The following is a 221,222-nucleotide window of genomic DNA, read 5'->3' as shown; positions in this document are numbered from 1 at the left end:
TTTGAATCTCACCTCCAGCTCTATTACCCTTAAGCAAGGTACTTACCCTAAAATTGCTTCAGTAAAATTACCCAGCTGTATAAATGGGTAGATAATTGTAAACTGCTTAATACTGCAAGTCACTTTGAAGAAAAGCATCAGCTAAATGAAAAAACTTTGTACTTTTTTTCCTCATATTTGGAATAGCTTCTTTAGTATCCACACATTTTTCTCATAGATGCACCTCCAGTAAATAAGTAGGAAAAACACAGTTGGGTTTTTAATCCATTACATTTTCTGTATCACTACTAAATGTCATTAATGAATTATTTCATTAGTATTTCCAAAACTTAAATAAAAAAAAAAAAAAAAAAAAAAAAAAAAAAAACTTTAGCTATACTAAAGTATATACATAATACACATGTTTTTCCCCCTCTTCAATATACAATAAGTATCATAAAGCCTCCTCTATTAATCATATCTTATTCAAAATCACATTTCCTCTCAGCTAACTACAACAATTTTGTGAATGGTCAACACCACACACTCCGAAGTCTTACCTGCTTTGGTCATCATAATCGGACTCACACACCATCAATCCAACACAGAGTCATAAGACTGAAAAGAAGATGTCAAAAATTAAATTCTCACGCCAGAACAGTAGAGGGTTTCAGAATGAAGTACACGAGATCACAGATTCACTTGTTTTTCCTTCCCTTTTCCCTTCTGAAATGAAGGTCGGGGGGGGGAAACAACATTATAATGAAGGCATGTTCATTAGTCAGCAGAATTCCCTTTACCAACTGGGCCTTTGACAATATGAAGCACCCTTTCATTTGATTGTGTAACACAAAAGCTACTAAAAACACACCCTTTGATCCCATTTTATATTAAAGATCAAAAATAAATTGATTCTAAAGGCATACATGAACTAAAGTTATGCAAGAATACAATTCTGACACTGCAATGGACATAATATATTTTCTTGGTACATGTTACCAGCTGGTAAAGGCAACATGGGAGCATTAGTAAAAGGTCCTTTGATTAAAGGGAAAGTAAATGGGACTGTCAGCATAGAGGAAGTTTGTGTTCCCTGCTTCGCTTTCAGGCAGCCAGTGCCGAGAGCAGGTGCAGAGCAGACTGCCATCAGCAGACTGTCCCTTCCAGCTGGAGCTTCCTCTTGGAGAACTGGATTAGCACCTACACCCCTCGAAGCCAGAATCCTGATGGATTTCCAGTAATGGGCTGGAAGGGAAGACGGCACAGCTCTATGCACAGATACTCTTTTCTAACTTACAAGAAGTGGGAAAATCCATACATGCCACAAAAATCCAGTATGTACGTGAACAGTTATCGCACTGATGTTTCATGTGTTGTGGTGTTTCATCTATTGTTGTGTACAAAAAAGCACTGAAGTCCAAAAAAGAAAAATCTTGTATTCAACGCTGCAGTTAAGCATCCCACTGTATTATGAGATATAGTATATGTACAGTACTAACTTTGCAGTTTATTTTCCATAAAGATGTCTGCTAAGCAGCATCAGCATCTCCACTTTAACTACAAACTACAGACTCCTTCTAGTCTTGGGAACTGTTTACCAGGGATATCCAGCAATGCCTGCCATGGCACAACCAAGCACTTGTTGTTGTACACTGAGCATGCTTCCCATTTTAAGGGGTTTTGGCCCCAAAGAACACACCTGCTCCAACAGCTAATAAACACAATCCATGCTGATTTCACTTCTAGGAATTCCCATTTCCTCCTTAAAAATAACTTGGGGATGAGTTCTTTCAGAAGAAAACATGCATTTCATAACTATTTGCAAGCTATGGAACAAATGTGCTGGAAAATCCCCAGATACATTGTTGAACAAAACTCTGTGAGTTATAGTTTTCTAACATTGACTCATTTTAATGTTCACAGCTGGATATTAAAAAAAATCCTTTTTATGGTCTATTCATGGGTTGGAGATCAATTATTTAACAGAAAACACTGATGGCTGCAGAGACAAAGAGAATTACAAAGTTTCAATCCCACCGGCTACAAGAAGTCATAAATATTACCATACATAACACCAACTGAAATGTACAGCTGCCTTAGCACTGGAGGTCACAATACTCTCTGAACCATTCATCTGTGGTGGCGTGTGCACTCACTTCAGTCACATCCCATTGTTTGTTGAAGGACATGCTACAAGGGGTTGATGAATCGCTCCAGCAAAGACCCCCTGGCCTGAAACAGGATTAAAGCAAACAGACGTAACCAAAAATTTCTCATTACAGGACTATTGTAAAGCAAGTTTCATCATCCAAAACTGTGCACCTGACAATACACTAGACAAAACACAAACAAACAATCATAGGAACAGATGACAAGATACGCTGCACCATTTTTAGAATGTATGAGCTTTCACAATTAAGGTGGAAATATACCAAGTACCGGAAAAATTTTTATGTTTGAGCAAATTAGGTAAGCCTAGATTTGTTTTATAATCTTGCAAGTCATACAATCTGCACAAAATCTGGTTTAGTAAATCCAGAAACACCCTCAAATATTAATCCTAAATGTTAATATTATTTCTTCATTAAGTGAACTCATTTTCAAAAGTAACTTAGAATTTTATCCCTTGATATCTGTGGATTTTTTTTTTTTTTTTTATTTTAAATTTTACCAACTAAGACAAAGAGCTTTGGTCACAGGTGGCAGGTTAAATAGCAATATCCTTAACTGACAAAGACAAAAAGGCATGAAAAAAAGCATGAAATGATACACTTGGATTCTATTAATTCTGTTTTTAAAACTATATCATTTACAAAACACGTTCAACCGTGTCCTGCCTGTTCAGTCACAATTCTTCATTGTGTAAGACCAAGCCTTGAGGTACCCTAGTTGAAAGATGTCCAAATCTACAAACAAAGCCGTAAAAGGAATGAACATGATGTACGACATTCGTTTTCTGATGCGCTACATTCCTGAGTGATTCATCTATGGCTGTCACGTTTGGGAACTGTTGCTGGGATAGCAGACAACTAGGCTCCAACGTAACCACCCTTCTCTTCTCTCTTTGTGCCCTTCCCTCTGTCTGTTTATCTCCCTGTTCACTCTATTGCCCATGACAACGAGCCAGTGGAGGCAGGTTAGTGCGTGTCAACGAGCGTTATCTTGAATGCTACTCTTCTGGCCTCGACATGAACTTTGTCTTCAATGCCGCATCTGTCCTTGAACTCCCTTGGCTCTCTTCAAATCTCATTGTCATAGAATAACAGATGCCCCATAATTTAACTATAGATGGTTAATGAATGTTTCATTCCTTCTGCTCATGTGGAACGGCAATATGGAGCAATTTTTTATAAAGGATGGGAGGGCACTGTTATATGGACCCGAACTTTACCAAATGCCAGGAATGCATGTATGCTTTTGGAAGAATATTACCCTGGTCACGTAGGCCTCTTTGTTTTGATACACTGACATGGCAATGGAGAAGACTGGCTCCTTCATGCCATTTGAACTGCGTAAGCAACATGCTGTGTCGAGTGTGCCGTTTCTCATGCATTAGGTCCAACGTATGCCTGCTGAAGCTAGCTGGAGGACAGCCTCAAAATTCCAGGACAAGATGTTGCTTAGCAACATTACAACTGACTGTTACTTTTCAAGGCACATTGAGCAATTCTGCTACACAGACTTATTACTCTATGTACAAGTGCCTGATTTCACTGCTTCACAAGAAGATAAGGATGGCTAACAGAAATCAAATGATTCAGAGAAATCAATACATTTCACTCGTATACACCTATAAAAATCATTGTCCAATTTGTTTTGCTTTTTGAAAAAATGTCATTTTATAGTTACATATTGATATCAATATATCCTTTATACCCTGTGCCAACCTTTTTTATGTTCTCTTTAAGAACAGTACAAGTTTACATTTTACTCAGAATAAAATGTAGTTGAATTCCATGTGGACACAGAGTAGACTCCTTACTCCAGAGTGATCAGAGGAATCTGCAGTATTCCTGTCAGCACACCCTTGGCTGCGGAGAGAACTAAACAGGAACGCAAGCATCACACAGCATCTGGGTTCACATCACAGCTGCTTCTGTCTGTCTGGCACCTCCTAGCCAAGGTTGGAGCAAGGACATGAAGACCCTCCAGAACTGCTTCATATTTATCAATGGGATTAGTCACTACAGTGGCTGGGCTGCAATTTGTCAAGCATTAGGAATGCTGGGATTGTCAGCAAGTTATGGAAAAGCCACTGCCATCTCTAACTCAGAATACATTCTTCTCTATTTATCCCTTACTAATGTTTGAATTCTCCAGGAACCACAAGGAAGCTTTCAGTGCAGCTAGGGTCTACAAACAAAAAGGGAGAGAACACTAAATATACAGCGATCCCTCAATGCGCCTGTTACCTTTGCTGTCCTACCTTCACACCATGCTCAGAAAACACAAGGTAGTTTTCTGTCTCCTCTGAAAACCCTAGGGTGGAGTTACTGCACTGGAGAAATTACCACTTTTCTTTTTAACTGATCCACAGGATGAGCCAAAAAAAACAAGGTAGAGATCCACTGAGTATTTCATGTTTATTGTGAACAACTTTCAAAAACTGTACACTGCTGCCAAAATGCACATACAGCAGAGTCCAAAAGTCCGAGACCACTAGTGAAAATGCTTCTTGAATTATTTCCTAATTTAACATAAAATTTCTCATTACAAGTCATGATCAGCCTAACAACTTCATTAAAAAGTAGAAGCTTTGAAAAAAGTATAGAAATTTCATGTTATTTGGCATGTCCCCCTTTTGCTTCAAAAACAGCATGCACTCGATCTAGCATGGACTCCACAAGTCTATGCAAACCTGATGATGCTTGTTATCTCAACATGATTTGAGAATGTTCCAAAGAGCATCTTGTATGTTACTTGAATGCTTAGATTCCTTGGTCTTCAAGTGCCCCATAAATGTTCAGTGGGGTTGAGGTCAGCTGACTGCGGAGGCAAGTCCATAACAGTCAGCACTCCTTGCTATTTAAATAGTTCTTGCAAAGCTTGGAGGTATGTTTGGGGTCACTCTCCTGCTACAGTATGAATCCTTCTCCACAAAGATCTAAACCAGAGGGTAGAGCATGTCTCTGAAGAATGGAGTGGTATTTTTCATTTGTCAGGATGTAGCTGATTTGATACAGGTGTTCAACTCCAGAAAAGACAAAACACCTCCAGACGTGAATATTCCCACCACATTCTGCTATTTTGATACACTGTGGTATCAATCTCTCTTTTGTTTGTTTCTTTACATAAGCCCTTCTGTTACTGCCACAAATCCCAAACTTGGATTCATCCACAAATAGGACTTTTTTCTCAGCGATCTGGATCTGGATTCACTATGAAATATTGGTGTCTTAACCCATTCCAAGCATTTGGCCTTGGTTCCCTTCCTGAGAAGTGGTTTAGAGACCATTATTCAATCCTTTGAAACAGCTAGTAGCTAGCCCTCTTTTGACAATACTTTTGTTGATTGAAGTCTGCCACTCTTTATTCAGCACATTGTGTATCTGTGATGAAGTGTCTGCTCTCTCTCAGTGAACAAAACTTCATGTATTGGTCTTCTGAATCAACCAAATGTACTACTTTGGGACCGCACTGTACCTACTCGAAATCCGTCAGCTAAACTTTTCCTCCTTAATTGCTCTACTGTCCCTGCAATCGCTAGTTTAATAAAATGCACCCAATATAGCCAACAGACACTCCCGTGGAATTTTACCACACTTCCCATAATGCCGCTCTCTTAATGCAACACTCTCGCATTCTTAAGACAAGGAGAGATCTGGATGCAGACACCAACTACAGCACTGCACTTCTTCACTTGTTCAACACATAATGTTCAATTTTTTTGGACATGCCTTAGATAAATTTTTATAGAGGCAGTCCTCGGGTTATGAAGATCCAACTTAAATACAACCTGTAGTTACAAACCAACCATAGTAAATCCATCCATGCATGCATTTTCTTGACCACATAGTCCTTTTAGGATCTCAGTGGCAACAGGGAAAGCAGGGAAGCCCAGACATCCCTGTCCCTCGCAGCTTCCTCCAGCTCATCCTGGGGAATCCCCAGCCACACCCAGGCCAACTTGGAGATATAATCTCTCCAGGGGGTCTCGTCCCAGTTCGCCAAGCCTAGCATACCTCCAAAAGCAGGCAGCCAGGGGAATCCTTACCAGATGCCCGAACCACCTGAACTGGTTCCTCTCAATGCAAAGGAGTAGCGGCTCTACTCTGAGTTCCTCCCAGATGGCCAAACTCCTCATCCTGTCACAGAGAGAGAGTCCCACCACCCCGCAGAGAAAACTAATTTGTATCCACAATCTTATTCTTTTGATCGTTACCCAGCGTTCATGACCATAGGTGAGGGTAGTGATATAGACCAACCGGTAAATAGAGAACTTTGCCTTATGGCTCAGCTCCCCCTTCACCACTAGTCCAGTACAGCGACCACATTACTGCTGCCACTGCACCCAGTCTGCAGCCAATCTCATGCTCCCTTCTCCCCTCACTCGTGAGTAAGACCCCAAGATACTTAAACTCCTGCACTTGGGGCAAATTTTCTCCCCTTAGCTAAAGGGGGGCATGCCATCCTTTTTCGTGGGAGAACCATGAACTCAGACTTGGAGGTACTGATCCTCATACCAACCGCTTCACACTCGGCTGCAAATCATTTCAGTATGTGCTGGAGGCATCCATGTGACAGTGCCAAAAGAGCAACAACATCCACAAAAAGCAGAAACATCATCTTCCGGCCCCCACAAAGAACGCCCTGCTGATCTCAGCTGTGCCTTGATATCCTGTCCATGAAAACCACAAACATAAGTGGGGACACGACCCACACTAAACGAGCTTGACTTACCACCGAGTATGCGGACACGGCTCTCGTTCCATGCGTACAGAAACCAAATGGCCTGCAGAAGTGGCCCTGACACCCCATACTCCCGAAGCACCTCAAAAAACACGGTCGTAGGCCTTCTCCAAGTTCACAAAACACATGTAGACCACATTAGCAAACTCCCATGCCTCCTCAATTATCTGCAAGAGGGTGAAAAGCTGGTCCTGCTGTTCTACGGCCATTGTTCCTCTTCAATCTGAGGTTCAACTATCGGCCGGAGCCTCCTTTCCAGCACCCTGGCATAGACTTTCCCAGGGAGGCCGAGAAGTGCGATACCCCGACAATTGGCACACACTCTCCAGTCCCCTTTCCTAAAGATAGGGACCACCACCCCAGTTTGCCAATCCAAAGGCACTGTCCCCAAGGTCCATGCAACACTGCAGAGGCATGTCAGCCATGACAGCCCCACAACATCCAGTACCTTTAAGCAGTTCCGGACAAATCCCATCCACCCCCGGTGCTTTGCCACTGTGGAGCTTTCCAACTACCTCAGTGTCTTCCACCAGAGAAATGGACTCGGAAACCCCAGAAGCCTCCAGCCCTGACTCCTGGAAGGGAGGCATATCTCTCAGGTTTAGGTTCCTCAAATTGCTCTTTCCGCCTCCCAACAATGTCCTTATTTGAGGTCAGAGGTTCTTCACCTTTGCTGAGCATGGCTTCAGCGAAGCTCCTCTGACTCCTGAGCCGGCAGATGGTTCTCCAGAACCTCTTTGAGGCAGACCAAAAGTCATTTTCCATGGCCTCTCCAAACTCCTCCCATGCTCTGGATTTTGCTTCTGCAAACGCAGCCGCTGCTGCCTTTTTTGCCAGCCAGTACCCATCTGCTGAGTCAGGAGCCAACCAGGTCCTAAAGGCTTCCTTCTTCAGCTCGACAACTTCTCTCACCACCGGTATCTTCCAGCAGGCTCTTGGGTTGCCATAATGACTGGCACCAAGAAGCTTTTAGCCACAGCTGTGCCTGGCTGCTTCCACAATGGAGGTTTTGAACAGGGCCCATTCAGACTCCATGTCCCCTACCTCCTCTGGGACATGGAAGAAGTTCTCACAGAGGTGGGAGTTAAAATCATTCCGGACAGGGTTCTCCGACAGTCATTCCCAGCACGCCCTCACTATGTGCATGGGTCTACTAAGTCTGTCAAGTTTTCCCCGCCATCTGATCCAGCTCACCACCAGATGGTGATCGGTTGACAGTTCAGCATCTCTCTTCACCTGAGCATCCAGAACATGTGGCCTCAAGTCAGATGAAACAACTACAAAGTCAATCATTGACCTTTGGCCCAAGGAGCTCTGGTACCAAATACACTTATGAGCATCCTTGTGTTCAAACATAGTGTTTGTTATGGACAAACCATGGCTAGAACAAAAGTCCAATAACATTTCACCATTTAGGTTTAGATCGGGCAAGCTGTTCTTCCCAATTACCTTAATCCAGATTTCCCAGTCATTGCCAATGTGAGCACTGAAGTCCCCCAGCAGGACTATGGAGTCTGTAGGTGGGGCCCTGTCTAAAACTCTACCCAATCTCTCAAAGAAAGTTTAAAGTTGAAAATATTAAGCTCACAAAAGTAATATACATATCGATAAAGATTTAAAATACTAGTTTTGAATATACAGGTTAACAGGTTAAGACCAATATTCATGCAAAATATTACAAAGTTTTGAAGAGATGGAGGAAAAGACCAAAATGTACAACAGACAATAGCTACTAAATATTACAAATTACAATAGTATATCAATCTGATCTGTGAATTAAACCTGAAAAATAACTGGAGCATATCACTGATTAAAAACATTTTAGAGATAGTGTTTATTTGTGGGGTTTACTGTGGAAAAAAAAAAAAAAATAATGACATTTGGGCTCACAGCACCACCTGCAGACCATTTAGATTTTCTCCCTGTGTGAAACAAGTGTACATCCGCGTACTGCACCTGTCGGCTCAAGTTGCTTAAGAAAAAGAGAACCTCCACCAGACACGGGTGTTCAGATGACCACTTGAACACTCAAGAAATTGAACACACAACTCTGTTTATAAAGATTTACATGGAACTATTGCGGACACCATGGGTAAGCCAAAAGCCATGTTTAATCCTGTCACCACAAAAACATTACGGGATATCAAAGTGTAAACTTGCACCAAATTTAAGAAAACATATACCAAACATGCCTGCAAAATATATTGGATAAAGTAATCACTGTGTGTTGCATTGGAGAAAAATTTCTGCAAAATGATGTAAATGTCTTCCACCACTCAGCTATCAGGAAGCACACAAAATCCAGATGAGGCCCTCATAAACTATTAATGCCAGAAAAACCTAGATAAGGGGTATTAAATTAAATGTCTCGTGAACTCATAAATAACTGATAAATTCATAACTCAAATAGGCATCTCAGGGTATAACTATATAACAATTTCATAAAACTTACTGTAACACTTTGTGTGGACAGTCTTGGGGAATACAAAAGCAACACACACACACACACACACACACACACACACACACACACACACACAGTCCGAATCCGTTTGTCCCAAGTGGGGTCACGGCGAACCGAAGCCTAACCCGGCAACACAGGATGAAAGGCTGGAGGGGGAGGGCACACACCCCAGATGGGATCCCAATCCATCACAAGGCACTCCAAGCAGGACTCAAACCCCAGACCCACTGGAAAGTAGGGCCCAGTCAAGCCCGCTATGCCACCACACCCCCTACAAAAGCTATATGTCAATTAAATAAATGAATAATAAGAAATTAAAGTTCTTCTCAGTCTTTCTGTTCTCTCACACAGGCAATTTACATCATTTTCAGATTAAATCTCAATTTATTGCGCCAGACCAAATGCCACGGCCAGGATTGATGCAGCAGACTTTATAAATGACAATCAAGACTGATTAATGAGTAATGGTTTTACAAATCTGGAACGGAATGGAAAACCAAATAATGAGGGATAAATGTCCATGGTCTGCATGTACTATATGTTTCTCCATGAAGCTGGAGTGACCCCTTGTGGGACACTAAGAAGTTCCCACTATTATACTGCATCAGTTTACAAAGCAAATTTTGTTATTGGATAAATTATGGAAAGTAGCCTTTGCTGTGCTGACGTTAAAAGTAAAAACGAAAATAGAGGGAAATTAAAATGTGTGCACCCAGCGCCATACAACATTATATAGCCAGAGATATTTGATTAGATCATGTAGTGAAGAGAGACTGAGCTAAATGCGAAAACATGTCATGTCTAGCTATATTCATCTTTAGAAAAATGTCTGCAGCATGTAAACACTGATAACTCCAGCTGTTGTAGACATCGATCTACAAAAGATCTGAATTCGTATTAAGTCACGCGGCTTTTTCACGAGTCAGTCAGTCAGTGGTCTCAACCTCACTTTGCAGTTCGCCGTTATTAACGGTTAAGCCTCACCTGGGCTGTTACAACTTCAATAATTAATTAGTCGGTTAACTACAAATGAAGTATGTAATGAGATATATCTAAAGAATTCATTAAAAACAAGCAAGATTAGCAAAACATCTCACACCGACCGAATTATTATTTACCTGAGCGACTCAGCAAGGCTGAGTCAGTCAGTGAGAGAAAAACTCCGTGGCTGCAAAATTTCTTGCGGTTGCTGATTTAAAATCTTCCATTTCATTACTAAACTTTCTCAACAAACGCTGCAAAACTCCTTGTATTCACGAACATTATAGTAAAGCAATAATATAAAAGAATTTTTGTTTTTCGCCTGAAGCGACATTAGCAAACACGACACCCCGGCCAGCTACCGAGTGAGTCCGAGTAATTGGTTGATTAACTGATTGATGAACCATTACGCGACCCAAAATAGTGCCAACTCCAATGAACGGTACTGTATCCGTTTCGGGTGCGGACTGATTTATACCCGCGCGTAGGTTGTAGGAATGAGTCCCGGTTCATACTGGAGCTTTGTGGCGCGTTTTTTGCGAATGAAAGGAAAGGCTGTTAATAATACACTCATAAATGTACATTAAAACTAGCTGTCAGTTAATTCATCGTAGCTTCACTCCCCCAAATTGCCAGTCATCATTTACACATCCATGCTGCGTACTGAGTGGCTTTATACAGTTTTAAAAAACGCTGCTCTGAAAAGTTCACAGGAAATTTCGGTGATGTGAAGAGTTATTCACATCACGTTCTGGACAAAATGATACGTGGCAAACCCTACAGCAAAAAAAAAACTGCATTTTTAATGCGAATAACGCAGCAACCAGTAAATTACATAACGACAGACGTGAAATAATTAGTAGCCCTAAGCTGCATAAAAAACTGCTATTATTTTTAAAAAAGTATATGTTTAAGCCATATCTCTGTGTGTGTGTGTGTGTGTGTGTGTGTGTATGTGTGTGTGTGTTAAGACAGTTATGCTTTGAAATTTTACGACTATTTAGTTATCGTCCTTGTTACTGTACCTGTCCAAAATAATGTTAGAAATATGAATTCTGCTAGACTCCCTTTGGTCCAGATGATTCTCTTTGTATATCGTTTTTCTTCACAGGGGGGTAAATCACAAGGAGGGAAATGGAAATACGCCATGCATTATATTAATTTGGCATGAAATGCACTTTAAATGAATGGAAACCTCCGCATGGAGATTCACTCATACAAATGAAAGGTATTGAACATTAAAGGAAGCATTTAGGAATGTAACCCTGGTCAATAACTCACAGGAGCAAAGAAATATTAATGAGCTTGGTCTCCCTGTTGTTTCAAAACACTCAGACCAAAAGTCATGTTTCTGTCCATTTTATTTACATCAGGGTTAGGTACAAACACTTACATCCCTACACATGTGGACAGACTAATTCGTTTAACTTTCTGTACCAAATGTCATAGAACATTGTAGTTCTTTTTAGTGCTCATTAAGTTTTCTTCCTGACCTTGGCTCTTCACCCTGTCTGTCCTGCTCTCTGTTGAAAAGAAACTTGCAAGTACAATTGAGGTTAATATGTAATCTCTTTGCACTGAGCTGTTTAACAGTGACATTTATCCAGAATCTGGCAATTATCATAAAGCTTGGACTCAGAACAGTTTACTCCGTTAAACCGTAAAATTATCTTACAGGGTTACCTAGTATAAACTTATAGATTCAACCAAAATGCATCACAGTCAGACAACCAGAATACATGTTTTTAATTATTCTTTACATAATATACAAAAGACATTCATATACATAATTGCTTTAACTGTTTCACCACTCTCTTGTAGTGCTTTAAGGTTTTCAACAAATGGACATTTTTGCCCTGATATAATTTCTCAGACGTTCAACTTCAACTTCAGAAGCTGTCACCTCATTGTTTATAACATCACTTTCCTAATGCTATAAACATAGTTCTTTAACTACAACATGTAATCTTTTGTCTGGTAAATATAGCAATAATTATCTTGACATAGGTGTGTTGTATAACTCTTGTACACTCATTTTGACCTTTTTCTTGCAATGGTACACAATATTGCCCTACAGGGTAAACACAGCTACAGATAGTGTCTGCTACAGCAAAAGCCTGTGGCGGCATTTCTCATTTCCATTCCTTGGGACAGTTGTGAGTTCAAAACAAACTTTCTCAGTTTCTCAGTAAAAGCAGACTGCCATGCTGGGCTCAAACATGACAGATCATAAAGTCACTTTTTGTTTCATAATCCCTATTTGTGTATCATGATATTTTGTGAATTACAGGTAATTGTTACTGATCCATTGATTTAGCATAGTTTTTTAATTCAGTCTGGAATTCTGTTGCAGAGAGTTTCCCAGTTTGAGAACATTTCACATCATCAGTCCTTTAAAAAACATCCTTAAATTCAGTAGCCCTCCAAACACATTCTTTTGAAGAAGAAAATCGATTGAGGTGAAGCTTGCTTACATGTCTTTCTTTGGGGAAAGTGCAGAACTGTTATGTGTCTTCACCACATATTCCACAAGGCTTTAAATTGACAGAAACTCAGGTTTGTTGTTCTGTGTAGCACAAAGTAGGTGGCTTATATATTCCATCTCAGTCCTGTGAAAAGTCACTAATGGGAAGGATTTTAAAAGCTATGAGCCAGGGTTTCCTTTTATATTATTCCTATGGACGTAGGAATCTTAAAACTTTCGATCGCAAAAATCGAATGAAGGACTTGGGGAACATCTCTCTTGATTCCTGAGCTGTGTAGTTAAAGAAGTTCTGTGGATGGGCCAAAACATCAAACAGGGCTCTCATCAGCTTCTTGTCCTGGAGAGTAAATAGCATATTTCTGACAATAAAGTAGTACAATCATATTCTGCAGTTGCAGTTGCTTCCACAAGATGGAACTAGAAACCCACACACACACACACACACACACACACACACACACACACATTTTCAGAACCGCTTGTCCCATACGGGTCACGGGGAACCGGAGCCTACCCGGCAACACAGGGCGTTAGGCCAGAGGGGGAAGGGGACAAACCCAAACCCATTTTCAAAAAATTGCAGTAGGTCTGAAAGATAAACTAAGAATGTACATTGTTTGGTGTTATGTGAAGCTACTATTAAAAATTATGAATTGTTAATACATTTTGTATATAAAGAGTTAGCTCACCTTTAGTATTTCTTGGTGATTCTCTGATGCATACAATCTGCCATCCCTGACTATGTCTTCAATGAGTTCTTGGTAATCCTCTGAAATAAATGTCTTATTTTTACTTGTACGTTCGTTTTACAGTATATTTACAAAGAGCAAATTTTCCAACAATAATTTGTGTATTACTGTAGTTTAGTACATAATAAAAAGTAGGACAAAACAATTAAATACAAATTAGAAGGGTTATAAATAGCATACTATATCAACATTCTAAAAATATGTTCACCCTAAACTGTTATGCAATTCTGATTTTAAATGTGCTACATGCTAAATGGTGATATCACACTTACCATCATATGTTACATAGGGCACTTGAAATCCCTTCCCACTATTACCCTCATTGGATCGGAACTGAATCCATAGCTTCTTGGAACGTGAGGTGAAAGCGATTGGTCGTTCATATGTCTGACACGTCTCATAAGTTGTTACTGAGTTTACAAAAGCTGTTAAAAGACAAAGTGAACCAGTAACCTTTTCAAGCTTAATCTGACAGCATCTCCAAAAAGTCAGTAACCAATACGGTTATGTCTACCACTGCCACACACAAAACCTTTGCTTGTCCTCCCTACTAAGAAGTTTTAATAATTTTTCCACTGCCAGTCACAAACAGCATAATATTAATGAAACTGTGTAAGAGTCGCAAGAAAGAGGTGTCGCTAAAAACAGACCGCAACATCACTGGACTCTTCATCATACTTTTCACTCACAGCTTTTCCTCATAACCAGATAGTCCCCGCATTCATCCTCAATGGGGAGGTATATCTCAGGGACCACAATGAGGATTCTCCTCTTGGGTGGGGGATTGATGGTCCAGGTACACTCTACATTGGCAGGGTAATTTCCAGGGAAGTTTGGGGACTCGATGTAACCTGTGAACTCTCCCAGCTCTCCACCGCAGTGTCTGTCTGTGAAGTGACACCATAGTGTAAGCTGATTTGCATTGCCTGCTGAGAAACAAAATTAACTTACATAGAGTGAAGGCTGTGAAGGGGCATGGTTAACATAGCAAACACTGTTCTCCACTCTTATACAATGCACATTAGTCTAAGCAATGTAGTTTCAGAGAAAGCTCCATTTCCTATTCTAACTTGTAAAAAAAGTTCATAACCCGAAGGTTTCGCACTGGGCTTTCAGGACGTACTCTTGCACTGTGTGATGTTGGTGGAGCCATCATAATCTGTGGCTGTGTTTCCGGGACAGGCCACACAGTGATTCTGACCAAACTCGCCCTGGTAGGTACCCAGGGGGCACCGAATGCAGCGGTGGGTGCTGGTATTGTAGTAATGCCCAGGTGAGCATTGAACTGCAGAGAAAGCCAAAATGCAGATAAATTATCATTAGCATTATGAGTAGTCTTTAGGTTGTTAACAGTCAAGTTCTGTCCAAACGATGTCTACATTTCTACAGAAAGGGCCATTTCTGTGTATAAGCAATAATGTTGAATCTTTGTCAAAGGAAATCAAGTTCAAGGGTGCAGCAATAGAGTCAAATCTTAAAACTTAACTTATTTGTCACCAAGTACCCCAACAAGAGTTATACCAAAAGCAATAAAAGCATATTGGAATTATACAGAAATGCAGTTAGCAGCTCTTTGTATCATCTCACACCTGAATGAAAAACGGTCATCTGCTTAACAAGGACGCGTCAATCTGACAATGTACAGTGATTTTAGTTCTTGAAAAGTACAAAACTTCTTTCTTCAAAGAAATCCCTGCAGCGAACATTAACACAGCTTTAGTGTGTATATGGAGATGTCTGCTTGGATGTTAGCTGTGTCAGACCATTGATAAAGTACTTTAAAGATGGGATCACAGAAAGTGATGTTCAGTCTCAAAGTGGTCACTCACAATCAGCCTCTAATGAGAGCAATAAAGGAGAAAATTGACTGACAGTTGGCAGTCAAGAGATGCCACTGAAGATTAGGGTACCATGTGGTCCAGGAGACAGCAGAAAGCCCTATGTACCACGATTACTGATGAATGAGTCGAAAAGGGTGACACGATGGCACAGTGAGTAGTGCTGCTGTCTCACAGTGCCTGGGTGGTGTGAGAGGACGTTATTCTATCCCCGCTCAGTCTGTGTGGAGTTTGAATGTTCTCCCTGTGTCTGCATGGGTTTCTGCCAGGTTCTTCGGTTTCCTTCCACAGTCTAAAGACATCATCTTCAAGTGGATTTGTGACTAAGTTACCCATAGTGTGCGAGTGACACCGAGAGTCTGTTTCACTGATGTATGGATGAGTATTCATTGTAAATAGTGTATGTAGCAGTGTAAGTCACCTTGAATGAATAAGGTGTTGGCTGATAACACTACATAATGTTCACTGGAAGTGAAAAGAGAAAAGTGTCTGCTAAATGGAGTAATGCAAAATTTTTGGAAAAACGTTTCCCTCAAAACAGTTGTAACACCTTTCTGTAGAAGGAGTTAGTTTTTTTCACAGTATTCATCCCCACAAAGCTAGTGTATTACGTGGACCCAGAATACTAATGGTAGATCATAGAAAGGCATTTTATCACCGGGGGAAAGTGTCAGTACTAGTCACTACCTGCTGATGCTCCAGAAGCTCCATCATGCATTGCATGACAAACATCCAAGCAGGAAAAGGATAATCTTGTAATGCAATAGTGCGACTGTTCTACTACAGTGATACTGCACCATACTTCTCTCTGCTTAGACAACTAAAAACAGCTTGGAACGTCTCCCCCATGTTCCCGACAGTCTACACCTTGCTCCCTCGGATTAGCATCTGTTTGGGTTCGTAAAAGATCAGATGCAAGGCCAGCATTATAATACCACTAAAGCTGCAGTAATGCAGCGTGCTGGTATTTACACAAGGCAGGAATGGAGTTTACGACATGGCAGATTTTCAAACTTCTGAATTGGTGGCAAAAAATACAGCACTCCAGATGAAAATTTTGTAGAAAAGTAAAATACATACACATACACACATTTTCTGAACCGCTTGTCCCATTCGGGGTTGCAGGGAGCCAGAGCCTAACCCGGCAACACAGGGCGTAAGGCTGGAGGGGGAGGGGACACACCCAGGACAGGATGTCGGTGTGTCGCAAGGCACCCCAAGCAGGACTCGAACCCCAGACCCACTGGAGAGCAGAACCCAGTCCAACCCACTGCACCACCGCACCCCAGGAAAGTAAAATAGTATGTAGTAATTTCCCATTCATAACTTTTTAAATTGTACCATTAATATGATCATTATTTTTGGTATGACCTTGAAAATAGACTCATCGTCAGTTTTCTAAACGTACGAGACTGCAGTCAGACAGTTTTGGTGACTGATATACAATAAATGCCTAAATATACAATCAGTGGCGCAGTGGGTTTGGTCTATGGCTGCTCTCTCGTGGGTCTGGGGTTCAAGTCCTGCTTGGGGTGCCTTGCGACAGACTGGCATCTTGTCCTGGGTGTGTCCCCTCCTCCTCCAGCCTTATGCCCTCTGTTGCTGGGTTAGGCTCTGGATTGCCACAACCCCGCTTAGGACAAGCGGTTTCAGTCAATGTGTGTAAATATACAACCTGTACTAGTTTGAAAATGCCTTTGTTTCCCTTACCTTTGGTCTCACAGTCCTGGAAAGAAATGGCCCCTTCATATTTAGTGACAAGGCTGCCTCCGCAGGTGAAGCAAGATGTGCGGCCCACCTCTGGCTGGTAGGAACCCAACGGGCAGCGAAGGCAGGGGACAAATCCATCCTGAGAGTATTGGCCAGGAGGACACTGACCTTAAGACAGAAGAAATACAGAACAGTGGTCTGAACAAGGTTTCAGAGGCAGTTGAATTTGTCCTCACTGTCTTTGGAAGTAGAACAAATAAAAGTTGTCTAGAGACAGATCTGACAGATTTTCTGACAGTTTATAATGGAACACATACAAAATATTTAATGGTGTGGTACTAGATATCATGGAATGGCTCTTCCCATACCCCCCCCCAAATGACTTTTAACAAACTAACCATGACAGAGATTTTTCTGATAGCCCTCTTTGTTTAGTCTGTCTAGAGGAAGTGGGAGATGTGATGTGTGTTTCAGCCACCAACTAGCTAAGATAGGAGCATTTGTGAAAACAAAACATGGTGGCATATTTTAGGTGTGTGTTCTGCCAGGGGATTCAATCTAAGCCTGCTGCAGCAGTACAGGTGACATCTGTTCAACAGATCCTAATCTAAATGTGTTTAGCTTCCTGTGCGTTTTAAAACGACACAGCAGAATCTGATTAACAGATACATATTTCAGGAATCTTCTAAGCAAATCAAGAGTTCTGGGCTTAACTATCCATCAAATAAAAAAGCTGGCATTTTTTTTTCCCTAAGAAAAATACACATGTATTTATTAAACAAAAAGCTTTAATCCAGGATAACAAAAGTTTACTCCTTGAAGTTTATATCTGCAATACCGATCAAAAGGCCAAAAGGTATGGTTGATCTGTTGACCATAAAGTTGGCTAGCTTTTGTATGCCAAAAAAATAAGTAATTTCTAACCATACTTTCTTCAAAGAGAATTTTACCTCCGCACTCGGAGATGCTTCGGGCCCCAACTATCCGAAGACCGCCTGCCACCCGAGGCCCAGGACAGGCCTCACAGGACACCTGTCCCTCCTCATCTTGGTACTTTCCGGCCGGGCAAAGGACACAGCCCCCCTGCTCACCGTCATAGAACGTTCCAACACTGCAACTCACTGCACAGGCAAGTGAAGGTAAGAAGCTGAAGAATAGGAACGGAGCGGTCTTGGGCCACCCCAAGAGCCATGCATTAAGCTGTTAAAAAGGCATTACAAATTTAACTGAGGCAGCTATGTAAAAAATTCACACAGCAAGCAGGACCCCTCCAAAGCCGCCTTTACCTTCAACATCAAACATCCTGCACCTCAACAATCAAAAACACGTGTCTCTTTGGGTAGAGTGAAAAAGACCTACCGCCGTCAAGCTTCAGCTTCTAAAAATGCCATAACTGTGGTGACTAAGGTTCAGTGTAACCTTTTATGAGCAGTTTTTTGCACATACAATGGTAACTTTTTCATGTTCCCCTTGAGATTTTGATGTGCAGGTTTTAAAGAGATAAACTGGCACTTCAAGAGTAAGATCTGTTCTTTTGTAAGTATTATTCACTTTTGAGGAATATTTTCCATATTATAGTGCTATTCCCCTTTTTATAACCAGCATGTCACTGGACCAGAGTATTTTAGAGACTCCAGTAATCCTACTCAATGAAGTCACTTACAGGAGAAAGCGAGAAGCCATAATGAGAGCAACTTCACACAATCTTAATGGTATACCTATTATACGTGCCTCAGCAAATTGCTTGATCCTAACACGAAAGAAAATGTCATTCTCCCAAGAACAGTTCATTTTTTTTCACCTTTTGTTTATCCTGAATGACCATGAAGAGCCACCATTGCATTGTGCACAACTGCTTTATTTGATGGGGGAGGGGGTGAGGAGAAAGTGAGAGAAAAAACCTTGAAGTCTTTCAAATGCAAAAGGGTGATTCTATAGAGTCCTCGAATTGATGGCCCCAAAGAGGTTTAAAAGACCTTTCAGTGCTATTCAGGTCCCCAGGCTTTGCCCATTTGATGACATAGGCAAACACCATGGTATCACCGTGGTAAGGAGCTGAACTCAATAAAAGGGGTCAGAATTCTGACTCCCATCATTCTCTTCCTCCCAGTCACTCCCTGCTCCCTTCAAACAGAGGCCCAAACAGCTGATGCTAATTGATTCCCATGGTGTCGATGAAGTCAATTCTCCACAGCAGTTCACTGGCCGAGGTCACGCGGAGTGGCCCCTGCACAGAGGGATTTCGGCCCTTAAACTGGCCGCTTGAATAAACAGCACTCCAAAAAGTACCTCTTAGATGAAAACAAACGGGCTAACGAGCCACTACAAACATTTAAACATTTCACAAAGAGAGGACAGAGGAAGGAACAAGAAATACAGTGCTTGTACTGACACAGGGGGCAGTTGCAGGGAGCATTAGGATTTTTTTCTGACCATTCATTTTCGCTCGGCTACTTGTCCAAAGCCTCGGTCAGCACCATTCTTTCACGTTAATTGCGTTAATAAAAATGTGACTATCTAGGGTCACAGCGACAAAAATGAGCTACCCAAATACCATCATTCCGGACACCCTTGATGCTGACATGTCGGCAACATCTTTAAGGCCTTAAGGTTTACGTTGCTTCATCCCAAAGAAGCCACAGAGCTCCATTCCCATCCCAGCGCTGGTAACACGTCTCACTGGGATTTACAGTGGAGTGGGCAAACTGAAAGAGCTAAACTGCTCTTAACGAGCGGATCCAGGGGGAGATGAGGGTAAGGGGGGAAAATATATAGTTCCTGTAGTGACAGTGAGAGGGTAGTTCAGAGTCCTATTGAAGACCTCTGTGAAGTAAGCGCTGTTCCCCAGCTATTCCGCTCTGCCTTTTCATCATTATCTTTAATTGCAGTGTGGGAAGGATGAGATCAGGTTATGACAAGATGGCTCCGGCCATAAGTGCAGAGTAAAATACATTTCCCAACACTCATCCCTCAGAACACTTTTCAGAATGTCTGTTTTAACCTTATCCGGCATAGTTAAAAATAAGCAAGGAAAACGTCCTCACATTAGTTTGTATACATGACCATAAAAGAGAAGTTAAGTGTTCTCATTCCTTTCTCTAGCATGAGGGTAAGTGCGTTTAAGCAATAAAGAGTTACACTACTGTTCCCCAGTGGGAACCTTCCAGCTTGGTGTGAATAGAGCTACCCCCGAGAACCCCTAAAAAAGAGGAACACAAGGAGGCACCAGCTGTGAACAGGTCAAGATGGGTTAGGCACAGATGGAGTTTCGGCATGTAAAATGGTCTCTGGCTTGTTTAAATGGCACAGGCAAAGTCAGGTTTAGGCAGGGAACTCTCTGGGCTAAGGGCAGAGTTTTGAGCATCTGACCCCTGCAGTCCCTAGGGAAACCCCTTTTATTTCTCCACTCACCACTGTTGCTTGTTGACCCAACTAATCCATTGAAAGACTGCAACTAATTCAAGGTCAGTACTAGGAATTCAGATGAAATATCACTGTAATGGAAACACCCAATGTAAATGCTTTTCTGTAGCAGGCACAATTTTATGGTTCCAGAACAAAGTTATATAGAAATGGGGGTAATTTAATTCCTCAATTTCTGGTCATTTCCCACATTTTACTGTCTAATGAACCAGTAAAACAAAATTCAATGAATACAACACAAAAGGCACTTTAAGAAAATATCCTTTTATGAAGTATTGTAGAATACCTCAGACAAATAAGACCTTCTCCACTCACACTCTGGGTTTATATTCAAGGTCTAAGTAACCATAAGAATAAACATAAGAAATCACACATGGCTGAAATCCATGATTGCAGTGGAAACGGCTACTGGGGTTTGACCAGACTTTGACTGCAACTAAACATGAATTAAATGCTAGCATAGGTCCCAGCGGTCAGAAACAAACACTCACCACACTTCCCGTCCACTAGCATTTGACCAGAACCACAGGGCTCTGGCACATCAGCAAGTTGACTTGTCTTCTTGGCCAACTCGTACTGGGAGCCGGCAAAATGCAGGAGGAACTGTGCACGGCTGATTGACCTGCGCAAGGTGCGGACGGTCTTGCGCAGCCGTTTCTCAGACCGGCGGCGTACGCAACCCAGGTCACAGCTCTCTGCCAGGAGACATGTATCCAGATTGCATATCGTGCTTGTTAACCCACTACTGACTGACCACCTGGCAGAGCTGGAGTCAGACACCAAGAGTGAAGAATGAATCATGTAAAGACACATAACTTCATATCAAGACACAGGCTTCTGAAGGGTGTTCCTACAGCTATCTCATCTGCCTAGAACCAAAAACTGAAGCTTGACTAGAACAGCAGATATGTTTTGTTGCTTCATCATGGCCTGACTCTGAATGAAAGAGGAAGAAGGTGAATGGAGCCTAGGCTGCACAGGAGCACTAAACCAACCTGTTACCTCCTCTAGGTTCACATCTAGCTCAAACTCGGCTGTGATGGAGGAGCCTTCCTCCTCTGCCACCTTGCGGCCGTGGTGACTGCGTGCCCAGCGGCCGGAGGAGCTGCACCGCAGGCTCACAAAGCTGAACTGGACGTTCTCAGTGATGGGGGCTTTTCTCCCTGCTCACACCAAGACAGAAACACAAAGAAAGACACGTGTACAATGTGAATAAATTAATAATTTGTACACTGTAACAGATCAAAAAAATTTCAAGACCAAAAAAGGCATCACAAAGAGACTTCAAAAACATCTGTTAGAGGCTTTGAAAACCACCACACCCTAAACGCAGTCTCAAGGAAGCAGGTGAAAAGTACATACGTGACATTTAAAGAGACCATTCTTGTACTACGAAACAGAGGCAACACTTAAATGAAGCAGGTTTACTTTGTTCTCTTGGTATTTTCCACCACTAATTTTGAAAGTAAAAAGGTTTTTCCTTGCTGATAAACCTGCCTTCTTTGTGATAACATCATGGGACACACAGCGAAATTCCTGATTCTTTAGCGAAACAACATAAACCAACAACGTGAGGCCTACTGCGAGATAAACATTTCATAATGTCAGTTTGGCATCGTCATTGCCAATAAATGTGTCCAAAGAGAACCAGATGTGTTATTTTTATTCTTGATTTGTGCTGAGACCTTTCTTTTCTAAAGCTGTTTATTAACGCAGTGTTTACAGAACCAGTCAGATTTCACATTTTGCAGCTTTTTTCTTTCATTATGGTTGTAATAGTGAAACTGCGCATCTTTACACTTCAGCAATTCACACTGCAGACCATTTTTTCTAATAAATCAGATGCAAAAATTTTCTTCATGTATTCACCAGATTGGAACATGCAGACACCTGGAGTGTTTTGGTGTATTCTATACCTGACAAAGCAGCACTCATGCCCTGTTTCAGCTTCTCTTGGCTCCTTTGCAGATTACACTTCCCTGTGCTGGATTTAAACGTAGCGGTAGTTTTGATCCGAGGAACACCACTTGTATCTGACACTGCAGGGAGAACTGAAACATTGTTAACTTCCGATGAAAAAAAATTCTTTGCTTATTGAGGCACAGGTTACGTAAGCGGTTATTGACAAAACATTGCATAGGTGTCTTGGTGGTGTTTACGATACAGAGAGATGGAGACTGATTTCCATCTAGAGAGAAGTGTATTTACCTAAGCAATGAGAGCCACTGTCATTTCTTTGTCCTCCAGCGAAGCAGAGTAATGGAGTTCCACAGCTCACTGTATAGGAATCCTCACCTCCTACAAAGCGCACAGGAACAAGGGTGCATGAAAACAGAGGAAGAAACAGAGATAAGCATGACAAGGAATGGACACAGAAGGCAAAGCATGACAAGTTGAGGCACGAAGTGCATGAGAACCGGACAGCGTCTCGTACCATTGTTGATGTGAACGTGGGACTGGCAGGTCAGGAAGCAGCGGTCACCTCCATCAAGCTTGCTGCAGTTCAGCGTGGGTTTAGCAGGTGTCTTTGCTGTGGCCAAATGGTCTGCTTCTACATAGGATGAAATGACAAAAACCTCAAACACTAAAATAACATTTCATCAATGCACACAAAGGATAAGACCTGTAAGCTAGTCTTACTGATGCAGTCCTTCTTGTTCCAGTGCAACTTGAAGTCAGGACGGCAGTGGCACTCGAAACCGCCCAAGGTGTTCTCACAGCTGTGTTCACAGCCGCCATTGTTCATGCTGCACTCATCAATATCTGCAAAATTAATCAATCTCAGCCAAACTTCTCGTTCACCCTCACAAGTGTTTCAGCAACACATACATATGAATGTGCTAATGCACATTTTATGTATATATATTACACACACAAACACACACTGACTGAAGCCGCTTGTCCCGAGCAGGGTCGCGGCGAACCGAAGCCTAACCCAGCAACACAGGGCTTAAGGCCGGAGGGGGAGGGGACACACCCAGGATGGGACTCCAGTCCGTCACAAGGCACCCTAAGCGGGACTCGAACCCCAGACCCACCAGAGAGCAGGACCCGGCCAAACCCGCTGCGCTGCTGCGCCACCACACCCCCCCATATATATATGTATATACAGACACTCCTCACTTAACGACCTACAGTACCTGTTTAACGACCGTGCGGACTTGTGACCAGCTCTTCAACCAGTCGGTATTGTACGCTGTAGGAGAACTTTGGTCGTGGGAACAGCAGCGCGGCATCTCAGCGTCAAGCATCTCATCTCACATCACCCTTTCTCAGTCTCAGTCTTGTTCCCACAGTCGGTCAGTATTCACTAAACTAGCGTTCGCAATCTCCAAGACTTCAGTATGGATGAAACCGGACAATTTTGGAAGAAAATGCCCGAAAGGTCCTACATACACAAAGAAGCTAAAACAATGCCTGGTTTCAAGGCTTTTAAGGACAGGGTCAAGTCGTTGTTGGGAGGAAATGTCGCTGGGTTCAAGTTAAAGCCTTTCCTCATCTATCGTTCCAAGAACCCACGTGCATTGAAGCAGGTTAGTAAGCACACGCTACCAGTACAGCATGCTTGAAATATCGGTAAGGGGCGGCTCCTCGCTTATCGACCAATTCACTTAAAGACCTAGTCGTAGGAATGGAACTCGGTCGTTAAGTGAGGAGCGTCCGTATATATTTTATTATATTATAAACATATATATATTTCATTTGTATCATGAATTGCCTTATTTCAGATGCAGTTAAAAACATGTAACATTCTTGGACTATCAAAGCCTGCAGTTTCAAAGACAGGGGTCTTACCTCCACAGTGGGCCAGGCCGTACAGGGTGTAGCCTTTATTGCAAACACATTCAAAACTCCCCGGGGAGTTGACACACGTGTGGTCGCAAGTCCTCTCAAAGAAGCATTCATCAATATCTGCCATTCAACACAGGAAACCAATCCCATCATACCACATTACTTCTCCGGTTTAACAAGTCCACAAATCTTACATGTTTCCAGCAGGAGAGATAAAACACGTGTGATAGCGTCCAACACCATTCAGGGGGGGATTTCCATTCCACTGCTGGAAGCTTTATCAGGGGCGGAATCTTGCTGTTTTACACAAACACATTCTAGAAGCTAGTAGTACTACACCTCATGTTAAATATTTTCAAAAGAGGTAAAACAACATGGGATCTAGGAGGGGCGGAATGACTCCACTCTTGTTCATACTATCTCACACAATCAGTTCTGGGTTGATGTCCTTCAAAAAGCCTCTTGCTATGAGGGCGGCACTCATCAGTAAACAACTCAAAGCTCTTCTTGCCCTGTCTCCCTGCCCTCATTCATACTACCCTTCACCATCATTTTGAGGTGGACATTCTGTGTGAGGCTGCTTACCCTGGCAGGAACGCTCATCAGTGAGAAGCTTGAAACCCTTCCTGCAACTGCACTCGAAGCTACCGATGGTGTTCCGGCAGAATTGCTGGCAGCCGCCGTTGTGGGATGCACACTCGTCTATATCTAAGAGGCAGAGGATTTTGGGTAAAGCTACCCCTTTCCAGCAGAACTGCATCAGGGTGTGAAGGAGAAAAGCAACATGCTCATACATACTTTTATGTGATCTGGGAAGGCAATGACTAAAACCCAAAGATTTATTATGTACAATCTAAGATACAGTACATGTTTCACACCCTTCACTTTGCATATATAATTAACTGATGAACAAACCAGTAATATTATTAAACTTCATTAAGTGTAGCCAGCTTCCGTTACAATGGCATACAAAGAAAAGCACAGGTGTTTTCGCCAAGCACAGAAAAATAGCTAAAGAGCTTATCCTCCAAGAAAGAGCGTAGAACAACCATCAGTCACACCTTTGCACGTCTTGCCATCCGGCTGCAGTGTGAATCCTACTGGGCAGCTGCAGTGGACGCCAGTGGATGTGTCCTTACAGGTGCAGTCACAGCCTCCATTGTTCACAGCACAGGTCTCTGAAATGCAGCAGGTTTCAAGATTAGTCTGCAGATAAAAACCATGATAGCCAGTGAGCTGCAAGAAGCTTTTGCCCTGATTTTGCCAAAACGGCTTAGCATCCACTCCGGGCGAGGGGGACGCAATGCAGGGGCATCAACTCTGGTAGAACAAGAAGGTTCATGCTCAGATACTGGATACGGGTAGTGATGCGTCCAGTATGACACATTTTAAAGCAAAATTTAAAACATTTTCTATCACTCTATATAGCCAGCGGAGTCATTCAGATGATATGCAAAATACTGATGACTTCTAGGAAAAAGCTGTACATATTAAATTCAACATAGTAAAACTGCAGATCCAACAGGTTCCCAAAAAGTGAAAAACTAGTATAACAATAACTTATGTTTGATGTCATGGTGAAACCAGCATACTACCATTCAGTCCTGTTCCTGCATTCTCCCCTTCAATGGCCTGCCTTCCAAGCCCATTATGTCTCATTGACATTTTAAACAAAAACATTATGTAAGTTAGAGTCACACACTAGCGGGCCTTTTAGTCTAACATTTGCACAATCCAGGGTTAATAGAGTAATGGAATTTCTGCTTGGAACCTCAAAAGCACACTTCATACAGGAAATTTAAAGTTCAGCCTATAAGGAAGTTAAATGTGGCTTCACTGATAAAGATTAACACAACTTTGAAACTTTATTCCTCAAAACGAGTTTTTAAAAATGCATCTTGAGTGATGCAATAAATCAGCTAAGCTTGCAAAATCAATTACTGAAAACGTACTGAAAACTGCAATGATTACGTATGATGCTTTTTAAGCATGCGGTTGTTTTCAACATGTTTTCTGGTGGCGTCATCGCTCTTGCACTTACACATCCCTACCAAACCGGTCATTTTGTAGCTGCTCCGTTTGCAGTTCATGTCTTTAGTCTGACTTTAAATCCTTTCAAGTTTGAATTTCACTGAAAGGCAAACTCTTCACAAACAGAGTAAAGTGAAAACTATTATTTGCTGTCTACACAAATATATAATTATGCCTCTATTTTCAAAAATTTTAAAAGAAAGTCTTCCTGAAATGTTAGATTTTGAAAGCTGAGCGCCAAAGCCACAAAGAATGTTCATTAACGTGACTGAGTTTATCCGCAGAAAAGCATCTGCCAAAAAAATTCTATTTAATTAAAAATATATAGGGGATGAAGACAATAGAGGGAAATTCTCACACACTGACACAGAGTTCTGAACAAAGGATCAGGAGACATAATAACAAATAAAAGGTTGGCCGTACGTTAAATACATTCAAAACAATAACTATATTGAGTACTAAAGGTAAAAGTAAGCCAACAGGCCATGGAGAAAAGGAAAACAAAAACTACCACCCGAAAGGCAAAGGAGGAAAAAAATCCTCTGGGGGTCCAACTGCCAGTGGCTGCCCACCCCCCCCAGGGCATAAAAGATGAGTCTAATTGCCATGATATTACTCCACAATGCCACGACCTGGATTTGAACCAAAATACTGCAGCCACAACGCAGACTACTAACCACTATACAATCATGGGAAACTACATGGATGCTGTCAAAAACAATTTATTCTTCCTGATTCAAGTTCTTTATCGCTGAAGTGGAAAGTCATCTTGCTATAATATGAACCTTTCAGGGCCACTGGAAAACACCGGTCTTTAGTGAACAGTAATTACAATTATGACGTCATCGTACCAAATGAGCTGAACTGAAAAAAGGGTTTTCAACAGTTGGAGGTTTTCACTATGCTAGAGATAATTTTTCATATATTGTAAGTAAAACAGGGGGGCGCGGTGGTGCAGCGGGTTCGGCCGGGTCCTGCTGTCTGCTAGATCTGGGGTTCGAGTCTTACTTGGGGTGCCTCGCAATGGACTGGCGTCCCGTCCTGGGTGTGTCCCCTCCCCCTCCAGCCTTACGCCCTGAGTTGGCGGGTTAGGCTCCGGTTCCCCGCGACCCCGTATGGGACAAGCGGTTCAGAAAAGGTGTGTGTGTGTAAGTAAAACGGGGGGCGCGGTGGTGCAGCAGGTTCGGCCGGGTCCTGCTATCTGCTAGGTCTGGGGTTCGAGCCCTACTTGGGGTGCCTCGCGATGGACTGGCGTCCCGTCCTGGGTGTCTGTGTCCCCCCTCCTGCTTTTGCGCCCTGTGTTGTTGGGTTTGGCTCTGGTTCACCGCGACTCCGCTCGGGACAAGCGGTTTCAGCCAGCGTGCGTAAGTAAAACTCACATAACATCAGGCAACATTACAGTGTCTTGTGCTTACACAAAACTAACATTAACATTTCAGCATTGTGCCACAAGCTGAAGCAGCCACTCAAGAAGGGCACTGCTTAGAAATAAACTGGACAGAACTTAGCTGAACTAAATGATGTCAACTGCTGTCATAACTTTGGACTTCCATATAACGTGTTGCAGAATTCCTAAAAGAATGAATCTTCCGCATACGACCAACCAAATCGGCCCCACGACTCCTCCTGCGGGACATTTTCACGTATTTAAAGGTCAGCCTCCACAACAGCCAAGTCAAATCCTCAGCATCAAGGACCGTAAATGAAACGCAGAGAGCGATGGTGGGCCAGGCAAGTGCGAGCCTGTTGGTAGCGAAGGAACTTGGGTGTGTCGGCTCAGCGTGATGAGGGGGAAAGGCACGGCGCAGTGGCAGACGTACCCATGAGCAGTCGGCGCTTGACGCGCTTGTCCACTTCAGCGAGCAGGGTGGAGTTGTGTCCCAAGGAGGCCTCAACCGCGGACTCGTCTCGCTCTGCAGCGAAGGGATGACAGAGGCCAGCCATCAGCCTTGTGCCACTGGTCACGGGGTGAAACGGTATGCCGGAGGCTATGAGGGGGCCTCCGAAAGTACATCCCCCCCACCCACCCACTCACCCACGCACACACAAAGAGAGGCTTCTGCTCATGGGCATCCAAGTCAGGCATCAAAAGAAAAACACAAGAAAAATGACAACATGAGTGTCTTTTGAGGAAATTATCGTAGGGCAAGTAAAAGGGACAAAACAAGCACACAAACAGCGGCTATAAGAGTCATTCCTGAAAAAGACAACATCGGCTGGGCGAAACACATCTTTTGCTTCACAGGCAAGAGTCAAAAGGCTGAAAAAAGAGCTCAGGCTCCAGTACCGTGATACCGCTGAAGCGTAAGACCGGATAGCAGGAAATCAGCTCTGTGGGCAAACTCTGTTTATGAGGCAAACAAGTTCACTATCAGCTCCGCGCCATTGTTTGTCTGCGCCCCTCCACTGTAACCATTTGCTTGTTTACACTTGCATCATGCACCTAACATTATGCGTGTGGCAGATAAACAGGCCATCCACTGAAAGCGTTCCTATCAGCACAACTTGTGTGTGATTTGAGATGCAGCCAGAGACACGCCGGGGGCCGACCGCAGACCCCACACAGGCATCTGCAGGCACAAACACGGCCCCCTGGACTCCAGCTACTGCTTCTCACTGTCTTTGTCTGATCCCTATCGTGCTGTGGGGTGTGGGAGCGGAAGGATGGCGGATGAGCAAGCGGCAAGATGGTGGCGAGCCGGCTGCTGTGCCGTGGTTTGTCGGGTGGGCGGCGGAGGGGGTCGCAATGACAGGCTCAGACCAGAGAGCGGATGCATGAATATGCAAACATGGGTGCAAAGCAGGTAAAAGGGCCAAAACATCACCAGGAATCATGATAGTGGGATATCATCTTTCATCTGCACATGGGAATTTGTACACAGAAGGCACTGAAACATTTCAACAATACTCATTTCACAATACGCCTAGGATACACAGATGGTACCCTACTTACTGAGAAGCTCTTCTTACCTACGCAGGACCTGCCGTCAGAATGCAGGGTGTATCTCACATGACACCTGCATACAGGCCCATGGTCTGTATCCTCACATATGTGCTGACAGCCTCCATTTCCATGGTTACAGGTTACTGGGTAAGAACACATAAGCACAATAAGTTTGTGTTATAATTGTCAATGCCGCCCTGGAAAAAACAGCAATCAAGTAACGTACATGTGCAGCCCCTCTGGTTCTTGGCCAGCTCGAACCCAGGCCTGCACTCACAAGCCACACCCCCCTTGGGCGTCTCTTTGCAGATGTGAGCACAGCCGTGGTCTTTATTCATACAGCTGAGTCCCTCTGAAGAGAGAAGAGGAACAGAGGCACAACAGAATGAGATGCCATTCAAGTGTAATGAGTGTAGTGACTTGACAATCAGGAGGAGCCTTTACGCTCCGCTATTGTTGTTTCAGTTTCTATAAAATTTGTGCAATTTAACAAATTTATAGGCAAGACTATTATTTCACAAGCTGACTGGCGCTGTCCCCTATCAAACGCGGAACGGTGGAACCGGGATTTAAACTCGCAGCCTTTAGGAGACGGAATCCAGTTCCTCAGTCTGCACGCAGACTGCCGACACAAAGGAGACTGAAAAAGAAATGACTGGCAATAGTGGCAGTTAGGTCACCCCCACGGCAAATAATGAGTTGGAGTGCTTGCAGCTCGAAATGATTCATGCCCACTTTCAAGTCATTTACCAGGAACAGCTTTGATATTTAACACTGAATACGTGCAGCTGTAATGCATCTATTCAGAGTCTAACAAACGGAGAACAGGAGTGGATAATGTATCCTAAGAATAACTATTAGCACTGCCTCAACTCTAACCGTATGTGAACACTTCAGTCTAATTCCCCATGTGGAAGTGTTTCCAACAAGGAGCGGTACCTTGCATGGAGGAACGTACGACCGGACAGCGTCTCAGTCCGGCAAGGTTTGGGTTGCGCAGTCCACTTTCTAAGTGCTGCGGACCGGTCACATGCGCAGGGACTTAATGGAAATGGCCAACAGAGCGTTATTCAAGCATATCAAAGTGGGGGCAGTAGGAGGGGTGGGGGTGTGTCGGTGGGAAGAGAAGAAAACCACAAAGGACAAAAGCCCGGGCCCATCTGTGGGGAAGACAGAAGGTTTCCCTCTGAGGCATGAGATCCCAGAAGAGTAGAAACAAACACGGGGGAGGAACACCCCCCTAGCCCCCAATCTCAAGTGGCTCTCCGGTAATGTCAACTCCAAATGCTTAAGAGCATTACTTTGCAAGCAGCCTTTCACGGCCGCTCCCCCACTTGCCCGCCAACCCAGGAGGGAGATTGCTTCCTTTGTGCGACCCAAAGTTATTCTAGGGTAAACAGCAAGTTGTCCCGTCCTTTTCAGAACCAGAGAGTCAACAGCTTTTGTCTTTAACCATGCCCAAGTGGTCCAAGTGGGTAAATAGCCCATTGAGATCTTCCATCTTCAAGATGCTCATCACATTAGTTGGACACCATGGAAAATGTACTTAAAGACTTTTATATCAAACTCATTTTGATGGTCACAGTAAAGAGTTGGCTGTCCATGCTCCATGGAGCTAGTGAATGTAAACACACCAAATTCTCTCATCTTTTAACCTTATTCACTCGAGAAGAAAAAAGCATATCAAAACTTGTGACTAAGAAGCCACGGAGAAATAATATGTTGCATTATTCCCATCTACAACATAAGTAACAAAACGCAGAGTGCTGCAGTTATTAACTGGTCCGGCTACCTCTTTTCCCACAGCATGAGTCTTTTAGAGCCCAGTTGCAATAGATAGTACAAGAAAAAGGAAATCCAACTTGAAAGGTATCATCCCCATTCTTCTGTCAGTCACACATGGCATTTACAAATTAGCTCATTAAGTCATCACTGAGACTCTGACATACATCCCAACTGCTCGGAAGGTTCACTGTTTTTTCAGTCAAGAAAATTCTAAACATCCAAAAGCATATATATGTGTTTTTTTTACATAAAAGCTTGCCGTCACTCCTTCTTCCAAAATGTAATTATATTTTTCAAATTGCAATGGCTCCACAAGAAACATAGCTGATATCAATGACTTCTCAATCACAGAAGCTAAATCCACTTTATATATGGTCACAAGATACACACCCAATCAAGTGACTCAGTGACAGCAGTGACACAGAGATGTAGGCTGGTGACACTCACCTACGGAGCGGTGGATGCAGGTGTGCTGGTTGTCACTGAGAAAAAACCCCGCCTTGCAGCGGCACTCGTAGCTGCCCATGGTGTTGACACACACCTGTTGACAGCCACCATTGTTGAACATACACTCATCCACATCTAGAAAGAGAGGGAAGAGAGTATCAGCCCATCAGGAGTGTTGGGTTTGCATTGGGTAGCTAAAATACTGGTACGCAACCAAGCTTAGAGACAGTCTTTTATGTCTAGATGGGAATACAGATAGGAGTCACAGGTCTAGATCCTTCTGCATCACATTAACTGATGCCTCAGTCCACAGATGATCCATAGTTTAAAGTTTCTGTATGAATCATAGCGAAAACAATACCTTTTATGGCCAGCTGAGAATTTTTGCAAGAGTAAAAAACACTGTTTAAGGAAGACTGAGGATTTTTGGAGTAAAGATTAAATGTACCCGTTTCAGTTCAGCTGACACTTTTCTCTAAAGCAACTTACAACATTAAGGTATTCACAGTTATTTACCCAGCTGGGTAATTTTAGTAATAAAAGCAGTGGGACAGCTGGTAGTGTAGTGGTTAAAGGTGCTGTCTTTAGATCCCAAAGGTGCAGGTTTGATCCCAGCTGTAGTACCCTGGAGCAAGGTACTTACCCTCAATTGCTCCAATAAAATTACCCAGCTGTATAAATGGGTAAATAATTGTAACCTTAACACTGTAAGATGTGTTGGAGAAAAGTGTCAGCCAAGTGAATAAATGTAAGTATCTTCTTTCCCACAGCAGTAACTCTGATCACTAGGCTACCAATTGTCCCTGCTTTTCAGTATTTCTAGCTTTTAACACCTTTGAGTGCCTAGAATTTTTCAGTTTTTTCTCAAATTAAAAACTGATTAGACATATTAACAACCAAGTTTGACTTTATTTTGAGGCATATTTCACATTTATTTATTTTAAATGTTTATATGAACAAAAAAATAAAAACTATAAGATCCACAGCATTAAAAATCCAATCCATTGACAAAATCCAAAAAGCCCGTAAATCCCATTCTTAATAAACATTAGAAAATACATTTAGCTTCAGAATGAATTGCTGTTAAACTACCCACAGTTTTTTACTCATTTGTACAGCTGGGTAACTTTTTTATTGGTTTTGTATACAGCTCAGAGTCACAACAGCAAACAGGTAAATACAGCACACTGAGAAACTGCAAATATATCCACATACATAGAGTGAGGGCTCAGGGTGAAAAGGCTATAGTTTAGCAGAGGTATGATCATACAACACTTTCTCAGAACTTCCATGAGGGTGGCCAGATATCCCAGAATTCATTGGGGTTGTCATGCAAATCGAATGTCAGTTATTCCAGGGGGAGATTTAAAAACTTCAGTCATCCACATGTTTACAGAGAGAACTTCAGGTGTTCACCACCACAATGAAACACATTTCTTTGCCAAAAATCTCAGAGTGGATAGTTTATGTACCATAACATCATCAAGAAAGTAGTCTGGGTTATGACTGAAAAAGAGAGTTGTTGGGGAGAACTCAGTTTTTTTGTTAAAGGTTTCTTTACCCCAGTCCACCAAGAGTGTATTTTATCGCATTTTTTAATTTTTTAAAATATTTTTTAATTTTTTGTTTTTTTAAATTTTAATTGTTTTATTTTTTTATTTATTTAGTTTTTTAATAAATAAATATAAAATAAAAAGAAAATTTTTAAAAAGTATCTTATGCATTCCCAGAACAAATGTGTCATAGTGCCTGGAGAGGCTTTGCATTTAAAGCACAGCTGGGTATTTTTCACTGCAGTAATTCAGGGTAAGTACCCTGCCTGCTCCAGCCGACCCCACTACCGCAAAACTGCCTTTCAGGAAAGCAAACGGCGCCCCTGTCGTGCGGGAAAATGGAAAAAGCACGAGCTGGACCCGCGCACCTGGAATATAACCTGGAATATAACGCGACACAGAGCCCGCGCGGCAGACACCTCGAGTTGCTGCGGGGCGGCGCGGTGCGGCGCGGCGCGCGACGCGCGTTCTCACCTAGGCAGTTGTGAGCGTCGTGCGCCAACGTGAAGCCGTCGTGGCACGCGCAGCGGTAGTTGCCGGGGATGTTGGCGCACTCGTGCACGCAGCCGCCGCGGAACTCGCTGTCACACTCGTCAATGTCTGGGAAACGGAACAAAAGTGAGCGCTGGTGCCCTGCTGCTCTCACAGAATGGAACAACGAGCAAAATATTAACGTAGCAATTTAATTATTTATGCAGTGGAAATTACTTGATGCACTAGTCTGATTAGTTAGTGACGATATGCAAAACATTATAATTCTGATTAGAAATCAAAAAGGTGTGGGAGTGTTTGGGACTTAGCTTACACAAGTTTATACATGTCGGCGTAAATTTAATTTGATATCATAATATATTTATTACGTTTTACCTTCGCAGCGCCTCCCGTCCCCCCTGAAGCCCGGCTTACAGATGCACCTGTACGAAGCCGGAGTGTTTTCACAAAGTGCGTCAATGTGACAGACGTCACAGCGCTCCGCACCTTCGGACCGTGCAAAATTAAAATGAAATTAAAACACCAAAGTGTGATCAGCAGCATAGGGCTGTGCTCCTTTTTTACATTTACATTTATTTATTTACAGACGTTTCTCTACGATACGAAAACAGTGCATTAGATGAGCAGAAGGAGAGATTTGGACGCAGACACGTGATTCGGGTACAGTCAATTTGTCTCTTACCACAGTAAAAACCAGTGTACGTTAAGAGAAGCAGTATGGCCCTATGGGTTGACGGATTTATATTACTTTTTAAGTGATATAACTTGATCGAAACTGCTTTGTGAGGCCGGTTTCTGTCACCTGGGAGGCTGAAAATGTATTTAACAACGGGAAACGAATAGGAAGAATCTAACACTTGTGCAGTGTGTGTGTAAGTCTGTGTAAAATCACAGGCGTAACGGGGGGGACGCGACCCCCTCCCCCAAACCTCTTTTTCAACCCTTAATTTTTTCCCCTCCATATGCATATCTGCATGTAAGTGCGCCGCACCTACCTGTGCGCTTTTATTCACTTACTTAACACACCTTTTGCCTTTTTATATTGATTGTAATAATGAATACTGAGTCAAATGAAAATCTAATAGAGATGTCAGGCTGTGTGCGCACATGATTTTCTAAACTCCCTGGAAAAATCACTAAAAAGAGAAGACGCTGCCTGCTGCGGTGGGTTCGGGACTGTGTGTAACAGGAGGTAACTTACCACGGTGCTCTCCGCGCGCTGCGCTCCGGCCACTTTGAAACAAGAGCAAAAACAAACACAGGTTCCTGGCAGCACAAAAAGCTCCCATAGTGAGACGATCCAGTCCTCGAACCTACGAGTTCACACTGGGGAGCTGGCGGAGAGTCCGCCTCATTTTCATGGCCCTGTCAGAGCGCCCACTTAACGAGGGGTGCAGAGGGAACGTGTGTGTGTGTGTGTGTGTGTGTGTGTGTGTGTGTGTGTGTGTGTGTGTGTGTGTGTGTGTGTGTGTGTGTGTGTGTGTGTGTGTGTGTGTGTGTGTGTGTGTGGTACTGCTTAAGGTATTACATTTCGTCCTGGATTCCCGAGCCCACCTTTGTCGGATGTGAGATAAGGACCACTCACATCATCAGCCTCCAGGATGTTATCAAGAGCGACCTCTCTCGCTCTCACACACACACACTCAAAACTTCGTTAGTCGCGGACTGCGGTCCACTTTTATTTCGCCTTGATGGTTCTTATCAGTGGTTTTTTTATTTGCTAAGTTCTGACCTACGATCAGTTGCCCTGGGGAAACCAAAATACTTTTAATATTGTGTTGCTCTTCGAATTTTTCCCTGCTGCACTGTTAGGAGTAAAAAAAAAAAAAGGATACAGATATTGTAACAGTAGCCATAAATTATCCCGCTGTTTTTCACGTCATCACTTCTGCTCCGGGCTTGTATTCAGACTTTGAAAGTTACCAGATCAAAGTTCACTTTCTGAAATCCCCTGTGGTATAAAACTAATTTAAAAGAGCTTGAATATCATTCAAAAGGCTACCCCCCCCCCACACACACACACACACAAACACACACACCTTCCCTTACGCTTCCTGCTTGGAAAAATCTCTAACTGTCTGCTGTGAAACGACGCCGGTGAAGTTTAATTCTTATGAGCGAATTTTCTTAGAGGTATTTTGATTTTACATCGCCCTCCGTGTTTCTCCAGAGCATCGTTCCAGAACCTGTACTAGAGAAGGTTGGTTCCTCCATCATCATGTCACCTCACATACCTGGAATATAAACGCACACACTATGCGACGTGTGTGAGACGCGAAGGTGCCCGCCCAGTGAATTCATAAGCTCTCACTGTAAAAAAGTCAGTCCAAGGATTCCAATAAATTTTTCTCTGTTTTTTACCGTAGGGCAAACAGAGCAGCATCAAAGCGCTCCTTTAGTGACTCTTGTTACATATTGGCTCCATCTTGTGGCCAGAGAAAAAAAAAGAAACTCCCAAGCAATTTTTTTTTTCGTTACACGTTGTCTCCACCTTGTGGCAACTGCAATACTTTGAAAATCAAAAGCGCTTACATTTATATTTATCTAGCAGACGCTTTTCTCAAAAGCTCCTTTTAATGAACTCTGTGTAGTGTTATCAGCCCACAACTTATTCACCAAGGTGACTTACACTGCTAGATACACTACTTACACTGGGTCACTTATCCCTACAGCAGTGGATCACACACACTCTCTGTCACTCACACACTATGGGGAAACCTGAACAGCATGTCTTTGGACTGTGGGAAGAAACCAGAGCACCAGCAGGAAACCTGGACTTGGAGAGAACATGCAAACCCCGCAGAGACTGAGCGGGGATCGAGCCCATGTCCCCTCACACCATCCAGATAGCAGCGCTACTCGCTGTGCCACCGTGCCATCCCAGTTTGAATCAAATCAAATCAAATTCTAATTCTAATTCAAAACAACTTCCCGCACTTGAAGTTGTCGCCATCGTGTGGCAACTGAAAAGTTAGAAAACCAAACGCACTTGACGTTGGCGACACCTTGTGGTAAGCGAGCAAAATAACGTGTCTCCCCAGTTGGAGCTTTTGCGTTACAAGTCGGCGCGTGCAGAGCGCGCGGTACGGATTGCCCTTCAGAAGTTATATAATAATGAAATCTGAAGTCTTCAGTGTTTCCATTCCATTCTTTCACAAAGCTTGAAATATTTCAATTAAACTGTTCAAGCCGAATTTTATATTTATACTTTTTGTCTATATTATTCATTGATTCACGCGTGAAAAAGGAAACTCGTGCAGAAATTTATTTGTGGAGAACTTTTCTTGGCGATAGTTTGCTCTTCTTTTACAACTGCAGGAAGATCGTTCACTGTTTTGCACACTAATGAAAAGCATTGGCGTTTCAACACACAACAGCGTATTTTAAATTTTTTTATTAAAACACAAGGAATACAGTTGAAATGCGGTATATAAAAGATTACAATATAACATCAGAAAGTCCCAAAAGTGCACAAAAATAATTGACTTTTTACAGCATCAGGAAATTACTGGAAATAAATAAACATAAATTATACCAGCCGGCATCAAGTCCAGAATAAAGAGCCGCTGTAGAGTTCAACTTGACACAAAGATCATTTTGGAGTGTCTGGTAATGTACCTTTGCTTTCCACATTAGAACTAACATTTTGTTCCAAATGTTATCCCTCATTTAAGGCCCAACCTTTTTTTTTTTCCATATCCAAAGCAGGTAAAAAGCACCCACCAGAAAATAAATAAAATAAATATGTATTTTTAAACCCCACTGGTCTCAAATTGCTGGCTATACAAACATTAAATGTGTAGTGTGGATTTACACCGCAAAGTATTAAAATAGAAGCTATAATTTTTACAGTAATATTTCTTGGTCAATCACGGCAAGTCAGAAGAAAAAAAAAAAAAAAAAAATAGGAGGTAGTTAACATTTGGTCATAAATTCCAGGTAGTCAATGCTTCACAAATTGAACATTTTCACAAAACTTGTACAATGCCTTTTTTAAAAACCTGGCAATTTATATGAAAAGATAATCACTTTTGAACTGTTAAGTCCTTTCAAGAGGTACAAATATATCAAATTTAAGTTTTAATCAAGCACAACTGAATTTTTTCCCCACTACTTGACCAAAAAAAAAAAAGTTAATTGACAGGGCAGAAGTTTTTAGGTGATAGAAATGGGGGAGGGGGGTGTGAAACATTAGCCTAGAAAAATATAGAAAAATTCTTTATAACTTTACCGGATAAATGGACATTTAGGTCAACTGATTTCATTTGGTCCTTTAATTAGAAATGATTTAACACATTCAAAATGTCTGCATAGTTTCCATTCACAATTGTTTGAACAACTGCACCTGAATAATTGTCAGGAAGTACCCCATTTTAATTTTGCACAAATGACATGCCAATACCACATTGTACAAAATAACAGATGAAAATATTATTCCTCTCATTCTGTACTGCACTTGAGCACTTCAAAGGTGGTAAAGGCTAGGAACAATATGTATCAAAGGTAAATGACCCACAGGAACACTAAAACACTTAGTGTTGGGAAAAAGAATGACTTCCAAATGCCTTTCGACCATGCAATTTAGTCTAAATTTAGGCCTAGTCTCTGTCTGGAAAATCAATCTAAAATGTTTATAATGTAAAGGATAACTCCGCTGCCTTATTTGTAACAGAAGCATATTTGTGATGTCAAAAGACCCTTCACATTGTGTGCATACACAAAGCTAAATATGAACAAATTATAGAAATACAAAATCTTGCACTTACAGTCAGTTTTATCAAGGATATCATTATAGAAATACAAAATCTTGCACTTACAGTCAGTTTTATCAAGGATATCAATGAGGGAAGACATAAGACATTTAATCCAGCCCATGTACACAAACACCCTTACAGATGTACAAAAAAATAAATAACTTTACACAGGGGAAGGGGGAAAAAAAAAAAAAAAAAAAAGATTAAGGAAGAGCTAGATGCTGCCTTATATACACTTGAATATCAGCCTGGGTGGCAAGCCATAAACTCTCCCAATCACTTTTTTCATTAAACTTCTGAAGTCTTACCAGGTGTCAGTACTACACAGGAGTGTATATAAAGCACTGGATAGCATCCTGTGTAGTCTGAGATTCAAAGCTGCCTTGAATTTAATTTGCCTAATAACCTTAGACTTTTTCTAATTCTTTCCTAGATGCCTACATTGAGTGAAAAATAAAATAGACATAAGGTGCCAGAGAACTGCTCCAAATGACACCCAGTCAGATATAAAAAGAACTTATTTGACAGAGCATACTGATCCCTGAATAGCATTTTTAAAAATAAAAATAAAAAATAAAAAAAAAAACAAACCATTTCCTCATCCCAAAACACATAACAAAAGTGCCCTTCAAGGCATAACTATTTACAAATGCATTCACTGGTAAAATAAAAAAGTACAAGGTCATAGGATTTGAATGAAATAGATAAGAACCAACAAATCTGCCTCTGAATACCTCATATAATTACACTTCCTGACACTATATATACACCTTACAAATGCCCAACTCTGAACTGCTTTTTTGTTTATTTTATGTTTTATTAAAAAAGATAAGAAATTCATTAAAAAGACAAAAAGATTCATCATAAAGTTTAAAAAGAAGAACCTATTTACCGCTAACACCTAAATGGCAAACTACCGAAGGAAAGCTGATGGTTAAGTCTACCACTGGAGACAACGCTAAGAGGAACCAAGGAGACCTTGGGGGGTGGGCAAGGCCCACAGCCATCACCAGGTCTCTTTTAGGTCCTCTTCGGCAAGCACGTCGGACTGGGCTGTAGAAAGGTGTGCCTCTTGCGTGGGCGCCAGCGATTCCTGCTTCTTGGAAGCGCAGCAGGGTTTGAAGAGACGCGGGTCGATCATCACCTCGCCGAAACGGCCTTTATAGATGATTCCGCAGCATACCTTTTGTCTTCATGAGAGAAGGAATCCAATAAGTACATCTTCACGAAAACGAGTGCCAGTGACAATACAAGTAACAGTGAAATGTAGCTTTAAATATGTAAATTGTTTTGTTAGCAGAGCAATCTCTACGAAGACTAACCAGAACATGCTACTACTCAGTCATACACATTTCTGAACCGCTTGTCCCATACAGGGTCGTGGCGGACCGGAGCCTACCCGGCAACACAGGGCGTAAGGCCAGAGGGGGAGGGGACACACCCAGGACGGGACGCCAGTCCATCGCACGCAAGGCACCCCAAGCGGGACTCGAACCCCAGACCCACTGGAGAGCAGGACCCGGTCCAACCCACTGCGCCACCGCATCCCCCTACTACTCAGTCATGAATCTTAATTCTTACTGTCAAACAATTATGAGTAGTAAAGCCGAGGAACAATGTGGTTAAAATTCCACAGCACGTAACTGCAGTTTGGTGCCACCAAATATTAGATGTTTTTGAGAACCTGATCCTTAGTTAAAATGGTAGTTTAGATTTTCCCCACTGGTGGAAACAGAGTTAGACTCCGGTGCAATGGATAGCAGAAGCACACAGGTTGCAACACTGCACCATGAGATCGTGGACACGTATTATTAAGAGGCTTATCTTGAAACTGGTGCTTCCAAACACACACCATCATTACTGCAACGTGACATTTAGACAGTGCGAATTGCTGAGTCCTCCGCAATTTAGAGTCGAGGTCTTAACACAATGGCTTCATTTCAGAACGGAGTCCACACCAATACCTTTTCCAGTAAGAGAGATCCAGGAATGAGAAGACGGAGGAGGAAGAGGAGGAGGAACGCTTCTGTTTGGACTCGATGTCCGAGCCATCATCGGACTGGTTGCTGTAACTGGGAGACTGGGAAGGGGATGTACTGGAGGTGGTGCTGTGGGCATCTGAATCTGTGGACCAAGTGGTGGGGTAATAATATTTCACTGACATCCCATAGAGTACACAACTCCCAACTACGTCAAACTATTCAGTAAGCGAGTAACCCGGTATACAAATTCCTACAAAGACATATTCACGTTGACTAACAAAACGAATAAAACAACAGACAAACCTTTTATTCTGTGAAATCTTAACTCACTCTGTCTTTTGAAACTGTGAAGTCTCTTCAGCTTCTTGCTCTTCTGCTTCTCGCTGCTCTTCACCTTCTTTGGTTTGGTGAGCTTGAAGCCCGGCCCCGCTCTGGCGTCCACCACCTAAGGAACAGCGCAGCCGGACATCCCTCAGAGACACGTTTGCAAATGAAGGCCGTGAACCAACACAGATGATGCTTCTTATATACAAGTTATCAGACTAACATTTTAGAAAAATTTAGTTAACTTTGCATTCACAAACATTTGTATTTAAAGAGACACTAACATGGTTCCAGTTCTTTTTAGACCCAGTAGGGAGTTTCTTCCACCTCTTCACCAGCAAGACGCAAGCGTTGCAAATGTCTCCGAAGCGGTCTTCCGATAACCTTAAACACAGCAGAGCACAGGTTGTCACTTTTCAAGTTACTAAATGAATTTGAAGAAACAGATCTGAACAGAGCGGCTGGAGGCGTCGTGGTTGGAGCTGCTGCCTTCGGCTCAAGATGTTGTGGGTTCGATCCCCGTCTCCGGTGCCCATGAGGAAGGCGTTTGCCCTGCAATTGCTTCACTACCTTCACCCAACTACGTGCATGGGAACCTAGTTGTGGCCTTGCGATGGACTGGCGTCCCACCCGGGGTGCCCCCATTCACCCTTGTGCCCACGTCTACGGGATAGGCTCCGGCTCCCCGTCACCTCGCTCGGGACAAGGACTTATTGAAAATGGTTGGAGATTTGAACAGGCGAACTGAAAATAAGGCAAAATGTGAGAAGTGTATCCCTTTTGGGAAGGGCAGGCAAGACGCACTCGCTCGCTACCGACAATGCGTTGGAGGTGGTGGTCCGGAGCCTATCCTGGAAGCGAGGGGAACGTCACGGATGGAAAGCGAGTCCATCAGAGCGCAAAACAGCCAAGAGAAACATCTCACAAGAGTTGGACAGCAGGGCTGAGAGAACGGAGCCCTCAGACTTACCCGAAACAGAGCCTGAAATTCTCCTCATAGCGGCTGCTGTCTGTGAAGCGAGAGCTGGAAGATTTGGTCTTGCAAATGCAGCAGCCTTCATTACTGCGATAGATCTTGGACTTGTGGAATCCGAACATCTCAAAATACGGGCAGGATATGATCCAAGAAAGAGGTCAATCTGTAAAGAGAGCGCAACACAAATCCACGCTGTCATTTCTACTCCGGAGCGGAAAGTGCTGGCGGAGCAAACAAGTGGAATCGGAGGTTCGACCTTTTTCTACCACAGACAGATTCGGTTTACTGACCTATTATTTTCCCCTGAACGAGACGAGTCCAGCAGCGGTGAAACGGGCTAACCCACTTTTCCCGCACAAACATACATACGCGCGCACGCATCGCAGCACCAACAACATTTCCGAGAGCAAAGTGGAAACATGATTTCAACTATCGCTAAAACAATTCTGATTATTAGCGCAAATTATCTGCAGCGTCGCATTTTTAAAATGAGGGTTAATGCGGCTTCACAACTAAGTTTCCATCTCCATACCACGACAAATGAAATGTTCACATTGATTGTTCAGGCAAAAAACTGTCACATAACATACGCAGGTTTTTTTTTTTTAATTATTATTAATTATGCATGAGTTTTTTTTTTTTATTTAAAAAAAAAAAAAAAAAAAAAAAAAAGAAAAGGGCCGCGCGCAAACTCACAGTGCATCATCACCGCGGAGCGCGCGCACCGGCCGCGTGTAACTGTATCCATCAAAACGCCTCCTGACGCCATCATGTAACAATCTCATCGCCTGGCAAATGAACTCCGCGGCAAACGGAAAGAAGGTCCTCCCCGTCAGGTTCTACTCAAAAACGTAACGGCTCGACGTGCTACGAGCACATGGTGGATGAGATGTTTTGAACCGAGTCAGACGACAAAAAAAAAAAAAAAAAAAAAAAAAAAAGCAGGGAGGTTCTGTTTCTTAAGTAACGTTGGTCGTTGCGGGGACAAATTGAAAAAGTTACATCTGATCTCACAAGTAACTGCAACCGCGGGGTAAAAGCACATCCGAGACCACGTTATAAGATAAAACATCTAACGTAACACGACACTCCGGTCCCACTCGATCGATTCGATGGGTACGCAAACTTTCGTCCGCGCAGGGCGCCAAACGGCTCCACCGCTACCGCGGCGGGTTTTTTGTTACTAGCACGCTCCCGTCCACGCGTTCCATTGTTGCGCGATCTACACCGACCCGCTCTCCGCCTGCTACGCAATTCGTTTAACTTTCGGGAAGTGTACACCTTATCGATTTCCAAAGGTTGTAAGTACAAAGAAAAAACCCAAAGACTTACCAAAAAAAACTTTGAATCCTTACTCTTTGCTGAACGCCACACTGCGCATGCCGTACTACGACTGAATACAGCTGGATATTTGAATATAATTAGCATAAAAACATTGATACAACGCGGAGCATTTACAGAAGCACCATATAAGGAGTTCGGCGGACTGGTTTGAACACACATGTAGCCAATCGGAAGGCAAGACGACAGGCATTTAAGACTGCTGCATTTCGGGAAATATAGTGCACACGAAACAACTCGGGGAAAATTCACCGTTATTATCAGCGTTTAGAACTACATTTCCCAGGCGCGATCTGGAAGGCCTAGAGTTAAACGGACATTCTATTGTTAAACGGGGTCTCCGAAATGGCGCGAATGGGTTGTCACAATTTATCCGATAACTATATAGTGTTTTATGCTAAAATGTATCAGTTTACAGGAATTTTTTAATCTTACTTTCTTTACGTATCGTCAGATTGTAGAAATGCGCAAAGAAGTGGATCGATTGCAGTGACTGTTGTGCAGTGTTTACATTGTATGCGGGCACGTTGGCTCCTCCCCTAGAGGATGACTATTTGCCTCCGTGCAGGGTGTTCATTCACAATTCGGGCTGATGCGGTTGTCGCACTACAATATCAGTTACCAAGGCTATTAAATACGTAACAAATGTAACCGAATTACTGAATTTTGCGTACATTGTCTGCCCCTCCATCAGAACTCTACTGCAGAGACCAAGTGCGCACGTGACGTCGTGTTTTCGTTTTCGGTGGCGCGCGCCGGTGGCATTTACGTGCCGCTGCTTGCGAAGACGCTACACTTCAGGAAAACACACTCTGTGAAGGTATTTATTTAAAAAAAAAAAGAAAAAAAAAAAAAAATTGTTTGCATCAAATACAGAAATAAATTAATTTTGCAGTGATCGCGGAAATGTATCGCACACATTTTCTACACAAAGAAAACAATCACTTAGCAAAACGTTTACCGTTTATTAATGAGAACGAGACGAGTAAAATACACGTGTTACTACATCCAATACAGAGCCACAGATGTCATACAGGTCTGGTACCAGAAGATAAAAAAAAAAAAAATACAAATTAAAACCTTCTACAAAATCATCTCCCCTTATTTCATTGTTAATTGTAATCTACTTTCTAGAGCAAATAGATATTTTGTAAAAATATACAATACACTTAGACATACCAAGTATTTCCTGTTATTACATTTTATACACTGTACACAGTTAATCACTTATATTACACTACATAACAGCTCTGTGAAGGAATATATCAAAAACTCCAAAAAACTATCAAAAAGCCCATGGCAGCACTGTGGTACACAAAGCTGTGGTGGCATCCAAGCACTGTTGGGACAAATAAGGAGACTTCCACATTTGCTTCTGAAAAGCATTTTTATCATGACTTTGTAATAATGCTGCTAAATTTACAGAAAAAGCCATAACCAATCTCCTTTTTACCTTTTCACTCCCCTGTGTTTTTTTTTTTTTTTCTCCTTTTTCATTAATTAATGCGAGAATTGCATAGCAGAAACAGCAGCAGTTCATGGTTGGTGGGGCGAGGGGGCATGGTGAACTTCTTGTAGAACTGAAAAAATGATGGCACATCCTTGAATATCTCCTGGAAATACATATGGCAGCAAGATACGTGTAGAGAGAACCGAACAAAACTTAGTCTTTGTCCCTTGACATTACTGTAGATCCAGTTGTCAGACCTTTTTTTTTTTTTAATAAAAACAACAGTCATGAATAAAAAAGGAACATCATGAAAACCAATGGCACATAGGTCTATAGGTGGACTACTGAAGGCAATTCCTCCCCCCCATAACCACCACAGAATAACAGTATATTTTAAAAGCCACTGACACAAGGACCTGGAACAATTGCCCAGGTCTAACTTTGGAGTGATGGAGTACTTGGAGTAGGTTTGCGGAACTCGTACTGCACTCAGCAGAACGGTGAGAACGCAGCATCACTGAAGGCACCTCTCCTCAGCTTCAGCGGGTGTACTTGGAAATTTTAGAAAGAATGCTACATGTAGGGTGAATTGATGTGATTAAGGAAACAACCGTTACAAGGTATCTACGGGAATGCAAAAAGTTACCAGTCTGTGAGATAATAATCTGCCGTAATTATTGCAAGGTCTTTCTACTGCTCTTAAGGGGACAATTGTGCATCAGTGGTTCAAGCTACATCATGTTCCTGTAGGGTTGGAAGCCTCTCTGCAGCTGGTCAAGTATGATATGTAAGATTTGGACATTAGTTTTCTATGAACGATCAAGTCTGTGCATTGCTATTAGAATATACAAAACTAATTTTTAATTTTCATCTTTCAAATACAAAACCTTCACTCCCATCATTAGTACTTATAAAGCATACTTCTACATCATTTGCTTTAAACTCTGCCTTACAACTTTAAAACTTAAATTTTGACAACAGAGCAAGCAACTTGACTGACATATCAAAATAATACTGTTTCTTTCTGAAAATATATTAACTGTTTGTTCCTTGCTTTTCTTTTAAATATACCTATCATCAGCAGTTCACAATGACAATGTCGACAAAACAATTTAGTTGTAATTAATACAGTATAGCACAATCAGGAGTGTTTTCATCAAAATAAAAATGACTTGTAATAGGAAACATTTTAAATATGGAACAACATTTTGTTGAGGATAAAAAATAATGACATTTTAAAATGCTCATTGCACTTACTATATGGCAAACATAAAGGTAGCTTTAAAATAAGCCAGGAATTGTTTCCCAAAAGTCTGTCAACACTTTTAAAAAAAGTTCAGTCTTCCTGTAAAAGTCCTCAATTTGACATGCTACTTCAGGTCATAATGATGCTGAGGAGTGGCTAAATACCGATGCCTTTGACTAAAGATGCCTCCAGAGTGATGTTGAACTCCTGCAACGTCTGCAGCACTCTGATCAGGGAGTTCACTAGTGTGTGGTCTTTAATCAGTGCCGAGTCTTCGTACATCTGGCCCGTGATCGGACAGTCTGCCAGAAGCGCAATCCAGTGGTGCAGCAGGTGGTCCCTGGGGGCAGATTGAACCAGCTGTTACAACATCTGGCACAAATATAACCCTGGCGTAGTAAAGTCAGAATATTGCATGCCTTCCCCATTTGTGTAAAGTAAACACAGGGTGACACATAAGCCTGAAAAATAATGCCTTTTGCCACATCACAAAGTGGTCATCTATTGGCAATTTGACAGAAGAGCAGAAGTACGTGTATAATCCAAGTAAAATTTAAAAGAAAGTTTCAGCTATTAAAGGCATACTTTTCAATATAATTTGAGGTTGAACCTTATGATTCACTCACTGGCAACGTTCCAAATGGGCAAGGAATAAAACGTAGGCTCCATGAGACACCCTCCTTCATAAAACTATACATGAGGGGAAATAACAGGAAGGGTAGATACTCCACTATCTCTGGTGGGAAGGAAAGAACTGTTCTCTGATTACTTTGTAATAAATGCTGGCTTCTGAGTTGGAGATCAAGAGTATTTCTGTGATGAACACTTTGGCAGTGCAACAAGAACCAACAAACTCACAGTAGTAGAATGTCTTTATTTGGACTTTATATATCTATAACCATGTATTAGATTAATACTGTATTCCCCTACAGAATGCTTTGCAAGGCTACGGGGGGGATACTAGCACACAAACCTAAAAATTTAACCAGTTTTCTCTTCTTACAGAGAAGTGGGTGGACTTACCTGGCCCCCAGACACACTAGCATCTGGAACTTTCCATCTTTGCCGATGTTCCTGGGTGTGCTGTTGATGGCTCGCATGAAACGACAGAACGTTCGTGTGTTTGTCTGCCAGTTCTCATCCTGCACCATCTCCCTCTGCTCCAGACTCTCAAAATGGGTCTGTGCCTTTTCTGCAAAGTGACAACAAGCAGCAGAAAAAACTTTTTAGCAATCAAATCCATGGACACCAATAAACACCAGTGTCAATGAGGCTCCAGCGGGGCCATTACCAAGGAAATCCCAGATGAAGACACTCTTGAAGAGACGGGGGGACTTGAAGCCATGCTGGAACACCTGTTCCAGGGCCCACACAAGGCCACCCTCTCCACACAGGAGCAGAGTGAGACTACCCCTCTGGCAGACAAAAGACAAGACTGATCACTGGGAAACTCAGTGACTGATAACTTAAGAGACTGATGAAACAATCCATCAGTCCAATTTTATGAGACAACCAGACAGCTTTTGCAGCCATAAATCACTGCAGCTAGCCATGAACCCCACCTTGTGGTGTCTTTAACTGAAACAACCAAAGAAGAAAATTTGTACACAGCCAGATTTACAAGGGAAAGATCATCCACTGTGGCACCACACCAGTCTCACCTCTTTCTCTGGCTTGTGGAAATGCTTGACTATTCCATTGATGGCTTCTCCCACACCCTCTTGGATCTGACCTGTGTTTAGCTCTGGGGAAAGAGAAACACACAGTGCTTCCTGTGATTCGCAGTTCAAGTACAACCTCAAGTTTGCTGTGTTATCAAGTCCATATTTGGCAGTGAATTTAGCAGCTGTGACATGAGCAGTGGCTCAAAAACGTCAGATTACCCTCAAACACTAATACGTGTCCCTTCACATCCTTTACACTGAAGCTACCCTTACCCCCCCCCCTTTGGTCTAGTCCATGAAAATACTTACTCGGTTTGCTGTTTGGAGAGATGGCAACCAATCGTCGGATCATACCAGGGGACTGCTGCAATGGGGGTGTCCTGCACAGCCGCTCCTCATTTTCTGAGCTGGGCGTCATCAGCTCTCCCACTAAGATCCGCTCCAGGCTCCCATCATCCACACCCTTTCCCAGCCAACGGCCACATGGGAACCTAAAGACAGAGCAGTTCTTCAAATTTGATCTTTTAAGACTGCCACAAAAAGAAAATGTGCTGGTACACAACGATTTCTAGCATTTATGGCTTTCCCAGATAAATCCCATCTGTATCGGAATAAGTTTCCAACAATGCAATTTGTGGTAGAAATGTGTGCTTTATGTAGTAGCCATACTTTTGCAGGTACTCACTTGTAAGTGTGGCCAGTGATCTCATTCCGGACCACGACACACTCCACCAGCCACTTGGCATACAGCCCTGAGTTGTCATGTCCCATCTGCACTGTGGTCAGCTTGCCCAGGTTCTGGCACTGCGAGAGAGCAGAATGAAAGTCAGCGGTTCCAACGTCACAGCAGAGTGAGCCACTGCTTTTCAAGAGCGCTCCAGCACTACCACCGTTTCCACCCTTTGGTCAGCCTGAGCCCATAATTGTCATTCCAAAGGCAATTAATTACATAGTGAATGAGTTCTGGTGATGACAGTGTGTTTATTTACAGGGAGACATGTGGCAACCTCACTAATCTACAGACAGGACAACCCAAATCTCGGTTTGCTGTAGTCATTGCGAGACTTCCACACTACCACTGCAGGCACGCCTACCTCGAAGGTGATCTCCAAGGTGTTCTTGGGAATCTGAAGCACCCCAGTCTCAGACAGCTCCCCAGACACACAGATCCAGGGGTTCGCTGTGAACATGGAGCCACCGAGCTTCTTGCTGGGGATGACCACCACATGGTATGGAATCACTGAGGGGAGGACAGGAAAAACAGGAAGAACAATATACATCTTAGTGCTATTCCAGGGAATGCAAATGTGCATATACTGTCAAAAAAGGTATCCATTTAGTGTGTAAGAACTCTATGTAATGTGAAGATAAACTAAGCAATAAAGCTGGTAGCCACAATAACTAGATTATATTTTGACAGCAGTGACTTCATAGAAAATATCACAAGGGCAACAAGTTAAACTAAATGCAGTATGAATTCAGATTTTTAAGACAACATTACAATATTAAGCACTATAACTTTTACAGCTGCTATCCACCCCTTTCTTAGATAATAGCCACATTGAGTGAATTAACTTTGTGAGGGGGTCAAATTACCATAATTTGTTATGGAAAGGAAAATTACTTAAATGAAAAATTTCTGGGGGGCACAGTGGCGCAGTGGGTTGGACCTTGTCCTGCTCTCTGGTGGGTCTGGGGTTCGAGTCCCGCTTGGGGTGCCTTGCGACGGACTGGCGTCCTGTCCTGGGTGCGTCCCCTCCCCCTCCGGCCTTATGCCCTGTGTTGCCGGGTAGGCTCCGGTTCCCCGCGACCCCGTATGGGACAGGCGGTTCAGAATGTGTGTGTGAAAAATTGATCTTTTTCAAGAAAGCCATTGTTTTGTGAACTGGTTCTCATGTTGAAAAAGTGCTTCACTGGTGAGTGTTCCATTTTCATCTTTTGTGAATTTAAAAACCACATTGCTACTAAAAAGCTCATTTTCTGCAGTATCTGCAGAGAATAGTGTGAATTTATCCAGTTTTTAATTGCTCTGCTTTACCCTTTTTAAAGGGTGCTTGACCTCAAGGGATGCTATTACAGCAGCCATCTGTGGTAAGTGCAGTAAACTAAAGAGTTTGTAAACAACAAGTTTGCAAACTAAACAGTATTGCAAACACACTTAAAAGAAGAAACAAGCAAACACAAAGTCTTATCTGGATTTAAAAATTACACTTTTAATGTAGTTACTTTGATTTTAATCAAGGTGTTCTTATGGCCCTTGGCAATACCTCAAAAGCCGCACACAAACTGTGCCGCACACTTATTTTCTGTAAAAAAAAAACTGGTTGAAAAAAACTCACTGAACTGTTGTGTACCAGTGTGTGAGAACCTCAAAACCATGCAGCAACTGTACCACAATATTCTTCTAAAAACCTGCGACTAACCAGAATAATGCAAAGATGACTGGATTGATGATACTCATTTTTCCACCCTTCCAGGATGGAGAGAGGGCCATTTAACAGACAAAACTGCTGTTCTACTGACCGATAAGTGCAGTGCATGGTGGGGGGAAAGACTATTTTCAAAAAGACAGTGTTATAGTATTTTTTCCTTTACAGAGCACAGTTATACAAGGGCTGACTGTGCCGCAAGATATTAATTCAGTGCTGTCTCACGCTTCAGGATTTGTAAGACATTGTGATAGTACTCATATTATAGACTGAAGGTATTGAGCCAAAGCGATGTCACAATAGCATAAATATAACCACTGGAAATCTTAGTTAAGACATAGTTCCACACGGGCCCTTGCAGAGCATTACCCTGTGCACGTTTAGATGAATTACAGCACAGACAAGTGGACACTCACTGATGGTGGTGAATACGTTGGTGAAGCAGAAGTAATCCACGGCGTTGAAGGACAACAGGTGGTACAGGAACTGCTCCTTCTCATCATCGCAGCGGAGGAAGGCGTAGCGTTTATACAGTTTCCTGCAACAGTCAAGTTCAGTGCCATGGAAACACTCCGCAGGTCTGAGTGCAGCAGCTGACTGTTTACTGATACACATATGACCTATGTTATATTCAGTGTTCTACTACCTACATATCGTTCCTAGACACAGGAGAATAATTTTCTAGTAAATCGTCTACATTATAATATGACCCTGTGTCTAGTCCTGCCAAGGGATTAAGTTCATGTACTGAACCCCATCAATAAATAAGAACTTCAATTTCAACGGTAGAGACAGAAAACAGCGATATTTCAAGAAGAAACAGATGCCTTAGGTCTATTAACTTCCTTTTAACTTGACCTTGAATGACCACTCAGAAAAAAACATAGCCATTACATCAGAGAGATACCGTACAGAGGTGGCACAACTTTTGACTACGATAAACACGGTTTCCTCACTTGGTCAGCTCTTGGTCCGAAAGCAGCTGTTTAAGGTGTCTGGACAGTAGCTTTTTCTCCATGGAGAGGCGCACCCAGGCTCTTGCCTTACCCACATCTGTCTTGATCTCGCCAATGTTCTGGATGTGCCTGTAGGGAAGCAATCGCTAGATTCATCTCGATACCGTACCCCATTTATGTAGCCTTACTACAACATGCCAGGATCAGTGAACTGGGTCTCACTTGGATTCACACCTTGACCAGTGACCACAGTATCATGAAGGCATCATGCTCCCCTCCAGGGATAAACAGGGGAAGGAAACGGATTAGTCCAGTGTTTTGGCCTGCCACCTGTCAGCGATTGCAGCCATTATGCCTCATTACAGCTGTGTGTAAAGGTCCTGCAAACCACTAAGTAGTAGTCTGTTTCCTGAATGGTATGTTATAGCTTTTCCTGCGATATTAGCTTTAAGAGGCAGCCACTACGTAATGTTAATGCGAAACACTCGTCAGTGTCTCTACAAACTGACACACAGCATGGATGTCTGCCACGCTTCCCTTACAAAGGGAAAATTATTTTTTGCTCAGCTAACTGACACTTGAACCCACAGAGGTATTTTTTTTTTCCTCACTTGACTTTCACTTGGGAGTTTTTCGTTCCTTTCCTCCGTGATGTACATCGCTTTGGAGAAAAGCGTCTGCTAAACGAATACATGTAAATTTAAAACTAAGTAGTCTCTTTTGGGAGGGGGGTGTGGTGGTGCAGCAGGTTTGGCCGGGGCCTGCTCTCTGGTGGGTCTGAGGTTCGAGTCCTGCTTGGGGTGCCGTCTGACGGACCGGCATCCTGTCCTGGGTGTGTCCCCTCCCCCTCCAGCCTTGCGCCATGTGTTGCCAGGTTAGGCTCCGGTTCACCACGACCCTCCTTGGGACAAGTGGTTTCAGACAATGTGTCTGTGTAGTCTCTTTCTGTTCTTACAAAAGCACTCTTGCTACCTCAGGACACACACTCTGGCTGTTAAATGCTACAATTTAATACATGCTGTTTTAATTTTGTAACATCTGATGGTACTTTAAAATAAAGATAATGGAAAGACCACTACAGGAAATTTGGTTAAGAGCTATAATACAAGAATGGTGATAAAACCGAGGTTGACTAAATACATCAAGGAAAGTGAAAGCAAACCTAATGCCCATTACTGGATACCTGTACTGAAACAGTCACAATTTTGCATAAGGGCATAAGTTTTAAGAAATTAATAAAGAAAATTATACCACAAAGTGTAAATGCAAAATAAAAACTATGATCACCAAGTATCACAAGGTGGCAGTAAAGAGCTAATTTCATAACATACCATGAAAGGACACAAACCAAGTTCCTTTATTTCTGAATATGAAATATATTCGAAAATAGCATTTAATATTTAAGTTACTTAATCGTAAGTGTTAAGAATAAAAGTTATCTGGACTAGAGGCGATGCACTGCATTTCACAAACCTATTGCTGGGACTGTAACGTCAATCGACATTGTACTTTCCAGCAAGCAAAGGCTGTTTGCTTCAAATAAGCAGGTAATGGCATATGCTACAGCTACTGTATCTCTATTGCTGGCCTTGTAAACGTCTTTCTTCAATGAAAGCCGGTCAGCAGACATGGTAACACACTCCATCTCCAGCACCTGGATGGCAGAAAGGGTTGTTAGGTGACTCACCTCACATCTTGGATGAGGGAAACCTTGAGGGGCGGCAGAGCAGACCCAGCATCCGACCTGCGTCTTTCCGAGTCATGAATGAAGCCTTTGGAAGAAGTAGAGTGGGATGCAGTCTCAGTATGGTGCACCAGGTGAGATGCACGAACAGGCATATTTCATACAAAAGCTGGAATACCCACATGCTGTGAAAGACTGTTCTCTGGTATTCATCAGGCTTCACTGATACCTGAACTGGCCTGTGTGATGGATTCTATACATTACTATACTACAGATTTAAAAAAAAAAAAAAAAAAAAAAAAAAAAAAAAAAACCATGAATGTTTGTGCTATGCTGTCATATACTTGACATGGGTGATGGGCCAAACATATGTGAACAGCAATAAAGATCACCTTGCCTGTTCTTTCTGCAATAGATCCCTTGTCTTTGGGTATCTAAAGCAGTGCACATTTGCCCTTCATTTCCCCCCATGCCATGATGAGACAAGAGTCTTACCCGGTGGGCCCAAACCACCAGGCGTAGTGTCCTCCTTCTCCTTGCTCTCCTGGTAGTGAAGCAGGTGTGACCACAAAGCTGATTTTCCCTGGCAGGTGGACAGCAGGAAGGTGAGTTTTAGTCATTGCCAAGACGGCAGTCAAAGGTGAAACTTCACACCTTGAACAGTGTTGTCCTCAGTCCTCTCAAGGTGCCAGCATAGTCAGATATGCTTGAACATCTGAAAATGCTTTACAGAGCCTGCCGCCAAACTCAACAGCCTAAGCAGTGAAGGAGAAGCTGTTTCCTTGAAGTGCCCATTCGTGACTGCCTCTGCAGGACCCAATTGTGAGAGCTAGAGCAATAAATGTACTCTTCCGTTTCTTTAACTCTATGTAGCTTTTCGATGAGCAGTACTGAGAAGCTTTCATTTATTTATTTTTATTTATTTAGCAGATGCTTTCAGTTTTAGTTCAATCAAACAAAATGAAAGCACCCAGTCCTTCTACCAGACAAAAGTGAGATTGCTGAATTCACACCCTCAGAAAGCTGACCAACTGATTCAGGCATCAGGTAACCGACCGGCAGTTTACCTGCTTGACCTGCAGGCCATGGCTCCAGATGCGCTCCAGCAGGTCACACAGGCTGGCGATGAGAGTGTTTTCCTCCACGCCTGTGATGCTGCCTTCCCCGTGTCCCAGCTCCACAGCCTCCCTCCCCATCTTCTCCACCAGCATGCGCTTGGTCTGGAGCACAAACAAGGTATTAACAGTGAAGAAGAATACAACACCACAGACATGGAGACTGACCTATACTCTACAACCACTGAGCAGCTTAAAAAAAAAAAAAAAAAACTTTTCAATACCCAAAGCAATATTTCTTAGCATTTGGAAGCTTATATCTATAGAAAACAAGATATTTACTAGAGCAATTCAAAGAATCCTACTCAAGAATGCAGCAGATGGACCCCAAACTAACATCAATTCTTCTTAAGCCACAACCTCACCTGCTGCTGTTTCTTCAGCTACTTGAGATACTTTAACTCAGAGGTCCATAGACTGAAATCAATAGAGGGGAAAAAAAAAAGGGGGGTGAGGACCCAAAGAGGAAATACCTTGTTTCTGCACTCCTTCAGCAGGCCTTCCACAAACTTCCAGTTGGTCTGCGCAATGACTGAGGGGGACAGGTTGGACAGCTTGGGCTGCCGAATTGTTGTACCCAGGTTCCTTGCCTCCTGGATATACTTCTGTGGCCAGAAAGGAGGGGGGGATCAAAGAAGGGACAGAACAAGAAAAGGGAATATGGTCAAATCATTGCCAGAAAACAGAGCTCAAGTAAACTTAGACAATGTGGATTTTCCTGCCTAGCTACTCTCTCTACTCATGGAACTTTGTTAATCCTTGCAGAGAAATGTATACCCAGCAGCTTATCACATGAGGAAAAAAATATAACAAGTTATAGAGTTATACTAAACAAAAACAACAAATCAATTTAAAAACATTTACATTTATTCATTTAGCAGACGCTTTTCTCCAAAGCAACGTACAACTCAGAGAAAATACAATTTGTACATTACATTAGGAGAAAGAGACACAGTTGCAGACATATGATTAAGTAAACCTATTTTGTTTCTTTCCACTTTATGGAAAGATGTTCATTGCACGAGTAACTGCATAAAACTCAGGACAGACTAATCCTAATCACCTTCCTACAATTTTTTTCTTTCTTTTTTAAAAAAAAGGTACACAAACATTTAAATACAATACAGGAGTAGCAGCTATGTAAAGGCTTATATATAACTGACATTTACAAATCACTGTTGTACTACACAAAAATCAAGGAAGTACAATGAAATGTGGGTTGGTAGAAAGTGCAATCAGACCTAGTGGGATATTCTGTAATGCCCAAAAAAAACCCAATTCTAGCGAAAATTAGACAGACCTCCTCTAAGCCTCTAGAACTAATGTTCACCTCTAAACTGATTTATATTGGACCAGAAACCACATCTTTCTATGGATGAATAGGTCTGTATGTCCACTGTCTGCCAGACATTGTGATGAAAAACAATACATTTGTGACTCAAACACTTAAAAGACAAGGGAGCATGCAAGATCAGTTTCCACGGTTACCATTAACCGTATCCACAGGATCCATCCATGTCTGGCATTCATACAGAATCATTCTTAAGAGAGAGATTGGAATGCAGATCACACTGTGTTTGATTTCAAGTCCCACAAAGGTGGACGGACACACGACACGCTGCAGGAAACTACCCGACAATCCCCCTCAACACATACCAGGTCCACAGACACAGACTTAAGGCAGGGCCTGACGGACTGTGACTGCCAATAGTAGTCCAGAGCCAGCAGGAGCTGAAGCTCAGGAATGAGACATTCCCAGTGCTGAAGGAGGAGCAGCAGGTGAGAGGCGAGTAAGGGAGAAACATGCAGCAAAGAAGAGAAAGTCATGCAAAAGTAAAAATGCAATTAAAACATAACTCTGAAGCACATGCAAGCACATTAACAGAGAGAAAAGGTACACAAAGAGAAATAACATGTGGTTATGGACTCAAGACAAGATGATAAAAAGGGTTATAGATTGCAGTGATGGTGACAAAGGCCAACCTCTCTCTGGTCGTTGTCCAAGTACAGGTGTTCTGCATGTTGCTTCTGCCTGTCCTTTCGTCTCCATTGTGCTGGAGCACTCCTCTTCGTCCACCTGCAACATACATGCTATGCTGTTTGAAATGCTGACACAATTTGGTCCAAGTATGCCAGTTTAAGGTTTACGTCCCATTAGGAAAAAAACTACTTTAAGAAGTTTTGCTTCTGCGTTTCTAACCAACTGAATTCTGTGGTTTCAAATATTTTAAACATCCATCACTGCTGTTGTCTCTTAATGGCCAGGTTATAACAGATCTGCTGGAAGGCCCATTTCCAGCAAACCCTCTTCCAGTGTTACTTCTTAATTGTAAAAAGCAGAGGTGGCCAGCAGTAACAACTATAACCCTGCTCCAGAGCTGGAGGAATACAGCCAGAACGTGGCACTAGCAGCATTGCCACCATACGGAGAGGTGTGTGTGGAAAGTGACCACAAAGGGTTCTCTCTCAGGGGTTCCTTATGCTGCTCACTTGTTGCTAGTGGGTCCGGCAGAGAGCACATCAGACTGTAACCGGGGGAAGAAGCCCGGCTCGTAGCGGCCCTGTCCAATTTTCATGTCTAGCAGGTGGGGGTGCAGCGCAGTGTGGTCAATCTTGGAGAGCCGCATCTCGATGGCCTTCTCTGAAAAAGCAAAAGAGGGAAAGCCACTGCATGTCATCCTGGCACACCAAATCACTCCTGTCATAAAGCTTTTCTCCATTGCCTCCAGTTCTGTTCTCCATTAAGTTTTTTTTTCCCCCCGAAATAAACTGCTTTTCAAGGGCATCAGCTCTCAGTAAAATGACAGCACTTTGAGCTACATCTCTGAAAATAGTTCCGAAACCAACGCTGGCCATTAAGGGATATAAAACATTTTTGTATAACTGTAGGCAACAGAGTAAAACCAAAAAAAGAGGGTCTGTTTTCACACTGGGAACAATGGCTGCAAAATTTCACATGCTGAACTGGGAAAAAGAAATGAGCAGATTAGACTCCACCACCTCACAGCATTTTTGCTCACCTTCACAACAGAAGCAGAAACCAAGTACTAAAGCAAAGCAAGAATAAACCTCTCTCAACCTTTACCAGGAAAGCACCAGGCTTGTCAGAACCAGCAGCAATGTTTTGTGCATGGGAGAGGAGGGAATCTTTTTCCTTTCACTGACCAAACCTATTTTCCTTTTTTGAGAGGAATGGCATATTCCTCCAGGTCAACAGAATGTGTGCAGAGTGTATACTTACACATGGTTTCTTACTGTGTAGCATTTTCATTGTACAGCAAGTAGACATCTGAAAAGCACGTTTAAAGAAAACCACAACACAGACTGGTTTTGCTGCTGATCTGATACCAGTTTAAATTTTAAGAGTTAATTTACCAGTTGTCTTATTGTTTTGGAGTTTGTTAAATCACCCCTAGCACCTTTGGGGAAAAAAATTACAGGGATCAGATTTGTTCAGAATCTCATTACTGAGATTTAAGTGTAGAGATTGAAATCCGATAGCAGAAAATTAAAAAGTGATTTGTTTAAAGACTACGATGGAAACACATGTACGGAGCAAGGAGAGAGGGTTTTGATTTTTGCTTGGTTTTAGTTCCCATACTGCAGTGGTGCCATGCATCCTGAGAACCACCACCCAAAGACACCAGTCGGACACAAGGAGGACGTGTCATTACTAATGGGAGCGTCGTGACTTTCCGGGTCAATGGAGTGAGGGGGAATGGCTATCAGACTGACATTGTCAAAGCGCTTTTTGAGAGCCGTCTCTGAAAACAAAAACAGTTTATCAACAAGAAGCATTCCATACTGTCATACCCTTGTCTCAGTAAATGTCATGCAAGACTACCAAAAACAGGTCTTATAGGAAACAGGCTAAGACAGGGGACACATTTGACATCTTATTCAGCTTCCTCAGCCTTCAGCACATCGTCTCTATTAATTTGTAGTTTTACAGTACAATGTTATCTTGAAGGAACACCAAAACAAAGACAACAGTTTTCAATGAAGGAAAACGTTAAGGTGTACAGAGACTAAGAGGAGTGCGTCCCCTTGGTTCTCACCGGCCTCGTCGACGGTGGTGCACTTCTGGTACATGGAAGTGCGCAGCGTGGGCGTCCGGACATTCAGCATGCGAACCTTGTCCACCCTGGCATCGAACACCCGGAGCGCATGCTCCTTATCTTCCTCATTGTGGCAAAGGATCTTGCTGTCGATGAAGGAGGCGAATGTCTGTGTCTCCAAAAAACGAGACAAGAAGGGCAGGTAGGGCTCCGGTTGGTCTGAAAGGAAGGAGGCCTAGAGAACACAAAAAGGCAAAGTACACTGAGCTTTCCTTACCCATCACTGAGCCATAATTGACTAAACCAGAGGGCACAGGGTCATTTTTACAAGATCCTGAAAAATTCAAGGCGATGAAACGACTTGAGTACATACTTTGTTTACCATTTGCCTTACTTTATCTAGGAAGAAAAGCAAGACATTCACTTGTGTTGTCCCAGAAATCAACAGGCCATAGAGGATTTTGTTCCAACTTTCATCACGGAATCAGCTTCATTTCGTGTAGCATACAATCGTTTTACTCAAAATATACAGATAAAATCGTAACACGTAAAACACACACATCATCATCTGAAATCGCTTGTCCCATGCAGGGTCACGGGGAGCCAGAGCCTAACCCGGCAGCATTGGGTGTAAGGCTGGAGGGGGAGGGGACACACCCAGGATGGGACACCAGTCTGTCACAAGGCACACCAAGCAGGACTTGAACCCTAGACCCACTGGAAAGCAGGACCTGGTCAAACCCACTGCGCCCCCATAACACGTAAAACTCTGCACGAAAAACCACAGCAGCGTGATGCTTACAACTGCATGTGCTGTATTAATTGTGCCAAAAATACTTAATTGTGTCTAAAGAGGCAGATCTTTGAATAAAAGCCCACAAACCCTGGAGACTGCCAGTTTGAGGCTTGGCAACCACTGAGCCAAGACATTAAGTGAGTACATTCACAGAACAGAATGGTTTGTAGCCAGAACTGAAAGCCTTGAGCCCAGTGCTGCGGTACATTGGGCCGTACACCTCTCACCTTGTCAAAATTCTGCATCTGCTCCCGGTTGCTGAACCACGAATCCTTGTCCTGGCTGGACTGGATGACGAACACCTCGTAGTCGGCAAACATCTGCGTGAAACGGTTGGCAAAGATCTCACGCACACGGATGTTGAGTTGGTGCATACGCAGCTCGTCCTCGTCGCACTGCAACTTCAGGTCCTTGTTGCTACTGGGACTCTCCTTCACATCCAGCTGTGGGGATGTTGAGCGGACCACAATACTGGTTATACATATGTGTGACTGAGCTCAAGGCTGTCAAAAGCAGCCATATCACCACTAGGACCATTACTGCCACAGGTCTGCATACCAACACATCTATATTCATATTCGGAACACTAAACCAGGGTGTTTATTAGAATGTTCACAAGAAGGCAAATTAACATATACAACAGTGTACATTCTCAGAACCACTTGTCCCATACGAGGTCACGGGGAACCGGAGCCTACCCGGTAACAGGGCGTAAGGCCGGAGGGGGAGGGGGACACACCCAGGACGGGACGCCAGTCCGTCGCAAGGCACCCCAAGCGGGACTCAAACCCCAGACCCACTGGAGAGCAGGACCCGGTCCAACCCACTGCGCCACCGCACCCCCTCACAACAGTGTACATAGTAGGTAAATATCCAACATACTGAAATGAATTCAATTAAAAAGGAATAAACTGTCCTCATCAAGCTGCCAGCAGGTCCACCAACAGTACCTCAGGATTCCTCCTCCTCTAACAGACACGGTCCAGAGAACCCCTACCACCATCCTGGGCTGACACACTGCCAACTATGAAAATAAAATCCATAGCTAACCTATTATAATAAATCAAAAATGTGCTGATAACACAAAACTTAAGTACTAAACCACAGCATGCTGGCCTAGTTAAGTTTTTAAAAACATTTACAAATCAAATCTTCCTCTGTTTAAAAAAAAAAAAAAAAAAAAAACACTATTAATCTTCCTCAGAATACTTGGCAAAACTCAAGAAAATAGATCAGCAAAAATGTCTCATTATTGCCATTACTAGTTCTCTTTTCTTTAAGGAAAAAAAAAAAAGAAAATCATCCCTGCCCAGATAAAAATGCTTTTACATTTATGTGATTATAATATAAAAGTGCTTATTTAAAACGAATCCTATAAACACAAGGTGGCATATTTGTGACTGTGTTTAAACCAGGCTGCTTGAGAAAATTATTTTAAATAACAATATGGTGTGCATTTTCCTGCTTCCAGTTATGCAAATACTACAGCCTGTTTTGTGCGCTGAGCTCTTTTTAATTTGACGTGATGCGTCGGGACATTGGAGGCTGCGAGAGATGGAAAGGGGGGAGAGGCTGTCACTTAGTGTTATCTTTTTCACGCGTCCCAGGTTTGACCGGGGGGGGGCAACATGAGCCTCGGAGAGGAAGTGAGCACATCATTTTGACTGATGAAGAAACCAAATGAGTTAAATGACACATTCTTCTCCTAATCTGTGGTCAAGCCATGTCCATTTGAACTGAGCAGCTCTCCAAAAACGGAACGAAACATGGAGGGGGAGACAGCTGGACACACAGGACGTTTCAGACATAAGGTCAGACAGGATCTGCAACTCTGTCTCTGACACCGCATGTTGACACTACTGGGAACGTGAACGTTGCGAGTTCAAATTTCTAGAGGGGCTATGAAGCACTAACCTTTGAGGATGGACCTTAGATGAGTTTGGTTTGTTTAAAACAATAAGCTGAGAGACAGAAAGACATTAATAGAATTTCACAGCCGAGTTTTGAAACTACCATTCTGGTCAGAATGCGGGTCATGACCTCGGTGGCAGAAGCAGCAGTTATACAACAGAGGTGCTAAACATGATGTAAATTAAGACAATAGAATGTAGCCTGTCTAGAGATGGACAAGGTCACCACCACAGATAAGCAGCTTAAATTCACTGGGCAGGACAAGCTTCTGATCAAGGATTTGCCTGTTTGTTACATCTCTGGTATCCCAGCACTTGACCTGTAACTCAACTGCTCACGCTCAAAGTGAGCTGCAATTTGTGTAGCTATGTGTGCCTGAATAGGTCCACATGCCGTGGTTTGGTAGCAGGGTGATTTCGGTTCATTCCCAGCCATGTCGCTCAGGTTAACCGTAGATGCTCCTCACAACCTTCTTAGCGTATAGATATTTGAATAGCCTCCATCCAATAAAAGAGTCTTTATTCTGCACTTAATGTGATTATAAAATTTTAAGATTTAAGATGTCAAGTTCAGAACAAATACAGTATATGATGATTACATAGACAGGAGAGACGGTGGTCTGTCGAGTCCTTTGAGATGGCAAACACTGCACGTAAACACTGGACCCTACATTCTGACAATGAGGTCCTGTGTCTTGAGGTGAATGAATGCATCTCGCCTGACTCCCACTCACCTTCTCAAGGCTGACTCCAGTCCTTTTGACCAGTGCCTGCAGACGGGCAATGGTCTCATTCTCCTTCAGCAAATAGGAGCTCAGCGGCGATCCTGCCAGATTGCCGTTGCGCCGATCTGAGACCACGTCACATGCGCGGAAGCCCTTTAGCTTGGCCATGCCTTCACCCCGTTGAAGGTCACCCTCCGGTGGGATGCCAAATGCCATCAGTGCCTCAGAGATCTCCTGGATGAACTCAAGTTTGTTGGGGAACTGTGGCAGGTCCTCCGGTAGCTCAAGTAAGTGGTTGTCAATGTCCACAAAGCACAGGTTGGCCTAGGGAAAAAAAGTTACTTGCCTCTAATCACATAATGTCATACTGCAGTTAAACCATCCCAGGGAAAACTAGTTTTTTTCCTACCATCTTTCAATCCATAAGGATAAGACACCACCTTGGTAGAAGAATCATGCCAAATTATATATCGCAATAAATATTGCTTTGATTTCCACACAATCCAAGACCAAACACAGCAAATACTTATGACTCACGAGCTTCAGTCCCCTCTCATGCATTTTCACTGTTTACAATGGTAAGACTCCAAATGTCTTAAAACCAACACGTACAAAAAACATACCCAGCCCAGTAAAGACCACACTGGTTAGATCAATTCAGAGGTCTGTTATCCCAGGCACGTTTACACCAGCACAGATAACGTAGGTCGGAGGTAACATAAAATGACTGCGTAACTCAAGTCAAAGTGAAAGGAATTCTAAAAAGAGTTCCTAATTCATCTTAATTTCATTTATATTTAAAAAGGTAACAAATGACAAAGCCATACAGCATTGTACCTTCCCTTTTCCAATATTACAAAAAAAAAAAAAAAAAAAACTTTCCAGGAAACAGAAATCCTTCAGAAGGCTGAAAGAATGCTACAATCAAGCTCAATCTTTTGACAAAAATCTAAACACACACACACAATCTGTTCTGTAAGGCCCCAATATCTTTCCAACTATGTCATACCATTCCTGTACTGACAATATGAGACAGGAAACAAAGATGAGGGTAGGGCAGAGTAAACACTGGGCATAGTGCAATTATCCATAGTCCTGCCACCCCACACACATTGCCCTCATATTTGACTTATCACAGTAACCTCAGCCAGCAAGTAGATGTGTAAAAACTTGTAAATTGTGAACTCAGAACAGCTCTACTTGTAGTGCATCGTGACAAATCAATGCATCTTCTAAAACTCCTTTATGCTAACACAGAAGTTATAACTTGCCAAGGACGTAGGCATCAGCAGAATAAAGTGACAAAAGCAAACATTTCTCAAATTCCAGCAATTTACACAGTACATGAAGAAAAAGGGCTTGGAGTGTGAGAGACAGAGCGCTGGTGCCGAAAACAATGAATTTGTATTGCTTTTATTTCACAGCTCGCAAAAGGTAAGCACAGAGAGTACCATATTCACATCCATCAAGAGAGTGCTAGCTTACATGGAGGGTGTAAAACAATTTACCACGTGCCTCATGCGTAGGGAAAGAGCAGCCTACCTCTTGAGGGAGCTCCAGCTTGGAGCGGTCATCCTGCCCGTTGGAGTGTAGGCCCATCAGGTAGGGAACAGGAGCGTCCAGAAAGTGCAGCAGTGATGCTGGCAGGATGGGTACATACACGTGCTGCCACTGGAAGGGGAACATCAGGGTCGTGATGCTTTCAGCCACAGTCATCAGCCTTTGGTAATCTGCAGGACACAGAGTATGGAAGAACACTCAGTTTGGAATGGAAGAGGTCCTAACACCTAGGAAATTTCACTCATCATTTAGATTGCCAGAACATACTAAAACCCAAAGGTCTAATTCATGAATTCATATAGATTATATTGGTCCCACAAGGCCTACTTTGCATAACTGTCTGGTCATGTTCTTCCATATGTACAAAGTCTCAGGGTTGTTTACAAAAGTAATTAAACAGGGTGACGCTTAGCAGGAAACGACAAAGTGGTCCTCCGACAGTGCGCAAGAGTATCGGAAACGCATGCAAAGCTGAGGTTATTCTTCTGAACTCTATACGTTTCTTGGGAAACGAATCCCTGAATGCTTCTACAACCGCACTCGGGCCGGATCATTTGACTCTGAAGTGCTCTAGAGCCCACAGAGACCTATTTACAGGACAAAGGAGTGATGACTTCCTGCCTATTGGATGAAGACAAATAGCCTCTGTTCTTCACAGGAATACAAACTTAAGACAGTAAGGTTATTATTCCACCAGAATCCAAGCAGAAACATTTAACCAAGTTTACAGCAGCACTTCCATATTAATAAACTATGAGCTATATGTATAGCTGTTGAATTTGTTGCCTTGTTGCCAAGAGAGAACACTTCTTTCTGCTCACTCCCTAAACAGAGCCTCTTCAGCCTGGGTCCCTGTCTGCCCACGTTTCCTCCTGCTTTGAATTTGTCCCCCAGAAACAGGCTGGCGACCCAGGGACAGGAATACTAATCCATCTATCCTCCCACTTCTAGCGGAAAGGACAGCCTTTTCGACACAAAACGCAGCCTCTGCACCAGCCTCCTGGTGCCAGACAGACATCAGGTTTGGCGGAGCACCAGGCCAGGACTCTTGAGGTGTCAGCGCTGTCAGGTAATTAATTACAGGGCTCATTTAATTGTAGCCTAAGAGAATCTCACACTGAACGGAACTTTAGACATCACCCTTTGAAACTGGTGGAATAGCATGCATTTGGTATTATTACTTATTCGTTTAGTTGATACTTCTCTCCAAAGTGACTTATAATGTAAAGTTTGCAAACTAAGCAACTTAGTGATTTACCAATTTATATAGCTGTGTTACTTTATCAATTAAGGATAGGCACCTCAATTAAGGGTAATACGGGGAAGTGACAAGTAGAACTGTCATCTTGCCAACACGCCACCTGCACCCCTCACGTGTCTCTCTTAGCACTGGGTCACACAAGGAGCAATCAGTAACTAGTAATAACTGACCAAATGACAGAGCAGAAAAGTACAGAAGGGAAAAATCAGACATCACCTTCAAGAAATGAAAATATCCTGAAACATCTGTGTCTAGTTTACACCCGTTCCCCTCCCCCCCCAATAAATTTATTGTGCAACCAATTTTTCCGATGCACACCCGGACCAGGCCCCAATATCTTCTAATGTCGCACGTTTAATTCCTCATAACACTTTGCTCGCATTTCTGCAGCAGAGGCTGAGTGCAGATGATGTCACTTCCAACCAATCAAATCCATGATGCAACACTTCCTCCTCCTGCTCAGTGTGTTGCTTGGCAACACTACAGCAGTGCACCTGAAGATGCTCCTTGTACTCTGCAAAACAGCCTCCCCTCCTGTTCATTCGCCTTGTAAGGCTTTGCCATATGCTTCCGGTCTCCTTATGTTTCTTACCTGGAGCGCAGCGAGGACAGAGCCTGCTGCTTTCAAAACAAGAATCAGTTCGTGACAAACGGCCTTCGAAGGGATTAATAATGCAAGAAAGGAAAGATGTGACGTATTGACTGACAAGTTTTTCCACCAAAAACCAATAGCTCCATGGTGAAAGTCTGATTAAATACATTTTATTTTACATCATGAATTTTAAGGAATTATTATTTTGTACAAAGGGGGTGCGGTGGCGCAGTGGGTTGGACCACAGTCCTGCTGTCCGGTGGGTCTGGGGTTCGAGTCCCGCTTGGGGTGCCTTGCGACGGACTGGCGTCCTGTCCTGGGTGTGTCCCCTCCCCCTCCGGCCTTACGCCCTGTGTTGCCGGGTAGGCTCCGGTTCCCCGTGACCCCATATGGGACAAGCGGCTCTGAAGATGTGTGTGTGTGTGTATTTTGTACAATCACGGTAGACTACACTGGGGGGGAAAAATCAATAGTGTTGCCTAGAACAGTAGGTGTAACTGATTAAAGCTTAAAGCTCAAATGTGCACTGGCGAATTGACATTACAGTTATTTGTGACTTTTGCTGTTCTGACTCAAAGCAACATGAATACTGAGACTTTAAGGAACCGTTTTTATAATATAACTAACAGCCTTATTTAAACAAACACGTAGTGGGTTGGTAAGAGTCTGGGGTCAACTAGGGTTGTTAAAAACTGTTCCGCAGAGTCTGATATCCCACCAGTACACACTGAAGAAATGGGCAGTTGCGAGACCACAGAGTTTTGTGTCTTAGCCAGAACGTGAAACCGCAGGCAGCACGGTAGGACCCCTTTTGTCAAGCAGACCAAAACGCAAGACACAGAGAGACGCAAGCAGTCTTTAGTATGATACAGGATGCCACTCAAAAATGTCCCTGAATGTCTAATTCATAAGACACTGAACAACTTTTAATGAATGTCAAGAAGTAAATTCCCCAAACAGATGCCAAGACCACTGCGATCTCCAAGAGCCACCAAAATTGCACTTTAACTACATGTAATTTAAATGTGCAAAGACAGCTGATCATGAATGTCAATCACTAAAATCTAAGAAAATGTCATAATTAACAGTACAGGCCACACCGATGAGGGAAAGGCGTTCTTTTACAGCTAAGGACTTCCTCCTCAAGGCAGAGTGTAGAAAGGGTTTGAGGGTTTGACAGACTCACGCTGGGAGTAGAGCAGAATCTGGATCTCCAGCAGAGCACAGGTGAACAGCTGGAGCACGTTCTCAACCCCGAGCAACTGGAACATGTCGCCAAGCGGGAACTCGAAGAGTGGCAGTTCGCTCGTACTCGGTCGCTGGCACACCACAGGGCTGTACACACCCAAAAACTTGAGGGAGCGCCCAGGTGGGGGCAGCGGTACCTCGTACAACACATTGAAGATGTAACTCTCCAGGGGCAGTGGTGGCGGCTGGGCTGAGGAGACAGCCTGGTGGAGCTGCTCTAGGACCTTCCGGCAGGCCTGCGGGAAGGCCATTGGCGCCATAAGGCAGATGCACTTGGAGACGTAAAGTGTGTCACGGGTGATGTCGTAGGAGTTGAAACGTTGTAGGCGGGAAATAGAGGGTGAGGCTTGAAGGAGCCCATGGGAGTCCTCGATTCCAGTGGGGGTCGCAGAAGGCATATGCAGGATATCATACTGCTCAGCATTGTGCATATGGTACAGCGTCTGCATGGCACTGCAGATCTGCTTGCTTGTCACCTCCTCGTAGAAGGTAAGGGCAAAGCCATAGGTGCGCGAGCCATCCTCCCGCGTGATAATGAAGGAGTGGAACTGGGGCTCACGGCTGTCCGCCTGCGTTCGGAACGACAACCCCTTCGGCATGCAGAGCTAGGTAGAAGGAGAGCAATGTGTCACGTCACTTTAGGACAACAGTAAACTGATGGCATTAAACCATTCTAGTACAGTTAAACATTCTCTGTTACATATTCAGAGAACTAGACAACTCTGTATCCTCCTGAGACCCAGCAAAAAAAAGGTGTTTGGGTATATTTCTAGGAATTCTGGGAAGTTTTCCCAAACTCCACCATGAAACACGTGGTATCGTTTCAAAAGCTCAGAATGTCTTTGTAAGGTGCATTAGTACTCAGCATTGTAACATGCACAGTTTTGAAGATGCACTGAAAAATGTGTGTTCTCTGGAGTGGACAAAATTAAAAGGCTAGATCTCAGTAGGACATCCCCCCCTCCTCCTCAGGTCATGTATTTTAAACTGCACCCAGAGACACGAACCATGCCCACAGCATCCTGGTCAAAAGGACTCCACTCCACATTCTCAGGATAGTGTGCTAGGACCTTGGACTTGAAAGTTCTCCGCAGAGGACTTTGGTCAAAATTCTCACCTGGAGAATTAAAAAAAAAAAAAAAAAAAAGACAAAGGGACAGGGATCAGGGCACTAGGGTGGTGCATGAGACAAGCAAAAGTTAAACACTGATGAAACATCCAAAACAGAGATGAGCTCGAGGCACTAGACACCGCCCACGGGAAACAAGGAAGTGAGAACAGTTGTGAGAGAACAAGTCATACTGCATAAGGCGCTGCCACCTCCATAATGCAAACTGGATTTTGCATAGAAGCCAGAAGAGAAAATGTAAATCATTTCCAAACAATTTAAAGGGGAACACAAAGATCTGTGAAGCCAGATTTGTAAGTCGCACTCAAACGTAGCCTTTTGTGATATGTTGCAGAGAGGAGATGGATGGCTCCATCTCTTCTCTTGTATGGAAAGGTGGCAGCATGTTCAGCAATACAGCAAAAACCCACAACCAAATAAAAGAAAAAAAAAAAAAAAAAAAAACAACCATTCACATCAATCAAGACAAAATGCAAGTGACTCAAACAGTAGTAAAACTCAAGCAGAGGCAATGTGCACACGAAGACGGTGGTTCGTAGTGAATGAGCAGGCAAGTAGACATTGACCAAGCAAAAACCAGTGAGACCAGTGTGAGCAGCACTGGATGCTTAAGGCCTAGACAGTGTTGAGTGCTTCAGATTGGCTCATTTATACAGTAGCTGCTGACGTGAGATTAGGAAGAGCAAAAGGGCGGACAGAATTTCTCCCCGAATTCCCTCCACCTGCGGAGAAGAGCTCATCTCAAAGACATTCACAAAAAAAAAAAAAAAAAAAAAAAAAAAAGAAGGTGCTGTGAATGAAGGGCCATCAGGTTAAAGGTTACAGGGCACAAGCAGAGCAAAGAAGATAAAGGAACCATTGGGTGCGGGGCGAGGGTGTTGGAGGGAGGGTTACCTTCATTTGCACTCGCCGACATTCGCCTGGCCCCATCGTTGTGTTTAGTAGCCTGAATATACTGGCATAAAGCTACACAATAGATAAAACAACAGTTAATCACATGACTGGGGAGAGCAAATAGTTTGTGAGAGCAGAGCTCCAGTCCCAGCATCCCGAGGGACAGGCAGACGGTTTCCGCTTCGCTACTGCTTTTAAACCAGCTGACCTGTAGGAAACAAATCCAAGTGATTTGAGTTTTACTATGAACTGCAACACACACACACACACACACACACACACACACACACACACACACACACACACACACACACACACACACACACACATTTTCAGAACCGCTCATAACATACGGGGTCGCGGGGAACCGGAGCCTACCCGGCAACACAGGGCGTAAGGCCGGAGGGGGAGGGGACACACCCAGGACGGGACGCCAGTCCGTCGCAAGGCACCCCAAGCGGGACTCGAACCCCAGACCCACCAGAGAGCAGGACTGTGGTCCAACCCACTGCACCACCGCACCCCCCACGCAACAAAACACATTATGTACTAATTTCTGGATTCAGATTTCAATGTATCTATACACAGTATCAGTCAAAATACCTTTAGACACAAATACATGCCTCGGGTTTGTGCAGCTGTTTAAAAAATGGGGGATATAAGGCATGCAAGACTTAGAGATAACTTTCAATTTATACAAGTATGTACAGAAACTTACAGCACAAAAGCTATCAATTAAGAGGGGAGAAGATTAAAAAAAAAAATCAGGAAGTGTATATTTGACTGATACTATATATAAAAACAGTATAAGCCACATATTGTCAAAATTAGCTGGTTTAAAAAGAGGATGGCTAAGATGAAGTGATGGCAAGTGCCTGTGAAAATAAGGGGAAAAAATACAACTTTATTTGAATTTCTGTCGGATGTCCAGAGGTTGAGAACTTCTGAGCGGCTGTGTGGTGTACAAAGACTTACCGTTGTCACTTGGACCCTCTGCAACTGAAACTTCCCAGGGCAAAGTCTGGGACAGTGTGCAACAGACCGACACTTTTGAGCTTACAACCTGCTCTGTCTACTCACATTATAAAAATATAATGACAGAGCAAGAAAACGGTACCGCATGGTATTCATCACATAGCACCAGAAGGCTGAATGACAAAACATTTCTTGTAGGAGGGGAAAAAATTGCATGTATCTGGAAAAAAAAAATATCTGAGGTAGCCACTGGCAGGCACTGTCCCTCGAGCTCGCCGTCGCATGACTGACCGGTATCAATGACATTACACTGCTGTGATAAAAATCAGGGCTGTTGCCCTTCTTTGACAATGTGATCAGAATCAATAGAGGAGCCTGCATGTTGGAAGAAAACAGATTAAGGATGGCGCTGCAAGCATGACTGCAGGAGCCCTGCACTCAGTCAATACACCCAGGTGATGGATGACAGCTAGGGGCCTTGTCCAAACACACTCCGGGTTTCATGCCACAAGCTGCCTGAGCTGCCTTTAATCCCAAAAGCATCCTTCCTTCCCGCTCGGAGAACACCGAAACTAAAAACAGGGATACGAACAGAGGCACTCGTTGTTATAATGGTCACAAGTTGCAGCCACAAGAAAACAGCAGAGCTGGAAATAAAATCAGGATTCCACAAAAAGTATGTTGGTTTACACCAGCAGCTTATGTTGATGAAAAGTCCTAGACGGTGTGGAGCGAACCAGAGCCATATGAGGAGAAAAGGACACAGCTGATGGAAGTGGGCCAGGCCAGAGCCAGAGCTAGAGCTCTATCCTTATTCATGCTACGTTCATCTCCGAGTCCTCATGGAGCCTCACGTCCCCTCGCATTTCACCCCTTTGAGCTCTTTCACCCTGTACTTTCCTGTGGAGTTTCCATCACATCTCACACACAAGCCACACTGTCTCACAGCCCAAGGCTGAGGGAGAGAACACGAGTGGGAGGGAGAGGAGGATGGGGGTTCACGAAGACGTTGCTGATTCACGATGACACCGAGGCCGCCGCATTCCCTCGTGAATCCACCCACCAGACAGCCTGCCCGCCCTCTGGAAATCCGTGTCTGAATGTTCATGGATATCAGCCGTGGCCCACGGTGACGATAACACCACCCCGAGTCACGACACGCGCAGGAGGCAGAGCCGCTCTGACGGCCTCACCTAAGACGCACCCGTGACGCATCCCCGGTTGCCTGCTCGACAGCCACACGCAGCAAAGGCGTTCCCGTGATTTTCAACACGCTGCGCTCCAATGGCTCCATCACCAAGACAACACACAACACTGTCACTTTCACTCTAGGAAAAAGGCTGCAATGAGCTAGTGCGTCTCAGCAAGGAACATGCCAACAATTCAGGCAGCCGGAGCCTTGACACCAGCAAACTACAATGGCACAATGGGTAACATTACATAATTTTTAAGTAGGTTTACCTGCAAAAATGTTATCATTTTCATTTAAAATAAAGGCCTGTAGAGAAATTAGACCTGTCACTGCCAAAGGCTCTGAGCCAATAAGATGACTTTGGACCCCTTGTATTTCCCTTTAAAGGCTGGAAACGTGATGTTGGAAAGTGTGTGAACATCGTGATGCCGCCGTGCGAGAGCAAAAGGCGAAAGGGGACGAGGACAGGATGATAAAGAACTTGTCAGCGAAAATAACGCGGTTTAGTCAAGGTGAAAACATGATGACGACTCGCTTGGCTCAGAATCGGCACTTATGCAGATGACTAACGCTGAAAAACCAAAGTGTAAACCGCAGGTGCCAATACAAAGCCCTGGGAGATTCTGTGATTTTCCAAAAGCCGCAGACTTGTTACTTGCAGCTCTTGTGAAAATGTTGAGAATTACAGAAATGTTGTCTCGGCCCAACATCAAAACTTAGGTAAATGGCATCCTCAGAAAATTCCATGCCTTACCAACATCTTCCTACAACAGAGGAAGATGGTAAGATTGATTAAAAATGAGGAAATTACTTTTTACTTCAAACTTGCTGATTCACGCATTTCCAAGGGTGGACTGCATCTACCCAAAGTGAGATCATCAACCCTGTGCTGAACATTTGGGATCTGTCTAGACGGCACCTGGACATCCTTGACTGCAAAAACCGCAAGTACAACCCCAAGTTGTCCAACTAGATAGTGTGACAAGATCAGAGAGACAGCAATCTAGGCCTTTATGCCTGATATAACATCTCTGTGTCAAATGGTTGATCGCTACTCACACCATCATGGCCAGGTTTTGAGCATCTCTTTTACTCGTGTTATTCTACACTATGGGACCTTTCCAAGAAAGGGTTAACCAGAGCTGCTCTGAAAGCTCAAATTACAAAAAAGGACACACATTCTTCTACCATACTATTTTTTCCCATGATATTACACTTTGACAACCCTGAATTTTACAGGATTCATAGACATTTTCACCATTCATGTGATTAAGAGCCATTTATCATCATTTACTACCTTTATTCATTCAGCACTTTTCTCCCACACCTTATTCACTTACACTGCCATATACATCTTACAATGGCTCACGCATCCACACGCCAGTGAAATCACTCATCAGCAGTGATGAACAGCGAAGAACAAACTGAGCAATATGGCTGTTCGCCCCACACCCAAAGTCAAATTCGTATGCGTCCTCAAGTCAATGACATCTCAGAGAAAGAGCTGCATTTACAGTGAGCTGCACAGTGAAAGAGGCTCATTCGCTGATGGCAGAGACGTAATCTGACACATTAGAGTTGCTTTAGGATTAATATCAAGGCAGAAAGAGTCTTTGCTGCTTTGACCTTTATCACACACCCTGGGGGCCAGAGACAAAAACTATGGAATTAATATCCAAAAACAAACAAGGAAAAAAACACTAGTATTTAGTCACATATAAAGTCATAATATGAGAAAGTACATTTCAAAGTGCTTGCATTTGTTTATATATACAACCTGTTTTATCTGTGATGGTGTAAAAAATGCATTCAGTGTAGACTGTATATTGTAAGTTTTCCCAGAGGGATAAATCATACAAACTTAACGTTGTAAGTGGCTTTGGACAAAAGCAGGACCTAATCATACTAAAAAGAACAAATTAATAAACACACACACTATCTGAAGCCGTTTGTCCTGAGCAGGGTCACAACAAGCGGAGCCAAACCCGGCAGCACAGAGCACAAGGCTGGAGGGGGAGGGGACACACCCCGGATGGGACGCCAGTCCATTGCAAAACACGCACCCCAGACCCACCGGAGAGCAGGACCTGGCCAAACCCGCTGTGCCACCGTACCCCAATTAATAAATAAAACAATAATAATGTGTTTCAATAACTGAAATGTAGTGTACAGAAAGCCTCAATGTCAGAGAAGCCTGCTGACATCACTCAGCACAGCCTCAGACTCCTTTTTCGAACACAGTCACCTCTCCGAAAATCTGATGATTGATGACTGGTCATGTTACACGTGCGGTGAGCAGCAGCCACGGGTGCGACAGAGCTGTGTGTTCTTGGCACAAAGCAGAGTACTGATGTCGCAATGGACGGCGTGCGGTGGGACCAATCAGAAGAGAGAGCTGACATAAACCCCTCCTACAGCAAACTGCCCCCTGAACATCTTAAAGTGACAAGGACAAATATAAATGTGGGAAAGCCCTGTCTGACCTCCAACCGGAGTGGGTTGCTTACCTGAGAGCATGACAATAGGTCAAGTTTACTATATTCACCCAAATCTAAAAATGCAGAACGTGTAGCAACAGAAAGCTGATGGCAAACATCATCTGTGGACTTATACAGGACTGCATATCCTTCATATCCTTAAAGATTCAGAGAGGCAGACCTCACCTCTCATTGAGAGGGGAAGTGAAACAAGACACCCTGATTTTTACCCTTCAAACAGATCTCACAATAAAGCAGCATATGAGAGGGGCATTCATAACTCTGAACACAGGCAGTCAGTCTCCGAGCCTGGCTTGAATCCTCTGCGCATTTGGATAACCGTACTTCTAAAATTAAATGAGAAAAGAACAAATAAGACAAACCAGTTGCTCACGCCTCCTACAGAACCAACCAGATATCACCTCCTTCAAATAAAAATGTTGTTGTATGATTGTTCTGGCTCGATAGTAGTAATGAATAGTGCAGGGGGAGCGGGGAGTCTAGTAGTTAGAGGTTCGAGCCTCACCTCCAGTTGTAGTACCCTGGAGCAAGGTACTTACCCCTCAATCTCTCCAGTAAAATTACTCAGCTGTATAAATGGGTAAATAGTTGCAAGTATCTTAACATTGTAAGATGCTTTGGAGAAAAGTATTAGCTAAATGAATAAATCACACACACTGTCTACAACCATTTGTCCTGAGTAGGGTAGGGGTGAGCCGGAGCCTAACCCGGCAACACAGGGTGCAGGGCTGGGGGGGGGGGGGGGGACACACCCAGGACGGGACGCTAGTCTGTCACAAGGCACCCCAAGCAGGACTTGAACCCCAGACCCACCACAGAGCGAGCCCCGGCCAAATCCGCTGTGCCACCGCACCCCCCTAAATTAATAAATGGAAATTTATATGTAAGTGGTGGTTTATCAGCATGAATACAAGAACCATGGTACATCCTTCTGATCATTCATTTCACATTGGTAACGGTGGTATTTTAATGGCCCTTGGCTCCGTACTCACTTGGTAAACGTATTTTGGGCCAATGTGGTTCAGGTGGTCAGCAGGGAAAAAAAAAAAAAAAAAAACAAAAAAAGGAGTTCGTTGCCAGTCAACAAGAAGAAGAAAAAAAAAAACAAAACATTCACACCACTCCAAACAAATGTGAAGTCTCGCTTTAGCATCTTTCAAGGTGAAACTGATACCAAAGGCAGTGCACAGCTATGCAACCCATGCCTCTGTTATCGGAGGGGAAAGCATCGGCATTGAGGGATTCCTTTCAGCTGTGCTGCTCAATAGGGAGCAACAGGATGAAAGCCACAGAGCTCCATTTGACCTGTCAAGGAAAAGATATCCTGCTATATTTAAAAGTCTGGTATAATGCAGTGAGTATGTTGACAGCCCCGGGATTGATAAACAACTCATCTACATAAATTACCACAAAAGGCTTCTGAGGGTCAATGCAGAACTTTCTATCCATTTACTCTGAAATGAAAAGGGTTTTCAGCAGCTCCAGTTATAGCTACTTACAGATCAAACCGAACTAACTTTCTCTTATATCTAAAGGTCTCCTCTGCTTCCTCACAGCATTCCCTGGAAATCAGGGGTTGTTCTCAGAGCAGGAGGTGAAACGCCATTTGCGGTTTAGCTTGTCTGACTGACTGATTCCTGCAATTGGACAAGAACTGTATCTGATATCTGTTTGAGTCACACACTGTGAAGACCATATGCTTCTGAAACTGGTAACAGTGGCTGGCTCAGAATATCCCTGCTCTGTGTGGTGGTGACGCATTTACTTAGTTAGAAGATGAGGTAATAAAGCCGTCCTCCACAAGCCACTTTATCGTGGCATACAATCTTCAGCACCAAACCACATTTGAAAAAGCACTCTTCCACACGAGGGGCTTCCCAAACACAAATGCCAGTTAGTCATGGCTCCCCTTCCAGGCCAAAACCCTTGCTAGAAGGAAGGCCATGATGCTCTCAGGGCTGCATCTTCATTCACGAATGAGTTCGTGACCTGCAACCATGCAGTGCCGGGCCTCTTCTGTGCAACTGCTTCTGCAAGAACTTTATCGTGAAGCCCCCTCCTTGCGCAAGGCTGAGGGCAAGGAGTAGAAAGCTAGAGCACTGTACAAGACGACAACTGAGCGACAAACATGCTCAACATATGGGGCAGTTTAAGCAAGATTTCAAAATAAACAAGATGGCCCTTACACAGCACACATTGTGTAAGTGTTGACTATATGAATAGCTGTGGATGGAAAAGTTGAGGGTTCAACGAAACCCAAAGCGATATCCGTTTGAAGCCACCCAGTTGGGATGGCTACCTCCAAAAACAGCCAACACAAAGAAAGGCCCCAACCACACACCAGGTGGAGAGGACAAGCCTTAGAAAAAGGCACCAGCAAGTCCATAGAACACCAGACACCTGCAGTCATGGTGATGTGCTCAAGGACCAACTAGCAGCCAGCTAGGGGAATCATAGCCCAGGTGTGCAGATATGGGCTCAGGGCTTCCCCAGGGACAGTATTAACTGAGCTCCTCATCATATTTACCCTCAGAGAGCTACCACATCCTCCCATGTTCAGATGCGCTCACGCTCAGTACAGTCTGCCAGGAAACAGCAACACAGCAGAGCTGACTTAGAATGAACTTTTTCAAGAAAGTCCTTCAAGTACGGAGGAAATAGAACCATTTCCTCACTCAGAGTGCGGTGTGTTCACTGGTAACATTAAGATGAGGCTTTGAGGTGAAAGGGCTCTAACATGTGACCCGTCGGGCGCTACAGCGGATGCCATTTGCATGACACGCTTCACGGAGCTCATGTCTTACCAGCAGTGACACAGAAGCCACAAGCTGGAATGGAGGAAGAGAGTGTCAGAGTGAAAGATAGAGAGAGAAAACAAGGCAAAGCCCTGATAGTAACACCCCTCTGAAATTAACTAGTCGCAGCTTGTCGTGTCAGCTGAGCAGGCTTTGCTCAGGAACATCATTTCTACACAATGGGTGGGTCACAACAGCGCAATCTCAAAGAAGCAGTACATAAAAGCAGCCCTGCAGCTCTATTCTCATGTCATCTCCAGCTAAGAGGCTCACACTGACTGTCATGAGACCATGCCCGAGTGCTCTTGGCAAGAGACCCAAGGTGATCGGTCAGTCAGTTGCTGATCGCGAGCACTGACGCACATTTTAAGGAACCTTTCTTGAAGTTCCTGCCTCAAAACAGCAAAGCGCAGAGCAAAAGAACAAAATCGCCGTCTGCTGCCGGTCTCTGCAGGAGCATGCTGCAGGCAAGGCTATAAGCGGGATCGCGAGTCCCGGATAACGCGTTCACGTTGTAACCGAGGGCGATGGAGAGAAAATGAGCCAGAGGATTTCCTTAAAGAACGCAGGAGGGCTGTTTTTCCCCACACGGTCAAGTCTCCTCTTTACACTGCATTAGTGCTTCGAGAGCCCAATCCAAAGAACCACCGGAATGGTTTTGCAAATGAAGCATTCAGTAACACTATACATTTCACAGTGATTACATAAATGAGCTGCTCAAGATCCCGTTCTCTTACAATTTAATGACATTGTTTTCAATACGAGGCCCTGCTGATGAAATGACTTTAAGGGTTATTAACCAGAGGTCAATAACAATAATAAAACTGCACTATCATCATTTCCAGCATGCCTACCAGAAAACTCTTAGTTGCAGGGTTATTTTATTACCGTTATTATTTGTTGCTTATAGGATGCTTTCATCATCTTCACCCATTTCACTGCTGGAAATCTCACTTCAAGTTAGGTACCTAGCTCAAGTGACATACAGCATGGTAACTCCCAGAATCGTTCAGGTCACAACAAGTCTGCTGCACATTCCGGCTTGTATCATACACAAAAAAAAATCTGCTGAAAACATCATTTTGCATCGAGTGAAACACTGACACATCTACAGATTTGAAGTGAAGATCTGATTACACCAAACATTTTAGTCCAAAAAGACCATCATAATTGCAACTCGGGAAAATGTTACAACTTTTTACATACATAACTTATTCAAGTGAATTATACATGTATCTACAGTAAATGTTTCTCAAGTGCTTAAGCATTCATTGGTCGTCTCATTTTGTATGGAATAGTACCATTACCATTTTGCCTTGAGTAAAAACATCAAACCTGCCCTCTTGAAGACGATCATTAGCTCGTGCTCCAGGGGAAAGAGTGGTGGAACAATTTATTTTTTAAAATTTCAGAATTTAACACACCTTCGGGAGCCAAGTCACGCAGCTTAAAACACTAAACCAATTCCATGAATTATGAACAGGTTGTGAATTTGACTGAAAAAGGCAGAGAGAGCAGACATATATTGTTGGGAGGAATTGTGGTGCCTGCAAATACTCTATCAGGGTAGAATGAGTTGTAGGGGTCTGTCAGCGGACGTGTGCGTGTGTGTGTGTGTGTGTGAGTGTGAGAGAGAGGATGTATGCGTGGGAACAAAGCACTCTGCTCCTTTGGGTGCCTAAGGGGTCTGGTTTGGCACAGCGGAGCAGTGGGCAACCAATCAGGTCACTCGAATTGGAAGAGCCTCCACACAGATGCTAATTACTCCTTTACCCTGCAAACAGCCACTGCAGAAGACAAAGGGAGAAGGAGGGTCTGTCGCAAACTTACATCACGTGCTGCCCAAAGTACTGCAGTGGCAGTTGCATTCAGAGTTTTTTCTTTTTTCAATACATATACTTGTCTTATTATCCACCTTTATTTTCCAAATAATATTTTACCGTATGATGTTGATAGATATCAGAAACCGTAACTACATACTAGCATATTTATTTACATTTATTCATTTAGCAGACGCTTTTGTCCAAAGCCACATACATCTCAGCAAGAGTACAATTTATGCATTACATTAAGAGAAAGAGACATAGCTGCAGACATGTGACTCAAGTAAACCCAGTTTGTTGCCTACCACTTGCTGCGCTGAGGTTCATCTTTCAGGTAGGTGCATAAAACACAGGATAGACAAATCCTCATACCCTCCTACCAATTTTTTTTTTTTAATACATTGCAAGGGGACTGACAATGATGTGTTTTTACACCACATCACTTACAATTATTTATCCGTTTATAAAGCCAGGTAATGTTTACTGTATCAATTCCAGGTAAGGACTTTGATCTAGGGTACTACAGCAAGAGCTGGCACCATCTTTAACCATTACACTACCATGCTGCCATGCTTATTTTTATTTGCAAGTTACTGAGATTTGTAACAAATCACAAGGGACAGAAACAGTGCAAATCCAATTCCCTTACACATTTTCTTTCTCCACAAGTAAAACTGTAGAATGCACAGAACTCTATGAATTAGCTCATATACAAGTGTTGATGGTTCTGTATAGAGAAACACGAAATTCACTGTACCCAAGATCCAAGCTTCAAGAAAACGAAATTGTTCTTGCTCTACATTAGATGCTTTAGAATGGGGGGGGGGGATTAACTTTTTGGAGGAGACAGCTGCAAAGATCCAATGAGAGACAGTCTGAACCAGGGACTGGCCAATCAGAGAGACTCTACCCACAGAGGGGTAGTGTATGGGGGCCTGGAAACCTCATTACATTCTATCTAAAACACTGGAATGTGGCAACACTGCATGAAAGTTACAGAACTATTGAGCGACAACATGTGCCTGGATCCACGGCACGGCCAGCAGAGCTGCTTCTCCCAGGAAACTTGTGCTCCTCAGCTTTTGACCATGAGCAAAACTAACAACATGCAGGACAGTCACTACTGTTATAACTAAATAACTCCACGTACATAAGGTTCTGATCTGTTCAGTCCCGAGCACTGCACTGGTCCACCCATGAATGGATTGCGCAGGGTGTTTCCCTGCCAGAACAGCTTGAAATTGATATATTTGGCAAGAGATGTCATTTGGAACACAGCCGTTCTGATTTGTTGAAAATGTGCCCCGGAATATACAGCTGCAAGCATGGAAGGATAAACATTCCATTGCTCAATAGGCAGTTGCGCCCTACTCTGCCAGAAAATGTTTTCCAGCACATAAAACCCTTGGGGACATAACAAAGGGATGCCCCAGCAAGATGCCTGAGCAGCAGAGAGCAACTGCTATCACCCTGATCCTCAGTCCTGCAGCTCACAAAGCCATGGGTGTGTGTGTGTGAGACCCACTGTTCTCCACATATTACAGTCTTCCAGGCACATTCCTTCTCTGTCCAAACACAGAGTTCAGTCTGACTCATACCTCACTTTCCAGTTATAACTGCACCAAAAACTGCAAAACTCATGCTTCCTGAAGGCAAAGTCACAATATTTGAGGTTTACGCAAAACGCACGAGCACCATTTCGCTGCCACAGATAACAGCATTAAACATCACACTAAGTGGTTGGGAAAGGCCAGTGTCTGCTATGGATTGGGTGGCTGGTAAAAAGCTGACCTACAGAGACTTCCAGCTTGCTGTACCCTGTCTCCAGTTGCCTGTGTATCTGTTCCATTCACTCCACTTGCCTGGGGCCTCTTTTTCCAGCAGATGAAAGAGGCTCACATGCTTTGCTTCCAGGTCAGATGAGATTGCCAACATCAGTGGCAGCAGCAGAAGGAAACCACCTCCTAAACCAGGAGCACAAGGGTTCTGGAGGCTCAGGAGCCCTAAACCTATACTGAAAGAGTACAGAAACACTCCCCCAGCAGTAGGGTACAGCCTGTCCCCTGCAGGTCTCCCTTTGAGGACACCAAAGCACTGTAAGAACCAAGGATGGAGCAGATATTGTGGTGTTTAGATCCACCAACTTCCATTTGAAGGACCCAGGTTTGAATCCTGACTCCTGCTATAGCACCCTTGATCAATCTACTTACCTTGAATTACTCCAGTAAAAATGACCCAGCTGCATAATTGAGTATATCAATCTAACTACCTTAGTGCACAAACCTAACACTGAGCTGCCTTGGAAAAATATGCCAGGTAAATAATTACAATGATGAAAACCTGCAATGCATCTCTCCAAACCACTGTCTGATCCTCTGCAGCCGAATGGTCCAGCAGAGGATGGGGAGCTACAAATAACTCAAGGGGAAGCCAGTAGCATAGCGGTTATGGCTACTGCCTTTGGACACAAAGATCGCAGGTTTGATTCCCACCTTCGGCTGCAATGCCCTTGAGAAAGGTACTTACCCTAAATTGCTCCAGTAAAATTTCCCAGCTGTATAAATGGGTAAATAATTGCAAGTACCTTAACACTGCAAGTCACTTTGGAAAAAAACATCTACTAAATGAATGGACGAAAACTGTAACTGTTGCCACATTTGCCCACAGGAGACAGCAATAAACATTAAACTTGTCAGGCAGCTGGGCACAGTCTACCTCAGTGAGATACAAGGAGGGCCACAGACCAGCTCCACAGTTGAGACAACTACAATAATTACTGCAGCATCGTCACATCTGCTAAAGGAAGCTCTACAGCCTTTCTGAAAAAGCCCTTGCAGAAGTTTCACAATGAATATATATGTTGATTTCATCAAGAAGAAAAACTACATTAGCCGGTCTGATGCTGGGAAGGCCTTGTCTGAAGCTTACTTCTCCGTAACAGATAAAGAAAAATAAATAAATTTTAGCCGCAGAGACAGGAAGTGCCCCGCAGAACACGGGCCCCCCGGAGCAGACTTGGATAATTACAGCAACGGCCCCCTCTTTCCCTTGGAAGAGGTCTGTCAAAACACGTCCAGCTTCTCCCTTCATAGCACTGCCAAAGCAGACAGGGAAAAAGGAGTTCTGCAAAAAATATGGTCATCGTGAACATAGTACACACCACTGCACAGTGGTCCTTCAGAGCACCAATGAAAGTCTTTAAAAAATACAGAGGACATAAAAGGCACCTGAAGGCTTGCCAGTATTCTTGCTCCGAGTCCAGAAATGACAGGAAACGGAGGAACAAGTCTCTACGGCACTCTCACAATATCTGAGCTATGCGTGCAATGGCAGAGTGGGCAGGAGGATCATTGGCCATCACCCCGAGTGGTCCGATAGGGCCTGGATACCAACTTCCATTCTCTCCGTCACCCTGGGGGATCGCAGTACGACGACAGGCAGGAGATGGAGAGAAAGCACAGCGCAGGGCCCCGGGATCGTTCAGCCATGAGATCATCTCTGCTTTAATGCTAAAGACAACATCCCCCCCCAGGTTTCCCTCCTCCAGAGCCAACAGTGAAAAGAAAAAAATACTTGCCACAGAAACAAGCCACTTTCTTTCCTATACACTTCCTGCACTACATCTGACCGTCTAGATGCAGCATGTAAGCTTTCCTTGTACCCATGGAGGAATAGGAACCCATCAAGTGATGTGAAAGTCAATATCAGTATTTTGCTCTGCGAATTATTTTAAAAAGAAGTTTTGCTGCAAGAAGACAATCTTCTGTATTGGTGAGCAATGTTTCTGCACATCTGACAATGATAAATTAATTCCAGATGCTGCAGACAGTGTTTAACAGTGTTAAAGTAATCATTTGCTTTATTCGTTGGCCGGTGCAGCTCATGTATCAGAGGAGGTGTCTCAGAGCATGGAGCACAACTTTAAGAACATCTTTTGGGGCCAGCAGATCAGTTTGATGCCTCTGCGCTTCAGGCTGACACACACACACACACACACACACACACACACACACACACACACGTCAAAAGCCCAGAGATGACACGACAACCCTGTCTGCAGTGCTGCAGTTGCAGGCAGGCACTGCTTCCATTTCCCAGGTAATAAACAGAGAAGGTCCCCTGTGGAAGGTGAGAAAGGCAAAGCCTTTTGGCAACGACAGAGGCACATGGCTTATCGCTGATCTCATTCAGCTTCCACTGTTTCAACTCACTCGTTTCTGGCAGATAAGAAAACAGCATTTTACCCTCTCAATGAACACTCCAAAATCTCCTATGTCAATCTGTGTTTGACTAGTAACAGACCTTTTGTTGAAGCCCTGACTGACTTAGCAGCTCCTGTAGACTAACTGTCAGATGTTACTACTACTTTGCAAAATATGGAAGGGGACAGAAGCAGATTTTGCAAATGCTGCAAAACTGTAGGGCAGCAAGCAAAGCAAAAGCAGCATAACTCAACATTTGTAATGTTTAAAATATGCTTGTAGATTCTGTTCCTGTATGCTTCCACTCATACATGGGTGCTGTGTTCTCACCAATGCCATCTGGGTGACATTTCAGAGTGTGCAGGGATGCTATTTGACTTGTACTGTGGTCTGACCTCTGTCTTTGCCCACTCTGGAGAAACTCATTTTCCCCCAGACTGCATCCCTTTTAGCCTTAGACCAATCTAATCTACTTACTGTCAATCCCTTTGCCCCAATCCCTACCCGTCGAGGACTGAAGGGATGCTCCACCCTGCCATGCTTGCTAGAGTCACAAAGATGTCTAGGGCCTCCAACAGAGACCAGAAGTGGCCTTGTGTGACACTTCCTCCCCTGCTTGCACCTCCACAAGAACAATGCATTATTCTCTGTTGTCAGGTTAGCAATAACATTATGAAGGAAATGGGGGGGGGGGGGTAAAAATCACACGACAACTTGCCCAGGCTGTAGATCTTAGCAGTCCTTCCCTAACATACTGAACTGTGCAGCTGCCCCTTTCCTTGGCTAGTCTGTCCAGCCAAGGATTGAGTAATTCAAGCAAAAAAAGAAATCCCTTTTACTCGACAGACACCCTCATTACTCCTAAAAGATGAGTCCATCTGTTGGCCGGATAAACTAGATCCACATTTTGAAATGCGGCACGGGCAGCCGGCCCGTCCCCGGAAGACGGAAACACTTGCGAGGACCCGCTCTTCTCGACTTCACTCTAAGGTCAGCGTAGCAGCTCACCAAGGTCACTTGTTGAAGCCGTGATGGAAAACACATAGTCACAGCGACAGAGTGGGGTCCGCAGGGTTCGAGGGCCATTCCGCTGAAGTGGAGATCAGCCACAGAAACTCACCCCACTACGTGGTCACTCTTTGTACACATTTGTGAAGCATTTTAGGGTAAAACTAAGAACGGTACGGTAGAAGTAGGCAGCTTTTGCAGCATAAACACAGTCATCTAGATCTTAATGACATCATCATGTACTGTAAGGTTAATAACTGAAGCTTTCTTCCCTCAGAATGGGCTTTACTCTTCATTTACACCGATTTCTGTTCATTGCATCATTAAGGTTCACTGTGATTAGTTATGGTCACGGTGGTGTGACTGCGAAGGAACAGTGCGTGTGGCGCGAAGAGTCTAAGTGTGAATTTGCCGTTGACGCGACTGTGCCAGTGCGGCAGCGCGCGCGTTCCTGAAGGGACTCGAACGGGCGCGCTGTAATGATGACGTATTATGGTGGAGATTAAGGGGTTGCTCCGCCCCCTCGTTGCTGGCTCCCGGGCGCGCAAGCTGATATACGTGGCCGTGTACACCCTTTTGTGCCTCGCACGTTTTGGAGATTGCTTTAATGTTGGTTATTTTATTGTAAGGACAGCTGTGTGAAATATGTTATCCATAGTTTCCCACAAGATATTAAAAAGAAGAGCGTCCTTTTGTCCGTGTCCATCTGGATTTATATACTTTTACGCCTTTCTGGAATCCACGTGAGGATCTGGGCTAACTCATTAGCTTAGCCGGATCGTTACAAATGGCGCCCGAACTGTGAATGAATACCCTTAGAAGGAAAGGTTTGGACACTGGACAGTGAGTATATTTGGAGTATCTCTTTGGTGGATAACGAAGGAAGCAGGCGAACTATTTTTGGAATTCGACTTTTTATTTCCTTGCCTCGCGCACGTTGGCTAGCGGATTTACGATATTTCATTCACTCGTGCACGGTGTGGCAACCTAAAACTCCAGTTGGACAGACCGTGGGACATTTTTCCTCGTCTTTTTCCCATTTCCTGCGGAGTTCTACGCGCCGTGAAAGAGAGGAGAGGGAAATTTTAAAAGGAAAAAAAAAAAGGGGGTTAAAGGTTAATTGTATGTGAGTGTGTAATATATGTTAATAGTTAATAGCTAAATAATGAAAACTGACCAGTGCTGAGTTTAAGAGTAATTCATCATGTAAGGTTATTTGATGATATTATTTTCTTATGTATTGTAATACACTGAGTGTCTTCCTATTGCACATGTGCTGTTTTAACCTGCTTTAGGATAATTTTTTTTTCCAGTTATTCATGGTCACGTTTCTGTTTTGATTCTCTCAGTGCATTTACAATGGCTAGACGTATTGTTGCATTTGTGGATGACGATGGTGAAGGTGATGGTGTTCCACTTGGGCTGTTGGGTGATGATTCGGTCACAATTCAGCATCTTGCTGCTCAGGTAAAAAAGTTACAGCAACAAGTAGAGATGCTGACATCTGCATTTAGTATGTCTGTTGACTTGCAACACAGCTTGCTACAGCAGTTGGAGATCCAGACCTCTTCACACTCACAGGGACCAGACACACATGCCCATCCTATGTTTACCTCCACCCCTGCTACACGCACACTCACAAAGCGCAATAGTCGAGATGCCGAGGATTCTCAACATTCGCATGGACAGGATGCTGGTGCCCATCCTGGGCACACTTCTCTCACTGCGGCACACACTCTCTCTGAATGCACAGCCCGGTCATGTCCACACCCCCCGCTGGTTAGTTCTGCTCACCTTTCTGGCCTTGTGCCACCCAAGTTTGATGGGGGTGATTCTATTGACCCAGAGGATTGGCTTCAGTCTGTTTCGTTGTACAAAACAGCGGTTGGCTTACCTGATACTCGGTTTTTTCTAGAGTTGACGAGGCTGTTTGAGAGGGAGCCTCGGAAGTGGTACTCTGCCATGCAGCCCCACCTACTGTCGTGGGAACATTTCTCAGATCTCTTTCGTCAAGCATTCTTACCAACAGACAATGAAGAGAAGATCTGGAGAGGGATTTTAGACAGTGTTCAGGCTTCTGAGGAATCACTTCCCACCTTTGTCGCTCACCTGGTGACTGAGTTCAAACGACTGAGGCAACCACCATCTGAGCAAGAACAGATCGAGGTGATTTGCCGGCATGTCTCAGACCAGTATAGACTGGCCCTCCATGCGGCCGCACCCACAACTTTAACTGAGCTGCTCCTGACTGCCCATGAGCTACACGCTGCCTTGGGGCCTATCTCCCCTAACAGGACTGCCACTTCTGCTCAGCTGACCCAGCGACCAAACTTGCACTGCTACAAATGTTTTACCCCCGGGGTCACCACGCGTAACTGTGGGACCTGTAGGAAAACTAGGCAGAGTGGAAACACAGAACCTGGTGGGGGGGCAGCTGCGAGTCCTCAGGCAGATCAAGAGAACCCAAACGCTCCACAAGACACTAGGGGTGACCCGGGTGCTCGACCGCGTAGGTTTCAGCGGCCCCGGGGTGGAAACCAGAACCTGGAACCGGGGCCCAGCGTACAGAGCACAGGGGGTTCTCACTCCGTTAATTTGGTGCAGGACAGCCCACGGAAGTCTAAGAACTCCCCTTTGTCGTCAGTGGTAATGGTTAACCAAGTTTTTCTGAAGGCGACATTGGATACGGGTGCGTCCATTTCAGCAGTCCATCCATCCACTCTCCTTAGATGTGGAATAAATGAGGATATTGTTCTCCCTTGGACTTTCTCCCCACTTGAGTTGGCTGACTCAAAACAGTGCACTCCTTCGGGTGTTGTGTGGCTGCCCGTGAGCTTGTTGGGTCACTTGTTCACACATCGCTTTGCTGTGATTCCAGACCTGTCTTGTCCCATTCTTTTGGGTACTGATTTCATGATCCAGGCAGATGTTCATATTCATCCGGCCACAGGTAATGTTAGGTTGGGAGACAATGCAAACTACGCACCAGACCTAGGCCTGTTGGAGGGGGAGTTTGGGGACTTGGAAGGTCATGTAGCTTGCCTGACTTTTAAGGATACCAAAGTTGATTTTATCCCAGTGTTGGATCAGGCAGCTTTACTTCCGGCAGACAAGGAACGGCTGGCAAGCCTGTTGCGAGACTTTGAATATCTTTTCAGTGGAAAGCTGGGGAAGACCTCATTGGTTGCACATATAATCGACACAGGAACTGCGAAACCGGTGTGCCTTCCTCCCTATCGTGCCTCACCCGCTAAAAGAAAGATTATCGAAGAGCAGATTTCTAAAATGTTGGAGGATGATATTATTGAGCCTGCTTCAGGGCCCTGGGCGTCCCCAATCGTGATAGTGGAAAAGCCTGGCACAGAGCCGAGATTTTGTGTGGATTTTAGGAAAGTGAACAAATGTACAGTGAGGGACTCCTATCCGCTGCCGAGAGTAGATGACTCTTTGGATTTTTTGGCACGCGGTAAATTCATTTCAACTCTAGACCTTGCACGAGGTTATTGGCAGGTCTCGTTGGCTGCAGATTCGAGACCAAAGTCAGCTTTTATCTCTCACAAAGGGCTCTATCAATTTAAAGTAATGCCTTTTGGATTGTCAAATGCGCCTGCGACATTTCAAAGGCTAATGAACACTGTCTTGGCAGGGCTCACACACACCTGTTGTATGGTGTACCTAGATGATATAGTTGTTGCTTCACCAACCTTTGACCAACACCTGACAGACCTTGCTAGTGTATTGGGGCGTTTGGCGGAGGCTGGCCTTTCGTTGAAGCTGGCTAAATGTCATTTTTGTACGCCAAAACTTCGTTACTTGGGTTACCTGGTAACCCCAGGAGGCATTGGTCCTGATGAGAGTAAGGTTGCTGCAATCAAGCAGTTTCCCACGCCGAGGACGGTTAAAAACATGCGACAGTTTCTTGGTCTGACAAGTTACTATCGTAGGTTCATTTCAGGGTATGCTCGTATCGCTGAGCCCATGTTCGCTCTTTTGCGGGAGGATGCCCATTTCACGTGGTCTCCTGAGTGCCAGCAGTCTTTTGATCACCTGAAGCTGCGGCTGACTAGGGCACCAGTACTTGTTTTACCTAATTTTGGGAAGCCTTTTACAGTTCATACGGATGCTTGCGATGTTGGCCTCGGGGCCGCATTGACCCAGACTGGGGAAGATGGCTTGGAAAGGGCTGTCGCATTTGCAAGCCGCACACTTCACAAGTCAGAGCGCCTATATTCCACTTCTGAGAAAGAGTGCCTTGGGGTGATTTGGGCTCTCGAACACTTTCGTCCATATGTTGAGGGCTCCTATGTAACAGTTGTTACGGATCACAACAGCTTGAGGTGGCTGATGTCAAGGCCCTCCCCCTCAGGGCGATTAGCTAGATGGTGCCTACGACTACAAGACTTTGACTTTGAAGTGGTCCACAGACCAGGCTCTGCAAATTTGGTTCCAGATGCCCTTTCGCGGAACCCTGCCTGTGATCCTACCGAGCCCGTAGACCTGTTGCCATCATACGCCACTATTGGCTCTTTGAACCTCAGACGTCAACCACTGTTAATATTGGAGGACAAGCAACAGCTTAAGTCGCTCCAGCAGGGCGACCAGGTAATCGCATCGCTGTTCACGGAACTGGAGAGCGGATCCTGTGTGGACTCAACGGATTTTTGCATTCAGGACGGTTTGGTTTACTTCATGGACAAGAGGGCTTCCTGCCGGCTTCATCCTCTTAAGGCCCTGCGTTTCTATGTGCCGGGACTCCTCCGTGGTACTTTACTGAGATATTTTCATGACCACCCGATGGGGGGCCACCTAGGCATTACCAAAACCCTTGGGCGCTTACAGAGACGAGTTTATTGGCCAGGTATGAGGGGTGATGTCAAGAGGTATGTCCAGTCCTGCGTGACCTGCCAGTTGTCCAAGCCAGCCAATCAGAAGCCTGGGGGCTATCTGAAACCAGTAGTCGCTACATATCCATGGGAGTTTGCTGGTGTTGATTTCATGGGTCCCCTCCCCAGATCCGGCCGTGGGAATGAATATATTTTAGTTTTCATTGACTATTTCACCAAGTGGGTGGAGATCTGTCCAGTTCGAGAGGCTACAGCGGCGACTGCGGCCCGCAAGTTTGTCTCTGAGGTGTTTGCGAGACATGGCGCTCCTGCGCACCTGGTCTCTGACAGAGGTGTTCAGTTTGTGAGTGACTTCTTTGAGGAGGTTGTTGCTGCCATGGGCTCAGACCACAGGCTGACTACAGCCTACCACCCCCAGTCGAACCAGACGGAACGAGTGAACCGTACTATTAAGACTGCAATCCGTGCTTATGTGGGGCGAAAACACAGAGACTGGGACCTCCACTTGCCGCTGATATCCTTTGCGTTGAGAACAGCTCCACACCAGAGTACGGGAGATACCCCAGCTTTTCTTTTGTATGGCAGAGACCTCAATACACCCCTTGATTTGTGGTTGTCACCAAGCCCGCAATACATGGCTGATTCTGTAGCGGACTACAAGGTGGAGCTCACTTCCGCCCTGAGAGAGGCGTATGATCATGTGAGGGAGTCCCTAGCGGAGAGCCAGTCCACACAGAAAAAACATTATGATAAGAATCGGCGTGCCGTCTCGTTCCAGGTCGGTGACTTGGTTAAACTGAAAGCCCATCCTCGGTCGGATGCCTCGGCGGGTTTCTCGGCCAAGCTTGCCCCAGTCTATAAAGGCCCATACAGGATTACCAAAGTTTTGTCTGAGCTGAATTACAAGTTGTCCAGGGTGGCGGATGCAGCTGATGGTGGTGTTCACCATGTTTCTAATTTACTTCCATTTTTTACTTGGGATGACAAGGAGGACCTGGAGTGTTTGCCCCAGCAGTTGGCTGAGACCAATTTGCAGGAGCAAGAGGCCTGTGTCCCTGATGAGCAGGACGTATTTGGCTTTGATACCCTGTTTACGGAGCCGGACGTCCATGACCAGTTGGCGGCTGCTCCGACTGTGGGGACACAGCCTCCCTCAGTTGATAGTCCTGTGGTCACGCCCCCTGTAAACTTTTCCTCACCCCGCGCTGACGCTCACCTCCAGCACCCACAACTTGTGCGCATGCACACACATCCGTATTTTCTTCGCAGTGGATGTGCTGGTGATTCCTGCCTCACATACGCACAGCCCTTTCATGCGGAAACACGCTCATTCTCGCAACACCCTACTCATCCCACACAACCTGCCCACACGGCACACCCATACTTGCTCCGTCCTAGGCGCACACCAAGGGTTACCAGTGGGTGGGATGTCAACAGATGGACAAACCCTTATTTTGCTTTGCAATTTGGGTTTTGACATGTTTTATGATGTTCTGTTTGTTATTTTGGGGTCTTATTGTATTTTGTGTGCGAAAGAAAATGTTTTTCTTTGGCTGGTCTGGAGACTAGCGGGTATTGAAATGTTTGAAGGGGTTATGGCTGCAGTGTGCACCACTTGTTCTTGAGATACTGTTCAGACCTGTGTGTTTTAAGCCTTTATTGTAATATCTTCTGTTTCACTTTCTGCTTTAACAGTGTGAAGTTTGTGGAAAGAAGAGGGGGGAAAAAAAAAAAAAGAATAATTTAAAGGATGCTGTTCTGGCTGTGTAATGTTGGGCTATGGTATTATGCTGGGCAACTGTCTTTACTTTCTTTTATGTGCCACTGTTTGTCTCTGTTATGCAGTGATGTGCTACAGTGAAGGGGTAGATGTTTTATTTCTGTTGTGGTCTGAGGACAGCCCTTGATCTAAGTGGGGGGGATATGTAATGATGACGTATTATGGTGGAGATTAAGGGGTTGCTCCGCCCCCTCGTTGCTGGCTCCCGGGCGCGCAAGCTGATATACGTGGCCGTGTACACCCTTTTGTGCCTCGCACGTTTTGGAGATTGCTTTAATGTTGGTTATTTTATTGTAAGGACAGCTGTGTGAAATATGTTATCCATAGTTTCCCACAAGATATTAAAAAGAAGAGCGTCCTTTTGTCCGTGTCCATCTGGATTTATATACTTTTACGCCTTTCTGGAATCCACGTGAGGATCTGGGCTAACTCATTAGCTTAGCCGGATCGTTACAGCGCGCTCCCTGGACCGTTAGGTCGGGAATAAATCAGCGGGTCCGAAGGGGCTGTACAGCGCGGGCTGTAGGACTGCAGGGCTCCTTCGGGCCCACATACACACATTCACCGGAGAAACAAATCAACTCGCACCGCACCCCCACCAAACCACACACACTCAAGCGCATCGAGGTTCGCACCTGTGTCTGTGACCTGTCTAGCTTCTGTGTGAGGCACTGCGCCGGTTAATCCCAGTAGTTAGTTACACAAAACCCGGTTCCGACCGCCCGAAAAAGCGCAAGTTAATACATATAATAATTCATTTAGACGCGTTTTCTCCAAGCGACGTACATCTCATCTCAGAGACAATAATTTGTGCGTTAGGCTAGGAGAAAGAGCCCGTAGCTGCAGGCATCATCATGATGTGATTCTTAAGTAAACATTACATAGTTCGTTGTTTCTTTCCACTTTCCACTCCGCCGGCGATGTTCATCAGTAACTTCACACAGAGAGAGAGACACACAACTGGATTCACCCGAACACCACTACTAGTAGCAGTGAGTTTCAACCACTCACTGTTCTGAATCGTTCGGATGGAAATTTAACTTAAAGAACGTGTTCATGTGTAAATGTGTGTGTACATCACGGGAGGAAGAGGCAGAGGGACCGTGACAATCAATGCGCCTGTTAGTGCGCCGCAGCGAGACGAGAGAGATGGGTCTCCCTCCGCCGACACTCACCGGACAGCTCGTCTGGCTCCAGCCCCGTTTCCGTGTCCAGTCCGCAGATCACGAAGTAGTCCGCGAATCGGCACGAGCTCGAGCTGAAGCCGGTGGTCATGATGATGGTGGCAGTGGTGAGTGAGAGGCTCCGCTTCTTCACTCGAGGTCATAGCCGGGGGTCCGTGCAGCCATTGCGGGTATACTATTGAACCCTAACAGCACGGCACAAGCGACCGAAGTGCATGCTGGGCCTTCCAGGACAGCAGTTTTCCTCTGCCCCAGACCCGCCTCGAACCACCGCGGTACCGCGTAAATCTCCCTCACCCTGGCGGAGCGGAGATTCTACGCATGCGCGCGTTCCACAGCGAGGGGACTGTGTCAACCCTTTCTCAGTGGCGGAGATTCTGCACATGCGCGCTTGTCCCAAAGCGGATTACTTACTGCGCTTCACTCCGCAGAACGAAGCCCGGACCCACTTAACTGTTTCGTCTGGTTCACGTAATCACTGCTAGGAGGAAGATACAGTAAATGTTTTTTTTATTTTTATTTTTATCACACACGTAACAGGGAGATAGGAGAGAAGGTGTGCCCCAATACTCAACCGAAGGTACAAGACACGTTGTGAGACCACTTTTTTAATCTAAACTGAGACTAAACGAAAAAAAAGAAGACAATTTGTTATTCAAAACTATAAATCAGTGGAATGAAACATCTCTGAAGAATAATACATATGTTTATTACACTTCTGTTTATATACTGAGAACATAGTTTATTGAAAGATGTTTATTGGTAACACGCACCACTTCTAATTCCAACGATAATAAAACAAGTTGTCTCAATAAATTAACTTTTCATAATGTAATCTATTAAGATAATATAAAGCAGGCGTTTTTTTTCTCTACACAATAGATGTTCTTAGCCCCTTTCTCCGGCGCGGACCCTTCAAGACTTGACAAAGGTCAAGGACCTCTTAGAAAAATCTCCATATAGATAAATTCAGAGAAGATATTGTACTCAATTTATTGTACTGAAAATCGCTGCCTTCCACATAAGCGTATTCCATAGGTATTGACAGCACAGTAGCATTTTTTAACCTTTTTTTACCTACTGTTGTTTTCAAAACAAGCAATCCAACGACCTCGAAGGAGTACATGAACCCCAGGTAAAGAAACCCTTCTAGGCTGATCTCTTCATTAACTGCCTTAAAATTCCCTCTATGGAAAATACTGTGAGCCAAATCTAAGTACATTGAAACAATTTCCATTTACATATTTTTTGCGCGCGTTATCTCTTTCATACTGATGTGTCCTTTAAAGTGAAGAGATAAAATATTTCCTTATGTATTTATCAAATCCTACCTCCAAATAACTGGCTGCCGTCACTAATGAATCACTCGGGAAAATACCGCCTCCTAGTGGTGACATGTGAGCACTGCGGTTTTACGCCACACTTTCCTTGCGCGTCATTTCATGAAATATTTATACAAATACTGCCCAATACAATGCTATAAATGTTTTAAAGTGAAATGGAGATTGTATTAATACCTGCTTTCCACAACCTGTAAAAGTCCTCATCAACATCCATATCGCATAAATTGAAATTCAAGTGTCTTTATCTGTTAGTAGAGTATATACTAGTGGAAGTGAACTTTACTGTCATTCTCCCTATATGAGTTACACATACTGACATGTTCTATCCCATAGTTTGGTATGAATACTCTCTTTCACAATAGTTTCCTGCTTTATGTTTTCCCAAGAAGTTTCTGCAGATCCTTTCGAGTGATTGCCATGCAGCTTTTACAACTCCACTTAACTCTTCACCAGACTTGTCATCTTTTATCACTTCTCTTATGTGAGGACCTGCAAAAATACCTTCCTTAATCTGAGGATCAATAATCCTGGGACATTTACTCCTCGGGGACAGTGAACCCAGTTCCTGTTTTATCTATTGCTTTCACAAACTACTTGTCTAGGTCATGGTGACATCCCGAATGGGTACTGCAGCTCTCTCCTGTGTGGCCTTCCTGCTACTGCCATCAAACCTCCATAGCTGTTACAGAATGCTGCTGCATGAATTGTGTTTTACTTGCCAAAGCGTTCCCATGTACAGTATCTCATCTTCTCATTTCTCTGCACTGGCTTCCTGTAGCTGCCTGGATCAAATTTAAGACCCTGCTTATTGTCTACAAATGCATGGATAGAACTGCTCCCAGATATTTGCAAGACTTGATAATCCGCTACACCCCAACCAGACCCCTTCGCTCGTCTACTTCTGCTTGCTTGGTGGTCCCACGCAAGAAAGGTAAGGCACAGAGGTTCTGGCTCCGTTGTGGTGGAATGACATCCCCCTTTCACTCAGAACTGCTGAAACTCTGTCTATATTCGAGAAGGGTCTGAAAACTCACTTCGCCCATCATCTCTTAAGCTCATGTATGGTGTCCATGTTCACGCAGCATAACTTTACGATCATGCCCAGATCAGCCTTTACACAGCCGCTAACCCTGTACTGTATGTAAATGTTTGTGTACCTTAAAAAATAATCTTGTAGGAAGGTGATCAGGAATCGTATATTCAGAGTTTTATGCTGCTGCTTGTGTGATGAACATTGGTGAAAGAAGTGAAAAGAAACTAAGTTTACTTAAGAATCACATGTCTGCAACTACGTCTCTCTTTCTCCTAACGTAATGTACAAATTGTATTTTCTCTGAGATGTATGTCGCTTTGGAATAAAATGTCTGCTAAACGAATAAATATAAATGTACAAACTTTTTCATAATTTCAAGTATGATGTGCATAGAAGGAACTTAAAACTCTTCTGTGCCAGCTGTCATGCCTTCTACCGCTACCTTGAAGTTATTTATTGTAGAAAACAATAATAACTTGATTTTGCTCAATTAGTGTTACAAATAGGCTACTCTAGTTAAAATATAGCACCACAATGTCACTAATTGAAGAGAACAATGATGGGGTCACAAGAAAACTAAGCTTGACTGAAAAAATCTGATTTCATTTTTGAATTCAGCATGAAAAAAATCTGCTCAGAACACCATGACTATCCATGTGTCAGATTTGTTGTTGATCAGTATTATTGATGAACAGTCACTTGAAATTCCACAGCTTACATATATACTTCAGTTTATACTTAAAATATAAGTATCTCACACAGGGCACTTCAAACTGTGACATAATAAGAATAACCAAATTACTTTGGTTCTGTGATGCTTATTTTTAAATTGGGAAAATGAGAAAGGATTGTCTCATTCTATAGGTCAATGTCATGTGGTCTAAAGTTGGTTCAGTGTCACCGTCTGAAACCGCTTGTCCCACGTGGCGTCGCGGAGATCCGGAGCCTAACCTGGCAACACAGGAGGGGGAGGGGACACACCCAGGACGGGACACCAGTCCATCACAAGGCACCCCAAGCGGGACTCAAACCCCAGACCCACCAGAGAGCAGGACCCAGTCAAACCCACTGCGCCACCGCACCCCCCTCTTGGTTCAGTGTTGATTGTCCAAATTTTGCCTTGTTAACAACCAATCTGGTATCAGTTACACTTGTGTTTGCATTCAGCAAATTACAAAAAGAGTAGCTCTGAAAGCCTCTAATATTCTGTAGAAATGCTATCTGAACAATATGGCTATTTAAATATCACAGTAAATAAGAAGTTTGTATTTTGGTTTAATTTTCACCGTTCTCATATTACATTACACACACACACACACACATTTTCAGAACCGCTTGTCCCTTACGCCAGTCCGCCGCAAGGCACCCCAAGCGGGACTTGAACCCCAGACCCACCGGAGAGCAGGACTGCGGTCCAACCCACTGCGCCACCGCACCCCCTTCCATATTACATTATTAACTGTTAAATAACTAAATAACACACACACACATTTTCAGAACCGCTTGTCCCAGACGGGGTCACGGGGAACCGGAGCCTACCCGGTAACACAGGGCGTAAGGCTGGAGGGGGAGGGGACACACCCAGGACAGGACGCCAGTCTGTCGCAAGGCACCCCAAGCAGGACTCGAACCCCAGACCCACCGGAGAGCAGGACTGCGGTCCAACCCACTGCGCCACTGCGCCACCGCACCCCCTTCCATATTACATTATTAACTGTTAAATAACTAAATAACATCCACTTCCAAAAACACCAAAAGAACATCCCCAGTAACTTCATGTAGGACTTTATACCCTTTATAGAGTGCACAGGAAAAGACAACCAAGTTACTGTATATTCAACATTCACAATATAAATAATGTGTAATGGTTTAAAAAATAACATGAACCCTTTCAGAAACTCAGATATCACACCTTAGATATAATATACAAAAAACAGATAGTGAAATGTAGAAACCTCAAACAGCACTGAAAATATACATTTACATTTATTCATTTACCAGATTCTTTTCTCCAAAGCGACATACATCTCATAGAAAATACAATGTGTTCATTACATAAGCAGGAAGAGAAACTTAGATGCAGACGTGTGATTCTTAAGTACAGTTAGTTTATTTCTTTCCACCATATGCACTGATGTTCATCACATGAATAGCTGCATAAAACTTTTATGAGAATATTGACGATTCCTAATCACCTTCCTATTCGTTTTTTTTTTGGAGGTACTGTCTATATAAACATTTACATTGCATTACAGGAGTAGCTGCATAAAGGATTGATCTGGGCATGATCTTAAAGTTATGGTGCATGAACATTTATACCTTACATGAACTTAAGAGATGATGGGCGAAGTGAGTCTGGAAGAGATGAGTTTCAAGACCCTTTTTCAATGTAGACAGAGATTCAGCAGTTCTGAATGAGAGGAGGAGGTTGCTCCACCTCAGTGGAGCTAGAACCAAGATCTTCCATGCTTTACCTAGGCATGGGACCACTAAGCAAGCAGAAGTAGACAGGCAAAGGGGTCTGGTTGGGGTGTAGCAGATGATCGAGTCTTGTAAATAGCTAGGAGCAGTTCTACTGATGCATTTGTAGGCAATAACCAGGGTCTTGAATTTGACCCAGGCAGCTATAGGAAGCCAGTGAAGAGAAACGAGTAGGGGAAATACATGGGAACGCTTCGGAAAGTCAAACACAACTCGTGCAGCAGCATTCTGTATCAGTTGCAGAGGTTTGATGGCAGTAGCAGGAAGGCCGCATAAGAGAGAGTTGCAGTAGTCCAAACGGGATATCACCATGGCCTGGACAAGTAGTTGGGCAGATTCAGTTGTGAGGTAAGGACGGATCCTGTGGATATTATGCAGGACGTATCTGCAGGTTCGGGTTGTGGCTTCGATGTGCTGAGAGAAAGACAGACTTGAGTCAATCGTCACTCCTAGACTCTTAGCCAAGAGGTAGACAAGATGAGTGAGTTGTGCAGTTTGACTGATAGATCATGACAGGAGGACGGGCTAGTTGGGAGGTAAAGAATCTTTGTTTTGGAGAGGTTGAGCTGGAGCTGGTGATCAGACATCCAAGCAGAGATGTCTGACAGGCAGCAATGTGTGCAGAAATGTCTGATGTCTTATTCATCGGAATAAGCAATAATTTTTTAACATCTGTGCATAAAAGACTCCCGTCTAGACATGCAGAACTTTTTCAGATTTTACTATAACTTTGGCAGATATTTCTTTCAAATGTTCTATAGAACACACGATCAGTATTAGTATTAGCTTTATCAGAAAGAACCATTTCCGCTCATGAACTTGTATACATATGATTGTATGAAGGAAGTAAAATGTAATTGTTTCATTTCTTTAAATATGTATTGCAATCAATAATAAAATCATCAATAAATAATAAAAGCTGTCAACTGTAAACCAATTTGTTTTGTTCAAATCTTGTTTCCACACATTCAGAACAAATTGACTGAAGAAAAAATGTAATAAAGGATAAATGCTATCCTGTATTATGAAACAGACTGCAGCAGAGTGGGACAAATTATAAACCTGGAACTGATTGCTTGGCAGGGGTGCGGTGGCGCAGTGGGTTGGACCGGGTCCTGCTCTTCAGTGGGTCTGCGGTTTGAGTCCTACTTGCGGTGCCTTGCGACAGACTGGCGTCCCGTCCTGGGTGTGTCCCCTCCCCCTCCGGCCTTACGCCCTGTGTTACCGTGTAGGCTCCGGTTCCCCGTGACCCCGTATGGGACAAGCGGTTCTGGAAATGTGTGTGTGATTGCTTGGCAGAATTACAAAATGCGAGCTAAATTTGCAAATAAATTCATGTTTTTTGCATTAATATCACAGATGCTATACTGTACACAATTATGTAAGTCCCTAAAGCGCCTACCTCCAGCTGTAGTACCCTTGACTAGAGCATTTACCTTACATTTGCCCAACTGTATAAATGGAAAAATAATTTTAAGTAACTTAACCGTGTAAGTTGCTTTGGAGAAAAGTGTCAGGAAAATGAAAGTATGAACTATTCTGGAAAAATGTGTATGTGCTCAGGCCTTTAAACAATAAAACTGTGTTTGACCATGTGAGGGTTGTAGTCACAAAGTGCAAGCCTCAATGGATTCGACTGTAAAAAAACAAGATTTCTACTATACATTATTTGTAATATTGAAAAGTAAAATTAATAGGATGAACCACATGTGATTTTTACAGCAGTGATAATTTGAACTAGTGCATTAAGTTCAAATGAAAAATTTGTCCCAGAGCAGAAAAAATTTAATGATATTGCTTTCCACACACACACACACACACACACATTTTCAGAACCGCTTGTCCCATACGGGGTCACGGGGAACCGGAGCCTAACCCGGCAACACAGGGCGTAAGGCCGGAGGGGGAGGGGACACACCCAGGACGGGACGCCAGTCTGTCGCAAGGCACCCCAAGCGGGATTCAAACCCCAGACCCACTGGAGAGCAGGACTGTGGTCCAACCCACTGCGCCACCACACCCCTTACTATTGCTTTCCAGCTATTCATATTTGTGTGGTGTGATGGAAATAAACATTCCAAAAATGTAGAAAAAGGAGAGCTATAGTCATGCAGCTGAGTTGATATGGTTTTTTTGCCCATCACACTGTCACATCCACGCCCACAACTCAATCAACAGCACCTGACTCCATTTCAGCACCTACCCTTTAAAAGACACTCTGCATCTCCCATACCTTGCAGAATCTCGTCAGGGACAACTGCCCTTTCCCGTGACACTTCGTTCACAAGCATCGCTAGCTCTTCGTTCACGTCCTCCGGTTTTTAACCCTTCGCTTCGTTTCCCGACCACGTCCATGGATGCTCGTTCCTGTCCTGTTCGCCGTTCGACCGACCCTTCGCTAAGTCCCCTGACCCCACCCATGGATCTTCGCTCTGACCCTGACTACCGATCGATCGACCCTTCGCCTGTCCCCGACACCGAGAACTCGCCTCATTCCTCGTCTCCGGATGAACGACGCTGCACCTGGGTCCAGCCGTCCCAGGCCCCTATGTTTCACGTGACACACACACAACGCTCCAAGCCAATCAGTGGAAATATGATAAAAATCAATGAAGTACACGGCATCCCACCTCTCCCTCTGCTGTCCTGAAGTAACCATCATTTTGTGCTTATAGTACCATCAATGGGCACTTTTTCCACGGGCCTTCTTCTGTTACACAGCATTGGGTATGAACCATATGAAGCATGCATAGCACAAGTTCCAAGGAGAAGCAAGGGAAAGAGAGATGAATTCTACTGCAGCTTCTTCTGGAAGAAAACGGGCAACAAAAAGTGGACAGCTAGCAGCCCCAGCACTAGAAGACAACTCCATGACACCACATCCCCTGCAGTGTTGAGCTTGTACAGGGTCGAACCGACACTGATAGCCATTAAAGAAGGTGCAGCAACTCCTAGAACCAGAGGAACAGAAACAGGAACAGATACAGCCTCAACACCAAAAAGAACACACACATCAAAACACTGTTTCCATGAAAACCACGGTACTACAGTATTACAGGTCTACACAGTATACCGGAAGCAAATGCTGATCACCTGTCATTATAAAAGTGAAACAATAGCAACATACTATTTTTTTACTTAGCTGATGCAACTTCTAAGCAACTTACATCATTAAACTAACGACAGCTATTTACTAATTTATAAAGCTGCACATTTTTTACTACAGCCATTTAAGGTAAGTACAATGGTACTGCTGCAGTAGGTGAGATTTGAACTTGCAACCTCGATATGTGAAGGCAGCACTGTGCTATCCCCCTATCCCCCATGTGTGTCAGCTGTCCTTAAGTGAAATACATCTTAGGTAATAAGTAAGAACACATTTCAATAATGCAAAGCTGTTCTTAAATAGGCTCCTTCCCCAACGTGTAATACAAAGTATAAGATTAGGTTATCTACTGTAGTATACTTAGATTATCTACTATAACTACATTTCATGCAAGATTCTGCCATAAAAAAATAATTATATGGCCACTAAAAGGAAAAAGTTTCACACTGATTTTAAATTCAGAGTACAAGTGGAAAAGAACAATTAGTGCACTTATAGTTGACAGTAATAAAACGAATGTTCTGTAAGAGCCCTGACAGGTAAGACGATATCATGGGCATTAATTTTCTTTCATTCATTCCCTTCTTTCTAGACTTTTTCCTGCTACTTTACTCCTTCTGAGAATGGAGTTTTTTTCCTTTCAACTCAATCCTAACCATGAACATGACACTGACAATGAAGAGGAACTAGTTCCAATTCGTACTGAGGAATGTGCCAAGGAAAAAGACCCCCAAAGGCAACTTAATCACATGGGAGGTGATGATGATAAACCAAGTGAGGAGGAAGGACTTAATCCTCAGGAAGATTATGTAACTTATTACACGTTCTCTGTGCTTGTTGACTTGCAAAAGCAAAGCAATAAAAACAGAAGAAATGGTATACGGTGAAAATATGTGCAAAAGATTAGCTGCGCAGAGGACTGTTAATGAACAGCGTTAACAAGGAAGGATTCAGGGCTCCTTTGTGTGAGTTCTAATGAGGGAACCACTCTTCAAAGGCCTTTGGGGAAGGACCTTTAAACGACTACAAGGAGCTGAGTGAGAGGTTACCCAGCATGCAATATTCTGCTGGCTAAGAATCGTGTACTTTGGTAGTGAGTGAATGGCTCCATTCTGCTCAGATCCTAGTCAGTCTTTTGTGAGCTTACTTATTCATTCAGGACAGGTTAGATCCCCAGCAGCCCAGCCTACCCCACACACTTTGTTTAGGACTTTTCACTCAGCACATTTGTATGACAAGGATGGAGAGCGCTTGCCTACTGAGCCCACTTCTAAGCGCTCTCATTGAGCTATCAGAGACCGCTGTCCAGTCCACCTGGTAGGATTACAGGTAGCAGAAGGAGCCCTACCTGGTACCAAGGCCAACCAACCAACGTCTATAACCACTTGTTCCGAACGGGGTCGCGGAGAGCAGGAGCCTACCTGGCAAAAGAGGGAACAAGGCGAAGGTGGAAGGGACACACCCAGGACGGGACACCAGTCCATCACAAGGCACCCCAAGCAGGGCTCAAATCCCAGACCCACCATACAGCAGGCATTGGCTAAAGTCGCCATGCCACCACGCCTCCCTGGTACCAAGGCCAGAGCACTAAATAAGCAGAAGAGATTATCAGAACACATGCTGGAAGTGGATGGTCAGCCAGAAGGTCCAGTGTTCTGTTAATCAATGTGATGCATAACAAGTCCGAAAATCCAACACTATAAACTGCGAACACTTGAAAATATAGCCATTATTACACATGTCCATTTTTATAAAAAAACTGGTAGTAAGCTTGTGTTACCTGCACAGGTGCACAAGTGGAAAGTACATTAATGGAAAGAGGTAGAAGTTTCTGGACAGGATTCTGAGGAGGATGAGGAGCTAAGACTGGAAAATACTTGATGGTTATGGTAGGACGGTTAACCCAAGATCAATAATGCCAACACACGTTTAACCAGACAGAGTTCTTTGGACTCAGTGGTGATCAAAAATAATCTATCAAAATTCATAAATGCCATATGCTGATATGATGGACTAGAGTTTTATCCAGGCTGTACCCTTCTCCACACCTTATGTTTCCAAGATAGACTGCAGACCCCCACAACCTTGCTCTGGACAAGTGGTCATCGGTAATGGATTTAGTCCATAAACTTTCCACAGGGTAAAACACCAGATGGCGGTCTTGCATTTCCCAAAAGCGCAAGCAAGTCACTTCTTCCTGTCCGGACAGCTGACCATTTTTCTAAAATTGCCCAGGTTCCTTAATACACTTAGTGTATTAAGCTTCATCCGTTTCCACAAATGACTTGGTTCTATTCAATACAACGAGAAACGAACAACTTCAATCCACGTCTCAGTTTCACACAAAGAAGCCATTAGAGACGTCTAAGGAAGAGAGACAGCAGATCACCTGTCTCTGTACCCAGGTAACTAAATAATGAAAACAATTCAAGTAAGATTAAAAAAAAAAAAAAAAACATTATAGATGAGGTTTCTTTGTTTGGACAGCTGGATTTCTGCATTGTTTGACATTTTGTGACATTCATCATTTTGGACTCACAGCTCCTAGCACAAGACGAATGAGCAGTACAGGAGCTCAAGTGAAGCTGCACTGCAGTAGACTGCTTTTCTGCAGGATCAACCCAGCGCCCCAACAATGTACACGTGGCACAGGAAAGGGGTGGATGGGGATAGAACAGGCACTTTATTAATCCCTGGAGGGATGTTCACTCACACAGCAGCTCAACAAATGACAGGTAACGACAAGTTGCGCAGTCCTACCCAAACAAAATAAATAAAAAACAAATAAGTAAAGGGCATCCTGTACTGTAGGCAATAAAAAAATTAGCCACACTAGACAGACAATAAATTGAAACGGCGCAACGACTCTAAGGTCGCAGGGCACTTCCGCACGTCTGTGTAACAGGCCCTTGACCGGCATTATGGAAGCAAACGGTCGTCGGTAAGAAGGACCCCAAATCCGTAGGACAGGAACAAGAAGATTGCGGTGGCTGAAGGAGCTCGTGGCGATCGCTTCATGGAGGGGATGCGAGCCATTGTCCGCAACGGACTCTTAACTTCCTCCACATCCTGGCAGCTGCCCCTGCGTCCGCTGAGTCGGGGGTCAGACCCATGGCAGAAGCCACTTTCTTTACAAGTTTGCTGAGTCTGCAGGTTTCACCAGATGACTTGTTCTTACCAGTAAACAACTGCGTAAAAGTAACATGGCGACTACAGTTTGGTAGAATATGTACGGTTTTGCTAGACACGTTAAAGGACCTGACCCTTCTAAGAAAGTGCAGCCTGCCCTGTCTTTGTTATACAGTGGGTCTGTGTGTTAGACCAGTCCCCTTTGTTGTTTATATAGACCACAAGTAATGTGTGTGTGTGTGTGTGTACTTGCAGGAGTGAAGAACCTCCACATCTGCACCTCTAATGGTACCTGAGCACAAGGACTCAACACGTCCATCTCTGTCCATCTCTCAAAGGTCTGCACACCAGAGACATTTACATTTATCCATTTGGCAGATACTTCTCACCAAATCGACATACAGCTCACTTATCAAAGGTGTATTTCACCAACAGACGGAAAGATACAGACACGCGATTCTTGAAGTACAGTCAGTTAGTCCATTTTATATTCAGGGATTCTCCTCAGAGATGAATAAATCAATGTCTGCTATAAGAATGAAAGCCAGGAAGACCACTCCTTCATTCCGGTGCACCGTTGTCCGAGCCTGTCCTTTGCAGAAATGTAGGGGTAATAACATTTTTCCCTTAGACAAGCTTTAATAATCATCATTTCAACGATTCATTGTAAAGGAATCAAAACCGGTCAACATCCCCCACATCTGCTCAGCTCGCTCTTTTGTTGACGTGAGTTTTCGGTCAGAGGATTACTGCTGTCCCCCCATGGAGCCGAGAGGCCTGTAAACTGGGCAGCACTCTGATGTTCTCAGGAGCACAAAGACCTCCTGCTGTAGCTGCGCCTTGTCCTCTGTCCCAGCCCTCTCCCACCCCCCAGCTACGTATACAGTCCTGTCCCTTTCTCCAGCTGCCCGATGAACTCACTATTGGCTCATACTTGACTCATGACGTGAGTCTGCAGCCCATCTTCAAGGCAGAACACATATTTTGCCATCAAGAATTCTTTAGCATTGCATTACTATACATGCTACTTACTTGTATTTGGGTTTATATGTGTGTAAATAAAGTGGATGAAACCCAGAGAGCAGAGGCATGCAAGCAGACCCCTCACCTGAATCAGACAAGCCTAGAGGGAGTGAGACAGAACAGTGGTTTAAAAAACACACAGAAAGATTTTTTTTCACCATGGTGGGTTTAAACCCACTAAACCCACAATTTGTGACGGACTGGTGTCCTGTCCAAGGTGCGTCCCCACCCTACCCCAGCCTTGCTCCTTGTTGACAGGTTAGGCTCTGGCTCGCCGCGACCCCGCTCGGGACAAGCGGTTTCAGGCAATGTGTGTATGTGATGTGTGGGTTTAAACCCAGTGAAACCTCTTGCACATATTAACATCATTTTTTGATGTCAACCCTGAGTAGTGTGACTATATTCACCAGGGGAACGAACAAGCCACACAGTACTGGGTCACAAGTGTATATCATTATAAAGCAAAGTGACTAATTCATGGCAGAAGTGTATTACAGGTGTATAAGTGTATTAAAACACAATTGTAAAAGTTACATTAAAGACAAATCTAACTGACCCGATGAAGTCTTATTTAATACTCTTACTATAATTTGCTAATTACCTAACATTCAAAAGTTTTTAACTCATACCTTTTCTAATTACAGCACATGACCCATTTTTGCAGAAGTACCTCAGTGAAAGACACTTCAGTACTAAAAGTGAACGGAACCTGAATCAGCAATCTTCAGGGTAGAAGTCTGTATAATTAGCTACTATGCCACCTACTGTTATTGGCAAGCTAAACATTAATATTTATTCATTTAACTGACACTTTTCTCCAAAGCAACTTACAATCTTAAGCTACCTATAACTATTTACCCATTTATGTAGCTGGGTAATTTTACTGGGGAAATTCAGGGTAAGGACCTTGTTCAAAGGGATGACAGCAGTGGGATTCAGTATTGTTTGTCATTTTGTGACATTCATTATTTTAGACACTGCTTCCAGAACAAAAGGGATGAGCAGCACAGGAGCTGCGGATTGTTCTTCTGGGGGATCAACCCAGCACCCCAACAAAGAACATGTGGTATAGGAAAGGAGTGAATCCAAAGGCAGCACTTTCTAACCACTATTCAAAGAGACTGAGAAATTTGGTAGGTACCAGTTTTGGACTGTAGTGGTGCCAGCAAATGACAACTTTGGCCAACTTCAGGAATGAAATGAGGAATGATCCGACTTTCTTTTCATTATGACAGATCATAGAAAAGAGGAAAAAGCACAACGTTCTTCCGAGGAGAGGGAATGGAGCTGTTTTCTCACTCTTCCCAATCTTTATAACGGGCTAAGGACAGGGGGTCTCAGATAAGACACTGAAGCTGGATGTTTGAGCATGCTGTGACCTCCATTGTTACAGTAAGTCATATAGCTGTACATGTAAAATTGTAAACTTTGATTAATACAATTACTGACAACATAATTACAGAAGGCTATAAATTGGAGGGAAAACAAATATAACTATTTAAAAAAAAAACAGTGGGTCTGTTTTCTCATTGTTGGTGGTGTTAAAGATATTGTCTGTAGCTATATTTTTCACTTCACTATGCCATAGTGTGTGGTGACTAAAAATAATGACTTATACTTTCACAACACCCTGGTGATACACTTTCGAAGGTAAGAAGCAAATACTATAGCTCCATACTTGCATGTGGTTACTGTGCTAAGTGAATCCATGACATTTTCATTAATCCTGAAATTTTATTTCAGCTTCGCAGAGATTTCGACGTAAGATGAATCTGGGCGAGTCAGTACTGGAAGTGAACAGCATTTTTGGCTGCAAGAACTAGCTCTACACAACGCGACACTGAGTGCGTCTACTGACACTACTTCTATACATGGACACTTAGTAATACATAATAATCACTATCCTAGGTAATCCAACAGCTGTTAAAATACATAGCGTGCAAAATGTGTCTTGACTTGAGCCCAAAACAAGGCTAAAAAGCAAGACTTAGCCCAACCGAAACGTTTTCAAAATGGCTGCCAATTCGGGAACCATTACAGAGAGCACAAATAAAATCTCATATCCTTAAAAACTTTTTCTGTAACTCATAATTATTATAGTGCATACATGAAAACAAACTGAGTTGTGTTGCTTCCGCGAAAATGTATTATTTTCTAAAATTTACAGCTACATTCTACAGATTAAAATGGCGCCCAAATTCAACCCCGCAATCTGTGTAACCTAAAATCGGGGGCTGGTCGCTCTGCTCGGAAAATGATTGACAGGGCGTTAGACCACAAGCAGTGGGGGATTGTTCGCAATTGTTTCTTGGCAAGCAATCAGAGTCCTCTCGTTTCTGTGGCGGAAGCAGATTTTTTTTTCATTCATTTGCCGGGGCTTCTCTGCCTAGGAACATTTCCTGCCCTGATGCATGGTGGTCGGACGGAGGGATTGTTGGAAAATTCCGGAGGTTAGTATATAAATGTGTGTGTTTTTTTTTTTTTTTTTTTTTTTTTACCCAGTGTGCCTTCTTTCAAACAGCCATTTGTGGAAGGAACTAACGAAGGGGGCTGGTGTACGGTGTAGGGAGGCTGTAGCAGCAGCGAATAAACAGTAGTGAAACAGGATAGAAACGAGCGAAAGTCGAAAGGCTTTATAAATAATTAGTTGCTTTCCACGTTGTAGTTCCGCTCGTGGTGCGCGCGGGAGCGCGCGTCGTGTCCAAGTTTCGCACGGGGCCGGCAGCAGTACTGACACTGACACACGGCTGCTCCACATTCACTGCTGTCTCTGTGCTGTATTTCCACGCTAGTATTTTTCTATCATTACCCTCGTGAAATTAACTCTCTATACACGCCTGCATCAGTCAGACTAGTCAAGAGCCAGCGAATTGAAGCAAAATCAGAGACTGCAATGAATCTCGGTGATAAGTGAAGTAGTTGCGGGGGCTTCCTTCGAAGCCTTCGTCTACTGTAAACAAGCTTATCACACTGAATCAGACACTTCACTTGTTTCCTTCGCTTCAGTTACATAACAATATTTGTGTTTGACACGACAGCACGATATGAACGTGTCCTGTTTCCGTACGAGTAAGAAAAATCCATCTCTTCATTCACGCGGTGTGTGGAACCGAAGCTAGCTACACGCTGCGCTGACTTAGTTTTATAAATATACTATAGCTTCGCGAAACTTAAGGAAGACGAAATATTTTCCTGCAGCACTGCTTAATTCATTTGCGTTTAGGTATGAAAATGAATGCTGTTCCACAGAAGCGGTGTTAGTTATCAAAGTGAACCTGCGCCTCAGTGAAGTACTCGGCTCCGAGTCCATGACGCCGGATGGGCCAACACTGACTGTACACACTACTACTACTATACACATGATGTTGGCGATGTGATTATTAGTCATATCTTATAATACGCGTCGATGGATTTTTTGTGCAGTATGGAATAACTTTAGTGGGAACAATAATAACCTCCTGAGACCCGGCCATTCATTCATTGTTGTCCGCTGTAGGCATCTTTATTTTTCCCTCCCCAGGTTGTCTTCTGGTCAAATTTGTCAACTTCTCCCCATCAAGCTCACGCTTTTCTTCCATGTCTGTCACCATGCTTCATGCTAGGCATCTGAACGCTTAGCATTAATGCGTGTCTCTCTGTGTGGTCGTAGGAGATGAGTGGCAGAGACTGTAGTCTAGAGAGATGTTTCAAGTTTATTGTCATAGGTACCAGTACCGTGCACAAGTATCGTGAAATTCTTCGTGAATGCTTCTCCGCAGACTATGGAGAAAGACGATAGAAATACTGGACGAAACAATGACAATGATAGTGAGTAATGCAATAACGATAACAGCAATAACAATAATACCAGTAGGCAGCCAGAGAACTCAGAACATGAGAATGCTTCAAGTGACTATGTGATCTACCGATGTGCTTGGGTGGAGCAATCCAACTCTAGTTACTAAAGGTGGCGCATTGGTGAGTGTTGTATACTCTTACAGCACTGGGGTAAAAGCTGTTCCTGTACCTAGCAGTGCGGGTTCGAATAGACCTAAGCCGTTTTGCAGATGGCAGGGAAAAGGAAAGTGACTATGATCTTTCATGATGCGCATCGTCTTTCCGAGGCAGCGTGTGGTGTAGGTGTCCTCGACCGATGGTTTCCTGAGCCGTTTCGACCACCCTCCGTAGGGCTTTTTGTCCTGTATGGAGCAGCTGCCACCCCAGGACGTAATACACCCTGTGAGGACGGACTCCACCGCACACCTGTAGAAAGTGGTGAGGACCGTAGTGGACATCCTGGCTTTCTTCAGACGCCTGAAGGATGCCAGATTCGGGAATTCACGTACATGCAAGTGACCGTAGACCATAAACTCCAATCCGGAATATAGAACCTCTGACATGGACTGGGACTACAGGTTTTTCAAGGGTGTAACCCAGCATTAGGTGATCACCTCTTTTGTAATTGTTTTCATAAGCAGTTCTAATGTGCCACCCAATCTTGGAAAGGTGCACCGGAAGTAGAAAGCCGTCTCGGACACACCCCAAGGGTTGACCGTCTCCCAAGCCGTCCATGCTACAGGGCTGAGTTCTTCTACACCTTCTGTAAAACACTCAGTTGGACAGCTTCCTAGGAATCTTATAAATATATCCAATAAATTTCTTTATATTGGTTTCGATAATGAACTGATGTTCAATAATTGATAGTAGGAATAATAGCAGCACATTAATGCATTGGTGTAAAATGCAAGATGACCAGTGTGAATATATATATAGATAGATAGATACAACTTTATTGTGACTGCATAGTACAAGTACACAGCAACGAAATGCAGTTTAGCATCTACCAGAAGTGCAAATAGTAGAATTGTGCAAATGAACAAGTGCAGTTAAAAATAAGAAATTTATGTACAACAAGTAAATAAAATAGGATATGGCAGAGTATGTACAGAAGCTGTTGAGCAGATAGTAGTAAGAATATACATAAATATATATATCTTTAAAGTATGTACAACAGTAGCAAGCATAATGTACCCTGTATGTATAGATAGTATACGTATTATATATCTATATTATACATAGAGGGCGCAGTGGGTTGGCCTGCGCCCTGCTCTCCAGTGGGTCTGGGGTTCAAGTCCCACTTGGGGTGCCTTGCGACGGACTGGCGTCCCGTCCTGGGTGTGTCCCCTCCCCCTCCGGCCTTACGCCCTGTGTTGCCGGGTAGGCTCCGGTTCCCCGTGACCCCGTATGGGACAAGCGGTTCAGACAACGTGTGTGTGTATATTATACATATCTATAAATATATACATTTATCCATATTATATACACATATGTACATACATACATATATAGGTATACACAAAGATAACTAGGACATGCTATAAATTAACAATTATTACAATTAGAATTATTATATAGAGATAACAGCAGAAATACAGGGTGGAGCCAAACTGCATGGTGATTAAAGGCAATGAAAAACAGTTTAAGAAAAAAAATGGCAGTCAAAAACAGTAAAGTATGAGTAAGACAGTAATGATAATACTAACTCCTCAGTGCACTGCTGTGCAGTATGGGCTTGTGCTCCAATATTTTACTGGATAACTGACCACACAAATCATGTTCTTGTTTTATTGTTTCTATGAAGCACTGTTTAGCTGGCATTTTTATGAGCGTTTGGGTATTTGACTCATTTATTCAGTCATGTTTATGTTTTATACTGGACCGATTCCAGCTGACAGCGTTGGTCATGGGTATCAGCATTAGCGGCAAGTGAGGTCCACACCATTGAAATTCAGGGCACTAGTCCATGTCCTCTGCAGCTATGACACTTGCTCATTCTGCTTTTCACTGGATTCTAATCCTTCAGGAAAGAATGGGTATCCTCCAACTTGTAGTATTAATAACCACTCTAGTCAGTAATCAGTGTTTTCGTAGCATAGATTATAACCACTAGCTGCTGTGAGGTCGTCATCACCCACCTCAGTCACGGGCGACACGGTATCGCAGCAAGTAGCGCTGCTGTCTCACAGCGCCTGGGTAGTGCGAGAGGACATGGGTTCGATTCCCGCTTGCATGTTCTCCCCTTGTCTGCATGGGTTTTCTCTGGGGGCTCTGATTTCCTCCCACACGCCAAAGCTGTGCTGTTCAGGTTTCCCCATAGTGTGTGAGTGACACAGAGAGGGTGTGTTCCACTGATGTATGGATGAGTGACCCAGTGTAAGTAGTGTATCTAGCAGTGTAAGTCACCACGGTGAATAAGGTGTGTGGGCTGATAACACTACATAGTGTTCATTGGAAGTCACTTTGGAGAGAAACATCTGGTAACTGAATTAATGTAAATATTTACATGCAAAGTTTTTTTTATTCAGAACATTTTAAAAGACCATGATTTTTCAAATGTCAAAGAAGCAAACCTCTCCTAGCAGTTTCTCAGAATATTTCAGTCTGGTGTGGGGATCAATTAAAATTGCCATGGAAGGTATGTGAACATTTACAGTTACTTTAGTATACCTTCCAAATATATTATAATTTCTGCACACACACTGCCTTTTTGCCCTCTCTGACACCGAGTGAACCTGTGTTGCTCTTGACAGCTGACCATTTACATGCCTCGTGTATGAATGAATGTGTTTCTTCTCCAGGGAAACCATGTTGTTGGCTCAAATTAACCATGACTCTCAGAGTGTGGTGGACTTCCAGAATGAAGGAGGAGAGGGTCAGCATGTCACACTTTGTTTGGCAACAGGTGAGAGCGTAGGCCTTGATGTACTGCAAGATGTATTACCTGACAGCTTGAAAATCACTGTGACATAAGTTACTCACCGATTTCCTTTGCGTCTTTGTCTGCCACATTCCATTCAATAAGTGAGCACGTCTTTTTCCCCTCATAGATGGCGATCCGGTGGACAGTATGGATACAGTTAGTTTGCAGGCTGTGACACTGGCTGATGGGTCCACAGCATACATTCAGCACAACCCCAAAGGTAAGGGCTTTTTGAAATGTGCAGCTTGACTGTTCAGTTCGGTTTATAATGTTGTTATGGGAGATAAAAAAAAAAAAAAAAAAGAATGAAAATTGCCTAGATAGTACAAATGAGCAAAAGAATAAACCTGAAGAGGGCCGAGCAGGCAAGAAGCTGAGTGGAATTGTTTGTTAAAGTTTCTGTTTCAGAAGGGAAGTTAGTGGATGGTCAAGTTATTCAGCTGGAAGATGGATCTGCTGCTTATGTTCAACATGTTTCCATGCCAAAAGCAGGTGTGTCTCATAGTGCTTTTTAAACTACAGGAATATATGGTAGTGTACTGGTTAGCTGGCAGTGTAGTGGTTAAAGGTGTTGCCTTTGGACACAAAGGTTGCAGGTTTGAATCCCACCTCCAGGTGTAGTATCCCTGATCAAGTTACTTAACCAAAGTTACTCCAGTAAGATAACCTTGCTGTATAAATAGGTAAATGTAGGAACCTTAACATTGTAAATTGCTTTGGAGAAAAGCATCAGCTAAATGACTAAATTTAACTAGTGATGTGATATGGTTTGCACATTTATCTGATGTACCGTACCTCATAAATGGAACAAAGTACTAAGATTTTTTTGCGTGGTTGAAATATTGAAAACAAGTCTAATAACTTAACATGGAAGAGTAAATCATTATACTAAAGCTTTGCTTTTTCCCCCTGTTGTTTCTCACCACACTAATGGTGGAAAAGAGGAAACGGGGCCGTGGACCGGCTCACCTTTGTGTGACGTTGTAGGAGGTGACAGTCTGCGACTGGAGGATGGTCAGGCTGTGCAGCTAGAGGATGGGACAACTGCTTACATTCACCACGCTCCCAAAGGCATGTGCCAGGTGTTCTCTGTTGGTTGCTTGCATGAACCAGTGTAAACAGTGCAACTTTCTAGAGGCAGTCCAGCATCTTTGTGGAGTTATAACATCTGTTATCGTTGTTCCAGAGTCGTATGATCAGGGTGCCCTGCAGGCTGTACAGCTGGAAGATGGCACCACTGCGTACATTCAGCATGCTGTGCAGGTACCCCAGTCCAGCACCATCCTAGCCATCCAGGCTGATGGCACTGTGTCAAACCTGCATGCCGAGGGTGCCATCGACTCTGAAACCATCAGCGTTCTGGAACATTACACCGCCAAGGTGGGCTGCTCTTCATGTTCTGCCTGCAATTATCTACAGTGCATATTTCTGCAGACTCTAGCATTAAGTATGATTCATAGTTTTGGGGACAGAGAAACAGTAAAACCATGAATCGTACTTAATGCCAGCCTGCCGAAACCTGAGTTTCGTTTACTTTCAGGAAGTTTCATAAGTTGCATTCTTTTCTCACATAAAAGTGAATGTTTTTTTTCAGACTTTGAAAATATGCATTACACAGTGCTTGTGCTTTTCAGATGGCATCACTGCAGTGGGAAAAAAATCTGTACTGTGCATTTAGAGTGAGTGACTTGTAACCTGAAGGTTGTTGGTTCCAGTCCCACTCCTGCACTGCTATTAACTTTGAGCTATGCACTTGCCATGTGAGCTGTTCCTGCATAAATTTGTAAAATGCTGTTGTTGACAAAATGGTAAATGAAATGGCAAAGTGAGAAGGAACAGAATGCATGGGTTTTACTGAAAGCATGTTGAGACATGGTCTATTTGTATCAATATACCTCCATAGCTGTGTTTAAGAATAGTTCAAGAAATGCTTTGTGAGCATTCCGTGAGACTTGACCCTTTTTCTGTGTTTCTCAGGTGGAGACTACTCCATGTGTCACAGCCTCAGGGTTGCTTGGCGGCAATGGATCGGATGGTGGTGTACAGATGCAGGTAATTTAACTGGTTCACACGGGTAGTACCACCACTTCTTGTCCCACCTATATTTTAGAAAGAAACTTGAGGTCCACCCCGCTTTCAGATCGTTCTCCAGGATCACGGGGCCAGCAACAGTGTGGTCAAGGTCCCGTCCACAGAAGAGAAGTCATTTCGTTGTGAATACAGTGGGTGTGGGAAGCTCTACACCACAGCCCACCATCTGAAAGTAGGGCCTTATCTTTGCTTTACAGATAGACATCTGATTGTTTAATGTCCTTTGAAGTATTCAGCATTTATAGTTTTTCTTGTGTTACATTTAGATATGATCAGTAAATGAGATCTTGTGTTTGCAGGTACATGAAAGATCCCACACAGGAGATCGACCATACTTGTGTGAGCACCCAGGTTGTGGCAAAAAGTTTGCCACAGGTAACTATCTAAGCAAAACTCCCACCCCGATTGTGTCCTTTTTCTTGACTCCTCTGTGTAGTGTTTCCCAAGCGTTTCAGATTGTTGTTTTTTTTTTTCTTTATTTTTTTAAAGGATACGGCTTAAAGAGCCATACAAGGACACACACTGGTGAGAAGCCGTATCGTTGTCAGGAGCTCAACTGTCGTAAGTCATTCAAGACATCAGGAGACCTTCAGAAGCACATCAGAACGCACACAGGTAGACTACAGTGCAGCTGTGTTGATCTTCACATCAACAAGATTTTCAATCAGCCTTTAAGTTTGTTACCTTGTGGGCTATGTCACAAGGCCCTGTGGATAAGCACATGTTCCTTTACTCGTACAGGAGAAAGGCCATTCAAGTGTCCGTTTGAGGGCTGCGAGCGCTCCTTCACCACCTCCAACATACGCAAGGTGCACATTCGTACCCACACAGGCGAGCGGCCCTACTACTGCTCGGAGCCGGGCTGCGGACGGGCCTTTGCCAGTGCCACCAACTACAAGAACCATATGAGGATTCACACAGGTATGTAGCAAACCAGTGCTGCTCTCTCAACAGTAACTTCATAGCTGCTAAGATTCATGTTGATTGCGCTCTTGGACGTCAGCAGTTTCCTGTGCTGCATTTCATTGTATCGCACCACATTTGATCCAATGAATAAGAAGGACAGAGTGAAGATTGTCTGTTTGTCTGTCCCGAGCTGCTAAATGTTGACATGCGCTGCATCCCTAGGGGAGAAGCCATACGTGTGTGCAGTGCCAGGCTGCGAGAAGCGCTTCACTGAGTACTCCAGCCTGTATAAGCACCACGTCGTCCACACACCCTGCAAGCCATACGTCTGCAACCACTGTGGCAAGACGTACAAGCAGATTTCAACACTGGCCATGCACAAGCGCACCGCACACGATGACACGGAGCCCATTGAGGAAGAGCAGGAGGCCTACTTCGAGCCCCCTGCAGGTCAGACCTTTATGATATGTCATGCACTGACGGGAAGTTCTCAACACTCGGGCCTTACTCTGGGGTTTTCAGAGGGAAAAGTTCATCTGCAACTGCTGAAATTTTTTTTGACAACTATGGTGTGTTTTTGGGACAGTAGCGATTGTGACACTTTAAACATGCTAAGTTGAAAGTGCTATTTTATGCGTTTTCTTCGTATTTCCTAAAACAGTTCTAATGTCAAGAAATCCATCTTAAGACTATAGCAATGAAAAGTAGAGCAAATTTTAAATTGTTTTTGAGAATTCTCTACTTATTTTTGAAGTCTTAAGTTGTCGGTTCATGTAAAAGTACAAAACGTATCATTACTTGCAAAGCAGGAGTTACAGTAAAGGTGAATGTCTCTGCATGTATGCTATACAATCTATGAAACAGGGTTTGACCATGATAGTTCTTATTAGAATGTCTTTGTCTGGAGCTGATGTTTTTTGTTTTGCCCCAGAAGCCATCGATGACCCTGGAATGAGCTATGTTTCAGAGAAAGAGGGAGATTCTGGTTCGGAACAGGTGTCTTCTGAAACAGCGGAGGTCATTGAACATCAACACATGGCTCTCATTACACAAGATGGAACTCAACAGGTCAGCTGCTACAGTATAGAATCAGGCAACAACAAAGTTATGTACAAGGTGTTTCTTTAAGCAGCAACAAGTTACTGTAAATTATACTCTCTACAGTTCACTACACTTGTTTTTTTGACGGGTATGATGATTATCTACCATTTAATGTGTGACTTCTAAAGGGATACAACAGTAACCTGTTCACAAATGTAGCTCCTTAACACTTAAGATGACTCCTTCATGACAACATTAGTCAATATTTTCAAGTTTAAATATTTCATAAATGATAACTTTCTCTCTCTTTTAAAAGTATCTAATTTAGTAAAATTAAAGAATCGAGTGCACGTGATGTTCATTTGTAATTTCAGGTCAGTATATCTCAGGCCGATGTGCAGGCAATAGGAAGCACAATCACCATGGTTACACAGGACGGCACAACCATCACTGTACCAACCCATGAGGCAGTGCTCTCTTCGGGGGTAGCAAATGCAGTGAGCATGGTAGCAGCTGATGGCTCAGATGAACATGTACGTTCTCTCCATTATTTAGTCGGTTATCAGTATCTGCTTGAAAGATTGTCAGAAATCTGAATGTGTGATGGAAACAGTTAAATTTCCATTTTTTTTTGTGACGTAATAATAAAGCAATGCACATTGATAGTAAAAAAGGCTTGGTTTAAAGGAATTTTTGGTACTTTACCTTTTTTTTATAGTTTCACAGATCATTAATTGTGTAGTACATTCCTAAAGTTTATTAATATGTGGGTATTTCCACAAACAGTTAGGGAAAGTACCTTTCTAAAACGACCCCTTCATGTTTTTAACCTAGCAGTCAGCAGTCTGACTGGGGGCTTGGAGCGCTAAGGCAGTGTGAAGCATTATGTCTGACAGTTCTTGTCTGTCATGCAGGTAACCATTGTGACCCCAGATTTAGCCACATTCCATACCACTCAAGCGGCGATGGACCAGGAACATGAGCATCACTTGGTGACGACCAACCCTCACCCTGTCACGCTATTGGCCACCTCCAATGGTACCCAGATTGCAGTTCAGGTAGGACAGTATGAGTATGAAGAAATCACAAGATGTATCAGATTACACTGATATAGTCCATGTGAGAAAACATGAGACAGCATAAATTACACAATGTTATTTTACATTAGATATCGTTGTGGAAAAAAATTGTCAATCTGTGTTTCTACTTCAAATGTCATTGGAACTTGTATTTGCGAAAGGCCTAAATATTACTGTGAATAATAGCAACATATCTTTATGAAAGTATGTTTTGTGAATCGTGCTAGAACAACTGCCCTCAAGCTGTATCAAGGGTTGGTAGCTCTCAGGGCTGATTTAACCACAGCTCTCTACTTTCACAGGAAAGGGGTTTAGGAACAGGATGTGTCATAAAGAAGGTTGTAACCCTACGACTGTTGGGGTGCTAATGTCTGTATGTTCAGCCTTCAAGCACCTTCCTGCCTGCCTAAGAGGCCTGCATTCCGATAATTTATTAAAGTATAGGAAGATTTATTACTGGTTATCAAAATGTGCAGAAAGTGCCCAACGGAAAACCTGGTTTAACGTTTCAGTACCTCAGAGTTATTTATTTATTTAACAAATATTTATCTTTTGGGAAGGAGATTTGGGATGAAGATTTTTGTATGGGGGGGGGATAGTTTTATTGTTCTTAAGGTCTTTATTAATTTAGAATGTAATTAAATCATATTAAGTTTTTTAATAATGAAAGACATTTTGCATAATTCAATGTAATATTTAAATGCTTGATGTAATTTTTAATCTTTCGTTTAGCTCAGTGAACAGTCATCACTGGAAGAAGCAATTCGAATAGCCTCAAGAATACAACACGGAGAGACTCCAGGCCTGGAAGAATAACACATCCGCTTACTGGCTTCTACAGTGTTCAGGGAAAAATTTGCTGAAAATTTGTTTCTTGCATGTTCAACAAGGGCTCTTGCAATTTGCTTATAGGTGATTGTCTTGATTTTTGTAAATATTTTAAATATCCATGTGGTACATCATTCCACCTCAGCTGAAACATATTTGTGAAATTTGAAGCACTGATGAGAAGTCCTAATCAATTTGAACTCCAAATTTTATAATTTTTGTCAAATATATACTTATGTCAATATGCTGTTAGTGCTTCTACTCTGTATATTTGACCTTTGATAATGTAGGAATAAGGAAGGAGCTTTGTTGGAAACTATTAAAGCAATACTCTCCTGGCTTTCATTGCTCCACATTACTGCAAATATGTTGGTGTGAGCAGTTTTCAGTGTTCATGCCATCTTATTATAGCAATAGTGAAATACTCACCATTAACAGACTAACCTGAAAGTAAAGAACAAATAATTAGTGGTCATATTTTATATTTAAGAAGATATCTTGCTATGCTCTCGCACAACGAACCAAAGGGTGCAAAACCACACTGCTTCAGTTCACATATCCAGTAGAAATCTTTAAAAACTTCTTCGTAATTTAAGCCAGTGCTGTATTTATTAGTTAATGGTACAAATCAGTTTACATAGTTATGAAGCATTTGTCCAGATTGGTTAGTTTTGAATATCCAGTCTTCCTGCACTTTACCAAGGTTATGTATTCCGGACAAAACGGCTCCGCCAACTGAATTACCGTATCGTTAAGTCGTCACCCGAGGCCCAAAATTTACACTTGCTTATTCTAAAATGTCACCAAATCACCTTAAAATGGACACAATAACTTCAGTAGTGAATATTACTTAATTTACTTGATGAATTGCTTGATAAAGCTGTATCGCCGTTTCCCAGCTACTATGTAGCGGAGAAGCGTTCAAACTTTACACTTAGACAGTAATGGCTGCTTTTGTACCGTATTCATTCAACCATTAATACCAAAAAGGGCTTGAGTGGCTTGGTGGCACAGCAAGTACGGCTGCTGTCTCACACCGCCGGGGTGGTGCTAGAGGACATGGATTCGATTCCTGCTCAGTCTGTGCGGAGTTTGCATGTTCTCCCCATCTCTGCATGGGTTTTCGCTGGATGCTCTGGTTTCCTCCCACTGTCCAAAGACATACTGTTCAGGTTCACCCATAGTGTGTGTGTTCCACTGATGTATGGATGAGTGACCCAGTGTTAGTAGTGTATCTAGCAGTGTAAGTCACCATGGTGAGTAAGGTGTGTGGGCTGATAACACTACACAGACAGAGTTCATTGGAAGTCACTTTGGAGAAAAGTGTCTGCTAAATGAATAACTATAATGTGTCTGCTAAATAAATAACTGTAATGTAAGAGCCCCACAAGAAAGTTGAAAAAAACTGAAGCCTGACGAGAAAGAGCGCAAAAGACCTGCGAAGACTGACTTGTACCAAAAGGAGCTCTTAAGTTACTGCAAACGTGAGCCTCTGAAACTGAGCAAGACAAAGGCGGCATTAAAAGCGCGGAAATATGTTTGTCTTTGAGTGCAGAGGTGAACAGGTCACTCAAGTTATTCAGTGAAACATACAGCTGGACCGGGGCTGTCCCGGCATTCGCGTACATTGACTCCTCAAGTATTCGCAGCATGTAATTCCCGCATTTGTTCCTTTTCATATACTTTGTATATCATGTATGGCATCGTAGTGATTAACGCTGCTGCCACTGGCCCTGAGGATCGCAGGTTGGGATCACAGCTGTAGTGCCCTTGAGCAGGGTACGTACCCTAAAATTGCTACGGTAAGATAAAAATACCCAAGCGTATAAATGCGTAAGTAATTTGTAAGTCGCTTTGGAGAAAATCGTCAGATAAATATATAAATGAAAACTTTGTGTGGCGCAGTAAGTAGCTCGAGCAAGAATTTCCCGCTAAATCTGCGTGGAGGTAGTGTTTTCCTTGCGCGGGCTTCCTCCAGGTGCTCCGGTTTCCTCTCGCAGTCCGAAGTCGATCAGTGCTTCAGGTGACTTGCCATAAGTGTGTGTATGTGATTACTGTTGGGAGCTCAGTGTAGAATCTTGCACTGTAAGACACCCAGACCGAATGCGTCAGTTAACTACTATTGTATGTCGTTTTGGAGAAAAGCATCAGTCAGATAAAGTAGAAGTAAAAGTGTCTTAAATCCTCAATTTACTCCGAGTAGTTTAATTTAGTGAAACTGCATTAATATTACATCTACCGATCACTGATAAATGTTTGAACCACTTCCCAAGCGCATATCTGTGCTCAAAAGAACACAAAACAAGAGCTTGCATTATTTAAATAAAAGCAGCGAAACGAACACTTTCGCTAATCTTGGGGACGAATGAGATCATGGGAGTGGCTGCTTCTTCGCGCCAAAATGACGTAGCCTCTCCACGCGCGAGACATGTGATGTTTGCGTCCGAACAGCGTCCATTTCAAACGCGCAGCGTCTCTTCTGATTGGATAATGACCGAAACCCTCCGTCCAACGGTCGCCAGAAGTGTTCGAAGTGGGCAGAACTGGGAGAACCGAGTGGCTCGAGTTAATTTAGTAAACAAACAGAAGACGCGTAAACTTTTTTCTTTTTTTCTGTATTGTCGAGTTAGTTTTGTCGCAAGATAATTAAAACATTTAAGGCACCGTTAAACTTAATCGTGGACTGAAATCGCGCAGTGACAGTGTGTGTCAAGCCCGAACGTGCTGTAGCCATTTTCGCCTTCTCTCGTGTGTGTTCGGTAGGTGGGCAGGCACTGCAGGCAGCGCTCGGGGTTCTGTTATGAGGCGTGGAGACACTAACTGCTCCTTCCTTGCTTAATTGTTGCTATTAACTCGTTTTAACTTAGATTTAGTGTAGTAAACAAGCGAGTGAAACACAATCGAAGTGTATCGAGGACTAACTAAGTGTATATTCCAGGAGGAGAGGGGCGTTAGCGAAGACTCAGAAGAGAGGGGTCCGGTCCCGAACCGAAGCCAGCCAGGCGGCCCTAGTTTCGCGCTCTGCTCTCCCCGGCGGGACATGAGCGCCACTCCTTCCCGGTGCGCTTCCTCTCCCAGGGTGGGATCCGTCCGCCAGAAGTTGACCTTTTCTGCGAAGGACATGGACGAGGAGGAGGAGGGCGGCTTAGATGGCAGCCCAGAGTCGGGTTTCACGGAGATGGATTCCCCGCCGGGGCGCAGGCAGCTGAACGCCAGCGGGTGCAGTCCGCTCGGGCGCACCGGGGACGAGGACGCCGACTTGTGGGATGGACTCGGCGCGCCGTCCCCGCTCAAATCGCCGCGCGGCATCGGCACGAGAGCGTCTCCGTCCCCGCGGAAGAGTTGCGCTTCCACCACGGAGAGCTCGGGCCGGCTGGGCTCCTGCTCCCCGATGCCCGAGTGCCCCGAAACCCCTCCGCACAAAACGTTCCGAAAGCTGAGGCTCTTCGACACCCCGCACACCCCGAAGGTAGGTAAACCGCGTTATTATTCGAGGTTTTAACAGCGATTTTCGAGCGCACGATGGGGACTCTTGTTGTGGACTCTACTGGCAAATCAGCGCAGGAATTAGGTGCATTCAATTCATTCAGTGTTACTTGTGCGAGCGATTCTTGAATGAATGGCGGTGCTGCTCTCTGTTGCGCAGAGCCTGTTGTCCCGAGCCAGGATGCGCACCGCGTCCTCCAGCCGGAGAGTGGATGATCTCAGCTGGAATGTGGAGTCGGCGGGGAAGGGCGACCCAGACACCAGGAGGAGTCTCACCCCCGTCATTAACATCAACCCTTTCACCCCCGACTCCGCTCTCATCCAGAGTGCGACCCTGCAGAGGAACAGCAGGAAGAGATCGCACTGGAACGAGTGAGTCGACTGTCGAGCTTCGTTCATCACACATTCGCTCATTTATTCGGTTTCTGGTGCCAGTTGTTCGCTGAATTTCCCAACAACGGCACTACACACGCAACCCCTTCAGCCGCAGTGATCGTTAGAGCTTTAAAGAGACAAAGAACTTAATGCAAACTGTCCTTCGAAAGAGATTTAAGGAGGTATGAATACGATTAGTCTTTGGTTCCGTTAAAAAATTGTGGTTTAGAAAGTGCCAGGCTACGAGGCGGGCGGTCCACGTGGTCGAGTGTAGACCACGTGCGCGCCGCGCTCTCAGTGCTGCCCTCTAGCGGTTCTTCCGGCTCAAGCTCGTTACTGAAAGTGGTCGCATTGCTCTACCCGCAGCTCCTGCGGAGAGGACATGGAAGCAAGTGATGACACTGAAGATGAAGTCATTCCTCCATTAAAGGTGCGTATTTACTACTTATTTTTTTATTTCAATGCTTGTATGAGGATAATGTGCCGACTTTATGTTTTGTTGCTTCAGAGGATTACCATGATGGAGAGTCACATGACCTCAAGGTATGTCACGGAATTTTACGAGCTTGAGAAGATTGGATCGGGGGAGTTTGGCTCTGTGTTCAAGTGTGTGAAGAGGCTCGATGGTTGCATCTACGCCATCAAACGGTCCAAGAAGCCCCTGGCCGGCTCTGTGGATGAGTAAGTGAGCATTTATCGTGGCAAGTATTTGAGGAAACTGGGCAGGATCTAAAGAGATGGCAGTCGTTGAATCTCTCGCTGCACTTTTCCGCAGGCAGAATGCACTCAGAGAAGTGTATGCGCATGCGGTGCTGGGACAGCACCCTCACGTGGTCCGATACTATTCGGCGTGGGCGGAAGATGACCACATGTTGATACAGAATGAATACTGCAACGGTGGAACGCTTGCGGACGTCATCCTGGAGAACTACAGAACCATGCGCTTTTTGTCTGAGCTGGAGCTTAAGGAGCTGCTTCTGCAAGTTGCTCGTGGACTCAAGTATATTCACTCCACATTATTGGTTCATATGGATATCAAGCCAAGTGAGTGCTTCTCAAATGTGGTATGATTGGATGTGAATGCCATGTTGACAGTGATAACTAAGACTTTGTTTTGGATTTTCAGGCAACATTTTCATCTCTCGTAAGCCAGTTGCTATTACGGATGAATTTGATGATGATGACGACGATGGACCATCTTCAAGTGTTGTATATAAAATAGGTAAATCGCTGTTCTCGAAATGTCCTTTCAAAATGTACTTGTTTCTGGAATTTCAAAGTATAATGCTGAAACTTTCTTTCCTGTAGGAGACCTTGGCCATGTTACCACAGTCAACAATCCTCAAGTTGAAGAAGGTGACAGCAGGTATCTGGCTAATGAAGTCCTACAAGAGGTAATCTCCCCCCCCCAATTTTTACAATTTTGGTGACATTCAACATACACAAGATAAGAAGTTACATTCCATGCACTTATATCAAGGGCTGTACAAGGCCTAGTTCTACCAACCTCACAATCTTGCACATGAATCCTCAGAGAAAACATCAGAAAACAAAATACCTGTGTCTGCTTACCTACTGCGTAACATTTTGCAGAGTCGGTCGCATCATACGTAGCTCCAGTGGCAAATTTAACGTGGTTTGTCTCTATATTCCACATCTCACCAGCACCGCAGTTTTAATTTCCCAGGCAAGAGAGATGCATTGATGCCCTCAATACCCTTCACTACTTCTTCCCTCAGTTTCACAACATGGAACTATACCAACTATTTATGCCTTTAATGGGTTTTTCCACAGTAGAAAGAAGAACCTCTTCATTAATATAAAAACTCTCCTGCACCACCTTTCCACCAATGGTCTTACTAGGCTGTCTTGTCCATAAATGGGAGGGAGACGCATCCCATCTCACTACCAACAACCCAGTTTGAAGCCCTTATAATACACTCTTAACATTGTAGATCCTGGAAGCCCTGCTTTCTGTCCCGATGTATCAGTTAGCCTATTGGCCTTTAAATATGCCACCAACCTCCTCGCCACAAGACTGAAGCTTTTCCTTTCAACAATAAGACAACTGATATGCCTAAGCAGCTCTACACCTACACCATCCTTCTTTGGAATAAAAAGGTTATAGCTTTTTCATTATTTTTACTTTGTGACTGATGCAACTTTATTAAACGTTGCCATACAGAACTACCGAGACCTTACAAAAGCAGACATTTTCTCCTTGGGATTGACCGTGATCAGTGCATCTGGGGCAGAACCAATGCCTGCCAACGGGGACAAGTGGCATGACATTCGGCAAGGAAAACTGCCCCTGATACCACAAGTGCTCTCTCAAGAGTTCTTGGATTTGCTCAAGGTAAGAGTTCCACTCGGCTGCTGATGCAGTGCCTGCAATATTTCCGATTTTTATCGTCAATGTATGTATGAGCAGTCACCCGTTTCTTACTTTACCCCCTGCAGCTCATGATCCATCCAGAGCCAGAACGGAGGCCGTCGTCAGCAGCCCTGATCAAGCATCATGTGTTGCTCACTGCAGCCAAGATGAGTGCTGAGCAATTGCGTGTGGAGCTCAATGCCGAGAGGTTCAAAAACGCCCTGCTGCAAAAGTATGTCTCTCATAGGACTTAAGTATTTTTGCAGAGCTTGTGGTTTTAGTAATAGACAAACTTGTGGAGCAATGAGAAAACTGATTGCTTTTCTCTTGGTTGGCAGGGAGCTCAAGAAGGCCCAGTTGGCTAAAGCTGCAGCTGAAGAGAGGATGTTGTACACGGACAGAGTTCTCACCCGCTCGACAGTGTTGTCCAGTAACAGAACGTCCAGACTTGTAGGAAAGAAGACGAACCGCTCAGTCAGCCTGACAATTTATTGACTGTCGCAGATCCAGATCTCTGCGTGTGTGTTAGGCGACTGACTCTTCGCCTTGGAAGTTGCTCAAAACCTTTTGTTTTGATTAACAACTGGTAATCTTGAGGTCCTGATAGTACTTAATCTTTTGAGTACTTGTAACATAGTTATTGTTCAAACTCGTTGTAAAATTTCTACAGTATCATAACTTCCTTCACAGTGAAGGGGATGTGTGGAGCCCCGAGCACTTGAAGGTGGTTCTTCTCAATGGCAGTTCTGCTGTTTTTACAGAAGCTCTCTGTGTGAGTGTACAAGGGGTTATATATTTGCACCTTACAGCCTGTGAAATACCGGATGCCAGGTAGAAAGAGGTGAAGTGGGCATCAGGTGAGACTGTCATGGAACTGAGCACTTTGAGGGCAATGGCTGAACTTGCCAGGTACAATCTGCTGCTATAGATGTTTCTTCTAAGCGTGTCTGGGTTTGGTAGGGTTTGTTTTAAATTTAAAAAAAAAAAAAAAACTAATTTGGATTTTTAACATGTTGATTCAAATGGAACTGTAAATACAGTATATCCTCTAAAACAGTTTTCTTGGATTTACAAAGCTGTTTCATTTTTGGTGACCCATGTTGCTTAAGAAGAAACCATCCATTTAAATGCAGCTGAAACATTAAGTTAATCATTTGTTCATGTTTTTTTTTTTTTTTTTTTTCCACTTGAAAAAATGTTCTCTCTCTACTGAAAAGGTTTAAGCTTCAGTATTTGGTGCCAGAAGTACATTCCCTCCTCGTTCAACATGTTCCATTTACATGTGTTCAAACCCCCCAGTCCTGACTGTAGCATTAGTATCACATGTTGCCATGTTCTAAGGTTTCCTCTTGTGAATAACCTTTCTACTGACTTTAGGTCACAATGCTTTATATTGTGTTAGTTTCTGATTCTGTATATTCATGTTGTCCAGTTCATTTTGTTTGCTGTTTAACTGCACAGTTCTTTTAATAAAATTGTCAGATTTGATTTGCTTTTTTCTTTCAAAGGAGAAAATCTAAATGTTTGTTTTCTATTATGTGCTTTTACTAAGTACTGCAGTAAATCCTTCCGTTTACCTTATAAACTGGGATTTTGGTTAAGTAATCTAAATTGATTTTAACAACCCTGTTACTGACTGGGGGGGGAGGTGCAGCGGGTTTGGCTTGCGCCTGCTCTCTGGTGGATCTGGGGTTCGAGTCCCGCTTGGGGTACCCTGCGAGGGACTGGCATCTCGTCCTCGGTGTGCGTTCCCCCCCCTCCAGTCCTGCGACCAGCCGTGACCCCGCTTGGGACAACCAGCCTCAGCCTGTGTGTGTGTAATGTTTTGCTGCACATGTCAATAATAACTTAGGGTATGGTGAATACCATCAAGAGAAACTCACCCGCTGCTGCCATTGCTATGCTTTTCAAGTTATGGAAAGGTACTGTATACAAGTGTCTCACGTCTTTTGCCTGAGGGAGGACACCCATGCAAACTCAGCAGGCAGACTCGGATTCGAACTCAAATCCGAAGCCACAGCAGAGGAGCCCAGTGGCACCAGCGCCACCTGCTGGTGCTACCCAGTAAGAATATCTTGCGACATAAAAAGTCACCTTTGTAACGTCGTCCGCTAAATAAAGTAAAATAACTTGGATGCTGTTTTTAATGAGTCCTGGCTGCATTATCTGTAATTTCCACCGAGAAAACTGGTTTCAGGCATGAGACTTACAGACCAAGTAATGCCAGGCTATAGTCTCCGGCAGTATGCCGGTGTAGTATGAATACGTATACTATGAAATACGTACAGTAGGACGGTTCGGATGAGATCGTCGCCGAAGGAAAAAATAAAGCGAAACCTGTGCAGAAAAAAGGCGCTCTGACAGAAAACGCACTGGTCGCTACACAGCGCTAAGCGGCGCTAGAGGCTCGAGTCCACGAACCACGTGTCGAAGAGCGGCGGTGGCGGCAGCTGCGGCGCTTGTGGGCGTGGCTTCGCAGTCACGTGCTTTTTAATCGCAGCCAGCGGCGCGTGTGGGCGTGGTTTCACAATCACGTGGCGATTATTGTCCGCGCTAAAAATACAGTATTTTCTTGACATTGACACGAACGGAGCGAGCGCTGCAGTGATGGAGACGCAGACGCAGAGCAGGATGGGCCTGAGGGACGAGCTGCTGAAGCCCATATGGCACGCTTTCACCGCGCTGGATGTGGACCGCAGCGGGAAGGTCTCCAAGTCCCAGTTAAAGGTGAGAAAGTCTCCAGTTTTCCTGCTGTCATCTCGGCTTCCTGGTGTTGATTAAATTTAAACTTCCCCCAGAGAGAGGGCAAAAGTTGAAACTCCGCTCGAACGGACGCTCCTCTCCTCCTCTGTTCACATCACACCTCGTATCGCACACATTCAGTTTGAAATATAAGTAAGAAAGTGTGGTACTTTTTTGGACACGTACGATACGTCCAGAAAGCTGTACTTTTTTTTTTTTTTTTTTCTGTTGTGGAAAACTGCTCTGATCATCATGGTTTCGGAGAATAAATTCCATCCTCCATTCGATGATTCGTATTTCGTATTGTGTGCATGTTATTATATATATTCTTAAAGTACATGACACGGAAATTTCCGCGCTTGTTTGCGCGTGATTGCGCACTTCACATGCCGAAGTGACACACACATATCAAAATGCGTCACTGTCTTGCTGGCGATTGGACTTGGCGCGTGCCCTGCTGCCATTGATTCAGTCACGTTGGTATTATTCTGAAATAAGCAATTGTTGTTCTGGGGGCTTCCGCGAGACACGTGAGAACCCCTCAGGTTTGTGCCGTGGGAGGTACCTGGCGACAGGTGCACGACGACTGCGGGAACATCGCGGCTGACAGCGCAGCGGCTTCGCGCTCCACGTGGCCACTTTCAGTAAGGAATTATTGTCACGCGAATGGAAATGAGGGGCACTGATTGAACCTTTGTTGTAAAAGGTGATTCACAACCGAAGCACATTTTAGCGCTCTTGCCTTAATTTTACATTACTTAGCTGATGCTTTTCTCCAAAGCGAGGTGCAATGTTAGGTACTTTTAATGATTTACCCATTTATATTTGGGTAACTAACTTTACTGGAGCAGTTTCCTAAAGTTGTACCTTTTGCTCTAGGGTACTACAGCTGGAGGGGGGGATTCGAACCCCTGACCTTTGGGTCTAAAGGCAGCAGCTCGCACCACTATGTTACCAGCTGTCCCGGTTTTCACGTTACAGTTAACTTTTTGTGATTTGATGCTCTTATGCCGAACCGCTCTGAGTTTTTCCTTCGTACCATCAGTCAGAGAATGAAGAAAACACCATTCAAGATATTTTTTCAACAATTTATAGTGCAGTTTTTATGCTCTTTTGCTCATCTGGGAATAATTTGCTCTAATTTATCTCCACACACACAAAAAATGTCTACAGTCGCTTGTCCCGAGCAGGGTCACGGGGAACTGGAGCCTAACTCGGCAGCGCAGCACAGCACAGGACTGGAGGGGGCGGGGACACACCCTGGACGGGATGCCAGTCTGTCGCAAGGCGACCCAAGCAGGACTCGAACCCCAGACCCACCAGGGAACAGGACCCGCTCAAACCTGCTGCCCAACCACACCCCCAATTCATCTCCATCGAATTTTAAAATGATTTGGACCAAAAACTTGTTCGACCACATGTCGCGGTGTCAAATCAAAGGGACTTTGTTTGGACGCGGAGCTGGTGGAGTCTGTGAGCCGTGACATTGTGGGGCCCCACCGGTCCCTGTCCACCTCTGTCACTGTCATTTGTGCTCTTCCTGCTTGCGTGTGACACGAGCAGGAGCCGTGTGTTTCCGTCCCGCCCGGACTGATGTCATGGTTCATGTGCCGGTCACAAGCCTGGCACCCCAGTGAGGTGTCAGATGTGCTCCCCTGCAGCGCTCAGGCCACGCTGGACAGATGTTCACACTGGTGACCACCTTTATTTTAAGATCAGTGGGCTCTTTTTGCTTTATGATCTTTATGATCACTTTTCAAAAGTAACAGCGCATCACAAGTGCAGGTTTCATTCTTCTGCCATGACGAGAACTCTTCCCCTGATGGCATCTCTACCACTTTCTTTTACTTCTCCCCAGACCGACTGAGATGTTCATGCTAATGGTGTTAAATGTATTGACGCACAGTTCGATTTGCTGCCCGCGAAGGCTTTTTCCAGCACGGGCCTCCACAGACCCCTTTCGCAGTGCCTGAATCTCCGCTCGCGCGTTGCGTAAAAACGGTGGCACAAAAGAGGCAGGTGCGTGAACACGTTTACCGCGCTTTATGGTGTAACACACGGTTGTTTCAGCCACGTTTCTGACACGTCAGTTAGCCTGACAATGATTACATAGACCGAGGTTCTGTTTTTTTCTCTAAGCATTACACATTCTGTGAAGAGGAAGTGAACAAAGATATCACACTGGAGACAAATAATAATAGGAGTTAAATATTACACTGGAAGACCTGCCTAATAGGAGCCCTATTATTATAGGGATAAATATTACATTCGTGTAACATTTACGTTTTCAATGTTCCTAATCGTGTTAATGCCTGTGGGTGTTTTGTGTGAGGATCCCATCCCACCACTCAATAGCTGCAGCTCAAAAGGCTGCGACACAAATTCTAAGCCCTCAAAGGGTTTATTTGTGCTCTGGGAGGAGTGTGGGCTCTCTCAGACTACAACTGCAGCACATCACTGTGTCTATCATTTAGCTCATCCTGTTCTTCGAAGCGACTTATAATGGTAAGCTACTTAGAGTTACTTGCCCATTTATACAGCTGGGTAATTTTACTGGAGGGATTTAGGGTAAGTACCTTGCTCAAAGTGACGAAGATAAGAGTCGTTCCCCTGTCACCGGGCTATGCTCCCTTGGAGATGGGCTTTGTCTCAGTCCCCTGCCCTTGCATTGCAATAACAGAGCAGTGCACCCTGGGGGGAAAAAAATCACAGCACTCTTCCCACTGGATGGGGGGGTGCAGCGGATGGGGGGGTTTGGCCTATCCCTGCTCTCCGGTGGGTCTGGGGTTCGAGCCCCACTTGGGGTGCCTTGCGACGGACAGGCGTCCCGTCCTGGGAGTGTCCCCTCCCCCTCATGCCCCCCGTTGCCAGGTTAGGCTCCGGTTCACCACAACTGCGTGGAACAAGCAGTTTGAGACAATGTGTGTGTGTCTTCCCACTGGCACACTTTACTTAAATTTCTGTTTTTTTTTTTTTCCCCCACAAACTTCCCTTGTTGCACTAGAGAATGAATACGTGTGTTTTTAGTGGTCTTTTAAAAACTTTTTTAATAACATGCTTAAAAAATTAAATGTAATCTTAGTGTTCTCTGTGCAGCAGCTGCAATTAACTGTTACACACACACCGTCTGAAACCGCTTCTCCCATACCTGGTCACAGAGCCGGCAACATGGGGCGTAAGGCTGGAGGGGGAGGGGACACACCCAGGACGGGACACCCGTCTGTCACAAGGCACCCCAAGCAGGGCTCGAACCCTGGACCCAACGGAGAGCAGGACCCAGTCAAACCTGCTGTGCCACTGCACCCCCCTTAACTGTTATATAGAATTTAAATTAGGAATTATGATTAGATGTCCTGCTTTTGGAGGTAATGGTAGTGTCTCTTGAGGCTTCTTCTAAGTGCTTCTGATCTGCGGTGTCCACCGCATGGTCCTCTTCCGGTCCCCTTTTCCCACCGCGTGCCTGTGGTTCTCTGGCAGGTGTTGTCCCACAACCTGTGCACCGTGATGAGAATCCCTCATGACCCCGTTGCCCTGGAGGAACACTTCAAAGATGATGACGAAGGGCCCGTCTCCAACCAGGGCTACATGCCCTACCTGAATAAATTCATCCTGGACAAGGTACGCTGTTGCACTTCTTACTTTATGGGGCTTCCTTAATGATTAAATAATAAGAAATGTTTTTTACAGCTCAGAACATGGTACAACACTAGCTCATGGATGTCACATTCTCTCTGCTCCTGATATCTGAGCACAGTGACATTTATTTATTTAGCTGACATTTTCCTCCAAAGCATGTTAAGGTACCTGCCCACCTGTGTGGAGTTTGCATGTTCTCCCCATGTCTGCGTGGGTTTCCTCTGGGCGCTCTGGTTTCCTCCCACACTCCAAAGACATGCTATTCAGGTTCCCCCATAGTGTGTGAGTGACGGAGAGAGTGTGTGTGTGTGTGTGTGTGTTCCACTGATGTATGGATGAGTGACCCAGTGTAAGTAGTGTATCTAGCAGTGTAAGTCACTGCGGTGAATAAGGTGTGTGGGCTGGTAGTAACACTACATAGAGTTTGTTGGAAGCTGCTTAGAAGAAAAACATCTGCTAAGTGAATAAATGTAAATGTACAATTATTTATCCTTTTATAGAGCCGAGTAATTTTACTGGGGTTATAGAAGGTAAGTACCTTCCTCAAGGGTATTATAGTAGTTGGTGAGATTCAAACCTGCAACCTTCAGCGCTGAAGGCAGCAGCTCCAAGCACTACGCTGTCAGCTGCCCTGTGTCACTGTACACACTGGTAGCGCCTCTGAAAACCATATGTAGATATAATATATCTATATAATAGGGATCATGGCAAGAGCGGAGATGGATACTGAGCCCTGAAATCTGCAGAGAAATTGCAGAATATTTCTGTCAATTAAAGCTGCTAATTCAGCTACTGTAAAAAATGTTAATTGAATGATTCTGAAGTTCAAAACTTGATTTGCCACCTTCTACAAACTCGTCACATCATAACCAGTTTTTTTTTTTTTTTTTTTAACAAGGAGTATGCTGATTAATCTTACATATTTGCCAAGAAAATGCGTCTCGCTGCTGCGTCCGACACCGGAAGCTTCCGCCACAAATACGTGGTCGACTCAGGTGTCTGACTCACTCGCTGCCGCTAAAAAAAGTTAACAGTTGACCTCTGTCACAGTTCTCAGCAACTTTGGAAGACCTGGTCAGGGTGTTGTAACATCATAGAAGGCACTACATAACCAGTTCTCATACATATTGTAACCACTTGCCCTTGTGCTGTGCTTGTTTCTGGCACCATATACACATATATATATCCACCAACACACACACACACACACACACACACACACCATCTGAACCGCTTGTCCTACACAGGGTTGCAGGGAGCTGTAGCCTAACCGGGCAACACAGGGTGCAAGACCGGAGGGGGAGGGGACGCACCCAGGGCAGGACTCCAGTCCATTGCAAGGCACCCCAAGCAGGATTTGAACCCCAGACCCACAGGAGAGCAGGACCCGGTCCAACCCACTGCGCCACTGCGTCACTGCACCCCCTCCATCTCTTCATAATATTTTTATTTTCAGACCCAGCACTGTTCTGTTAAATAAGAGGATGTCAGAAAACACTGGTGCCACATTTGGTATCTCAGCATTTTCTGCCGAAAAAAAAGAAAAGCACGACTGCTGTAGCACATTTCAAAGGAACAGACCACAGGAAGGAATGCATTTCGTAACGCGTTTCCTCATTTTGTAAGGAGCACCATTACGGTCGCGGCTCTTAGTCAGCATCCTATTTCTACAGCCCGTTCCGGGAGTTCCTCTGCATCTCCCGACGTCTCGCGGCCAAGAGGAAGTGGGGCTGCCGCCCGCCGACATCGCCAAACTCGCAGTGCACGAGCAGGTCCGCCCGGTTTTTCCGGCACTCTCGGCATGATTTTACCCTTCGGGACACAGTGGTTTCGCTTCGTGAAAACATGTTTGCATCTGGATTCTCCAAAATGAAAATGCAAAGGTGATGTGTCAAAAGCGGCAAAGATGGAGAAACGGTCCTTAGCTCAACGTGTATTTGCCAGTTCGAAAAAAAGTGAACGGAATATAAGGTGTTGAGTGAAATGCAAGTGGGCCATCGAAACATTTTCCTTAGTTTGACTTATTTTTTGATTGGTGACTTATGAAAATATGTAAATAGTTGATGTGGGGGGGAGGGGCGGCGAGTTTGGTTGGCTTACGCGCTCTGGCTGGTCTGGGGTTCGAGTCCTGCTTGGGGTGCCTTGTGATGGACTGGCGTCCCATCCTGGGTGTGTCCCCATCCCCTCCGCTCTTATGCTCTGTGTTGCTGGGCTAGGCTCCCCTTCGTGGCAACCCCACTTGGGACAAATGATTTCTGCGTGTGTGTGATGTAAAGGATCGATGTCCTTCATCCCATGAGTGCCTTGTCGCAACCTGTCTTCACGTCTCGCGGTGCCGCTACGACTCGTTCTATTTTCGCCGGTCACCGTCTAATTGCAGCTCTGTTTAGGCGCGCTGGTATTTTGGTGAAGCCTCTGTGCGAAACCACTTCTCTCACCACTCTGGTGAATGCAAACTGGTGTTTCTTTGCAGCTGAAAGTTGCCACTTGGCCCTCAACAAGGCATCTATTGTTGATGCCTGGAAAGTTCTGGAAAGAGAAGAGTGTTGCCCCTCCCCCCAGCGAGAGCAGGGGTTACATAGAAAGGGTATTTCTGCTGAAGATGACGAGATGCCTGTTGGAAGATGTGATCTTTCACCCTTTCACCACACTTTTACAGTGCTGGTTGTAAATACCCCCCCACTTGTGACAGTGTGCAGAATGACTTCTCTGTCATCATCACAGCACCGCTAGTAGAAATAGTACATAAATAGCACGTGTCACTACTAATGTTATCATTTTGGTGCAGGTTGGAATGCTGAACAAAGATAAATATTCTAGCGTTAGGTGACACTTTTTTTGCAACGCTGCTTGAAGCGTTAAGATATTTGCAGTTTCTTCCCATGTACGCAGCTGGGTAATTTTTACTGCAGCAGCTCGGAGGGTAAGAACCTCGATGGTGGGTTTTAGAATAGGATGGGGGATTCGAGCTTGTAACCACTTTGACCACTGCCCTGCCCCATGGCACTTCTACCGCAGCATGTGAGGCTTCCTGCAAGAAACAGACACGGAAACCACTTGTCCCAGCGAGCCGGCACTAAACCTGGCAACGCAGGGCCCAGGGCTGGAGACACACCCAGGGCAGGATGCCAGCCTGTTGTAGGGCACCCCAAGCAGGACTTGAACCCCAGACCCACTGGAAGGCAGGCATAGGCCAAACCTGCTGTGCCACCATGTCCCCCCACCCCACAATAAGCAATTTTCACAAATTTAAGCTGATAGTCATTTCTTCTTTTTTTTTTTCTTCCCCCGGATGCCATGAAACTGTGAGTTTCCCTGATGTTTGTGCTGGTCTCCCCTCGTGGGGGACACCCAGGAGACACTGTGCTGGCTGCAGGAATGTCCTGTCTTTCCCTGTATGTGCTTTGGAAGGAATTGTGAGTGTAGGTGGACTTCATTAACCTCGAGATAAACGTAATGTGGTCCGAGGTTTAAATGTGTAGTCAGGTTCAGATTACCTTCCAAAATTGTCGAGAATTGCAAAGGCAGGGAATCGGACACCCGAGTCGACCACGTAGCATCCCTGGCGGGAGCATCCGCTGTTGACCACAGCAGCGAGACACATTTTCTTGGCGAATAGGGTTGTGTGCTCATTATTCTTACATTTCAGCAAAAAACATATGGGTCATGTTACCTATAAGTATGTAGATCATGAAAATTCAAACTTTTTCTTAATGAAATTTTTAATAATTGAATTAGCATTGTTTTACAGTAGCTGAATGAACAGCTTTGATTTACAGAAGTGTTCTAGAATTTTTTTAAAATTGGTTTTATGCGCTGCACAGGGTCAGAACAACATACAGAACACAGAGAAAAAGCAAGTACGTCCACATACATAGAGTGAGGGCTCAGGGTGAAAAGGCTACAGTTTACCACAAGTATGATCATACAGCGCTCTTTAAGAACTTCCATGAGGGTGGCCAGATATCCCAGAATTCATTGGGGTTGTCATGCAAATCGAATGTCAGTTTTTTCAGGAGGAGATTTAAAAACTTCAGTCATCCGCATGTTTACAGAGAGAACTTCAGGTGTTCACCACCACAATGAAACACATTTCTTTGCCAAATATCTCAGAGTGGATAGTTTATGTATTATAACATCATCAAGAAAGTAGTCTGGGTTATGACTGAAAAAGAGAGTAGTTGGGGAGAACTCAGTTTTTTTGTGAAAGGTTTCTTTACCCCAGTGCAGCAAGAGTGTATCTTATCACATTTTTAAATTTTTTTTTTTAGTTATATTTTTAATTTTTTTAAAGAAATAAATATAAAATAAAAATAAAATAAAAAGTATCTTCTCGCATTCCCAGAACAAATGCGTCAAAGTGCCTGGAGAAGACTTGCATTTAAAGCACAGCTGAGATATCCCTGGGAACATCCTGTGAAGGTGCTCTGGAATGACATAGATTCTGTGAATGAACTTGAATGATGCTGAGGGAGCTGCAATAGTGTGGAATTTCACAGCAGATTTCAGACCCTGCTTTGGTGGCCATTGATAATGGAAAAGAAAATGATTCTAACTGGAACACAATGGGTTATCACAATGTGTTTAGTAAAAATGTAATTATCCATATCTATTGTAAAACTGTCATCTCCTGCTCGTTAAGAGGGTGAGTTTATAGTCACCGCACCCTGTTTCAGCTCTGATTTTCTCCACGAGTGTCAAATTGCTGTGTCGGCACCGAAGTCCGACTTTGCAGCAGACCGGACACTTCAGCAGGACTTTTTATCCATTGTTTTCTTTCGCCCCCGGCTGCCCTGGCACCAGATATGTGACTTATCACGAGGCCTTTTACATTATACCCGTCAGCAGTTGCCATGGTGATGTTACTTCCACGTAGGGCCGTATAGCCAAGCTGGCGGAGGACAATTCCCTTTTCTAAGCGCTGATATTCAAATCCGGGCTTTCCTCAGTCCAGTCATAGAAAATTACTTCTCATAACAACTACAAATCTTTGAACTTTTTTTTTTCTTAAAAAAGAAAAAAAAAAAAACTATGGGTGATCTTACATTTTGTGTACCTGCTGCTGTTGTTAAAGGTTTGCAGCTAGGGTTGCCAACCGTCCCGTATAATACAGAATCGTTCCGTATTTAAGGGATGAGAGCTGCGTTCTATATTAACACCATACTGAACAGTTTATCCCTTATATTAACCATTCACACCAAGACATTTAAAGGTATTTATTACATATATTTATTGCATACATAAACTTCGCAGTTTGCATAAAAGCGTTAAAAGATTAGGAAAACAAATTGCAACAATAGATGTGAAACAGAGCTGTGTTGCGTGTGTGAGTCCGACTGTCATTGGGCGTTGCTATGTTACCTGGATGCTACTTTAGACAGTGGGGGGAGGGTCAAGGGGAACAGCGGGTTTGGCCTGTGCCTGCTCTCTGGTGGGTCTGGGGTTCGAGTCCCCCTTGGGGTGCCTTGTGATGGACTGGCATCCCGTCCTGGGTGTGTCCCCTCCCCCTCCGGGTTAGGCTCCAGCTCACCCTGACCCCACTTGGGACAAGCAGTTTCAATCTTTGTGTGTGATAGTGCAGTAAACCAGTGACACAGCAGGACAAACAGACACACGCACACACACACGCACACATTTTCAGAACTGCTTGTCCCATACAGGGTCGCAGGGGACCAGAGCCTACCCGGTAACACAGGGCATATGGCCAGAAGGGGAGGGAACACACCCAGGACAGGACACCAGTCCGCCACAAGGCACCCCAAGCGGGGCTCGAACCCCAGACCTACCAGAGAGCAGGACCTGGTCCAACCCACTGCGCCACCGCACCCCCCTGCAGGACAGACAATAAAGAGAAATAAAAGACAGACTATAAAGTGTGTGTGTGTGTGTGTGTGTGTGTGTGTGTGTGTGTGTGTGTGTGTGTATTCAGGGGGTGATGTAGATAAACCAAAAATGATCTTACTGTCATTTAAAATGGAAGCGGCAAAATTTTCCTCGTTCCTTCTGCCTTCGCCACAGGGGCTTCTAAAAAGGTTTTATTCAGTTGCATGATTTTCTTCAGAAATACTTGCATGTTTCTTGCGCTACACATTCGGAGCAGTTATTCATATGCGAATGACTTTCACTTCTTTCCCAAGTGCTGCAGTAATGGACTAACTGGCTGCTGTGTGTCGCTCTCGAGCGCAGGTTTCCGGCGACTTTGACCGCGTGGATTTCAACAGGATGTGCTGGACCCTGTGCGCCCGGAAAAACCTGAATCGTAATAACCTGCTCATCAGCGATGACGATGCCTTCAAAATATGGTGCATTTTCAATTTCCTCTCGGAGGACAAGTACCCTTTGGTCATTGTCACTGAAGAGGTGAGTCGGGTGCATTCAGACATGACGACGAGTAACCTCAAACGTGCGGAATAAATCACTGCATGGCATTTCATTTGTGGGCGCTCGTTACTCTGAGACTCGCTGCTCATTAGAAATTTCTGATAACTTGGTTCAGGGCTAATATTTTCTACAGCATTTTTCATTACAAAATTGAAATGCGCGCCAATATTATTAATGAATTCGCACTCCTGCGAGTAATTCCCGAGTCTTGAATTTGCTTTTCACGATGTTATGTTATAGAGCTTTTTTGGGTCCTCATTTATTCGGTAAGAGTCCCTGCTGTTGGATGTAGTCCACTTGGTACACAATAGATGCAGAACAGGAAGTTCAGTAGCTTCCTGTGGAACCGTAGCCCAATTCATAGCGTGTGTGTGTGTGTGTGTGTGTGTGTGTGTGTGTGTGTGTGTGTGTGTGCGTGCTGCAATGGCATACAGAAAAAAAAAAGTGCTTGTGTCCTCACTGCTGACGGGAAAAATCCATTGCCTTCAGGGACTTTCCTCTTACGTTATGCCGAAGCTAAAAAAAAAACAGGTTTGCGTGTTCCAAGATAAAAGCATTATGTTGCTTCTACTATTTTCCCCCCCACTCCCCTCGTAACATTCCAGCTGCGATTGTTGACACGCCGGAGCGCGCTCAGATCTGTGCCTCCGCGCCTCAGTAATTAGCGTGATTTGCTGTTTATCCCTGCAGGTCGAGTACTTCCTGCGGAAGTTGACGGAGGCGATGGGCGGCAGCTGGGTCGAGGAAAACTTCGAGGATTACAGGCTGCAGATGATCCGTGAGCAGCAGCAGTGCTTGAGCGCCTGGGAGCTCATCGAGCTGGTGGGCAAGGGCCACCTGAGGAAGGGCATAGACCACCAGACGCTCTCCATGGGCATTAACGAGGTCTTCCAGGAGCTCATCATGGATGTGCTCAAGCAGGTGAATCTCGGTGCTCCTCTTGGGGTCCCTTTGCACAATCCATCTAGGGTTACGATGAGCCAGTGCCCAACCGCTGAAGACACGGGGTCTGGTAGGTCTTGGGCGAGATCTTGGTCCTCACAGGACCCTCAGGATAAACACGCGTTCCCTTGCAGGCACACAGGGGAGAGTCACCAACTCATCTGAACTGCATGGCTGTGGAATGTAGAAATCATCAGAAAACCTGTGGGGAAATGGTTAAAGCACGTGAACTCCAGTTAGAAGATGCCCACGCCATTGTTGCAGTCTGTTGCCCTGGAGCTTTTGGGTGACGGCGCTATCTGGCGAGCTGCTTATTAAAGCACCGCGCACATCTTGGTGGATGTTTTACGTTGGTACGATCTCGTTGTCCCACTCGGCTGCACCTGTAGTCCAGCCTTCACGCGGCTTCTCGTCCACAGTATGAGCAGTCTGCAGTTTCTCAGCATCCGCCGAATCCCAGCGTGGGCACTTCTTTTGGCAGAATCAATGGTCCCTATTGAGGCCCAATCACTTGTTCTTTCTTGGCTTCGGGTGAAAGGGTCCCGGCTGGCTGGGCAGTGCCCCCGCGGTGCCAGGTGATGCCAGCTGTGGACTCCAATCCAGGCCAGTCCTGGGGGCCACGCTCTCAGCACTGAGACATCTGCCCTTTCACGGAGCACTTTTTAATAACCCAGCATCACTCAGAAGCTCCAGTCTAACTTGCTACTTCGAGAGTACGTTAAAATCATCGTATAATTTGGGTTACTGGACAATACCAGGGACAGCTTGTAGCATAGTTACTGCCAAAGGTCGCAGGTTTGATCCCCTCCTCCAGCTATAGTCCCCTTGAGCAAGGTACTTACCCTGAATTGCTCCAGTAAAATGACCCAGCTCTATAAATGGCTAAATAACTGTAAGCTTGTAAGTGTAATAATTGTAACCTTAACACTGTCAGTCACTTTGGAGAAAAGCGTCAGATAAATGAATAAGTGTAAATGTAATAATTTACCCATCAGTGCGTAATATGGAACCTTGGGTTTTCAGCTCATAAACCGTCATCTCTGTTAAGGTGCTTTCAGTTTTAATCTATCCATTTATCCATCTATCCATCCATCCACCCACCCACTCATTTCGCTGATGCTTTTTCTCCTAAGTGACTTAGAATTTTGACTTTGCATGCCAGGTTACTTACAATTACTTACCCATTTATACAGCAGTTTAATTCTGAATGTTTCAGCTGACGGTAAGTACATTGGCCAAGGGTAGTACAGCAAGAGCAGGGATTTGAACCCAGGTCCTTTGGCTGTAAATGGATCGAACTGCTTCGTCACCTGCCAGCAGCCTCTATTTATCACTTTCCGCTCGTGTGTGTTCAGTGCTGTGTTGGAACGAAGGGTTGGGCTCCAGCGTAGTAACACTGCTGAGGTGCCGTGTCTGATTTTTGACGCAGGGCTACATGATGAAGAAGGGCCACAAACGGAAGAACTGGACCGAGCGGTGGTTCCTGCTGCGGCCAAACTCCATCTCTTACTATGTCAGCGAGGACTTGACGGAGAAGAAAGGAGACATTGTGCTGGACGGGAACTGCTGCATCGAGGTGACGGTTCGCGTAGTGCGGACTGCGGCACGTCTGAATAGCGTAGTGTTTCACTAATAATGGTCGTCAACAAAGCTGCCCGATTATATGCTAATCATTTGCTGTTAGTACATGGGTCCATTGGGGGTCGAGCACACTTGATCATCTACGTAGCGAGTGTCAGGAGGAAATGGCTTTTCGTTGTTCTGGAATGACCTCAGCTTCTGCTGATGAGGTCACCGCAGATGGGCTTCTCGAACCACGCTGAGTAATACCGCGCAGACGCCGTGCCGCCGTGGACAGGCGTAATGTGGCCCGTCAGCTAGGAAATGTCCTTCGTGCGCAGCCCACCTATGTCGGTCCGTTTCCGTGCGCATTATTCCCCCGGCCCGACCTCAGGAAGTGCTTTTGAGGCGAGTGCAGAATGTCCCTCTCTTTGCAGTCCTTACCAGACAAGGAAGGAAAGAAGTGCCTCTTTATTGTCAAGTGCTCCGACAAAAGCTTCGAGATCAGCGCGTCCGATAAAAAGAAGAAGCAAGAATGGATCCAAGGTAAGGACTGTCAGAATGGCGGGGGGGTATGGGGTCAGAGATGGGGTCAGGATTGTTCGATGCGCCCGAGCGGTGCCTTTATGGTACAGAAAATCACTGCCGGTATTCTATTCGCATGCAAAGCCTAGATCCGCTCCAGGTTGCGTCCAGGTACTCTAATCATAGACTCTCTTATTGCTCCCATCTCCCTTCGAGTCATCCTGAGGTCCGCCAGTCTCCCGTGCTCGGCCTCGCCATCGCTGGTTGTCGTCCCTGTACGCAAAGCGGCGTTTTACAGTCCGACGCCGTGGCGGTGAATTCGTTGTAGTGTTGTGGGGGTGTGAAGCGGTACCCGGTGGGGTGTGGCCGAGCCCACCCGTCTCTCAGCCAAGGCTTCTCCGCTCCTGTTACAGCCATCCAAACCTGCATCAACCTGCTGCGGATGGGCCAGCCGTCGCCGCACCGCGAGGCGCGCCAGAAGCGCAAGGAGCTGCGGCAGAGGCTGCAGGCGGAGCAGGAGGAGCTGGAGAGGAGGATGAAGGAGCTGCAGGCCGCCAATGAGAATAAGCAGCAGGAGCTGGAGTCCGTGAGGAAGGTAGCGAGCGCAGCGCTGCCGGCTCCGACTGTTGGAGTGAGACTGCGTTGCACGTCCACTTCCTGACTTCTGAACAGAGCTGCTCCCGAGAGCGCTGCCCATAATTAGAGACCGACACGAAACCCTTTGAGATCTTTTCCATGCTCTTAATGCCAATAGCTATTAACATAATACCAATAACATTTTGTTTATCACCAGCGTAACTTACACTGCTAGATACACTACTTACACCGGGTCACTCATCCATACATCAGTGGAACACACTCACATGCTCTCTGTCACTCACACACTATGGGGGAACCTGAACAGCATGTTGTTGGAGTGTGGGAGGAAACCAGAGCACCAGGAGGAAACCCACACAGACACGGGGAGAACATGCAAACTCCACGCAGACCGAGTGGGGATCAAACCCACATCCTCTCACACCACCCAGGCGCCATGAGACAGCAGCACTACTCGCTGTGCCACCATGCTACCAGTACCAATAATTTGAAGGTTTATTCAGCTTGGTAGCTTTTACTGCTCCAATTAAAGATAAGTACTTTGATCAAGGGTGCTACAGCAGTAGGTGGGATTTGAACCTGGTGTTCTGATTGCAAGGTGAGGACCCGTGTGCCTAGAAAGTTTAGGGCCAGCTTGTCCGGTTCACCGTGTGGACAGTACAGCAGTTTACCGTGGAAGGCGGTAAACTGGAAATGGAAACGGAGTACCTGTTGCAGTTGTGGGGAGTCAATTTCTGTCAAGTTTCTCGGCAGCTCTACAGTTGTAATGGTTTTATTCTCTTATGAAAAGTTGCTTTTGTGTTCTGCTCAGTTGCTGGAACGTAGTGTCCCGCTCTGTTAGTGTGACTGATTGTTTTGGTTTATATACTGCATTATTCACCTTTTTTTTTTTGGACAAGTCCGGTAGAAACTGTGCAAGTAGTTGTGGGAACAAAAAATTTCTCCAGTTTTTTAAGTATTTGCATATATGAACAGAGTCACGTATGTTCATTTCCAGAAGCTTACCATGGTAAAGTGTATTAGTTGCAAAAGATTTCTCATGGTTGACCTCCAGGGTTTCGTTGAAAAACCGTCTCAGCACTTTAGATCTTTAGTGTGTGGGATCTTACAGGTTAATGTTTAGAAACAAACAATTTTTGAAAAGCGTCTGCAGACCCACTGCTGTTTCCTGAGCTTCGTGAGCCTTCGAGTTGGTTTATTACTGGAAAGAGAGAGCATCAGTGGGAGCGAGTAGTTTCTGTCGGAGACGTCGCTTTCGCTTCTCTGAGCCACGAAACACCTTTCCACAAAGCGAGACCATACACCAAGGCTCTGAACTGCACGCAGCACACACTTCCTTTTCCAGAATGATAGCGTACAGTGTATGACATTCAAGCCTAGATGTTTGTGCTGCGCTGAAGGACCTTCTGCCTTCTCATGCCAGACAAAGGAAAGAGAGGTGGAAATCTTGTATATGCAACCACCTGATGGGGAAACACAGGTGAAAACACACACACACATTGTCTGAACCGCTTGTCCCATACGGGGTCGCGGGGAACCGGAGCCTACCTGGTAACACAGGGCGTAAGGCCGGAGGGGGAGGGGACACACCCAGGACGGGACGCCGGTCCGCCGCAAGGCACCCCAAGCGGGACTCGAACCCCACACCCACTGGAGAGCAGGACTGTGGTCCAACCCACTGCGCTACCGCACCCCCCAACAGGTGAAAACAACTGAGGTTAAAAACACGCTTCCAGACTCACAAAGTGATGGTATTAATATTTACGCTGCTTCCCCTTCTGTATTCTTATTGTTTCTTCATGTTTTAATTTTACTCATGAGAAACTGCTTCTGGTTTAAAAACCCACATATTTCATTGGACAGGTATTGCTGTTTGCTTCTGCTTTAAAAGGCAGTATGATAAATGAAATACTGTTGAACTGAATTAAACAGTATAGTTGCACTATGAGTGAGGGGTGCGGTGGCGCGGTGGGTTGGACCAGGTCCTGCTCTCCAGTGGGTCTGGGGTTCAAGTCCCTCTTGGGGTGCCTTGCGATGGACTGGCGTCCCGTCCTGGGTGTGTCCCCTCCAGCCTTTCGCCATGTGTTGCCAGGTTAGGCTCTGGCTCCCTGCAACCCTGTATGGGACGTGATGTGTGTGTGAGTTTTACTAAGATCTGGTATCGCTGCCACTGTATGAATTACTTTCTGAAGGAAATGTGAAAAAGGTGGTGGTTCATGGCAGCCTGTTGTTGATTTGTAAGGAAGATCAGCGAACTGAGGGTCTGAGAGGCGGGCAGCACAGGGGGCCTTGGTGGTCATTAAGAACCACGCGCCCACGGCTCGGTCGGAATGAATGGTGCGGTTCTCGCAGGCGTGCTCGGCGACGCGCACGGCGGTTTAACCTGCGGTTTGCACTTTGTGGTCAGAAACTGGAGGAGGCAGCAGCCAACGCCGAGGAAGAAGAGCAGAGGCGCCTGCAGATCCAGAAGCAGATGCAGGAGAGCTACCGGGTAGAGCTGGAGAGGGAGAAAATGGTACCGTTCCGCATCGTCTGCAATAATCCTCTTCGGCTGCAAGTTTCACACTTTTCCAAATGAACATTCTCGCCGTTTCTCTTTTGTGCTTCAGCTCGACTGTTGTTTGTTTTTGGAAAGGTGTTTAAAAGCTAAATGTGCATCCGGTTTTGGAGTTTTTTTTAATGTGCACAAAAGCTGCAAGTCGTAACTGTTTCACCCTGCGATAGACTCTCACGGGGGGGGCCACATGTTAATATCTGAACAGCTTCAGGAAGCTGACATTTTAGGCCTTGGTACTTCTTTAATTTTCAGTCCTCGGTTTGGCTGGGTGGCGGCCCGGCGGAAACTGCGCGCAGCCCTTCGGCAGGTGACTGTAAACGTTGCGAAACTTCCGCCAGGTGCGTCAGCAGATGGAAGAGCAGGTGGCCCAGAAGTCGAGCGAACTGGAGCAGTACCTGCAGCGCGTGCGCGAGCTGGAGGACATGTACCGGCGCCTGGAGGAGGCGCTGGAGGACGAGAGGCAGGCGCGGCAGGACGAGGAGACCGTGCGCAAGCTGCAGGCCAGGTGAGGCACGGCCGAGGACACGGGCCAGCTGTGCTCTTCTCCTTGCTCATCACCTCTGGAGGCCATTGGAGACTAGAGCATTTACTGATCCTCACTAAATGTCACTGCCGCCACGCAGCTTTTTCTTCCATGCACCCTTTACGCTGTGTGGATATGACGGAAAAAGTGGGTGTGTAGAATAGAGAAAGGGTATGCTGGTAGGGGAAGTCAGAAATTTTTATTTTATTTTAGTTTTTATTTTACCTGTGGCAGGATGTCCTGATTTCTCTCTTAGACCTTTAGGGGTCTGTGAGGCCGAATTCTTGCAAGTGTTTGACACAAACATATTATACCCGGCTTACGTGCTTGTCCTGTGTATTCGTTTGCATGTCCTTGTGTGCGTGTGTCTGCGCTGTGCGTGATGCCCCTGTGTGTGTGGCTGACCCAGGCTCCTGGAGGAGGAGGCCGCCAAGCGAGCGGAACTGGAACAGATCCACCTGCAGCAGCAGAGGACCATCTCCCAGACGGAGGCAGAGAAGCAGGAGCTGGAGAACGAGCGGCTGGCCAAAGAGGCGGCGCTGGAGGCCGCGCTCACGCAGCTCGAACAACTGCAGAACGAGAGGCAGGGGGCGCTAGAGCAGTACGAGGTGAGGGAGAGCAGCCTAGTCCACAGACCCCGGGGAGAAGCTGCCGACTTGGTGGCGTTACGGTAACTCGTTATTGCTCAAGTTTGCCAGTCCATGAACACACCCTCCTAAGAATACAGTCATTTATGATAAGCAAGAGTTCCCGTTCCTTGCTTACTGATTTGAGCTCATTGTAAGATTGCGCGTCCACGCCTTTCTGCTTGGTGAATCAGTTCGGGAAAAGTTAGTAACGGGTTCGCCAGCCATCCGATTCTCCCGCTTCCTCATTCGCGGTGATGTCATCGGTGGCGTCCGGAAGTACTGACGGCACTTGTTTTGTTCAGGGGAGTGACATTCAGCTCCTACATAGTGAACAGCGATCTATCTTGCCTGGGAAATTAAAGTGTGAAACAGAAACAGCCCCATTTTGACCACAATCTAGGAACTGTGTGCAGTTTTTTTTTTTTTTTTTGTCATCCAGCTCTGTGAATTGAAGTTTCTTCTAATGTGGCTCCACAGAGCACCTCTTGCATCTCTGTGTGATGTGACTTTCTGGCCAAGCACAAAACTCTTATTAAGGGCGGTCACTGAAACACTCATTTGCAGTTCATGCGCTAATGGTTTTCTTGAACTATTTGGCCAAGGTCACCACCTGCTGGTCAGGCAGTTTTACATTTCTTAGGTGGAGCTTTCATGATTTTTTTTAATGTTTTAATATCATAATAATTAGCAAGGACTTCATCTCACTACCATAACCATTAAACGTTTGCCGCTGGAACAGCCTATGGATGTATTTATTTGAAAAGGAAACGTAAAGAAATCTGAGAAGATACCTTTTTCTCATGGCCTCAGTTAATTCATTTGATAACACAATGTGTGTGTTTGCACCTATGTTTGTAAAACAGGAAGTAATTAAAAAACTGGAAGATGCTACCAATAAAACCAAGAGCTGGAAAGACAAGGTTGCCCACCACGAGGGACTGATCCGTCTCATTCAGCCAGGTGAGCAGGCGATCCAAGCGTCCTGCAGCGATTGCTGCGGCCTCCTCCTCTTCCCTGATGCTGTTCTTTCTTTTCTCAGGCTCCAAGGGACCTCATAAGATCACGAATTGGGGACCAGCTGCCTTCACCGAGGCCGAGCTGTCGCTGAGGGAAAAGAGCTGGCAGGAGATGAAGAACAAATCCACGCAGGCCCAGTAGAGCCAGACCCCAGCGAACGCATAGCGCTCCCTTTGCGTTGCTGCGACGTTACTGAAAAAGCGGCAACGCAACTGTTGTGAATTAAACTGAGCTTCTAGTAAGGAATGCCGTCCCATCTAGTGACTGTCCTTCAACACTGATGTGAATTGGCCAGAAGAAGAATATTGCGCAATAGTCCATCTCTTGCTGAGTTGGGCAACAGCATTGTCACAAAGGGAACATGAAGTTCACAGTTCTGCTGAGTTCAGATACACTGAGATCAGATAAAGTTGTTTATCATTCCACACCTAATATTAGTGTCTTAGTAGCCAAACTTTGTGTCGTTTAATGGTTTTTTTTCTAGTTCTTTTCTTAACTGTACATGTTTTAAAAGTCTTTCTTTTGCTATTTTCTTTGTGACCAAAGTGTTTGAAAATAGAAATTACTTTTTGTATTAATTATTTAAATGCAAACTACTTGCCTTCATTGAGGAAATGTGGACGTGTCTTGCGCTGCCTTTGTTGAAATATCTGTTTTAAACGTACTTCTGAAAGACACGCGTTTATGTCAATGTAAGGTAACGCATTCCAACTTTTAACTGTTTCAGCCTCTCAATCACTCACCATACTAGACGTGATGGTGTCAAACTACTGAGGAGGACTGTTTTAACGTGTCTCATCTTGAATCTTTAACACTTGCCAAAACACTCAGAGATCTGAAGCATTTTCTCAAATTATACAGAAAACTTTTTGAGTTTATTTTCCGAGATGTAAAGATTGCTCGTAGAAGTGTCATTTTTGCGTTGAAAGGTTGACGTTTGATATGAAACAATTAAATTTAATTCAAAGTTGTATCATCTTGTCTTTCCTAGTTTTTCTACAAAACATGTTGACCTCTTGCAGTAGGCTCAGCGTAGTGAAATATTTAAAATATCTAAAAGTCAACTTCATTACCAGAGCACACTGTCAGTTGAATTTATCTTCAGCAGCAACACTGGTAATAACTTTTCTTTTAAATACATAAGTAAAAACTGGGTGTTGGTGGGGGGTTCAAACATCTTAAAAAATGTCCAAAAACATGTTCCTTCCCATTAAAGAAAGAACTGTTACCTTTCATTAGAAGGGGCAAAACCACCAGACCTGTAGACTTTATTTATTTATTGAACAAATACTATATTCACACTAATTCCACTAATTTCAAGAGGATTTTCCCTGGGAGAAAAAGCTCATGATGGATTCGATGGATGTTTGTTGCAGTGAACTTCCTGCCTCCTAACTCACCGAGAGCCTCACAACGGAAGAAAGGTGTTAACAGACAGTTTTAATATTAAAAGATGTGAGTTGGACTCAATATCATAATCGATAAAATAAATACAACACAATGGTAATAATATTTTATTAGAAGATACTACAGGCTCGAAAACCCTGTTGCTACGTTCCGGCTTTGGGAAAAGTACCACAATCCCAACATTATGTAACAAAATGCAGCAACAACACCTATATTTTCCAAAGAAATCAAACAAGGTGCTTTTTTTTCGAAACGAAACACAGTACTGTAACGTACTGTAATCTTTACCCTGTTCTTAATAGGAATAGCTTTGTTTCCTTGAGGAATCTTATTTAGGAGGCTCATTTCCCTTCCCGTCCTTTAATAGGAAATGTTGTTTCCGTTCGGAATCGTATTCATGGGGGACCGGAAGTGTTAGGTTTGTGGGCTGACGGTCATATGATAGGAAATGTAATCTGTGTTGAGAAATGCTACACTAACGACCCGTAGAGTATATTGTTCGTGAAATATTTCTACCCAGAGCTTGTTAAGAATCTGTTAAATCGTCGTAGAAATCACGATGTCCCTTATTGGCATGAAAGTCCCCATGCAGCTGTGTTTACTGCTTTGTTCTCTGCGGTTCATTTTGTCAGCGGAGAAGTCGGACGCGAAGGTACGTCACCGGGCGTATTCTTCTTTATCAAACACGTTTTCGAGTAAAAAACAGTGTTTCACTACCATGCCTTGCAATATCGCACGATGTCACTAGTATAAATTAATTTATAGACCAGAGTGAGACAGACTCTGTGTTAAAACACTGAGTGTGTGAGTTGTACAGTTCAGAAATTCTGACGACATCTAGATGACGTCATTTTATTTTCCCCCAAAATCAGTACTGAAATGTTATGGGCAAATACGGATAAACGCATCTTCCCTGGTCTATTTCAGTGTGATTGTTTTCTCTGCTCTGGTCTCAGTTTTGGACAGGACATGGGGGCTGGACTGAAATCGATTCATATCTTGTTAATGTATTAGTCATTTAATAGACCCCAAAGCAACTTGAAATATTACATTACAGTTACATGTCATGAATTTATACACCTGTGTAGTTTTACTGTATCATTTCAGCAGCAGGATCAAACCTGGGTTATTCGAGTGCAGGGATGTGAGTGCTCTGTAACCACCGCAGCTCTTGTATCTCTCTTGACACTTTTGTTTTCCTGGATAGAGCTCCAGAGACATCCGATGTAAATGCATTTGTCCTCCCTACAAAGATGTGCAGGGAATGATCTACAACCAGAATGTCTCCCTGAAGGACTGGTAGGAGCAACATCCCTTAACCACACTGTGACAGACATAGGCCTGCTTCTCACTGTGTACCTCTGTGTCTGTGCGAAATGTTTTCCAAATGTTCTGTTTATTAATGTAGTGTGAGTTTCTTGTGTTTTATCATTGCTGTCTTATATTACACAAATGCTTTATTAAGACATGTTTCTCTAGTAATTGCTTACATGTAGTGGATCCCATGCCAGTGGAGGGAAAGGACGTGGAGGCATACTGTTTGCGCTGTGAATGCACATATGAAGAAAGGAGTTCTGGCACCATCAAAGTGAGCCCAGTAGAATCACATTTTTTTTGTTATTATTAGTGTCCTGTCACCTGCAAAAGCTGCCATGTTTGTGATGCCACTGTAGTGTAGGGATTTCATGAAATTAAATTAACAGGCCTTCAACATTTGTATTACAGGTGACCATCATTATTTACCTGTTCATCCTGGGCCTCCTGCTGCTCTATATGTTTTATCTGACCATGCTGGAACCTGTGCTAAAGAGGCGTCTGTTTGGACACTCCCAGCTCATTCAAAGCGAAGATGACGTAGGGGTATGTCCTTCTTCCCCTCCATGTATCTAGTAGACTGTAGACACAATATGATACTGGTTCACAGTATATTTGCATTTTAGTAGCATCTGTGATGTCATTATGAATGCTGTAACAAAACATGTAGCATCAAGTTTCCTTACTGCTGTCATTCAGTCTGTTGTGTGACAAATGAATATACTTGTGAGCAATAAGTATTAAGGGATGTGCTCTTATACTAGTGGTCCTTAATGTCGAATAGCAAGTAAATGCAGTTACTTGATGTCACATTCCAGGACCAGCAGCCCTTCGCCAATGCCCACAATGTGCTGTCGCGGTCACGTTCTCAAAGCAACATGCTGAACAAGGTAGAACATGCCCAGCAGCGCTGGAGGAGGCAGGTGCAGGAGCAGCGCAAATCTGTCTTCGATCGACATGTGGTGCTCAGCTAGATCCTACCTTGCAAGCCCTTGGGAACACAACTGCGAGCCCTTGGTCTCAGTCCTGGTTATATGGGTACAACTAGATCTTTGCAATGTGTATATAGAACATGTTCATAGAAGGTGATCATGTTAACTTGTACAATCCCTCCATCGGTATAATGGAGCACTTTCCCCACTGTAGCTGTTACAGATATCTTTGATTAAATGTTTACCATAACTTCAACCACAAATTACTCAAAAACAATGCAGAAGTCTTTCAGAAAGAACTGGTCATGATTGCTTATGCACTTTTTTAAAATGACGATTGGTGATTGAGATAAACATGATTTTTGAGAAACACATTCCTTTCTTGCACGTTATATGTTGACTTTAATATGAAACTGAGTGGAACAAAGAGACTCCTTTTAAGAACTTTGCAGAAGTTTAAACTATGGCTGGAGGCAGTAAAGAATCTTACAAGTTCAGTGATTTTTTTTTTTTTTAAAAACTGAACAATACTTGATTATGCTTACTGTGCCTAACCTTTGTAGAAATGCTTGCATGTGCAGGCTTTTTATGATACGATGTATGAACAAATTTTGAGAATTCAGTTAAGGTGAAATGTACAGTATTTGCACAGAGTTTTTCAAGTTCTTACATATCGTTTCTGATGGTGTTATGGATTTCTGTTGTCTCTGATTTGTCCTTGGTGGCATGTGTGGCCTTTACCAAAGCTTAAACCAATAAATAATTCCACAATGTCATTCAAGACACTTCCTGAATGTATAAATGGATCCGTAACTTAATGAGGTTTCTTCTGCTGCGGTTAAAATCTGTACTTCAGTACTGCAATTTTAAACTGATGAAAGCTCAAGACTTCAACGATTTGAATCCAAAAGTTTTTACATCAACAAACCCAGAGCACATTTGTGTACATTAGAAGGGATTTTCAATGTAAATTTGTAATGTCAATGAGCGCCATCAACTCTATTTGCCCCATAGGACATAGGACTGTCATTCTTATTAAAATGAGAAATTTGACAAAAGTAGACCTTGAAATTTAAAAAAAGTATATTCTAAAAAATGTGTACTAAAATCAGTACCCTGTTTTGTTTCAGCATATTCTTTTAAACAACTATTAAAGTCCACAATTTATGCTGTATTTATACATTTTTGTATATCAGTTTATATTTACTTGATTATAGTTAATCCATGAGTTACAACTTCACAGGAAATCAGTACTTTGCCTTTTGGCTCAGACTGCAAAGCATGCTAAGGCCACCTCAGTCTTAAATAGTTTATGGAGAGCTCAACTTTAAGAAAAAATAACTGAAAAACCCATGACCTTTTCATTTAAAGTTTATTACAAAAGTAAAATTGTTCTGAAGTTCATTGACATACTGCAGTTAAACATTTACTTCAAATTCCCAAGCAGAAAAAATTCAGACTTCTCAATGGGTGTTGTGCATTTTTAAAAATATGTACGGCTTTTTAAAAAAAGGCAAAACATCAAATAAAGCAACAATGTGCATGGCAATGAGGTGGGTCCAAAGTAACCCCCAAAAATGAAAGTGCATAGATAAAATATTTCACTCAGTCTTTTCATTACTGACAGTGAGAACTCACACAGAGGTCAGAGGTGGAACGTGAGGTTCACGCTCTCTCCCACACCGACCCGCACCAGTTGGGTCTGCTGACCAGCACCCTCAGCACCAGCTGTAACTGCGTAAGTACCTGGAGGCACTTCAATGTGGAAGTCTTCAGGGGTCCTGGGCCGTTCCTGGAGAAACACAAGAGCCTCACAGCTCCACACTAAGGCCTACAGCAGCTGAGGGACATCATCTCAAGGCTTCTCAAAACACCTCAATGAGCTTCACTCACCACGTGTCTCACACGTCTCGACATCTGAGGATGCTCCTGCGAATGGTACCTGCAGATGTGCTTTGCTTCACGCTCACTGGGCCCGTGGGGAGGCACTGACGTGTAGAATCTCTACTGACAGAGAGCCATGTTTCACATGCATTCTCATCTGATCATCTCTGGAGGAGAGGATTTGTGCTGCTGCCGCACCTTACCTTACATTCATCCGTGGTGTGTGCCATCAGTTCCATTAAGGTGCCAAAAGCATCTCTCACGCCGGTGCCTGTGCACCACTCCTCCACCTGTAGGAGGGACAGTGTCTTCAGCCAGGTGCAACACAACCCCTGAGTTACACGTCACGTGTTCAGTTACATTTTTTTCCTTAATAATAGTACCAAACCATCTCTGGATTCACACACACGAACGCATTTCCTGGAATCCACTGTCACCTGCTCGCTCCCGGACTGCCTCGGGTGTGAACTGCCCCATCTCCTTCGTGCATCCTCCGCCCGGAGCACCTCCGAGGCTCCAGTCACGCGCGGCCAGTGCACGCGCCTCGCGCGCGCTCGCTCCAGCACCTGGAGCGCGAGCCGGGAAGAGCAACGCAGCGATGAGTCCATCCAGGCCTGAGTGGCCATCAGCACCGCTTTCATGAGGAAACACACACACACACTCTTCATGTGTTTTTAAACACGATGACATCACGTTACAATGGAGCAAAAATAAACCAAACGCTTCCTAGGCGTCATAGTTATACATTTTTTAAGTCAGGAGGTACAGGTAGTACCGGCGGTGTGATTTCTCTCGCCATCGATTGATCATAATGATCGGCTTACATTTCGAAAATGTTTTTTTTTTTTTTTTTCAAATTGATGCTGACAGAAAGTAATAGTTTTGTACTTACAGAGCTCCCTACTTCGTTTTATCCTCGGGTTGTGTCTGTAAATAAAGTAAATATTTGACAGTTTTTAAGGCACATTCGCTCCATGATTACATCTCCAGGCGGAGGTTAACGTGGTTCTGAGTCACGTGGTGCCGCAGTGGCCGCTGGGTAATGGCGTTTGATAAACCCCAAGTTTATGCTACTGCTAGAGGGAACAGTTCTGATTTTGTATTTATGACATTTTTCTATTTTTTCCCCCAGATGACCAGTTAAATCAATACACCTGCCAACTTTGCTGAAAGCTTATTGTTTCCTCCGATTTATGTATACTTTTCATGGATCTTTTCCATAAAAGCTCCATGCCATGGTTTTAGAGCGTACAACATTTCATGCACCAACAACAGTCACAACCTATCAGTTTATACAAAATCCACAGGAACGGATAAACACCTAGAAATCACAAGCCAGTGTCACCTGATTGACGAAAACGGCTTAAACCGTTCATTTTACTTGCAGGTTTATTTATTATATTCAAGTGTGACATTTGTCAGTGTTTGCACTTTAAGGAGATAAATAATAATAATAATAATAATAATAATAATAATAATAGAATGTGTATCACTCGAGTAGGGGTATCAGCCTTGGGCATCTCCCCCTGCCTTCCCGCTCTCCACCCCCCCTTCTCCTCTTACTCGCGCTCGCGCAGAATCGCGGCTGCGGCACTTCAGAACAGTCCGCGCGCAGAAGGCGGAAAGGCCGCTTTACGGTATGGATTTCTGAACAACATACTCAAAGAAGACAGAAAAGGGGGAAAAGGAGAGAGAGGTAGGTCACCAGAGTCATACACGGCGGTGTTGCCACCACTGAACATTCAATAAACCAGGCAGTTAAGACAAAGTTTTAATACGTCTCCTCAATAATTTAAAATTATTACGTGTGTTAAAATTTATGACATTGCATTCATTCATAACCTCAGCGGAATTATACTTCTTACCAGTGTGTAAATTACTGCATTGTCAGTGTTGTCGGGTTTGTTTGCAGCAATTCAAATTGTAACTCTCGCGCATGCACTGCAGTGAGTGACTCAGTGAGTGAGTGAGTGATGGATGGAAGATTTATTTCGCGATTAACTTTTAAGGCGGCAAACATTCGCCTTTAGATTTGTGTAAACACGTGCCATTCTATGTAAATTTATTTATGTGATATTATAAACAGAATACACGAACTTTTCCTTCTCAACAAATCGGTAGTTTCTTGAAGTGTCTCCCAGACACGATGAAGCAGCGCGCGCTCCTGCCTCCCTGTGTAATACCGCATAATGGTCGAGGGGGGCGCTAAAGGGCCCCTTACGAGCTGCGTGAACGACATTCATTCAGTTCCAAGCCCCTTGTTCTGAAAGGTCAGTGCGACGGACACGCATTGCACAAGTGACACTGAGAAACTTGGAAGTCATGATCTTAAAGTTCGCACTCTCTTAACCCACTGTATTTATTTGAGATATTTCCGATTGCATTAGCAGCCTGACATTTGCCAGATGAACTTGAAATGCTTGTATTCTCCCAGAATGGCAGTGATTGTGACTGTGGGCATATTCTCCAGTGGATTGTGGATCATCTAATCTCTTCCTCTTGGAGCAAGGAGACCACTGGAAGTTCCATCTGCCCAACTGCAAACTGTGGGAATATCAAGATAGGGGCCCGGGGCAGCAGTGAACTGGGATGCGACTGGAGCGTCTCCTCCAGCTCCCTGTCAAGGACGGGACCCCTGACAGTCTGTAATGCTCTTAGGACTGAAGGACAGATAACATATTCAGCCTTTAACGAAGCTTAAATTTCTGCTTCGGCGAGAAGCTGTTCGATACCATGTTTGTAATCGCTATCATAATGCAAAAAATTGCTTTATGCGCATTTTCACATATACAAATTTGCATTTGTCTGTCATCGCGTATTTTGCATCTAACATCTTCGTTAAACATCTGAACTGAAGAGTTTAATTTAAGAGTAAATACTAGTCACTTCCCCCAATTGGACCTTTGCTCACTGGTGCTTAAAGCCAGGAAGACCTTTTACACCTGCAACTAATCACACTTCGAGATGTCGATTAATGGGTCTCTTGTTACATAGTTCTTTTATTTATTAATTTAGTCTGGAGCAATAATGTCCTCACAGCAGGGCTTCACCAGTACTAATGGTTCATTGTTGAACGTCCATGTAAAAAATGTGATTTACTGTATATGTTTTATGTGGCCCATCTGTCTGCAGTGGATTTTACGGAAATCTCATTGTTCTACTTATTGGAGTTCAATTTTATGGGCCATGGACTGTGAAAGCATACAGTCTGAAATAAGAAATTACAAGTGTCACAAAAGAAATTGCTGGCGCACGAGTATCTTCAATTATCAGGGCATGATTTGCTCCATAATCACAGCAGTGTCAAACTGTCTTATGCGCTATGTCCCTGGAAGCAACTTTTTACAGAGAAAAATACTGTAATTTGGCTTGTCAGTTTTTTTTAAATTACTGCTCTGTGACAAATGCTTTCAGCCAATTGTGCTAAGCAAAACGTCCCTGGAGTGAAAGGGTTTCAGACCGTTTAGTGTGGGTTTCAGATCTCCTTACATACTATACACCATATGCAATGATTGATTATGACTGGCCTGCTCCTGTGGGCTTTTGACACTTAAGATGTTTTATGTTTTGGAGCTCAAATATGTCAGACAGCCCTCATTTCCATAACCTCAGTAACCCACTGACCTTTGGCTGTTTAAAAATCGCCAGACGTCTGCAAGGAAAGGACTCAACGTAATACTTCACAGGAGGTGTATGGGGAAGATGTACAGAATAATGGATGTTGTACTGTGGCGTTTTTTCTCAACATTTTCTGGACACGACTGATAGGACCCTTAAAAAAATCATAAAAAGGAAATATTATAAATCCAAGAACAGTGTTCTGTTAAGTTTTGCTTCACTTTAATGACTTCAGCAGGTGCTTCGCAAGGGGGTTGTTTAGATCCTCAGAGAAGCTGCCTCGAAATAGATTTAAAGCTTTAGAAGTATGGACAAATTGCCGCAATTTGACTGTGAAAAGGAAGTAAACAGTAGGAAAAGGTCCGCTTTGCCCGCAAGCACGATAATTTTTCTCTTGCAGCTCTCGGGGTTTGATCGTGTATGAAGTATGAGAATTGCCATGCTTATTTTTCTTTTGAAAAACAGATTTTCTCATGTAAGGGATACAAAGCAAGGAATGTTCTTCAGTACAGGCTGAGGAAATATACAAGGTGAAGCCAGCCAGAAACAGTATGGATTCTGACGGGTCCAGTTTGATTTTTGGTTACATGTCAACAATGGCAGTCCTTACGTTTTCTTTTTTTGTGCGCGCAGCTGTCTGGAGATAGTTGGAGAGCTGTCGTTTTAAAGTCAGCACTGCATTCCTTCAGAAAACTTTTAAACTGTCATAGAGCAGAGGCAACAACTCCATAACAAGGAAGTCAATGACATTGTTTCCATCAGTGTAAAAGGAGTACCTACTGGTCCACGGCATGTCAGCAGTTTTCATTTCTGTGTTTTATAAATTTCTATGTCTAAAATTTCTAAAATCCATACATTAATTCGAGATATCTGAAGTAGTTTTCAATGGATGGGACTCCCAGTCATCACTTATTTGTTTACCCCCCCAAACAATGATTGTCGGCCAATTTCCAATCATGACATCTACGCTCACATTTAAATTTACTCATGCAGCAGAGAATTTTCTAACGAGTCATACAACTCAGAGAAGTGAAAAGTGCATTTCACAACAGATGATGAGCTTTAAATAATAGTTTGTTTGCCTGGTATCAATGTTTTTGCAGGTGCACATTGCATGATTAGCTGCCTGTAGGACTGAGCCAGAGAGGACATGGTAGGACCTACAAAATGGTCATGACAGATGGCATCCTGCAAATATCTGTTGCAGTTAGGAGATCATGAGAGAAGAGGGTCCAAAAGAGATGGGTTTGAGACTCTTCTTGAATGATGGAAGGGATTCAGCTGTTCTGAGGGAATCTCTCATTGCAAGATATGGATTTTAGAAATCAAATGAGATTGTAGTCAGAGTGATAGAACTTATATGGAACCTGAATCACCTCGATGATAGCACAATGAAGTGTAAATGAAGAATGAAGTCGGAATAAAGTCTTAAACTTTAAATTGGTGTTGCTGTTGTTTCAGTCAGTTGCTGCTAACTGATATGATGGATCAGTTTAGTCCATGTTAATTGTGGACCGCTAGTTAATATGTCAAGTTGTTAACCATTAAATGGGTTTTTTCTGTATCGCACGGGATGTGAAAGATGGGATCTTGGAGCTGTTCCATGGTTGTTGTGTTGTTTATGCTTCTGATAACTAGCAGAAGCCACAGATCACATGTTGTATAAGTGACTGATAAGATAAATTCTCATCTTGGTTCCCAGTTTTGTTATATGTGATGGGGTCATTGTGGGGTCACACAATCCTAAATATACATGATGTAATTTTATAAAAATGTTCTTTCTTAGGGCATTTTGTCTTTATTGGGTGAAAAAATATTAAACCTCAATCAAAATATGGTATTTTAATTCCACCAGTCACTTCAGAAGCAGTTTTTTTTTTCCAAAAATAAAAACTTTGTTTTAAATGCGGCCCACGCTCTACGAGCAAAACAGTCAGACCTATATTTGTGTGTCATCACTTTCAGGCATCATCCCTTTGGGGTGATGTTTAGTCTGGGTGGTTTTGTTTTGCTCTGACTGAGCAGTGCATGCTGGGATGGCTCAAGGTTGGGTAGAGTTGGGAGTTCCTGTTCCACAGGCTGTGCAGTCAAAGGCTTCTCACTGGAATCAGAGGTGTATTTATTGATTTGGCAGAACACACAGACTTTGCATTTTTTGTGAGTCTGACTACCATGTGACCGGAGGTGGAGGAGCATAATGGAGCGTAGAAATGGATGAGCTCTTTGTGGAATTGGGGTTGTTATCCTCTGACTGTTTTGTCAGCCGTAACCAGACACAGACACAGCAGTTAACATGTCGATAATCTGTAACTTGATCACCCCCTCAGGGTAGACGACATATTAGCCCCCAAATCCAGCCATATTGTTTTCAGAAATGCAAAAAACGTATGTAAAATTACAGATTTATTGTTGGACTCATGAAGTGCTTTTGTCATTTACTGCACATCAGTTTTATTTGACATCATTACGACCAGTGGCTCAAACCCCCTTTTTCCATTCCAGGTGTCTAAATTTTTCCCCATGCCACTCTTACATTGTAGGACAGTGTTGTTTTCAGAACTTTGAACTAGGGTTTGAAACAAACACAACATGGAAGGCAAACCTCTTAAACAACACAGCTGTTCTCCCAGCATCTGGGTTTTCAGCCTGGCCTCGTAAAGTTAATGTTCCCTTAAAAATTTTGCTTTTTATATGTAATATTATCTATGGAATTATAAATGTGCAGATCTCCTCATGTCTTTGGGAGGCTGGTGCTCTCTGACTTGAGGCTTCACTCCCCTCTGTCTTTCAGGGAATTAGTCACAGATGTTTGGATCATTCCAGGACATTGCATATGTAGTTAATGTCATTCTTATAAGCTCACATTTTCAGTTTTTAGCATTTGCTTTCGTGCTTCTGGACAAACCAGATTTAGTCAGCAACTGTTCATTTGCAGAATTTTTGCAGAATGATGGTCCATTGTTGACAAAAATGGCATTACAGCTTTTTTTAAAAAAGGCCAATTAGAACAGGTATAACATCCATCTAGCTGTAATGTCATTTTTTATTCATGCTACTCCTTGTGTGCAGTATAGAGTATATATCTGATGTGCATAAAAGGGGCTTCTGACTAAGTGAGCCATAGCTCACACTTAAGTAAGACATATGTTCAGAAATTTGTTCTGCTGCCAACCTGCTGACTTATCTTACCTTATTTTACTGTGGCGGAGACCTTTTACCTGTTATACCAGAGTTCTGTACATGGAAACTGTAATCGTTGCAAGTATGAATCCTTAATATACTCTCTATAAATCTATGGGTATTTCGTGATGTTTTCAATTGTGTGGAAGTCAGTATTTACTATACGGAACACTGCACCTACTAAAATTGTTCTTTTTTAAAATGAAACGTACAATATATGTTGATTTAGTCTGATTTAATAGCCTACAGAATATGTGGAAGAGACCAGCCAACCGTGACAGTACCGGATCCCTTTTGTGTTTCTAAAATCTTCATGTCATCAACCTTTCCTGTGGAATAACTGAGACAGTGTAGTTATTTTTTTTTCTATTCTAACAAATGTAAAAACAGAACTGTTGCACTCTGTCAACCATGTAACATTAGTTAAAAAAAAAAAAAAAAGTATTTGCACAGGTACGAGAAGCTTTAATGTTTTTTTAAAAAAAAAAAAGCAGTTTGTCCATACGCATGTTCAAATAAAAGAAAAAAGTGAGGTTTTTTTAGTAATATTTACTGAAAGATATATGTACAGTTCTAAGTGTCTAATTTTTAAAAACCAAGCAAAAAAGCATCAGAAAAAATTTTAAAAATTAAAGAACGAAGTGAAACTGTATGCTGTATGTCTTACAGGAGTCAGCACCTGTACAGCAGAATTGGCAGTGGGGTCAATACAGTGGCAGCACATGCATGTCAACTAATGGCATTTGTCCATTATTGTCCATTACGTACATTAAACTTAATTTCATCATTTGAACAAATAAAATAAATTGCGAGTTTTGTTTTCACTTAAATGGACAAGCTGAACAAAATTCTGAGAAATTTCGGATATTTTATTCGGTCTCGTCTCCCCACGTCTAATGAAGACCCCTCTGCAGTAGGATTTTTTTTTACGACTTCTTAACAGGCTATGTTATGTAGCTCTGTTTTACTTTTGTCTGTATTGATTGCTCAGAGCAAAGTCAGGGAGGCTGGGAGGTTGTGTTTTCCCTTCACTATTTATACAGGCAAAGGTTAGTGTGGGACTGTACCGCTCACACTCAGTGGAGTGACCAAGCGTTGAAAGCAGTCATAGAAAGCGATGTCTCAACATCCACTCTGCACCAGTGTTCAGTCAAATTCATTCTTGGTTCTTGTGTACCATTTTGCATCTTCCTGAAATAAGGAGCACTAGGTAACTTAGTGGTTAGAGCCGCTGATTTTGAACCCGAAAGGATTCAGCTGCTGCTATACTGCCCTTGATCAAGGTACTTACAGTGAATTGTGGCAGTAAAAACTGCCCTGTTGTTCAAACGCGTAAGTCATTGTAAGTTACATTCTAGAAAAGCATCCAGTGAGTAAATGGTTAACTGGATTTTTTTTGTCTCCACGCAGACATCCCTTGGTCAGTTCAACAAATTTATGGGGACTGTCATTTAACTTGGGGGGTGCGGTGGCGCAGTGGGTTGGACCACAGTCCTGCTCTCTGGTGGGTCTGGGGTTTGAGTCCTGCTTGGAGTGCCTTGCGATGGACTGGCGTCCCGTCCTGGGTGTGTCCCCTCCCCCTCCGGCCTTATGCCCTGTGTTACCGGGTTGGCTCCGGTTCCCCGCGACCCCGTATGGGACAAGCGGTTCTGAAAGTGTGTGTGTGTGTGTGTGTGTTGGATTTGCAGATTCTTAAAGAAACCTCCTTGAAAGACCTCTGCTGATTTGATTTTGCTGTTATCGCTTAATCTGTGTATTAACTTTGTGTTGACAATGACTTGCTGTGATAGAAAAAAAGCCAGTGCCAGGTATGTCATGTCAGTTGTTTTAATTATGGAAAGTTTAATAGTTAGTTGAGTTGTAAAAGTGGGGTAAACATGCCAGTCGTTTAAAATGTGTATTTGATGTGCTGACCCATTTTCTGTCAAAACAAAGTTGTATTTACTGATTCATATTTTGGCATGTGCAGGGCAGCTTTTGCTAAACATGAGCAGACATTACTGTCCATTTTTGTGTCTGCCAGTGCCCAGGCAATGTCTAGGCCCTTCGTACCATGTACACAATAAAAACTTTGCACATCCATCACTTGCATGTAATTTTGGCTCTGATGCATTTGGGCTTTGGATGCCGTTTTGGATCCCTTCAGTGAGAGCAAATGGCCTGGTCACATTCGCCCAGCTGCTTCACTGGGCAGCGGGTGCTCCTTCACTGCTTTTCTGCTCACCGTTAGGTCAGATATTGTGATTATATCAGTGGCCCATAGAATGACTTAGAATGTACAATAAGTCCTTATGCTTATTTCTGAACAGGTCCACTGGTCTTATCTTTGTCCAATTATGAGCCACCCTGGCACTTAATGAGTCATAGAACCCTCCTAATCCCCAGGGAGGTGGTCCCACCCTGTAGAGTGCATCTTGACAAAGTGGGGCATTCAGGGGTGACAATATACATTTTTAAAAGGCCTCCTTGCTGGCTAAGACCTGCTTAGGTCATTTTAAATCCTTGCTTATATCAGCTTATTATAGGACAATGAAGTCAAAAATAATATTAAATATTACATCTGATTTTGCTGGTAAAACATTTAAGAACTTTCAAAGTAGCAGCTGAATATGCACTGAAATGCTAGGTTGTACTCTTTTTCCTCTATTGTTGATGCTGTATTAAAAGTTATTATTACTGGATGTGTAATATCAAGGATTTGGCTGAAGTTAGGTCTTCGCTTTGCTCTAATGCTCAGGTGAATCTTTTCCACTGTGGGTTACAAGGTATGTTATACTGAAATTGCTCTGCCCACTCCAGTCGCCAGTTTGTCATATTACATTATAGCAACATTCTCCAGTAGAAAGAAACCTGACCTGTCTGGAATGCCCAGACTGTATGATATTCTTCCAAACATCCCACACTGTTTTCAGAGGAATCTTGCTGCTATTGGTGAAGGGAGCTTTTCAATATGAGGTGAGGTGCAGGCAGGATCATGCTTGCCTTTACACTGGCTGTATCATACACATTGCTGTGATTCTTCTGAAACACTGACCACATACATCCTCATACCCAGGATGATGTTAATGCAGCAGAGGTGACGGCAACCTCTGGTTTCTGGTGCTGTGACAGCCAGGACATCTCCTACGATGAGACAAAGGAGATTTCTCAGAATGAGCATTGAGGGACACTGAGCATCCCTTCGCTTTTCACTCTGTTCTCCACATTGTTTCCATGTGGAACTGTTGAGTCTGTAGCAAAGAATTTGAGTTCTCTATTCCTCAGTTTTTTTTGAGAGACATTTTTCATGCTCAGTGTAAACACGACTTAAATAGACACTGGTCCCAGTCAACCTGCACGTGCGCTGAGTGGTCGGACTATACGTTTCACCGTGTACGACCATTATGAGGACCATATAATATTACATTGTGCTGCGAGCAAGTGTCTAGGGGCAGATCCTGGCTCCATGCACCGTGGTATTTGTATTGTAATTGAGCTCCAGCCTCAAGGTCTTGCGCCTGACATTAAAATTTTTAACAAAAATCCAACCCCCCAGGGTGCGAACCGGGAATAGTGAAGTGGAGCTGGGTGGGGCTTATTGTTGAAGTACATGAGAATCTCTTGTGAATAGCCGGGCCTGTTTGGTCCTGTCTCCTGGCCATTTATGAAGTCTGGAAAGTTTTGAGGGTTTGTTGAGTTTTTGCTCCCCCAGACCCAAGCTCATTTTTGGCTGTGAGCAAGCTCCCTGGGGGTTTTAAATATATCAGGGCTGCTGATGAGCTGAAAGCACCGGCACTGTTTCATGCATTCTGAGAGGTGCAGTGGGCTGGAAACCACCTTCATGCTCACACCTTATATGCACATACTTTAAGCATTACCATGCTGTGTAAATGGGTAAATGATGGTAAGCTTGTAACTAATAATTGTAACCTTATCTTCGGGCAGCACGGTGGCACAGCAAGTAATGCTGCTGTCTCACAGCACCTGGGTGGTGCGAGAGGACGTGGGTTCACTCCCTGCTCAGTCTGTGTGGAGTTTGCATGATCTCCCTGTGTTTGTGTGGATTTCCTCTGGGTGCTCTGGTTTCCTCCCACACTCCAAAGACATGCCGTTCTGGTTCACCCATAGTGTGTGATTGATGGAGGAGTGACCCATTATAAGTAGTGTACAGTACTAGCAGTGTAAGTCACCTTGGTGAATAAGGTGTGTGGCCTGATAACACTACATAGAGTTTGTTGGAAGTCGCTTTTGTCTGATGAATAAATAAATGGAAATATCCTCACTAGGTAGAGTTTAAAACAGATCATAGCGCTACAAGTCTGACATAGTTCTTTAATTATCTTTAACTCCAAAACAGTGCACACTTAGCCACAATTAAAGTTACCATGAAATGCAAGGTTGCATAGCAGATAAGAAGACCACTGAAATCTTCTTGAGGTTTAAAAAAAAATGTATATAATAATGAAAATAATGTGTTCTGGCAATCTCATCTTTGACCTTTCCAAGTGCATTTGTGTCTAGGTGACCTGATAGTGGCACATGCCAGCTGAAAGTGCTTTTCTTCTGAAGGCTGTCATCCAGTCATGGTCAGCCAAGCACAGGTCCTCACCACATTTTGACCTGTTTCTGATATGTATAGGGAAGACCACCAGGCATCAAGTTTTCACTCACTGATAAAAAGCTTACTTTTTAACCATGAACTTCACCTTGGGACACTGAACAGAGAGTCCTTTGTTTCCAGCATATGTTGTTCATCTTTGGACCTTTCACGCAACTTGAGTAATCAGTAGAATTTTTCAAGCTGATCTGACCATGTGTGAAATGTGGCTTTAGCACATTCTTCCCATGATGTACTAGGCTGGATCGGTCCCAGTCAGCATGCAAGTCACAGATCCCCTATGGTACTACGTACGTGGCTATTAACTTGCCTCGTATTTGTGGGCTACAGCCCACTGGCCAATTACAGAGAGGTTAGGGTTTTAAGATTATCTCTCTCACTGAAGGAAATCATGGATTACAGACCTTGGAAAGGAATACATTAAAAAATGCCAACAGTTTTTATACTGTAATAATAAATGTTCTGCTCAGCACCTACCAGGTTTAACAAACTGCTGAAAATACAGTTAGCCACAAATCTGAAGACTATTTTCAGTGCTTGTTTGCATAAAATTAGAAGAGCATAGGAGCTGGGATTAGCTTTTACTAAACCTCTGAGTGGAGCAGTGCATAGAAAATGCAGCTGCTTGAGCCTTGAACGATGAGCCTTGCTGGGGGACCTGAATCCATAACCTTCAGCAGCTCGACCCAGGACGGAAGCTGCTGCATTTCTTTCAAGCATCCCTGGTGCCAGCTGACATTACGCTCAAAGTGAGTGATACTTCTCGATTAACAGGGTGACAAACCTTATTAGCGTTAGATGTACTTGCAGGTTTCTGTTTGGACCCATCCTGGCAGATCTGGCAAATCTCAGACACATCGCTCTTCGGCACAAACACCCTGATTCTGAGCGGTGCTGGGAGACATCTCACTTGCTGAAAGCCCTCTTCTTTCCCTAACATTGTCAAGATGGATGTGAAGTTCCTGGGGAGTGAGTGCGGCTAATAAGTCTTAACGGTGTTGAGTGTTATTAAAAATAGAACTAAAATTCTCTGGGAGCTGAACTAAACACAGCCATTTTATTATGAAGCAGGGAATTATATTATTTAATGCTGTTCTCTGGAAAAGTATTACTGATTATATATTTTTAGAACTTTAATGGATTGCGTTTTAACTGCTTGACAGGTTTCTCTTCAACTTGAGTTTTTGTCAGAGGACATTCTTTACCCTGGATTTTCTTATTTTTTGTCAGTTACTTTAATATAATGTAATGTAACTTTAATGAAAAGACTGACTCATTCTTGAGCTACAGTTCCCTGTAGGTGCCGTGTCTTTTGTAAAGAATACCAGGTTTTCCCAGGTCTATCAAGAAAGCCACTTCCTTTGTCTTTTCCAGCAGTCTGCATGAATGTTGTTGTTGGACCGAGTCCTGTCTGCTGTCACTCGTATAAACTCTGCATGACTGAAGCAGAAGGAAAGCAGCAGTCTGAAGAAGAGGATGTTCAACTGCATTTGGTGGTGGGGGCCAAGTAACCACTGAGATTCTGCATACATATGGAATCAAAGCTCCAGTCTGTGCCAGTAGTTCCTGCTGTCTGGAATCCACAGCATGTCATAGGTGATTTCTCTTTCCTCTAACTTATGAGCTCTCCACCAACTGCTCCTGATGCCAACTGATGCCTTCCATTCAGGTTAGTTTGTTCTGCTGTAACTACCCAGTTATGATATGTTGCTCCAAATATCTCCTTCATATTCATCTCTGCCAAAGAATCGTAAACTTTTGTCTTCCTGGTTTTTTTCCCTTGCAGAATTTCGCAAATGGATTATACTAAGTGCTCATATCCCGTCTCAGCTGCTTGTTTTAAAATGCAGTTGTGTGCTGCAAATGTTGCATTAAACCTAAAGTAGCTGTCTGATAGCTTACTGTTAATAAGTCACTACTTAGATGCAACAGACTGAGAGACCTGGAATTGTCCAGCAATCCTCCTAGGGCTGCTGGAGGTGTTAGTGTGAGGTCAAGATGCTGTATGTGTTGGCAAACAACGGATATGCAGTGAAGCCCTTTTTTGTTAGCACAAAGTCAGTGCCAGCAGTTATTTAGTGTTATTTGACACAAGAGACTGGCCCGTTATCTCAATCAACCGTTTCTTCACTAAAAAGATAGAAGGTAAAAAGTACAGAAGAGTTTCACAGGAGCCTGACAGGTAGGACATTTATGGAGCTGGAGTGAAGCGGAGATCAGTGTCACTGCGATTATAAGAAACAGGAAATTGCTGACAGTTGGAATGCACCCCCGCATGTCTCTGTAGAGTTTAGTACTTGTTCAGTTACTTTGGATAACTTCCTGTAAACAAGCAGCCCCCTCCCTCTGATCTTAAAGAGATTCACACTGGCCTCTGCATAAACCAGACCAGGCCTTCCAATTTTAAAACAAAATAAAATGAAGGGAGTGAAAAGAAATCCCTCTTCAACTGAGGGATCAAGCTTTTTCATTCCTTTAACTTGATGAGAGTAAACAACCAAGGAAAGGAGCACACGAGTCTAGGTTGGTAAAGAATGATGAAAATGGGAGGAAGTGATGAAATGATCTTTGGGATACTGCCGGCTGCGGGAATGTTCTGGATTTTAGCTGAATAGAGGTTTAATAGACAGAAATGCACCCCCTGATTGTGAAGCCATGTGTAATATGCTGTATATACTGTTTAATTTCTACACTAACTCAAGTTTGCATGGCATCAGAATAGTTTTTTTTCTTCTTTTTCCTTTTTACAGGTGAAAAATATGGTATCATAATACTAAAAATTGGTTAGATGGATTCATAATGAATACAGGCTTGAATAACATGGGTTTTTACTCTGCTGGTGCAGTTAGATGTGAAGTGCCATTCTTCATTAATTAATTTAAATGACCAGCGCAGATGGTCTTGGGGTGGGGGTCTCACTATATTTAGTTTCATGGGTTTGAAGCACTGAAAGCCCAAGTCTCCTCCACAACCCAGTGAACCTGATATCCGCAATGAAAACACAGTCAGGTGTCTTCTCAGCCTTGGAGGTGCACACACATTCATGGGAAAAAGTAATCTCTTCTCCTTGAGCAGCTTTTGTCTGTTTATCTTGGCTGCCCCTTTCAAATGGAGCTGAATACGCTCAGAAATTCCAGTCCGAAAAGAACAGGATTGCATCTCCTCTGCTCTTCACACGGTATGTGACAGAGGAGCGGTGGAGCTCAAGGTCATTCTGAGGCCACTTCCTAATTGACTAGTTCACTAATGGCCCCTTGCTGTGTCACTTGGTTTAATTCACCCTTAGAAGTTACTCTGGAAATCAGTGGAGAGGAACAGAGCTGTGATTTCACTTGCCTGTTGTCCCAAACCTCAGTTTCTGAATTGTTGTAGAAGCCAACCATATGCATTTTTTTTTCAGTTTTCAGCCTTTCTTTTCGTTACCTTTGTGAACTTGTGATCATTTTCACTCATTTTACATCTCTAGTGGTGTACAACTGCACACCAGAAACCTACTGGTTTGGTCTCATGTGAAAGCCTTCAGCTTGCGAGTTGTAGCTGTATGTTTACTCACATCTTATGGAATGCAATGAAATCATGCTTTCTGCTACCCGATACGACATGCCAAATCACAGGGATTAAGGTCCCTATTTGTCATAGTTCTGGCCTAATATTTATGCAGTACATCGACCTTGTTGCACAAGTTTTCCAAGACTCTCCAGTGTAAGTTGTGAAACATGTTATTTTTTGTCTTCTTAATGAACAGTCGTCTATTCATATTAGCTGCAATGTGTTGTGTGTAAGGGGGGCGCGGTGGTGCAGTGGGTTGGATCGGGTCCTGCTCTCTGGTGGGTCTGGGGTTCGAGTCCCGCTTGGGGTGCATTGCAGCGGACTGGCGTCCCGTCCTGGGTGTGTCCCCTCCCCTTCTGGCCATACGCCCTGTGTTGCTGGGTAGGCTCCGGTTCCCCGTGACCCCGTATGGGACAAGCGGTTCCGAAAGTGTGTGTGTGTGTGTGTGTGTGTGTGTTGTGCATAAGCATCATTTGAAAATGTGTATTCTGTTCATCTGGTTTTTGTGGGGTCCAGCACTATTTGGAGTGGTTGATTTTTTTTCTTTTGTTTTGCTAAACAACATATTACACATTTGAACTGAAAATTACCAAAAGGATTTTACAGTCTTCTGGAAGATTACTCAGGCTGTTGGCAGTCATCGACAATCATCATCTTTTTTGCGTAACATATGCTGGGGGTTACTGCCGTTTCTGGTGCGAGGACCCCACTGCCTTGTCTTACATTCACAGCACTAAACTAGATTTAATAGCTGCTGGGTGCTGAACATACTTGTAGGCTAACAGATGAGTTCTTCAATATGGTTCAACAACTGTTTTATTTACGCATAGATAAGGATAATTGAAAAAACTCTAAACACCTGTCACGCGGAACCGAGGACGCGGGGGCAGCTGAATCCAAGTGCAGGATCGGTTGTCAGGAATCAAGGGATCAGGCAAGTTCTCGTTGTCGGCGACGGGCGAAGAGTCGGTAGGTCGGCGGTCAGAGTGAGAGCAAGGATCCGAGGACGTGGTCAGGGCATAAAGCGAAGGGTCGAAAGTCGGGAAACGGAGACAGGAAGCAAGTGACGAGGAAGAACTAGACATAGTGCAGGAGGGACGGCTGTCTCAGTGAGATTCCGCCATTGTACGGGAGCTGTGGAGGGTCTTTTAAAGGAGAGCGCTCAGTCGGGTGCTTGATTGGTGTCAGCTGCTGTCGATTATGGTGCAGGCGTGGACGTAACAACACCATAGTAACATACCACTCATAATTATAACAGAAAAGTCAAAGATGGCCATGCACCTGGAAATGAAATGTTATATAATGCAGGTAGTGTAAATAATGTAATATCTTTTGTCACCTGTTTTACCAGCTGAGTGGGAGGTCCACAGGCATAACCAACCATGACCGCCAACAAGAGCGCCAAGGCTGCTCCCCAAAGTGGAGGGGGTAAAGTCTCACGGGATATCCTGGACAGGTCAGTGATAATCCCCTTGGGATGCATGAGTGGACTTGATGTGAGTCATACCATCATATCTCTCTGTTGTAATTAATATCTGTCAATTCCCCTTAATTATACTGTCTTGAGTAATGAAAGCAGTGTATTCATGTCCTTCCTTTGATGCTCTGAGCTGATGACAAGTGTTTGAAAAAACACACAACCAATAAACTGGAGCCTGTCTAATTGGCTAATCTCTTCTCAATCCGGGTGTGTGATGCACTGATACTGCAGACAGCACCTTGGTAATTCAGTCACTTTCGTAGAATGTGGGTAATGTGTCAGATTTAACAAGGTCACATAGTTCCCACAGAGAGTACAGCTCTTTCCTAAAATTCTGACTGGTAGAGTGCAAAAAAATTACATGAAATATACAGCATACTTAATGACAATAACGTACAGTTAAAAGTGGGAAGACCAGAATTGATGAGAGTGAACAAATCTCCTAGGACTGGTACTGTAGAAAACTCTCCAGGAATTAAAGGCAAATTAGCTGTCTGCTTCTACTGAGCATGTTAAAGAAAATAGTACCATATGCAACAGGCAGATTCTGGAGTGGTCAGGTGGGCACCCGGATACCCCCGGGAAGTCAGCAGATGACCGGATCCTGGTCAGGCAGTACCAATGGAAAGGAATTACGAAGCTCAGCCTGGCAAAGTTCATCGTCTACTAGAGTTTGAGCTTGGAACAGCAAATAGAACACTAATACCGACGGCAGTTTGACTGACCACAGCACAACGCATATTAAAGAATAGTAGTAGGACCTGAGTTTAAATGAAATGTATTAACTGAATGATTGAATGTATTTAGCATTTTCTAGAGAAGGGAGTGCTCTGTGTACTGCCATAGTGTGGTCTCTACTTCTTTTGAGAAAAGTCTCATTTAAGTGTGAAGTATTTCTTTGCAGGGGGGTGCGGTGGCTCAGCGGGTTTGGCTGGGTCCTGCTCCCTGGTGGGTCTGGGGTTTGAGTCCTGCTTGGGGTGCCCTGCGGCGGAGTGGCATCCTTGCACCCTGTGTTGCCGAGTTAGGCTCTGGCTCGTTGCGACCCTGCTCAGGATAAGCGGTTGTAGGCATTGCATGTGTGTATATTTTGTTGCCAAGCTTGGTGAATTTTGCATGTAAAGTGCCAATGTTGGTATGTGTAAGAAGAAGAGCAGACAAGGCTTTAGGATGAAAGCTTCGCAAGACTGGTCACCTTTTTTCTCTTATGGTTGAGTGCCTTGAGCAAGAGTTACATGTCACACAACTTCTGAACCTGGAGTTTTTTTTAAACCATATGTTAATTGAGAGGCTTATGATTGTAAATAAGACCAGAAACAAGAAATATGGGTAGGGAGGAGAAGGTCCTATCCTCCTTCCAGTTGCAGCGTGACTAAAGTTCTGCACAAAATACGTCTCCCCTATTAACCGCATGTTGGCACAGAAAATAACAGCAGGTCTAGTGGGAGTTCTGCTGCCCAAAAAATACTTGCATGAAATAGTGTGTAATAAGAGCGAACAAGGATGGCAGCAATGCCTGCATTGGGAGTATATAGCTGTCCCTGGCAATCAACTCACTGTTAGCTCTTTGGCCACTTCTGAATAGCACTGAAATATATAGTCTGGTAGTGATCCATCTGTCCCTGCCAGCTCTGTTCTGAAATCAAACAAACCGATGGAAATACACGTTGCACGTTCCTGGTAATTAGATTAAAAAAATGTTTTTGAAAAATGAAAAAAACAAAGAAATGATTTACATGTAGAAGGGAAAACAACCATGTCATAGCTACCTTCTGAAACATCTTTTGGATGGTGTAAAACAATATTGTGGTTAAACCAAGACGGGATTCCTGCAAAATATTATGACTGAGAGGATCATCCCAGAATAGTTTGGGATTGTGAGGATGGTTTCCGGCAGGTGAGCACATAGCTTTCCGTGTACAAAACCCTCTTACCATGTTGTAAATCAGAGGACAGATACATGTCTGTGGGAAAAGAAAGACAGAAAAGAAAAAAAAGAAAGAAAGATGGTTGATAATCCTGTGCAGGAACTTGCCAGTCCTAAGAAACAAGAGAATTAGATGGCCCGAGGAGTCTAGTTAATCTTTTTTGAAGGGTACCTGTCTATTGATCAGGCCAATCTGAACCTCACACCTCCCTGCCTTTTGGGCGAGACTGAAAAAAGGTTGACAGGCCCACGAGCTGCGAATGATCTGCTGTGTGATTGCCCGTAAGTGCTATACCTAAGCAGCTTCTTGCATGCAGTTACTGTCTGATCGGTTCCGGATATTGTCAATATGTTGGTACATCCACGTGCGCTTGTTTTCACAGGTTTTATCCCATTTGTTCACCAGCCCATCACCCAAGTGTGACTCAGCAGCATAAGGAAGTGCTAGGCTTGCTCTCGGACTTTGTGAAGGAGCTCACAGGAGCTCAGTTTCAGAGTCAAACGGGCTTGTTTTACGGCTGCTGTTGGAGCCATCATGGCCAAGGCGTGCCCTGGGGGTATTTTTAAAAGTGCTCTGTTATTCTATGGCAGATTGAATTTAAATCTGGGTAACATCATAAAATAAAGGCTTGGACAGGAGCCTGACGGATATATTGCACAGTGCTGGTAGCAGTTTAAAAGAGAGTCACAAAAATAACCCTGCGGTTTATTCATTGAAGTGCAAAATGTTCATTCTTCAGTTTCATTAATATTTTAAGAAATGAAACATATCATTTTTATTTTTTCCAGCCTTCATCTTTCTCTTTGCCTTCTAGATTATTTTAGGGTCAAAGGTTGTTTTGAATAAGGTAATGTAGGTGCCATCCTAGTAGGCCAGTTGTTTTGCAACAGCCAGATGGTAGGTCTTTAAGGTGTTTACAGAAACTGAGATATAGATCCACAATCTATTACAGGATCTGTTCAGAGTATAAATATCTTGGTTATCGCAACATATTACTTTTAAAAATATATACCTATAGAGCAACAGATTGTGGAGAAGGAGAGCACTGGGATAGATTTTGATCATACATTTTACACATTTCTATAAATCCATTAATGCCATATGTAGCTATTTAATGCTAACATGTTGACTTGATGTCTGTGGTATTTTTTCGGAGATGTGGGCTCACCACATAGCACCCGAGATGAAGTGCTAAGTCACACACACTCGGGGCCTGGAGATTCCCAGGTGTGAGTCCTATTCCCACTGTTGTAGAGTTTGGTGGGGGTGTGGCTCTATCTGTCCTAACCTGCTCCAAAGATCATTGTCTTGGCTCCCCTACAGCTTCCACTCTTTGTTCCCACAATCCGTTCCATGTTATGTTTCCACATGTTTTATCTGGAGGTGTAGACTTTGGGAAAACAAAAGAGCAGAAGAATAAGAAGAGAGGAGTTATGTTCACAACAAAAATCCATTTCTTTCACAACTTCAGTTTGGGACCCTGCTGAAGGGAGGAGCTCTTCAGCACAGTGATGAGCGATTTGAGCAGCAGATGTAACAAGGTTTGAGGATCCTGTGTCAGGTAACATGGGAGTGTAACATTCAGAAAGTTTCTCACCTGTGCTTCACATGACTGTGAGAGTAGATTGGGTTTTGCTATGTTGTGGGAGATAGGAGAGTCCAATCTCCTTGTATGCCTGGTTTAACTGGTTCCATGTGTGGGGTCCACATAAATTTTACTGAGATCATTTTATTACATGGAAAACTCCACACATGCATTTTTACTGAGGATCTGTGTTTGCTTTGGATGGGATTTTAATTGGATTCTGCCAAACGTATGTTAAATTGCAGAGGTACTTTTCCACTGATTATTTTTCATCGGTGGTCAAAAGTTTCGGCTCAGTTATTATCTCAGAGAAATCCGCATATTGAACGTTTCTTCCTCCTCTTTGCTCTCTGGGAGGAGTGTGTTTTTCTTTCTTCCATGTGCTGGACGCTTGTGTAATGATTAATCTGTGACAGTCAGCAAACACCTGAGGTGACTGCCTGTTCTTCATGCCATTCTCCGTTTATTTCTGTGTACATTCTCAGCAGGTGATGATGTCTGATTCTCTTAGAGGCTGTTCATCAAACAGAGTTTTCCTCCTTCTGTTCATTGTTTTCCCAGGTACCAGTCCACATCCCCACCTCCAGATCTCTCGAATGTGAAGGGACTAGCCCAGACGTTGAGCGACAGTGAGGAAGGTTCTCGACAGAACAGGTACTCCAAGGCAAGTGATGAGAAGCCCCCAAGTGGGCGGCCCTGGAGCAGCAAGAGCGCCAGCCTGCGCCCTGGACTTTCATGCCCATCTGACCTCATCTCCCAGGGCCGGCTCCCGAAGGCCGAGAGCTTCAGTTGCCTGGACAGCAAGCTCTCCAACTACAAGCAATCTGAAGGGGAGGGTGACCAGGAGAAGAAGGAGAACGGGCAGGAGGCTGGTGCTGGCTCGGCAGGCTGGAGCACCCTCTCCTTGATTCCAGCCTCAGTTCGCAGCCACCACCAGCGAACCCTCTCACTGGGCCGTCCGGTTACATGCCATTCTTCTGCCGGCATCCGCAAGAGGATCTCCGAATGGGAATGTCGGAGAGAGGCTCTGACTAAGATGAGCCTGTGCATTGAAAAGAGGCAGCTGGGCGAGCGAGGAGGAGGCAGCGAGGTCTGCTCCAGCCTCCTGTCTTCACCCTGCAGCGACAAGACTTTTGACTTCAAAGGCATCCGTAGGACGAGCATGGCCTTCTCTGAGTGCTCCTATCCAGAGACTGAGGAGGAGGAGGTGGCTACAGCCTCAGATCGGGAGTGCCTCGGCCGCTTTGAAAAGCGGCCCAGCAAAACGGAGGCCACGGGGCTTTTCCTTCGCTCCTTCGCCAGCCGCAAGGATACCTCTGCCGTCCTCAATCGCATACAAAAGATTGAGCAGGCACTGAAGGAGAGCCCCTCACCGAACCCTCCTCAGTACCCCAGCAGCTGCTATGCCCCTGAAAATTTGCATAACAAGAGGTTCACGATAGGTGGACCCGAGGAGTCATACAGTGTGCGAGGTGCCAAGAGGGGCAGCATTGTTTCTGTTGCCACCGAGATGGACGCTCCCTCAGATCCCGATGGTCTTGTCAGGCTGAAGCAGCAAGGCGGCATGTGCTCAAACAGTCCTGAGCTGGCCTCTCTCGAAATGCAGGGGGGTCTGTCGGTCAACCCCGTGCCCAAACCCAAGCGCACCTTTGAGTATGAAGCCAACCACAACCACAATAGCACATTGCCAAGCAATGGTCTACCTCCCAGCTCCCTTGATTCTCCTCCCCCACTCCCCAGTACTCCCCCCCCTAGCAGGGCTCAAAGCCAGAAGGTTGAAGGAAGCCCCTACAAGAGAGTCCTGGACAGGTAAGACAGTCTTCTAAAGTATGCATGTAATGTTTATAACTTCATATGGAAGGAAGAGTAAACTGGAAGGAGAGGTTTTTACATAGATAATTGGGTTTTTGTTCCATGCGCTATTTGTGTAAGACCCCCCTCCCTGGTGCTGAGTTTTCACATTATTGTCCTGTGAATTCTTGGGCTGTGTGTGGTTCTCCAGCTTAAAACCACAAAATTGGCTCTGCTGGAAAAGAAAAGGAGAGCAAGCGGTGTGCAGATTTGCGAAGGCAAAAGACAAACCCACATTTATTCGTTTGCAGCAAAGAAATTTGATGGCTGAGAATGTGTGTACTTTTCCTGTGAGTGTTAATAAGACATACAGATGATTTATGGTGTTTGCATTTGGAGACATGTCAGTCAAGTGTTGGGAAGGTGACTGACCACAGGGCAGACATCAGTTTTGCTCATGCTGAGCCCTTGTGTTGATTTACCAGCATAGTTTCTATGAATAATGATCATTTTTCTTCTTGCCTAAGAGTTGTTTGAGGTTGCTATGATTTTTCCAATGTGCATTTTAGAAGAAGAATTAGGAGTGTGATGTGGGTTTATTTATGTATATACTATACCCCTGAATTTTCTATAAAGTTATGAGTTGGAAAACAATACTGCATCTCAGTCATTGAGGATAACTTAAACAGCACTGGAAATCGTAACAGTTCAAATGTTTTTTTTTTTTTTTTTTTTTACCTTAAGCTTTCACTCTGCTCATTGTTACCCTACTGCCTTGTCCAAGACTGTAAAATAAAAAATCAGTTAATAATTCTGGACAGGGACAATTTAAGGTATGCTTTCGTAATGACTGCAGTTGGCTACTACCTTAAATGTTTCAAGAGATCAAGATGTTTCTAGTGATAAACCTTACCACACTGATGAAAAATAGATATTTGTCTTATTTTTGTGACATGAAGAAAGATTTTTTTTTTTAATGTTTGGCCATCATTTGATGCGCACCCTCAGTTGCAGAAATGGCATAGGCATTGTCAGTGTCATGGATTTGAAACTTACATTTTTGCATTGTTCGGCATCTCCAGACTATATGGTGAAAATCTGACGCGTGCAAACCCCGCTGTGTTCAGCATGCAGCATGCATCTGAAAATAATTGTGCATGTTTTTGTGCAGCGTAAACAAACAGGAAATATTTTGCTCTTGGCCATCCACACAGTTGGGCTACTGTTCTCTTACCCAGCACATGCAAGCCTCTCCTCTTGCTGTCTTGTTAGTTGGCAGCCCTACTAAATGCTGTTGAGATATGGCCTACTCTATTGCACTGTCAGGTTCCTGGGGTCCACCTTTGATGTATGATTTCTCAATCCTGGACTCTTTGTCTTGTTTTTTCAGACCTACTCCCTTGGACCCAGTCCTTAATTCTTGTAATTTGCTCACTGACTTTTGTCCTTTCTTCTCTCTTTGCCCCTCTCCATGAACTCGGGTACCTGGGTGATCCAGAGAGTCATGTGAGTCTGAGGATGCGGCTAGCCTGCCCTCCTCGTACCCTTCCTCGCCCACGGAGAATGGTACCGCTTCCCCAGAGGTCTGCAGCCGCCCCAGCTCCAAAAGCACTCTGGAGGAGAACGCCTATGAGGACATTGCAGGTGAGCTGTCGCCGGCACACGGCAGTGGAGAGTCTGTGAACGCTCTGACCCATCCGTGGGGCATTTTTGCAGCCTGTGTTCCGGGAAGACAAACAGCTTCATTGGTGCCAGAATCCCAGGAATATTTAACATACCAGCTTCATTTCTCACACAAATAAATATTTTCATACAGCCAGGGGTTAGCAGAGGTCTGGGGGTTATCCCCAGTCAGCGTTACAGCTTGATGCTTGCTGAGAAAATGTCCATTTACGCTCAGTGCTGATTTGCTGTGAAGGCCATGATTTTCGGGCTCATAAAGGCTACATGAACACATGACTGAAAGTCTTTCATTTGTATCCTTAGTTCTCCTGAAAGTATCTGCATTATGCTTTGTATGCTTTACTTAAGAATTTGACAATTGTGGCTATTTTTTTACAATGACAGGTCAGTTTCCATGTGAGATTTTGGGCAAACATAATAGGTCATCTTTACTAAACTGACAACATTTGATATTAAAAAGGCGAGATTTAGAAGGGTCTCAGTCTAAGCCTGGGTTCTTTTAGGAAAATTAGGATAAAATAAGGAATGTTTACTTGCTCACATTGGAGAGGATTAAAAAGTGCTCTTTCCACTGAATTCCCACATAGCTCAGCTATCCACTTCAAGCTTTACAGCAATGCCCTGAGGACAGTGCAGGGTCTCGTTGATGTTGATGATGCATAAAGCCCCCCTGAGACATATGGGTGGAGGGTGAAGTGGGCTGAAATGGGCTATAACTCTGCCATAGTCAAGGAATTGTCACATGGCAGACATATAGCTGAGGCTCTTCTCGGGCTGAGCGTGTACAAAACTGTACCAAGAGGCAATCTTTTGGGCAGGTAGTAGATTGAGTTGGTGGACAGGTGCATTTTGGTGGATGCACTTACCCTGCTGCGTATCTGTGTTGCACGCACCGATCCAGACCGAGCACTACGGTTCTCGCTTTGGGGCCCTTGGGGCTAGACTTTGTCTGTGTTCTTGGCTAAGCCTTCGCTGTTTCTTCTTCAGGCGAAAGACAAAAGACACATTCATGTTCCAGCAGCACAATCTTAAATCAGTTTATAGGCCAGATGACTTGGGCCCAAACTGAACTCTGCACATAGACTACATGAGGGGATTTCAGCTGAGGAATGTACTTCAGGGAACCGGGGTTCAAAGACCTGTCCATTCTTAGCCTCTGGCCCATTTAGCATCTTATGTGTGGCCCATTTGACTGAAAAATGTTACGGCAGTAAATCAGAAGAGCAACATGAACTATTTGTGATGTATGAAATGAAAAACCTTATACATGGAAGCAATGTAAATAGGCAGTTTAACTAGATCCTTTTAAGAAACTTAGAGTAAGTACTATTCTAAAAGGTACAACAGTGGAGCACCTCCTGGAACTTAAACCAAAGAACTTTAGAGTGAATGTATGTGTTTAGACATGACTGCTGTCCCATTTTAATATTAGAGCCTATGCGATGAAACTTCGTGTGAAGGTTGCAAGTTCTCCCCTATGTCCATGAAGGTTTTGTTCCATAGACCAAAGACAGAAGAAGACGATGGTCAACCACATCCATGGCACCATAAGGTCTCAACTACTAGTGTGGCTCCTCTGTGGGTTGAATTCTCCAGGGTGGAATATGTGAGATATGGAAGGAGATAACATTTGTGTGTACCATTCAGAGACCAAAAGCCCATGCAGAGGTTTTTCTTACTGACAGGCGGAAGACACGCTGACAGTTTTAGAGACAATTATAAAATAAAGATGCTGAGTGCCGGGGGGTGTAGTGGTGCAGTGGGTTTGACTGGGTCCTGCTCTCCGGTGGGTCTGGGGTTCGAGTCCCGCTTGCGGTGCCTTACAACATACTGCCATCCCGTCCTGGGTGTGTCCCCTCCCCCTGTGCTCTGTGTTACCGGGTTAGGCTCCCGCGACCCCACATGGGATAAGCAGTTTCAGATGATGTGTGAGATGCCGAGTGCTGAAAATCTTATGTATTACATTTACGTGTTTTTTTTCTGTCTGTCAGTGTCTTCTGTGAAAGAGTGTCAAAGAGTGTTGTGTAGCCTTCATCTACCCAATCCATATTTGTTAATGAATCTGACACCCCCTCAGATGTGCGTGCTTTGAAACACTCGCTTCTTTTCACATGGCTGACTGCAGACTTCTTCTGTGAACGTAACACATTTGGAGAACAGTGCTGTTCACTAGATTACACCCTCCACTGTGCAGGTGCCTAAATGACTGCGCATGTCATTGTGAGCAATAAGAGGGTGAGAACCCCAGCCATGTCTCCCACCCACAGGGGTTCAGGAACTGCTTCTGTTCCCTGGGGCTCTGATGTGGCATATCAGAAAATCCCACCCTACTGAGGAGACCAAATGCTCCTTATAACTAGGTGTCCTGGAGCTGTCGATTTCACTCTTTTCTCGAAAGCAACTTGCAATGTTAGGGTTACAATTATTTACCTATATACAGTGGGGTAATTTTACTGGAGCACTTTATGGTAAGTACTTTGCACAACAGTACTACAGCTAGAGTTGGGGATCAAACCTCCAACCTTTGGATCTAAGGGTAGGAGCTCCAACCACTACACTACCAGCTGTCCTGAGTTTGTAAATAAGCATTTTTTGTTGTCTAGGAACAGTTTTCAAATATCTCCCCCACAGTGTGTTTAGCTCATTATAAGCTGTTGGAACCACTGACAGTGAATCTTGTTAGCGGAGACACCGATGCCATTTATAGGTCAGGCTGCATTGCCACTACGCAAACTTGTGTCTAAATGCAGAGAGGCAGTGGCCGCAACCCCCAGTTCCGAGTGACTCTTTGTTAGGTGTGCCCCCTGGGGTGATGATCTGGGTTTCTCTAACCAAAGTGCCTGATTAGTACCCTGGGCTACACTGGTCGCCACGGAAGCATATCATTTCTGCAGAACATTGTCATTACGGGGCTTCATTACAAAGTTCTTGTAAAGTGCTGCGGAGTCAATTGGGCCGTGCGGCTTGCGTTTCCCTCTCCATAATGACATATGGCGGAAAACAGAAACTCCATTCAGCATCCCTTGTACATGCGTCAGTTTGACACGTAGAAACAGTTGGATCGTCCAGTGAAAAGAGCACAGTGAATGTTCTTTATTTTCTTCATATGTTTTATTATTTTCTCAGCGAGACCACGGGAACGAATTCAAATGATATCATGAAGTTGTTAGGTGTGGTTAGACATCTGGGACCCATTCAACCAAATTAATTCATGGAAGCAGGAGAAAATGCTGGATAAGTGAACATAAGTTAGCCGACTGTGACTTTCTGTGTCTGTGGCACATGTGCATGGTAATGGCATTGTTTATTGCAAAAACAGAAATAACACTTTGATGAAGAGAGATTTTGGCATGCTCTAATCAAATGTGCGGTAAGCAGTAATGGGGATCAGAGATCAATGAGGAAATGTTATTTTTGGGTTATGTAATGCCTGTATTTTGCAGTGTTGAAGGCTGCAGAAGCAATTTAATCCTCATTCATAGAATTCTGAAATTTCCCAATTTTTTAATCGAAATTTTGTGGTCTTATTTTGTAATAATACTGACAAAAACACATTACGCTTGTATGTTGTACATAATTTGCGTGTCTTCATTTTGTAGTATAACCTGAGGCTACAAAGTAATGAGAGACTTAAGATCCCCATTTATTTCCTCTCTATGATGGAAGAAGGAGTCAGAGGTCATTCAAATAACATGGCTGGAAGAACAGTTTCACTGCCTTATAGCATTTAAAAAAAAAAAAAAATACCGTATTATTTTCCCTGTTCTACTTCACAAATGTATTTCAAAGGAACCTTTTTGCTCCATTTCCAGTTTAAATCCAATGAGTCATCATCTCACAAACCTTTGACATTCCCAAAATGTATTTTATTGTTACAAGTGTTAAAACATACTGGTTATTTTCCTCATGTGTAGATTTTACCCGTCCGTCTGTCTTACTCCCCTTTTCCTTTGATGCCCCCAAAAAGACATCTATTAGGCACCAGTGTGCTGTCTGTGTCTTTGGAGTTAACAGCTGTGTAGTGGGGACTGATTCATTCCAAAAATGAATTAGTTCCTTCATGGAGTAGTGCTGTGTAAGAACATCATCACAATGTTGTAAAAGGTCAGAAAGGCCACCCCAACCGCCAGTTTACGTGCTCCCACTATGAGTCACCACCGCTCCAGGCTCTCGGCCACATATCTTAGCCATCAAGTCCATTGCCCAGAAGGGACCCCTTCCAGAGACTTTTGGATGGCTCATTCCCCAGAAGACACATCAGAAAATGGAACCATCCAAGAGTCTGTCCCCAAAAATCTCCATATGGCTTTTTCCATCTTGCTGTTGCCAGTCACACACAAACACACAGACACACAGTTTGTCCTGGAGAGCTGGTGCCCTTGTGTCGGTCACAGCTCCTCTAAACCATTTCAATTTTCCACAGAGTCGCACAAAGAGAACCCCTACGAGGACGTGGACCTGAAGGGTCGCGCAGCCAGCAGGAAGTCAAAGTTGCTGTTACAGGGCTCTCGGGACTCTCTCAATAGGATGTGGACCTCCCAGGGCAGGAAATTCACTACACCTCCCCAGGTAAATTGTCACAGCTAACTGGTATAATGGAATAGCCCTGTATTTTCCATTGGTAAAAAGTCATCTGGAGGGAATCCTGGAAAGGCTACAACCTGAGGGTCATAGACTGTCTGATTTAGCAAGGTGGCATTGTGTTAATGCTTACCATTAGAAATGTTTGACTAGGCTCTCTGGATCAGCACGTATTTCTTTATCAGTAAATGCATTTACAAATTTCTTGCATAATCAGATACATTGATATGAGCACATGATGGTTTTTTTGGGGTTTGCAGGGACTTTCACTTTGCATGAGTGCCTGTACCTTTATTCCCTACCTCAGCTTCCCTCCAAACCCAACAGCCAAGCACTGCGCCTGCCAGGTGCTGCCGACAGGAAGTGCCACCGGATACCCCGTCTGTCAAAACGCCGCAGCCGTGATGACCTCCTGCCTCCACCTTCTCCCTGTGGCCTGTTGGATGGCAGCCTGAGTGGCTCCAGCCACACGTTAGCCTCTCACCGGCCCAGGAGGGTCCCCAAGGTGGGACATGGCGTGGTGTGGGACAGCATGGTGCAGCACAATGCAATTAATATAGATGGTCACAGTGCTCTGATTCATATTACTATATGATTACTTATTACTTTATGTGTCTGTTTTTCTCCTGTGGTGTTTCTCCTGAAGGAAGAAACTAAGTTCATAACTAGACGTGCCGAGTTTCCATTTTCACTTCAAAGACCCTACACTGTCAACAGCAACAAAATATGTTTAGCATTTGAAATTAATTCTAATAATAATTAGAAGTAGTTATTTCTGTTTTTCTGAAAAAAAAATAGTGGTATGTTTAAATAGCTTTAATTTTATCACTGGAGCAGAATACCCTACTGCCATGGCAAGGAATGAAAACAATGAGTTTCTCTGTTTTTGACTACAGCTTGTACGGAGAATAAACTCCATCTACTCTAGCAAAAGGGGGAAGAAGAGACTCAAGAAGCTGTCCTTATCCAATATCGAGACAGCTTCTTTAAGAGGTAGGGACCTTCCAACTGTTTTCCCATCCCAGACCAGCTGCTCAATAGTTACACTACCGATGCTCCTCGACTTGCGATGGTTCGACTTACGATTTTTCGACTTTACAATGGTGAGCTGGTGATAGACATTCAGTAGAAATCATACTTCGAATTTTGAATTTTGGTTTTTTCCCGGGCAAGTGATATGCGGTACGAGGCTCTCTTGCAATGCTGGGCAGCGGCAGCGATCCACATCTCCCAGTCTGCCACGCCGTCGCTATCCAGACACTCCTTGCTGTATCTACGTTGTGTTTTGTGCATCCATAATGTCACAGAAATGTCCATTTGTGTCTCCTGCTACTGGTGGGAGGAAGAAGAGGAGGGCAATTGCTTTTGAGGAGAAACTCAAGATAATTGCCCAGCGTGAAGGTGGCAAACCCGTAATGGCCATTGCACGTGTGCTGCAGCTAGGCTATGATGTTTGGTAGATTAGGTGTATTAACTGCATTTTCGACTTATGATATTTTCGCGGAACATAACCCCATCATAAGTCGGGCACCACCTTTAGTTATTTTTGTTTCCCAGGCATCTGTATACTGTTTCATTGACTTTAGGATTCCCCTCTGACATCCAGGTAAAATGTGTGTGTCATATGTGTTTGCAGATGACAACAGCGAGAGTGAAAGCGACTCTGACGACAGGTTCAAAGGTGAGAGGTCAAATACACCCCAGCCAGGGTAGAGGAGTCTTCCAGGCTGAAAAGCACACTGACCTCTCAGTCCTCTGTGACTATTAACCCCAGATAGTTTTTCAAAAAGAGTCATTTAACAAGTGGAAGCACTTTAACAAATATATGTCATATTGCAGATTTTGCACACCAATTTACCTATTTATACAGTGGGGTCATTTTTACTGGGGCTATTTATGGTAAGTACCGTCCTCAAGGGTACAAAAACGGGAGGTGAAATTCAGATCTGCTATCTCTGAGTGCGAAAGGCAGCAGCTGTAACCACTACAATATTTGCTGCATCCGTTACCTGTTGCTGGTAGAGTCATGTCTTGTAATCTCAGGAATCATGGCCCCTAATTGTTAATTATGGCCCCTGTTTCGACTATCCAGTCAATGTCAACTTTTTTGGTGAGCTGGTGAATTCATTTGCACTGTATTCATTGATTTCTTTTTGTCTTTACTGGTCAATTTGTTGCTTTAAAGGTTGAATTAATACATAGACATTGTGTATAATATGTATTTATGTTTTGTTAGTGTGCCTTTATGTGTATGATACATAAGAGGTGCAAAGTAGCTCAAGGAGCACAGGCAAACAGTCATACAGTATTATACTGTAATTAATGAAAGGAAACTGCATTGTATGTTGTCTTATGATAACTAATGTTAACTATTATATAGATAATACATTAATAGTTACTATTTACTGTTATGGGTGCTAAATTCATTTTTACTGTTGAAAACCATTGTAATTACTTTCATTTATCTTTTATTTATGACAATTCGCCTTGGCTGCTATGCCATTTCAATGGTCTGCTCTGAATGTGTCATCCTACCCCCCAACCCCCAGCACATGCCCAGCGTCTACAGAAACTGCAATCTCTACTGCAACGAGCCCCCAGCTACCGCACGCTGGAAATGCAGCTGATCGAGTGGCAGGAGCGGGAGCTCTTTGAGTACTTTGTGGTGGTTTCCCTGAAGAAGAAACCTGCCAAGAATTCGTACGTCCCGGAAGTCACCTACCAGTTCCCTAAGGTGAAGAGCTAGAATACCCCTCTTCTGAAGACAAGCGATCTGTGGGCTTTGATCTTATTGTGTTATGCATACTCTGTGGTTAGTAATGCATATGCCAAATGGTGCTTTGTGCTGATGTCATGTATTTCAGAATACTTGTTTATATTTATTTCTCTTATTATTAATGCTGAAAGTGTTTTTTTCTAATTTCCTTCCATTACATTTGTGTTCGCTGCCTGTCAGCAGTCGTCAAGCCCACTTTTAATTGTCTGTTGGTGCACAGACCACAGAAGATCTGGGTGTGCATTTTCACATTTGGAACCAGTATGTGGACCATAGGTGGTGTAACTTGGGAACCGTTGCTTTCTTAGGTGACCGTTTCGCTCCTCTAAAGAAATTCCAGTGTGTATTGAATAAATGTAAATGTAAATGTATTGTTTTGGTGGCGCAAAAATCTCCCTTGGGGAGGTGAGGTATGCAGGTTCCCTGTGTGCAGAGAAAGAATGAAGTTGATGGAAGTCCAAGCTTGGTGGGGAACAGGGATTGCTGAAGATAAGGGAGGAGGTGACCGGATGCTGGGAGGACACTTTGTCTGGAAATAGCTCTTGGCGCAGTGGGAATCCTCTGAGGGCCCTATAATAGCCTGTTGACAAGGTCTCACTCTTCTCACAGCTGGAGAGGCCCACCAAACAGATGAGGGAAGCAGAGCAGCGTCTCAAAGCCATCCCACACTTCTGTTTCCCAGATGCCAAGGACTGGAGCCCTGTGTTGCAACACAACAGGTACACCTGAGGGCACCTGCCTTCTTCTAAGGACCTTGGTTACAGATCGCCAGCCCCTTCCCTCAACACAGGGGAGAGCCGTTTGAATCAGTGTCACAGAGCAGTAATTCAACAATAAATGTCACATTGGCCCTGCTACTGCTTAGAAATTTTATTTGCCATAAGAAACAAAAACACTTTTTATAATATTTAAAAAAAATAGAAGCAAACTGATGCTATAATTCATCACCAGATGTGGTATGACTGGCACAGCTTTTGGTTACATTTACTAATCACACGATGCAGTGCTTCTGATGGATGTCAAATACTGAAGTTTTAAAACCTCAGGTTAAGCTTTCATATCTTAACTTTCCATTTCTTAGTTTAGTCTTTATTCAGAAAATGTAAATGTTTCATAACACACACCCGCACACACAATGCCTGAAACCGCTTGTCCTGAGCGGGCTCACGGTGCACCAGAGCGTAACCCGGCAATATTGGGCGCAAGGCTGGAGGGGCAGGGGACACACCCAGGATGGGACGCCAGTCCACCGCAAGGCACCGCAAGCAGGACTCAAACCCCAGACCCATCACAGAGCAGGCCCCAGCCAAACCCACTGCACCACCGCGCCCCCCCTAACATTAAGTAAATGACAGTCAAAATAAAAAACTGGGAGGACTGAAAGCACTGTTTAATGAAGGAATTAGTTTTTATTCCTCTGGCTGTGTCATTTTGATTGTGATCTAGTAGAACTTCATTCTGACACAGACAGTCATGATAGGGCACATATGAAAGTTTGTCATTGACTTAGGCTGGGTGTGTTTCAATACAGTGAGACCTTTTCCTTCATGCTGACTGGAGAAGATGGGAGCAGACGATTTGGATACTGCCGACGGCTGCTGGTAAGATCCATAACGCATGCTACTGGTGAAATCCATTCTATATCCCGCTCATAACATTCATAGTACTTCATAGTGGTAGGATCCATTCTACATCCTCTGGGTAAGATCTAAATTACTGGTAATATCATATTACATAAATCCTTCTTCCAAGGCCTATAACACATCCTTTTGGTCAGGTCTGTGTTACACATTACTTCCAAGATCCATAAGAGATGTTACTGGTATTCATTGTGCAGCCTACTGGTAAGATGCATACTACTTCCCATTGTGTAATTTATGTTAACATGATCCTTTTCTTCTACTTTGTCAAAACTGTTGTCATAAGCAATGTAGTGTTTTACAAATTGAAGTATAACAGAGGGTTTCAGGTTAAATACTGAAGGGTAGAATGTCAGGGCCTTAGTGGGATTTTACTGGCAGCCTTTGGTTTGCACATCTATTTTCTTAACCCATCTGCTACCTGTTCCAGTGAGTCCTTTTGTTTTGTTTTCGCTTCTTGCTATTTTGCACGTTTAGGTTTTTCCCAGAAGGGAGTAACATGTAGGCGGGTAAGCTGACAGATCTGGGAAATACAGTAAAAGTGGGGGTATTAATAAACACGGCTTTTGCAGCCTGTCATCCACAGCTCACGCAATCAGCTGTTATCCACGGGCAGTGGTTTTCATTAAACCGCGGATTTTGGCTGTAACGAGATTTTCTCTGAAAAGCGGGGTTAAAATGAATGTTTATTCAGCTATAGTACGGTTTTTTTCTCCTCTGTTCATATTACACACCATGTTCGATCTAAATCTGAAGTTTGGACTTTTATGATTTATGCAGTTCTTGGCTGCTTGTTTGTGCCTGTGTGCGTTTATGCGTGTTACTTTCCGACTTTGCGTATTCACAGCTCTTAAGTAGGCTGTGTTCGAACGCCATGGGAGCACAGCTCTAATTTCCCAGTTTAGCTCTGTCCTCTGTCTGTCAGGAGCTCCAGGATGTCATGGATGCGTCTGCTTCGGGATTCAGTTTGGCAGTTTTCTCCGCGCTCCACATATTTTGACTTTTTTCAAATATTTAATCGGCATTGCACTCGGTAGAGAGCTGAGAAATTTTCCTTCCTAATAAGGACAAATGGAATAGGGGCTGGAGTTTTTCTTGCTAGTGTGCAGATAGATGGAAGGACAGAGCAGTCCAAGTTGGCCCCAGGAACAGGCTTTCTGGCGAGTGTTTATTAGGACAGTATCGCTGATCGTTTACTCTGAGATGAAGGGACTTGTGTGGAGATTTTGCTTTCGTGATGGGAACTTTGCAGATTAAAGCTTTGCTATCGCCTCCACCCCAGACAATCTGAAGCCCAGATCTGTACATGAATCATTCTACGTACATCTGATAGATGGCAAACGGGAGCATAAGTCGGATCTTTGTTCTTTTTACAGCGGTTCCAGTACCTTGTTTGGGGGGGAATGCGGATTGCTGAAGATAAGGGAGGAGAAGTTTAAAGAGCGTTATTAATGGCTCTCTCCCTTCAGCTGAATAGAAGACTTTGTCCCGATTTTGTAGGTTCATTTCCAGCACAGCAGAGCAGTTTGGTTTACAGTCTGAACGTACGTGAGAATGGTGATGCGTGGTTGGTCAGCGAACCTCCTTTCACCCTACGAAACAAAACCAAATGCTGCAAAACGGCTTTCACGTGTCCCTTGTGCCAGACCTTTTTTAAAGGCAGGTTTTTCTGTGGCTCATGTGATTTCCAACTTTGCTTCCACCAGCCCAGTGGGAAAGGCCCCCGCCTGCCTGAGGTTTACTGCATCATCAGTCGCCTGGGCTGTTTCGACTTGTTCTCCAAGGTGAGCTCACAAACTTGGAGGTGAGAATAAGCAGCAGTCTGGGAAAAGGCCCCTTCTTCTGTCCACCGCATGGTGTTGGCGGAGATTTGGCAGGGTTTTCATCGGGATTTTCATCTGAATCCCTTTGTCTGATTTAACCACCCACCTTATCAGTTTGCTGCACCCATTGCCTGTACTGCTCTCCTAGTTGTTATCATGAAAGAGACGCAGCGCTCAGTGTTTACCGTCCACTTCCTTTCTTTACATCCCAGCTCTTCTTCAAGAAGCAAGCTGTCATAGCAGTTATTTTTATGTCTTCTGTTTTTTTTGGCTCTGGTGCGTTGATTACTGTAGCGGTGAGTGTAAGTTCACACTTCCACTGTTAAAGACACATGGATACAGGGATTAGTGTGCTGCAGTTTTTGTTCTACATGCCACTCATATATAGAAGGATTTTATGATTTAGAAAGAAGGAGAAACACACAAGTATATGATGTGATGTGACTGCACCAGACTAAAAGTAGACAGGATGTGTTCTCTACTGCTCATTGCTTTGCAAGCTGGAGCTGGTTTTCAGGCTTTTGCCCCATCCTGCAGATCCTGGATGAGGTGGAGCGGCGCAGGAGCATCTCAGCTGCCCTTGTGTACCCCTTCATGAGGAGCCTGATGGAGTCGCCCTTCCCTGCCCCTGGAAAGACCATACGGGTTAAGACTTTTCTACCGGGAGCAGGGAATGAAGTAAGCCTTCACTCAGGACCGTGACACACCTATGGAATTGGTGTTTTTTTGTTTGTTTGTTTAATCAATCAATTAATTAATATAATTAATTAATTGTATTTTTACTCTCAGCTCTGTATATTTAAAACATTTCTTTCGGCTGTTGTTCCAGCCTATTTCATGTTTTGGTTGCTTCATTGAAAAAACACACACACACACACACACACACACACACACACACACACACACACTTTCTGAACCGCTCGTCTTATACGGGGTCGCGGGGAACCGGAGCCTACCCGGCAACACAGGGCGTATGGCCGGAGGGGGAGGGGACACACCCAGGACGGGACGCCAGTCCGTCACATGGCACCCCAAGCGGGACTCGAACCCCAGACCCACTGGAGAGCAGGACCTGGTCCAACCCACTGCACCACTGCGCCCCCTCATTAAAAACACACACACATTTTCAGAACCGCTCATCCCATACAGGGTCACAAGGAACCAGAGCCTACCCGGCAACTCAGGGCATAAGGCCAGAGGGGGAGGGGACACACCCAGGACGGGACACCAGTCCGCCACAAGGCACCCCAAGCGGGACTCGAACCCCAGACCCAGTGGAGAGCAGGACCCAGTCCAACCCACTGCGCCACCGCGCCCCCTCATTAAAAACATTTACACTTAATTTGTCTTTTTAAATGTCTGTAAATATTACACATTTCATCACGGTGTAATTAAGGATAAAATTACAACAGATACGTTAATATGAAATAATTTTCAGTGGTCTGTTTTATGGTAGGTGGGGGCGCGGTGGCGCAGTGGGTTGGACCACAGTCCTGCTCTCCGGTGGGTCTGGGGTTCGAGTCCCCCTTGGGGTGCCTTGCGGCGGACTGGCGTCCCGTCCTGGGTGTGTCCCCTCCCCCTCCAGCCTTACACCCTGTGTTGCCGGGTAGGCTCCGGTTCCCCGCGACCCCATCTGGGACAAGCGGTTCTGAAAATGTGTGTGTGTGTGTGTGTGTGTGTGTGTTTTATGGTACTTTTTGAAAAATATTACACACACACACACACACACAGAGTCTAAAACCCTTGACGCCAGTCCGTCATGAGGCACCTCAAGCAGGACTCGAACCCTAGGCCTGCCGGAGAGCAGTCAAAGGCCAAACTCGCGACATCACCACGCCCCCCCGAAAATATTACACTTATACTGAAATAGGGAAGACGGGTTTGGGGATCGAGCCATTTTCCTCATTAATAGTGTATCTGGAGAGTATAGCGAGTACAGGTGTATTTCGCGGAGCAGCACAGGCCTGCTCTCCCTCCTGAGTGCAAATGAAGGAGCAGAGCTGAGGTTCCGACCGCTCCTGTCATCCTGCAGGTGATGGAGCTGAAGAGGCCCATGGACTCCCGGCTGGAGCACGTGGATCTGGAGAGTCTTTTCTGCTGCCTGAGTGTGCGCCAGGTGGTCCGTGTATTCGCCTCGCTGCTGCTGGAGCGCAGGGTCATCTTCGTGGCAGACAAGCTCAGGTGAGCCCAACATCCCCAAGGGAGTCACACTGCATAGATAGTGTGTGCATCCTGGGCACAAAACCCGAGGCTAACTGGGGTTGTGTTTCACACGGGCGAGTGATCGCTCTTTTCTACAGAGCAGGTAGTATAGTGGATTACAGTCACACTGTGTTTCAGCTTTGTGGTTTCTTATGTTTCTGCCTCATCTTTGCACAGTATGGTTGTGTAACAGTCACCAAAATATGTCCATCTACAAAGAAATACATACTGAAGATACTTCAGTTAAACGGTTTTTCCACACAGTGAAATCGCTTTTACAAAGGAATACACACACACACACACACACACTTTCTGAACCGCTTGTCCCATACGGGGTCACGGGGAACCGGAGCCTAACCCGGCAACACAGGGCGTAAGGCCAGAGGGGGAGGGGACACACCCAGGACGGGACGCCAGTCCATCACAAGGCACCCCAAGCGGGACTCGAACCCCAGACCCACGGGAGAGCAGGACCCAGTCCAACCCACTGCGCCACCGCACCCCCTACAAAAGAATAGTCTTGTCTTAATATAGCATCCTGTTACTGAGAGGCCAAAGCCTGTTTCACTCCTGTCACACTGACCACTACTGCTTTGAGTGTGGGTGGCCTTAGCACTTACACATTATAATCTCTTTTTATAATCAACTATTTTCCAAATTTTTCAAATGATTTCAAACACTTCTGCATTTCACAATACAACATAATATTGTAACACGCTGTGTGTTTTATTAAGGGCAGTAGGTGGTGTAGTGGTTAGAGCTGGCGCTCGCCACTTAATGGACCCACGTTTGAATCCCACACTCTGCTGCAATACCCTTGATCAACTTACACTGAATTGCTCCAGCAAACATTACCCTGCTTTACCAGTGAATGATGGAAGTGTATATTAAATTTAAGGTACGAGCAGTCCCGGTGCAACCCTGTCCAAGCCCGGTTTTGTCTTGCAACTTGTATTGTCTGGGGTGCGTTCAGACTTTCTGACAGCAGCCTTTACGTTGATTTGTTTAGCTGATGCTTTTTTAAAAATGATTTACACATTTTGTATTGCATAATAAATTTTACTGGAGTAATTCTAGGGTAATAATTTTTTCTGTAGTTCTAGGCTAAGTACTTTATTCTGAGGTGGGATTTGAACCCGGGGATCTTTTGCATGGATGGCAGAAGAACCAACCACTGTGCCACCTGTTGCCTCAGCTATTTCCCCTCTACTAACAGTAGGCACTTCCTTGATTGCGTTACCCGGACTTTGACGTTTCTGTGGGCACTAAGGGGCAAATTAGCGCTGGAGTAACTCGCCACACCCATCACAAATCACGAAAGCGAGTCCTCGCGGGACGGCAGTCCAGCCCGGATGCAAAACTGGGTCGGCACGTCGCCCGCGGCCACTGCTCCGAGGGCCTGGCCTTAAGGGGCAGCGGAGGAGGAGCCGGTGGGGTCCTGGGGAACGGGCAGTGAGGATCTTATTGAAGAGTACAGTTGTGCGCCTGCAATCTCCACATAGCCCGGGCCGCTTAAACAAACACCGGTCGAGGGTCCCGGAGTGGCTAATGACGCCATCCGGAAAGAATGCGCTTCCTGTCCGCGCTCCTCTCCCCTCTGATCCCTCGCTCCGCTGTCACGGCCAGGCCCTGACTGATAGTGCCATGTTTACTTCTGGTGTCTCCAGCCGCAGTCCTCGGAGATAGCCTTTGACCTTTCACGTGATGGCTGTGGGACAGAAGAGGCGTCATTTTTTCGGCTCTGCGTTTTGTAACTTTGCGGACCGGACACAGCTAGTGTCATTGACACCTGGTTTACTGGCTGTTCATACTGAGCAGTAACTGTTTGTAGTCTAGGCTGGTGGTGGTGATCATGTGGTGAGATTTATGACACCCTAGATGGACGTCTGTTCGGGGATGGATGTGGTAAAACATCATGCTTGAGGCTCTCGGAATCATTTCCCAGGAGACGTACTGATAACCGCTCAGCAGATACTTCCATGATGTGAGGACCTGCTTATCATCATAAGTTTACAGAGGACGTGTTCAGCATGTAGGTCATGGTTAAGTATCAATTTCCCATGAAGCTCTCAAAATTGATGCCACACAGGATGTGTTTGGATGCTCACCTGTTTGTACACTGTAAATGACAAGTATTTCAAATTTCGAATAGGTGAGAGTAATTGTTCTACGGGCTGATCATGTTGATAACGGCTCTTTTGCATTGCCAGGCTCTTATGCTCTGCAGCGTGCAGGTCTTAGTAGACTAGTTCTCTGTAAAAGTATATGCGGAAAAAGACCATTTCAAGTGACACCTAGAGTCACAGTAAAGTAAAACAGGGCATCTTGCGGCAGAGTGTTCCCGTGGAAACTGGAAGTGGTGGAAAACAGATGGATCTGTCACATTTCTGGAGTTGTGTACACAGGTGTACTCCGCTATTTGGGACTTGACCCCAGAAAGGAATGTTGCTGTTTTTTTTAGTTGCGTCTAAGCTTGAACACTGGGACAGATCATAACCACAAGTGTCACAGAAACATACCCCACATAAGACGATAAATGGGGCCTATGCTCAACCAACTCGCGTTTTGTAACTAAATCCTTTCGTAGTTTTGTTGTTTTCATCGTTCCACAGGTAACGGACCATCTGAGTGGACGGTTGAGTTCTCATTTCCCACCTTTCCGTTCAGCGGAGACATGAGGAGTTCTTCCAGCTGTTCTTTCACTCGTCCGTGATCGTTGCCATCTTTTTATTCTCAACTAACTGGGAGAACTTTAAGATGAAAGAGCAGATATTTTAGTGGTTAGATCCCCGGCCTTTGAACTCGGAGGTTGCAGGTTCCAATCCTGCCCTTTGCTGTAATACCCTTGAGCAAGGTAGTTAACCTACATTTTTTCAGTCAAAAAAATGTACCTGGCTGTATAAACAGTTAAATAATTATAGGTCACTTAACACTGTAATTCGCTTAAGAGAAAGGCGTTAGGTAAATGAAATAAGATGAAGGTAAAAACCCGAATACGAGTGAGGGTGTTGTGTGTGAGCAGCACACGTGTTTTGTCCATATTTCTTTATGAAGACGATTGGGCATCTCCCCGTGCTTCTCCATAACCCTCCAGCTGGGACATTAACCCTGAAGGTGACCTCAGAGGCACTCGCTCACGCCCCACCACCACCCCGCGCTTGACCCCAAATGCCGATTGCAGTGTTTTTTAAAAAAGCCTTTTCTGCTACCCACACGTAACGGGGACATGTCCGCACTTGGCTGCTGTGGGGTGCGTGAGGAAACAGCTGTCTGCGGCACAAAGTGGTTTCCAGGAGCCTGCTAGCCAAGTAAAGCTCCGCTGACCACTTGCTGTCCCGTAGTCTTCTCGCCTCAGCTGTACCACCCGGCCTGTGAGATTCTCTCATTTTATAGGAATTGGGAAAGTCATTAATCCATCTGCTAATCTGACCCAACGGCAGACCTCCCATTCCGGATCCGTCATACTTGCAATGCACCCGCCCCCTCCCAGCCGTGATGGATGGTGCCCTCTGTTTCCCGCTGGTCTTTCTTTGACCCCCCCCACAATCTAGCCACATTTTTCTGCAAAAAATGAACAGTTGCTCTTCAGTATAATGAGGGTTTTCAATTTCACATCTTCCCCCGCCATGGCCCCATGCTACCAGGTGGCTGGGTAGCATTTTCATGGAATCGATCATGTGAGGTGCTTCGTCTGCTTAGTGGCTCTGATTACGTGCCCTGGGCTCCCCCCCCTTTTACTGCTTCGAACTAGGTTTGTGGTAAACCCCTTCGTCCTCTGGTGAGGCACCATAAAACAGCAAAGGCAAAAATAGCTCCAAATAGCCATTTCTCATTTTCCTCATCAGTGTAATCACATATTTAAAATAACGCTAAATTTGTCATTAAAATGTCACCCGTTAACCTTAGTGTTTTTTTTTTTAAGTTTTTCCTTCTGTTGAATTTCATAGACTAATGCCCTGGATTTGTCTGTGTTTTCTCTGTGAGGACATCCTGCTGAGGAGATCCAGTAGTGGCTGCTCCAGTGCACATGGCAGTTTTCTGAGGCCGAGCGCTCTGTCGCACTACCGCGGGCACAGCAGCAGCCCTGACGCCTGCCCAGCCCCCCCGCGAAGCCAGCTGTTGTCAGGGAGACCGCACACTTGGCAGCTAGGGGTTCGACACCCGTTATTATGGCTTCCGCTGAACCTTCACCCCAGGTCTATTTATGTGTGCAGGGTATCGTGAGAAAACACCGCCGTCATTCCAAATATGGCAAACAAGTGACGTTCTGTTGCGTTCGTTCTCTCCGTGCCGCTGCGATTTTCTAACTGTGCGACTCAGTGGCAGACTTTGTGCTGGATGAGAAACGTTTGAATGAACATGCCGCGAAAGAGCGATTGAGTATAATAGAAGATAAAGAAAGAACGGTCCACTTATTCAGAGCCGTGCACTGTGAACATCTCATCGTGCTTGTGACCCTCACACCAGGGCCCTTGTTTCATCAACTGGTGGTGCAGGTTTATTCTGCTTTCTCTGTGAAATTCCACACTCTGGGTATTACAGGAGGCTGTCTGAGCTCCAACAAATTGCAGGGACCCATGAGAGAAGGCTGTTAATGCACCCAGGGCTGTAGAGTTTTGCCGGATGCTGTGTTTCATTTCTGCTCTGATGATTACCACAGGAAAGGGCTTGTAGGAGGAAAAAACCAGGAGCCCACAATAAGGACACGGCCCCAGCAGTGCAACATTCGTATCACGCCTGTGTGCTTCATTTGAGATGTTGCTCTTTTGTCGTGAACATTGTTTACGGAAAGGGTTCGGTATACCCCCCCGTGTGGAGTACCATACAGCCGGGCAAAGTTTGAGCTGCTCTGCTCCGCGTGACACGGTCTCAGTGCTGAGCTGATGCTACTGACTGGCTGTAGCACGCCTTTTATCTTAATTTCTTTTCGAAATGAAAATTGAACTTAACAGAAACGCTGAGAATTGTGCAGTGTTATTATGCTGGAGAAAAAGCTGAAGTCATCTTTTTTCACCACTGATGCAAAGACCTCGTATGCCAAGTGACATGACCCAAATAAGTTATTGTTAGACTTGTTCAATTGAACCCAGATGCTCTTTTTTATGGCCTTATCTTAAGATTGCGAAATTTGTGGAAATTATCAAGAGACAAATGAAAATTCACTTGGCAACTTACAATCAGTGAAAACTGTCTTTTGGAAAAATGTGCACATAATGCATTGAGGTAGTTATTTCTTGCGGTTATACAGAGTGAAAAGCAGTCTAGCTTGCTGGTGCTCCAACTACACATACCGACTGTTCTTCTTTGTATGTACCTCCCCTCTCTCCCCAGCACCTTGTCCAGCTGTGCCCATGCTGTGATTGCCCTACTGTACCCCTTCTCATGGCAACACACCTTTATCCCTGTATTGCCATCTTCCATGGTGGACATCGTGTGCTGCCCAACTCCCTTCCTGGTGGGCCTGCTCTCCAGCTCGCTGCCCAAGCTCAAGGAGCTCCCTGTGGAGGAGGTGGGGCTCTCCATCCATCCATCCATCCATCCATCCATCCTTCTCTGTTCACTGTGACCGATAACACGCACAGGGAGGGGCATTTACCTGAAGGTTGTGTTAAAAATCCAAACCGCATTCCTGCGGTTCCGAGGCTACCAGACCTGAGAACGTGTACACTTTCCAGTTTCCAGGTCTAAGCCGTTGTATTTTCTTATTCCTTATTCAGCAGGCACCTATGTAGAAATCAGCTTATAATGATATGAGCAACTTACAATGATTTACCTATTTACACAATATTCTTACTGGAGTAATTTGGGGTAAATACGTTCATCAAGCATTCTGCAGTAGGAGCAGAATTTGAATCATGGACCTTTAGATTGCAAGGCAATGGACCTAAGCACCATGCCATCCCATACCCGTACATACAGTACATATAGTGAAATTGTTCTCAATAATGAATTTATATTCTGTGTTTTTATATTAATGATCTAACATGTCACTGCTTTACTTAATGATTCTTAATAATTCAGGTTTGAATTCTTCTACACACATACTTTAAAGTGACTTCGTACCTGGACACAGTCCTGGGCATAGCCTCCTATAGCCTTTTACACTCACATACCTTCTCTATGTGGCCAAATTTTTCAATAAAGAACAATATTTTCCTGGTTCAAATAATAGGATTGCAAGAGAAAACTGATGTTTCTTTGATTTTGAGACTTTTTTCTGTATCTCATTGGCTGAAGACTGCATCTGTCCAAATTATGTGGTCATTACTACAGGAGTGTTTGTAAAATCTTTACTGTTTACACACACATACAGTCTGAAACCGCTTGTCCCATGCGGGGTCACGGGGAGCCGGAGCCTAACCCGGCAACACAGGGCGTAAGGCTGGAGGGGGAGGGGACACACCCCGGACTGGATGCCAGTCCGTCACAAGGCACCCCAAGCGGGACTCGAACCCCAGACCCACCAGAGAGCAGGACCCGGTCAAACCCACTGCGACACTGCGCCACCACACCCCCCTCTTTACTGTTTAGCAAATCACATTTATATCTGTTTAACATTACGTCAAATGTCCGTAAGAAACTGTCATCGAGCGGGTTTAGATTGGATCAACTGAACAAGGACATTTTGGGAACGCTAATGAAACCACTGGCAGAATCATTACCTTCACGCTCCCCATCCTCCAATTTTTAGACAGTGTTGGTCATCCAGTCACAGATGCCTGGCATGCTTTCAGCATGGCCACAGGGGCTCTCCTTGCACAAATTAATTTAACCAGAGAAACAAACACCCAGTGATTTTCAAAGTGTCCTAAAATCTCTGAGATTGAATAAACATAAATAATCTGTGATCACGCAATAAATATTTTCTCAGATTTAATTCTGGTTGCTCTCATTTGCTTAGCATGGAGTAAAGGGACTTGAAAGCTGAACGTTTCTGAGTGATCTATGGGTTATGTTAGCTAATATCCAGAACACTCAAAACATCTCAGTATACAATTAGGGAGTTTCCTTACTCTGCCATGGTGGGGGAAATCGCACCGTGCTTCGGCAGCTCAGATCACACACTCAGCACTGTCGGCAGGCGCTGCGCTATTTGACGCGTAGCTGCTGTTCCTCAGCTCATTGACCCCCCAGATTCCTCTCTTCGGACTGCGAGGGGTCAAGAGCGGAAAAGAGCGCCATCGCCGTCTGTCTGTCAGGAGAACAGGGTGGGTCTGGATCAGGCCCTGGAGCAGTCGCTGACCCACAGCGTGGCCATCGGCCTCAGTGTGAAGGAAGCCATTCCTTTACACAGTGTGCCAAAACAAACAGCTCTGAGGTTGCTTGTCTTCTTGAAGGAAAGTGAAGGGGAAGGTGCTACTTTTAGCTCTCCTCTGGAGCAGCCCTCACCAGGATGTGGACAGGGTTCTCCAACAGACCTTAGGTGGTCAGCAGCTAACTGACCACAGCTAAAGTAGAAGAACCCAGTTGTTTGCTTTAGCGTTGAAGCAAACGGTTATGATCCTGAGAATGCATACTGACCGTTCTTCTCTATGCAACCCTTCAAAGAGACCCCTTCTACCTGCGTCGATAGTGCTGACCTCTCGGGGAGTTTTTCTTTTCAGTAGGATGTCTTTAAACAACATGCAGCCCTTTCAGGATCCTCTTTGCGTTCAATACATTGGTTGCAAAATTTGCGTCCGCTTCACGGACAGCGATTTTAATGTGCTCTAACAGCACATCCTTTGCTTCACGTACTCTCTTTTTGACAAGGGCTAGAGCTGTTTATATTCATATGGTCTCCACATGTTACTTCCCTGCTTTTTTAAACTCAGGCTTTGATGGTGGACCTCAGGACAGACCGCTTCATTAGACAAGTAAGTCCAAAACTATTTTTTACTTTATCGGTTGTTAAATACGTCCAGCAACCTTGTTAATTACAGAAAAAGCATTTCCATCAATTCTGAGACTTTTGCTTTCTGTCAGAAAAATATGTTTTTAAACTGAAAGATATGATTTTGTGAATTTGGTTGGTCTGCATGTTATATTTATTCATTTAGCTGGTGCTTTTTCTCCAAAGTGACTTACAATTATTTACCCATTCACACAGCTGGGTCATTTTATTTCTCTAAGGTACTACAGCTGGAGGTGTGACTTAAACCTGCAGCCTTTGGTTCTAAAGGCAGTAAAACTAACCCCTACACTACCAGCCATCTCTCTATTAGCAGCACAAAAATTGCCATTAAACCTTCTAGAGTACTCAGAAAGGAGGCATAAACAATCTGTAAATCCTGCTTTTGAGACAATTAGGCAATGTGCACAGTTTGTTTTAAATGTAAAGCTTAAGTTTACATGGTGAATGAATATAAAATGTAATTATTGGGCTTCATCTTGAACTGCTTAAAATAATTCAGATGGTTCGGGAGACCAAACCAATATATCCCAAAGTGAGTAAATGCATTTATAGACATTTAACTGATATATTTTCTGAACAGATCACTTTCTAACTGCTGTAAAATCACTGTCTATCAAAAGACAAATCCTTTTACAATCCACAAGACTGTTGCTGTCCAGGTCTGGTCATTAGTGGTTGTCAAGTGGGTGTCATTGTCTGTTTTATTTGTCAACAGGCCTTTCACATGTCCTTGTGTTCTCCAAATGCCGATGCTGAGATGATAATCATTTTAGCATGCATTTAGTCACTGGCCTTTGAGAAGTTTTAGAAGAACTTAGATCAGCTTACTGGGAATGATTTGTGCGGAACACCGTTGGTAACTGCAACATTCACGATGTTTAGATGGACGATGAGGCCGCTCTGCTGCCGCGAAAACTTCAGTCCGCTTTGGAGCAGGCTCTGGAGCACAGGATCGACATCGTCAGTCAGGACTCGGACAGCGAATCGGACGAAGGTTGGAGAACTTTTGAACTTCGTCAGCAGTCAACAAAGACCAGCAAACCCACCGTGACACCGATGTGTGTGGTTTTGCTGTGTCCCTCCACTGCAGTTAATTTACTGAACTATTTGAGTAAAATTCCCCATTGTGGGTTTCACAAGATGCTTTTTGCAGTGTAATTTTTGTTTGCTCTGTGAGCCAGGAGTAGCAGGGAAAGAAAGCACATGTGGTGGTCATTTAACAGTCTATAGTCCAGCTGCACAGAACAATATGTGTGGAAGGAGGTAACATTGAGGAATTCTGGGTAACATCACAGGTAACATTTGTTAAATTCATCCGAAAAATAATTGTGACATTTTTGCATGATCTGACTGGGAGCACAGCCTCCGTGTACAAGATGCTCAAAACACTGCACACGGTGTTATTTCACAAATATTACTCATCTGTGGGGTTGGAGGGATGGATTTCAAGAAAAGCTAATGTGTCATACAGAAGCAGTTTTATGCATTTCTGCACTTCCCAACACTTTGAAGGGATTAGTTTGTTTTTTGGTTCTTGTATTTTTGCGCCATCATCTAGATGATGAATACCTTTTAGTGAGAAAGGTGTCTGAATTCTCTGAACAGTTACAGTAATGTGTTAAGAAATTACGTGAATACCATTTTCAGAAAGAAGTGACGCTTGAATAGGACTTTTTTTTCTTGCGCTGTGTGTGAAATGTGTGGTTCGCTCTGATTCATCTTGAATTTAGAGTGCAGCTCAATGAACAGCGTGGTCTCTGAGGCCTTCATCCGTTTCTTCCTGGAGACCATTGGACACTATTCGCTGTTCCTGACCCAGAATGAGCGCGGGGAGCGTGTCTTCCAGAGGGAAGCCTTTCGAAAATCAGTGGCCTCCAAGAGCATACGCCGCTTCCTTGGCGTCTTCATGGAGTCCCAGATGTTTGCCGGCTTCATTCAGGACCGAGAGCTGCGGAAGAGCAGGGCAAGAGGTAGGAGGTCCGGGGTGTTGATAGACCATGCTGCCACTTTGGTCCGGAGACTCGCTGTTGCTAAAAATCTTCCCACTGCCAATGGTCGTGTTTGAATTCATGTCAGAATGTTGTGGATGCAGGCACAAAAAAACCAGCTAATTCCCTACTGCCCTCGGGAGCTGCCCAGGGTGGTCCCAGGGTTCATCACCCCGGGCAGCTGTGAATCATAAACTGAAATGCAGTACATCTATATTTCTTCCCCTACCAATTAAAATTAATCCCATGGTTGTCTTTCATATGCTGTATTTCCATTGGGTAAAGAATAAGAGGTAGTGAATGAGTTGACTGTGGATTTATAGCGCCCTCCTCTGGTGAATAGGAAAAGCTCGCTACAAAATATGATGAAGCTCAGTTTAACCTACTGTGATGTTTTAAAAGATGGAAATTTGCAAATTGTTTTTCAGTACAAATTAAAACGGTGTGCCGAAGTCACTCAAAATGATGTACTCACACATGCCTCCTAATGCATCAATGCCTGTTTGTTAAGCGCAAACAGCAGTGTAAATGTAAACACCAGAAAGGACAGTAACAGTGAGATGCAACAAGCTTTCAGTTCACTGCTGAAGAACCACTGTTCGCACCAAACTGCCTTGAGCAGGTAAACAGATCGGGGATCTGTGGGGTCTGTGTCCTCTCACTGAAACGGCTGTGATGCCCCCTGCAGGTCTTTTCGAGGAGAGGGTGGAGCAGTACCTGGAGGAACTGCCAGACACAGAGCAGAGTGGAGTGAACAAGTTCCTCAAGGATCTGAGTGAGTTAAGCTCCCATAAACACCCACCTGGCTGGGGGGGGGCACAAAATTCACAGGATCAGGGGAACTCGTTTGAAAAGTTTAACTAGTTTATTAATATTTGTATCACACATGGTTTCTAACTAGTGTGACAATTCAAAAAAGCCATATCAATGAAATTAGTAGGTCTATTTAATTTATTGCCTTAATTACAGTGAAAAGAAGCATTCTCAGTTGGTCCCACAGTTATGATTACTGTAGGTCTGCATCATACTTCTAACACTTGTGGAGGATCATCTGAAGGATCACAGCGATCCATCAGTGCTTGCAGTCTGTAGGAGACGCTGCAGGATTTACTGTACAGTGATACATTATTAATGCTTCATTTTAGACTCCACAACCTGTTGAATGCTCTTGCCTTGAAACTGTTTTTGGTTTGTATCTTTCAGGCAGTAAAATGAAGTTCCTTCACAAAAAGAACTGAATCAAAGACATCCTACTGTGCCTTTTAAAGAAGATACCAAATACCATGGCTTTGGTTTTGTACAGCCATTTTTAATATTGACATTAGAGGAACCAGCTGTGCCTTCCTTACAGAACCTGTTCTATGGTGGAACCCTTTATATCCTGTACATATCTTACTGTAAACTGGCCGATATTTTCTAAATCAATCATCTTAATGACTTCAGGATGAGTAGCTTTATAATGGGTGGCACCTAATAAATGTCCATTCAAACAATGCTAGTAAAGTATCGCAGCAGATACTGAAGTGACTGAATCCAAGTTTGACTCTTAGGCTTTTAAGAATGTAATTGCTTTGAAATATTTTAAAAATATTTTATACCTTTTCTCAAAATGGAATTAGGTACTTCTGATGCAAGACCCCAGGCATTAAGTACATAAGTTTCATATATACATAAATGTACACAAAGAAAATAATATTCCTGTGTGACACTTGTGATTGTCTAATATGTTGTGTAAAATTAAAGAAAAAATCTTATTGCTTTTCCAGAATGATTAAGTAGAACTTGTAAGTACCATGAGTATGTGCAGCATGGTTGCACAAGTAGCACTGCTATCTCACGGTGCCTGGGTGGTCTAGAGTATGTGGGTTCCATCCCCACTCAGTCTGCATGTTCTCCCTGCACCTATATGGGTTTGCTCTGGTCTCCTTGCAAAGACATGCTGTTCACGTGAATTAATGGCTCTAAAAGTCAACCACAGTGTGTACAGCAGTGCAAGTCACCTTGGTGAATAAGGCTAATAACACTACATAGAGTTCACTGGAAGACGCTTTGCAGGAAAAAAGTCTGCTAAATGAATTAACGCAGGTACCAGAACTATAAGACTGACTACCCCCAGAACAGTAACACTGCCTAAACTGAAGAGGAAAAATAACTCATTAAAACAATAGGAGCTTCTTGTTTCCTTGAGCTTTACTCCAACTGTGATTATTTGTACAAGTCATAAGAGAGCTCCTTGTGAAAAAACAGCACTTATAAGCTAATATTTAATTTGTAGAAAAGTTATAAAAGCATACAGGCAGTGATTTTACCTGAATTTTGAACATATAAAGATACAGAGATCTGATTATGGATTCTCTTACCAAACTCCTTCTTCTCATTGACCATGAAACCTACTTGGAGGTTTGCAGAAATAATCTAACTGGTATGAGAAACCATCTAAAATTGAATTGTGCTGAGACCACAGAGAAAAGTGTTACACATACACACAAACACACGTTACTTTTGAATGATTTATTCTAAAAAAATTATAGCCAGAGCTCACGCCATGAGCACACAAGCTCCTCCGACATCCTTGATCTTCTCTTCGGCCTTCCTGCTGAAGAACTTGGCCTTCACGATGAACGGCTGCTTGGGGAGTTTGCCTTTGCCCAGTACCTTGAAGTAGCCCTGCGAGGACAGGATTCCACATGGAGAAAACACTTGCTGTGTTTACTCATCCATTAAACTCGTACCGAGATAACAGAGCTACCCCAACACCCCTTTACGGTTTCCATGTTGAAAGGCACATTTAGCTGCAGGTGCTCTATTTTCCCTAAGTTAAGTCTGCTTGGTTAAATGCAAGGAGGGTCCCTGCTGTGCTACCCCTAAAGTTCACAATCTTAAATTCTTTAGTAAAATACCCATCTGGATGGCAGAGTCAGGATGGCATAGCGGTGTTGTAAAAAGGCCTGTGTGACAAAGCACCACATCCAACTATTAGCAGGGATGGATATTGTTAGGATTTTATGGATACCAATATTGATACTGCTTTTCGATAACGATACTCTTATTGATACTAATCTCCATAATTTGGTGCAAAAAAGAAAGACATGATGACATAAAAAGATATGAAAAAATTCAGCAGTTACTTTATTATAACTTTTTTTGCAGAAAAAAATTAAATTGTTTCCCGTATATGAGGGAGAAGCAACTGCTACAAATATCTGGTGGTGATGTGCTTTAATACTGCTTCAATACCAGAAGCTAAACTTAAATAATATTACAATTATCAAAGAACTATAATCCTTGACCTTCTCAGAAGCTAACAAAAATAGACAAAGAAAATAAAAACGTTCATAAAGAGTAAAGATATGTAAACAGAACATAGAGATTATACAGAAATTATATAGAGAAAGTGCTTAAAACTGATGCTATGTCCTGTCTGAGTTCATAACCATAGACTTATTTTTATAACGATAATGAGTGTTACCTTGACAAGGTCAAGACACTCGCAATTTTAGTTTGGAAAATCCCATCAGTAATGTAGCCAGGAGGCTGCACAGAGGACTTAGGTGCAGCAGCTGCTTTTCTAAAGCAGTCAAACATGCTGCACTGCTTCAGATTTACAGAATGTTGTATTTGTGTTTCATGAGGTTGCTGGTGTTTTACACGCAACTACCTTTTTCTACCTTTTTGCACATATATTGCATTTAGCTGCATTTTCATTAAATTTACTAAAGTGAGCTCACACTTTACACAAAGGTTTTGCTCTGTCAGCCATGACTAGAGAACACAGAATGTAAACATGCATTACGCAACGTCAAACGAAATCGCCTGACGCCGGCAGCTTCGTCGTTATTAGGGGAAGGTTAGGAATTTGAAAACACCTGCTATGTAGTCGTGTCTAGAAGGTAATGAATTAATATTACATAAATACCGATAGCAGCAGTTTTGTCCAGGAGTTTATCAATATTTTGGTACTGACCAGTCAGGAACCGGTACCAATTTTCAATACCCATCCCTAACTATCAGACAATCCCATTTCAAATCACTGACATCTGTCCTGAAACACTGATGTCAAAAACAATTAGAACTCCAGCAAAACAATGCAATGAACACACTGCACACCCAGCTGATCATAAACACAGGAAAATACACGCCTCCGTCATATTTCCATGTGTACTGAAAAGCAATGACCAATGATTGAATTTTTGACATTGAAACCCTTTCACAAATTGAAAATGCCTTTTAAAGTGTAAATTTATGTGAATTACAGTTCCTGTAATGTAAGGACTATTCATACTAAAGTAAGATGCATTTTGTTTGTGATACTTGCACAGCGTACACTGTACCCAGCTTCCAGTTTTAAACTATACTAAATCAAATCCTGCACCTTCTGATACAAACCCGGGGTTCACACCACTCTCCAGTTCTCACAGAAAAAGAAGGAATTCTGAGAACAAAAGGCAGGAAGCAGGATCAAGGACCATGGAGAACTCAGGGTCAGCGGAGATCACACAGGCTTTGCCACAGCTCCGAGCCAAAAGGAACCGTTCCTCATGTAAATCTGCTGTGTTAAAATGCAGGAGCAAGCTCTACTTACGGCACGCAGAACGTCAATGATGGGGGCTGGTCCATCTAGTTTCTTGGCATAGTTGACCCTAGTCTGCTCGCTGACCAGCGTCCACAGTTTGTCCAGGTTGATGGTTGGGCAGTAGACTGTATTTTTCTTCAGGTGGTAACGTCTCATGCCGACTTTACCAAAGTAACCAGGATGGCTGGGTTTAGAGCAGAGAATATGGTGTCAAAGTGAGAAGACTTCTCAACACTGACATCACCAGGACAAACACTTTGCAAATGTGGAAAAACAACAGGATCTTCGGAGCTGGCCTAATAGAAGCATCTCCAAAACCAGATGATGTTGCATTAACATCAGAACCAAGAAGCTAAAAAAGGTCTCAAATTACTTTTGCTTTGAATATCCTAAGATACACCTTTTACAGCTTAGAAACGAATAATGCATTTCAAATATGTAGACTATGCCGATACATTTTGCCAATACAGAGTACACCATAAAATATAACACAGATTGCAAAAATATTTTCCCACACACATTTTTAGAGGAATTCCATGGAGAATATCAAGTTGATACTGACCATGCATTTCTCTGAGTTAAAGGTCATCACTGAAATTACTAGCATTTTCAGTTGCTCAGTTGCCAGAAAGAGACTAATTTCAGCAATGTACTGGAGCCGGTAAAATCGGTGCTGATACAGATAATGTCTATATTTCTCGTTTAGCAGATGCTTTGCTCCACAGCATGATATAACTTAGCGTACACAAATGTAAGTTCCATAACAGACAAAGTGCTTTAGATACAGACATGTGATTAAATGGATGCCACAAAGAAGCTCATCACTCTCACAACAACAAGAAACAAGAACTTAACTGTGAGTGTGGCTGTTCCGGAGGCCCTATCTCACAACAAACGCCACCACCTCAGGACTATGAAAAGCTTGAGTCCTGATCTCACGCAAACTAATTACACACACACACACACATTTTCAGAACCGCTTGTCCCAAACGGGGTCACGGGGAACCGGAGCCTAACCCGGCAACACAGGGCGTAAGGCCAGAGGGGGAGGACCCAGGACGGGACGCCAGTCCGTCACAAGGCACCCCAAGCAGGACTCGAACCCCAGACCTACCAGACAGCAGGACTGTGGTCCAACCCACTGCGCCACCGCACCCCCGCAAACTAATTATTTCCCCATAAGTCACTATTTTTGCTTCTCTCATCTCTAACTGTTGTTAAACTGAGGAGACTTAAGCCCGACAAACCTAACAAGACCTATTAATGTAAACGACTACTGTAGTCTACTGTATTACTCTGCATGTAATAATTGTGACCTTGACATTGCAAGTCGCTTTGGAGAAAAGCGTAAGCTAAATAAATAAATGTATTATTATAAATGTAAATGTATTACTTAGCAGCTTGATGAGAGCCGTATCTCAACAACACAACGGCACAGGTCAGGAGCAGACAGTAACTTAAATGAACGACATACCATTCTCAAGCTGCTCATCCTTCTGACAAACACTAAGCTCAAGTTTAAATGTCCGTTCTGAAGATCTAAGACCGTACAGCCCCATCCAATAAAGGACTATCAAACGGTTGAGTCCCATCTCGTGAAAACGAGTTATCTGTCGGCTTCTGAATGAGTTTCCAACTTCTCAGCAGCAGACGTTCGCCGGTGTCTGACATAACAGGATGTCAATTTCCCACCTATGGCCTGGGACAGCAGAGCACTCACTATTTGTCGAAGTTGATCCTGTGGTGATGCATGCCACCGGCATTACCTCGTCCTCCTGGGTGCTTCCTGTGTTTGCCTGCAATGGGAAGGGGGGGGACAGGGGATCACTGCGGGTGCATTCGCCGCGGTGACAGGTCATCGTGCGGCGACCCGAGGTGTCCGGGCTGCTCACCGACACGGCCGTGCCCATGGCTCACGTGCCCCCTCAGCTTTCTGGTCTTGGATTTCTTGGTCGGCTGAGGTCAGAGGAAACCCAGGAGTCAGCCAAACAGGGAGAACATAAGGATCAACGAGTCAGGGAAATTGTCGGTTGACAGGAATGCTCATACGCATTTTATATCACAAAAAAGCAGCTCTGTCTGTTTAGCCTCCTCCTTCACTATGAATGAGATGTTAATCCAAAACCTGTCAGGAGACCAGCAGGCAACCACTTCATTCGCAAAAAGTTAAAGTCCACACTGGTCTGTGAAGTTCAGAACTATTATTAATAGTATTAATGTTTACTTTATTCTCCGCAATTCTAATGAACAGATACAATTTTCCTCTGGTAATCATAATCACATACAGATACACACACACAGTGTGTCTGCGACACATTTCTGAGTTTTGACTGAGAGCTGACCACACATTTTCACATTTCTATAATACAGAGTGTTCCTTGTGTAATAAGCGGGGTTCGGGTTTCGTTTTGTATTTGTGGGCTGGAAGGATGGTTCGTGAGTTCAACCCAACTCCACAGAAACCATATCTATATGCCTACCTACCATTTTGGTAGCTGACTGAAAAAGGAGTGAGATTTCCACGTATCGCGATACTTAAAAAGAGGGCCACCACGCGCTGTGGTTGTATGCGCCTCAGAGCCACAGCGACACCACCTGCACGGGAGGAGAACAGCGATCGCCGGAGCGTCGTATTACATCTTACAGAAGCTACATTGAATATGTGTTTTTAAACATTTTCAGGAAATGCAGACAAGTGCAAACATTTTACGCCATGCGTGGCAACTCCCTAAAAGGTTAAAACACGTTGTAGAACGTGACAAAATATATAGTGAAAAAAGTATTTTTCGTCTGCGGTTACTGTATTATAATTAATGCAGTTGTTGCGCAGTTGCGGCTGTGACTGTGAACTGCAACTGGCGCCGGTGGGAATGTCGTTTTTTATTTCGTCTGCGTCTTATGTTTGTATTTGGGTTTTGTTGCTGGAGGAAGACCTAGTATATGTGCGCATTGAAGGCACCGCACCTGTATATCACAAACTTGGCTGTATTTCACTGGCTTGCTTTTAATTTTTTTGTGTCGCAACTGACTGTCGTCAAAGTGCACTTCTTCTCACGTGTGGAACTTGAGTTTAATAATTCAACTGAAAAGCCAAGGTGGAGAAAACTTGGAGAAAAAAGTCTGTCTGTCTGAGACCGCTTGTCCCGAGTGGGGTCGCGGGGAGCCCGAGCCAAACCCGGCAACACGGGGCGCAAGGCCGGAGAGGGAGGGGGGACACACCCAGGACGGGACGCCAGTCCATTGCAAGGCACCCCAAGCGGGACTTGAACCCCAGACCCAACAGAGATCAGGGCCCGGCCAAATCCACGTGGAGAAAAGTGTTCCCGCTAATTGTACAGTAGAGTATCGCTTCTGCAGCCACTCTAACTTCTAAAGTGCCCTTGCAGCTCAATGGTTTCCGAAGTGCAAGCGCACCGTGTCTGTGCCTGTGCTATGTCAGTGTATCTGTGCCAGTGTATTTGTGTCTGTGCCTGTGTATCTGTCCCTGTGTCTGTGTCAGTGTATTTGTGCCTGTGTTTATGCCTGTGTCTATGCCTGTGTCTGTGCCCGTGTATCTGTCCCTCTGTGCCTGTGCCAGTGTATTTGTGTCTGTGCCTTTGCCTGTGGATCTGTGTATCTGTGTCTGTGCCAGTGTATTTGTATCTGTGCCTGTGTATCTGTGCCTGTGTATCTGTCCCTGTGTGTCTGTGCCTGTGTCAGTGTATCTGTGCCTGTATCTGTGCCTTTGTCTGTGTATCTGTCCCTGTGTGTCTGTATCTGTGCCTGTGCCAGTGTATTTGTGTCTGTGCCCAACGGACACACGATCTCACTGCGAGCGCGGAACATCATCTCTTGTGCTTCACCCGTAGCTGTCCGCAGTCACATCAGCTCTAAATAGCAACACGTGGAAGACGGTGGGGAAAAAGTAAAGTGCAGCCAGTAAGCGTAGTTTGAAATATTTCAGTAAACTGTTCAATTTATTTAAACTGTTTGTTTATGTCTGGCTCTCATCACCTTACTTAATACAATGAAACACCAGAAAAGTTTGTTTCACTTCGCCGTATCCTGGCTCTTGCTGCCTTTTACGTTTATGCATTTTCTGACACTTTCCTCCACAGTGACTTGCCATGTTTAGCTGCTTACCCATTTATAGAGCTGGGAAATTGTACTGGGGTAATTTAGGGTAACTACTTTGCTCAAGGGTACTACAGCTAGAGGTGGGATTCAAACCTGTGACCTTTGGTCCAAAGGCAGCAACTCTACCAGCTACTTTTTCTTCCCCTGTTCACATGTGAGCCTTGCTGAGCACACGCTCCTCTTAATGGTGCTCATTGAGACCAAACCTAGAATGTTCTTACACAGACACACACACACGCACACGCTCCCCCAGCAGGGAGTGTTAGGCAGCCGGAAGAAGATGCTGTGGATGGCAGGGAAGCATGAGCCACTTTTCAGCAGACGATTATGGTTCGAGGGGCGTGTGTCACATTAGCCTTTTTTTCAACAGGAAACTGAGAGCAGATTTGTTGAGCTCATATCTGACCCCCCCCCTTCAAGTCTGTGCCCTGTTTTGTGAACTCTAGCTGTCAATCTTGTGTCATCGTTAACACGGCTGAAAACGCACACACACACACACACACACACACACCACTCTGAAGAATATTGACACCGCTTCTGCAGTGATATCGGACTGTTTCGAAGGGGATCACACGCGAGCTGTAGTGACGTGAGTACGTTAAAGACTGAAACGGTTATTCTTCTTCGTGCTCCCATAGCTTAGGCTCAAGGGTGGGCTTTTTAAACTTGCCATCCTGGGCCAAGTGTAACTTACACACATGTGAAAATGACAAGCGGAGGAACCGTTTGAGAGTGAAATTGAAATCAAAGATAATGCTAGATGATGGGGTCTGAACACGAGCCTCTGATCCCCTTTCCACTCGGTGATAATTGATGTTACGTAGGTGTACTTCCAAAGGAGTGATATATGGAATTTCTATTAATGTGCACTCTCCACGCCGGCCCAGGATTGCCTCCCTCGGTGGGGGCGGAGGGGTAAGCAAGAGAGGCAATTAGATTTAAAATCTAAATGGGAGCGCTGGAGTAGAAGGCGAGCCTTTACAATTCAGGGAAGCCTGCTGGTTGTGGGGGGGGGGGGGGGGGCGCGGCGACAGGAGGTCTGATTGCATTGTAAAGTGGATCTCAGTGCGGTTTTCCTGCTCTCTGAAGTGCTGAGCTGCCGAGAGGGTGAGAAAGTTGTCAGATTTGTAGGTTATGGGTGGGGGTGGGAAGGGGGGGGGTTGTTATCAAGTAGTGCGCGGCGGTTGAGGTGGTTTTGTTTTGGCTGTGCGCAGCGAGGATTCTATTTACTGTTTGTTTCTGTTCTTTGGTGAATCGGTCGCACGGTGTTTCAACAACAAATGAGAAGCTCCAGTTCATCCTCGTGTCTGAGATGATCGTGTGGAGGGTCCCCCTGGGATCTCAGTGTTAACTGAAGCCACGCAGATGCGTCTGCATCTGCAGCTGCGCATCCCTCTCTTCTATGTCTCTGCCGAAAAGTAACGTTTCTAGCATTCCGATGGGTCAGCAGGCAGGAGGGTGTCGTACCGAGGGGCTCCGGATCCAGAAGCGGCTGACCCCGTTCGCCGTCGGTGCTGGAGGTCCGAAGGGAGCCGTCCTTTTCTCTGCCCGTACAGGGATGTGGAAAAGGGGGCACTGGCACCGTGCCGCGTCCCACCCATCTCCCCCAGTGTTCACGCTGCTTATGAGTCTTTTAAATATAGGTCATTTGGCCTTTGCTTCCATTTCTGGAAGGGCTTTGGGGAATCTTTTGTCCCAGAAAAAAAATTAATTATCCTCCCCCTCCCAACTCCATGCCATTACATGTTTAAAAATTATAAAATTGTGCGCAGTTTTTCAGTCGGGCACATTTGACAGTTTGGCGCCGTGCTGCCCTATGAGGGGTTCACCGAGTGCTTCATGTGGCCCTGGAGTGTGGTGAGCGTCCTCCTCTGGAGGTCACCCTGCTTCAGCGTAACGCACAGCTCGCTCGTGCTACTTCCTGCTGCAGGTGGAGCCCGGGGTGGGCTGCCCCACGCCTCCAGCTTCTCCATCAGCCACACGCAGCACTCACACACGCTCTGCTGGAGACAGGCTTCGGCGCACCGTGGACCGCTGCTCTGCTTCCCCGCGCTGGAATGGACAAGGTGCGTGCGCCGTCTCTCCACGTCAGGTTTCTCGCCGTTTTAGTTGTGCTGTTCTGCACACCACAGCCTGCAGAAGTGCAAAATGACAGTATTTAACAAGTAAGTGAGTGAAAGAATGATCAGTGCCTGAATAGTTATGGGACATCTGTTGGGTGTAATCATGACAGTACGAAGTAATGTGTATTAATGACAATATAGATGTCAGTGCTCTTTAGTACATTTTTATTTTGCACTGCCAATGTGCTTTATATGGCATTATAAGTTGCTCAGGGAGAAATGAATGAATAAATGGATAAAATGTAAATCACATCTAATGATTAAATTCGCAGCGTGAATTTAATCACATGCGGCTGCATATTTTACCACTGTTTCAAATGAGTTGTGGCTGGGATAAGTGTACATCACTGGTGATTAAATTATAATGGGACATTTGGGTGGAAAAAATCTCTGTCGCACAGAGGAACGAAAATGAAGGGCGGAATTGTTGAAAAGTATCGTTTTAATTAATTCCATAGGTCTCTGCATGTATATGTTTCACATTATTGAAAATTTCATTGCAGCGATTTGAAGAGTTGGGAGTTATTTTATACAGACATATAAAAAAATTAATTAATACAAATATGAATGAATGAATGAATGAATGAATGAATGAGTGAATGAATGAATGAATGAAAATATGGAGCTGCTGAATCTGGTGGCCACTTGGTGCCACACCATTAATAACAATGTCTCAACATATATGGACAATTCAGACACACACAATTTATATATAAATCAAAGCAAAACTGTAATCTGAAATTTGTAAAATCGGGAAGATGCGGACACAACTTCATGCATTGTGACGTTTTTGATGGTGAGCGTTTGAACTTTGTAAGCTATTAACACATTCTGTTCGTGAGGTTTTCGGTGTGCGTGTTGCACTAGACTGTTTCGTGAAGGAGCGCGCAGCACAGGCACCGCGTCACCGTTACGCACCCTAGAGCAGAAACAAAAGAGTGCTTTTTCAACATGTGCAGCTCTGCCTTCGCACTTCAGGGCTTAGCGCTTTACGCCGCCTCCATTGCTGATGACTCCCCTCTCCATCGACCTGTGTCCTGCAGCGCTGCACAGACTGCCACGAGCCCCGGGCTGCACAGAGCCTCTGCACGCTCTGCAACAAGCGCCTGTGCTACCACTGCACCAGCATGCACCAGGACCACGGCCTGTACGGCCTGCAAGGCCCCCCTGGGACGCCCGCGCCTCTGCTGGTGTCAGAGGCAAGCAAGAGACGCGCTTATGCAGGTGAGAACCGCCCACACGGAGCCCTGACTGCACGGCCCTTGCCCACACTGCGTCCCGCCCCACAAAGCCCCGCCCTCACCTGTGCCCGTGTCCTTTTGTCTAGCACAGCATTGTACATCCCTGCGTAAGGTACCGTCCCACTTCACCCTGGCAGGTTACCTCGCTTCCACACATTTGTTTATCGGCTCTCGCATGCAAACAAAGTTTTCAGGTTATAGATCGTTGTCATTCAATTCGAGAAGCAGCAGAACAGTTTTCCCTTAAATATTTCAATGTTTTTGAATTCCAGAACAGCAGCCTCAATGCTGTGTTATTTGTGACTGTTATTTATACAGTGTGGGGTACAGTGGTGCAGCGGGTTTGGCCTCTGCCTGCTCTCTGGTGGGTCTGGGGTTCAAGTCCTGCTTGGGGTGCCTTGCAATGGACTGGCGTCCCGTCCTGGGTATGTCCCCTCCCCCTCCAGCCCTGCACCCTATGTTGCCGAGTTCGGCTTTGGTTCACAGCGACCCCCACTTGGGACAAGCAGTTTCAGTCAATGTGTGTGTGATTTGCTGTTGCACCCTCATTTTTGATGTCATAAGCAGACATGAACAGTGTTTGCCCTTCCCAAACTGTAAAGGAGTCTTGAAACTCTGGAAATTAATTGGCCTAGTTGTACTGGGATTCAGCTTGGGCCAGATGCCATTTCATCACTAAATGTATAATGAGAGATGTTATGTACGATAGTTCAATTTCAGTTTATTTACACAGAGCGCGTTTCTCAGCAGAGTGACACAGAGCGCTGAACAATAAAGAAAGGAAGGGTAACTCCCGATGTGTGTTATTCTACACGACGGAGCATGTCAGTTCATTGCATCAGTGCAAGCCTTGCATAGACTCTGGATCCACAGTGTGTTTACTGCAGAAGAGATTAAGCCAGAATGTGTATCTGAGATAAAAACATCTGGCTGTGTCTTTTTTTTTTTTACAAAATGAGAAATACACATGATGTGCTTTGCAGACAATTGCTGTTGTGACCTGCAGCTATTTCTGGCTCGCTGTGTGCACTCGTGTGAGCACCAGAGTGTGACAACATGGAGCTGGGAGGGTGAGAAACTAACCGTGTAGCCAGGATGTGGTCAGTCCCCTCACAGTGAGCCAGCTCGGCCCGTTTCCTTCATGTTGCGCCCGGCGCGGACTGTGCCCGGTGCCCGGTTTGCTCATTTGCTCGCAGTGCGACCCCCCCAGGGACCCGGCTGCGACCCTGACCTACTTAACCGACCCAGAGATGCATTGTTTCTCTAGCAGCAGGTCCTCTGCGGGAATTTTTCAAAAGAGGAACATAATTTTAAATTATTTATCTGATGGAAGGCATAAGGCATTCAGAATAAATTGTGTCTAAGTTCACGTTTTATTTTAGTGGAATATAATAAGAGTTGGGCGGCGATCTTTTACGAACGCCAGCGAGAGCGAGTCCCATGTCCTGCAGCCTTGCTATATGTATGCGCTGTCTCTGTGGGCGAGCGTCGGGGACGCCGTTGGCACACGCACCATTAATGCCCCGGCCTCGTCTCCCAGGCACCAGCTGCTGGCTCGCGAGCGCCGTCCCGTGCCACTACCATAGGCAGGAGCCCCTGGACCTCTTCTGCGAGACATGTGACCTCCTTTCCTGCAGCAGCTGCCACTTGTCTGCCCACAAGGACCACAGGTGAACACCGAGGACGGCAGCATATTGGACAATTAGTGAGGCATGCAAGAGGGGGCACGGTGGCGCGGTGGCGCAGTGGGTTTGGCTGGGTCCTGCTCTCCGGTGGGTCTGGGGTTTGAGCCCTGCTTGGAGTGCCTGTGGGTGTAATGCATGCTTACAAAGTTGTACATGTGGCACTACATTCAAAGGCCTTCTGCTTCTGTAATTAGTGCAAAGCAGTTTTTTGGGAAGTATGGCACCAGTGGAAGTGTGAGTACACCTGGCCATCCCATACAACTGGAGAGAAAAGAGAGAGAACAGCAACACGGTGTCCTACATGTCTGGGAACTGGTGCAGAAGAGCTGGGAAGACGTGGTGCTTCATTTACATTTTTTTATTTAGGAGACACTTTTCTCCAAAGCGACTTCCAATGAACTCTATGTGGTGTTATGAGCCAACACACCTTATTCACCGCGGTGACTTACACTGCTAGATACACTACTTACACTGGGTCACTCATCCGTACATCAGTGGAACACACACACTCTCTCTCCGTCACTCACACACTATGGGTGAACCTGAACAGCATGTCTTTTGACTGTGTGAGGAAACCAGAGCACCTGGAGAAAACCCATGCAGACACGGGGAAAACATGCAAACTCCAAAAAGACTAAGAAGGGAATGGAACCCACGTCCTCTCACACCACCTAGCCGCTGTGAGACAGCAGCGCTGCTCGCTGTGCCACTGTGCCGCCCGAACGTACTGACCGTACATTTCCTCATCGAAACTTGTTAACCGGGTGCCTCGCAAAAGAAGTAGTTTCCGGAAGGTGAATTCAAACTTTTGACCAGCGCTGCACGTGCACAAAAGAAAATTCCAGGTTGAAACGTTCGGCGCTTGTGTGGTGGTGCAGAGGGGCAGATAGTGCAGAACGTTCAGTAAGAGGCTCTCTGCTCACAGGCTGGTTCACGTGGGCAAAGCTCTTCAGGAGCAGCAGTGGCTTTTCGAGAACCTGACGGTCCAGGTGGAAGACAAGCGGTTTGTAGCAGAGAGCAGGGCCAAGCAGATCGAAGCCAGGTGAGCTGCACCCCCTCTCCCACCTTCTGTAAATTGCATCTAGTGAGGTATCTTTATTTCTGTATAATTAAGTAAAATTGCAGAAATTGCATCATCCTACACTCATTAGCACGACCAAGAATCTATCTTTGAAATAATGCAACAGACAGGATTCACTCACTGACTCACTCTCAGAAAATAATTAACTGCTGCTTGTAAAGAATCCAAAGACAATAAGAGCCAATTTTGTATCTGGACACAGGATCAGGTTCCATCTCACTGCAGGTCCTACAGTGATCAGAATGTCATTATGTGCTGCATTCCCCAGGTTACATTCTGTAAAGGCCATGCAGAGGAAAGCAGAGAATCAGATTAAAATGGCCAAGATGATTATGATGAACGAAGTCACCAAACGTGCCAACCTATTAACAGAGCAGCTCGAGGTGCGTATTTCGTCTCTCTCGAACACTTTTAAGGGATTCATTTCTGGAGAAGTGTGCGCTCCTATCCTGATGCAATAAGTCTTGAGCACACGGAAGGCCATGGGTAGCCGAAAACTGCGCTGGAGGACTTTGGAGAAGGTCTGGCGAAAGGAGCCAATGATTCGGCTTTGTTTTGATTACCCGGCATCCCCCCTTCGGCCGTTTCATAAATTGTGCTCTGCTGTTTTGCCCGCAGAAAATGTCCAGCGAAGTGAAGCAGAGCCTGGAGGAGCAGCTGCAGGCTGTGATCGACCTGTGCTCTCAGCTTGGCCACATGCAGAACTTCCTCACCTGGGCTACATCCCAGCACAGGAGGAGCCCGCTCCTCTTCAACAAAGAGCTGGTAGTTTGGATGGAACATAGGGTCCGTCTGACCAGCTGGTTGCTGGTTCGGATACTTGAGAAGGTTGTCCCTGTTGTATCACCATACCGGGATGATGATAATGATTTGTCACCTGTGTGTTTTTACCTGTTTGTAGATCACCTACCAGATGCAGCGCTTGCTGGTATCCCAACTCTACTCTGACCTGGCTCCACCTGTGAAGATAAAGTTCAACTGGGATGCCAGCTTCTGGACTAGACAGATCTCCTGTTTAGGTAGAGCTGTGCAAATTCTCATCGCACGTTTCGTAATAAGACACCACAAACATGCCACTTGCATGTTCTCACACATCACCTTTGCTAATATGTGGTAATACGTGCTAATTATAGGTCAGGTGACCACAGAGGGAAGAAAAGCGCCACATAGCGAGGGCACATTTTGCCCCAGCATCCTGAAGCCACAGCCCATCTCCTGCCCACCCCTGTCTCCATCTCTGTGCCCTCGGGGTTTGAACCCAGTCTGTGGTTACCAGGCTTGCTTCCAGCCCCAGGTGTGCTGTGCCCACTGCACAAATACGTCCAAAATGCCCAAAGCCCACCCAGACCTACTGATAGGGCACAGCAGGGTTTCCCCGCTGGAACAAGGGTTCCGGTGCCACCCCTTAAGCCCCTACGTGGAGAGGTCCCTTATCCGTGTTCTACCAAATCAGCCGCCTGCATTACAGTTGGACAATGGACATCCTGAAGTTAACCCTCACGTTATCAAGTGTATGCAGCCCACCCAGCAGGCTCAACCTCTACATCCGATTCAGCTACATGGACGCTTTGGTCCCCAGGACGGCCTGGCACTGATCACCCATCCGCAGCAGCTTCCTCGGGAGGCTTCAGGAGAAGAGCTCCAACCATCAGTTGACACCTGCTTCCTGAGCTCCAGCAGCTCACTGTCCAGTGAACCACAGTGTGAGCAGTTGCACCACGAGGCCGTGGTGCAGCAGACACCACCAGCAGTGGACTCCGACAGGTCACGGCCGCCTACAAGTTTGAACAGGCCAGGTTTTGTCTGTTTGCAGACTCAGCCAGCTACTGCTCTGAACAAAGCAGATGTAGCGAAGCCACAGATGCAAATAGCTACTGAGAGGAGCAGGGCGGATCCAGAAACTGAGAAGATGCATGCACATGCAGATCAGAGTACGGCAAATTCCATTGACCAACAGATACAAGCTACAGGCGGCAAAAGAGTGGACCTGATCAGGCAGAGGCTGCAGCAAGGTGCAGGTCAGAGCACGGAAAACAGCGCGGACCAGCAGGGTCAGACCCCTGTGGTTCGCAGCGGCACGGATCCGGTCAGCGTGGCAGGCCCAGGCGGCCAGCAGAGTTACGTGGCTGAAGAGCGGCGGCAGACGAGAGTGCGGACAAACACGGTCTCTTCACAGACTTGCACTTTGCAGAAGCCTGAGCCCAGCTCGGAGGCTGAAAGGCAGACGGCAGAAATGACGGAGTGCCTGTCTAAGAGCGGCGAATGCACGGTGAGTCTAGCTGTCCTCGAACCACTGCTTTCCTGACCCACCGCAGTGTGGGCCTTGTCCGTCAAGCCCTGCATTTACGCAGCGCTTGTAAAGCTTTGCTGACAGCTCATAACACACGCTGTTCTACAATCGCTTTCAGACTGTGGTGCAACGCAGGCTGTCTATTGGTCGTATATGATGCTCACGGATGCATATAGACGCTTTAAAGAAAGTGTATAGTATACATGTATGAAATGGCCCTGCGTGATGCAGTGTAGCTATGACAATACGGTGAAAAGTTGTGGGAAAGACAGGCTGCTATAGTTTCTTTGCAGTCCATATCGAGATAAACTGCTGCATCTTCGTATTTGCAGCCCATCCGACTCTCGGGTTTCCTGCCTGTCACTCTGTGCACAGGAAGTCTCTCAGCCTCAGCCTGCAAGAGCGCCTCTCATGCAACGTTGACAGGTCTGCACTATGGGCCTTTTCCAGGGCAGATCGGTACGCGGTGTGGTGAAATCCAACGGCCAAACCCAGCGACCCGGTGCCGGACGGTCAGCCGGGGCCCAAACCGTAACGCGACCACTTCACGTTGCTGGATCAGAAAGGATGACGAGCAGGCTGTCATTAGAGGCCGCCGCGCCGCCAGTTTCGGTAGAGAGACCAAACAGCGATCAGACTGCTGGCTCCTCCATCCGACAAACACAACACCAAGCGCATGCTGTGGTTTGCTTGCTAAAAACTCCCCAGAGCCTGCAAGTTGTTTATTTATTTGTTGTAATCTCACATGGTAACAGTGAGCTAAGTGAGAGGAAAGTACCCGGAGGGGCAGGGGGATGGGGAAGTGGGGGGGGGGCTGCTTATTTAGTTAAGTTCGCATTAATGAGGCGCCAAGGGAGCATGGAGAGCCGGCAGGCCGTTTTCGCTGCTGGCTCCCGCTTACCTTCACTGTCAACCACCCCCCCGAAATCCCCGCCTGGAAGTGCTCCGCCCTCTCCCGCAGCCTGTCCGGGAAGCACTTTAAAGCCTCTTCAGCACTTTAGATTCACCCACATTTCGAGCCCAGAAAGCAGTGTGTGACCACCTGTACCCAAGTAGCCACCCTTAACAGGTGAGTGACGCTAATCGCACAGTTATTACACGTGTGCCGCACTCGGCCGCCTCGAACCCCGAGGACAGATATCCTGCAGCGGCACAGGAACGGAGAGCGAGCGGGAGATACGGTCTCACTCGTGTTTAATTTATGGCGAGGCGCAGCATTCCGCACAAGTGAACCTTATCTGCCCTGTTTGAATTCCTGCAGCGTGGGCCTGACTTCGACATTTACATATGGTAATCGCTGCTCTCTGCGTGCCTTTCAGCGTGGACCGACATTGACTCGCACTAGGACTGAAGTGAGGGGAGCCTGTTTATGCCTCGCGCCGTTGTTGGTGGTCCCCTGCATTAGTTGGCAACATCTGGGGTTACGTTGTTGCTCAGTAAAATTGGCTTTAAATAAGCAAAATCGACTCTCGATGTTCCCGTGCCTGTGCTGTTGATGAATTGTTACCACGGTTGCTGGTAAATATGTCTTTCAACAGCGCCCAGGGACTTGAGGGCAGTACTGGCAGCTCTGAGCACTGGCCCTGAGCGTTCCCGTTTCTCGACAGGGCTCCAGCTCACCCAGCATGGCAACGCCTGCTCAGAGACTCCCAGCTGTCTCGTTGTGGGGGATGAGGCCTGGACCACGTGCTGCCCCAGTGGAAACACCAGAACAGCCTGCAGAGTCCCCGGAGACCCTGTCTGCAGCCTCCACCCACAGCCTAGCAACAGGCGCCAGACAGTGGGACCACACTGATGTCCAGGTAACAACATCCCTGTAGGGGGGGGTTCTGCCGCGTGAAGGAGAATGCATCACCTGTGCCACCTAATCCTGTTTGCCCACTGGCAACCTACATCGTCGTGTTTAAAAAAAAACTGTTACGGTTATGGTTTCGGGAGGTCTTTTTGGCAAAACTGAATTAATGTTGCATACGACGGATGGATAGAAACCAATAGCGGACTGAGACAGGGTTTCTGCTGGTCTTTTCTCTCTGCTGCTGCCTCTCTCCTTCATTTAGTGGCTGGTGATTTGCCCAGTTACAGCTCAGCTTCAATAAGTATGACCCTCACAAAGTTGGTATAATATGACAAAACTCTGCATAATAAATTGAGAAAAATTGATAATAGTAATTGACAGATAATTACCAATAATCTTCTCAACTGATAATTGAGAAGAAACTTAACAAATCCTATCTGTCATTGTTTAGGGGAACATTCCTGGTCAGTTCTGATTGTCTGTGGAATTCATCTGTGCCACTGTGGTTACTAAGTGAATACTAAGATACGTTTTTGGCAGGACCGCCCATATGTTAGGAGCCCGGTGTCAGACAGAGTATTGGGTCCTCCTCCTGTGTCCAGCCGCTGCAGCAATCTACCTTCCTACTGCCGGTCCCCTCTTACCACCTGTAAAGCAGAGCCAGGTAGTGTCCACAGCTTGTGTGCTTTTACTGCAAGCATCCAAAATACCCTTGGAGTCGCAAACACAGTGCTGTGAAAAGTATCACTCCCCTTTCCAAATGTCTCTGTTTTTGCAGGTGTTAACCTTGAATTTGTTCATTTAATCAGATCTAGTTGTGTATAAATGGAGCCTAAGAGAAAAATGTGACACCAGTGTTGCTTTTATGTCTTTTCCTTACTGGGGAGGATGATGAAATGTGGAGTCATAGATGTGAAAAAGTAGCAAATAACTGGTTTTGCCACATTTAGCTGCAATGACTGCAACGAAACACTCCCTCTGCCTGTTAGCCAGGGTCTCACATCACTATGGAGGAGTTTTGTCACACTCCTCCATACAGAACTGCTTTAGCTCAGCAACATTTGCAGGTTTTCAAGTATAAACAGCTCTTTTCGGGTCTTGTCTCAGTATCTCAGTGAGATTGGGATCAGGGCTTTGTCTGGGCCATACCATAACTTTAGTTTAGATTTCTTTTTTTGCCATTCTGAAGTTGACTTGCTTATATGTTTGGGATCAGTCTTGCTACATGACCCGGCTGCACTTCAGGTTCAACTCACAGACTAATGATATCCTCATGTCCTCCTTTACAATTTTATGATTGAAAGAGTAAGTCATGGTTCCTTCAGCGACAACAAGGCACTAAGGTCCTGTGGCAGCAATACATCTCCAAACCATTACACTGCTACCACCATGTTTGACTCTTGCTTGGTGCTCTGGTGCTTACTCTTAAATGCCGCATTTAGTTTTTTCCTGGATGTAACAGGACCCATTTCATCCAAAATGTTATACTTTTTATTCAGCAGTCCACAGAACTTTCTACCAGAAGTGGGGACAGCTGCCAGTGTAGTGGGTAGAGCTGCTGCCTTTGGACCTGAAGGGTGCTGGTTTGACTCTTACCTGCTGCTGTAGTATCCTTGAGCAAAATACTTACCCTACAATGTTCTGTAAAATTGCCTGGCTGTGCCATTGGTAAATAATCATAAGGAGCTTAGAACTATAGGTTGCTTTGGAGAAAAGCGTCAGCTCTATTAATAAGCTTAGGTCTGGAGAGACATCTAGGTGTTTTGTGGTGAACTGTAGACAAGCTTTCTTGTTTTTCAGGCAAGCGGTGGTTTCCACCTTGCCACTCTCCTGTGCATTCAGTTTTTCCACAGTGTCCTCCTTATTGTGGAGTCATTAGCACAGACTTGAGTTGATACAAGGGAGACCTGAAGTTCCCTGGACGTTGTTTGGGTTTTTTTTTGAGCTCATTACTTTTGAGCTCATTACATTTCACGTCTTGCTCAGGGAGGTTTTAGCAGGACACCGAGTCACCAGACTTTCTCCATTTGATGAATTTGGCCCTGACTGTCCTTCTGTTGAGGTTAAGAGCCTTAGAAATGACAGTGTAACCCCATCCAGAGTGAGAGGTTTCAACAACTTTCCTCTACAGAAATTTTCTTTGAGTATGTCACAGTACTCTTCTGTGAATCTGTTGTACCATCTTGACTTTTACTGTTAAGGGTCTAAATTGTTGAAAATTATGGTCAAGGCTGCCCAAATCAGGCCTGACTATATTCAGATAGTTGACTAGTAGTTGAAGAATGTGAGTAATTCATTTATCACACCTATGATTTTATTATCTTCCACACCAAGGAAATGACAAATGACAATACTGGTATAATTATTTCCTCTCAGGCTCCATGCATATATTGCTAGAACTGAAAAAAAGATCTGATTTTTTTTAAAAAGTATAAATGCAACACAAAGAGAGAAAACTGGAAAGGGGGTAAATACTTTTCTATAGCACTATGGTTCAGCTGGTTGCATTAAACAATAGAATCTGTTTTAGAGCAGCGTTTTCACCTTGTACCCAACTTTCATGCAGATAAAGTTCACGGATGTGAGGAAGCCAAGATTGGGAGTGAAGACAGTTTCTCTACCTCAAGGCAAGCTGAGGGTACAAGGTACAAGTGCATTTATTGGTTTCTGACCCAGGAACAATAAGAAAGTATGGCAAAAGTAAGACTGGCGTTTTCTGTTGCTTAAGTGGCAAGGCTGGACGAGAGGTAGCCAAGGTTCCTGTAGTCCTCCTGGAGCGGCTGAAGATACACTTAACACCAGCACAGGAACCTATGCCCCGACTGCCACCACCCAGACCCAGCGGACCCCGCCGTGACTCGGCAATGAAGAAAGAGGCCGCTGTTGCTCTGTATCCGGTATGGACCTCGACCGCTGATGTATATATCTGTTCTAGTCACTAATTTAATCACTAATTAATACATTTCTGGCAGTATTTTCATTATAAGTGTTGACATATGCTGTTGTATGCACAACTTCTTAATTGGTCCCATAATTGTTAAGAATTCTATTAATTCCAAAAACCGTACATTAGATAGACTGTCGTTTTTCTCACTGATTGCAACCTCTGTTTGTGGTTGCTCTGTGTCTGAGGTCATGGAGCGGAATGCAGTGTCCAGTTGGTCGCCTCCAGACACTGAGCCATCACCACCACAGTCACCAGCCATTGGCCAGCCGTCTCCCAGACCTGCAGCAGTTGCTTCGTTTTCTGCCCCGGCGAGAGCTGAGGTGGAGCTCTCAGTGCTGCCGTCTGCTGACGAAACTGAATCAGATCCACGGTCTGAATCTGAACCTCGGTCTGAATTGGAGTCCCGGTCTGAATCGGAGCCGCTCTCAGAATCCGAACTGAAGTCCGAGTCCGAAGCAGATCAGGATTTAGAGTCAGAGGTTGAATCTGAGACGGACCTGGAATCCGAGCAAAAGCTAGAATCGGATCCAGATCTCGAATCGGAGACTCAGCTTGAGTCGGATTCAGAGCTCGAATCGGAGCAACAGCCAGAATCTGAGTTGTTTGTGGAGTCGGAGCCAGAGTTTGAGTCAGATCCCGAATCGGAACAGGACCTTACCCTGGAGGCCGATGGAAGGCCAAGTGCCGATCTGGAATCAGATTCAGGGACTCCGGCAGCACGAGAGAGTCGAGGTAGCCCCTTTCAGCAGACCGAGAGGCTGGCTGGGGGAGGCGACCCGCCGCAGGAGGCCATAGAGATGGAGAACGAGGACTTCTGTGCTGTGTGCCTGAACGGCGGGGACCTGCTGTGCTGTGATCGCTGTCCCAAGGTGTTCCACTTGTCCTGCCACATCCCGGCTCTCCTCAGCTTCCCTCTGTAAGCACCAGGCCCTCCTCGGTTCTGCCTTCTTGACCTCACATGGGGCATGAGTGATGTATTTGCTCCTCTCCTTGCCCCGCAGGGGCGACTGGGTGTGCACACTGTGCCGGGATGTCCAAATGCCGGAGGTGGAGTATGACTGCGAGAACTCGCGCCACTCCATGCAGCACGCAGGAAAGGCTGTGCAGTACGGGCTGTCGCCCTGTGACCTCAGGGTAAGTCGGACTGGCCGCAGGGTCAGTCCCCTTTGTGTTTCCAGTTACGCTCCCTTTAAGGCCTCATTTCATCGTTTCTCCCCACCACTGCAGAAGTGTGAGAAGCTGACACTGTTCATCTCCTGCAACATCCTCAGCACGCCCTTCCACGAACCCGTCAGTCCGCTGGTGAGTCCGCCCAGGGGGCCCTACCGATGCGTCCGCTGGACGGGACGAAACAAAAACTGATGGTTATGTAATTACGGGGTTTTCTACGCAGGCCCGCCATTACTACCAGATCATCAAGAAACCCATGGACCTGTCGGTGATCAGGAGCAAGCTGAATAAGCGCAATCCTGCACACTACTGCACACCTGAGCAGTTTGCCGCCGACGTTTCTCTTATGTTCCGGAATTGCGCAAAGTTTAATTACGTGAGTGTTCCAATCCAGCGGGATGTTAGTTGCATTAAAACACATGTGTACGTTTCAGATAAAGCATTGCACAGTACGAGAGCCTCGTTTCCCTGGTGCTTGCGGTGTCCGTTTGAGTTCAGCACCAGTACACTGAGCTTCTCTACCCAAGCATACCTGGGGCCGGTGACACCAAAGGCAGGCTCAGTCGGACACACACTCTCTCTCTCTCTCTCTCTCTCTCTCTCTCTCTCTCGGTGGCCTCCAGCCTGACTCAGAGGTGGCCCAGGCTGGACGGAGCCTAGAGGCCTTCTTCAGCGCCAAGCTGCAAGAGGTGCTCCCCGACTGCGTCTTCCTGGCTCCGGAAGATGACTCCGACAGCGAGGATTACGACGAGGCTTACCGGGTGGGCGTGGGGGGCTTCCAGTGGCCGGAAAGGAAGGAACACTCTCACAGGAAGAGGAAAAGGAGGCACTCGGCTAACTGGAGGAGACATCACACCTAACCGGTGTCACACAAGGGTCACAGAGTAGTATGACCAGCCTGACATTTGCCAATAATTTTTTATGTGTCATCTCAGTTAAATTTTTACCCTCAAGAAGTAGACTTTCTGCAGGAACTTTATTAAAACAATAACTGTTGAAATTTGGGTAATTTTCTTTCCATATCTTGTACAGCAGCGACCAGTTCTTTATGCTAGAAAACCTAATCCAAGTATTACTTGTTTTACTCATTTTACTATCTACCTGTACATGTACAGTTTTTAATATAAAATTAAAATGTATTTTTAGTATGTATTTGGTTTTTACTTAGAGATATTGTCTAAGCTGGAAATTATATACTGCATAGACTACTGTATTAAGCTTTCCTCATGTTTTCGGAAAATTTGTAATGTATATTCCACATATATATTTGTAATAAGCTTTCTGATGGCAGGCTGTTGAAACATCTTTAAAGCAAGTTTTATTCTTTACTTTTCCTCTATGTTTCAACAGGGCTGCACTATACTCTAAAGTTATTAATAAGAAGGTCCTCGTGCAGTTTGTGTCCCAGCAGTTGCCCTTGTTGTCCAGCAGATGGCGCTTCAACTTCACCACAGCAGCAAAGCACAAAAAAAAAGGTTGTTAAGTTCAAGTTTCCCTTCCAGGCAAATAAAAGGAGCATCAGAAAGCACTCACAACACTGGGTGTCCAATGAAAGTGATTTAAATGCCTCTGTGTAGTGAACCATCCTGGAACACGGAGAGCTACATCCCGGGGGGCAACGGTTCCCAATAGGCTTTGCTAGGTTACCTCTGTGCATTTCCATCTATGGAATTTAATTAGATTATGGAAGTTTGGGCAGTTTTATGACATGGCTGTGAGTTAGAAGTCTGGAGATGCTGTTGCGACCACATTTCCGTTTTTAATGAAAGGGAATGGAATCGGGCCTGTTAAAGGAAATCATCGCTGGATGCGCACTGCTTAATCGCTCTTTTACTACAATGCAGGCAACACTTGGCTCAACGGACTTCGTGTTGCATCCCTCAGAGAGATCCTCTTATAAATTAAAAATGCATTTTTTGTGTAATATATATAATGCAATCTCTAAGAAAATATGTGAGCTATACAGTCATGTTGACACAAGATGACATTCCAATAAATGTGTGTTGGATTACACTTTATTTCCTCTGCTCCCTGCTGACCTGCTGGTGTTCTGCTGAATTTTGCTTTTTGGAATCTGATTCTTGCTTCTCTACACCACACTCTGATCTCTTACTTTATATAGAATCAAGAGTCTGACATTTAAAAGGATTTGTGGGACTTTTTTGCAAAGATCACTCCTTGTGCCAGATAATTTTTTCATTTTTTATCCATCAGAATATGTTATTCGAGTCACATCATCTGGAAAACCTGACTGCAGTACAGTATCATTTCAAGCGCAGATTTTTTTTATTTTATATTTACGGTAGTTATACAGTTAAAATACTGCAGTGGCACAGCGGGCTTGGCCGGGTCCTGCTTTCTGGTGGGTCTGAGGTTCGAGTCCTACTTGGGGTGCCCTGTGATAGACTGGCATCCCCTCCTGGGTGTGTCCCCTCCCCCTCCAGCCTTGTGCCCTGTGTTGCCGGGTTAGGCTACGGCTCGCTGTGACCCCCCCCCACTTGGGACAAGCAGCTTTAGCCAGTGTGTGTGTGAGTTAAAATGCTTTTATAGCATTCAATTAATTTTTTTCACAAATACTAGATTTTACTGTCTTTGATTTGTTAAATGCCTAACCATAATTTATCCTGAAATACATATAAAATAAATGACAAGGATCCAAGTCATAATATATATTAGTTGTATAAAAACAGCTGGAAATTTCATGAAATAAAACATTATCTTTTGGGCAAAAAACAAAAAACATGTTTTTAGTAACAGATAAAGTGAATAAAATGAATTGAGACATTAAGTGCGAGTGCATGGTGTTTCATAGAAGAAATTAGCCGAGTAAAGGAGCTTCACCGGGAGCAAATGATGTATGTACACAACTGTACAATTTGTACAATCTTTCCTCCTCCGACTCTTCCACCGGTCTACCATTTATTTTCGGCCGCAGCGTGTTCAGCGCCAAATGCACTTAAATAGCAGGAACGAAAGCAATAACAAAGTCCTGTGCAGCAGTGGCACATGCTGTTAGACCTACGCGTGCTGTTTATCTTCCATTTAGTCCCTGAGAGCGAAATGAGTTGCACTGCAGCAAGGAACCTAAACCCTCTCAAAACCGCATGATCCCAAGGTAATCTTCCGTCACGGAGGACTCGTGTCGCGTCGGCGGGGGGGATATACTGGAGCCAGGCCTTTTATATCAGCTGATTGAATTTGTAGAGAAAATATAATCATAAAAGCTACAAAAAATAAAAAGGCATCATCATGCCGACCTTTAAATGTTATTCAGCGCTGCTGTGCGATAGAGGAAGGATTCCGGTGTTTATGTTGGCTGATTCATTGTGCCCGCATGACTGGATGTCCAAACTAAGGACAAGCCGGCAGAGAAGATCTTGCCTTGGGGGTTGGTTTGGGGGGGGGGCGCATTCATAATCCTCCGTCGCGTCTGCAGTGCGGACACATACGACGCAAAGGGCCCTGGATAATTTCGGTGGAAATGAAAAACGTTGTTGGCTCGGATGCCTGACGAAGGCCGCAGCCGTGCGCCGAAGTGCAGCTGGCTCCGCCTCCGCCGGCAGCATCCGACACACTTGTGCGGTACCTGCGTGGAGCCACGCGGTCGCTGCTTCTGCTCACTTAGACGCACTTAGGTGGCTTGTTGTTCTCCCGTTCCTGGCTGAAGATTAGACAAGGACTCCCTCAAGGTCCAATTAAGACATTAACCAACAAATTCAGGCGGAGATGCAGGAGTTCTCGGAGGGCCCCGGCAGAACTGTCCAGGCTGGAGTTCTGAGGAATATTTAGAATATTAAAGTCAGAAGCGGAGCTCTGCAGGATAAATAAGCAAAAAAAAAAAAAAAAGCTAATTACCCTCATTATGACATCGCCTAGTGGTAAACCCTAGGCGGAACGGGCCGCAGATCGTGCAGCTTCTAGCTCGGAAGCATCGCAGCCCACTGGGGAACCGGACCTTCCGGCTAATACACCAAAGTATCGCGGTAAAACTGGGCTGTTTTAGAGCCCGGATGCAGAGTTCATTTACATACCCGTGAGCGCGCAGTAACTCGTACTGGTACAAACACAAACCGCAGTCGTTTTCGCCCCACAGACACTTCTTTGCTCTGCACGCCATAGCGCCGTGAAAGTGCGTTTCTGCCAGCAACGCGGCCGCTTCTCACACACGCGAGACTTGGAGCAATCAAATCACCCGAAATTAGTCAGACTTTTCAGGCTTTAGGCTGAACTTC

General features: G+C 44.5%; 12 protein-coding genes across 30 annotated transcripts; 7 read left to right on the top strand and 5 right to left on the bottom strand.

Moving 5' to 3' along the window:
• Positions 1–12,062: 12,062 nt before the first annotated feature.
• On the bottom strand, positions 12,063–35,876 carry scube2 (signal peptide, CUB domain, EGF-like 2). 4 transcript variants are annotated; one of them, XM_029256548.1, is made up of 23 exons: positions 34,784–34,997; positions 33,958–34,068; positions 33,565–33,690; positions 31,538–31,672; positions 29,532–29,657; positions 29,332–29,448; positions 28,182–28,274; positions 25,392–25,508; positions 24,916–25,038; positions 24,334–24,450; positions 23,179–23,301; positions 22,973–23,089; positions 22,747–22,836; positions 22,455–22,589; positions 21,534–21,701; positions 21,030–21,233; positions 18,066–18,236; positions 17,116–17,283; positions 14,691–14,852; positions 14,257–14,454; positions 13,840–13,992; positions 13,508–13,587; positions 12,063–13,155 (listed from the first exon to the last, which is right to left on the bottom strand). In XM_029256548.1, the coding sequence occupies exons 1-23, from the start codon at positions 34,869–34,871 to the stop codon at positions 13,009–13,011; spliced, it is 3,069 nt and encodes a 1,022-aa protein (XP_029112381.1). In that variant the 5' UTR covers positions 34,872–34,997; the 3' UTR covers positions 12,063–13,008. The 4 variants fall into 4 exon arrangements, with proteins under 4 accessions (XP_029112381.1, XP_029112382.1, XP_029112384.1 ...); XM_029256549.1 differs by having other exon boundaries at positions 22,455–22,577; XM_029256551.1 differs by lacking the exons at positions 33,958–34,068; positions 34,784–34,997 and adding an exon at positions 35,817–35,876.
• A 3,304-nt stretch (positions 35,877–39,180) lies between these two features.
• Positions 39,181–43,181, bottom strand: LOC108934602 (SIN3-HDAC complex-associated factor-like). 4 transcript variants are annotated; one of them, XM_018752538.1, is made up of 6 exons: positions 42,951–43,181; positions 41,613–41,781; positions 40,927–41,026; positions 40,622–40,763; positions 40,301–40,460; positions 39,181–39,526 (listed from the first exon to the last, which is right to left on the bottom strand). In XM_018752538.1, exons 2-6 carry the CDS (start codon positions 41,738–41,740, stop codon positions 39,343–39,345), a joined length of 714 nt encoding a protein of 237 aa, XP_018608054.1. In that variant the 5' UTR covers positions 41,741–41,781; positions 42,951–43,181; the 3' UTR covers positions 39,181–39,342. The 4 variants fall into 4 exon arrangements, with proteins under 4 accessions (XP_018608054.1, XP_018608057.1, XP_018608056.1 ...); XM_018752541.1 differs by having other exon boundaries at positions 40,649–40,763; positions 42,951–43,176; XM_018752540.1 differs by lacking the exon at positions 42,951–43,181 and adding an exon at positions 42,315–42,328.
• A 1,498-nt stretch (positions 43,182–44,679) lies between these two features.
• LOC108934638 (DENN domain-containing protein 5A-like) lies at positions 44,680–90,364 on the bottom strand. 4 transcript variants are annotated; one of them, XM_018752595.2, is made up of 24 exons: positions 89,969–90,364; positions 67,677–67,748; positions 66,661–66,770; positions 65,592–66,258; positions 62,535–62,722; positions 61,002–61,316; positions 58,585–58,800; positions 57,562–57,796; positions 57,178–57,267; positions 55,994–56,144; positions 55,487–55,580; positions 53,977–54,108; positions 53,456–53,608; positions 52,884–52,971; positions 52,392–52,476; positions 50,705–50,833; positions 50,165–50,286; positions 48,414–48,559; positions 48,005–48,123; positions 47,629–47,810; positions 47,317–47,399; positions 46,947–47,070; positions 46,679–46,847; positions 44,680–45,995 (listed from the first exon to the last, which is right to left on the bottom strand). In XM_018752595.2, the coding sequence occupies exons 1-24, from the start codon at positions 90,066–90,068 to the stop codon at positions 45,812–45,814; spliced, it is 3,954 nt and encodes a 1,317-aa protein (XP_018608111.1). In that variant the 5' UTR covers positions 90,069–90,364; the 3' UTR covers positions 44,680–45,811. The 4 variants fall into 4 exon arrangements, with proteins under 4 accessions (XP_018608111.1, XP_018608113.1, XP_018608112.1 ...); XM_018752597.2 differs by lacking the exon at positions 89,969–90,364 and adding an exon at positions 68,652–71,576; XM_018752596.2 differs by lacking the exon at positions 57,178–57,267.
• LOC114911879 (uncharacterized) lies at positions 82,891–88,928 on the top strand. The gene is made up of 2 exons (XM_029256279.1): positions 82,891–85,463; positions 86,169–88,928. Exons 1-2 carry the CDS (start codon positions 83,529–83,531, stop codon positions 88,488–88,490), a joined length of 4,257 nt encoding a protein of 1,418 aa, XP_029112112.1. The 5' UTR covers positions 82,891–83,528; the 3' UTR covers positions 88,491–88,928.
• A 13,476-nt stretch (positions 90,365–103,840) lies between the features above and the next one.
• On the top strand, positions 103,841–115,116 carry LOC108934506 (zinc finger protein 143-like). 4 transcript variants are annotated; one of them, XM_018752383.2, is made up of 17 exons: positions 103,841–103,936; positions 104,483–104,542; positions 108,710–108,813; positions 108,959–109,051; positions 109,228–109,323; positions 109,774–109,902; positions 110,018–110,211; positions 110,809–110,883; positions 110,972–111,094; positions 111,222–111,297; positions 111,412–111,537; positions 111,664–111,843; positions 112,051–112,278; positions 112,763–112,896; positions 113,244–113,402; positions 113,784–113,927; positions 114,681–115,116. In XM_018752383.2, exons 3-17 carry the CDS (start codon positions 108,717–108,719, stop codon positions 114,762–114,764), a joined length of 1,938 nt encoding a protein of 645 aa, XP_018607899.1. In that variant the 5' UTR covers positions 103,841–103,936; positions 104,483–104,542; positions 108,710–108,716; the 3' UTR covers positions 114,765–115,116. The 4 variants fall into 4 exon arrangements, with proteins under 4 accessions (XP_018607899.1, XP_018607896.1, XP_018607897.1 ...); XM_018752380.2 differs by having other exon boundaries at positions 103,844–103,936; positions 112,760–112,896; XM_018752381.2 differs by lacking the exon at positions 103,841–103,936 and having other exon boundaries at positions 104,474–104,542; positions 112,760–112,896.
• Positions 115,117–117,245: 2,129 nt separating this feature from the next.
• On the top strand, positions 117,246–122,454 carry LOC108934651 (wee1-like protein kinase 1-B). Of its 2 annotated transcripts, XM_018752624.2 has the most exons (11): positions 117,246–117,535; positions 117,715–118,245; positions 118,423–118,634; positions 119,004–119,067; positions 119,146–119,318; positions 119,413–119,681; positions 119,764–119,859; positions 119,946–120,031; positions 120,823–120,993; positions 121,098–121,243; positions 121,350–122,454. In XM_018752624.2, exons 2-11 carry the CDS (start codon positions 117,817–117,819, stop codon positions 121,504–121,506), a joined length of 1,803 nt encoding a protein of 600 aa, XP_018608140.1. In that variant the 5' UTR covers positions 117,246–117,535; positions 117,715–117,816; the 3' UTR covers positions 121,507–122,454. The 2 variants fall into 2 exon arrangements, with proteins under 2 accessions (XP_018608140.1, XP_018608142.1); XM_018752626.2 differs by lacking the exon at positions 117,246–117,535 and having other exon boundaries at positions 117,543–118,245.
• Positions 122,455–123,553: 1,099 nt separating this feature from the next.
• Positions 123,554–142,981, top strand: swap70b (switching B cell complex subunit SWAP70b). The gene is made up of 12 exons (XM_018752627.2): positions 123,554–123,738; positions 127,231–127,371; positions 133,576–133,749; positions 134,461–134,691; positions 136,142–136,288; positions 136,710–136,818; positions 137,211–137,392; positions 139,802–139,909; positions 140,290–140,456; positions 140,884–141,082; positions 141,967–142,063; positions 142,143–142,981. The coding sequence occupies exons 1-12, from the start codon at positions 123,619–123,621 to the stop codon at positions 142,259–142,261; spliced, it is 1,794 nt and encodes a 597-aa protein (XP_018608143.1). The 5' UTR covers positions 123,554–123,618; the 3' UTR covers positions 142,262–142,981.
• Positions 142,982–143,924: 943 nt separating this feature from the next.
• Positions 143,925–146,281, top strand: LOC108934603 (transmembrane protein 9B-like). Its single transcript, XM_018752543.2, has 5 exons — positions 143,925–144,179; positions 144,735–144,826; positions 145,007–145,115; positions 145,253–145,387; positions 145,660–146,281. Exons 1-5 carry the CDS (start codon positions 144,087–144,089, stop codon positions 145,813–145,815), a joined length of 585 nt encoding a protein of 194 aa, XP_018608059.1. The 5' UTR covers positions 143,925–144,086; the 3' UTR covers positions 145,816–146,281.
• Positions 146,282–147,128: 847 nt separating this feature from the next.
• Positions 147,129–148,662, bottom strand: akip1 (A kinase (PRKA) interacting protein 1). The gene is made up of 5 exons (XM_018752570.1): positions 148,550–148,662; positions 148,095–148,291; positions 147,861–147,947; positions 147,667–147,777; positions 147,129–147,565 (listed from the first exon to the last, which is right to left on the bottom strand). The coding sequence occupies exons 2-5, from the start codon at positions 148,281–148,283 to the stop codon at positions 147,419–147,421; spliced, it is 534 nt and encodes a 177-aa protein (XP_018608086.1). The 5' UTR covers positions 148,284–148,291; positions 148,550–148,662; the 3' UTR covers positions 147,129–147,418.
• A 571-nt stretch (positions 148,663–149,233) lies between these two features.
• Positions 149,234–195,840, top strand: dennd2b (DENN domain containing 2B). Of its 3 annotated transcripts, XM_018752704.2 has the most exons (21): positions 159,972–160,021; positions 160,427–160,648; positions 163,953–164,057; positions 168,153–169,400; positions 170,881–171,026; positions 175,489–175,634; positions 175,954–176,151; positions 176,543–176,639; positions 177,283–177,327; positions 178,196–178,380; positions 179,032–179,141; positions 179,954–180,023; positions 181,769–181,846; positions 182,423–182,563; positions 183,918–184,066; positions 189,419–189,596; positions 191,902–191,943; positions 192,864–192,975; positions 193,712–193,951; positions 194,658–194,744; positions 195,173–195,840. In XM_018752704.2, the coding sequence occupies exons 3-21, from the start codon at positions 163,984–163,986 to the stop codon at positions 195,205–195,207; spliced, it is 3,381 nt and encodes a 1,126-aa protein (XP_018608220.1). In that variant the 5' UTR covers positions 159,972–160,021; positions 160,427–160,648; positions 163,953–163,983; the 3' UTR covers positions 195,208–195,840. The 3 variants fall into 3 exon arrangements, with proteins under 3 accessions (XP_018608219.1, XP_018608220.1, XP_018608221.1); XM_018752703.2 differs by lacking the exons at positions 159,972–160,021; positions 160,427–160,648 and adding an exon at positions 149,234–149,353; XM_018752705.2 differs by lacking the exons at positions 159,972–160,021; positions 160,427–160,648 and adding an exon at positions 160,662–160,721.
• Positions 195,841–196,465: 625 nt separating this feature from the next.
• On the bottom strand, positions 196,466–201,059 carry LOC108934593 (60S ribosomal protein L27a-like). Its single transcript, XM_018752524.2, has 5 exons — positions 201,027–201,059; positions 200,435–200,498; positions 200,263–200,338; positions 198,552–198,726; positions 196,466–196,636 (listed from the first exon to the last, which is right to left on the bottom strand). Exons 1-5 carry the CDS (start codon positions 201,027–201,029, stop codon positions 196,508–196,510), a joined length of 447 nt encoding a protein of 148 aa, XP_018608040.1. The 5' UTR covers positions 201,030–201,059; the 3' UTR covers positions 196,466–196,507.
• Positions 201,060–203,046: 1,987 nt separating this feature from the next.
• Positions 203,047–218,051, top strand: LOC108934512 (E3 ubiquitin-protein ligase TRIM33-like). Of its 4 annotated transcripts, none has more exons than XM_018752395.2 (18): positions 203,047–203,247; positions 204,589–204,724; positions 205,825–206,005; positions 207,563–207,692; positions 208,633–208,749; positions 209,057–209,171; positions 209,407–209,574; positions 209,690–209,807; positions 209,922–211,057; positions 212,686–212,880; positions 213,414–213,537; positions 215,440–215,518; positions 215,602–215,770; positions 216,006–216,736; positions 216,822–216,954; positions 217,048–217,122; positions 217,214–217,366; positions 217,614–218,051. In XM_018752395.2, the coding sequence occupies exons 2-18, from the start codon at positions 204,716–204,718 to the stop codon at positions 217,848–217,850; spliced, it is 3,870 nt and encodes a 1,289-aa protein (XP_018607911.2). In that variant the 5' UTR covers positions 203,047–203,247; positions 204,589–204,715; the 3' UTR covers positions 217,851–218,051. The 4 variants fall into 4 exon arrangements, with proteins under 4 accessions (XP_018607911.2, XP_018607913.2, XP_018607915.2 ...); XM_018752397.2 differs by having other exon boundaries at positions 203,047–203,251; XM_018752399.2 differs by having other exon boundaries at positions 203,048–203,247; positions 209,407–209,553.
• Positions 218,052–221,222: the final 3,171 nt, after the last annotated feature.

The sequence above is a fragment of the Scleropages formosus genome, chromosome 11 (assembly GCF_900964775.1).
Source record: "Scleropages formosus chromosome 11, fSclFor1.1, whole genome shotgun sequence".
Lineage (NCBI taxonomy): Eukaryota > Metazoa > Chordata > Actinopteri > Osteoglossiformes > Osteoglossidae > Scleropages > Scleropages formosus.
This window is presented reverse-complemented; position numbering and strand designations above follow the sequence as displayed.

Bases quoted from the DNA above. Each gene is read 5' to 3' on its own strand.
- LOC108934638 (XM_018752595.2), bottom strand. From the start codon at position 90,068: ATGACCACCGGCTTCAGCTCGAGCTCGTGCCGATTCGCGGACTACTTC. The intron at 56,145-57,177 runs GTAATGACACGT...TTGCTTTTTCAG, and splicing joins AAGTCACGACGCTCCCATTA to AGAAGGCCATCGAGATGCGG. The intron at 52,477-52,883 runs GTAAGACTCTTG...CTTCTTCCAAAG, and splicing joins TGGTGGTTTGGGCCCACCGG to GCTTCATTCATGACTCGGAA.
- swap70b (XM_018752627.2), top strand. From the start codon at position 123,619: ATGGAGACGCAGACGCAGAGCAGGATGGGCCTGAGGGACGAGCTGCTG. The intron at 134,692-136,141 runs GTGAATCTCGGT...TTTTTGACGCAG, and splicing joins TCATGGATGTGCTCAAGCAG to GGCTACATGATGAAGAAGGG. The intron at 141,083-141,966 runs GTGAGGGAGAGC...TTTGTAAAACAG, and splicing joins GGGCGCTAGAGCAGTACGAG to GAAGTAATTAAAAAACTGGA.
- LOC108934506 (XM_018752380.2), top strand. From the start codon at position 108,717: ATGTTGTTGGCTCAAATTAACCATGACTCTCAGAGTGTGGTGGACTTC. The intron at 109,324-109,773 runs GTGTGTCTCATA...ATGGTGGAAAAG, and splicing joins TGTTTCCATGCCAAAAGCAG to AGGAAACGGGGCCGTGGACC. The intron at 111,095-111,221 runs GTAGGGCCTTAT...TTGTGTTTGCAG, and splicing joins CCACAGCCCACCATCTGAAA to GTACATGAAAGATCCCACAC.
- scube2 (XM_029256548.1), bottom strand. From the start codon at position 34,871: ATGGGAGCTTTTTGTGCTGCCAGGAACCTGTGTTTGTTTTTGCTCTTG. The intron at 25,509-28,181 runs GTACGTCTGCCA...GCTGCATTTCAG, and splicing joins CAAGCGCCGACTGCTCATGG to AGACCTGTGCTGTGAACAAT. The intron at 17,284-18,065 runs GTAAAATTCTCT...TTCTGTCTTAAG, and splicing joins AAGCATCTCCGAGTGCGGAG to GTCAGTGTCCTCCTGGCCAA.
- LOC108934603 (XM_018752543.2), top strand. From the start codon at position 144,087: ATGTCCCTTATTGGCATGAAAGTCCCCATGCAGCTGTGTTTACTGCTT. The intron at 145,116-145,252 runs GTGAGCCCAGTA...TTTGTATTACAG, and splicing joins GGAGTTCTGGCACCATCAAA to GTGACCATCATTATTTACCT. The intron at 145,388-145,659 runs GTATGTCCTTCT...GTCACATTCCAG, and splicing joins AAAGCGAAGATGACGTAGGG to GACCAGCAGCCCTTCGCCAA.
- LOC114911879 (XM_029256279.1), top strand. From the start codon at position 83,529: ATGGCTAGACGTATTGTTGCATTTGTGGATGACGATGGTGAAGGTGAT. The intron at 85,464-86,168 runs GATGATATTATT...CTTTTGCGGGAG, and splicing joins AGATTTCTAAAATGTTGGAG to GATGCCCATTTCACGTGGTC.
- LOC108934593 (XM_018752524.2), bottom strand. The intron at 200,339-200,434 runs GTGAGCAGCCCG...TTCCCATTGCAG, and splicing joins CCATGGGCACGGCCGTGTCG to GCAAACACAGGAAGCACCCA. The intron at 198,727-200,262 runs GTGAGTGCTCTG...CTCTAAACCCAG, and splicing joins AGGATCAACTTCGACAAATA to CCATCCTGGTTACTTTGGTA.
- LOC108934512 (XM_018752395.2), top strand. The intron at 213,538-215,439 runs GTAGTGTCCACA...ACTTTCATGCAG, and splicing joins CACCTGTAAAGCAGAGCCAG to ATAAAGTTCACGGATGTGAG. The intron at 217,367-217,613 runs GTGAGTGTTCCA...GGTGGCCTCCAG, and splicing joins ATTGCGCAAAGTTTAATTAC to CCTGACTCAGAGGTGGCCCA.
- LOC108934602 (XM_018752538.1), bottom strand. From the start codon at position 41,740: ATGTTCGGATTCCACAAGTCCAAGATCTATCGCAGTAATGAAGGCTGC. The intron at 41,027-41,612 runs GTAAGTCTGAGG...GCTGTGTTTAAG, and splicing joins AATTTCAGGCTCTGTTTCGG to GTTATCGGAAGACCGCTTCG. The intron at 40,764-40,926 runs GTTAGTGTCTCT...GCTGTTCCTTAG, and splicing joins CTAAAAAGAACTGGAACCAT to GTGGTGGACGCCAGAGCGGG.
- LOC108934651 (XM_018752624.2), top strand. From the start codon at position 117,817: ATGAGCGCCACTCCTTCCCGGTGCGCTTCCTCTCCCAGGGTGGGATCC. The intron at 118,246-118,422 runs GTAGGTAAACCG...TCTGTTGCGCAG, and splicing joins ACACCCCGCACACCCCGAAG to AGCCTGTTGTCCCGAGCCAG. The intron at 120,032-120,822 runs GTAATCTCCCCC...GTTGCCATACAG, and splicing joins CTAATGAAGTCCTACAAGAG to AACTACCGAGACCTTACAAA.
- akip1 (XM_018752570.1), bottom strand. From the start codon at position 148,283: ATGGCCACTCAGGCCTGGATGGACTCATCGCTGCGTTGCTCTTCCCGG. The intron at 147,778-147,860 runs GTAAGGTGCGGC...CTCTGTCAGTAG, and splicing joins ACACCACGGATGAATGTAAG to AGATTCTACACGTCAGTGCC. The intron at 147,566-147,666 runs GTGAGTGAAGCT...GTGTTTCTCCAG, and splicing joins CGAGACGTGTGAGACACGTG to GAACGGCCCAGGACCCCTGA.
- dennd2b (XM_018752703.2), top strand. From the start codon at position 163,984: ATGACCGCCAACAAGAGCGCCAAGGCTGCTCCCCAAAGTGGAGGGGGT. The intron at 178,381-179,031 runs GTGAAGAGCTAG...CTCTTCTCACAG, and splicing joins TCACCTACCAGTTCCCTAAG to CTGGAGAGGCCCACCAAACA. The intron at 192,976-193,711 runs GTTGGAGAACTT...TCTTGAATTTAG, and splicing joins GGACAGCGAATCGGACGAAG to AGTGCAGCTCAATGAACAGC.